Genomic DNA, 232,976 nt, shown 5'->3' on the forward strand with positions numbered 1-232,976 from the left:
AACAAAGAAAAGCCAAAAACATAAAAAGTCTCTAGCTGGTATCCAACGCGTTTCGTCTTCTATACTTCAGGGATATGCTATAACGTTCACATAGTCCTTTCTTTATATAGGGCTCCAAGATTTTGCCGCGAAAGAGAAATCATACTTCCGGGTTTCGTCTTTGCCGGTTGTTGATTGGCCGGACATGATGACGTGTTCCGGCCGTCTGTGTAAAGGAGGGCTATTTCCGCGTTCCACTGTGAAACGCATGCCGTCCTAGCACCTGAAACTAAAAACGCTTCCGCGTTCCACCGTGGAACGCACGGCAATCTCGGCAACCAGAAGGTTGCAGAGAAAAAAACGAGCGCCCAGGGCGGAACAATGGGAGACTAATTGAACATATAAGGAGTGCATGGGCATCAGCCCAAAAAACAAAAATGAAATGAAATCAAATCAAATGATAATAATAAAATTTAAAAAATTAAATAAAAATAAATAAAGATAAAAATAAGAACAAGAAAAAACAATAATCGGTAAACAATACATAATAAATGGACACACAAATGTGTAAGTGCCACAAATACACCAAAAAAACCTACATAGTTCTAAAATACAGAATAATACATAATAAATAGTAATAATACTAATAGTTATGAATAAAAACAATATAACCTAAAAAGCTAAAAATGTCACAAAAGAATCACTTGGGTTATAAGCAGGGAAGATAAATTCTGACTACAGAAGCCCTCCTAAATCAATATCCTGATTGAGGCCCATATTTAAAGTTTTTAATGTGTAGATCCAAAAAGCTTCTTTTTTAGCTAGATCATTAATTTTGCTTCCTCCTCTCCAATTTGTTGTGACCTGATCTATTCCAATGGCGAGAAACGTCGACCATTGAAACATACTACAAGAGTTGCAATGATTGGGGACACTATGTTCCACCTTATGTGTCCTAATGTTGTTAAAGTGTTCTCGAAGGCGAGTATGCAGAGTTCTGGTGGTCCGTGCCACATACTGGGCACCACATCCACATTGTAAGAGATAAATTACATATGTGGATGTGCAGTGTACAAATTTCTTTATATTGTATGTTTGGTTAGTCTGATGTCTGATGTCTGATAAGATCCTGTAAAAGATATAGTCCTTCTTTTTTGGTGGGTGCATGTGGAACACTGCACTCATACACACACTGCATTCACACACACACACACTGCACTCATACACACACACTGCACTCATACACACACACTGCACTCATACACACACACTGCACTCATACACACGCACTCACACGCACACACTGCACTCACACGCACACACTGCACTCACACGCACACACTGCACTCACACGCACACACTGCACACAATGCACACTGCACTCACGCATGCACACTGCACTCACGCATGCACACTGCACTCAGGCAGGCACGCACACTGCACTCAGGCAGGCACGCACACTGCACTCAGGCAGGCACGCACACTGCACTCAGGCAGGCACGCACACTGCACTCAGGCAGGCACGCACACTGCACTCAGGCAGGCACGCACACTGCACTCAGGCAGGCACGCACACTGCACTCAGGCAGGCACGCACACTGCACTCATGCAGGCACGCACACTGCACTGCATTCATTATATACACACTGCATTCATACACACTGCACTGCATTCATCATACACACACTGCATTCATACACACACTGTATATAAATTTTCAGTTAATATAATTTTTTTAGGATCTAATTTTATTTAGAAATTTACCAGTAGCTGCTGCATTTCCCACCCTAGTCTTATACTCGAGTCAATACGTTTTCCCATTTTTTGGGGGGTAAAATTAGGGGCCTCGGCTTGTATTCGGGTCGGCTTATACTCGAGTATATACGGTATCTCAAAAGGAGAGACACAGCTCACAGTGAAATGTTACCTACACTGGTATTTCATAAGGAACCTATAAAGATCATTCCAAAAAACGATTATACATGAGAAAGATGTGATTGGACTATTTCAAATCCTAATAATGGACTCAACGATGATGGCAAAGCATGCTGAAAACAGAAAAAGACGAGACAGATGCTTGTGAAAGACTTTGGATACACCTATGAAGGTGATGTAAGAAAACGTTGCCATATAGTTTATCATTGAATGACTACTGCAAACAGCCTTCTTATGCTGAAAAGAAGTGCTATGCTAATTCTGGACATTGCTATTATGTTTCCAGACAGAAGATAACCGGAAAAAGAAATAAAGGCTGATAACTGTCAACATCCAGCTGTTTCTCAAGATGGAACATGGTACTGGGAATACACAGGCTGCATTATCTGAAATTCCCAGTAGATGGCACATGGCCCCAGTATGTTGTTAATAAAACATTGAGCATTGATCACATGACTTGCTGAAATCAGTGGGAGGAGTGTGTCATCATCAGTTCCTGTGAGGATTTCCTGCACAGCTCTAGGGAAGGAGGGCCTAAAAGGATTCTAGAAGGATGACATGCTGAGCTGAAATGGAGGACATGTGAGAGAATGTAAAAAGAGATGGAACCTGGCGGAGAGAACTTGTTTCACCCAAGATCACACCAGATGAGAGAGGGACCTACTGGCAAAGACAAGCATTGAGCCCAGACGTTTGGTGAATCCAGTGAGAGGAGACTGCTACTGACTATCTGGTTAATTGTGTTGTTAGGGTAAGCTAAACCTCTCCCTGTATCACCACAGGGCACCTGTCTTCTCACTCACAGTAAAGACTTTGAGGTCCCGTACAGACATTACACATCTGAGGCTGTGTCAGTGACTCTGTGGAGCAGGACTTATTAGGGCCCCAACTCTCCTATGTGCACCAACGGCCGCTAGGGCGAAGATAAGGGGGTGGGACGCAGGTGTGCTGGTGGGTGAGTGGGGAAAATCCACATTTGCATTGTTATCTGTTACGCCATTGTATTTTCCTATGTGTGTCGGTTCAATTGCTATTTACCATATAAAGTTAGTTCCAGTTAGGCTGTGTCAGTCTTATTGCACCAAGTATGTTCCCAGTGGGACCCCACATCCCTACCCCGGATGCTCCACTGGGTGGAGGCGCTGCCGCAGACATGTACCCCAGATAGCGGAGGCTCAGGATCCGCCTGTCAGGCATAGTGAATTAACTAGGTTTAAGGACCCCAAAGACACTAGGGGGCATCCCCAAAACCCCGTTACATATGGAGGCGCTGCTGAGATGAATTGTGGTACAACCAGTGAGAATAGGCTAAGTCCTCAGGCCACTCCCTCCTTTGCAAAAGAGTGGGCCCAGAAAAGAAATGTACCATTACAGCAAGCTGTGATGTTATGCAAAGTCCCATCCTGCTGTGAGATGAATCACGTCATCTTGTGTATAGAAATTCGACTGGGAATAGAAATGGCGACCGTCAGGGATATCCTGCAGGATTCTGAAGGCCAAACTTAAATGTTAATATATTGTCATACGGACTTGGGAGACTACGAGATGCCTACCAACATTCATTTATATGGAGCCCCGGATGAAGGATGCTCCTTAGTTTACGCTCTCCTTGATAATAAAGAAAGGGCCTCACTGCAACAACCCTTTAAATTAGAACGGAAAGATTGTCACAGAAAATTATTCTAAGTTCCTGACCCCCATCTCCGGAAAGGCCGGAGCCATTCCTAAACAAGCTGCCCATTCTTCTAGAGGGCAGGGGATGATTACTCCTAAAGTAGAATCTCATCCATCTACAGCATTACTGAAACCAGACAACCCTGAAGTACACACCCTGCCTACAGGAGGTAGTGATGTATCGGACATACTACAGAAACTCTCAGAAGCCATAGTGACGGCAAACCCCACCCATAGTTACCGCAAACTAAAGGTGTTTTCTGGGAATCAGCCTGTTCCATAATGCTATGCAGTTGTTGGAGGAATGGTCTTGTACGGATACCATAAAGAAACAGCGGTTGGTGGAGAGTCTTCGTTTTCCCGCTACAGACATGATAAGACTGTACAAGGGAGTAAATGGGCAAGCTACTGGGCACGACTATCTACAAGTTTTACAGGATGCTTATGGGAAATCAGAAGATTTGGATGATCTGTTGGTTAAGTTCCTAGCCAATAAGCAGAAGGAGCATGAAAAAGCCACTGACTATATCAACCGGTTACAACTATCGCTTGGAAAGTTATTCCATAAAGGAGCAGTCACGGCCCCTGAGTTGGATGCTCGGCTATCTAAGCAAATTCAGAGAGGTGGTTTGACCAACAATCCAGTTATGATTCTGCTGAGAGCCAAATTGGATGATAAAGTTCTGCCTTATTCCACATTAATAAATACAGCTAGGAGAATGGAAGACCAGGCGTGTCCACCCCTACAGAAGGAGAAAGAGGATACAGAACTGTCAGCTCTTAGGAAGAAGGTGGCTGAATTGGAGCTCTTATGCAAATCACCACCAGAGAGAGCAGCTTTTCCCCCTGGAAGTGGGGGGCAACACAGGAAGACTCAGAAAAAGCTGTTTCCTGAGGATTCACCCCGCCGAGGGGACTGCTTTAAATGTGGAAAATCAGGGCATTTTCAGCGGGAGTGCCCTGCGAATTCCATGGAGGTGGATGTGGAGGTGCTGGCAACCGAGCTCGAGGAGACTCAAATGACCAGGTCTTACAAGCGAAGGAAGACCCGGCCTACATATAGTCTATCTGTAGGGGCCAAGATTGGGCCAAAATCTTTAAAACACGTACAAGTGGAAGGAATTCATGCTTCAGCATTGCTAGATACGGGTTCTCAAGTCACCATTATCTACAGAGACTTCTATGAACGTCATTTGAAACACATTCCTATGGAACCTGCAGGAGAGTTTCAGCTATGGGGCGTTGGGTCACAAGCTCAACCTGTGGAGGGATGCATAAAAGTGACCATAACTATTCCCCAGTTAAATACCGGGATGATATGTCCTATGGAGCTGGAAGCGTTGATATGCCCTGCAGCCAAGAAAGTGTGTGCCCCAATAATATTGGGTACTAATGCAAAGATGGTACAGGATGTATTCAGGGCCTATCTGACAGAAGTGGGAGATGTCTCCTTAGATCGACTGATGGAGGTCAGCCCTGTCCTAGGAAAAGAGTGTCGACGACTAGCCCTTGAAACAAAACCAGGGTTGTGCCACTATTCAGGAACAGAACCTGCATTTGTGAAGCCTGGTGAGACTAAAACCTTACGAGCCATAGCCTCAATGCACCATGAAATGTTGGGGGGAACTGGACAATACCTTATTGAGTCTCTGCCTGAAGAGGATCAGAAGAAGGGGTGGACTCTCATACCTGAGATAAAAGATTGGCGAAAAAGGTGGTGTCGGAGCTTTCCTGTGATGGTACAGAATTTAACCCCCACGGAAATCCGGATTGATCGTCATCAAACGATTGGTGTAATACACCTTTTAGATCAAGTTTCGTCCACCATGTCTGTGAGTGCAGAACAGAAGGATTATGTGAAAGCACCTTTAGATTTTGATCTAGAAGATTCTCCCCTACCACAGCAGTGGAAAGACAGCCTTCGTTCAAAACTGGCCACCCGAGAGGACGTGGGGTGTTCTAAGAGTGCCACCCATGCTATAAGACTTGCTGATCCTACTCCCTTCAGAGAAAGGTCAAGAAGAATACCCCCTTGAGATGTGGAAGATGTCTGGGACATACTCCAGCAGATGGAAGGAGCAGGCATCATCACAGAGTCCCGGAGCCCCTATGCCTCACCTATTGTGGTAGTGAGAAAAAAGAATGGTTCAGTTCAGCTATGTGTGGACTACCGTACTCTGAACAAGAGGACTGTGCCAGATCAGTACACTTTGCCCCGGATAGAGGATCTTCTGAACACCCTATCTGGCAGTCAGTGGTTCAGTGTGCTTGACTTGAGGTCTGGATATTATCAGGTACCCATGAAGAAGGAGGATCAGGAAAAGACAGCTTTCATCTGCCCTTTGGGGTTCTTCCAGTTTACCAGAATGCCACAGGAGCTCCTGCTACTTTTCAGAGGCTGATGGAGAAAACTGTAAGGGATATGAATCCCAAAGAGTGTCAAGTGTATCTAGATGACCTAATTGTTTTCGGGAAGACACCAGGGGAGCATGAACAAAGATTGCTAAAGGTGTTGGATCGACTGCAAGCTGAAGGCCTGAAGCTATCAGTGGACAAATGCCGATTTGCCCAGAACTCTGTCACTTATGTGGGGCACATAGTCTCCGCTGAAGGAGTAGCCACAGATCCTGCTAAAATTGAAGCAGTGTTGAATTGGCCAAGACCAAATAACATCAGTGAGTTGCGGTCCTTTCTCGGATTCTGTGGTTACTACCGAAGGTTCGTGAAAGACTACTCAAAGATTGCTCGAGAGTTACATGACCTGCTGAAGATTACCTCTGATGTAAAGGGTGTTAAGGCACCATATCCTAAAGACCTCTTTGGAGAGAAATGGACTTCAGGATGTGAAGATGCCTTTCTGACACTGAAGAAGAGACTTACAGAAGCTCCTGTCTTAGCCTATGCAGACCCTGAGAAACCATATATCCTCCATGTGGATACCAGCATGGAAGGTCTAGGGGGTGTACTGCACCAAAGTTATCCAGAAGGATTGAGGCCGGTGGCTTACATAAGTAGAAGTCTTACAGGTGCAGAGAAGAACTATCCAGTCCATAAATTGGAATTTCTGGCACTCAAGTGGGCCATCGTGGATAAGCTGCATGACTATTTGTATGGAGCAACATTCGAAGTAAGGACTGACAACAATCCACTAACCTACATCCAGACTACAGCTAAGCTGGATGCCACAGGACATAGGTGGTTGGCTGCCTTGTCAAGCTACAGTTTCAGCCTGAAGTACAAGCCTGGGCCCAAGAATGTCAGCGCAGATGCCCTGTCCCGCAGACCTAGACTCCCTCCTCACCAAGAAGAAGAGGAGTGGGAAGAGATCCCTGGGCTGGGGGTAGGAGCCTTTTGTCAGATGTATGTGGTGGCCGAGAGTCAAGACGAATTTGTCGAGCTAAGAGGGATAGACTCCATTAGCCACTCTCCAGAAGCTGCGCCTGAGGTGTTCCATGCTCCAGTCATGCTTCAACAGTGGTCCAGTATAACCACAGAAGACAAGAGGAAGGCCCAAGCGCAGGACTGGTATATTGGGATAGTTATCAGAGCAATAAAGACTGAGAATCCTAAATTGCTGACTTCTCTACCTGTGAGTCAAAGAGAATTATACCGAAAAGAATGGAGCCGACTACATCTCGAAGATGGAGTACTCTATAGGGTCGTGAAGTATCATGATCACCCTGATAGAAAACAATTGGTACTACCGCACAGATACCGTGGCATGGTCCTGAGAGCTCTCCACGATCAACATGGGCATCTCGGGGTGGACAAGACCTATGGCCTAGTACAAGATCGGTTCTATTGGGGAACATGTCGAGCAACATGTAAAGACATGCAGGAGGTGTATCCAGAGGAAGACCCTGCCTGTGAGAGCTGCCCCTATGGGTCATCTGAAAAGTGCGGGACCCATGGATCTTGTGTGCATGGACTATCTCTGCATTGAGAACGATACAGCGGGAATTGGAAATGTGCTGGTGGTAACGGACCATTTCACCAGATATGCTCAAGCCTTCCCCACTAAAGATCAAAAGGCTGTGACTGTAGCCAAAGTCCTTTGGCAGAAGTATTTTATTCACTATGGATTACCCAATCGGATACACTCTGACCAAGGTAGAGACTTTGAGAGTAAGTTGATCAAGGAGCTGTTGGGCATGTTGCAGGTGCAGAAGTCCAGAACCACACCTTATCATCCGGAGGGTGATGCACAGCCAGAACGGTTCAATAGGACCCTCCTAGATATGCTAGGGACTCTCAAGCAAGTCGAGAAGCGGTCTTGGAGTAAACATGTGGAAGCCATGGTCCACGCATACAACTGTACAAGGCATGAATCTACAGGGTTCTCACCCTATTTCCTAATGTTCGGAAGAGAAGCTCGATTGCCGATAGATGTCCGTTTGGGAGTGTCTCCTGACGGAACAGATTCAACTTCACACTTTCAATATGTGAGGAACCTCAAACAAAACCTTCATCGGGCCTATGAGTTGGCCACCCAAGCTGCAGCAAAAATGGAAGAACGGAACAAAAGAAGATATGATGCTAAGGTGAGATATCGGGAGGTTCAAGCAGGGGATAAAGTTCTTCTCTGGAATCTAGGTGTGCCTGGAAAACACAAACTGGCTGACAGATGGAAAGATACCCTGTTTGAGGTTGTGTCCAAACTGGAAGGACTACCAGTGTACAACATTAGGGGCCCGGAGGGCTGAATAAAGGCTTGGCATAGAAACCATCTGCTTCCAGTTGTGTATGCGGATGAAGAGGAAGGAGAGTAGTGAAGAACTGGAGGAAAACCCAACAGAGAGTCCTAGAAATGGGGCAGAGGAGACCCCGGGAACTCCCAGTGCAGAGGATCAGTGGTGGTCATCACCCGCTGAAGAAACACAGCAATTGCCTCCTTTAACTCCTGTGGTTTCTTTTTTTTTTTTTAATTCTTTATTTTAGTAGTGCATAACAAGGTAACATACTTGCGCGAGGTACCCCGACGGCAATCCTCTTGCATTGTCAAAGAATACATAACAGTGGGGTTATCAATAATACATGCACAATTTTTATATTTATAAATGAACAACTGCTCCGTAGGAACCTTCAGTTAAATTGCATTGAGTATGCTTGGCATGGTTAGGTCATCAGGCATGGAAAACATTTTTAAGAGGGACAATAGTGAGATTGGGGTAGGCCTGCTAGGCTGCATACAAGTACAATTAACTATGATAGCAAGGTCGTTTAGTCGTTGCAGGAAGGATTTCTTTAAGTTAGGTCAGTGCCCTATGGCCCTGAGTTAAACTCCCCTTTCCCTGTATTACCTGTTGCTTCAAGTAGATTTATGGGTCTATGCCCCCATTGATTTGCAGTGTGCCGCTGATAGCAGGAACTGGCTCAGTTGCATTTAAAGATAACTCCTGTGGTTTCACAAAGTCCCGGAACCTCTCCTGGGTCACAAAGTTCTCCAAGGTTGAATCCAGAAAGTCCATGTTTTGTGCCTGGAACTTCCCTTAGAGACTCTACTTCGAGGGCAGGAGTCGAAGTTCCACAGTTGATGTCCCAAGATCCTCTCCCCCAGCGAGAGCTGAGACACAGCACCAGAGTGCGGCAACCCCCTAGGGCCCTAGTTTATGATAATATAGGAGAGCCCAGTTATGCCCCGCTGACACAAGCCGCATCTAAAATGGCCATTTTCCTACATGCACTAGCTGAAGTGGTAAATGTTAGTGACTCTTTACCCTAAATAACTAGCTAGCTAGGATGTTACTGTACTAACTGTACTGTAGGTATGCTAAACTTTTCTCTGTTGACTTTTTGTTAAGCTCCCTGGCTAGGACTTGCCAGTGGAAGGCAAGTATTTTCAAGGGGGAGCATGTAACCCTGTGAAGTTACACAGGCTGCATTATCTGAAATGCCCAGTAGATGGCACATGGCCCCAGTATGTTGTTAATAAAACATTGAGCATTGATCACATGACTTGCTGAAATCAGTGGAAGGAGTGTGTCATCATCAGTTCCTGTGAGGATTTCCTGCACAGCTCTGGGGAAGGAGGGCCTAAAAGGATTCTAGAAGGATGACATGCTGAGCTGAAATGGAGGACATGTGAGAGAATGTAAAAAGAGATGGAACCTGGCGGAGAGAACTTGTTTCACCCAAGATCACACCAGATGAGAGAGGGACCTACTGGCAAAGACGAGCATTGAGCCCAGACGTTTGGTGAATCCAGTGAGAGGAGACTGCTACTGACTATCTGGTTAATTGTGTTGTGAGGGTAAGCTAAACCTCTCCCTGTATCACCACAGGGCACCTGTCTTCTCACTCACAGTAAAGACTCTGAGGTCCCGTACAGACATTACACATCTGAGGCTGTGTCAGTGACTCTGAGGAGCAGGACTTATTAGGGCCCCAACTCTCCTATGTGCACCAACGGCCGCTAGGGCGAAGATAAGGGGGTGGGACGCAGGTGTGCTGGTGGGTGAGTGGGGAAAATCCACATTTGCATTGTTATCTGTTACGCCATTGTATTTTCCTATGTGTGTCGGTTCAATTGCTATTTACCATATAAAGTTAGTTCCAGTTAGGCTGTGTCAGTCTTATTGCACCAAGTATGTTCCCAGTGGGACCCCACATCCCTACCCCAGATGCTCCACTGGGTGGAGGCGCTGCCGCAGACATGTACCCCAGCTCCCAGATAGCGGAGGCTCAGGATCCGCCTGTCAGGCATAGTGAATTAACTAGGTTTAAGGACCCCAAAGACACTAGGGGCATCCCCAAAACCCTGTTACACCTGATTGACTATCAAAGCACCTCACAGTACAAGACACAGATTGTTGCCTACAACTCAGAAAAAGTGATTAATAGGAAGGAGCAGAAGAAGAGTAATATAGACTGTGACAGACCCCTTTTGGGAGTGACAGATACCATCTCGGAGGATTGTCGTTGTATTTGGATTATTGGGGATTTCGGGTACTTGTGGATCCGTACGATACACGCCGCCACGTGGAAAGAACAATGGGTCGCGGCCATTTTGACCGCATGGACTAATGACCGAACAATCACGAACTTTCCACACGATGAATTCCAACCTTACCGGTAACGTACGCCCATACTGGTCGACAGATCCACAGTACCGAAATAGAGACACCGGATCCAAGAGAGAGTTTTCGTTTATGTTATATGGTTCCTGAGTAAATGGTGCGAACGTGTATCTAGCGAACGGCCCAACCGATCTAGGGGATTTTCACGTATATTGTTCCCCTAGATCTCCGTTCCCTAATACACGTAGCACATTGTATTTTCGTTATATATTATGTGTATTATTAAACCTGTAAGTTTTTGTATAATATTCTGCTCGGTACAGTGGGAGTGACTCCCACTGTAAATGTATTATCTCCTCCGGATACGGGGAGGAGTTGTTGTACGGCATAAAAGCCCGAGTTGCAGAATAAACATGATTCCTACTTTGACCCTCAACACAGAGTCTCGTCTCGTGCTTGGAGGGGATGACTATTACTTGGATGTCGTAATTATGGGGAACCTGTTATGCTTTAGCTAACTTCGTGCTTGGGGGAAAGGACACCTTCTCAGCGGCGTAAACCCCTACTACACCGGGGTGCCGCTACAATTGGTGGCAGCGGCGGCGCGCGGCTCGTCCGACTGTTCAGACAGGAAGGCGGGCAGTGACCGCGAGAAGCGGTCACGTGTCCCGCCTGCAGCTAAGAGCGCGCCGCGAATCTCGGGCGCGCTCTTAAAGAGACAGTGGGAGCCTAAATTGCAAAAAGGCTCCCATTGGCTCCTGTCATGCCAATCACCCCATACACTTACCTGTTGGGGGAGTGGAAGTGACAGGAGCCAATCACATTAGTTTGAAGGCTACTTATACTTACCCTTTTCCCTTAGTTCCTTGCCCTATCGTGGTTTCTGCTACAGTTCCCTTTAGTGCTTGTTGTGTTCAGTTGTGTTTCTCCGTATTTGATCTTGGCTTTGTATTCTGACTTCGTTTTCGCTTTATCCTATTCTGTACTGTTTGCCGGCTTGCTGATTCCTGTGTACCAGTCCCCGGCTAGTTTTCGTTTACGCTGTCTCTTTGTGCCCTTGACCTCGGATCGTTCCTGACTCTGTCTTATCCTATTACGTCGAGTCCGGCCACTCTAAGGTCCGGTAGACGTATCTCTCCTCTGTACTGTCTTCTGTTAGGCTGGATCCTGCGTGTAGGGGTATATACTCGTTACATTACGATAGGGCCATGGACCCCGCAGATTTAGCTCAACAGATGGCGACCCATGAGGCTAGATTTGTAGAGCAGGATCACCGTATGGATCAAATAGCTCAGGCTCTCCAGACGCTCTTAGCTAGAACCATTCCAGCAACCGCACCTAACCCTCCTGCACCCCTGCTTCCTGAAGTATCGACTATGCCTAACGCTACAGCACATTTAACGCCTCCTCCTAGGTATGGAGGGGATTCTAAGACATGCAGAGGGTTCATTAACCAAATAGAGTTTCATTTTGAAATGTATCCACGTTCATTTCCCACAGAGAGGTCTAAAGTTGGGTTCTTTATGCACCAACTTACCGACAAAGCACTTGAATGGGCAAACCCTATTTGGGAGGCTAATGGACCTATGGTGCATAACTTTCACAGTTTCCTAACAGCTTTTCGCAGAACTTTTGATACTATGAAAAGGTCTAAGAATGCCGCTAGAGCATTAATGAGGGTTAAACAGGGTTCTAGGTCTGTGGCTGATTACGCTATACAGTTTCGTACCCTTGCCTCACAGGTCGATTGGACCAATAATGGGTTAACTACGGCCTTCATGGAAGGTTTATCAGACTCTATATTGGATGAGGTAGCGGCTAAGGAGCTTCCTATTGCCTTAGAGGACCTTATTGACTACCTCATCGATATAGATAATAGGATTCGTGACAGGCTCTATACTAAGAACAGGAATAGACGTTTTGTTACACCTATTCAACCCAGAGTTAATATACCGGAGAGTGTTAAAGTATCTGAAGAGGAACCTATGCAATTAGGGGTTGCCAAACTCTCAGATACTGAGAAATTACATAGGAGAAGGGAGGGACTCTGCCTATATTGTGGTAAGAGAGACCATATGGTAAAGGAGTGTCCTCTGCTCCCGGAAAACTCTCGCACCTAAGACCTTATAGGGGACTGGCCTTGGGTGTGATTTCTAAGTCTCCTACATTGCCTCCTAACCGACTGCTTCTCCCTGTTTCTTTACATATGGGAGAGAGTTGTATAGTTGAAAACATAGATGCCCTGGTTGATTCTGGGGCAGCCGAGAACTTTATAGACTCTGGTTTTGTAAAGAGAAACAATATTCCCATCAGAGAGAAGGAGATACCCTTGGCCGTTGAGGCCATAGATGGTAGACCATTGATATCTCCTGTTGTTACTCACGAGACTGCACCGCTACACATGTACACAGGGGTTCTACACTATGAAACCATTCGGTTCCAGGTCATCACCTCTCCCTCTTCACAGTTGGTGTTAGGGTATCCATGGTTACGTGCCCACAATCCCATTTTTGACTGGGAGACAGGGCAGATAAAATCATGGAGTGAAGCCTGCCATGAGTCATGTACTATTAAAGTCACGCCTGTGAATTCTATTAACGTTCCTACTGTTCCTCCGTTATCTACGACTATACCCTCTCAGTATTTAACTTTAAAGACTGTCTTTGATAAAAGAGAGGCTGACAAATTACCGCCTCACAGACCCTACGATTGTGCTATTGATTTGTTGCCTGGTACTATACCTCCTAAGGGCAGGGTGTACCCCCTATCGGTTCAAGAAAACCGTGTCATGGAGGAGTACATTAAAGAGTCATTAGACAAGGGATTTATTAGAAGATCCTCTTCTCCGGCTGGAGCGGGGTTCTTCTTTGTATCAAAGAAAGAAGGTGATTTAAGACCTTGCATTGATTATAGAGGTCTTAACAAGATCACCATCAAAAATGCTTACCCTATACCTCTAATAACAGAATTGTTTGACAGGCTCAAACATGCTACGGTATTCACCAAATTAGATCTTAGAGGAGCATACAATTTGATACGTATTAAAAAGGACCACGAATGGAAGACAGCCTTTAACACTCGGTCAGGTCATTATGAGTATACCGTCATGCCATTTGGGCTTTGCAATGCCCCAGCAGTGTTCCAAGAATTTATTAATGATGTCTTAAGGGACTTTATTCACTCATTTGTTATTGTGTACTCGGATGACATTTTAATATATTCTACAGACATTCACGCTCATCACAGACATGTTACAACAGTTCTGAAGACCCTTCTTGCTAATGGTCTTTATTGCAAATTAGAAAAATGTCTATTCGACCAGTCCGAGGTCCAGTTTTTAGGGTATTTGATTTCCGCCGAGGGTTTTCGGATGGATCCCCAGAAGCTCGCTGCAGTCATAGAATGGCTTCTGCCGCAAGGTCTGAAAGCCATCCAGCGTTTTCTGGGTTTCTCTAATTATTATAGACGTTTTATCAAAGGTTTTTCGTCTATAGTAGCGCCTATTACTCGTATGACTAAAAAGGATGGCAATACACGTGTCTGGTCTACTGAGGCACTTCAGGCTTTTGACTTTCTTAAAACTACGTTCGCCTCTGCCCCTATTTTACAGCATCCTGTCCCCTCATTGCCATATATACTTGAGGTTGATGCTTCCGATATAGGGGTAGGTGCTGTCTTATCCCAAAGAGAGTCTCCTGACAAGCCATTGCATCCTTGTGGCTTCTTTTCTAAACAAATGTCCAAGGCAGAGAGGAATTATGATGTGGGTAATCGCGAACTCCTTGCTATCATTTTAGCACTCAAAGAATGGAGACATTTGCTAGAAGGAACTAAGGATCCTATTCTCATATTTACAGATCATAAGAACCTATCCTACCTTAGCGAAGCTAAAAGATTGTCTTCAAGGCAGGCTAGGTGGTCACTGTTCTTGTCTCATTTTAATTATATAATCACCTATAGGCCAGGTGACCGGAACACTAAAGCGGACGCTCTGTCCAGACAATTCGAGACTATTGACAAACAGGAGATTGATGTCACTCCTGTCATTCCCCCAGACAGGATAATAGCAACTACTATATTGTCTATTTCCTCGTCCCTCTTGCAGGCCATACAAGCGAAACAAGGCATGGCACCCAGCGAGAGGCCTAATGATAAATTGTTCGTTGACATTCCCGAGAGACGGGATATTCTATCACTTTATCACGATACTAAGACTGCTGGACATCCTGGTATTTCCAAAACAGTGTCAGCCGTTTCTCGGTATTTCTGGTGGGATACCTTACGTAAGGATGTTACTGACTATATAAGTGCTTGTACTACTTGTGCATGTATGAAAACCTCTCGTAGAGTTCCTTGTGGGCTGTTGCATCCGTTGCCCGTTCCCGAGAGACCTTGGTCTAATCTATCAATGGATTTTATTGTTGAATTACCCCCTTCGAATGGTAACACAGTCATCCTAATGATAGTAGATCGGTTTTCCAAAATGGCTCACTTTGTGTCTCTTCGCAAGTTGCCCACTTCCAAGGAATTGGCTCTTATCTTCGCTAGAGAGGTGTTTCGGTTACATGGTATTCCCTTATCTATTGTATCCGATAGGGGTAGCCAATTTATTTCCAGGTTCTGGAAACCTTTTGTTCGGAGATGGGTATTTCCCTCTCATTTTCTTCCGCTTACCATCCCCAGTCTAATGGAGCTGCTGAACGTGCCAACCAGTCTCTAGAGCAGTACCTCCGTTGTTTTGTGTCTCACCATCAGGACAATTGGTCTGACCTGCTTCCTTGGGCTGAATTTGCTCGGAATAATGCCACTCATGATTCTTCCGGCAAAAGCCCTTTTTACGTTGTCTATGGCCAGCATCCCGTTGTTCTTCCGGCTGCATTCTCCTCTCAGGGCATGCCAGTTCTGGATGAGCATTTGGCTGGTTTGCGTAATACTTGGGAGCAGGTTCAGCGTTCTTTGGTGGACTCTGCTGCCCGCCAGAAGGCTCAGGCTGACAAGCATCGCAGAGCGGCTCCTTCCTATGTTGTGGGGGACAGGGTTTTGCTTTCCACACGGAATATTCGCCTCCGGGTGCCTTCTATGAAATTGGCTCCCCGCTTCATTGGTCCTTATCGCATTATACATAAGGTTAATCCCGTTTCTTATGCCTTGGGTCTGCCTAAGAATCTGCGTATACCCAATGTATTTCACACCTCTTTGTTGAAGCCTTACGTACGCAACCGCTATACCCGGCATACTCCCCCTCCCCCTCCTGTCTCTGTGGAGGGTCATGAGGAGTTTGAAGTATCTGCTGTTATTGACTCTCGTTTTCTTAGGGGTCGGCTTCAGTACTTGGTACATTGGAAGGGTTATGGGCCTGAGGAGCGCAGTTGGATTTCTGCGGATGCTGTTCATGCTCCCCGCCTTGTACGTTCTTTCCATTCGCGTTTTCCTGCCAGGCCTGGTCCTGCCCGCCCGGAGGGCGTGTCCTCAGGGGGGGTACTGTAGCGGTACTTGCCTTATCCGGGGGCCGGACGCGGTCCTCTCTTCAAGCCGCGCGCGGTCCTGCGGCTGCACGAGCCGCGCGCGGCTCGTCCGACTGTTCAGACAGGAAGGCGGGCAGTGACCGCGAGAAGCGGTCACGTGTCCCGCCTGCAGCTAAGAGCGCGCCGCGAATCTCGGGCGCGCTCTTAAAGAGACAGTGGGAGCCTAAATTGCAAAAAGGCTCCCATTGGCTCCTGTCATGCCAATCACCCCATACACTTACCTGTTGGGGGAGTGGAAGTGACAGGAGCCAATCACATTAGTTTGAAGGCTACTTATACTTACCCTTTTCCCTTAGTTCCTTGCCCTATCGTGGTTTCTGCTACAGTTCCCTTTAGTGCTTGTTGTGTTCAGTTGTGTTTCTCCGTATTTGATCTTGGCTTTGTATTCTGACTTCGTTTTCGCTTTATCCTATTCTGTACTGTTTGCCGGCTTGCTGATTCCTGTGTACCAGTCCCCGGCTAGTTTTCGTTTACGCTGTCTCTTTGTGCCCTTGACCTCGGATTGTTCCTGACTCTGTCTTATCCTATTACGTCGAGTCCGGCCACTCTAAGGTCCGGTAGACGTATCTCTCCTCTGTACTGTCTTCTGTTAGGCTGGATCCTGCGTGTAGGGGTATATACTCGTTACAGGCGGGATCGTTCTTTCACCCCAGAAGGACAGCTACCGAGAGCAATCAGGATGGAGGCCTACTACGGAAGGTTGAAACGATCTACCCTAAAAGACTTGTTGGAGAGCCGTGGTCGTTCGGCTAGCAACAAAAAGAAAAGAGACATTTTGGCAGAATTGGTCGCATTGGACTTAGCTGAACAGAATGGCGGACTGGATGTCGAACCAAACCCAGAACCGGAGATCGCCTTGGTCCGAACCCCGGAAGATGAACGATTCGACCACGAGGTGAGGGTAAGGTTGGCTCACTACGGACCAAACCCCTCACCTAGGATCGTGACCCAAGTAATCGCGGCGGTCGATGCCAACCGGCGCCAGACTTCAACCAGCGCCAGTCCAACTGCTGGGACTTTTCAAACTCCCGAGGAAAAGAGGAAAGTCCACTTTGCCGCTTTTAAAAATTTCGTAGAAACAGAGGGGGAGATTGACCAATACCTGGCGGATTTTGAGCGTCAATGTGCCCTACATAAAGTACCCTCCGAGGAGTGGGTTAAAATTTTGTCTGGCAAATTATCCGGACGAGCCAGTGATGCTTTCCGGGCAATCCCGGACCATGAGGTGGGAAATTACCGATTGGTCAAGGAAGCTCTACTGTCCCGATATGCAGTAACACCCGAAGCATATCGGAGACGCTTCCGGGAATCCCGAAAGCAAACCGGTGACTCCTACACCGAATGGGCCTGCCGACTGCAACGCACGGCTGGCCACTGGATGGATGGGTGCCAAGCTACCACCGCGGAGGAGGTATTACAATTGTTTTTGTTGGAGCATTTTTTTGAAAAGGTGGACAAGGAGCTCAGGGAGTGGATTCGGGATAGGCGACCACTTACCCTACCCGAAGCCGCCCGGCTGGCTGACGAGTATGCGGACGCCCGCAAACCCGACCCCTCGGTCCAAAAGGCAGCTCCCCGAGTCGAAAGCCGCCCCGTCGGCCCTACTCCAACCACCTCCGCTAATCAACCTAGCTACACCACCCCCTCCCGCTTCGCCCAGTCCAGTGCCCCGGACCGCCGACGGTGCCATAGGTGCCAACAGGTGGGCCACCTGAGAGACAAATGCCCACTAGATCCAGCTCGACAAGCTTCTTGGAGGAAGCCCGCTGAAGGGAACACCCGGCCCTTTTCCTCAGGGGCCCATTGCATTGAAGCCCAACCCCTGGGGGAAGAGCAATGGGAGATTTTGCACGAGGCCAATCCCCTATATGCGGCTGCCGTAGACAACCGGCAGCATCACCGACAAACCGTCCGAGTAAATGGACAAGTTGTCAGTGGATTGCGAGACACTGGGGCCACCCTAACTTTGATCCAACACGACCTGGTCCCCGAAAAGGAACATACTGGACAAACGGTGGCCGTTAGAGTGGCCGGGGGTGCGGTGCATTGCCTCCCCACGGCCCGAGTGCATTTGGATTGGGGGGTGGGAGCTGGCCAAGTGAATGTGGGCCTGATGAAAGGGCTACCTGCGGAAGTACTCTTGGGAAATGACTTAGCCCCGCTGTTGTCCGCTTTTGCTCCTCAAGGCCCTGCTGGAGCCTGCCCTGTCACCACCCGGGCTCAGGCTCGTGCTATTGGAATCAGCCCGCCAGTCGCGGAGACCCAGGTAAGATCTGACCCTCCGACTGTGACCTTAGGACAGACCCCCTTAGACTGGGATACCCCTGAGACTTTTGGGAGGGAGACGCGGGAAGACGTCACTCTACGGAAGTATAGGGATAAGGCCGATAAAGGGGAACCGGGGACAGATGGGGAAAGCTACGAGTGGGTGGGGGATAGACTGTATAGGATCCCCCAGGAGCCCGCAGCAGGTAAAAACCCCGTCCCGCAGAAGCAACTAGTGCTACCGAAAAAATACAGGCAAGAGATCATGAGGATCGCTCACGATATACCCTTAGCTGGCCATTTAGGAGTACGTCGCACGGGCCATAGGATTACCCAGAATTTCTTCTGGCCAGAGTTTAACCGGGACGTGCGACAATATTGCAGAACCTGTGACACTTGCCAACGGGTGGGTAAGAGGGGAGATCGCCCGAAGGCTAAATTAATGTCGATGCCGATCATTGGGGAACCTTTCTATAGGGTCGCCGTCGACATTGTAGGCCCCCTAGCGCGACATAGCCCATCCGGTAAGAAGTACATTCTTACCGTGGTGGACTATGGGACCCGGTACCCCGAGATATTCACTCGGGTGGGGTTCCCTAAAGAAATCCTATCCGACCAAGGAACCCAGTTCACTGCCGTACTCACACAACAGTTATGGAAAGTGTGCCACATTAAACCCCTGCTCAGTTCCCCGTACCATCCCCAAACTAACGGTCTCTGTGAGCGCTTTAATGGGACTCTCAAACAAATGTTGAGGACCTTTACGGACGGTTGCAGAGACTGGGAGAGATTCTTACCCCACCTGTTATTTGCGTATAGGGAGGTCCCCCAAGAATCTACGGGTTTTTCTCCCTTTGAGTTATTGTATGGGAGGAGGGTGCGAGGACCCCTCGATCTCATTCGGGACCACTGGGAAGGGGAAACCGAACAGGCAGGGACACCTATTGTGCCATATGTCCTGGAACTCCGGGACCGCATGGAGCAACTCTCCCTATTGGTAAGGGAGAATCTCCAGGCGGCCCAGGGGCGACAGAAACGATGGTACGATAGGGGTGCCCGGCAACGACTATTCCACATAGGGCAGAAGGTATTGGTGCTAAAACCGGTGAAGGACAACAAACTGCAAGCTGCGTGGCAGGGTCCTTACAAGGTTTTAGCCCAACTCTGTGATACCACCTACCTTATTGCCAGCTGTGCAGATGAAAGGATCCAACGATCCTTTCATGTGAAAATGTTGAAGGAATACCAAGAGCGACAGGAAGATGTTAACGCTGTTTGTGCCCCAGCTACTGATGACCCCGAAAATTTACCCCTACCTGACCTGCTAGAAAGGGAGACTCACCCCGACCCAGTTAGCCTAGTGAAGCTGGGAGAACGACTGAACCCTACGGAGCTAGAGCAAGCTAGACAGCTCCTATGGGAGAAACAGAGTACCTTCTCCCAGGAGCCAGGATACACCACCCTGGCCATACACAAGGTAGAAACCCCAGGGCAGGCCCCCCTCCGACAACCCCCTTACCGTATTCCGGAAGCCGTCCGGGACGGGATGCTAAAGGAAATACGGGAAATGACCCAGCTGGGGGTCATTGAGCCATCAGACAGTCCCTTGGCCTCTCCCGTAGTCCTAGTCCCCAAGAAAGATGGAACCACTCGGTTCTGCGTCGACTATAGGCGACTAAATGAAAAGACTACCACTGACGCTTACCCCATGCCCCGGGTAGACGAATTATTAGATCGCATAGCCAGGGGTAACTATCTCTCTACCATAGACCTCTGCAAGGGTTATTGGCAGATTCCCCTGGCCGAGGATGCCGTCCCCAAGTCGGCCTTTGTCACCCCGTTTGGCTTATACCAATTTAAGGTCATGCCATTCGGGATGAAAAATGCCCCGGCTACGTTCCAGCGAATGGTGGATCGGCTCCTCGATGGCTTCCAGGAGTTTGTGTGTGCATACCTGGATGACATTGCGATCTACAGTGAGTCTTGGGAAGAACATTTAGTCCACGTAGGGGTAGTCCTAGATAAGATTCGGGCCGCGGGCCTGACACTAAAACCCAAGAAATGCCATTTAGGAATGGCCGAGGTCCAATACCTGGGACACCGGGTAGGGTGTGGAAACCAGAGACCGGAGCCTGCCAAGGTTGAAGCAGTAGCGAACTGGCCCACACCAAATACCAAGACCCAGGTATTGGCCTTCTTAGGGACCGCCGGGTATTATAGGCGCTTTGTCCCTGATTATAGTACAGTAGCCAAACCCTTGACTGACTTGACCAAAAAGAATTTACCCAGACAGGTCCTGTGGTCTCCCGCTTGCGAAGCCGCATTCCAATCCCTCAAACATGCTCTTGTTAATGCTCCTGTCTTGGCTGCCCCAGTACCTAACAAACGTTTCCTTGTACATACAGACGCTTCCATGTATGGACTGGGGGCTGTGCTGAGCCAGATCGGGGAAGATGGAAAGGAGCATCCGGTCGCATACCTCAGCCGAAAGTTGTTACCGAGGGAAGTGAGTTATGCGGCCGTAGAGAAAGAGTGCCTGGCCCTGGTATGGGCATTGAAAAAACTAACTCCCTATCTGTATGGACAAGAATTTTCCTTGGTAACCGATCACAACCCATTGGTATGGCTTAACCGGGTCGCAGGAGACAATGGCCGATTGTTAAGATGGAGCTTGGCCCTGCAAACGTACAATTTCACCATCAGCTATCGACCCGGTAAGCTAAATGGCAACGCCGATGGGCTGTCTCGACAACTTGACAATTCTCCGGACAAGTAAATTCCGGTCATCCCTAAGTTCATCCGAAAGGATCAAGCCAGGTCTGCCGGAGTGTACCACTAGGAGGGAGCCGTGTGACAGACCCCTTTTGGGAGTGACAGATACCATCTCGGAGGATTGTCGTTGTATTTGGATTATTGGGGATTTCGGGTACTTGTGGATCCGTACGATACACGCCGCCACGTGGAAAGAACAATGGGTCGCGGCCATTTTGACCGCATGGACTAATGACCGAACAATCACGAACTTTCCACACGATGAATTCCAACCTTACCGGTAACGTACGCCCATACTGGTCGACAGATCCACAGTACCGAAATAGAGACACCGGATCCAAGAGAGAGTTTTCGTTTATGTTATATGGTTCCTGAGTAAATGGTGCGAACGTGTATCTAGCGAACGGCCCAACCGATCTAGGGGATTTTCACGTATATTGTTCCCCTAGATCTCCGTTCCCTAATACACGTAGCACATTGTATTTTCGTTATATATTATGTGTATTATTAAACCTGTAAGTTTTTGTATAATATTCTGCTCGGTACAGTGGGAGTGACTCCCACAGTAAATGTATTATCTCCTCCGGATACGGGGAGGAGTTGTTGTACGGCATAAAAGCCCGAGTTGCAGAATAAACATGATTCCTACTTTGACCCTCAACACAGAGTCTCGTCTCGTGCTTGGAGGGGATGACTATTACTTGGATGTCGTAATTATGGGGAACCTGTTATGCTTTAGCTAACTTCGTGCTTGGGGGAAAGGACACCTTCTCAGCGGCGTAAACCCCTACTACACCGGGGTGCCGCTACATAGACTTCCTACTGGAGTGAAAAAACATCCTGGAACAATATTCTGTAACGATGAACTTTACAATGACATTTGGTGGCATATGAATTTGAATTCGTCAGAAACACATCAATTAACAAAAGAAATCTCGATGCAATTAATAAATAATAAGACCGGCCTACTAAGAGCAGATGCCCTGCCAGTAGAATGGAATGTAAAAGGCCAGCCAAATCTTTCAGAAACCTGACATCATGGGACACTTGTACTAAAGCAGGATTTGCAGCTTTTCTTAAACTCTACATATTATGTACATACCTGCAAAGTAAGGAACTCCTGTAAACATAAACACAGAGAAACATTGATACAACAAGGAATCTGTAATGGTTCAGTTGCAGATGTGATCTACCGATGTACTCCTTGCTCTTTTGGTATAACTATACCAATCAAAACGTTAAATGGCTCCATAGAATCAAACGTCAAAGGATTTTTGCTATATTCTGGACTTCCAGGAATGTGGTGCATGGACAGAAAAATTATAATTACTAAAGAAAATCATGCTATTTTTTTCCCTGTATCAGAAATGTGTCAGTGACAATGTGTAATATAATACAGATACTATAATTAATGGTATAAAATAAACACATAATGTGTTAATTACAAAGGTGGATAGACTTTGTGAATATCTGAAACATAATTGAAAACGATTGCTAAAATGCCATATGCAGCTGAAGTGTGGCCTACAAACAAATATATTAGACAAAGTACAAGAGCATAACAGCTAATTACCCAGATGAATAATTGAATCATGATAGTTTAAGATCATATGATTGCAATAACAACTGCAATAATGAATGTTTTAACCGTAAAAGAAAATGTTAACTGTTTTTATTAAATCAGAAACTACTCGATATTCATTTAAGTTTGTAGAGTGGTATAACTAATATTATCTAATTAATATAAGTGAAGTACTTCAACAGTTAAAATTTAACTGAAAGACAGGCATAAACTTTACTTCACTTATCACAAACCTATATATACAATGATAAACATATTCAGTCTGCCAGAGCTAAGGCCAGTCAATGGAAATCAAAGAGTATTATGGATTAACCCTTCCAGGTGAGATACATGATGATTTTGGAAATTGATCATTTAGGTCACCTATTGCAAACTGGTGAAAAGATGTCAAAAATATAAATTCAACATCCATACCACTCTATGTATATATATATATATATATTAAAATACACGTAATCAAATATTTTAACGGTTTTTCAAATACCAAGAAAATGTTATTTGGTTGTGATGGTTAAAGGTACATATTCCTGGTGACAATGATCCTACCACATCTATTGATTGTTAATCAATACATCATGCTGATTATTAATTCATATTCTGATTGTAGCATACCCCCACTTCCAGTTATAGTTACAACAGATTCTGATATATATTGTTATGGAAGTGTTAAAACCACTTATACAAAGGTAGAGCTAAAATATAAATACCTTCAATATTGTATCTGAGTGCTTTCTTAACTCACTTTAGAAATAATAAAAAATCCAAATCATCTTAAGCTACACCCAACAGCTGCTGGTAAATATATTTAACCCCTTAAGGACCAAACTTCTGGAATAAAAGGGAATCATGACATGTCACACACGTCATGTGTCCTTAAGGGGTTAAACAATTAAGATTCACATTGTTAAGCATCCAATCTCACAAATGTAACTTTCCACAATGGCTGTCAGATCTTGGTAAAAAAAATGTTTTTAAGACAATTTTTGGGTGTATATAAAATGTAAGATTTTGATAAAATCAAAATAAAACATATAAAGTAAGAGACTTTTATAAGTACCCCTTTTGTTTTTCCCTTTTATATTATTTGGAATCAACGCTACTGCACCATATATACTTTTACCTACTTTAGAAATCAAGAAAGAGAAAGAATACTCACCAAAGAAGGGATAGGGTTGCCTCTACGGATCCTACAAGCCATTTTATTGAGCTATATTATTTTAGCTCTGAAAAGTGTGAGTGGGAAATTTATTTCACTCTATCTATATAATTAGCGCAAGTACTACCGTCCTGTGTTACAGTATCCAATCTATGCACATCATAAACGGTGTAAAAATGTTTCAAGGAAAAAACAAAATAAAAAAAATAAAAAGCAAAGACAAAGGCAAATACCAAAATGTACCTCTGCCACCGCGTCCCCCTCCCCAACTATAAAAGGGTTAATTAACCCTTCACTTACCTGATTCCAGCACTGAGTCGTGCTCTGCCTCCTCTCACGCGTGCGCGTATTAGGCCTTTCCCAAAGGAAAGCATGGATGCATTGGATTTTTTCTTGATGCTGGATGTCCTCATGCAGAGGGTGAGGACGTACAGCATAATTTAGCGGAGTTGAACTCCAATAACTATACAGAACGCCTCTAGTGGCTGTCTGGCAGAACTAAAAGGGACAGGGACACAGCACCCAGACCACTTCAATAAGATTAAGTAGCCTGGGTGCCTATAGTGTCTTTACAAATTTCTCAAGGGTCTTAAAAAAAAAAAAAAAAATTAAATGGACTTTTGATTTTTCCTTGCTTTTACGTTTTATTTATTTTTACTTGTTTTCCAACAGTTTGCCTTGTCCTTGTATGAGTCCTGGATTCTCTACATCATCACTTGGCCAAACGCCCAGAAAGATCCCATGTTATGTAATTATGATAATGTTTGAAGCGGCACTGTCATGGCCGAATCCCGTTTTTTGTTAACCCCCCTCCCGCCTCCACTACATCTAACTGACCCCCTAGTCGCCCCCCATATTACCTATTTTTTTTTATCTTTATTTTCTGCCCCGATCTATATTCAGGGCGCCGCCATCTTTGTGTGGGTAGATGAAGTCCCTTTGGGATACGTCATCTGCCCACACTAGACAGACTGTGAGATTCCTGCACATGCCCAGTTAAACACTTGGACCTACGAACGGAAATTTCATCTATTCATTCATTTGTCAGAAAGCCGAATGAATGAATAGAAAAATCAGACGAACAAACACCGAATATCAGTGTCAGTTTGTTCGTTCAGTTTATTACAAGGAGGGAGCTACCGGCGTGCAGCTCCCTCCTTGTAATTTGTAAAGATAGAAGCGGCAGGGAGCAGTGCACTTCCTAAGCCCCCCAGGACCCCCCTCACTCTATGGGGGTCAATATGACCCCCATAATAGCATAAGGGAGATTAAAATCTCCACAATGCCCCCACTCGCTACACCGCGAGTAGGGGCATGTCCACTAAACAGTGAGCAGCCAGGGGCTGCTAACTGTTAAAAAAAAATAACAAACAAAAAAAAGACTACTATCCGACCCCCACCCCTGTGCGGTGGGTGGGGGCCATAAAGATAATGAGGACCTACAAAGGTGGGGGCCGGGGGGGAGAGCAGTAGGTTCCTCCCCCCTCATTATCTTTATGGCCCCCACCCACTGCTCAAGGGTGGGAGCTGGGGGGGACATTAGGTTCCTCCCCCCCTCATTATCTTTATGGCTCCCACCCACCGTGCAGGGGTGGGGGCCGGGAGGGGAGGACAGTAGGTCCTCCCCCCTCATTATCTTTATGGCCCCCACCCACCGCGCAGGGGTGGGGGCCCGGGGGAGGACAGTAGGTCCCCCCCATTGTCCATTATAGGTTATTTTTTTTTATTTTTTTTTTACAGTGAGCAGCCACTGCTTACTAGACATGCCCCTACTCGCAGGGGCAGATCATTTACTAACACTAAGTAATCTTTACTTAGTATTAGTAAATGTGGCTGAAAGACCAATTTAGGTCTTTCAGCCTTTTAGTAGATAGCTCCCTGATACCGTGGGAATTAGGGAGTTATCTACTAAGCGGCTGCAAGATGCAGCCGCGGCAATGAATAGGATCGGAGTTTCATTCATTCGAATGAAGTTCCTATTCGAACAAAATGCCGAATTGCATTCTAAAACAAACGAACATACTGTTCTCATTCAGTTAGAATGCAATTCGGCAGTTTCGTCTAAAATGACAGGAGGCATCACGAGATCACAGACTTAAGGTAAGAATTATGGGAAAATTGCTCTGACCAGCGGAAATGAAGCACACTTTGCTCCTCCGCTGGTCAAAGCTGGTCAAGCGGAGAAAACCTCCATAAGGCAAAGAGTCCCTACTTTGTCTTATGATTTTAAAGAAGACAGGAAGAAAAGAAGAACAGATCCTGAGAGAGGGAGAGAAGCGGAAGAGATTGAGGAAAGGTAAGTTTGGCATGACAGTGCCGCTTTAATCAATGACTGTTTAATGTTAGTAAAGGTTGTTAGCTTTAATATTCATAACTTTTGTAACCAGTATATATATATACAGCATATTTACTCAAATCTAATGTGGGGGGCGGGGCCTGGATGCCGAGCTCACTGGTCGCACTGAACCAGAGCTCCGTGTAAAGGCCTGCAAATAGGTGAGCTAACTCGACAATTTACACCGAAATCACACCGAGCTCACTAACCTGGCAAAGCAGAGCAGCGGCAGTACCCCGGGACATGTCTAACCAGACCTCCGAGAGGCATTTTAAAGCAAACGCGGAGTTGCGGCCTACCAACGGGCGCAGACGTGTGAGTGGCGGCCGACCTCCACGCCGGCAACCTGCGGAAAACGCTGCGGCATTGAGACCCTGATCACCCCCCCCTCCTGCCGGTGTGGGATATCCCGGCACACTTAAGCGAGAAACGAGCTAGCAGATTCCTGGTTTGGAAAGACTAAACTCCACGTGAAACCTACGGGGCCCAAACAAAATGGCGGCACAGCCCAAACGCACACTCACAAAGCCACCCAAGTATGCACAAGAGTTCATGAACAGACTAAACACTTACTTGTGGGCGAAGCTCCAAGCCCAGAAACAGTTGTACAACCGGGCAATGAGAGAGGCGGTGGCTTGGATCCGCCCGGCCACCCGGCGTAAACTACAGAGGTACCCCCCTCGCAACTTCAGAGCGACCCCCAGACTGGAACGGAGCCGAACCTCAAAAAAGCAGGCAGGGGCGCCGGGCCCCTCAAATAACGACATACCCGAGACAAAGACACGGCACAGGATCCGACCTGCCTACCACTCAGCGGTCCCGACAAACACCGACCGGCACCCAGAGACTGATCGTCCATACACCTCCCCAGAAAGCAGACACGCCGAACAACTGCAAGCCAGCGATACGGCCTGGGGCCGGAGGGAGAAATATCACCGCTTTGGGACAAACGCTGCCTTCCTGAACCCCTATTCCCAGGGCTTCGGTTTCCCAGACGTGGGAATTGGCTGACTGTGCTCAGGTCTCTGACTGGTAAAGCTCCTACTAACTTGGAGTTTCAACTAAGCAAGCTTATACTGCCTAATTTTTTATTTTTTTTAATTTTTTCTTCTTTTTTTTTTTTTTTTGATACCGCTGTTATCTAGTGTTTAATGCAAGCGGACGTTTTCTTGTTTTATCTAACACTATCTATTGCATACACATGGTATTTAACATAACTATGTACTAGCGTTAGGGCACCCAAACTCATTATGCTTAGGATACAAGGCACGAAATAAGAAGTTATTTAATATCGCTGACTAGCCTGCCATCACTCTCTCACCGCCCATTTTAGTTTTAGTTTCTATGTTTATGCCAGCCTCACGGTCACCTGCGAGCTGGATCACTTATTCAACCACCATAGTCAGTCACTTACATCCCTGAAGCAAATCACCTGAGACTTTACTGTACTGAATAACCTACAGCTATGTCTGAACCATAACGTTAATAATCTGATACTATGACACCCCTTCCACTCTGTGTCTCTCTCTTTCCTGCCAGGCTCCTCTGGATCCTTAACTAAAGCGAGCACTCAAGCAGTTGTAAATAAGGCATAAGTATACCTGTTTGACCCCCTCAGGAACGCAAACTTGTCTAGCTTAGCATGTCTAAACCAACTCATCGATGTTATAAAGTTAGTTACTCTCATGTTTTCCTAAAAGTAAAATGTGCTGTTTAATCTGCCACACTTTCGAATATTACAATGTTATGAAAAAGCCTGTAGCAGCTGTTGTGGCTCTACAAGCCTGTTGTTACCTCATGCACAATAAAAATAAAGAATTTAAAAAAAAAAATCTTATGTGGACCTTTATTTGCAAATAAAGTTTCCAAAATTCGGGTCAACATTTGAAATTTGCCAGCAAATTTCATTTTGGTAAAATCACACAGGCTCATTCACAGAGACAAATTTCATTCCAGCGAATTCACAGAGGCAAATTTTGTTACAGAAACAGGACTTAAGAAAAACATTTCTTAACATGTAACACTAAAATTTAAATACCATCAATGTTACTATGGTATGTGGCAATAAACATTTGCATTGTTGTATAGTAGTATCTACTTGTATAAATGTGCATTACATTCACCAGCAAAAACATTTTTCAACTTCCAGGTTTCAAAAATTGAGGTGTGCATTAGATTTGAGTAAATATGGTAAATTTCATGTGGGCATCCTGCATGTTAATTCTCCCTGCTGATCACGGCATACCTCTCAATAAACAAACTCTGTAAGGTGGTGTGGTCTTTTCATCCAGCCCAATTATCACTAACCGAACAAAACAGGGGCATACAGGATTCATGAACGAAATATTGTACCATCATTTTCAACAATAAATCCTACTTATCTGCACCCTACTTTGTGATGCCTGTGGCTTCCTACATGGTATAATGAGAAAAATGACTGGGGCATAGCAATACCAGGGTACTCTTATATATAAAAAGACAGGGAAGGCAAGGCCCTGTATGTGAAGGATAGCATAAAATGTAGCCTAATAAAAGTTAGTGATGCAAACATAGAGTCCGTTTGTGTTTCGTTAGAATTTGGTAATCAGCGTATTGTTCTCAACCATATTTGCGGACATTAAAAAGTAATTGACTAAGGTCGGGGCGTGGCCGACAGGGAATCAAAGCGGACGTCCTTTCACGGAGCTCCGCTCTGCACGACAGTTAAACCGGAAAATCCACAAAACCGTGGAATTCTGACCCAAGAGACAGACACCCCCCAAAAGCAGAAACAATGGGGAAAAAAAATAAGAGGCATCAAGGTCCGACCAAGCCCCAACAGCCGGACATCAGACTAGCTTTCGAGCGGCCGGCGAACACACAGAGATCCAAGATGGCGCCTGAGGCCTGCTGCACGCCCGAGGCATCTGAAGCCTCCATGGACGAAGAAGACTCACTGCCTTCGCCTAGATCCTCTGCCACAGAATCAGAGGAAGATGAGGCACCTGCCACAAAAGGTGATATAAAACGGCTCCTGCTGGAGATGAGACAGATATGGAGGAGCGACCTCCAGAAAATGCAGACAGAAGTGGAGGGGGTAAGACAGAAAGTCACCTCCCTGGAAACAAGAGAAACCGCCAGAGATGAAAAAATAAGTACTGCAAGCCGAGACATTCAAGAACTCACCTCACAAGTAAGACAAATGAAACGCACACTCACCACAATGGAGGTCAGGCATAGGCGGAAAAATCTGTGCCTTAGAGGCATTCCCGAAAGAGTCGACAGCACACAGCTCTTGCCGTACTCCCACAACCTCCTGACAGCCATGGGCATTGACGTCAGCCCTGACCTACCACAGATCACCTCGGCGTTCAGAGTGCGAAAGTCCGCGGCAGCACCAGTATCAGCACCTAGAGATGTAATCGTGCTGACCCGAGACATCTCCGTGAGGTCAGCCATACTCGCAAAATCCAGAGAGTTGGGGACTGTATCAGTGGACGGCCACAATATAGCTATCTACCCAGACACTCCATTTTCCATCCTCGCGGAAAAGAGACAGCTGGCACCAATAGCCAGGAAGCTAAGAGCCGCCAATGTTAGGTACCGCTGGGGCATGGAAGGGTCCATCCTCACAGAGATTAAAGGAGAAAGTTGCACACTCACCTCGGGGGACGACCTGGAGTTATTTCTACAAAGGGCAGGCCTGACAACCACCCTACAGCAGAACACCCCTCATCCTACCAAAAACCCGAGAGACTCAGAGAGTGCTGGCAAACAACGAAACAGTGCTCCACACAACCTCACACTTAAGAAACTGAAGCCACTACTTAAAGCTGTGAAACCCAGACCCGATGAATAACGGAACAACACAGAGGAACCATGATACAATGGTCCGCAGGACTCTGTCATTGGACGCTGATCCTTAAGATCATCTAATGAATACAGTAATAGCTTGAATTGCAGAGAATACTCGACACTGTATTATTGTTCGCTACTGTTTAACACTGATATACCTTTTATTCTATCCCCTAGATGTTGCCAGTATGATTACTTATTATGCTAAACTTGAATACATTGGAAAAAACAATTATATATGTTGTTCTAAATTGAATAAAAAATATAAATTGAAAAAAAAAAAAAAAAAAAGTAATTGACTAAAAGTAATTTTGCAAGGCAAATGAAGTGTTTAAACAAGTTTTATAATGAAGGGAATTAAAGCACACTATATATATATATATATATATATATATATATATATATATATAAATGGGGATCTAGGGGGCGGAGCCTAGCTGCAGAGCTGTACAGACGTGTGCTGCTTGATCTACTGCGGCTGGCACACTACACTCGACAAATATGCCAAGCCAAATACCTACTGGGCTGCAAAATCATACCAAGCTTGTTCCTGACACGCTGGTGGTTCCGGGGATGTCTCTCACAGGACTCTCCTCCACGGGCAAATACGACTTGAGGCTTTGCGGCCTACCAGTGATCAGACCGAGGAGAGACGGCCGCTCTCCCACGGCTTTAACTGGAGGTACAAATCGACTGATGTTGTCCCCTCCCCCCCTCATGGACCGGCAGGGGTTATCCCGGTCCTGCATGGCATGCTCGACACAATCTGGCGGCAAACACCAACCGCACGGAGCAAACGGCTGTGGCATCCCACAAGCAGTCACGATCCCCATGGGCGCCCAAGATGGCGAACGCACGCGGTCCACACACTACAATGCTCCCCATAGAGTGGTCACTCCAACGACTGGACGAGCTGTTTGCCCATTTCTGGGCCAAGCTAGAAAAGCGGGTGACAAACAAGCAGAGACCAACGCACGAAGTCACCCGGAGGGGCGCAAGTCCGAGAAAGAAGGGCCTACAAAGGGGCGCAGAACGTACCCGACACGCTACCAAATCCAAGCGCAACCCGCATGGACCAGGGGACTTGAGGGTACTCACCCCGCAGCTATCCTCACGCAGACGGAGAATCATCCGCCACAGAAGGCGATCAAGCACCAGGACCCTCCGCCGCCCACGTGGCGAGAGAGACTTTGACTCACCGAGCCCCCAGACCCATGGCTCAAAGACACCGGCCCTTAACCCCTTAAGGACCAAACTTCTGGAATAAATGGGAATCATGACATGTCACACATGTCATGTGTCCTTAAGGGGTTAAACTGGCCCAAGACCAAAAGGGCGAAGTATGTTGCCCCCTTCAAACAGAAACCCTGGAGAAGCCATCAGCCCTCAGCAAGCACTTACCTACCATGGGAGTCGGCTGACACCGGACTGACTAATTGCAGCGAGCGGCCGCTGGCGGCAACAACCGCCGAGAGCCGTGCAATATATACAGGACTGAGAGTTATTTCCCTTGAGTGACTCTACTGTTTTATGCAACACTAGCAACCTTTATTGTTGTTTTTTATATGCCTCACACGCTTAGCCAGCCACTATGTCACACTAGGCTTTCCCTCTTGAGCCTGCACTCTTTTAGACCTCCCGCCTAGACCCACAGCTCATCCTGTTTTAATGTGCCAGTACAAAGAGCACTTTCCTAACACACCTCTGACAGACAAGACAATATACAAGGAAAGTGCTGGGGATTAAGGGACCTCACAGTAAGGCTGACAAACCTAATAAGCCATTCAACAAACTACCACCATCACACACACAACTCACTCGACCAGCCAGATGTACGGCTCACCTACTTGTTAGTCTGCCTCTCACGTACACCATGCATCATATTCACCCAGTAAATACGCATATATAGTCATCCAGTATAGCTTGTTCCCGCATCACATGTTTTGTTGTCACACCACTGACTATTGTTCGTTTTTTTCTTGACTATCTTAAAAAAAAATTAGCAACTCTATCCTGTGCCACAACTGTTAAATCTTGTTTTAGTTTGGTACATGCTACTGCTGTTGTGGCAAAGCATGAAAGCTTGTAATATTAACTCTTGCACGAAAACATAAAGAATTAAAAAAAAAAAAAAAAATGGGGATCTACTACAGTTTCTAACGCACAACCTTCTAGTATAAGTGGTAGAAGCTTGGAGTGATATAAAAATAGTACATACTTGGCACAACCTTCCAGTGGCAGAGGTAGTGGGGTAACAGTGTGCTGCATGTGTTTAGAATATATGAGATTAGAATGTATGTAATATACACAATATGTGTAATTTGTTCCTTTAGCATAAATGCAGATACGTGAGGCTTTATGGACTAAATCTCATTTTGCAAAGCAAATTAAAGAAAAAAGGAGTATACACAATTTTGCTAGTGAATGGGTTAATGCACACAAAATACTTGATTTCTTCGTAATCACTGACACCTGATGGCCATATCTCTTAAATATGATGCAAATATTGTCTGTTTTTCTAAGTATAGCAATTTCCTTTAACTCCCAGTATATTTCTTTCAGGTGTATTTGTCAAGAGAGGTGACAAGAACAGAAATACATGAAGCAAGGCTATGAAGAAATATATTAATAACAGAACCAAGTCTAATTTTGAGAAATCAAGTATTTTGTCAGATTCCTGTATGTTCTCAAAGGAGATGGTAAACATAAACCCCAAACCTTTCTCGTCTTCTGAATGTGAGAAATCTTTTGTCACAAATGCAGAGCTCGTCTGTCATCAGAGCACTCACACAGGAGAGAAACCGTTCACATGTTCTGAATGTGGGAAATGTTTTGTTATCAAAGCGCAGCTTGTTCATCATCAGAGTACTCACACAGGAGAGAAACCGTTCTCATGTTCTGAATGTGGAAAATGTTTTCGACAACGTTCAAATCTTGTCAGTCATCAGAGAACTCACACAGGAGAGAAACCGTTCACATGTTCTGAATGTGGAAAATGTTTTGTCACAAAAGCAGAGCTCATCTGTCATCAGAGAACTCACACAGGAGAGAAACCGTTCTCATGTTCTGAATGTGGAAAATGTTTTAGGCGACAATCACAACTTGTCATTCATCAGAGAACACACACAGGAGAGAAACCGTTCTCATGTTCTGAATGTGGAAAATGTTTTCGACAACGTTCAAATCTTGTCAGTCATCAGAGAACTCACACAGGAGAGAAACCGTTCACATGTTCTGAATGTGGAAAATGTTTTGTCACAAAAGCAGAGCTCATCTGTCATCAGAGAACTCACACAGGAGAGAAACCGTTCTCATGTTCTGAATGTGGAAAATGTTTTGGGCGACAATCACAACTTGTCATTCATCAGAGAACACACACAGGAGAGAAACCGTTCACATGTTCTGAATGTGGAAAATGTTTTGTCATCAAAGCGCAGCTTGTTCATCATCGGAGAACTCACACAGGAGAGAAACCATTCTCGTGTTCTGAATGTGGAAAATTTTTTGCCAGTAAAGCAGGGTTTGTCTGTCATCAGAGAACTCACACAGGAGAGAAACCATTCTTGTGTTCTGAATGTGGAAAATGTTTTGGGCAACATTCACATCTTGTCAGTCATCAGAGAACACACACAGGAGAGAAACCGTTCTCATGTTCTGAATGTGGAAAATGTTTTCGGCACCATTCACATCTTGTCCGTCATCAGAGAACACACACAGGAGAGAAACCGTTCACATGTTCTGAATGTAGAAAATGCTTTGTCACAAATGCAGAGCTTGTCTGTCATCAGAGAACTCACCCAGGAGAGAAATCGTTCTCATGTTCTGAATGTGGAAAATGTTTTGGGCGACAATCACAACTTGTCATTCATCAGAGAACACACACAGGAGAGAAACTGTTCTCATGTACTGAATGTGGGAAATGTTTTGCCAGTAAAGCAGGGTCTGTCTGTCATCAAAGAACTCACACAGGAGAGAAACCGTTCTCATGTACTGAATGTGGAAAATGTTTTGGGCGACAATCACAACTTGTCATTCATCAGAGAACACACACAGGAGAGAAACCGTTCTCATGTTCTGAATGTGGAAAATGTTTTGGGCGACAATCACAACTTGTCATTCATCAGAGAACACACACAGGAGAGAAACCGTTCTCATGTTCTGAATGTGGAAATAGTTTTAGGCAACACTCAAATCTTGTCCGTCATCAGAGAACTCACACAGGAGAGAAACCGTTTTCATGTTCTGAATGTAAAAAATGTTTTGTCATCAATTCAAAGCTTGTTCAGCATCAGAGAACTCACACAGGAGAGAAACCGTTCTCATGTTCTGAATGTGGAAATAGTTTTGGGCAACATTCAAATCTTGTCCGTCATCAGAGAACTCACACAGGAGAGAAACCGTTCTCATGTTCTGAATGTGGAAATAGTTTTGGGCAACATTCAAATCTTGTCCGTCATCAGAGAACTCACACAGGAGAGAATCCTTTCTTATGTAGTAAATGTGGGAAATGTTTTGCCAGTAAATCAGAGCTTGTCTGTCATCAAAGAACTCACACAGGTGAGGTGATTTTATAATGCATCTATAGATTAACATAAGAATAAAATATCTTGCATTGTGATTTTTTTTTTATTATGCTCATACGATTTTTTTTATCATGCTCATAGTAACTTTGGTAGTAGCAGTCAATCTACATATAATGCATTGGTATTGTGGCACCCCCATGCTATCGTCGGTATGTTCCTAACCTGCATTGCTAACTTTGCTTCACTTGGTTGCACACTCACCGGCAACCCCGTATACAACCCAGAATACATTGTGGTTGTATGTTCTGGCTGTTACAGGGTATATTAAATAGCATGTTCCACTGGTAATACACTTCAATGAATAAGGTTGTTTCGCCTGACCTAAATTTGCATGATTCCAACCAAGACCTCAGCAAACAGACAAGACACATGATTCTTGATGGCAACTTGTAGGATCACTATTTCTGAGCTCCAGCTTTTATTAAAAAACTACAGCACACACAGGCAGTCACATTCTATGTTTCTATAAATAATATCAGGAAGTATTACTTTACTGAGAGGGTAGTGGATGCATGGAATAGCCTTCCAGCTGAAGTGGTAGAGGTTAACACAGTAAAGGAGTTTAAGCATGCGTGGGATAGGCATAAGGCTATCCTAACTATAAGATAAGGCCAGGGACTAATGAAAGTATTTAGAAAACTGGGCAGACTAGATGGGCCGAATGGTTCTTATCTGCCGTCACGTTCTATGTTTCTATGAAATGTATTTACAAATTATTCATACCAATAAAAATATGAACTGGGACAGGAGGCCAGAGATCTTTTGTTCACATAGATTGATGAAGGCCCGCTGTTATTATAACCTTTGACCCAGCCAGACTCCCATGTGTATTAAGAAGGGCCTCTTTCTGAATGTATTAATATTAACGTATATATGTGTAAATTATATGTGTAATTTATATTTTACCCCCAAGTATAACCATTTTTTTACAAATAAGTCCTGCGCTCAAACTCCCATTACTCCCAGGTGGCAGCAAAGACCATAGTACACATCAGCCCTACTACATACAGTAAAAAACAAAGATAACAAGTTAACCATTTTTATAATGTATGGCTTTAATCATAGATTGGATAGAATGGTTATTAAGCTACAACCCTTTTTACACATTTTTGAAAGAATAACATTATCCTTATGTGTACACCTCCTAATTAAGTGATTTCTTAGACATATAAAATAGTTTTGCAGATAGATATTCACCACCAATACGTAACATCAAAAATTAATATGAACTTGAAGTGCATACATATTGCCTGTGTTGGTACAGATATGTGCAAAGACTTTGTTTTTTTCGGATGTCGTGTACGTTTGAATAAATATAAATCTTAAGGCTGCAAGGCAAACAGATTCAATTATTGGAACTCTGATGTGACAAACAAACATCTCAGGATTAGCTAATGTCCTACATTTAATGGTGGAGAAAGCATATGCAATATTTAAGTCTAAATTATTACTGGCTGAATATCTAAAAAGATGTTGCTGCTTGATTACAAGAAGATAAATGTAGAAAAAGTCAAACTGTTCCCTGCAACGTTAACAGAAACAGAAAAAAACCTCTTTCCAGAGATAATGAGTGATACTCTATAGTGCCTAAACGAGAAGTAGCTCAACACATAAGGTACTTGGCAGCTGCTTCTAAGTGCTGCTACAAAGTGTATTTGGAGATATTCTGGAGAGTTTTACAGAAGCTTTAACTGTCTAAGATTTTGCTAAGAGTTTTCTTTTTTACTGTTACAGGTACGATTCATCTGTAGGAAAAGGTTACGATTTGATTAGTTAAATACTTGCTATTGATTGCTAATTAATTAGCTATTGTTTGCAAATAAGCACAGGCCTACCCAGGTGTTAACCATTCCTAGTGGATGGTACCTTTAGGAGTGTATATAAGTGCTGTAGATATTAGCTTGGCTAATAGAGCTTGGCAGCTGTTTCAAAGTGTATTTGGAGATATTCAGTGTAATAGTTGTTGTGCATTTGTTTATTGTTCCACTTTTTGGAGGTTTGGTTGTTGTCTAATCTGTAGACAGTTCTCTATATTGCAGCAGGAGATTGCATTTTTTTAATTCTTTATTTTTCTTGTGCATAGATTGACATTAAGCGTGAAGAGTCACAAGAGCATCAGCAAGCTTGAACATAACATTACAGATCGTGACAGATTAGTTGGCACATTTGTAATTTTTTTACATGAAAATATCAAACGAGTAGGCATCAATTAAGCGCATATTTTTTTAGGAGTAATAAACAAGCAGTCACGTTATGTCAGCTAGTGGGATGACAGTTAACACATTTTAGATATATTGAGTAGGCTGACCATAACGCTGTCAAGGAATAAGTCTCGTAACATGCTAAACTATAAGTATTAATTTTGTAGCTCAGTGACCGCTGGGTGTCATTTGTGAGGTTACGGCAGATATTACATTGGTGGTATATTAATGTGACCCTCTTAAGCTAGAAATTAAACAATTAAACAACTTCCATATTTGGGTCATCCTGGCTTGTTAACTAAGAGGCAAAACAAAACAGTCTAACAATGGGACATACGGTTCATTATTGTATACCGGCAGGGGCACCAGCTGGCTTGCTGGAACAACTGGACTGGCATATAAACATTCAGGCTGCTGTAAAAGCATAACAAGTGTTCTTTAGGTACCAGTATGGGAGGATTGAAAAGGCATGGTACCGGAGACAAAGTCCTGGACCACACTCTTCCTTAGCCGATTCCCTGTGTGGGTTGAGTAAAGTCCCTGTGCTGTAACTTCTGTGGCAGGCTTGTTGGGACTCCCGCGTGGATACGTCTGATCGCAAAGCGGTGGTTGCCGAAACCTGGTGTGCAGACTTTGCGATGGCTGGAAACCTGTGTAGGTTGCTATTACTGGAAAACCGGATTCCTTCTTTCAGTGTATGGGGTCGCCCCCAGCCACCAGTGCCTGCTTGTACCTGCTTGTCCCTGCCTCCCGCCAGCGGACAGGTAGTGAAGTTCCCCATTCTGGTCCGGGCCTCTGGTCTTTCGTCGTGCTTGTGTTCGTTGTTGCCTGGAGCGCACCAACCGAGAGAGCAGCTTGTGGGCGATGATTCGCCTTCCTCCGTGGAGTCTCCCGGGGAGGCGGGAATGAGTTGGCTTGGCGGAGGTTGTGTGGTCTAGCTGCTGCAGCACGCTTTGGTGAGTGGAGATGGGGCCTATGGCGGGGTGGGCATGCCGCCATGTTGAGTTGCGACCCGGCGTTGGATCGATGGGCTGGCACCTTGCTCTTAGCCTCGGGTGCAGCAGGTGAGTTACGAAGGGTGGCTCTGTGTTCCAGGCGCTGCCAGAACTCCCGGCATACACGGTCAAACCACAACTCGAAGCAGGCTTTCCATGTCTGAGGCTCCGATTCCCCCTGAGACTGTGGATGTTGTGGCTTGGCGGCCATCTTGTGTTCGGCCTGCCTGTTTTGTTCTGGTAGGACACCCTCATAGGAGGTATGCAAGCTTCCCCAGCAGGGACAGGGATAACCCCCACCGGTCCAGGGGGGGGGGATGCGGGGTGCCAGCAGGGTCGTTGCTCTTAGAGGTCCCCAGGTCGGAAGATCGTCCATCTCTCCCAGCTCTTAGGCCTCCGTCTGCTCTAGGCCGCATGTATACGATGTGGGATAACTTGATATAAAATCACAAAGTGGGGTTTCATGAGTTCCCACTCGATTCAGCGACGGACCACAGTTGTGTAGAGCCCCCAAATTTCACGTTTTTTGTCGGTTATGGCTGATTTTAAGCTGTTTTGTGCCAGAGCTCTCTGTAGACACGTCTGCTCGGTTCAGCAGCCAGGCCCCCAGGAGATTGCATTTTTGAAGTCGGAGATTTGTAAATTATCTGGTAAACAATCTCACGCTGGAACTGCTGCAAAGCCACTGCTGCAGAGAAGTCCTAGGAATGGCAGATGGATTACTGTAGGATCTGGTAGACTTAGAGATGTGGACAAAAGGCATACTGCACAGTCTATTTCTTTACATAAGACAGGTTTCTGAGGTAAAGCAAGGGTTTTGTGTTCTTGTCAATGATATATGGCAGGTTGCTTCCATACTGCCATTCTCTGAAGTTCTAGAATTGTTGAACATCTAAAATCACATGGATTTCAAGATCAGAGACAACATGGGTTTACTTCAGGGAGATCTTGCCAAACTAATCTTATTGATTTTTTTGATTGGGTAACTAAAATAATAGATCAGGGTGGTGCAGTAGAAATTGCTTACCTAGATTTCAGTAAGGCTTTTGACACTGTTGCACATAGAAGGCTCATCAATAAACTACAATCTTTAAGTTTGGGATCCAATATTGTTGAATGGGTTAGGCAGTGGCTAACTGACAGGCAACAGAGGGTTGTAGTGAACGGAGTATATTCGAAGCAAGGTTTAGTTACCATTGGGGTACCTCAGGGACCTGTACTTGGACCCATTCTTTTGAATATTTTTATTAGTGATATTGCAGAAGGTCTTTATGGTAAGGTATGTCTTTTTGCTGACGATACTAAAATTTGCAACAGGGTTGATGTTCCAGGAGGGATATGGCAAATGATAAAAACCAAAAGGCAGAGTATAGGATATTTGATACCCTACTCACCTCAACATCTGAGGAAAGGGTTTTAGGAGTAATTATTTCAGATGACTTAAAGGTAGGAAGACAATGTAACAGAGCAGCTGGAAATGCTAGCAGAATGCTTGGTTATATAGGGAGAGGTATTAGCAGTTGAAAGAGGGAAGTGCTCATGCCATTGTACAGAACACTGGTGAAACCTCACTTGGAGTATTGTACGCAGTACTGGAGACCATATCTCCAGAAGGATATTGATACTTTAGAGAGAGTTCAGAGAAGGGCTACTAAACTGGTTCATGGATTGCAGGATAAAACTTACCAGGAAAGGTTAAAGGAACTTAACATGTATAGCTTGGAGGAAAGAAGATACAGGGGAGATATGATAGAAACATTTAAATACATAAAGGGAATCAGCAGAGTAAAAGAGGAGACTATATTTAAAAGAAGAACTATCACAACAAGAGGACATAGTCTTTCATTAGAGGTGCAAAGGTTTAAAAATAATTTCAGGAAGTATTACTTTACTGAGAGGGTAGTGGATGCTTTGAATAGGCTTCCAGCTGAAGTGGTAGAGGTTAACACAGTGAGGGAGTTTAAGCATGCGTGGGATAGGCATAAGGCTATCCTAGATTAAGATAAGGCCAGAGACTAAAAAAAAGTATTTAGACTAGATGGGCCAAATGGTTCTCATCTGCCGTCACATTCTATGTTTCTAATACCCTTATTTCCACAATCAATTTACAATACTAAAAGATATGGTATAAAATATACACCAACTAGTGGAGCGCTATATAAATATAAAGTGATAGAGGGGTCTACTTACCCCATCAATTTAGTGTGATACCACACTTGGGAATAAACACTTGAAAACACATATAAAAGGAAGAAAAAACAAGGAAATATATGGTGTAGATGGACTTTAGCAGTAATCGGTAATAAAAGTAAATAACTAGACCCACTCACATGGTCTGGAGCCTTTATTGTATTGGCTCCGTAAAGTAAACCTTTTTGCTCTTTTGGCAGCAACATACCACTTCCTCAATGATGTTCCTCCAAAAGTCACAAAAAAGAGGAGAAATGGACTAGATGGGTAGTACTGTGCAAAATTACAGTATATATATACAGGGAGTGCAGAATTATTAGGCAAGTTGTATTTTTGAGGATTAATTTTATTATTGAACAAGAACCATGTTCTCAATGAACCCAAAAAACTCATTAATATCAAAGCTGAATATTTTTGGAAGTAGTTTTTACTTTGTTTTTAGTTATAGCTATTTTAGGGGGATATCTGTGTGTGCAGGTGACTATTACTGTGCATAATTATTAGGCAACTTAACAAAAAAAAATATATACCCATTTCAATTATTTATTTTTACCAGTGAAACCAATATAACATCTCAACATTCACAAATATACATTTCTGACATTCAAAAACATAACAAAAACAAATCAGTGACCAATATAGCCACCTTTCTTTGCAAAGACACTCAAAAGCCTGCCATCCATGGATTCTGTCAGTGTTTTGATCTGTTCACCATCAACATTGCGTGCAGCAGCAACCACAGCCTCCCAGACACTGTTCAGAGAGGTGTACTGTTTTCCCTCCTTGTAAATCTCACATTTGATGATGGACAACAGGTTCTCAATGGGGTTCAGATCAGGTGAACAAGGAGGCCATGTCATTAGATTTTCTTCTTTTATACCCTTTCTTGCCAGCCACGCTGTGGAGTACTTGGACGCGTGTGATGGAGCATTGTCCTGCATGAAAATCATGTTTTTCTTGAAGGATGCAGACTTCTTCCTGTACCACTGCTTGAAGAAGGTGTCTTCCAGAAACTGGGAGTTGAGCTTGACTCCATCCTCAACCCGAAAAGGCCCCACAAGCTCATCTTTGATGATACCACCCCAAACCAGTACTCCACCTCCACCTTGCTGGCGTCTGAGTCGGACTGGAGCTCTCTGCCCTTTACCAATCCATCCATCTGGCCCATCAAGACTCACTCTCATTTCATCAGTCCATAAAACCTTAGAAAAATCAGTCTTGAGATATTTCTTGGCCCAGTCTTGACGTTTCAGCTTGTGTGTCTTGTTCAGTGGTGGTCGTCTTTCAGCCTTTCTTACCTTGGCCATGTCTCTGAGTATTGCACACCTTGTGCTTTCGGGCACTCCAGTGATGTTGCAGCTCTGAAATATGGCCAAACTGGTGGCAAGTGGCATCTTGGCAGCTGCACGCTTGACTTTTCTCAGTTTATGGGCAGTTATTTTGCGCCTTGGTTTCTCCACACGCTTCTTGCGACCCTGTTGACTATTTTGAATGAAACGCTTGATTGTTTGATGATCACGCTTCAGAAGCTTTGCAATTTTAAGAGTGCTGCATCCCTCTGCAAGATATCTCACTATTTTTGCCTTTTCTGAGCCTGTCAAGTCTTTCTTTTGACCCATTTTGCCAAAGGAAAGGAAGTTGCCTAATAATTATGCACACCTGATATAGGGTGTTGATGTCATTAGACCACACCCCTTCTCATTACAGAGATGCACATCACCTAATATGCTTAATTGGTAGTAGGCTTTCAAACCTATACAGCTTGGAGCAAGACAGCATGCATAAAGAGGATGATGTGGTCAAAATACTCATTTGCCTAATAATTCTGCACACAGTGTATATATATATATATATATACCTATAGTAAGTATTGTGCTCACCTTATTGAGAGCCTTAAGTTCCTGACTCTGAGAATGTTCAGCAGTGTGCCAATTTCTTGGGATGTCACTCCCCCCAAAAATTCCTGGAGGCTCCAAGGACTTGAATGAAATAAAAAATAAATGTATTTGTTCCAAATTAAAAGTCCAAATCAGCCAAAACGAGTTTCACTTGTTTGTGAGCTTCTTCAGTCAGCTGTAATGTAGCCTCAGGAATCTTTTGCTTTTTAAATGTTTAACCGATTTCTTGGGTCCTCCTCTTTAAAGTCACATGGTGTGTAATTAACCAATCAGAAGTACAGGTTTGCTGAAATTATTTGTATGACCTAGAAGCACCCGGGGTTGGGGAAGCCCCTGTTGGATAATTGGGTTCACCACTCCTACTTGTTTAATTTATAATCAATCGGTGGTTCAGAGGTATTAAGATCCGGTTCATGGTTGGCGGAAATTACATCACAGATAGCACCGTTCATCAAATCCGCCCTCCGACACCATAAAGGATTGTTCCGTACAGAAAAACCTTTCAATAAGTATCATTGGTGGTCAGGTGTGTCAATCATACACCCTCCATTTCCCCTCGTATGACTGGCAGAAGTGATGTGGCATTCTAAACTGCACGTCACCCATGCCAGTACTCCGTGGTGTAACCTCCTCTTCGTGCTTAGGGGGAGGTCCTGGTGCTGGTCGGTGGGTGGCCGTAATGACATAACAAAATGATGTGCGTCAGCCTAAACCTTTCCGGCGGCAACCTGACCTAAAAACCCCATTTTGGAAGTGGGCAGTAGGGAGGTAAAAGTTATATCTCAAGGTGTTATTTGAATGACACCCCACATGGGGCCATACAGCTCCAGATAGAGTAATGAACACAAAACCCATGGGAGAGAGGGGGGGGAAAGGAAGAGAAACAGACATGGGACGCAAAAACTTAAAGAGTAAAATTAAGATATGCATGAATTGTAATCCCATGGTAAAACATTTTAAAATACAATAGAAAATACATTGAAAACTCTGGTAATATATCCTTATGATGGGGATACAAAGGGAATAGAACACAGAAAAATAAAATGAAAAATCAAAACCATACTAAAAGTACCCTGTATGTAGTATGATGTTAAAAACTGATATAGGCAATATAATTGTAAGAGCATAAAGAAGTGAAATTTAAAATTGGATTGTGGTGATGGTTAATAAATTAAAATAAATCTAGATAAAAATGCACAAAAGATGGGGATTAAATAGCACTAAAGAAAGTGGCATAATTTGAAATCGAAATTCAAACCATAGGGTTGTAACCAAGGTTGAAAATCCACCTCATTTCATTTTGTCCTAAAATTTTATTAAAGTCCCCTCCACTCCAATTTCCCAATACTTTTTGAATGCTTATGAAGTGGAGTCCTTTGGTATTACTATTATGTGTGATTTTAAAATGGTGTGACACACTATGCTCCTCATATCCTTTTTTAATGTTCATTACATGTTCCTCCACCCTCGTATATAAGTTTTGTTTTGTGCAGCCTACAGTATTTTAGGCCACATGGGCATTCCAATAAATAAATTACATTAATTGAATGACAGGTGTTGAGGCTTTTTATGGTGAATTCTTCACTATTTTGTGTGTTGCTGAATTTCCCTACATGTCTTTTTTGTTGTTGTTAGTGTTTCTGCATGCTAAACACATGCCACATCCAAAGAAACAATTTCTAGTATCAATGGGTTTTAAATTGCTCTCTTTTTTAATGTGATTTTTTTTTTTTTACAAATAATCTTTTCATATTCGGTGCCCCCTAAAAATCACTTTTCGTTTCTCCGGCAGGATACTAGACAGGATTAGGTCTTTCCTTAAAATAGGCCAATGTTTATTAATAATTTTCCTGAATTGTTGATTACCCTGGCTATAATCACAAATAATCGATATGGCATTGTTCAACCCTGGTTTGATTTTGTTGATTTCTATGTTTTATAATAAAGTCTCCCTTTTTATTCTTAGGACTTGATTCAAGTAATCGGTTAGGTCTTTGTTACAGAGACCCCCTCTGTCGGATACATACCGTTTATTTTCTTTCCACTTTGATACTGCTTTGATACTTTGTTTCATACGAACGCATTATACCAGTCATTCGTATATACGAATGACCGACCACCCGGCCCTTGGCGTGTGCCGCCAGTTAACCCCGTTGACCTCGAAACCACCGAACTGACGAACAACAAACCACCCTACCCCAGGCATGTGCTGACAATTAACCACCCGAGAGCTGCGGTTTGTGGTTAACCACAGCCCAATTGCCTGTCATCAGGATGGCCCCCATTTGTATGGAATTAGCCAAACGGAATACCGAACCAGCACACGGAAAACTGTTGAACGACGACCACCAAGATACTGGTGTGTCCCCCCAATTAAGCTGTGGTTGATGCGGTTAACCGCATCATAAGTACTTGCCCCAGGGTGGTCGCCGTTCGTATGCCGAACACGAGGCGGCGGCCATCTTTGTGTCGTCAAAGGCTCAGTGGGACTTAAGAACACAAACCCTGGAACTAGAGGCGGCTACAGGATTACACGAATCCCGCTGGGGTACCGGTTGTCCCACCCGTTTGCACACTTACCATACGAACAGACTATAATACCATGACTTTTACATAGCATTCATGTGATCTGAGCGCCGTTCATGTATTTTGTGCGCTTGAATCTGAGCTATCCGGAGAAAGGTCGAAGGCTATATTTTACTGTTACAATATAAGAGTTATGTATTTTAATGCTATTTTTAAGTAAGGAATAAAACATGGTATTTTCATGTCCCTGGAGATAATTAGGTTAATGTAACTGTTGAAACCAATTATCTCCAGGGTAGGGGGGAGTGTTTTCAAAAGATGCACTTTTCTCTCATTGGTTGGGACATTGCACTGTCCAGTGTACCATCGGTCCAGAGGGGTTGTCCTCTGACCTGATCACTTGCATAAATTGTTGTGTATGAGTGCTATTAACCCCTTAAGGACCAAACTTCTGGAATAAAAGGTAATCATGACATGTCACACATGTCATGTGTCCTTAAGGGGTTAAAGCCAGTTCGTTTTACCCTCAACTCACAGCCTTGACTCGTGTTGTAGGGAAAGGTGTATCCTAGCTTTACTATAGCTGGTGGGATGTTCTACATTTACAGGAATCTTGGTGTATGCTGATCGGAGCGGCGCTCTTACTCTCCAAGCTCGGGAACCAGGATATCCAAGTGGTCCAACTTCCAGCTAGCCTGGAGGCAACCGTAACAGTCTTATCTCCCTATTCTAATAATTTGTCTTTTAATTTATGAGCTTGTTCGATAAATTTGATCTCCTCTGTGCAATTCCTTTTTTTTTTTTTTTTAAATTCTTTATTTTTGTAGTGCAGGTGGTTACAGTATAAAAACTTACGCCACAACAGCGTTTGTCAATACAAGAATGGAAATAAATATTAAGCAGTGGCCTTGAGTAGACATGCACTTTTTTAAAGAATCAGTATTTTTCACTTTTAAACATCAAATCATATGAACAGTTGTACAGAAGTGAGAGATACGTGGTTAGTTATGATAAAAACAGGGGTAACAATGGTAAGGTACGACATCGTGTTGTCTTCGGGTAATTCTGACATTTCAGTTTTGTTATTATGTGCTATACCATCAATTGTGGGCCGGGATTTTTGTTCGGGGTCGTGAGTCCAACCTCTTTGTTCAGGTTGATTGTCTACGCATCCCAATGGGGGGTCTCGGTAGGGGCGTATGGTCCCCGGCTGGGTAGCGGGCTATACAGTCGGCCTTTCTACTGTTGCGAGTTGTGGTAGAGCTTATGCGTCAGAGATGTCAGGGGTTCTGGTGGTGGTCGTTTATAGGGGGATTCGCTGGTGTAGGGGTTGCCTTCGTAGTAATATTTGATGAGTGCGGCTGCGTCGGCAGAGCCAGGCAGTTGGGTATGGTGCAGTGGTCGAGGGGTAGTTGGGTAGGTGGGCAGTGGGAGGGTTGTCTGACGGATGAGGGGAGTGGTGCTGCCTCCTTGGTTCCCGACCAAGACCCCAAGTAGGGTAGGAGGGGTGGGGGGTCTAGTTGGTAGTTGTTGCATCAGAGGTGGTGGCATAGCTGTATGAGATCGTGGTATGTTACTATGGAAGAGAGCTGTGTCATTCTAGCCATGGGTCCCAGACTTTGTGAAATGATTTTGGGGTGTCATGTATTTGTGCTGTGAGCCTATCCATGTCAATGCTGTCAGTTATTTTAGTGTGTATTTGGGGATGGGTGGGTATTTGTTGTGTGGACCAGACTTCAGCGATTGCTCTCCGAGTGGCTAGGGCCACTCTTGCGATGAGTTTGTTCTCGTTACAGGTGAAGGTGTCCAAGGGTTTAAAGAGTAGTAGGGCCCATGGGTCCAGGGGTACAGGTTTGGTGAGTATTCTGGATAGAAGCGCTGTGATTGTTTTCCAGAGGGGGGAGAGTTTGGGGCATGTCCACCAGCAGTGGAGGAAGGTGCCGGTGTCGCCACACAGTTTCCAGCAGAGGTTAGTGGGGATTTGTTTCATTGCTTTTAAGCGGCAAGGGGTGAGGTACCATCTGAAGAGCATCTTATAGGCTTGCTCTTTGTGAGTGACGCAGGTGGAGATGGATTTAATGGATGACCAGACGTCCGTCCAGTCAGTTGAGTCTGCTGGGGGTCCTAAGTCGGACTCCCATGCTGTGATGTATGGGAAGGCTACTTGGGTGTGATGTGTGGTTAGTGTCGTGTATAGGGCTGATATTTGGCTTTTCCTAGTTGGTGAGGGGAGGGTGTCTCTTTCGAACCCAGTCAGGGTCGAGGTGGCTGCGATTCGGACTGTGTCTGTTGTGGCGAAGCTTCGAAGTTGGAGGTATCTAAAATAATCGAATGTGGTTAAGGTTTCTGGGTCGGGGATGTCTGCGTATTGCAGGAGTTTGCCATTGGGGTAAAGGTGGCCTAGTCTGACAATGTCCCTGTCTTCGAAATGGGTGTAGTGTTGTGGTGTGAGACCGGGCGGGAACATTTTGTTGCGGAGTATTGGAGTGAGGGGGGATATGCCTGTGGATAAATAGAATTTGTCGCTGAGGTGGTCCCAGAGGTCCAGGGAGTAGGTGATCGTTGGGGATGTGGGGGGTGGTAATGGTCTATGCTGTTTCGGGAGCCACATGTATTGGGAGGGGTGGTCTTTGCCAAAAATGGAGTGTTCTAGGTCCACCCACCGTTTGTGTCCAGGGGGAAGATGCCAATGTTGGATTTGCGTCAGGTGGGCCGCATTTAGATAGTGTGTGAGGTTGGGAAGGCCCAGTCCTCCATATGGTGTAGGTACATATAAGGTGGCTCTGCGGACTCGGGGTTTCTTCCCGTTTGTAGGAGTTTAAGGTCGTTTCTTTTACAAGGGATGGGTAATGCCTGGAATGCGTAAAGGAACTTAGGTAGGAGATTCATTTTAATCGAAGCTATTCTCCCGAGCCAGGAGATAGCCATCGGTTTCCAGCGTTCGAGATCTGAGAATGCTTTCTGGAATAGGGGGGGTAATTGGCTGAGTAGAGGACGGTGGTGTCACTGGTAATTTGGACGCCTAGGTATGTGATTTTTGTTGGGCGGATGCGGAAAGGGAATTTTTGTTTCAGGGTGTGGATGGTGGAGTCAGTGAGGTGGAGTGGCATGAGGTCTGATTTTGTGGCATTTAATTGATATCCTGAGATTGCTGAGTAGTCTTGGAGGGTGGATAGGAGGGCAGTCAGGGTTGGGATGGGGTTGGTTAGGGTGAGGAGGATGTCGTCAGCGTATGCGGCAACGGTGAATGTTTCGTCTCTGATGTGGAGTCCCGTGATGTGTGGGTTGGTTCGTATAGTCTCTAGGAGGGGTTCAAGGGATAGGGCGAATAAGAGGGGGGAGAGGGGGCAGCCCTGATGGGTGCCGTTCAAAATAGGAAAGGAGGGAGGGGTAATGTTGGGGATCAGGAGTTGTGCGGCCGGTGTGTGATACATTGCTTGTAGGAAGTGTGTGAGTTCTTGTGGGAATCCAAACTTGTGAAGCACTGCAAAGAGGTAAGGCCAGAGAAGGCGGTCGAATGCCTTCTCGGCATCTAGGGAGAGTATTGTTGTCGGGAGGTGTTTGTAGTTAGCGTACCAGATTAGGTCTATTGTTCTTCTCGTGTTGTCTTGTGCTTGTCTTTGTGGGATAAAGCCTACCTGGTCCGGTTTAATGAGTTTTGGTAAAAGGGGGTTAAGTCTCATCGTCATAACTTTGGTCAGGAGTTTTAAGTCGATGTTTAGGAGTGAGATGGGGCGGTAATGGCCTGGTTCGTCATGGGCTTTACCGGGCTTGGGCAGGAGGGTGATGTTGGCTCGAGTCATGTCAGGGGGTAGTGGGTCGCCTTTGAGCATTGCGTTAAAGACTTTGCAGAGTCGTGGGATGAGGATGTCGCTAAATGATTTGTAGTAAACGGCCGTTAGACCGTCGGGACCGGGGCTTTTATTGGGCTTTAAGGTTTTGATTGCTGTCAATAGTTCTTCTGGGGAGATGTCTGCTGAGATTAGTGATCTGGCTGTGTCCGTGAGGGAGGGGAGGGAAAGCTTCCCGAGGAAGGCGTCAGTTAGGGTTCGGGTTAGGTCAGTACCTGGGTCAGGGGTATGGTTGTAGAGGGTTGTGAAGTATTGTTGGAAGATTTTCCCTATCGTGTGTGGGTCGTTGCTCATTGTGCCGTCCGTGGTGCGAATGTGGGAGATTCGTTTCATTTCGGTTAGGTTTTTGAGGCGTTTTGCTAGCATTGCATCCGCTTTGTTACCCTTCTCGTAATATTTCTGCTTGGTCCATGTGAGTGCTTTTGTCGTGGCTGAGAGTGATAAGCGTTTGAGTAGGGCCCTAGCTGTTGTGAGCTGTTCGAGGAGAGAGGGGGTTGAGTTTAGTTTATGTAGGGTTTCTAGGCGGCCTATTTCGGCAATGGTTTCTAGCAGCTGTTTGTTGTGTTGTTTTTTGCGGGCAGTTGCTATAGCTATTAGTCTACCTTGTATTACCGGTTTGTGTGCGGCCCAGACAGTGATTGGGGAGGATACGGATGGGTCGTTGAGGGTGAAGTATTCTTTGATGTCCTTAGCGAGGGACATGGTCGTTTGTTTGTCGTGTAGGAGTTGTGAGTTGAGTTTCCATGTCCATGGGCGTGTCATATTAGGGATTGAGAGGGTTAGGGATATGTCGGCATGGTCTGACCAAGTTATGTGACCGATGGAAGAGTGTGTGATTCTTGTCGTGATGTTTGGGGAAATGAGGAAGTAGTCGATGCGGGAGTATGTGTTGTGAGGGTGGGAATAGAATGTGTAGTCAAGGGTTGAGGGGTGTTGGGCTCTCCAAATATCCAGGAGATTCTGAGTGCTTAAGAATTGGGAGAAAAGGGCGTCATTTTGTGACGGTCTTGAGTCCTCCTGAGATTTGGTGGTACGGTCCAGGACTGGGTGGTGAGTGGCATTGCAGTCGCCGCCTAAAATGGTGAATGTTGTGTTAAGTGCTGATAGGTGGGCCGAGAATGTTTGCCAAAATAGTGAGTCCGGGGTAGTGGGGGCGTATAATGATGTGATGGAGTAGGTGGTAGGGCCTATTTTGCGTGAGTGTTAGAAATCTCCCTTGTTTGTCTGGGAAGGCTTGGATATCCGTCAGTGGGCAGGATGATTTGAGTATGATGGCCACCCCTTTGGATTTGGCATCCGGCGAGTTGGCGAGGAAGCTGCGGTTGTAGTGTTTGTTCTTGAGTGGGAAGTGTTTGTGGTGGGTAAAGTGGGTTTCTTGAATCATAAGGATGTCTGCTTTTAGGCTGTGGGCCCATCGTAGTAGGGAGTGTCGTTTTTTGGGGTTGTTAAGCGAGGGTAGCGAGGGTAGACTGAGTTGCCGGGGGTCTCTCTGGCCTGTGTGGTCGGAGACCGTCGGCACTTTTCAAGTCGCATGTGGGGGGGAAGTGGTCGTCTCTCTGGGAGCGGGCGGCAAACATTGTGCAATTTCTTGCGGGCAGTTTCAATTTAACATAGAACCTGAGTAAGTATAACTTGGGAGGTAACTGTTGTAAGTCAGGGCGTCTCTAGTCTGGTGTCCTTTCCGTGGTACTTGGGGTCCTGAAAGAGGACGTGGGTGTATGTGCTGCCGAAAGGAAAAGGCCAAACCTGTAGGTCGTCCTGAAACTATATACATGGGTGTGTGTGTGTTGTGCCGCACCCCGGCACGGTGGTTGGTCTGTCGGAGTGGTTCGCTATTGGGCCTAACGGCTCGGGAGTCTTAGGCTGGCCCGGAGATCGGGTCCCCTTAAGTCTAGTCTTGTGGCGGGGAGTTGTCGTGAGTGCTAATAGTGGTATAGGAGTAACACATTTATCTGAGTGCGCTAGTTGTACTGGTGTTGAGACCATCGCGGCCAACCGCCCCCCCGTCCCCGGTGCAATTCCTTTTAATACGGATAAATTGTGATTTTGGAATTGCATTGAGCCAAGGTGCAAAATAACAGCTAGTAGTGTGTAGAAAACTATTAACAGCGACACTTTTAAAATGTGTGCTTGTTTTGATTCTATTGTCTTCAATAAAAAAATATCTAGATCTTAAAAATGAACCTCAGATTTGCTAAAAGTTGTGGTTAAAATCATTATCGTTTAATTTGCTGATAGAATCTTGCAAGGATTGTTCTCTACCCTCCCAAATAAAAAATTGGTCATCTATGTAACGGCGATAGGTAACGAGGCCCCACACCCAGCCAACACCATGATGTATAAACTGGAGCTCCCAATGGTCCAGGAATAAATTGGCATACCTTGTTCCCATCACCGTTCCACAGACCTACAAATAGTAGGTCCCTATCATACCAGAAGTAATTACTGGTTAAAATTAGGTGAATTCTTCCATGATATCAATGTGTTCTGGTAAAAATGTATGTGATTGTTCTAAAAGGTGTCTGGTGGCAGTGCAGCCCCTTTCATGTGTGATGATAGTATAGAGGGAACTCACGTCTGCCGTTACTAGAAAATAGTTATCCTTCCAAATCAGTTAATCGATATGCCTAAGTATACTTCCCGTGTCTTTCAAATAGCTTGGTATTTTTTGAACTATTAGTTGCAGGCATCGGTCTATGTATTTGGATAGTCTGCATGATATTGACCCGATACCTGAAACTATAGGCCTCGCTGGGGTTTGGGTGGGGTATTTGTGTACTTTTGGGAGGTGGTATAGTAGAGGGATTTTGGGAAAGTCATATTTAGATAATTAAATGATTTTTGGTCTAGAATTTATTTTTCTAGCCCCTTCCTTAAATAACTATGGCATTTCTCTTTTAGGTTATTTGTAGGGTCTATTGTTAATCTCTTGTATGTGTTATCCTTCAGTAGTCTTTGAGATTCTTTATTGTAACCCTCTATTGTCATGAGAACCACTCCACCTCCCTTATCCGCTGGTTTTATTATTACAGAATTATCTTTCTAAAAAAAAATTTACATCATGTATTCCTTTTTGGTGAGATTTTGTTGGCATTTGCTTTTTTTTGTTTTTTTTTATCTTATTTATGTCCATTATGTTGTTCATTACCATTTTTTTTAAAGTTATCATCTCATCTTTGGAATTAGTTATAATGGGGTTCTTTTAGAAGTATTTCTTTAAGCATAATGTTCTTTTGACTCTATTAAGATCTACGTATGTTTCAAATTTCTTTAAACTTTTTGTTGGTGCAAATTTTAAACCTTTTTGCAGTAGTTTTATTTGGGGGGTATTTAGGACATGCGGCGTTAAACTGAAAATTCCTACTTATTTCTCTCTCTCTTTCTTGTTTATTGGTTTCTAAATGAGAAGCAGCTCAACACATAAAGTGGAATACCCTTATTTCCACAATCAATTTACAATGCTAAAAGAGATGGTATAAAATATACACCAACTAGTGGAGCACTATATACATATAAAGTGATAGAGGGGTCCACTTACCCCATCAATTTAGTGTGATACCACACGTGGGAATATACACTTGAAAACACATAAAAACAACAACAAAAAAAGAAATATATGGTGTAGATGGTCTTTAGCAGTAATGGGTGATAAAAGTAAATAACTAGACCCACTCACATGGTCTGGAGCCTATATGGTATTGGCTCCATAAAGTACATATTTTTGCTCTTTGGGCAGCAACACACCACTTCCTCAATGATGTTCCTCCAAAAGACACAAGAAAGAGGAAAAATAGACCAGATGAGTAGTACTGTGCAAAATTGCAGTATATGTACTTATGGTAAGTATGTTGCTCACCTTATTGAGAGCCTTAAGTTCCTGGCTCTGAGGATGTTCAGCAGTGTACCAATTTCTTGGGATGGCACTCCCCCAAAAATTCCTGGAGGCTCCAAGGACTTGAATGGAATAAAAAAAAAAGGCTATTTCATGCATCCACTACCCTCTCAGTAATAATATTTTTAAACCTTTGCCCTTCTAATGTAAGACTATGTCCTCATGTTGTGGTAGTTTTTCTTCTTTTAAATATAGTCTCCTCCTTTACTGTGTTGATTCCCTTTATTTATTTAAATGTTTCTATCGTATCCCCCCGTCTCGTCTTTCTTCCAAGTTCCTTTAACCTTTCCTTTTAAGTTTTATCCTGCAATTCATGAACCAGTTTAGTAGCCCTTCTCTGAACTCTCTCTAAAGTATCTATATCCTTCTGGAGATATGGTCTCCAGTACTGTGTACAATACAACAAGTGTGGTCTCACCAGTGTTCTGTACAATGGCATGAGCACTTCCCTCTCTACTGCTAATACCTCTCCCAATACAACCAAGCATTCTGCTAGCATTTCCTGCTGCTCTATTACATTGTCTGCCTACCTTTAAGTAATCAGAAATAATCACCCCTAAATCCCTTTCCTCAGAAGTTGAGGTTAGGACTCAATCAAATATTCTGTACTCTTCCCTTGGTTTTTTACGCCTAAGATGCATTATCTTGCATTTATCCACATTAAATGTCAGTTCCCACAACTCTGACCATTTTTCTAGTTTACCTAAATCATTAGCCATTTGGCTTATCCCTCCTGGAACATCAACCATGTTACATATCTTAGTATCATCAGCAAAAACACATACCTTACCATCAAGACCTTCAGCATTATCAAATATCAATAAGATTAGTTTGGCATGATCTCCCTGAAGTAAACCCATGTTGTCTCTGATCTTGAAATCCATGTGATTTTAGCTGTTCAACAATCCTATCCTTTAACATGGTTTCCATTACTTTCCCCACTACTGAAGTAAGGCTTACTGGCCTATAGTTGCCCGAGTTCTCTCTACTACCTTTCTTGTGAATGGGCACAACATTCGCTTCCAATTTTCTGGGACTACTCCTGTTATCAATGATTTGTTAAATATATCTGTTAAAGGTTTGCTAGTACACCACTAAGCTATTTAATAGCTTTGGGTGTATTCCATCAGGTCCCATTGACTTATTTGTCTTTACTTTTGACAGTTGAAATAGAACCTCTTCCTCTGTAAACTCACATGTACCAAATTACTCATTTGTCCTTTTTCCTAACTGAGGACCCTTCCCTTTATTTTCATCTGTAAATACCGAACAAAAATATTCATTGAGGCAGTCAACTAGACCTTTATCCTCATCTACATACCTTCCTTCTTTTGTTTTTAATCTAACTAATCCTTGTTTTACTTTCCTTTTCTCATTTATTTATCAAAAAAATGTTTTGTCCCTGTTTTTTATTGGCTGTACTATTTTCTCTTCTGTATGTGATTTGGAAGCTCTTATAACTTGCTTAGCCTCTTTCTGCCTAATCTTATAGATCATTCCATCTTCCTCACTCAGGTTTTGTTTTTTTTTAATAATTACTAAATGCTAACTTTTAGTTTTTTACTATTTTGGCCAGATCTGCTGAGTACCACAGTGGTTTCTTGAATGTTTTGCTTTTACTGACAAGCCTAATGCAATTTTCTGTTGCCTTCAGCAGTGCAACTTTTAAATAATCCCATTTCTCTTGCACTCTATTTAAATTGCTACAGTCTGATAATGACTCCTTTACAGATATTCTAATTTTAGAAAAGTCTGTTTTTTTTAGTCTAAAACTTTAAGTTTCACTCGTTTGTGAGCTTCTTCAGTCAGCTGTAATGTAGCCTCAGGAATATTTTGCTTTTTAAATGTTTAATCAATTTCTTGGGTCCTCCTCTTTAAAGGCAGATGGTGTGTGATTAACCAATCATAATTACAGATTTGCTGAAATTACTTGAATGACCTAGAAGCACCTGGGGTTGGGAGCCCCTGTTGGATAATTGGGTTCACCACTCCTACTTGTTTAATTAATAATCAATCAATCGGTGGTTCAGAGGTATTAAGACCCGGTTTGTGGTTGGCGGAAATTACGTCACTGATAGCATGGTGGTATATTGTAAGGCTCCTGATGATTATTGTAGATGCATTAAAGGAGCACTATAGGGTCAGAAACACAAACATATATGTCTGACCCTATAGTGTTAAAACCACCCTCTAGTCCCCCTTGCCCCCTCTTGCCTCCCTAAATATAGTAAAATCGTACTTATATTCAAGCCTGAAGCTGCTGGTTTTGTCCCTGTTTCCCTTAGAACAGCAAACTGCCTGCTGACATCATCAGAAGTGTTGTCCTGAGCCAATCGCAATGCTTCCCCATAGGATTGGCTGAGCCTGTGAAGGAGGCATATCGGGGCAGAGCCAGCAGAATTCAAACACAGCCCTGGCCAATCAGCATCTTCTCATAGCGATTAATTGAATCTCAGTGTCTTTCTCAGGAAAGTTCAGTGTCTACATGCAGAGGGAGGAGATACTGAATGTTGTGAGATATATATATATATATATATATATATATATATATATATCATCCATTAATATTACTAAAGATTTTATATATAAACACGTGATCACATAAAAGTACTAACCAAAGGATTAACATTTGTACCCACGGGGGCATGGTTTAGGCGCTGACCAGGATGGCCGCGTGAGAGGAGAGCTCCGCTCCACCAACCCTCTTGCCTAAGCCAAATGGGTCGCACAAAACGCCCAGAGCATCCCGCACCAGAGACCCCTAGACGGCTACCTGCAACCGCACCTCAGTACGAGCGGGGAACAGGGTAGCCCCAAAATGGCGCCGACGTCCCCGGCGGGCTCGGACAATTCGTCCTTTGAAAGGATAGAGGATGAGCTGTGGAATCTGGCTACTTCTGTAGTCACCAAAGCCGACCTACAGACCCTCACGACCACCATCCAGGACACGCTAAAGGCGGAGTTAGCGGGAATACGCGTGGAGGTTGCCACGCAAGCAGGCCGCATTACTGCTATGGAGGAGTCGAATGCGGCCTTCACAGCACGACTTACATCCGCGGATACTACCGTGGCACGCCAAGGTGGGCTCACATTGTCCACGAGGAGGCACCTCGAGGACAATATCCGCGTCGTACCGGAGGCGGAGAATGCAGAGAACGTGGAAGAGGTACTGACGGAGCTCTTTCACTCCATACTCCAATCACCGACCCCACGACTTATTGAATATGAGAGGGCCCACAGGACACTGTGACCCCGGACCTTGGAAGACGGACCAAGGGATATCATCTGCTGCCTGCATTCTGTTGCGGTCACCGGCCCGCCGAGCCTCACGGCCGTGCCCGACCGGCACGGCCACGCCGACAACACAAGCTTACCTTCTCATCGGCGAGCCGGGAACCGCTCCTTCCGTTCTTCCGGGCATCACGCCCGAATCAAACATGGCGCCGACCACGTGGTCGCGCCTAAGAGTAGCTCCGCCCCCGAAAATTATACCAACGTGTGCGTGACGTCACGACGTCAACGCAAACGCACGTTTTGGGGTCAGAGGTCGCCCTCTGACCAATCATAGCCTAGAGAGGGGTATTTAAACCCCTAGCTTTTCCCATTACTTTGCCATGTCGTGGTTTCAGTTTCCTGATTTCCTGAGAGTGCTATTTCCGTGATTCTGATTTCCTGGTATCCTGATCCTTGGCGTTTCCCTGGTTATTCTGATCTCTGGTTTCCCTGACTTGGCTTGTTTTATCGGTATTGAGTATTTTCTGGCTTCCTTGACCTCGGCTTTCCCTTTGACCATTCTCTGTCTCTAGCGTATTAGTCCGGCCATTCTAAGGTCCGGTTTACGCTCTATCCTGTTATTTTCCTTTTCTTTCCTATGTATATGTTTACATAGTTTCTGCGTGCTGGACCACATTACTAGTCGTGACACATTCCTTCCCGGTGAAGGATGCTATAATGAAAAAAGCACGAGACCGACCGACATGGCACTACAGGGGAGCTCAGGTATCCCTATACAATGACTTATCCCCGATAACACTAGAGGCACGCCGAGCACTTCGCCCAGTAACTACTGCTCTGAGAGACCACAATATCACATATAAATGGGGATTCCCCTTTGCCCTCACGGCGAGACATAATAATAGCTGGATATCCCTTAGCTGGATAGCCAGAGGAAATGCCAGGCTTCCTGGAAGAACTAGGCCTCCCACCACTGTCTGTGCCAAACTGGATATTGGGCCCACCAAGCCTGCCTCCGAGACCGCAGAGAGGAACCAGATGCAGGGAAGCAAGATCCCCACCGGCCCAACCTGCCAGGCGACGCAGGAACCCGACCTCTCCAGAAGAGTAGACACCCAAACATGCCCTCGATGATGACTACCGACAACGAAGACCCGAGAGCTCTAAACCACCTTTGACGTTCAACCGACCCGTCTGATCCACCTAGCCCCACTGGAAACTACCACCCTGCTGTACATATGCTAGACATCACATCCCCTCTGTCCGGTGATGTGGACGGGGAGAATGCACTGAACGCCTCCAGGTACACTGGGTATTCCCGATGGGGGTTTTGGGTGGGGGACTCACGGGACTATGGGCCGCCCATAGCAGAGTACCTTGCGTCTGATCGCTCCCCCTCCCCCCGTTGCACTCCTAACCTCATCCCGAACGGGGCCTTGGGGACACATCAGGTGGGGGGCACTTGGGTGAGGAGATAAGGTGATGGGACCCTGCGACCCTGCTAACGACTCCAACATACCCTCAGGACCCAGATCAGAATACCACACGGCGGAACACGTGAATATACATCCGAACTGTTGATTGTTTAATTATTGTTTAATACTTGTGATACATGTGAATCCCAACACGGGGTATGGTTCTGTGGGCTGTGGTAAGGGGCTACAGGGCACCACTTGAAGAGTGCAGCGCTTGATACATTTTGCACCAGGAATCAGCTGGGGGAAATGTGAGATCAGATGACGTAGAGCAGGACCTGTGTCCTCCAAGCCACTCCAGATCTCCCCACGCTAGCTACTACCACTAAGTCGTTGGGGGGGGGTATATAACATATTCACCTAGTCTTCTCAAAGGAATAACGCACTAAGGGGCTTACTAAGCACTGTTGTCACATATCCCAGCGAAACTGCCAACATAACTCTGGACGAATTGCGCACATCAAAGGGCTTGAGGAGGTATACAACCCCCTTGACTTGTATAGTAACTCTCACCCCCAGGATAGACAAGGGACTGAGGCTACATATAGCTCAATCCACGCACCAGAAAGTTCTAGCCTCGTAGTGATGCTCGGCTCAATCATATAGAACACTACTCTATCCGAACACAAACCTAGGGGGATGTATAGAGGGAGACGTGGGCTCACATACAGGGAAAGCCAACCTACAAGGCACCAATCAATTGACGGGTGTGACATGGATCAGACGGGAGGTACGACACGACACATGACATAAGTGGGCGACAAATAGTTGATCGGGAACTAGACGGGGGCAAAGGGACATTATCAAACATAGAAAATTGTAATAATTGCAAAAGCATTAATATTGGAAGTTTATACCGCTGTCGATATTATCTGTAACTATGTGATACATGTGACCATTTACACACAAAGCTACTGCAAGCTTAGTAACCGCACTGGAAGAGGGGGAAGGGACGGACACCCTCAAACTTTTCACACTTGGGGTTTATCTTTTTTCCCTCTCTTTTGTTATCACTCTTGGGGCAGAGCCTGAACCACGTTACCCACACTTTATACTCGTGCTCAAGTTGCACAGCCAGGCTGTGGGTGCCATCGATCTCTGGGCAGGTCCTAGGACGAGTGCCTACCGGCGCTGGTTGCAGCACGTGTCCCCCCCCCCTCTCCCCGAAAGGGGGGGTTTAGATTAGATTCGGGATATACCCGACTATCTACGAAGACCGCCACCTCTAGGTGGTGCTCCTTATCTCACTCATCACACTAACTGGCCGACTCTCTCTACCGAAGCCTCGGGCCCTTGGGAACACGCCCCTGGTACTCCATAAGCCTTCCTTTCCTTTTACCTCCCCTCCCTTACCCTACCATTCACCGTGTTGATCTGTGCCGAGGGCCAGAAACCTGACCGACACCGAAGGCTCTCAGCCCACACTGATGTGATGGCGTATCGCAACACACCTCTGAGAGTCCTCACACAAAACTGCAGAGGCTTCAATACCCCTGAACGCAGGACACACCTGCTAAGGGAACTAAAGAAAAAACATCTCAGTAGCCATGCTCCAGGAAACCCACTTCAAGGAGGGTTCAGCACCCAGACTGCAACATAGACACTATCCAGATACCTACTTCTGCAACCACCCATCGGCCCACAAATCTGGGGTAGCCATTGTCTTGGCGACCGAGCTGTCATTCCGGGAATTAGAACGCGAACAGGATTCGCAAGGGTGGTACCTCTTCTTAAAAGGCATTATGGCGGACAAAATATACACGATAGCAACAATTTATGTCCCTAACAAGAAACAGGCCTCCTTCTTACGAAACGCACTGCACAAATTTGACAAATTTACGGAAGGGATATTGCTGGTAGGAGGTGACTTTAACGCCCCACTGGACCCAACGTTGGACTCATCCTCGGGACATAGTTGCTTGTCACAACGCAGCATTAGAAGTATCAAACTGACACTGGAATCTCTGAGGTTGGTTGACTGCTGGAGGACACTAAATCCCTCAACTAAGGACTACACATACTACTCGGCCTTGCATGGCCGCTACTCCCGTATTGATTACCTCTTTATCACGCAAGAGGGACTATCTCGACTACACAAGGCAGACATTGAACCAGCCTCGTGGTCTGACCATGGCTCGGTGAAGATAGAATTAGCATCCCCTCTGTTCCGACCCTCCACGTGGACCTGGCGACTCAACAAAACTCTCTTGACGGATCCAGGAACTAACACACAAATAACCCAGGAGTTAGAACAGTACTTCAGAGAAAATGACGCACCAGAGACATCCCCAATATCTATATGGGAAGCTCACAAAAGTGTCATTCGCGGTGTACTCATACGCACCGCCACGCAAAAGAGAAAAGAAGCAATACAGGAAATGACCGAACTCTATCATTCCATAGCGCTACTAGAATGCCAACACAAGAGAGCCCAACTCAACGCAGTCTATGGCGAATTAATGGAACACTACAGCGCTCGAAAGGCTTCTATTACGCTCATGCGAATAAAGGGGGTAAGAACCTGGCAAGACTCCTCAAAGGTCCCACGCCCCATAGACAGATACACAAAATACGCCTCGCATCCGGAGAAGTGACGCCCCTGCCACAGAAAATCACCGAAGAATTCAGATCCTATTACCAAACCTTATACAACTTACTCCCCCCCAGAGGATGGAGAACATACCGCACGCTAGTGCGCGCAGATTCAAGGATACCTAAACGACACAATCACAAACACGATCACTCAATCTTGGACTCCCCAATTAACGTAGAAGAACTAGCAGCAGCTCTCAAATCATCCAAAACAGGCAAAGCTCCAGGCCCGGATGGCTTTTCGGTCGGGTACTACAAAAAATTCTCGGGAACACTGCTGCCATGGCTGACCAAAGCGACTAATGCAGTGGGCGAAGGGTGAAATTTCGGAACAGAATCACTGGCAGCTACCATAACCGTACTACTGAAACCGGGGAAAGATCCACTATCATGCGGTAGCTACCGCCCGATTTCGTTGCTGAACGAGACACTAAATTGTTTACCAAAGTTTTGGCGACCAGACTAAAACAACTCCTCCCGGACTTGATACACGCAGACCAAACGTGATTCATCCCAGGCAGAGAAGCCAGAGATAGCACTCTCCGATTCTTCTCAATTCAACACCACGCAAGGCGGACAAAAACCCGCCTGATGCTGCCATCAACAGACGCAGAAAAAGCGTTTGACCGCGTCAACTGGACCTATATGCTTGCAACGTTGCGGCAGATGGGATGTGGACAGAGGCTCCTCACGTGGATATCCGCACTATACAGCACACCTCGCGCTACAATTAGAGTCAACAGGGCCACAACTACCGACTTCGCAATCAATAACGGCACCCGACAGGGATGCCCGCTCTCGTCCCTGCTATACGCAATGTCACTAGAACCACTACTGCAAGCGATCCGAATGAATCCGGATATCCAAGGATACGAGTGGAAGGAGACGAGCCATAAAGTAGCCGCATACGCAGATGATTTACTTTTCTTCATACGCAACCCTAGAACTACTCTACCATGTGTCCTCTCCGAAATCGAAAAATACGGGAAGGTGTCTGGATTCAAGCTTAACATTTTCGAAATGCGAAGCCCTGAACATCACACTACCCACCACGGAATACAACTCTCTGGAACCACACTTCACATTTCACTGGTGTCACGACAAGATGAAGTACCTTGGCATCTGGGTGTCTACGGAACCGGCGGACGTATACCGATACAACTTCCAACCCCTGTTACAGAAAATACTGGCTGCCCTCACTAAATGGTCATACCCGCATATCACATGGCATGGTAGAATAGCGGTGCTAAAAATGAATATACTCCCGAGAATTCTATACCTCATGCAAACCATACCCATCACCCTACCGACGACCTTTTTCTCGCCCCTGAAATCGGCGGTCATCAAATACGTATGGCGGGGCGAACGATCTAGGCTACGATATGACATTCTTAGTCGGCCCAGACAACATGGGCCGACTAAGGATTTTAAGAAGTATTACCAAGCCGCGGTACTACAACGTATTTTGGATTGGCACACGGAACCGACGCGGAAACAATGGGCTGAACTGGACAGAGGCCTTATCGGCTCTACGTTGGAGGCGAAGATCTGGGGGGGAGACGGGAGTAGTGTATCACAACAATGAGGGGAGGGGACGGTCTTACAGACGATACAAAGTTGGAGGGCACTGAGGGACCAGAATCATATTTCACCCACACCAAGCCTAATGATCCCTCTTACTCATGACAAAGCCATAGGAGGAGGATTACCCCCCAGCGCATGGCCTATTGCTAGCACTGGAACGTTCATCCCTATACACAAAGCCCTGGGAGATGGAAGACTGCGTACACTGGACTCGTTACTAGAGGGTGAGCCCAGGACTCCCCTCGCCGTCATGAGATACATACAGCTGAAACACTACTATGATGCAACGCCTCACAAGGAACGTCTACACAGAGAACTCTCCTGGTTTGAAAGCCTCTGTGAAAGGGGCGACCCCTTAGACCACGCGATCTCGGCACTCTACCAACACCTAATAACAGCTGGCACAACTAATGCCAACACATTCCAGTGACAATGGGAAGAACTGGGGACGACCTTCACAACCCCTCAATGGGATAAAGAACTCATATGGCAGCAGGAGAGCTCTATGAGCTCATATTATCAAGAGGTGAATTACAAGTTAATCTCTTCTTGGTACAGAACACCGACGCTGCTACACCGGATCTTCCCATCAACCCCCCCACTTGCTGGCGATGCCAAGCAGACAGGGGCACCTTGACACACATCTGGTGGACATGCAGAGACATAGCCATCTACTGGGAAATGATCAAGGACGCGGTGACATCTATCCAAAGCATCCATACCGGTACACTGGAAAACGGCGACAGTGCCCACTAAGAGGGAATGGATACAAAGGGTTGAGGACATCCAGGCGGCGGAAGCGACACACGCCTCTCTGACGGACCGTGGAACCAAACACGCAGAGATGTGGCTACCATGGTTCCAATACATATCCCAATACCGGCTGTGGCGAAACCAACTTCGCCACTGTGAACTGGAGAAGCCTGGTTGCCCGCCTGCTGCCTTTGGACTATGGACCAGACTTCATGGGAATGTGATACCCCAGATAGCTATACCATGGAGCCTATTCATATAATGAAAGACTATGGGAAAGACTTTAGCTACATGGCAATTGTACTGTGTGAATAGGATCTGCGCGCTATTCGGTAGTTTTGTGCGCTCAGATCCCAGCTATCTGGGGATATGTGAAATGTCTGTGTGTTATGGATAAAAAGTTACTTTCTGTATTTTAAAGTGTTTTATGTCTTTCTGTAACCATGTGGTTAATGGAGTCTGTCTCTGTGCTGGAGATAATTAGATTACTTCTCCAGCACAGAGAAGGCTCTGTAAAAAACAGTCTGAGTTGGGAAGCTAGGGGTTTTAAAAGATACTTTACTAACTTTTGAACCCCTGGTCTGATCCATGCCATTTTTTTATATGTTGTTCCCCTGAATGGATTGATTGTGGATATGTATTTTTATGTGAATGTGATGTATGGTTTTAGAGTTAGGAAAGTTGTGTAAAAGTATATTTTAAACTGTATGCATAATGGGATTATGTGTCACACTAAGGGGAGGGGATGTGTGGGAGGTAACATCTATGTCATTGGTTCTTTTATGCCTCCCCCTGGGTGTGGCCTGTATGTGTGAGTTGGAAATAAAAGCCAGGCTGGATGAGCCAGTCCTCAGTTCCTGCTTAACCCTCAAAGCGATGTGTCATCTCGTTCTTTGGGGGAATTGGATTGTATGCTGACTGCCAGGAGTGTAAGCGGATGGTATGCTTTTCCTGTTCAGCTGATTCCAGAGTTCGTGTGGTTCCAGTCGGGAGAGTGGTGTTTGCAGTAGCTGCCTGTGCATCTGGAAAGGGGGATATCGCCTAAACTGGGTTTTTATCCTCTTGTAAGTGAAACGGTCCGTTACAATTGGTGGCAAGCGGCGGGATCATTCCTGCAACCAGAGGGACAGCTACAGACAACACCATTCCTGGATTACAAATTGAGGGCAACGCTAGTACCCGTACAGCGACCCTATCTACAAAAGAATCAACTTCGGCAGAGCAAGCATGGCATATGACTACACTCAGGAGGAGTTTGACAGAGAGGTTAATGAGGTGCTGTCTGGCTATGGACCCAACCCCCCGGAAAGAGCCGTGCAGCTCGCCAGGAAACTAGTAGGAGAGTACCTGCAATCCCTAGTAGATTTGGCCAAAAAGGAATCCCAGAGAGCTGAAGGTGTCGTCCTTCCTCCCCAGCGGCAGAGTAAGTCCCAGGGAGCTGAAGGTGCAGCCCTTCCTCCCCAGCGGCAGTGTGTACCCCAGGGAGCAGAAGGTGTAGTCCTTCCTCCCCAGCGGCAGTGTGTACCCCAGGGAGCTGATGGTGTCGTCCGTCCTCCCCAGCGGCAGTGTGTGTCCCAGGGAGCAGAAGGTGCAGTCCTTCCTCCCCAACGGCAGTGTGTACCCCAGGGAGCTGATGGTGTCGTCCATCCTCCCCAGCGGCAGGCTGAGTTACAGGGGGCAGAAGTAGTTGTTCCTGCCCCCCAGCAGCAAAGTGATATGCCAAGAAGGCAGTGTGAACTGAAGGGAGCGGAGAGCAGCGTCCTCCCTCCCCAGCGGCAGTGTGTGTCCCAGGGAGCATAAGGTATCGTCCTTCCTCCCCAGCGGCAGTGTGTACCCCAGGGAGCTGGTGGTGTCGTCCGTCCTCCCCAGCGGCAGTGTGTCCTGCAGGGAGCAGAGACAGTCAGTCTCGCACCCCAGCAGCAGGACAAGAGAATGAAAGGGGAGACAGCTGGTCTCCCTTTCCACCAGCAGAGAGAGTGGCAGGGAGAGGAGCCTGCTAACCCCTCTCCCCAGCGGCAGTTTACCGTCCAGAGAGAGGAGCTTGTTACACCCTCTCTCCAGCGGCAGCCTAACCCACCAAGGGGAGATGTTAAGCCCCACATCTGTGCAGATGGGACCGTAGTCTCTGCACTTACAGCACCAGGGGTAGGGACGGTCGGTCCTGTCCCCCAGCCACAGAGCGATATATCCAAAGGGGAGACAGTCGGTCTCCAGCAACCAGGCTCCAACCAGACTACTCCCGTGGTAGTGCTGGCAACAGGACAGAGTACCGCTGGTCTCTGCCCCCTCAGCAACCCACCAAGGCAGCCTACCAGTCCCCCACACAGCCGTGGTGAGGCACCTGAACCTGGACAAAATTCTCCCTCACCCAGGTGTAGTAACTGTTTATTGTGGGTGGGCTGCTCTGCTGTTTCTGTTTTGTGGGTGGGTTATAGAGACACCAGATATGAGTGGCAACTGTCAAAGTACACGGGCAGGGGTCAGCAGAGCACACGCTCAAGGCCTGACACACCCGCTTTAAGGACACTGACTGCTATTAGCTTACACTGAAAAACTTTTTTTCTTTGTAAAAGCACACTATAGAGACACCAGATATGAGTGGCAAAGTACACGGGCAGAGGTCTGCAGAGCACACGTTGAAGGAGGCCTGACACCCGCTTTAAGGACACTGACTGCTATTAGCTTACACTGAAAAACATTTTTTCTTTGTAAAAGCACGCTATAGAGACACCAGATATGAGTGGCAACTGTCAAAGTACACGGGCAGGGGTCTGCAGAGCACACGTTGAAGTCCTGACACACCCGTTTAAGGACACTGACTGCTATTAGCTTACACTGAAAACCTTTTTTTCTTTGTAAAAGCACGCTATAGAGACACCAGATATGAGTGGCAACTGTCAAAGTACACAGGCAGGGGTCTGCAGAGCACACGCTGAAGGCCTGACACACCCGCTTTAAGGACACTGACTGCTATTGGCTTACACTGAAAAACTTTTTTTCTTGTAAAAGCACGCTATAGAGACACCAGATATGAGTGGTAACTGGCAAAGTACACGGGCAGGGGTCTGCAGCGCACACGCTGAAGGCCTGACACAACTGCTTTAAGGACACTGACTGCTATTAGCTTACACTGAAAAACTTTTTTTCTTTGTAAAAGCACACTATAGAGACACCAGATATGAGTGGCAAAGTACACGGGCAGAGGTCTGCAGAGCACACGTTGAAGGAGGACTGACACCCGCTTTAAGGACACTGACTGCTATTAGCTTACACTGAAAAACTGTTTTTCTTTGTAAAAGCACACTTTAGAGACACCAGATATGAGTGGCAACTGGCAAAGTACACTGGCAGAGGTCTGCAGAGCACACGCTGAAGGAGGCCTGACACCCAGACGCTTGCAGACAACTAACTGCTATTCAATCTATTACAGTGAAAAAAAATATTTTTAAATGTCAAACTTAAGCTATTGTGACACCAGATATGAGTGGTGGCACTGGGCAAATGGGCACAGTATCCACTGAGCCTGACACAGAAGCTAGCAGACAACTAACTGCTTTTCAATCTATTACAGTGAAAACATTTTTTTTTAAATGTAAAGCTTAAGCTATTGTGACACCAGATATGAGTGATGTCACTGGACAAATGGGCACAGTATCCACTGAGCCTGACACAGAAGCTGGCAGACAACTAACTGCTTTTCAATCTATTAGTGATTTTTTTTTTTTTAAATGTAAAGCTTAAGCTATTGTGACACCAGATATGAGTGGTGGCACTGGGCAAATGGTCACAGTATCCACTGAGCCTGACACAGAAGCTGGCAAACAACTAACTGCTCTTCAATCTATTACAGTGAAATTTTTTTATTTATTTTTTAAATGTAAAGCTTAAGCTATTGTGACACCAGATATCAGTGGTGGCACTGACTGGGCAAAAGGGCACAGCATCCACTGTGAGCCTGACACAGAAGCTGGCAGGCAGGCAACTGCAATTACATTACACAGAAAAAAAAAAAGCAGACTGATGTTCTAGCCCTAAAAAGGGCTTTTTGGGGTGCTGCCCTTACAGCAGAGATCAGATGAGTCCTTCAGGACTGTAGTGGACACTGAATACCCTAGCCTAGCTATCATTTTCCCTATCTAATCAGCAGCAGCTACACTTTCCCTCCACTCACTAAGCATGCAGCTTCAGAATGAATCTAAAATGGATGCTGGGAGGGAGGTGGGAGGGTCTGCTAGGGAGGGTGTGCCGCTGATTCGCTGGAATGTGTCTGCTTACCGTGAGGCACAGGATCAAAGTTTGCTCAATGATGACGAATAGGGGGCGGATCGAACCGCCCATGTGTTCGCCCGCGGCGGCGAACGCGAACACGCTATGTTCGCTGGGAACTATTCGCCACCGAACAGTTCGGTACATCACTAGTGGTGAATGTACTATAGCACTACACAGGGAACTGGCAGACTTTAATGTTTGGCCAAAGACAGAAATCCAAACTGCAGGCACCTCAGAGCAGTACAGGGTGTACTGCCTAAAGCCTATTCTCCAGCCCAGCAAAAAAAATATATATATATATATATATAATTATATAAATGTGGCGTCATCTTGGGTTATAGATTAATTCTGAATAGGGTGGAGGGGCCCTCATCTGATATAAAAAAAACTCCGTCCGTGATTGGAATCCGCCCTTGATTGACAGAGGGGAGGAAAGCCCATCAAACAGACCTCCAACCAGTTAGGAACAGACGGGGAGGGGCCGCGAGTGGTCGCACCCTCCCCCGCCTTCTCGGACACATGCGGTCCACGGGCGGAGGCGGCCGCAGCGAAGCGGCCACAGGCATAAGGACAAAGATGGAACAAAAAATATAACAATGGGCATACAAAAAGTTGGGAGACGGACAGGGGGGACAAGGCCAAGGGGATAGAGGAGACAGGAGGACCCCAAAGACCCCCCAGAAATCCAAACTAAATAGGTATATAACAGTGATTGTGACGAGAGCAATCTCGCCACATTGCATTGGAGAAGCCTGGCTGCCCGCCTGCTGCCTTTGGACTATGGCCCTGGGAGATTGGGCCCTTTAAAAACAGTATTCAGCCATACCAGAGTGTATGTCACTCATTCTGGCCCTTTAAATACAGTGGGGTCATTTGGTACTTGCCCTGTGTGAGCTGTGGTAACCCAGATAGCTATGCCATGGAGCCTATTCGTGTGATTAAAGACTTTGGCTCAATGGCGATTAAACTGTATTCGGTTGGTCTGAGTGCCATTCACCTAATAATGTGCACTCAGACCTGAGCTATCTGGGGATATGTGAAATGTCTGTGTGTTATGTGTAAAATGTGACTTCATGTATTTTAAAGTGTTTTATGTCGTTTTGCAACCATGTGGTTAATGGAGTCTGCCTCTAGTCCTGGATAATTGGATTACTTCTCCAATTATCTCCAGGGCAGAAGGGAGGAAACCGGGATGCATTGTGGGGATGTTTTTCTGCCAGCCAGGGGGAACAAAAGATACTTTTACTAACTTTTGAACCCCTGGTCTGATTCATGCCATTTTTTAATATGTTGTTCCCCTGAATGGATTGATTGAGGATATGTATTTTTATGTGAATGTGATGTATGGTTTTAAAGTTACGAAAGTTGTGTAAAAGTATATTTTGAACTGTATGCATAATGGGATTATGTGTCACACTAAGGGGAGGGGATGTGTGGGATGTAACATCTATGTCATTGGTTATTTTATGCCTCCCCCTGGGTGTGGCCTGTATGTGTACTCGTGTAATAAAAACCAGGCTGGGTGCCCCAGCACCTCAGACCACTGCTTGACCTTCAACACGGAGCCTTGTCTCGTTCTTGGGGGGATTCACTGTATGCTGTTGGAGATTAACTGCTAGGAGTGTAAGCTGATGTCTGCTTTTCCTATTCATCTGCTAGCAGCTATTCGTGAGGTTCCAGCTTGGAGTGCTATCTTATTCCCTGGTATGCAGTTCGGGAGTTTGATGCATTCACCTATATCCAATTCGTGAATTTTTGATGTTCTGCAGTAGCTGTGCCTTTCTGAGAAAAGGGGATTATCGCCTAAACGGATTTTATTCCCTTTTATGCTGAAACGGTCCATTACAGTGATAGCCTGAAGATACAAGTAAAAATTAAGTCCCACAGGGGTTTTAACAAAACTTCATGTGTAAGGAAAATTTACACAAAGACCAAGGCAATACTGCATATAAAATGAATCCCACAAAGGCAAAATAAAATATTCTGAAAAGATATGCAATATATAAGCATAAAAATCCCACAAGGGAAAATAAAGTACTGAATATGGAAGAAAAAAAAATCCCACAAGGAACATAACAATATTGTATTATAAAAATAAAATCCTACAAGGATTATAACAAAACTGCATTATAAGAAGAAAATCCCACAAGGATTATAACAATACTGCATTATAAAGATAAAATCCCACATGGATTATAACAATACTGCATTATAAAAATAAAATCCCACATGGATATAACAATACTGCATTATAAAGATACAATCCCACATGGATATAACAATACTGCATTATAAAGATAAAATCCCACATGGATATAACAATACTGCATTACAAAGATAAAATCCCACATGGATTATAACAATACTGCATTATAAAGATAAAATCCCACATGAATTATAACAATACTGCATTATAAAAATAAAATCCCACAAGGATTATAACAATACAGCATTATAAAGATAAAATCCCACAAGGATTATAACATACTGAATTATAAAAATAAAATCCCACATGGATTATAACAATACTGCATTATAAAAATAAAATCCCACATGGATTATAACAATACTGCATTATAAAAATAAAATCCCACATGGATTATAACAATACAGCATACAGGAATAAAATCCCACAAGGATTATAACAATACTGCATTATAAAAATAAAATCCCATATGGATTATAACAATACTGCATTATAAAGATAAAATCCCACATGGATTATAACAATACTGCATTATAAAGATAAAATCCCACATGGATTATAACAAGGCTGCATATAAAAATAAAATCCCACATGGATATAACAATACTGCATTATAAAGATAAAATCCCACATGGATATAACAATACTGCATTATAAAGATAAAACCCCACATGAATATAACAATACTGCATTATAAAAATAAAATCCCACATGGATTATAACAATGCTGCATATAAAAATAAAATCCCACATGGATTATAACAATACTGCATTATAAAGATAAAATCCCACATGGATTATAACAATACTGCATTATAAAGATAAAATCCCACATGGATTATAACAATACTGCATTATAAAGATAAAATCCCACATGGATTATAACAATACTGCATTATAAAAATAAAATCCCACATGGATTATAACAATACTGCATTATAAAGATAAAATCCCACATGGATATAACAATACTGCATTATAAAAATAAAATCCCACATGGATTATAACAATGCTGCATTATAAAGATAAAATCCCACATGGATTATAACAATACTGCATTATAAAGATAAAATCCCACATGGATTATAACAATACTGCATTATAAAGATAAAATCCCACATGGATTATAACAATACTGCATTATAAAAATAAAATCCCACATGGATATAACAATACTGCATTATAAAGATAAAATCCCACATGGATATAACAATACTGCATTATAAAGATAAAATCCCACATGGATTATAACAATACAGCATTATAAAGATAAAATCCCACATGGATTATAACAATACTGCATTATAAAAATAAAATCCCACATGGATTATAACAATACTGCATTATAAAGATAAAATCCCACATGGATTATAACAATACTGAGTTATAAAGATAAAATCCCACATGGATTATAACAATACTGCATTATAAAAATAAAATCCCACATGGATTATAACAATACTGCATTATAAAAATAAAATCCCACATGGATATAACAATACTGCATTATAAAGATAAAATCCCACATGGATTATAACAATACTGCATTATAAAAATAAAATCCCACATGAATATAACAATACTGCATTATAAAAATAAAATCCCACATGGATATAACAATACTGCATTATAAAGATAAAATCCCACATGGATATAACAATACTGCATTATAAAGATAAAATCCCACATGGATATAACAATACTGCATTATAAAGATAAAATCCCACATGGATTATAACAATACTGCATATAAAAATAAAATCCCACATGGATATAACAATACTGCATATAAAAATAAAATCCCACATGGATTATAACAATACTGCATTATAAAAGTAAAATCCCACATGGATTATAACAATACTGCATTATAAAGATAAAATCCCACATGGATTATAACAATACTGCATTATAAAAATAAAATCCCACATGGATATAACAATACTGCATTATAAAGATAAAATCCCACATGGATTATAACAATACTGCATTATAAAGATAAAATCCCACATGGATTATAACAATACTGCATTATAAAAATAAAATCCCACATGGATTATAACAATACTGCATTATAAAGATAAAATCCCACATGGATTATAACAATACTGCGTTATAAAGATAAAATCCCACATGGATTATAACAATACTGCATTATAAAAATAAAATCCCACATGGATTATAACAATACTGCATTATAAAAATAAAATCCCACATGGATTATAACAATACTGCATTATAAAAATAAAATCCCACATGGATTATAACAATACAGCATACAGGAATAAAATCCCACAAGGATTATAACAATACTGCATTATAAAAATAAAATCCCATATGGATTATAACAATACTGCATTATAAAGATAAAATCCCACATGGATTATAACAATACTGCATTATAAAGATAAAATCCCACATGGATTATAACAATACTGCATTATAAAGATAAAATCCCACATGGATTATAACAATGCTGCATATAAAAATAAAATCCCACATGGATATAACAATACTGCATTATAAAGATAAAATCCCACATGGATATAACAATACTGCATTATAAAGATAAAATCCCACATGGATTATAACAATACTGCAATATAAAGATAAAATCCCACATGGATTATAACAATGCTGCATATAAAAATAAAATCCCACATGGATATAACAATACTGCATTATAAAGATAAAATCCCACATGGATTATAACAATACTGCATTATAAAAATAAAATCCCACATGGATTATAACAATACTGCATTATAAAAATAAAATCCCACATGGATTATAACAATACTGCATTATAAAGATAAAATCCCACATGGATTATAACAATACTGCATTATAAAAATAAAATCCCACATGGATTATAACAATACTGCATTATAAAAATAAAATCCCACAAGGATTATAACAATACTGCATTATAAAGATAAAATCCCACATGGATTATAACAATACTGCATTATAAAAATAAAATCCCACAAGGATTATAACAATACTGCATTATAAAGATAAAATCCCACATGGATTATAACAATACTGCATTATAAAAATAAAATCCCACATGGATTAAAACAATACTGCATTATAAAGATAAAATTCCACATGGATTATAACAATACTGCATTATAAAGATAAAATCCCACATGGATTATAACAATACTGCATTATAAAAATAAAATCCCACATGAATATAACAATACTGCATATAAAAATAAAATCCCACATGGATATAACAATACTGCATATAAAAATAAAATCCCACATGGATTATAACAATACTGCATTATAAAAGTAAAATCCCACATGGATTATAACAATACTGAGTTATAAAGATAAAATCCCACATGGATTATAACAATACTGCATATAAAAATAAAATCCCACATGGATTATAACAATACTGCATTATAAAAGTAAAATCCCACATGGATTATAACAATACTGAGTTATAGAGATAAAATCCCACATGGATTATAACAATACTGCATATAAAAATAAAATCCCACATGGATTATAACAATACTGCATTATAAAAGTAAAATCCCACATGGATTATAACAATACTGCATAATAAAGATAAAATCCCACATGGATTATAACAATACTGCATTATAAAGATAAAATCCCACATGGATTATAACAATACTGCATTATAAAGATAAAATCCCACATGGATTATAACAATACTGCATTATAAAGATAAAATCCCACATGGATTATAACAATACTGCATTATAAAAATAAAATCCCACATGGATTATAACAATACTGCATTATAAAAATAAAATCCCACATGGATTATAACAATACTGCATTATAAAAATAAAATCCCACAAGGATTATAACAATACTGCATTATAAAAATAAAATCCCACATGGATTATAACAATACTGCATTATAAAAATAAAATCCCACATGGATTATAACAATACTGCATTATAAAGATAAAATCCCACATGGATTATAACAATACTGCATTATAAAAATAAAATCCCACATGGATTATAACAATACTGCATTATAAAAATAAAATCCCACATGAATATAACAATACTGCATATAAAAATAAAATCCCACATGGATATAACAATACTGCATATAAAAATAAAATCCCACATGGATTATAACAATACTGCATTATAAAAGTAAAATCCCACATGGATTATAACAATACTGCATTATAAAGATAAAATCCCACATGGATTATAACAATACTGCATTATAAAGATAAAATCCCACATGGATTATAACAATACTGCATATAAAAATAAAATCCCACATGGATTATAACAATACTGCATAATAAAGATAAAATCCCACATGGATTATAACAAGGCTGCATTATAAAAGTAAAATCCCACATGGATTATAACAAGGCTGCATTATAAAAGTAAAATCCCACATGGATTATAACAATATTGCATAATAAAGAAAATCCCACATGGATTATAACAAGGCTGCATTATAAAAGTAAAATCCCACATGGATTATAACAATACTGCATTATAAAGATAAAATCCCACATGGATTATAACAATACTGCATTATAAAGATAAAATCCCACATGGATATAACAATACTGCATTATAAAGATAAAATCCCACATGGATTATAACAATACTGCATTATAAAGATAAAATCCCACATGGATTATAACAATACTGCATTATAAAGATAAAATCCCACATGGATTATAACAATACTGCATTATAAAAATAAAATCCCACATGGATTATAACAATACAGCATACAGGAATAAAATCCCACAAGGATTATAACAATACTGCATTATAAAAATAAAATCCCACATGAATATAACAATACTGCATATAAAAATAAAATCCCACATGGATATAACAATACTGCATATAAAAATAAAATCCCACATGGATTATAACAATACTGCATTATAAAAGTAAAATCCCACATGGATTATAACAATACTGCATTATAAAGATAAAATCCCACATGGATTATAACAATACTGCATTATAAAGATAAAATCCCACATGGATTATAACAATACTGCATTATAAAGATAAAATCCCACATGGATTATAACAATACTGCGTTATAAAGATAAAATCCCACATGGATTATAACAATACTGCATTATAAAAATAAAATCCCACATGGATTATAACAATACTGCATTATAAAAATAAAATCCCACATGGATTATAACAATACAGCATACAGGAATAAAATCCCACAAGGATTATAACAATACTGCATTATAAAAATAAAATCCCATATGGATTATAACAATACTGCATTATAAAGATAAAATCCCACATGGATTATAACAATACTGCATATAAAAATAAAATCCCACATGAATATAACAATACTGCATATAAAAATAAAATCCCACATGGATATAACAATACTGCATATAAAAATAAAATCCCACATGGATTATAACAATACTGCATTATAAAAGTAAAATCCCACATGGATTATAACAATACTGCATTATAAAGATAAAATCCCACATGGATTATAACAATACTGCATTATAAAGATAAAATCCCACATGGATTATAACAATACTGCATTATAAAGATAAAATCCCACATGGATTATAACAATACTGCGTTATAAAGATAAAATCCCACATGGATTATAACAATACTGCATTATAAAAATAAAATCCCACATGGATTATAACAATACTGCATTATAAAAATAAAATCCCACATGGATTATAACAATACAGCATACAGGAATAAAATCCCACAAGGATTATAACAATACTGCATTATAAAAATAAAATCCCATATGGATTATAACAATACTGCATTATAAAGATAAAATCCCACATGGATTATAACAATACTGCATTATAAAGATAAAATCCCACATGGATTATAACAATACTGCATTATAAAGATAAAATCTCACATGGATTATAACAATACTGCATTATAAAGATAAAATCCCACATGGATTATAACAATACTGCATATAAAGATAAAATCCCACATGGATTATAACAATACTGCATATAAAAATAAAATCCCACATGAATATAACAATACTGCATATAAAAATAAAATCCCACATGGATATAACAATACTGCATATAAAAATAAAATCCCACATGGATTATAACAATACTGCATTATAAAAGTAAAATCCCACATGGATTATAACAATACTGCATTATAAAGATAAAATCCCACATGGATTATAACAATACTGCATTATAAAGATAAAATCCCACATGGATTATAACAATACTGCATTATAAAGATAAAATCCCACATGGATTATAACAATACTGCATTATAAAGATAAAATCCCACATGGATTATAACAATACAGCATTATAAAGATAAAATCCCACATGGATTATAACAATACTGCATTATAAAAATAAAATCCCACATGGATTATAACAATACTGCATTATAAAGATAAAATCCCACATGGATTATAACAATACTGCATTATAAAGATAAAATCCCACATGGATTATAACAATACTGCATTATAAAGATAAAATCTCACATGGATTATAACAATACTGCATTATAAAGATAAAATCCCACATGGATTATAACAATACTGCATTATAAAGATAAAATCCCACATGGATTATAACAATACTGCATTATAAAAATAAAATCCCACATGGATTATAACAATACTGCATATAAAAATAAAATCCCACATGGATTATAACAATACTGCATTATAAAAATAAAATCCCACATGAATATAACAATACTGCATATAAAAATAAAATCCCACATGGATATAACAATACTGCATATAAAAATAAAATCCCACATGGATTATAACAATACTGCATTATAAAAGTAAAATCCCACATGGATTATAACAATACTGCATTATAAAGATAAAATCCCACATGGATTATAACAATACTGCATTATAAAGATAAAATCCCACATGGATTATAACAATACTGCATTATAAAGATAAAATCCCACATGGATTATAACAATACTGCATATAAAAATAAAATCCCACATGGATTATAACAATACTGCATAATAAAGATAAAATCCCACATGGATTATAACAAGGCTGCATTATAAAAGTAAAATCCCACATGGATTATAACAAGGCTGCATTATAAAAGTAAAATCCCACATGGATTATAACAATATTGCATAATAAAGAAAATCCCACATGGATTATAACAATACTGCATTATAAAGATAAAATCCCACATGGATATAACAATACTGCATTATAAAGATAAAATCCCACATGGATTATAACAATACTGCATATAAAGATAAAATCCCACATGGATTATAACAATACTGCATATAAAAATAAAATCCCACATGAATATAACAATACTGCATATAAAAATAAAATCCCACATGGATATAACAATACTGCATATAAAAATAAAATCCCACATGGATTATAACAATACTGCATTATAAAAGTAAAATCCCACATGGATTATAACAATACTGCATTATAAAGATAAAATCCCACATGGATTATAACAATACTGCATTATAAAAATAAAATCCCACATGGATTATAACAATACTGCATTATAAAGATAAAATCCCACATGGATTATAACAGTACTGCTTTATAAAGATAAAATCCCACATGGATTATAACAATACTGCATTATAAAAATAAAATCCCACATGGATTATAACAATACTGCATTATAAAAATAAAATCCCACATGGATTATAACAATACTGCATTATAAAAATAAAATCCCACATGGATTATAACAATACAGCATACAGGAATAAAATCCCACAAGGATTATAACAATACTGCATTATAAAAATAAAATCCCATATGGATTATAACAATACTGCATTATAAAGATAAAATCCCACATGGATTATAACAATACTGCATTATAAAGATAAAATCCCACATGGATTATAACAATACTGCATTATAAAGATAAAATCCCACATGGATTATAACAATGCTGCATATAAAAATAAAATCCCACATGGATATAACAATACTGCATTATAAAGATAAAATCCCACATGGATATAACAATACTGCATTATAAAGATAAAATCCCACATGGATTATAACAATACTGCAATATAAAGATAAAATCCCACATGGATTATAACAATGCTGCATATAAAAATAAAATCCCACATGGATATAACAATACTGCATTATAAAGATAAAATCCCACATGGATTATAACAATACTGCATTATAAAAATAAAATCCCACATGGATTATAACAATACTGCATTATAAAAATAAAATCCCACATGGATTATAACAATACTGCATTATAAAGATAAAATCCCACATGGATTATAACAATACTGCATTATAAAAATAAAATCCCACATGGATTATAACAATACTGCATTATAAAAATAAAATCCCACAAGGATTATAACAATACTGCATTATAAAGATAAAATCCCACATGGATTATAACAATACTGCATTATAAAAATAAAATCCCACAAGGATTATAACAATACTGCATTATAAAGATAAAATCCCACATGGATTATAACAATACTGCATTATAAAAATAAAATCCCACATGGATTAAAACAATACTGCATTATAAAGATAAAATTCCACATGGATTATAACAATACTGCATTATAAAGATAAAATCCCACATGGATTATAACAATACTGCATTATAAAAATAAAATCCCACATGAATATAACAATACTGCATATAAAAATAAAATCCCACATGGATATAACAATACTGCATATAAAAATAAAATCCCACATGGATTATAACAATACTGCATTATAAAAGTAAAATCCCACATGGATTATAACAATACTGAGTTATAAAGATAAAATCCCACATGGATTATAACAATACTGCATATAAAAATAAAATCCCACATGGATTATAACAATACTGCATTATAAAAGTAAAATCCCACATGGATTATAACAATACTGAGTTATAGAGATAAAATCCCACATGGATTATAACAATACTGCATATAAAAATAAAATCCCACATGGATTATAACAATACTGCATTATAAAAGTAAAATCCCACATGGATTATAACAATACTGCATAATAAAGATAAAATCCCACATGGATTATAACAATACTGCATTATAAAGATAAAATCCCACATGGATTATAACAATACTGCATTATAAAGATAAAATCCCACATGGATTATAACAATACTGCATTATAAAGATAAAATCCCACATGGATTATAACAATACTGCATTATAAAAATAAAATCCCACATGGATTATAACAATACTGCATTATAAAAATAAAATCCCACATGGATTATAACAATACTGCATATAAAAATAAAATCCCACATGAATATAACAATACTGCATATAAAAATAAAATCCCACATGGATATAACAATACTGCATATAAAAATAAAATCCCACATGGATTATAACAATACTGCATTATAAAAGTAAAATCCCACATGGATTATAACAATACTGCATTATAAAGATAAAATCCCACATGGATTATAACAATACTGCATTATAAAGATAAAATCCCACATGGATTATAACAATACTGCATTATAAAGATAAAATCCCACATGGATTATAACAATACTGCATTATAAAGATAAAATCCCACATGGATTATAACAATACAGCATTATAAAGATAAAATCCCACATGGATTATAACAATACTGCATTATAAAAATAAAATCCCACATGGATTATAACAATACTGCATTATAAAGATAAAATCCCACATGGATTATAACAATACTGCATTATAAAGATAAAATCCCACATGGATTATAACAATACTGCATTATAAAGATAAAATCTCACATGGATTATAACAATACTGCATTATAAAGATAAAATCCCACATGGATTATAACAATACTGCATTATAAAGATAAAATCCCACATGGATTATAACAATACTGCATTATAAAAATAAAATCCCACATGGATTATAACAATACTGCATATAAAAATAAAATCCCACATGGATTATAACAATACTGCATTATAAAAATAAAATCCCACATGAATATAACAATACTGCATATAAAAATAAAATCCCACATGGATATAACAATACTGCATATAAAAATAAAATCCCACATGGATTATAACAATACTGCATTATAAAAGTAAAATCCCACATGGATTATAACAATACTGCATTATAAAGATAAAATCCCACATGGATTATAACAATACTGCATTATAAAGATAAAATCCCACATGGATTATAACAATACTGCATTATAAAGATAAAATCCCACATGGATTATAACAATACTGCATATAAAAATAAAATCCCACATGGATTATAACAATACTGCATAATAAAGATAAAATCCCACATGGATTATAACAAGGCTGCATTATAAAAGTAAAATCCCACATGGATTATAACAAGGCTGCATTATAAAAGTAAAATCCCACATGGATTATAACAATATTGCATAATAAAGAAAATCCCACATGGATTATAACAAGGCTGCATTATAAAAGTAAAATCCCACATGGATTATAACAATACTGCATTATAAAGATAAAATCCCACATGGATTATAACAATACTGCATTATAAAGATAAAATCCCACATGGATATAACAATACTGCATTATAAAGATAAAATCCCACATGGATTATAACAATACTGCATATAAAGATAAAATCCCACATGGATTATAACAATACTGCATATAAAAATAAAATCCCACATGAATATAACAATACTGCATATAAAAATAAAATCCCACATGGATATAACAATACTGCATATAAAAATAAAATCCCACATGGATTATAACAATACTGCATTATAAAAGTAAAATCCCACATGGATTATAACAATACTGCATTATAAAGATAAAATCCCACATGGATTATAACAATACTGCATTATAAAAATAAAATCCCACATGGATTATAACAATACTGCATTATAAAGATAAAATCCCACATGGATTATAACAGTACTGCTTTATAAAGATAAAATCCCACATGGATTATAACAATACTGCATTATAAAAATAAAATCCCACATGGATTATAACAATACTGCATTATAAAAATAAAATCCCACATGGATTATAACAATACTGCATTATAAAAATAAAATCCCACATGGATTATAACAATACAGCATACAGGAATAAAATCCCACAAGGATTATAACAATACTGCATTATAAAAATAAAATCCCATATGGATTATAACAATACTGCATTATAAAGATAAAATCCCACATGGATTATAACAATACTGCATTATAAAGATAAAATCCCACATGGATTATAACAATACTGCATTATAAAGATAAAATCCCACATGGATTATAACAATGCTGCATATAAAAATAAAATCCCACATGGATATAACAATACTGCATTATAAAGATAAAATCCCACATGGATATAACAATACTGCATTATAAAGATAAAATCCCACATGGATTATAACAATACTGCAATATAAAGATAAAATCCCACATGGATTATAACAATGCTGCATATAAAAATAAAATCCCACATGGATATAACAATACTGCATTATAAAGATAAAATCCCACATGGATTATAACAATACTGCATTATAAAAATAAAATCCCACATGGATTATAACAATACTGCATTATAAAAATAAAATCCCACATGGATTATAACAATACTGCATTATAAAGATAAAATCCCACATGGATTATAACAATACTGCATTATAAAAATAAAATCCCACATGGATTATAACAATACTGCATTATAAAAATAAAATCCCACAAGGATTATAACAATACTGCATTATAAAGATAAAATCCCACATGGATTATAACAATACTGCATTATAAAAATAAAATCCCACAAGGATTATAACAATACTGCATTATAAAGATAAAATCCCACATGGATTATAACAATACTGCATTATAAAAATAAAATCCCACATGGATTAAAACAATACTGCATTATAAAGATAAAATTCCACATGGATTATAACAATACTGCATTATAAAGATAAAATCCCACATGGATTATAACAATACTGCATTATAAAAATAAAATCCCACATGAATATAACAATACTGCATATAAAAATAAAATCCCACATGGATATAACAATACTGCATATAAAAATAAAATCCCACATGGATTATAACAATACTGCATTATAAAAGTAAAATCCCACATGGATTATAACAATACTGAGTTATAAAGATAAAATCCCACATGGATTATAACAATACTGCATATAAAAATAAAATCCCACATGGATTATAACAATACTGCATTATAAAAGTAAAATCCCACATGGATTATAACAATACTGAGTTATAGAGATAAAATCCCACATGGATTATAACAATACTGCATATAAAAATAAAATCCCACATGGATTATAACAATACTGCATTATAAAAGTAAAATCCCACATGGATTATAACAATACTGCATAATAAAGATAAAATCCCACATGGATTATAACAATACTGCATTATAAAGATAAAATCCCACATGGATTATAACAATACTGCATTATAAAGATAAAATCCCACATGGATTATAACAATACTGCATTATAAAGATAAAATCCCACATGGATTATAACAATACTGCATTATAAAAATAAAATCCCACATGGATTATAACAATACTGCATTATAAAAATAAAATCCCACATGGATTATAACAATACTGCATTATAAAAATAAAATCCCACAAGGATTATAACAATACTGCATTATAAAAATAAAATCCCACATGGATTATAACAATACTGCATTATAAAAATAAAATCCCACATGGATTATAACAATACTGCATTATAAAGATAAAATCCCACATGGATTATAACAATACTGCATTATAAAAATAAAATCCCACATGGATTATAACAATACTGCATTATAAAAATAAAATCCCACATGAATATAACAATACTGCATATAAAAATAAAATCCCACATGGATATAACAATACTGCATATAAAAATAAAATCCCACATGGATTATAACAATACTGCATTATAAAAGTAAAATCCCACATGGATTATAACAATACTGCATTATAAAGATAAAATCCCACATGGATTATAACAATACTGCATTATAAAGATAAAATCCCACATGGATTATAACAATACTGCATTATAAAGATAAAATCCCACATGGATTATAACAATACTGCATATAAAAATAAAATCCCACATGGATTATAACAATACTGCATAATAAAGATAAAATCCCACATGGATTATAACAAGGCTGCATTATAAAAGTAAAATCCCACATGGATTATAACAAGGCTGCATTATAAAAGTAAAATCCCACATGGATTATAACAATATTGCATAATAAAGAAAATCCCACATGGATTATAACAAGGCTGCATTATAAAAGTAAAATCCCACATGGATTATAACAATACTGCATTATAAAGATAAAATCCCACATGGATTATAACAATACTGCATTATAAAGATAAAATCCCACATGGATATAACAATACTGCATTATAAAGATAAAATCCCACATGGATTATAACAATACTGCATATAAAGATAAAATCCCACATGGATTATAACAATACTGCATATAAAAATAAAATCCCACATGAATATAACAATACTGCATATAAAAATAAAATCCCACATGGATATAACAATACTGCATATAAAAATAAAATCCCACATGGATTATAACAATACTGCATTATAAAAGTAAAATCCCACATGGATTATAACAATACTGCATTATAAAGATAAAATCCCACATGGATTATAACAATACTGCATTATAAAAATAAAATCCCACATGGATTATAACAATACTGCATTATAAAGATAAAATCCCACATGGATTATAACAGTACTGCTTTATAAAGATAAAATCCCACATGGATTATAACAATACTGCATTATAAAAATAAAATCCCACATGGATTATAACAATACTGCATTATAAAAATAAAATCCCACATGGATTATAACAATACTGCATTATAAAAATAAAATCCCACATGGATTATAACAATACAGCATACAGGAATAAAATCCCACAAGGATTATAACAATACTGCATTATAAAAATAAAATCCCATATGGATTATAACAATACTGCATTATAAAGATAAAATCCCACATGGATTATAACAATACTGCATTATAAAGATAAAATCCCACATGGATTATAACAATACTGCATTATAAAGATAAAATCCCACATGGATTATAACAATGCTGCATATAAAAATAAAATCCCACATGGATATAACAATACTGCATTATAAAGATAAAATCCCACATGGATATAACAATACTGCATTATAAAGATAAAATCCCACATGGATTATAACAATACTGCAATATAAAGATAAAATCCCACATGGATTATAACAATGCTGCATATAAAAATAAAATCCCACATGGATATAACAATACTGCATTATAAAGATAAAATCCCACATGGATTATAACAATACTGCATTATAAAAATAAAATCCCACATGGATTATAACAATACTGCATTATAAAAATAAAATCCCACATGGATTATAACAATACTGCATTATAAAGATAAAATCCCACATGGATTATAACAATACTGCATTATAAAAATAAAATCCCACATGGATTATAACAATACTGCATTATAAAAATAAAATCCCACAAGGATTATAACAATACTGCATTATAAAGATAAAATCCCACATGGATTATAACAATACTGCATTATAAAAATAAAATCCCACAAGGATTATAACAATACTGCATTATAAAGATAAAATCCCACATGGATTATAACAATACTGCATTATAAAAATAAAATCCCACATGGATTAAAACAATACTGCATTATAAAGATAAAATTCCACATGGATTATAACAATACTGCATTATAAAGATAAAATCCCACATGGATTATAACAATACTGCATTATAAAAATAAAATCCCACATGAATATAACAATACTGCATATAAAAATAAAATCCCACATGGATATAACAATACTGCATATAAAAATAAAATCCCACATGGATTATAACAATACTGCATTATAAAAGTAAAATCCCACATGGATTATAACAATACTGAGTTATAAAGATAAAATCCCACATGGATTATAACAATACTGCATATAAAAATAAAATCCCACATGGATTATAACAATACTGCATTATAAAAGTAAAATCCCACATGGATTATAACAATACTGAGTTATAGAGATAAAATCCCACATGGATTATAACAATACTGCATATAAAAATAAAATCCCACATGGATTATAACAATACTGCATTATAAAAGTAAAATCCCACATGGATTATAACAATACTGCATAATAAAGATAAAATCCCACATGGATTATAACAATACTGCATTATAAAGATAAAATCCCACATGGATTATAACAATACTGCATTATAAAGATAAAATCCCACATGGATTATAACAATACTGCATTATAAAGATAAAATCCCACATGGATTATAACAATACTGCATTATAAAAATAAAATCCCACATGGATTATAACAATACTGCATTATAAAAATAAAATCCCACATGGATTATAACAATACTGCATTATAAAAATAAAATCCCACAAGGATTATAACAATACTGCATTATAAAAATAAAATCCCACATGGATTATAACAATACTGCATTATAAAAATAAAATCCCACATGGATTATAACAATACTGCATTATAAAGATAAAATCCCACATGGATTATAACAATACTGCATTATAAAAATAAAATCCCACATGGATTATAACAATACTGCATTATAAAAATAAAATCCCACATGAATATAACAATACTGCATATAAAAATAAAATCCCACATGGATATAACAATACTGCATATAAAAATAAAATCCCACATGGATTATAACAATACTGCATTATAAAAGTAAAATCCCACATGGATTATAACAATACTGCATTATAAAGATAAAATCCCACATGGATTATAACAATACTGCATTATAAAGATAAAATCCCACATGGATTATAACAATACTGCATTATAAAGATAAAATCCCACATGGATTATAACAATACTGCATATAAAAATAAAATCCCACATGGATTATAACAATACTGCATAATAAAGATAAAATCCCACATGGATTATAACAAGGCTGCATTATAAAAGTAAAATCCCACATGGATTATAACAAGGCTGCATTATAAAAGTAAAATCCCACATGGATTATAACAATATTGCATAATAAAGAAAATCCCACATGGATTATAACAAGGCTGCATTATAAAAGTAAAATCCCACATGGATTATAACAATACTGCATTATAAAGATAAAATCCCACATGGATTATAACAATACTGCATTATAAAGATAAAATCCCACATGGATATAACAATACTGCATTATAAAGATAAAATCCCACATGGATTATAACAATACTGCATATAAAAATAAAATCCCACATGGATTATAACAATACTGCATTATAAAAGTAAAATCCCACATGGATTATAACAATACTGCATTATAAAGATAAAATCCCACATGGATTATAACAATACTGCATTATAAAAATAAAATCCCACATGGATTATAACAATACTGCATATACAAATAAAATCCCACATGGATATAACAATACTGCATATAAAAATAAAATCCCACATGGATTATAACAATACTGCATTATAAAGATAAAATCCCACATGGATTATAACAATACTGCATTATAAAGATAAAATCCCACATGGATTATAACAATACTGCATATAAAAATAAAATCCCACATGGATTATAACAATACTGCATTATAAAAGTAAAATCCCACATGGATTATAACAATACTGCATAATAAAGATAAAATCCCACATGGATTATAACAAGGCTGCATTATAAAGATAAAATCCCACATGGATTATAACAATACTGCATTATAAAGATAAAATCTCACATGGATTATAACAATACTGCATTATAAAGATAAAATCCCACATGGATTATAACAATACTGCATATAAAGATAAAATCCCACATGGATTATAACAATACTGCATATAAAAATAAAATCCCACATGAATATAACAATACTGCATATAAAAATAAAATCCCACATGGATATAACAATACTGCATATAAAAATAAAATCCCACATGGATTATAACAATACTGCATTATAAAAGTAAAATCCCACATGGATTATAACAATACTGCATTATAAAGATAAAATCCCACATGGATTATAACAATACTGCATTATAAAGATAAAATCCCACATGGATTATAACAATACTGCATTATAAAGATAAAATCCCACATGGATTATAACAATACTGCATTATAAAGATAAAATCCCACATGGATTATAACAATACTGCATTATAAAGATAAAATCCCACATGGATTATAACAATACTGCATTATAAAGATAAAATCCCACATGGATTATAACAATACTGCATATAAAAATAAAATCCCACATGGATTATAACAATACTGCATAATAAAGATAAAATCCCACATGGATTATAACAATACTGCATTATAAAAGTAAAATCCCACATGGATTATAACAATACTGCATAATAAAGATAAAATCCCACATGGATTATAACAAGGCTGCAAATAAAAATAAAATCCCACATGGATATAACAATACTGCATTATAAAAATAAAATCCCACAAGGATTATAACAATAATGCATTTATAAGGCTAAAATACTGAATATAAGCAATTAAATCCCAAAGCCACCCACTATAAGCAGGAGGCAGTGGTACTCTGACCTGTACTGACTGCAGAGCAGCAAAGAAAGAGGAAATGATGCATTGGATGATTGGTTGTTTTTCTGTGCTGCTGTGGAGTTCTAGTAAAGAGAGACTTAAGCAAATACGAAGCCTCCTGTCATGTTATAAAATTCTTACCCATACCAAAAATAGTTATTCTCTAGAATTAATTTAATCCCTTCCAGAATGTACTCTGTTTATCCATAATGTCGGAGAAGTTTCTTAAAAATAGTCAACTGCTCTGTACCCATATGTATGTGGTATACTACTATATAGAGCGGTGACATCACATGTCACTAACAGGAAGCCTTCTTCCCACACGCATTGTTTTAATAGGTTCAAAACTGCTATTGTATCTTTTATATAGGATCTTGTGTTTTGGACTATGGGTTGTAATTGTAGATCGATATAATGAGACAGTCTGCTTGAGATTTTTTAAGAAACTTCTCCGACATTATGTATAAACAGAGTACATTCTGGAAGGGATTAAATTCATTCTAGAGAATAACTATTTTTGGTATGGGGAAGAATTATTTTGACAGGTGAATGGGACGGCCAGCTATGCTAATTTATTTATGTCATATTGGGAACTCTTTTTTGTATATGACGGACATGGCTGGGGGGAGAACTTGGTCACCTATGGTCGCTACATAGACAATATTTTCTTTATCTGGAAGGGAGGAGTCCAACCCCTGGAAGAATTTTTAAAGTTTTTGAGGCAAAACTAGCCACTTAAAAATGTACTTTTATGTATGGGATATGTAGCCGAATGTATTAAGCCTGTCCTGTAATATTCATATGAGACTGCATTCGTTTATTTTATTCGTGTATCTATGTATAATTTCGTATGTGGGTTCGGTAGTTTCAGGGGAATGAAACTACCGAACCATCAGACCACCCCAGTGAGAAGTGTGCGCCTCGTTAGGCGTTCACACTTCTCCCAAACCGCAGCTTAAATGTATAATTGTTAATGCCTAGGTGGCCGCTGTTTGGTATACGAACCACGCGCGGCGGCCATCTTACGCACAAAAATCTCAGCGGTGTTTGGTCGTCGAGTGTCTGGAACTCAAATCGGACACTCAAACAACCGAACACCGCTGAGACCTCCAGAGCTCCGTAACTACCGAACGGAGGGACCAAACGAACTCCCATTCGGTAGAAACAAAGTACCGAACCAGGGAACTCTAATGCAGGTTAAGCTTTGATGGCAAGGATTACTATGTATTTTTACTGCCGAACGGAGACCGACCGCAGGGCCCAAACACATGGAACCCTTTTCGGATACTACCTCGTGTGCGGTCGGTCAAACTTCACCCTCCATCTAACTCCCGAACACCTGGTCCGATCTGGGTGAATTTTGGATATATTCTTCACCCAGATCAGGGCTACCTGGCGGTACCCTAAGATTTATGCTATGTACTGGTTTAGGGGTACATCCAGGTTTGGGGTAAATGCACAGTACAGTTAAGGGGATTATGAGTCACTCTGAGGGGAGGAGATGTGTGGGAGGTAACTGTTACTGTATTGGTTAATGTTTTAATGATTGCAAATCCCTCCCTTGCATGGGAGAAACTCTTAAAAGGAAGCTGTGGGAATAAACGTCAGTTCTGCTCCTGATGCTGTGTGTCGTCCAGTTATTGGGAGTGCTGTTGGGATATTGTTGGATTATTTTGCCTGCTGGAATCTCTACTCTATGGATCTATAATACTTGTTCCTGAGCCTTACTGGGATCTTAAGTGGAGAATAGCTGTGGAATATCAGCTCTCCGCTACAGGATACTATCCCTTTAACCCCTTAAGGACACATGACATGTGTGACATGTCATGATTCCCTTTTATTTCAGAAGTTTGTTCCTTAAGGGGTTAAAGACTGTTAGAACCAAGTTAATAACTATATATGTATATTGTGCGAACGAGAGCATTCGTATACTGGCTGCAAGAAAGCCACCAGCATTCATACAGTAGTTTCACGAACAGTGAATTTCAACACTGTTCGTGAAACAAACTAACTACCGAATGGGAGACCACACACAGGAGGTCGTGTGGCTCCCATTAAATATTGCAACAATGTTTCCTTCGGTCATTATTCGGTCATTATTCAGGGTGGCTCCCGTTCGGCTACCGACCACGCGGCGGTCGGCCATCTTTGTTAGCCCAGCGGTATTTGGTCGTCGAGCGCCTGGAACTCAAATCGGCTACTCGACGGCACGAATACCGCTGGACTTCCAGGCCGTTCGGGAGCACCGGTCCTTCGGTAGTTTGTTCCCCTATTGACAGTCGGTACTTTGAATGTAAATGTAAAATAATATGTGTTTCGTGCGGCGTTTGGTTAGTTATGCTGGGATCTGAGCAGTACCTTCACGAAATGTGTGCTCAGACCCCAGCTATCTACCGAACGTTGATTCGTTAATATGGGATGAATAATGTCAACGTTACATATTTTTATGTGAAATGTCAGTTCTGCTGTACGGAGGGATAATCCACTTAACTGGATATTCTAGTGGGAGTATCCCTCTCGTACAGCAGTGCATGATGGGATAAATGTCCAGGTTGTTAAGTTCCCCATGTAGTCCCCTACTGTACAACCCCTGTAATGTCAGCAGGGAAACCCCTTGCATGGGGAATCGCATAAATACTGTGACCTGTGATTAAAAGCTCAGTTGACTCCCAGCCTATGTGTCGTCTAGTTCTTGGGAAGGAAGGATTTATACAACGCTACCGGGATTACTGTATGCTGTATTTATTTTGCCTGGATTATTTTATGCTGTTCCTGTTACCCAGCGGAGATACCGTGCATTATACTACCTCTCCGCTACAGTTTTTAAATTCTAATATATGGGGTATTAATTTAACAAGCACATGGAGCGACCAAGAAGTGTCATTTTTGGATCTAATGATTTTTATAGAAAATGGGGAAATTAAAACAAAACATTTTTTTCAAGCAGTGGATGTTAAAAGTTTTATCGGCAGGGAAAGTTGCCATTTTACTCCCTGGCTGGAGAACGCACCGAGAGGCCAGTTTTTACGTATTAGGCGCAATTGTACAGAAATACAAAATTATGAGCTTATTCTTCATCAAGATCCAACTTTGGAAACCATTTTACCGGCAAAACCTTTCTTCATACATAGAGGAGTTAGCAACTTACGCAGCACTTTAACTTCTAGTTTATTAAGGATCAGAAAAAGAAAGACACTATTTTTAATAAAGAGAAAGGTTTCTTCGGATGTGGACACTGTCTGGCATGTAAGAGAACAGGAAACAAAAAAAGAAGAATAATGCACTTTAAAAGTAAGAGAGAATACGCAATTAGAGAAATGATAACCTGCCATACAAATAACGTTATCTACGTGCTCCAGTGTCCTTGTGGGCTGAACTATGTAGGGAAAATCACACGAGCCCTACATATTCGGATCGAAGAACACAGTAGAAACATTTTGATCAATCACAGTGTACCATCTCACTATAATCTATTCCACAATCAATCTCCCATGGGCACCATATTTTTGGGATTAAAAAGAGTCGAGAAAGATTGGAGAGGGGGAGACTTCAATCAGAAACTAAGTAAAGAGGAGATGAAATGGATTTTCGAACTTAATACTCTCATCCCTCATGGTCTTAACTCAGATTTTGAGATGTGTCATTTTTTAGGATAATATAGACTCCCCATACATGTATTTTATCACGATCAAATTCTTTTATTTCTTTTTAGAATATATCGTTTTTTTCCCCCATTTTAAGTACTCTTATCCTATACATTCCCCCCCCTTTTTTTTTTTTTAGCAATTTTCACAACAACATCTATTTATATTTATATATTCCTCATACATTTATATATATTGACTACTGTACATAGTCTCTCTACTGCTATTATATTTGTGGAATCCACTTCTATTTCATTCAGCCCTCTTTACAGTTGGTAAATTTATACTTAATTTTTACATATATATCATAGCCCCCTTTAAGATTAACACTTTATTTAGAATAAACTGTTTCTAAATAATTAATTATAATGAATAGCACTTTATTTAAGTATCAGCACTTTATCCATATTATAAAAATTAGCACTTTATATTATAAGCCCTTTATACAAGATTATATAGTTTTACACTATAGCCCTATATAGGAATAACACTATACTATTTATGTTATAACCTTAAACAGCGAGTTGATTCCCACTACAGAATATTATAATAGCACGTTTATAAGCTCAATTTTTCTATATTTTTCCTCTATACGTCCTAGACAAGTTAAGGATTCTATTTTTATATATATCAATACATTTATTAATTAGGACCCTTAATAAAAAAATTTAACCTCTTTATAAATTATTATTTTATACAATCAATCTTTTAAGGATTCCTTCTATTTAAAATCATTCCCACACACACACGAATAAGAATAAAGGCTAGATTTAAGCATTGTGTACCGAATGACACAGTTATATGAAGCCACTGGAATAGAAGTTGTAAGGTATGAATTGTTATGCTACTTTTACAGCCATACGATCTAACTACAATCCAATTTAATATAATATGGAATTTGTGAATCATTGTAACTTTTTAATTTTTTTATTTAATTTGCATTCTTCTATCCACATTCATGCATTTACATTGTATTTACTTGGAAGAAAATGTTTACTTTGTACTGCATTATTGCATTTTCATCAACTTGATTCATTATGTTTATGCTCTCTTCCTACCCTTATCCTTTATCTCGTTTTCAATATACATGAAAATATAACCACCAAATACGAATGATTATATCCCCGTGGACTAACATTGAACATGTGACCAACACATATGACGTCACACACGGAAGTAATCCACAACGAAAAAGAGGCTTGGAACACAATGGGGCGCGAAAAACAATCAACCACACAGCACATGGACTAGGTATAAAAGCAGGACTCCAGGAACTTTTACCCAGCTGAGGAAGCCGATTGGATTACGGCGAAACACGTCCTAGAAACTCTTCACAATCACCTTCATGCCCCTATTTGATTTATTGAATTTATTCGATTTCATTTTTTAAACCCTTTTAGGGATATTGTCCTTTTTTGATTTTATTTATTTTCTAATTGTCCATTAGAATTTTAAATTAAGATCTACAATAAAAGCTTTTTTACTTTACTCATTTGGGCTGTTGGTTCCTGCATATAGGAGTGTAGTCCTCAACTACACAACATGTTGTGACAGAGCCGATTTAGAGTCACTGGTTACAAGATATACTGCACCATATATTCGTTTCTGTTTGAGTCCTAGAACACACAATGTATAAACCACATGCCCAGGGCAGGATGGGTCTGTCCGAGGTGCTGGTATACTACCGAGCAGCTCACATGTAGCAACATCACATCGTGAAGACCCCATGGCGTGGGGTGAACTGGAGAAGCACCACGCATGGGGACTCCCCCTTCCCACTCTGGTATGGCTGCGGAAAACTCACAGGCCAAAGACATCTGAATTACTGCCAACTACTGCGCTAACCCTTTCCATATGGGACAGCTAGCGAAAAAAAGGGGAGCAACAGCACTGATCTCCCCAGCACTCCCACTGGAGGCACTCCCAACAGTTCATACCAGACTTCAACCATAAACTCTGGCAGAGGCATGGGGTAACCACCATGTCACAAATAATGTAGGGCAACTGCCTCAAGCACCTCCCAGACCTTCACACAGAATTTACACTACCAAACATGGTGATCTTCTCATACATGCAACTGCAATCCTGGATAAATCCCCAAACGACACAGCAAACAGCAATGGCACCCGACCCACATTGGCTTAAAATAATAAAAATATGTATAGGGGCCAAACCAGCAACGAAACTTATGTCAATAATCTATGCCTCTGAACATACGGAGTCTCAAACAAGCCCACCTTCCTTCAAATCGGCATGGGAACAAGATATTGGACACACACTCACAGGTGACCAATGGCAAGACATATCAAGCTCATAAAAAACTAACCCTCTGTACAACTTATCTAGAACTCGCACGCAAGTTACTCTACTGATGGTATCTGGTCCCCACAAGACTCAAACATAGCTACCCCAATACATCTGAGGTATGTTGGAGATGCCAAGTGAATCGAGGAACCCTAATACACATATGGTGGCAGTGCCCACTACTTAAACAATACTGGTCACAAGTCTCAACTCTAGTGACACGCTGCACTGGAGTGCACCTACTTCCCTTGCCAGAAACATTCCTGTTACTCCTGCTCCCGCACGAGCCACACACACATACACCTCAGGTATCTACTATACTACATTCTCATTGCGGCTCTCACCGTTATTAGCAGGAGGTGGAAACAGACAACAACTCCAATGACCAACCAGTGTATCGAGGCGATTGAGACCACCAAAGCTTATGAAACTATGGCACGAAACGTACGGCAGAAAAAACCCTACTGGATTGAAGCGTGGGAACTGTGTGACAAACCAAACCTGATACATAAGCATACTCCTCAGGCTGGAATGAGAACCTCCCCGACTGGAGGCAGAACACACCCACATACACACGGAACAATATAAACACTACACTCGACCACTATAAGACCCACCTGGCACTCAACCCCCTCCCCTCCAGAACCCTCTTCACCCCCCCTATATACGGCAACACTACTAGCACAAGCAGTAAAAAGACCCCCGGGCCAAGCCCGGCTATGCTCGACCCACACTACCCGAGACCATGATCAACCGCCAAACAACTAGGTGGTGAAACACCGCTCACAAGCCAAGATCTAAGGTTAATGATTAAACTGTGAACAAATGTGGGAAATGTAAATTTGTATACCTTAAAAAAGTTATTGTATCTGTACTGCATTGACTCTTACTATGCCATCCTTCCCCATTTGCCTTCTGTACCCCCATTTACTTGAAAAATAAAAATTGTCAAATTCAAAAAAAAAAGATGGGATTTACTAGTGAAGGATCACACACTTGGTTCTCATTTTCTTCAAACTCCACACATAGCTTTTCGCAGGAACAAAAAGTTCAGAGATATATTGGTTAAAAATGACATTCCCAGCCAATATACAAAGAATAAAGCAAGTATCAAAAAGGGAAGCTTTCGCTGTCCAGATTGCATCACCTTCAGTCATATGATCACAGGTTCTACTTTCGCACATCCCCATTCAGGAAAACGATTTCAGATTAGACATCATATCTCATGTCTTACAGACCATGTAATTTACCTCAAATCATGCCCTTGTGGTTTATACTACGTGGGCAAGATGGATTTGATCTTGAGAGACAGAATCCGAGGCCATAGATCGGGGATTATGACAGCTTACAGAGAAACCGGTAGCCAAGCACTATCTGGAGGCACGTCATCCATTACAAACTTTAAAATTCACAGCTATAGATCATATCCCTCCCCTACCTAAAGGAGGTGACAGATCAAGACGTCTGTTACAAAGAGAGACATTATGGATCCAAACTTTGGACACTGTCCACCCTAGGATACTGAATGAGATCATCTCGTTCAGTTCATTCCTGGACACTCGCTAACCTTTTTTCACATCTTTTAAATTTTTAATATTCTGTATATTTTTTTCCTATATTTATTTTTTCATTCTTCATCTTTTTTTTCATCCTTTATTTTTTTCTTTTGATATTTCTTTTTTACTTATTTTTTTATTTTCTTATTTATTTTTTAAATTTTGAATTATCATTTTTTTTGTTTTTTTTTTTTTAATAGCATTTTTAAGAGATTAAAAGTAAAGAAAATATATAAAGGTCCAACTTACCCGGTTTAAAAGATTTTGTTTTAAACTTTGCACTGGAAACCAAAGCTCACACAGAAAATAATCTTTTGGTTTTGGTTTTATCTTTTCATGCTGTGCCCATGAAAAAAAAAATATTAGAACCTAAGGAATTCAGATAATCATTAGTATGGGGAAACATATATATATATATATATATAGGAAACATGGGGGGATGGTTGCACTCACCTAAACATGCTTAAATGGGGTGCTGCTGGGGGCCATATTGTGTATTTATTGTATATATATATATATATATATATATATATGTAGCGGAGCTGCAATGTTAAATCCCAATATCTCCGCTGGTACAAAAAGTAATCCAAGTAAAGCGCTGGAAATGAAGGCAATATCCCAAATCCCCCAGTAACCGGACGAAACACAGTTCTGGGAGTCAACTGGCGATTTTATTCACAAGCTCCAGTATTTATGTGGTTCCCCATGCAAGGGGTTTCCTTAGTCACTTTACAGGGGTTATACAGTAGAGGACTACATGGGGAACTGATAAAATCTGTCAACATTGAAGTTGCTGTTTAGTAGATAGGAGAGTGCGCTGGATCTTGTGTATTTATTGTATAATATGGCCCCCAGCAGCACCCCATTTAAGCATGTTTAGGTGAGTGCAACCATCCCCCCCATGTTTCCTATATATATTTGGGAGTCTAGCCAACTCCTTGGTTCTGCACCCCTCCCTGTTACAGGTGCCTCATCTCAGGTCCCTATTTAGCCTTGTACTGCAGAGAGCCTCAGATGGATTTTTTTCCCAAGTAAGTGGTTAATCTCATAAGAGCAGACATTAGACTGGGAGAGTAGGACCTGCCAAAGATGGGGTACATTGACGTTGTGGCAGGCTTATGCAATGTATGATCATATAATGTAACTAAATCCCCATTTTTTTTGCCTAGATTAGGTATTTAAAAAAAAAAAACTTTTACAAACTAATAAAATCTGTCAACATTGAAGTTGCTGTTTAGTAGATAGGAGAGTGCGCTGGATCTTGTGTATTTATTGTATAATATGGCCCCCAGCAGCACCCCATTTAAGCATGTTTAGGTGAGTGCAACCATCCCCCCCATGTTTCCTAACTTTAATATTATTCGTGAGATTGTAATGAATGCCCATTCGGTAGAAAGCTGGGGTCTGAGCGCACACTTTGTGAAAGTACTGCTCAGATCCCAGCATAAATAACCGAACGCCGCACGAAACACACATTATATTACATTCACCTTAAAGTACCGAATACATATTGGGGAATAGAATACTGAAGTACCGCTGCTCCCAAACGGCCTGGAAGTCCAGTGGTGTTCACGCCGTTGAGTAGCCGATTTTAGTTCCAGGCGCTCGACGACCAAACACCGCTGGGCTAACAAAGAATCCAAGATGGCTGACCGCCGCGTGGTCGGTAGCCGAACTACCGCCACGCAGGAAAGCAATTAACCGCCGATTGCTACAATGTTGCAATCGGTTAATGGGAGCCACACAACCCTCTGTGTGTGGGCTCCCATTCGGTGCTTTATTCGTTTCACGAACAGTGTGTAAAGTCACTGTTCGTGAAACTACCATATGAATGCTAGCGGCTTTCAGCCGTTAGCATACAAATGCTCTCTATTACAGAGATACACGAATACATACATAAACAGAATTAAAGCAGCTTTTTACAGACAACCTTCAGAGGTTAAACAGTATGACCTAAAGTGGCTATGTTTGCCACAATACAGGGAGTGCAGAATTATTAGGCAAGTTGTATTTTTGAGGATTAATTTTATTATTGAACAACAACCATGTTCTCAATGAACCCAAAAAATTAATATCAAAGCTGAATTTTTTTGGAAGTAGTTTTTAGTTTGTTTTTAGTTTTAGCTATTTTAGGGGGATATCTGTGTGTGCAGGTGACTATTACTGTGCATAATTATTAGGCAACTTAACAAAAAACAAATATATACCCATTTCAATTATTTATTTTTACCAGTGAAACCAATATAACATCTCAACATTCACAAATATACATTTCTGACATTCAAAAACAAAACAAAAACAAATCAGTGACCAATATAGCCACCTTTCTTTGCAAGGACACTCAAAAGCCTGCCATCCATGGATTCTGTCAGTGTTTTGATCTGTTCACCATCAACATTGCGTGCAGCAGCAACCACAGCTTCCCAGACACTGTTCAGAGAGGTGTACTGTTTTCCCTCCTTGTAAATCTCACATTTGATGATGGACCACAGGTTCTCAATGGGGTTCAGATCAGGTGAACAAGGAGGCCATGTCATTAGATTTTCTTCTTTTATACCCTTTCTTGCCAGCCACGCTGTGGAGTACTTGGACGCGTGTGATGGAGCATTGTCCTGCATGAAAATCATGTTTTTCTTGAAGGATGCAGACTTCTTCCTGTACCACTGCTTGAAGAAGGTGTCTTCCAGAAACTGGCAGTAGGACTGGGAGTTGAGCTTGACTCCATCCTCAACCCAAAAAGGCCCCACAAGCTCATCTTTGATGATACCAGCCCAAACCAGTACTCCACCTCCACCTTGCTGGCGTCTGAGTCGGACTGGAGCTCTCTGCCCTTTACCAATCCAGCCACGGGCCCATCCATCTGGCCCATCAAGACTCACTCTCATTTCATCAGTCCATAAAACCTTAGAAAAATCAGTCTTGAGATATTTCTTGGCCCAGTCTTGACGTTTCAGCTTGTGTGTCTTGTTCAGTGGTGGTAGTCTTTCAGCCTTTCTTACCTTGGCCATGTCTCTGAGTATTGCACACCTTGTGCTTTTGGGCACTCCAGTGATGTTGCAGCTCTGAAATATGGCCAAACTGGTGGCAAGTGGCATCTTGGCAGCTGCACGCTTGACTTTTCTCAGTTCATTGGCAGTTATTTTGCGCCTTGGTTTTTCCACACGCTTCTTGGGCCCTGTTGACTATTTTGAATGAAACGCTTGATTGTTCGATGATCACGCTTCAGAAGCTTTGCAATTTTAAGAGTGCTGCATCCCTCTGCAAGATATCTCACTATTTTTGACTTTTCTGAGCCTGTCAAGTCCTTCTTTTGACCCATTTTGCCAAAGGAAAGGAAGTTGCCTAATAATTATGCACACCTGATATAGGGTGTTGATGTCATTAGACCACACCCCTTCTCATTACAGAGATGCACATTACCTAATATGCTTAATTGGTAGTAGGCTTTCGAGCCTATACAGCTTGGAGTAAGACAACATGCATAAAGAGGATGATGTGGTCAAAATACTCATTTGCCTAATAATTCTGCACTCCCTGTATATTTTTTCATTTTTTAACAATGTTGGTTTATCAATACTTACAAAAAATTATATTATTATTAATAACAAAATACTACCAGTGGGCTCAAGTTTTCAAGCTGTGGCTTTTGTGCTGTGATTTAAAGTTGTAACTTTTTGGAGTTTCACTCTTTTCATGTTTGCGAGAATGTTGTGCGCAGAAATCGAAAGACGCCTAGACGCCTAAAATAGCTCTTCATGTTTGTGGAAAAATAAACTTCCCAATATGGGAGGCGATGTGCTTGATGGTTACATGTTCAATCGTCTGTGTTCGTCTGCATGTCGTTCTATGTGTCCCACGGCATCCTGTCTGGAGCTCCTTCGAGCTGTGAAAAAAGCATCACAGTTTTTCCATCTGCATTTCAGTGTCGGGAAATTTGGATTGGTGTGATCAGTGAGTAGATGTTGCTTGAGGTGCTCGGAAACACCCAAAATAAGTGTGCATCCATGCCACCAGCAGTGGTAATTCTGCATTAAGTTCAGACGCAGCTTGAACAGTGCCATCGTAATAGCCAGTATAAATCATGCTTTTGTAAATTGCCATACACATAATCATATCTGAGTGTCCACCATATACTTGCAAACGATCGTGAGACTGCAGTTCATAAACACGAACAAATTTATCCAAACAGGCTGTCACCATGACTTTCCCCAAGATATTAACCACTGTAACTGCATGGTTGTGACCTTTATAAATTCTTATTAATTCTCCAGTATGGATATTGTGAGCATGGACTGACTGATCACTGGATCTACTGAACACGAGATCATTGACAACCTTCATACAGAGAACAGTTTTAGTATGTCCTTCCAGCGTACGAAGCAGAAGACCATTCCAAGCATCCCGGACACTGATGGTACAATCATAGGATCCTACAAGAAGCAGTCTACGACTGCCCTCTTGTGCTGTTGCCAAACTGCTAACTGCCCGAGGACCATGACACTCGAACACGTCAAGCTGTTCTTAAGGGAAAACGTGACCACGTGATCCCGTTGGCAAGCCCTGCGTAGAGGATTTTCCAGCATGCATGTAGACACAGGACTTTTTCACCAAGATTCAGCTACTCAACAAACTCCTGGGTCTTGACAATAACATCGTACGGTGTGTTCACTAGATTCAGTAAAAAGCATTGAAGACTTCCCATGCGTATGAGTAACAAGGAGACAATTCACGTTTGATGTGTGCCCTTCAAAGACGCCCACGCATTGCCGGGTCACAATATTGTAGGCATGGACAGTTTTGTCTGCAGAACAGGTGTATAGCAAGTCAGAAAATATCTGAATGGCATTGATAGAAGTGCTGTGCCCTTCAAAACGTCCCTTTGTGGGTTCCTCATCATCTCCAGGATCAGAGGATACTTCTGAGGAATTATTTGACTGCAGTGATGCTCCCTGGTTATTAACAATGTCTTGTATACTTTCGTCAATGTAGCCTGTGCCAAGTTCACTGGTGGATGTTACTTCATCATAAACCTCTTAGTGGTGTGATATAATTTATCTTGATTCCAAGGCTAAACCTTATAGGTGTCATATAATGATATCCTATATTAAAATTGGCTAACTTGAAATCAGGAAATGCTTGATGCTTGAACAACACTTAAGACCATATATGTCTAAGTTCCGGGAGCAGAGAGCCCCCACCTAAGATGTCTCTACTCTAATCTTGTTCTCTCTTACCTTGAAACTTATTTGTTATGTGTACATGACGCTCATCCCTATGTCTTATCTGTACTCCCTTACTATTACTGTTCTAAGAGTATTTGCACGTAAGCATTTACTTTTTAATGTATAAAACCCAGCTGATGAATAAAACGTCAGAGGCTTATTTTGAACACCAACACGTGTCTGGTGTCTAATTCTCGCTTCTCCAAGTATACTTGCAACAACAATTTGTGCTTTCTCTGAATATAACAAAGATCATTATTTGGATCCACAACAATTTGGTGCTGTGACCCCGTGATCTGACGGTTGAGAGACTCGGACACTAGCGTACAGGTGGACGTCCCTCTGACAGTGAAATCAACTGTACAGGAAGGTAAGAAAAACTTTTTTCTACCTTTATCAATTTCGCTCTCAGATCCACGTCCTACTAGTCTGTCTGGGTAAAGAACGACTTAAAAACGTCTGATCTAAAGAACTTGTTTTCTGTGGTATTATGGTTATATTCAGGTGGAAGTTGTGTTATATGGGTAACTAAAATTATAGATCAGGGTGGTGCAGTAGACATCGCTTACCTCGATTTCAGTAAGGCTTTTGACACTGTTGCACATAGAAGGCTTATCAACAAACTACAATCTTTGAGTTTGGATTCCAATATTGTTGAATGGGTAAGGCAGTGGCTGAGTGACAGGCAACAGAGGGTTGTAGTCAATGGAGTATATTCGAAGCTTGGGCTTGTCACCAGTGGGGTACCTCAGGGATCTGTACTTGGACCCATTCTCTTTAATATTTTTATTAGTGATATTGCAGAAGGTCAATATTTGCAGATGATACTAAGATATGTAACAGGGTTGATGTTCCAGGAGGCATAAGCCAAATGGAAAATGATTTAGGTAAACTAGAAAAATGGTCAGAGTTGTGGCAACTGACATTTAATGTGGATAAGTGCAAGATAATGCATCTTGGACGTAAAAACCCAAGGGCAGAGTACAGAATATTTGATAGAGTCCTAACCTCAACATCTGAGGAAAGGGATTTAGGAGTAATTATTTCTGATGACTTAAAGGTAGGCAGACAATGTAATAGAGCAGCAGGAAATGCTAGCAGAATGCTTGGTTGTATAGGGAGAGGTATTAGCAGTAGAAAGAGGGAAGTGCTCATGCCATTGTACAGAACACTGGTGAGACCTCACTTGGAGTACTGTACACAGTACTGTACACCCTATCTTCAGAAGGATATTGATACCTTAGAGAGAGTTCAAAGAAGGGCTACTAAACTGGTTCATGGATTGCAGGATAAAACTTACCAGGAAAGGTTAAAGGATCTTAACATGTATAGCATGGAGGAAAGACGAGACAGGGGGGATATGATAGAAACATTTAAATACATAAAGGGAATCAACACAGTAAAGGAGGAGACTATATTTAAAAGAAGAAAAACTACCACAACAAGAGGACATAGTCTTAAATTAGAGGGACAAATGTTTAAAAATAACATCAGAAAGTATTACTTTACTGAGAGGGTAGTGGATGCATGGAATAGCCTTCCAGCTGAAGTGGTAGAGGTTAACACAGTAAAGGAGTTTAAGCATGCGTGGAATAGGCATAAGGCTATCCTAACTATAAGATAAGGCCAGGGACTAATGAAAGTATTTAGAAAACTGGGCAGACTAGATGGGCCGAATGGTTCTTATCTGCCGTCACATTCTATGTTTCTATGTTTCTATGTTATGTCTTGTGAAAGGAATCTTGAGATAGTGGAATATAACTGTGGGTTGTAAGTTATGTTTTTATTGTTTGCCTTGTCATTTGTTTTATAACTGAGTTAGAATCCTCCAAGGGCAGATCTCCTGATCTGTGTTTAGAATAACAAAGACAAAACTGTGAAAATTCCACTGCATTGGTCATAAGTGTTTTATACACTGTTATTGTACAGTTTGTCTTGTGTAAGGAAGTAATTAACCCTTACAAGTTTTAAGATGGGTAGCTCTGAAAGTACCCAAGGAGGATTTACGGCTTTGACTATTGTCAAGCATCAAAAAGGACAAGTAGCAATAATTAAGAATGTTAAGAGGTTTCTTAAGAAAGCTGGCATGCCCTCAGAGGGCACTCTAGACCCACATATATGGAGTGAATTTATGGCAAATTACAGAGGTTGGTTAGAAGATAATAGCTTAGTAGAAGTTGCACAAAAATGGCATGATACTGCTGTTGAATTAACTAAATGTGGTTGCAGAGAAACCACCAGGAAAGGTGTACCGTATTATCAATGTTTTGGACCTCTAGGGTCCCAGAGTAGGCAAGATCCTGGGAAAAATCTTGTAACCCCACCCCTTTACCAGGATAATGCAGGGACTCTTTTGGTCCCTAATGGCCAGGCGATTTCCCTTTTACGGAGATCAAAACCTCTCTTTCCAGTAATATTACGCAGTGGGACTTCATATGGTTCCCTAGCAGTCCCAGTAAGACCTATGGGTTCATTAGAGCAGGCAGGTAGTCCAGACTTAAGTGAACCCCTAGTTGCCCCCATAGATACCCCAGTGGGGCCATTAGCTCCACAATGTTTTACTCCCATGATACCCAAAGTTGAAAGCGTATACCATGAGAACAGACAGCTGAGCTCAGGTATCCAATACTGGGAAGAATATAAGCCCTGGACACCCAGTGAACAACTGGCAAAAATACAGCAGCTGGCAGATGTTGAAAAGGCCCCCTTAGCTCTAGTTCAGTCTCTATCCACAATTCAAGCTACTTACCAGTGTACTTGGATGGATTTAAAACAGATTGTGGCACTAAAAGATGGCCCCATTTGGGCTAGAATAATTGCTAAATATACTGATGCCCATGAAGATAACCTCAGAAAAAGCAACATGCAAACAGATGAATGGTTTAGAACCAAGTCTGCATTTGGAGCATGCTATGTCACTGCAATGAGAGAATGGGCTAAAGTAAAGACAGAGGAACTAGCCCATAAATTAGGAGATATATTACAAGGAAAAGATGAACCTGTAGAAACATTCTTCACCAGACTACAGATGGCTTGGGAGGCATTGGGTTACACAGATATTGAAACCACTTCAACCAGACTGCTTATTAACTGCTTCATGGATGGTATCCACATACCCATAAGGACTGGTCTCCAAAATGCTAGACCTGAGTGGAGAACTATGGTGATCTGGTTAAGGTGGCTAGGGGAGTGGAAGCTAATCTAAATACTAGAAAGAGGAGCACACCTCTAATGGCTGTAACTGTCCCTAGAGCTGGTGGAGACAGAAGGCAGGTAGACTGCTGGAAATGTGGCAGGAAAGGACACATTAAACGTAACTGCAAGTGTTCTCCTAAAAATAGAAAACCCCAGGATTCTAATGATAACTCCCAAGACAGCCAACTACCTCCACCACCTCCCCCCCCCCCCCCAATAGGAAATTAGCAAACCAGTGTCCCTACATATTATAAATATCCCTGACTCTGCAGGACCCTCACCCTTATCAATGTTACACTACCCGGGGACCGAATAGTCCCTTTCCTGTTGGACACTGGCGCTGCTAAATCAATGTTACAGGAAAAAATATGTGTTCCGGTATGAGAAATCTAATGATGTATTATCATGTGTAGGGGTGGATGGTATTGAAAATGACATTCCCTTTACCCACAAGCTGAAATTGAAGCTACACGACTCTACTGCCCTTGTAACAAGGCTACTTGTCAGCCCTCATGCCCCTGCTAATCTACTAGGCAGTGATATACTGTCTGCTCTTAGTGCAAATATCCAGTATAGCCCTACTGGAAAAGTAACATTGTCTGTGCCTTTGGAGGACAAACAAATGATATCGCTTTCAAATGTTCTGGCAACTCTCACTATGCCCAGCCAAGTGCCAGAACCTACCATTGACTTGTCCTCAGTCCTTGATTCCTTTTGGGCTACAGGGAAGACGGATACAGGCAGACTCTCTGTGCCCCCAGTCAATGTCCTGCCCGGAGCCAAACCTCCCTATCAAAAACAATACCCCCTAAGCCCAGCACAGGAAGATGCTATTTCGCAATCTGTACATGTATGTACGTAGTGGGGAATTACGATGAAGCATAAACATAATTAAACCCATTCAACCTCCCCCCAATAACGACAGACAACGTGGTATGGATGAACAGGCCACAGCATTTATTATAACATAAATAAATTACTGTATAACACACCCATAACTCCATATATTAAACTCTTCTTTCTGTAACGAAATTGTTAGAACAAATAATCATAAATAACATATATATATATATATATATATATATATATATATATATATATATACAACTCAACATACAGTGCTATACAGAGAACCCCCCGTCCTTGCCAATAAAAACCTGCAGTGGCTCCTAAACACCACTGCCTCTCACCTCCCCCCCCGTCATAAAAACATATTCCAATGCCTGCCATCAGCCGGCCTTATCCACGCTCGATGGGCACGAGACCTCAGGCAACCTAAAGTTAAACCTTTTGAAGCAGGGGAGGCTGAGACCTGTAAACATGAGGAACTTATTCCATCCTTAACATAACCAAACTTAATTGGCAAGGACATACCCCCGCCACCAGACCCGCTGTTTTACCCCTAAATCAGCGGGGAACCCCACCAAAACCACCCATGGCCTGTTCCACCGCCTCCTGCAGGGCGAGATTAAAAAGGTCGAGCCCGACCTCCGTGAGATGTACAACGTCCCTACAAAAAAAAATGAGCCGCCTCCCGTTCAAAAACCCTATGGCGGACCGGGAGTCCCTGAGCCCCCAAAACAAACTGGGAAACCCGCCTGTTCAACTTGCGCCGGCAACGCTCCATGGCACTCTGACTCCTGGCGCCACGCCAATAGTTACGGGCGATAACTTCAGACCAGATTAAGCGCACGCCCGGGAACAAAACCAAGATGTGGGCCAAGTCCCGCTTCACTGCCGAGATTAAATCCCAAATGGGCACCGAACCCAGATCATTCCCCCCCAGGTGGATCACTAGGACACTCGGCGCACCCAGGAGCATAGACAGCCGCACCAACTCGGGGAGGAGCCGTGACCACCTCATACCCTGCGCCCCGAGCCATCGAACTTCCGCTTCGGAAGCTGTGAAACCCAACCTCGAACCTCCAGGCCGAACCGCCGCCCGCTGCCCAGCCCAGTAAACATAAGAGTGTCCGACGATCCAGATCCTGGTGGGAACAGAAACTGTGGAAAGAAATCACGTCAATAAACCGGCCGGACGAACATAGGAAATATAGCGCCCTGAGTCCCACCTACCAATCCTCTGAACCACCTGCGCTGGCATGCCTAGCCGAGAGGCCTTGGTCGCCGCCCCAATACGGAAGGAATGGCCCCCGAACTCCCTGCAATCCAACCCCTTTGCTTCCAGCCCCAAACGAAACACTCTAACAAACTGGAAATGGGAAAGGAAACTCCCATCCCCATGCACCAGGAGAGGCAGCGCAGGAGAAGAGCGCACAGCACAATATTCCCCAAAGGACCACACAGGACAAATGCCGGAACCCGGCACAGCCCCCAAACGGACCCACTTACCCTTCCCCAAGACATCCGTCTTAGAGCGGCGAATCCGGAACGAGATCTGATCAGTGACGCACGAAACGTCACCAAATAGCACCCCCCCTACCTGCTGTCGGCTGGGGCATACTAGCTCCCCAATCCGCATGGCGCCGAAGAATGCCAGGGAAAAGGCAAGGCGAAACAGCCGAACCTCGAAATCCGAATGGCAAACCCCGTGCAACGCCGCACACAAAGCAGTTAGGAGCGTGCCGGAAACAGGACGCCTTGAGTCCGGCACAGACACCCTCCCCCGTCTCAAGCCTTTTAGTGCCTGCCGCACAATGAACGCCTTAGTGGCGTCCTCCCAACCCCGTAACTTAAACAGGAAGCTGAGTCCTGACAAGCGTGCCGAAATGGCCGAGGGAGACAATCCCGCGGTCTCCCAGTCCCCCAAGAGCCGAACCAAACCCTGCAGACGAGAGGATGAGTCCTGGAAGCCCCCGTAGGCCCCCTCCCACCCTTCCCATTCCCTCCAAACCTTATTATAGCGGTCCCAGGTGGCCGCAGTGACCGACCCACGGACCAACTCCATCAGTCTGCCAGACCCAAGGACCACATCTCTGTCGGACACGGGACACCCTCCAGTTCGGCCTGTGGAGCCACGGCCCGAAACACGTCCCACTGTGAACGAGAGAGAGCATCGGCCATCACATTACGCACACCCGGGATGTGCACAGCCCTAAAATACACATTCAGCTCCAGACAGCACAGCACTAGGCGCCGGAGCAAGCGAACCACGGGGGGGAAGATGCAGACAGCTGGTTAATAGCCTGGACTACACCCAAGTTGTCACAATGGAAGACCACCCGCCTATCCACCAGCAGGGAACCCCATACCTCTAATGCAACCAAAATTGGGAAGAGCTCCAGAAACGCCAGCGTGTGTGTATGAGTGCAGCGTGTGTGTATGAGTGCAGCGTGTGTGTATGAGTGCAGCGTGTGTGTATGAGTGCAGCGTGTGTGTATGAGTGCAGCGTGTGTGTATGAGTGCAGCGTGTGTGTATGAGTGCAGCAAGTGTATGAGTGCAGCGAGTGTATGAGTGCAGCGTATGAGTGCAGTGTGTGTGTGTATGAGTGGTGTGTGTGTGTGTGTGTGTGTTGCAGAGCCTTGGTGGGTGTTTTTTTTATTATTTTAATTTTTATTAATTTAATTTTTTTATTATTATTCATTATTATTTTTATTTATTTAATTTAATTATTATTATTGTATTATTTAATTTTTTTTTGTATTATTACTAATTATTTTTTTTTCGTCCCCCCTCCCTGCTTGATACATGGCAGGGAGGGGGGCTCTCCTTCCCTGGTGGTCCAGTGGCATTGGCATTGGCAGTTCAGACTTACACTTTCAGCTCCCAGTGTAAGTTTCGCGAGAGCCGTGGCTCTCGCGAGACTTACAGTGGGAGCTGACCGAGGTGCTGAACGGACGGCGCGGAGGAGGAGAGAGCTGGCAGGAGCTGCAGGACAGGTAAGTTACAGCTCTGCCAGCCCCCCTCTCCCCCTGTCTGTATTATGGCAATGCAAATTGCCATAATACAGACTATTGACTCGAGTATAAGCCGAGTTGGGGTTTTTTAGCACAAAAAATGTGCTAAAAAACTCGGCTTATACTCGAGTATATACGGTATTATACAGAGCCACATGTTTATTATCAGCGTATAAATACTCAGTATTATTATACAGAGCGACATGTTTATTATCAGCGTATAGATACTCAGTATTATCATACAGAGCGACATGCTTATTATCAGCGTATAGATACTCAGTATTATTATACAGAGCGACATGCTTATTATCAGCGTATAGATACTCCGTATCATTATACAGAGCGACATGTTTATTATCAGCGTATAGATACTCAGTATTATACAGAGCGACATGTTTATTATCAGCGTATAGATACTCGGTATTATTATACAGAGCGACATGTTTATTATCAGTGTATAGATACTCAGCATTATTATACAGAGCGACATGTTTATTATCAGCGTATAGATACTCAGTATTATCATACAGAGCGACATGCTTATTATCAGCGTATAGATACTCAGTATTATTATACAGAGCGACATGCTTATTATCAGCGTATAGATACTCCGTATAATTATACAGAGCGACATGTTTATTATCAGCGTATAGATACTCAGTATTATACAGAGCGACATGTTTATTATCAGCGTATAGATACTCGGTATTATTTTATAGAGCGACATGTTTATAATCACCGTACAGATACTCGGTATTATTATACAAAGCAACATGTTTATTATCAGCGTATAGATACTCAGTATTATTATACGGAGCGACATGTTTATTATCAGCGTATAGATACTCAGTATTATTATACAGAGCGACATGTTTATTATCAGCGTATAGATACTTAGCATTATTATACAGAGCGACATGTTTATTATCAGCGTATAGATACTCAGTATTATTATGTGGATACTGTGGTGTATACCAGCAGTCCCCTCTAGGGAAGCTTTGCACAATGCACAGTTTTTTCCCTAACCAGCTCCTGTAGTAAGTGTGCAAGGCATGCTGGGATGGATACACCCCCTAGATTTGCTCTCTCTTCCCAGTGTGTGAATGGAGTTCGGCCATTTTGGGTGTATGTTACAGCAGGAATGTGTATATCAACAAAGGGATCGAACATAATATGTGACTTGTGATCAATAAATCCTGGCTGATTAATAGACGGTATGTTATAGTAAGTCAGCTATCATCAAACATAACAGGTACTCGGTATCATTATACAGAGCGACATGTTTATTATCACTGTATAGATACTCAGGTTTATTATACAGAGCCACATGTTTATTATCAGCATATAGATACTCCGTATTATTATATAGAGCGACATGTTTATTATCAGTGTATAGATACTCAGGTTTATTATACAGAGCCACATGTTTATTATCAGCATATAGATACTCCGTATTATTATATAGAGCGACATGTTTATTATCAGTGTATAGATACTCGGTATTATTATACAGAGCGACATGTTTATTATCAGCGTATAGATACTCAGTATTATTATACAGAGCGACATGTTTATTATAGGTGTATAGATACTCAGGTTTATTATACAGAGCCACATGTTTATTATCAGCATATAGATACTCCGTATTATTATACAGAGCGACATGTTTATTATCAGTGTATAGATACTCGGTATTATTATACAGAGCGACATGTTTATTATCAGCGTATAGATACTCGGTATTATTATACAGAGCGACATGTTTATTATCAGCATATAGATACTCGGTATTATTATACAGAGCGACATGTTTATTATCAGCGTATAGATACTCAGTATTATTATACAGAGCGACATGTTTATTATAGGTGTATAGATACTCAGGTTTATTATACAGAGCCACATGTTTATTATCAGCATATAGATACTCCGTATTATTATACAGAGCGACATGTTTATTATCAGTGTATAGATACTCGGTATTATTATACAGAGCGACATGTTTATTATCAGCGTATAGATACTCCGCATTATTATACAGAGCGACATGTTTATTATCAGCATATAGATACTCGGTATTATTATACAGAGCGACATGTTTATTATCAGCGTATAGATACTCAGTATTATTATACAGAGCGACATGCTTATTATCAGCATATAGATACTCCGTATTATTCTAAAGAGCGACATGTTTATTATCAGTGTATAGATACTCCGTATTATTATACAAAGCGACATGTTTATTATCAGCATATAGATACTCAGTATTATTATACAGCGCGACATGTTTATTATCAGCGTATAGATACTCAGTATTATTATACAGAGCGATGTGTTTATTATCAGCGTATAGATACTCAGTATTATTATACAAAGCGACATGTTTATTATCAGCATATAGATACTCAGTATTATTATACAGCGCGACATGTTTATTATCAGCGTATAGATACTCAGTATTATTATACAGAGCGATGTGTTTATTATCAGCGTATAGATACTCAGTATTATTATACAGAGTGATGTGTTTATTATCAGCGTATAGATACTCAGTATTATTATACAGCGCGACATGTTTATTATCAGCGTATAGATAATCAGTATCATTATACAGAGCGATGTGTTTATTATCAGTGTATAGATACTCAGGAATATTATACAGAGCGACATGTTTATTATCAGTGTATAGATACTCAGTATTAGTATACAGAGCGACATGTATATTATCAGTGTGGCAAACCTAGCCACTTACAGAATGTCCTTGTATAAACCTTGCTATTACTGCATTGCTATTCCTATCTGTGGCCAAACCAGCCACTTAAAGTGTAATCCCCCTGAATGTAATATGATGTAAAGTGTATTCCTGTGTACTGCTTGGTATCTCCTAAGGTGGGAGATGGCTATCTGTAACCCAACACCCTGCTGCCCAGAGACTAAGGGAAGTGTATTGTGTGGAATGCAGGCCCCCCTGCGGAGGTCTGTGCTTAAAGGAAGCTGTAATAATAAAGAGTGTGAGTTAGCCTGGTGAGATGCCAAGGTTTAAACCTCTAAGCTATGTGTCGTCTAGTTCTTTGGAGAAAAGGATTGTAACTACGCTACTACTCCGCTACAGTTGGTGGCAGCGGTGGGATTTAAACTACCCAGCAAAGCAACGTTCAGCAGAAATTCAAACGAACAGAGGAAAAGAAGCAGCAATTTGTGAGTTAGCTCATTCGGATAAAACCGGAACACGTGGAAACCCACGAACGGCCGGTGAATGGGAACGGATTATGCACTTTTAAACCGAAGCACATTGAAAGAACTACTGGAGGCAAGAGGAGCAATAACCAGCAACAAGGCAAAGGCTATATTAATCGCAGAACTGATGGAAGGAGACAGAGCAGCAGCTGCTGCAGCACCTCCAAGGGAGGAGGAGCCAAACAAATTTGAGAAGGAATACCGGAGCAGGGTGGCTCTACTTCCAACCCCACCATTTGAAGAGATGGTCAGCATGATTTTCGCAGATGTGCAGCAATACATCATGCTCCGAAGGGCGCAGATGAACCAGCAAGCAGGAGAAAGAGCCACGACGCCTGTTAACAATTCCAGGGAGAGTTAAAATCCCATATCAAGCTTTTAAGAGCTATTCCGAAGCTGATGGTGGTCTAGATGACTACTTACAGGACTTCGAAAGGTTGTGCCAACTACACAAAATCAGTGAGGCTGATCGGGTACCGCTACTAGCAGGGAGATTATCCGGTCGTGCAGTAGAGGCGTACTGAGCAGTGGCAGATGAGGACAGCACAGACTATGGCAAGGTGAAACAAGCCATTTTAGCTCGGTGTGCGATCACCTCAGAGGCATACCAGCTAACGTTTCGGGACATTAAAAAGCCCACAAAAGACACGCACGTAAAATGGGCCCACCGTCTGCAACGAGCTGCAAAGGGGTGGTTAGCAGCCACCCAAGTTAACACCATGGAGGACCTGTTCCAGTTAATGGTTATGGAACAGTTCTTCGAGGGGATACCTGCCCACCTATAGAATTGGGTCAGAGACCGCAAGCCCCAAACCCTGCAAGGGGAAGCCAAGCTGGCGGACGAGTTCATAGACACCCAGAGAGACCAGCGCACTCAAAATCAAACCGGATATCACCCTAGACCAACAATACCAGCTATGACCTCCACGATCCAGCCACGACCCGGGGTAAGCCAAAACACTTACAACCCCAGATACCTGGCACGTCCCCCAATTCGTTGCCACACCTGCAACCAACAAGGGCATATCCAGCGGGACTGTCCACGCAACCGACCCAGGCCCAGCTGGAATAATGCAGCACCAAGCCACAGAGCAGCCGTACACTGCATACAAGCAGAGCCGTATAAAGCACCCAAAACCGTCCCTCCCAGAGAAGAACCGCTGGGAACACTGCATGAGGTGAACCCCATTGAGGCCGCCTCAGATAACCGGCAAGGTCATCATCAGGAGGTACATATGGAAGGGAAAAGGGTGCAAGGACTTCGTGACTCTGGGGCCGAGTTGCACCCAGCTACATACTACTTAAAGGCACAGAGTGCAGTTCCACACCCTACCATAACTACTTCTGTAGTGTGTGTATGTCAGTGTGTGTGTGTGTGTATGTCTGTCAGTGAGTGTGTCTGTGTGTGTGTAGGTCAGTGTTTTGATGGCCGCGGCTGGACAGTGGAGCACCTGGAGGTGCACGGAGGCACGCCACGTTACATTCTGAGGCCGGACTCCGGAGTTGCATACTGGCAGCGGCAATGTAAGTTGAGTCCGCTTGTTGGCTAGAGGGGGGTGCTGGGATTTAGTAGAGGGGGGGGGGGGGGGGGGGAAGGACTGGATGTTAGTATATGGGGAGGACAGGGATTTAGTATATGGGGGGCTTGGATTTATTAAAGGGGGTGCTGTATAAAAATAAAACTGTTTCTCTGAAAATTTAAGTAGGTTTTTTTTGCGGCCCACATAAACTTAAACTTTGTTTATGTGGCCCATGCTAGACTTTGAGTTTGACATGCTTGGTGTAGATAATCAGTATTATTATACAGAGCGACATGTTTATTATCAGCGTATAGATACTCTGTATTATTATACAGAGAAACAAGTTAATTCTCAGTGTATAGGTACTCAGTATTATTAAACATGTTGCTCTGTATAATAATGCTGAGTATGTATACGCTGATAATAAACACGTCGCTGTATATTATCAGTGTTTAGATACTCAGTATTATTATACAGAGTGACATGTTTATTATCAGTGTATAGATACTCAGCATTATTATACAGAGCGACATGTTTATTATCAGCGTATAGATACTCAGTATTATTATTAAGAGAGCGACATGTTTATTATCAGCGTATAGATACTCCGTATTATTATATAGAGCGACATTTTCATTATCAGCGTGTAAATACTCAGTATTATTATCAGCGTATAGATACTCAGTATTATACAGAGCGACATGTTTATAATTGGTGTATAGATACTCAGTATTATTAAGCATGTCAATCTGTGTAATAATCGTAAGTATCTATACGCTGATAATAAACACGTCGCTGTATAATATCAGTGTATAGATACTCAGTATTATTATACAGAGCAACATGTTTATTATCAGTGCATAGATAATCAGTATTATTAAGCATGTCAATCTGTGTAATAATCGTGAGTATCTATACGCTGATAATAAACACGTCGCTGTATAATATCAGTGTATAGATACTCAGTATTATTATACAGAGCAACATATTTATTATTAGTGTATAGATACTCAGTATTATTATACAGAGCAACATTTTTATTATCAGCTGTAACGGCACACCCAAGCATAAAAGGGTTAAACCGCCGTTTAGTAGATCTTCCCCTTCCAGAGATACAGGCACAGCTATTGCAGAACACCAAACTCCCAAACTGAATACCAAGTGAAGGCTCCAAACTCCCGAACTGCATACAAAATAGCAATCCAAACTCCCGAACCGGAACCTAACGAATAGCTGCAGGCAGACGAACAGGAAAAGCACCCAAGCGGCTTACACTCCTGGCAATCAGTCTCTAGCAGCATACAGTAAATCCCCCCCAAGAATGAGACAAGGCTCTGTGTTGAGGGTCAAGCAGTGGTCTGGTTTATTCAGGGCTACCCACCCAGTATTTATGCAGATCATCCACCTGGTGGACACTCCCCTAGGGGACCAGATGGGTGACTGTGACAAGAGACAGACATGTATCACATTCAGACACACAGAAGCAAAACATCCCCACAATGCATCCTGATCTCCTCCCTCTATCCGGGAGATAATTGAGAAGTAATCCAATTATGTCCCAGGACAGAGGCAAGACTCCATTATACACGTGGGGACACAAAGACAGCAAAATACTTTAAAATACACAAAGTCACATTTTATACATGAAACAGACATTTCACATATCTCCATATAGCTGGGATCTGAGCGCACAAAACTACCGAATAGCGCTCAGATCCTATACACACAGTTCAATTGCCATGGAGCCAAAGTCTTTAATTACACGAATAGGCATAGCTATCTGGGTTAATACATTCACATAAATAAAATACCGAATGGACATGTATTCGTTAAATCTGTACGAATTAGAACTAGGCGGCGGGCGGCTCAGCGGTGTTCTTGCAAATAAGTGTCCGTTTTTAGTTATAGTTTAAGCACTGAACACCGCTGGACGTATGGGACTTTTAGAATGGCCGCCGCCGCCACGTGTTTGGCAAACGAACAAAGACCACCCTGCAGTAGTCATTTAAGCTGCTGTTAACCGCAGCTTCAGGGAGGTAAATTGGCGGCACACTCCAGCTCCCAGGTGGTCGCGCCTTCGGTAGTTTGTTCGGTAGATAAAATCTACCAAATGCCCTGGCAGAAAGGCACGAATAAGCCATTCTGCAGGGAAAAATAAAGTCTTTTACAGTCTGGTCCATAGTCCAAAGGCAGCAGGCGGGCATCCAGGCTTCTCCAATGCAATGTGACGAGATTGCTCTCGTCACATCAGCATATAGATAATCAGTATTATACAGAGCAACATGTTTATTATCAGTGTATAGATACTCCGTATTATTATACAGAACAACATGTTTATTATCAGTGTATAGATACTCAGTGTTATTATACAGAGCGACATGTTTATTATCAATATATAGATACTGAGTATTATTATACAGAACGATATGTTTATTTTCAGCGTGTAGATTCTCAGTGTTATTATAGAGAGTGACATGTTTATTATCAGCGTATAGATACTCAGTATTATTATACAGCAACATGTTTATTATCAGTTTATAGATACTCAGTATTATGAATACCAGCAGTCCCCTCTAGGGAGCTTTGCATAATGCATAGTTTGTCCCTAACCAGCTCCTGTAGTAAGTGTGCAAGGCATGCTGGGATTGGCACACCCCCTAGATTTGCTCTCTCTTCCCAGTGTGTGTATGGATTTCGGCCATGTTGGGTGTATGTTACAGCAGGAATGTGTATATCAACAAAGGGATCGAACATAATATGTGACTTGTGATCAATAATGTAACGGATCAACTGGCACCCCGACTGGGTACCTCCGTTGAAAGATGCTCCTAGCGCTTCCAGAGGACTCCAAGCACTCCACCAGACACCATAAGCACCGCAGGCTGCAGCTATCTCCCTTCAGAACAAAGCAGGAACAAGCCCTTACAAGAGCTCAGTGATTATAGCAAGGGAATATGCCTAGCATAGCAATCCCTTGTAGCAGATTCCTCAATAAGAGACAGGACTCAAGTTGAGGGTAAAAATAGAACTCTCTGGCTGCTAGCTTGCAGCCCTTTATATTAGGTGCTCCCATGAAGGGGAGGGACACACACAGTAACGTACATTAACCAATCACACAATAGTTACATCCCACACATAGCCCTCCCCTCTACCTGTAAACTAATTATCTGTACACACAGGAAAATACAATTATCATAGGTAGGGAAAATACAGTTTTTACACAACATTCATAACTCCCAAAATATACATCACATTCGCATAAAAATACATATACATATACACAATCAATCCATTCGGGGGAACAACATACTCAAAAATCATACGAATTGGACCAGGGGTTCAAAAGTTAGTACAAATGTGCATTTGCCCTTCTGGAAGCATGGCTTTTCCAGCTCAAACTAGTTCCACAGAATCCTCTATCCTGGAGACAATGGAGAAGCTGATTTAATTTTATCCAGGGACAAACACAGCCTCCATTAAGCACATGTTACCAGAACCACCAAAAGACATAAAAATACATAACTCCTGTTATACTAAACAGAACCCCCACATTCAACCCATCCCCAGATGGCTTGGATCTGAGCGCTCAACATATCCAAACAGCGCTCAGATGCCACAAACACAGTTCAAACGCCATGGGGTTTAAGTTTCGTATGGGCTGATGAGAGGGCCCATAATCCTGGGGCAGCCCAATAACACACAGTATGCCCAAATACCGTGCATAAAGGGCCAAATCGCTGTGCAGGCCGCTGTGCAGGCTTGGGTGCAGGCTTGGGTGCAGGCCGCTGTGCAGGCTTGGGTGCAGGCCGCTGTGCAGGCTTGGGTGCAGGCTTGGGTGCAGGCCGCTGTGCAGGCCGCTTTGCAGGCTGCTGTCCAGGTTTGGGTGCAGGCTCCTGTCCAGGTTTGGGTGCAGGTTTGGGTGCAGGCTGCTGTGCAGGTTTGGGTGCAGGTTTGGGTGCAGGCTGCTGTGCAGGTTTGGGTGCAGGCTGCTGTGCAGGTTTGGGTGCAGGCTGCTGGGCAGGTTTGGGTGCAAGCTGCTGGGCAGGTTTGGGTGCAAGCTGCTGGGCAGGTTTGGGTGCAAGCTGCTGGGCAGGTTTGGGTGCAAGCTGCTGGGCAGGTTTGGGTGCAAGCTGCTGGGCAGGTTTGGGTGCAAGCTGCTGCGCAGGTTTGGGTGCAAGCTGCTGCGCAGGTTTGGGTGAAAGCTGCTGCGCAGGTTTGGGTGCAAGCTGCTGCGCAGGTTTGGGTGCAAGCTGCTGCGCAGGTTTGGGTGCAAGCTGCTGTGTAGGTTTGGGTGCCGGCTGCTGCACAGGCCTCTGTGTGTATCGTCTTGCAGGCTCTGGAGTAGATCTCTGTGTGGGTTGTAGAGCCGGCCTGTGGCTCTGTGCAGGTGTTGCTGTGGTCTGCCGTGATGCCTCTTTCCCTGTACGTTTCTGCGTCCGTGCTGCAAGCTTGGCCCAGAACTGTGCCCAGAAGCGCTCAAAGGCTCTTGCAGTTTGGTCCTCGTGGGGGGCCATTACCGCGTGTGTTATCGTGGCCGCCATCTTAGCCGTTGAGATTGTCAGCTCGGTGCCGCCTATCTCCTTGCCCCAGTCTGACTGGGGGCTGATAGCAGGAGGGGACCGGGATAACCCCCTCCGGTCCCACGGGGGGGGGAACGGGGGTTCGGTGGCAGATTTCCCGCCGCTTTCGGCGGCAGGAGAGTGTCACTCTCTCCTGCGCCCGCCATGCTGGGAGGCCGCGCCAGGGTGTCGGTCGTACACCTGGGCGGTAGTCGCTTGGAGGGTATCGTGGAGATAGTCCCGGTGTCCTCCTTCGCCTGGTGGCCTTTATCTGCCATTCGATTGCCGTTTTTGTCGCTTTTCATCGTTTTTTCTGTGGGTCCTGACCGGAGCTGTTGAGAGTTGCGTCCTCTCGGCTCCACGGTCAGGCCCCGCCCCCCACATACACCATCTTATATACCAGCATATTATTATTATTGCCCTTTATATAGCGCCAACAGATTCCGTAGCGCATATATATTGGTCTGCCGGGGGCCCAGGTCCTAATTTTGCCCGGGGGCCCAGGCCACTGTCAGTCCGTCCCTGGACATGTAAACATTCCAAGGAATTGAGAACTCGTTGTTTTATATTCCAAATTATGAACAACATTATTACATACAGCCATAAAGAGAAAGACATGGCTTTTAAATACATTCAGTGCAGTACAAAACAGCATATATTTTATATAACATATGCTAACTAGCTCATATTTTTTCCTAAACAGAGTTGAAATTATACTACCCTCCTAGAAAAAAGGGCAACAGGTGGTTATACACCCTTTGCTTCTCTAAATGCTCTGCAAAAATAAATATTTATAAAATAATTAAAAATAATATATATGTAAGATAAATCAGGGCTAAATAAAATTGTAACTATACAGGATCTCTGATAACTTTTAAACTGAAATTATTAAAGGCTTATTTAAATAAAATGTTAAATACATTTACAGCTTTAAATGTGACCAAACGATACTAAATGATGTGTTAAGCAGCCAGTCCAATTCACTAGAATAGCATAAGTATTCTACTATTTAAAGTGCACAATTCCTGCACATGACAGGTGTATAGTCGCCATTTGGGCAGTCGGAATCCAGGACAAACCACCCCCATAACCTAACCCAATAACACACGGACACTAAGTATTATGGGGAAATTTGTCCACAGCTTTATTAACCAATAATTATAATAATAATGATAATAATAATAATAATAATAATAATAATAACAATAATAATAAATTAACATATTAAACATGGGTCATTGCCCCCCATACTCCGCCCCCTCGCATCCTGTTCCTTCGGCTACCATACAAAAGGCAATGACCCCCATATAATAACACCTATACATATTTATAACATATTTATAACATACACCAACATTCCAAAGTGCCAACCAACCATTAACCACGGCAGGGGTATACCCGGATACCCCTGCCCCACCAGGTTCTGAGTCACCTCCAGGACTCGAAACCTCTCAACCACCGATGACCACAATCTGTTATTCCACCTCACATTCATCCAGGGGAGCCTATTTCCTCTCCTTCGGCTCCCCGTCCCGCCACAAGCTCAGACCTTGACCCCTTAAGCTGTCTGAACTCCGCCACCCCGAAGAAACAGAGCCATCTGGATACCATCCTGCCAACCCAAGTTGAGCAGGTCCAAACCCACCTCCGAGAGGTGAACACCATCCGAGCGGTAGTATCCTGGCAACCCTTCCTCCAGCTCAAGGTGCCGTACTACCACACCCCCAACCTTCCGCACAAAGCTTGCCATCAAGCTATTTACCTTCTTCCTGCACCTATCCATAGCTACCGGATCCCGAGCGTGCCGCCACCGGCGCCTCGGGACAATCTCCGACCACACCAACATGACCCCCGGAAGCAGGCCCCTCAACTTATTGATGTCCTGCTTCATCCACTTCACCAGCCGTCGTTGCGGCGTAAGGCCCAGGTCATTACCCCCAATATGCAGGACCAGTAAGTCCGGCGTGTATCCCGCCGCCAGCATCCCAAACAGTTTACCACAAACATCCCCCCAGCAGAAACCCCGATACCCAAACCAGCGAACTGCCAACTGGCCCCTCGGAAAACCCAGCTGCTGGCCTTGCGCTCGAGCTGCGGCCCTCCTCTCGGCCCAGAAGACAAACGAATGGCCCACGATCCATGCCTCACACCCTGGGGGAAAAAAACAAATGATGAGGGAAGTCCGACAGAGACCCCCACCCCAGCCCAAATAACACAGAGAACCGTTACAGTACAGCCAGTTACAAGTCGCTCATCCCCAGCATATATCCAGTTTTTTTTTTTTTGCATAAAACGGTCCCCAAACTCATTATTCCAACAGACCCAATCGGACATAGGAACGGAATCTTACTGATTCCCACCTCCCGATCCGTTTCACCACCTCGTCCCCCAATCCCAACCGAGCCGCCTCCGTGGCAGCCCCAATACGGAACGAGTGTGTTCCAAATCGTTCAGCATGAAGCCCTAACTTGCCCAAGCCCAACCGAAAAACTTTCGTGAACTGAAACCGAGAGAGGGAGGATCCGTCGGCATGCACCAACAAGGAACCCCCCATCACTGGCCTCCGTGCCAGGTACTCTGCCGTAGCAGCCAACGGGCACAAAGCCGAGCCCGGCAAGGCCCCCAGTGCCACGTCCCGACCCACGCCGCGGACATCCGTTTTGGAGCTGCCAAGGTGCACCACCACCTTCCCATCCAAGACACGAACCCCCGAAAATTGCAAGCCCCCTTGCACCATCTTATTAGCGCTCACCAATTCCCCAATTCGGAATGCCCCAAAAAACGCCAAAATAAACGCCACCTTGAACAGAGAAGCCTCGAACCCATCGAAACAGATTTCAGGCAACAAACCCACCAAATCCCCCAGTAGTTGAACCGACACCGGGCGCCTGGTATCCGGCGACCTGCGTCCCTTGCGATAGCCCTTCAGGGCCTGCCTGATAATGAAGGTCTTAGTAAAGTCCTCCTTCCCATGCCATCTGAACCAAAACGCCATCGCCGCCATGGACCTGTCCACCATGGCAGGCGACGCCCTTTTTGCCAGCAACTGACAAGTGTACCACAGGAAAGCATCCCGCAGGGCCTCCCCGCTGTCCATGGCCAGCCCGTCCAGCGACCGCTCCCACAGGCCCCAAACCTTACTGTACGAGGCCCAAGTGGCCGGTGCCAGAGAAGCCTTCACAAGTCCTCCAAGCAGGATGTTCCCAGCTGCCAAATCTCGTCCGGGCAAGCCTGCCCGTCCTTCGAAGCCCCCGGCGCCACCAGCCAGAATCGGGACCACTGAAAACGAGACAGAGCATCAGCCACCTCATTCAAATAACCGGGAACATGCCGCGCGCGAAAAACAACGTTCCGAGACATACACAGCAATACCAATCGTCTAAGCAGCCTAACCACCGGCCTTGAGGCCGCAGACTGACGATTCACCGCGTGAACCACCGCCATGTTATCCGAGAAAAAGACCACTTTCCGATTACGCAGCCTGTCGCCCCATAGTGCCATCGCAACCACTAACGGGAATAACTCAAGGAAAGCCAAGTTGCGCATAAGAGGGCTCGAACCCCAAGAGTCCGGCCACCTCTCCGCACACCAACAGCCACCAAAGTAGGCCCCAAAACCCACACTGCCCGAAGCATCCGTGAAAAGCTCAAGCTCGGCCGATGACTGGCCCTCCTGCCTGAACAACACTGTCCCATTAAAATCCCGCAAGAAGGCATCCCAAATGCCCAAGTCCTCCTTCATGGCCGCCGACACCCGGATGAAATGGTGCGGAGACCGAACCCCCGCAGTAGCAGCCGACAGGCTGCGACTGAAAACCCTTCCCATCGGGATTACCCGACACGCAAAATTGAGCAACCCAATCAAAGACTGGAGCTGCCGCAGAGTAACCTTGCGCGCCCCCGGCACAGCGGCCACCGCCCCTCGAAGCCTGTCCAGCTTATCCCGAGGCAGCCTGCATTCACCCAACCCAGAGTCAATCTCCAGACCCAGGAAACTCAGACACGTGGTCGGGCCTTCAGTTTTGTCCGCCGCCAGCGGAACCCCGAAGTGGCCCGCCACCCACTCAACCGTCCGCAGCAGGCGCAGGCATTCCAAGGAATCAGCCGGCCCCACGCACAGAAAATCATCTAAATAATGTACAATAAAACGATTCCCTGCTTCCACCCGTACCACCCATTCGAGAAAAGTGCTAAATTTCTCAAAATAGGAGCACGAGATGGAACAACCCATGGGCAGGCACAAGTCCACGAAGTAGTCCCCTTCGAAGAAACACCCCAGCAGGTGATGACAGTCCCGGTGGACCGGCAGCAGCCGAAACGCGGCCTCAATATCCACCTTCGCCATCAGAGCCCCACGCCCGGCCCGCCGGACCAAATCGACCGCCCGGTCGAAAGACGCATAAGACACCGAGCACAAGTCCTTATGAATACCGTCATTCACCGACTCTCCCTTATGGTACGAGAGATGATGAATGAGCCTAAATTTACCCGGCTCCTTTTTGGGAACCACCCCGAGTGGGGAAATCCGCAGGCCGTCCAGCGGAGGCACTGTGAATGGGCCCGCCATGCGGCCTAGCCCGACTTCCTTGCCCAGCTTCTCCCTAACCACGTCCGGGAAGTCAGCCACAGACTTCAGGTTGCGCAGCCTTCCCGATCCCCCCTCCCGCTCCTGAAACGGAATGAAAAACCCCTTCTCAAAACCCGCCCGGAGCACAGCGGCATCCGCCCTGTTATCGTAGCGGCTTAGCCATGGCTCCATCGCGCTTAGCCTCACTGGGGTTAAGCCCAGGGGAAGCGGATGCTCCACCGGCCGCGGCCGCAGCACCGGCGCCACCGGACTTCCCTTTCTTGAAGCAGCGGTTGAGCCCATGAGCGCCTCCGCAGCCGGAGCACTCGTGCTTGAAGCGACAGGTGGTCCCCCATTTGCATTGGCCCTCATTATAGAGCCAACATAAGCCCTTTGGTAAGGCGGCCGACGAGGCGGACTGCCCCCTAGCGCCGGCCGAGTTCTGAAAGGGCTGCGCCTTTTGCGCCATCATTAACTTCATCCAGAGCGGCAGGTCCATTTGGTCCCACCGCATACCCGGGTTAGCCGCCAGCCGCTGCCTAAACTGCTCATCGTACCGCCACCACGCCAACCCTCCGTAAGTCCGATACGCTTCCCAAATGCCATCCAAATAACAAAACAGCGAGGAGCATAACCCCGGCGATTTCTCGCCGAGCACGCTAGCCAGCACGCAAAAGGCCCTCAGCCAATTCCCGAAGGATTTCGGAATCTTGCGATACCGCTTCCTCTTCTCCTCCTCCTCCTTCTTCTCGTCCTTCTTATCCTCCTCCTTGAGGTCTATAAAGTCCTCCAAGGGGAGGAGGGAGAAGATCTCACAAAACTCCCCCTTCCATATCTTATCCTTCACTTCCTGCTTCAAATGGACCCCAAACGGGCCCGCAAACGACACATACGCGTGCTGTCTAGCCGCGTCGGGAATGCCCCCTGTCAACTCAGCCCTCTCGCCCCCAATCTCCCCTACGTCCTGCGGCAACACCATATCCCTGCCCGAACTAGGCCCTGTGGAGTTCCCAACCCGAGAGCCCGTAGCCCCAACGCCCGGAGCCCACACCTGACCAATGCCGCTAGTGTCACCCCCCGCCCCCAATGAGTGGAGTAGTGCCTGGAGTGTAGTAATTAATGCGTTAGAGTGTAGTGACCCACTGGACTCACCGGCCAAGCCCCCCGAAACCGGGACGGTGGGGGCTGCAGTGCGGATCGCCCGACATCCAGGAAGAGGAACTTCCGCTGCTGACTCGCCGACCGGGGAGCCCACCCGGTGACCAGCCTGCGAGGAGGCGGAACGGCTCCGAGACCTAGGACAAGGAGAAGAAGTCCTGGGTAGGGTGTAACGGACATCAATACCCCTCCCGTCACGACCCCGGGAGCGCCTGCTCTGTACCGAAGCCTCCCGCTGACCTCTACCACCACGTGGCACCCTGGAACCCCTGGGGCTACGACTCCTCCCGTCTCTACTAGTGGGCCGCCCCTGCCGACCATACCTAGGGGCCGCCGCACATTCCCCTGCCGAGCTGTCCGAGGGGGAGCAGTGCCGACCCGACCTCCCCCGCGCCTCCCGGGACCCCTGCGACCTAACGGGTGATGGACTATCGCTACCACTCTCAGAATCCGGGCCCCCCCGCCGCCCGACCACTACCGAGGATCCCGGTCCCCGACCTCCTGCATTCTTCCGACTGACCGCTTCCGTAACCCCTTTTCCTGCGCCTATCCCCACCGCCCCTTTACCCTTACCCCCCTTCTGACTAGACCCCGACAGCCCGGACCTACCCACCACCCTTACGGGGGACCCGCTTTCCGACCTGGCCACCTCACGAGACCCCCGCCCCTGGAACTCACCCCTTTCGATCTACGTTTACGCTTAGGGGCCCCGGGACCCTCCCCCCTTAGGACTAAGGCCTGGGCACCCCCCACTGGCCTACTCCCGCCTCTCTCCGTGGCAGAGCTCCCCTTAACAACCTTCCCGCCAAGAGGGCCCCGGCCGGAGCCCCCTGCACTTGCCTGCTGCCTCCCAGGCCGGCCATGCGGTCTCCCGGATCCGGCCTCGTCATCCTCGGTACTCTCCGATGGGGGGGAAGCCCGCCCAGACCTCCCCTCCGTGGGTCTTGCAACGCCAGGGGGCCGCCCGGCCACTCCCGACCCGACAGCAGCAGCGCCCCCGTCCACGACATCCTTCTGCCTCCGAGTGCTCGTCCGAGGCTCCGTCCGCACGCGGGGAGGCAAGGCCTCGACCACGCGGCTCCCGGGCCTGCTGCCGGTCGCAACCGGAACCCCACTGCTTCCGGGGACAACTTCACCGGGCCCCGTGCCCGGGCTCAGCCTCCTCGGGGGCCTCCGGGCCCTGACCGGTCTCCCGCCATCGCCGTCCCGATCCGCCGCCTCCGCCAGGGCAGGGCCGAGCTGTGCCCGTAGCCAGTCCACACCCTGATGCCGTGCTGCCGACCTGATCCCCTCCAGCAATCGCTCCACGTCGTCCATTGGTCCTGCAGAGGAGACAAAGAAAATCCAACCGAGCAAAGTCCGCGCACACCGAGGTGAACACAAACTCAACCGGGTAGAAAGTTAGAATGACTCACCTAAAATGGCTGCTCATTTAAATAGCCAATCCTACTTACCCATAATCCAACCCTTGCTTACTTCCTCCTAAGCCCGCCTCCTAACCCCTGTCAAGGCCTTTTTCCGCTTAGCTGCGCTCTAGCTACATGGGGCTACATAATGACTTTGCTTACTCAGGTACAGTCTTTAGTCTATTGCAATGGCAGGATTAAAATCCACCAAGTGCTAGCAGTAAGGAAATTAGAACAATGATATTGTACTACTGACTGTAATCAGATCAGACACATGTAATCTCAGTGAATTTCATAAACTAGGTTTTCATAAAATAAGATTAAATATCAAAGTTGTTTATATAGAAATATATCAATGTTGTTTATACATAAATGTATATAGACCAGGCAATAAGAGCATTTCCATGCATTCAGCAGCCTTCTCTCTCAGAGCCAGAAATGGATTTATAAAACAATAAAAATAAAAAGTAGGTTTTAAAAAGTCCACAGTCAACCACACATGATGGGTGAAATAATTGCTTCTTTCAAAGCTATATGCTGCCGCAATTATGTATATAAATACAGATTAGGGCACAGAGTAGAAATAAAAATACTTTCAAATCTCATATCGGGATTCAGTTCCACCACATATTCTACAAGTCTGAAAGAGGCAAATTTTAATAATATATTGTAAGAGCATGGTATATAATAATGCAAAATTAATTTGATATTGCAAAGCCTGCAATATTCTAAACAGACATTAAAATGTAAGAATAAAAGAAAAATAATAATGCATAAAAAAATGCAGTGTCAAAGTGATAATGCTCTGATATATTAAATCCCATTGCATATCACATATCTGCTATATGAAAAGTATAATTAAAGTGACATTACTGTCCAAAGCCCCCTCACATCTATTTTATGGAATCTATACTTTTCTGTGGTCACCTCCAAAGAAGCCTCTGAAACTGGGGGGCTGAGAGGGGTGATCATCCCAAAAGGAATCAGATTTCAAACTTAAAAAATAAATAATAATAATAATGAAAAATATATATATATTTTTTTACCACAGTATAAACCGCTTTGTTAAACAGATTTAAGTACAAGTACTTATGACAAGAAATATACACAATCCGTTTACAACAGGCAGGTTTAGCATAAATCCAAAGTTGTTGTTTTTTGGGATTTATTATTGCCCAAGAAATCTCTGAACATATTCAGAATTGTTGAGAGCAGCAAGTAAGACAGCAGATTGCAATGGACACCATTACATTATTGCTTTGCCGATTGAGGTCAGAGCTTTAAAGAATAAATAAATAAATGTTCTATAGCTCGCTAGACCACTGGCTTTTATTGAACAGTTGGCACAACACTAATGAATAGTTTGTAATACTGCACATTATAGCTGTGACAACATAATATACAGGGTAACAATGCTATCTCACTGTTTAATAGACTTACCCAGTATTTGAGGACGACCTGTTTCTTGCAAAGTCATCGAGACTTTGAGGGAGATTCTAACTACCGTATATACTCGAGTATAAGCAGAGTTTTTCAGCACATTTTTTGTGCTGAAAAACTCCAACTCGGCTTATACTCGAGTCAGTCTGTATTATGGCAATTTGCATTGCCATAATACATACTGGGGGGAGAGGGGGCTGGCAGAGCTGTAACTTACCTCTCCTGCAGCTCCTGTCAGCTCTCTCCTCCTCCACGCTGTTCATTCAGCACCTTGGTCAGCTTCCAGTGTAAGTGACTTACAGTGTAAGCTGACAGAGCTGAACGGACGGCGCGGAGGAGAAGAGAGCTGACAGGAGCTGCAGGACAGGTAAGTTACAGCTCTGCTAGCCCCCCTCTCCCCCCAACTGAACTGCCAATGCCACTGGACCACCAAGGAAGGAGAGCACCCCTCCCTGGCCAGCTAGCAAGCAGGGAGGGGGGACGAAAAAAATATATAATAAATTAAAAATAATAATTAAATTAAATAAAAAAGAAGAAGACATAATTAAAAAAAATAAATAAAATAATTAAAAAAACAAAACAAAAAAAAATTGCCCACCCCCCACCAAGGCTCTGCAACGCACACATACACACACACTGCACACATACACACGCACTGCACACATACACATGCACTGCACACATACACATGCACTGCACTCATACACGCACTGCACTCATACACGCACTGCACTCATACACGCACTGCACATACACACACGCTGCACTGCACATACACACACGCTGCACTGCACATACACACACGCTGCACTCATACACACACGCGCGCTGCACTCATACACACACGCGCGCTGCACTCATACACACGCGCGCTGCACTCATACACACACGCGCGCTGCACTCATACACACACGCGCGCTGCACTCATACACACACGCGCGCTGCACTCATACACACACGCGCGCTGCACTCATACGCGCGCGCTGCACTCATACACACACGCGCGCGCTGCACTCATACACACACACACGCGCGCGCTGCACTCATACACACACGCGCGCGCTGCACTCATACACACACGCGCGCGCTGCACTCATACACACACGCGCGCGCTGCACTCATACACACACGCGCGCGCTGCACTCATACACACACGCGCGCGCTGCACTCATACACACACACGCGCGCTGCACTCATACACACACACGCGCGCTGCACTCATACACACACGCGCGCTGCACTCATACACACACACGCGCGCTGCACTCATACACACACACACGCGCGCTGCACTCATACACACACACACGCGCGCTGCACTCATACACACACACGCGCGCTGCACTCATACACACACATGCGCGCTGCACTCATACACACACACACGCGCGCTGCACTCATACACACACACACGCGCGCTGCACTCATACACACACACACGCGCGCTGCACTCATACACACACACACGCGCGCTGCACTCATACACACACACACGCGCGCTGCACTCATACACACACACACGCGCGCTGCACTCATACACACACACACGCGCGCTGCACTCATACACACACACGCGCGCTGCACTCATACACACACACGCGCGCTGCACTCATACACACACACGCGCGCTGCACTCATACACACACACGCGCGCTGCACTCACACACACACACGCGCGCTGCACTCACACACACACACGCGCGCTGCACTCATACACACACACGCGCGCTGCACTCATACACACACGCGCGCTGCACTCATACACACACACGCGCGCTGCACTCATACACACACACGCGCGCTGCACTCATACACACACACGCGCGCTGCACTCATACACACACGCGCGCTGCACTCATACACACACACGCGCGCTGCACTCATACACACACACACGCGCGCTGCACTCATACACACACACGCGCGCTGCACTCATACACACACACACGCGCGCTGCACTCATACACACACACGCGCGCTGCACTCATACACACACACGCGCGCTGCACTCATACACACACACACGCGCGCTGCACTCATACACACACACGCGCGCTGCACTCATACACACACACGCGCGCTGCACTCATACACACACACGCGCGCTGCACTCATACACACACACGCGCGCTGCACTCATACACACACTGTAAATAAATATTCAATTAATATATTTTTTTTAGGATCTAATTTTATTTAGAAATTTACCAGTAGCTGCTGCATTTCCCACCCTAGTCTTATACTCGAGTCAATACGTTTTCCCAGTTTTTTGTGGTAAAATTAGGGGCCTCGGCTTATATTCGGGTCGGCTTATACTCGAGTATATACGGTATCTCAAAAGGAGAGACACAGCTCACAGTGGAATGTTACCTACACTGGTATTTCATAAGGAACCTATAGAGATCATTCCAAAAAATGATTATACATGAGAAAGATGTGATTGGACTATTTCAAATCCTAATAATGGACTCAACGATGATGGCAAAGCATGCTGAAAACAGAAAAAGACGAGACAGGTGCTTGTGAAAGACTTTGGATGCACCTATGAAGGTGATGTAAGAAAAGACTTTGCCATATAGTTTATCATTGAATGACTACCGCAAACAGCCTTCTTATGCTGAAAAGAAGTGCTATGCTAATTCTGGACATTGCTATTATGTTTCCAGACAGAAGATGAACGGAAAAAGAAATAAAGGCTGATAATTGTCAACACCCAGCTGTTTCTCAAGATGGAACATGGTACTGAGAAAACCTGATTGACTATCAAAGCACCTCACAGTACAAGACACAGATTGTTACCTACAACTCAGAAAAAGTGGTTAATAGGAAGGAGCAGAAGAAGAGGAATATAGACTTCCTACTGGAGTGAAAAAACATCCTGAAACAATATTCTGTAACAATGAACTTTACAATGACATTTGGTGGCATATGAATTTGAATTCGTCAGAAACACATCAATTAACGAAAGAAACCTTGATGCAATTAATAAATAATAACAACACAGGCCTACTAAGAGCAGATGCCCTGCCAAGAGAATGGAATATAAAAGGCCAGCAAAATCTTTCAGAAACCTTACATCATGGGACACTTGTACTAAAGCACGATTTGCAGCTTTTCTTAAACTCTACATATTATGTACATACCTGCAAAGTAAGGAACTCCTGTAAACATAAACACAGAGACATTGATACAACAAGGAATCTGTAATGGTTCTGTTGCAGATGTGATCTACCGATGTACTCCTTGCTCTTTTGGTATAACTATACCTATCAAAACGTTAAATGGCTCCATAGAATCAAACGTCAAAGGATTCTTGCTATATTCTGGACTTCCAGGAATGTGGTGCATGGACAGAAAAATTATAACAATTATAATTACTAAAGCAATCATGCTATTTTTTTCCCTGTATCAGAAATGTGTCAGTGACAATATCTGAAACATAATTGAAAACGATTGCTAAAATGCCATATGCAGCTGCAGTGTGGCCTACAAACAAATATATTAGATAAAGTATAAGAGCATAACAACTGATTACCCAGATGAATAATTGAATCATGATAGTTTAAGATCATATGATTGCAATAACAACTGCAATAATGAATGTTTTAACCGTAAAAGAAAATGTTAACTGTTTTTATTAAATCAGAAACTACTCGATATTCATTTAAGTTTGTAGAGTGGTATAACTAATACTAGAAAAGGTACAATTTCTGGGGAAATTGTGTGAAGTGTTCTTGCCTCCACCAGTAGTCTACAACTGGAGTGGGCGGAGTAACTGTTATTTTTTATTTATATAGCCCATTTAATTGCAACGTTGTTGCCCAAAGTGCTTCACAGTTACATTAAAACATACAGTTATACAAACCATTAGCAGGTGCAAAAGGCCCTGTCTATGACATCACTTGCTGCTGCAGCCTTGCACAGGTCAGAGTATTTTGACGGTTGCCATCTTCAAACGTTCGTATTTTAAAAACTATAAATCCTACAGTGAAGAGCTTTATATTGTGAGAATCACAAGACCCAGACCTACATTTTGATGCATAGTATGTCTCTGAGATATTAACAATGAAGGCACAGTCGCAGTTTAGAAATTGCCCTTCAAATGTGAGCTTTGCAGTGTGGAGTTTCAATGAATGTCAATGGATGGCGTGAGTTGCAAACAAATGGTCATATTGTGAAAACTATCAGGACTATGGCTTAGCTGTCGGCATTTTTAGTGGCAGCAGGGATAGCTGAACGTTTTGATATAGGATTTGTGTAGGTGGGCCTGAAAATGAGGGAGTGGTGGCAGTTTAGAAATCATGTCCTGATTTTTCAGCTTTTGCCAGCTCCCACTCTAGCTTTGCCATACATTCCTATGGGACAAATTTCGCCACAAGAACGACGATATTCCGAGAACCATTCGCCAAAACGTTCCACAAAGTAATAGCAATCCGATCGGGAACAATCTGCACGTTTTGGTATATTTTTGTCTATGTAGTGTAAAAACTGTGGGAGGAGTTAGGGTGGCAAATTTGGCTATAATAATAATAATAATAATATATATGTGAGATAACAGTAAGTGGTCTTGCTATGCAAGAACACTTAATAATAATAATAATATATATGTGAGATAACATTAAGTGGTCTTGCTATGCAAGAACACTTAATAATAACTAGAAAAGCTACAATTTCTGGGGAAATTGTGTGAAGTGTTCTTGCCTCCACCAGTAGTAGTGATGTACCGAACTGTCCGCCGGCGAACAGTTCCCGGCGAACTTAGCGTGTTCGCGTTTGCCGCGGCGGGCGGACACATGCGCAGTTCGATCCGCCCCCTATTCGTCATCATTGGGCAAACTTTGACCCTGTGCCTCTCGGTCAGCAGACACATTCCAGCCAATCAGCAGCACTCCCTCCCTTCCACACCCTCCAACCTCCCTCCCTGCATCCATTTTCGATTCATTCTGAAGCTGCATGCTTAGTGAGAGGAGGGAAAGTTTAGCTGCTGCTGATTAGATAGGGAAATTGATAGCTAGGCTAGGGTATTCAGTGTCCACTACAATCCTGAAGGACTCATCTGATCTCTGCTGTAAGGACAGCACCCCAAAAAGCCCTTTTTAGGGCTAGAACATCAGGCTGCTTTTTTTTTTTTTTCCTGTGTAATGTAATTGCAGGTGCCTGCCTGCCAGCTTCTGTGTGAGGTTCACATTGGATACTGTGCCTTCTTGCCCAGTGCCACCACTCATATCTGTTTTAACAATAGGTTAAGCTTTACATTTAAAATAGATATTTTTTTTTCCACTGTAATAGAAGAGCAGTTGCCTGCCTGCCAGCTTCTGTGTCAGGTTGGATGCCTTGCCCATTTGCACAGTCAGTGCCACCACTCATATCTGTTTTAACAATAGGTTAAGCTTTACATTTAAAAGAAATATTTTTTTTCACTGTAATAGAAGAGCAGTTGCCTGCCTGCCAGCTTCTGTGTCAGGTTGGATGCCTTGCCCATTTGCACAGTCAGTGCCACCACTCATATCTGTTTTAACAATAGGTTAAGCTTTAGATTTAAAAGAAATCATTTTTTTCACTGTAATAGCGTCTGGGTGTCAGGCCTACTTCAGCGTGTGCTCTGCAGACCTGTGCCAGCGTGCTTTGACAGTTGCCAATCATATCTGGTGTCTCTTTAGCGTGCTTTTACAAAGAAAAAAAGGTTTCTAGTGTAAGCTAATAGCAGCCAGTCAGTGTCCTTCAAGCGGCTCTGTCAGTCCTTCCTTCAGCGTGTGCTCTGCAGAACTGTTCCAGTGCACATTGCCAATCATATCTGGTGTCTCTATAGCGTGCTTTTAAAACCAAAATTTATTTTTCACTGTTATAGATTGAATAGCAGTTACTTGTCTTCAAGCGGGTGTGTCAGGCCTACAGTGTGTGCTCTGCAGAACTGTTCAAGTGCACATTGCCAATCATATCTGGTGTCTCTATAGCGTGCTTTTACAAAGAAAATTTGTTTTTCACTGTTATAGATTGAATAGCAGTTACTTGTCTTCAAGCGGGTGTGTCAGGCCTACAGTGTGTGCTCTGCAGAACTGTTACAGTTCACATTGCCAATCATATCTGGTCTCACAGTAGCTTGCACGTATAGTACCACTAATCCCCAAAAAAATGACAGGCAGAGGCAGGCCACCCCGCAGGGGCCGTCGTGGTCGTGGTGCTGTGATTCCCTTTTGCCCTAGAATAATGCCCAGTTTTCAGAAGCCACGTACCCTGAACTTGAAAAGTTCTGAGGATATAGTTGACTGGCTAACACAGGACACCCAATCTTGTACAGCCTCCGCTCGGAACCTTGATGCACCATCCTCCTCCAGCTTAGCTTCAGGCACCTCTCAAGATACCACTCACCCGCCTGCCGCCACCACCAAAACTAGCACCACAGCCGCTTTACTTGGTATGTCAGAGGAGTTATTTACACACCCGTTTGAAGAAATGAGTGATGCGCAACCATTATTGCTAGAGGATGTAGATAACAGGGATATGTCTCAGGCAGGCAGCATTAAACACATGGAGGTACGGTGTGATGATGATGATGTTGTACCCGCTGCTGCTTCCTTTTCTGAGTTGTCAGATACAAGCGAAGCGGTTGATGATGACGATGCGTCCATGGATGTCACGTGGGTGCCGGCTCGGCAAGAAGAAGAACAGGGCGAAAGTTCAGATGGGGAGACAGAGAGGAGGAGGAGACGAGTTGGAAGCAGGGGGGGGTCGTCGCAAGGAGCTAGTGGCACAGTCAGACAGCATGCATTGGCACCCGGGGTCAGCCCGACAGCACGCCAATCAACGCATGCTGTGTCCACCACCAGAATGCCGTCATTGCAGAGCTCAGCAGTGTGGCATTTTTTTTGTGTGTCTGCCTCGGACAACAGCGATGCCATTTGCAACCTGTGCCAAAGGAAACTGAGTCGTGGGAGGTCCAACACCCACCTAGGTACAACTGCTTTGCGTAGGCACATGATCTCACATCACAAACGCCTATGGGATCAACACATGAGTACAAGCAGCACGCCTACTCTAAGCCGCCATCCTCCTCCTGGTCTAGCATCTTCAGCCACGTCAACCACTGCTGTCCTTCTTGCCCCCTCTCAACCATCCGCCACTCCGTCTCCTGCCTTGAGCAGTTCCCGCTCATCTGCCCACAGTCATGTGTCTGTCAAGGACATGTTTGAGCGTAAGAAGCCAATGTCACCAAGTCACCCCCTTGCCCAGCGTCTGACAGCTGGCTTGTCCGAACTATTAGCCCGCCAGCTTTTACCATACAATCTGGTTGAGTCTGAGGCGTTCAAAATTTTTTTAGCTATTGGGACACCGCAGTGGAAGGTACCCGGCCGGGATTTCTTTTCACAAAAGGCAATCCCCAACTTGTACTCGATTGTGCAAAAGGAAGTCATGGCATGTCTGGCACACAGTGTTGGGGCAAGGGTCCATCTGACCACTGATACCTGGTCTGCAAAGCATGGTCAGGGCAGGTATATCCCCTACACTGCGCATTGGGTAAACCTGCTGACGGCTGACAAGCAAGGAATGCGTGGCATTGCAGAGGAGTTGGTGACACCGCCACGAATTGCAGGCAGTCCTGCTGCCACCTCCTCTATTCCTCCTACTCCATCCTCTTCCATAACCACCTCGGCTGAGTCCTCTTGTGCTGCTGCGTCTTGCTCCACATCAACGGCACCCCCCCAGCTCCCCAGGTACTATTCCACATCCCGGATACGGCAGTGTCACGCCGTCTTGGGTTTGACTTGCTTGAAAGCAGAGAGTCACACCGGACAAGCACTCCTGTCCGCCCTGAACGCACAGGTGGAAAAGTGGCTGACTCCGCAGCAACTGGATATCGGCAAAGTGGTGTGTGACAACGGAAAAAATTTGATAGCGGCATTGAAGTTGGGCAAGTTGACACATGTGCCGTGCATGGCACATGTGTGTAATCTGATCGTACAACGCTTTGTGCATAAGTACACAGGCTTACAGGACGTCCTGAAGCAGGCCAGGAAGGTGTGTGGCCATTTCAGGCGTTCCACACGGCCATGGCTCACTTTGCCGATATCCAGCGGCGAAACAACATGCCAGTGAGGCGCTTGATTTGCGACAGCCCTACACGTTGGAATTCAACACTCCTAATGTTCGACCGCCTGCTCCAACAAGAAAAAGCTGTTAATGAATATTTGTATGACCGGGGTGCTAGGACAGCCTCTGGGGAGCTGGGAATTTTTTTGCCACGTTACTGGACGCTCATGCGCAATGCCTGTAGGCTCATGCGTCCTTTTGAGGAGGTGACAAACCTAGTCAGTCGCAACGAAGGCACCATCAGCAACATCATACCATTTGTTTTCTTCCTGGAGCGTGCCCTGCGAAGAGTGCTGGATCAGGCTGTAGATGAGCGTGAAGAGGAAGAGTTGTGGTCACCATCACCACCAGAAACAGCCTTATCAGCATCGCTTGCTGGACCTGCGGCAACGCTGGAAGAGGATTGTGAGGAAGAGGAGTCAGAGGAGGATTGTAGCTTTGAGGAGGAGGAGGAGGAGCAAGACCAAACACAACAGGCATCCCAGGGTTCGTTGTCACCTATCTGGTACCCGTGGTGTTGTACGTGGCTGGGGGGAAGAACATACCTTCAATGACATCAGTGAGGAGGAGGAACGGGAAATGAGTAGCTCGGCATCCAACCTTGTGCAAATGGGGTCTTTCATGCTGTCCTGCCTGTTGAGGGACCCTCGTATAAAAAGGCTGAAGGAGAACGACCTGTACTGGGTGTCCACGCTACTAGACCCCCGGTATAAGCAGAAAGTGGCGGAAATGTTACAGAATTACAACAAGTCGGAAAGGATGCAGCATTTGCAAAATAAATTAAAAAGTATGCTTTACACAGCGTATAAGGGTGATGTCACAGCACAACGGGAATCTAACAGGGGGAGAGGTGGAAGTCATCCTCCTCCTCCCACGACCACGCCGGCAAGGACAGGACGCTTTAAAGACGTGTTGTTGATGGAGGACATGCGGACCTTTTTAAGTCCTATGCATCGCCACAGCCCTTCGGGATCCACCCTCAGAGAGTGACTCGACCGACAGGTAGCAGACTACCTCGCCTTAACTGCAGATATCGACACTCTGAGGAGCGATGAACCCCTTGACTACTGGGTGTGCAGGCTTGACCTGTGGCCTGAGCTATCCCAATTTGCGATAGAACTTCTGGCCTGCCCCGCTTCAAGTGTCCTGTCAGAAAGGACCTTCAGTGCAGCAGGAGGTATTGTCACTGAGAAGAGAAGTCGCCTAGGTCAAAAAAGTCTAGATTACCTCACCTTTATTAAGATGAATGAGGGATGGATCCCGAAGGGACTGACCCTGGGCGATACATTCGATTAAAAAAGGCCTGATGAGATGAGCTGCCTTGGGCTAAAAATGGTCCACACGCTGATGTATTTTAGCTCTGAATGACGTTTGACTTGCGTGACTTATCCGCCACCAACTAGGGTTCAAGTCGCCATGTTTTAGGGCACTTTCTGCCTGTGAAACAAACATCAATTTTTCTGGCCTCTGCTACAGCAGCGGCTGCAACAATACCAAATTTTTCAGGCATGTGTACATGCCTAATTTTTAGGCCCACTGGTGCAGCACTGTGGCTTCAAAAACCAAACCAAAAAAAATCCTCCAAGATGGCACAAATATACCAGTGGTCTAAGCATCCTCCCACCTTGGCCTAAAAAGGGGAGGTGATTTAACAATTAAAAATCTCTGCCATTTACACGTCCACTGATAGGAGACGCGGAAGGTATTAAACTGATATGAACAATACTAAACTCACCACTCCTATCTGGTGGCACATTAGCTTGCCCGCGCAGTGCCCCAAATTTCAAGTAAGAGGACCGACCAAGCATCTTCTTCCATCTCCCTGTTACATAAATCAATGCCATATCCATAGAAATTGTTGAGAATATCCAGGATAGTTTTACAGGGCCAAATCATGTCGCCTGTTTAAAGAGGTGGCCTTGCTCGGGTCCGAGGTGTGCGGTTCCTAAAATGGCTGCCATATACACGTCCACTGATAGGAGACGCGGAAGGTATTAAACTGATATGAACATTTACTAAACTCACCACTCCGAGTGCTGTTATTTATTTAATTTTTTTGTGGTGAGGCTTTACAGGACAGAGTGCTTCTCCACGGGACATGTTAACTCACGGGCAGCTGGCTCATCAAGGAACCAGAGCAGCTTGAACGAGGTGACCTTGCTCGGGTCCCAGGTGTGCGGTTCCTAAAAGGGCTGCCATATACACGTCCACTGATAGGAGACGCGGAAGGTATTAAACTGATATGAACAATACCCCACTCCTATCAGTAGGTCCGTCCCATTGTGATTTATGCCCCCCACCCACCACGCAGGGGTGGGGGCCTAGGGGGGAGGAAAGTAGGTCCCCCCATTGTGATTTATGGCCCCCACCCACCGCGCAGGGGTTGGGGAGGACAGTAGCTCCCCCCAGTGTGTATCATGGGCTTTGAGGACAGGTGTCAATCCATACCTGCCAAGTGACCCTATGTAGGGGTAACAGTCCCTATTCTGCTCTGTGTCAGTGTGTATCATGGTCTCTGTGGATGAGGAACAGTCTCTATTCTGCTCTGTGTCAGTGTGTATCATTGTCTCTGTGGACGGGGAACAGTCTCTATTCTGCTCTGTGTCAGTGTGTATCATGGACTCTGTGGACGGGGAACAGTCTCTATTCTGCTCTGTGTCAGTGTGTATCATGGACTCTGTGGACGGGGAACAGTCTCTATTCTGCTCTGTGTCAGTTTGTATCATGGACTCTGTGGACGGGGAACAGTCTCTATTCTGCTCTGTGTCAGTGTGTATCATGGTCTCTGTGGACGGGGAACAGTCTCTATTCTGCTCTGTGTCAGTGTGTATCATGGTCTCTGTGGACGGGGAACAGTCTCTATTCTGCTCTGTGTCAGTGTGTATCATGGTCTCTGTGGACGGTGAACAGTCTCTATTCTGCTCTGTGTCAGTGTGTATCATGGTCTCTGTGGACAGGGAACAGTCTCTATTCTGCTCTGTGTCAGTGTGTAGCAGGGGTTTTGAGGACAGGTGTCAATCCATATCTGCCAAGTGACCCTATGTAGGGGGAACAGTCCCTATTCTGCTCTGTGTCAGTGTGTATCAGGGGTTTTGAGGACAGGTGTCAATCCATATCTGCCAAGTGACCCTATGTAGGGGGAACAGTCCCTATTCTGCTCTGTGTCAGTGTGTATCAGGGGTTTTGAGGACAGGTGTCAATCCATATCTGCCAAGTGACCCTATGTAGGAGGAACAGTCCCTATTCTGCTCTGTGTCAGTGTGTATCAGGGGTTTTGAGGACAGGTGTCAATCCATATCTGCCAAGTGACCCTATGTAGGGGGAACAGTCTCTATTCTGCTCTGTCAGTGTGTATCAGGGATCATTAGGATAGGTGTCAATCCATATCTGCCAAGTGACCCTATGTAGGGGGAACAGTCCCTATTCTGCTCTGTGTCAGTGTGTATCAGGGATTTGACTATCTTTATTCAGATTGAAAAATTACAATTCCAGGAAAAATTTAACAAACATTTACAAGAACATGTTATGCACATCATAGAAACAACGTAAACCTCTTTAAAGCCACAAACTTAAGACAAAAAATACGTACACACAATGTGTAAGGGTTTGAAAGAATATTCTGAATCCTTACACGTTTACTTTATCGTTTGTTTGATTTTTGTGAACCATATATAAACTACAAGCAGCGTTAAAACTATAAAAACTCAAGTGGCCATGCTGATCAAATTAAATAGTATGCTTTACACAGCGTATAAGGGTGATGTCACAGCACAACGGGAATGTAACAGGGGAAGAGGTGAAAGTCATCCACCCCCTCCCACGACCCCGCCATATCTGCCAAGTGACCCTATGTAGGGGTAACAGTCTCTATTCTGCTCTGTGTCAGTGTGTATCATGGTCTCTGTGGACGGGGAACAGTCTCTATTCTGCTCTGTGTCAGTGTGTATCAGGGCAGGGCTTTGAGGACAGGTGTCAATGTTAGGTGATTTCTGCCCTTTATGGATTAAAAGCAGACTCTGCATCAACTGTGTAATTTTCCATGGGAGTCTTGCCATGGATCCCCCTCCGGCATGCCACAGTCCAGGTGTTAGTCCCCTTGAAACAACTTTTCCATCACTTTTGTGGCCAGAAAGAGTCCCTGCTGGTTTTAAAATTCGCCTGCCCATTGAAGTCAATGGCGGTTCGCGAGGTTCGCCGGTTCGCGAACATTTGCGGAAGTTCGCGTTCGCCGTTCGCGAACCGAAAATTTCGGGTTCGTGACAACACTAACCAGTAGTCTACAACTGAAGTGGGCGGGGTAACTGTTATCATTTATATAGCACATTTAATTGCAATGTTGTTGCCCAGTTACATTAAACCATACATTTATAAAAACATTAGCAGGTGTAGAAAAGGCTTTGTCTATGACATCACTTGCTGCTGCATCCTGGCACAGGTCAGAGTATTTTGGCGGTTGCCATCTTCAAACGGTCGTATTTTAAAAACTATAAATCCTACAACGAAGAGCTTTACATTGTGAGAATCACAAGACCCAGACCTACATTTTGCTGTATAGTATGTCTCTGAAGTATTAAAAATGAAGGCACAGTCGCAGTTTAGAAATTGCCCTTCAAATGTGAGCTTTGCAGTGTGGAGTTTCAATGAATGTCAATGGATGGCGTGAGTTGCAAACAAATGGTCATATTGTGAAAACTATCAGGACTATGGCTTAGCTGTCGGCATTTTTAGTGGCAGCAGGGATAGCTGAACGTTTTGATATAGGATTTGTGTAGGTGGGCCTGAAAATGAGGGAGTGGTGGCAGTTTAGAAATCATGTCCTGATTTTTCAGCTTTTGCCAGCTCCCACTCTAGCTTTGCCATTCATTCCTATGGGACAAATTTCGCCACAAGAACGACGATATTCCGAGAACCATTCGGCGAAATGTTCCACAAAGTAATAGCAATCCAATCGGGAACAATCTGCACGATTTGGTATATTTTTGTCTATGTAGTGTAAAAACTGTGGGAGGAGTTAGGGTGGCAAATTTGGCTATAATAATAATAATAATAATAATAATATATATGTGAGATAACAGTAAGTGGTCTTGCTTTGCAAGAACACTTAGTAATAATATATATGTGAGATAAAATTAAGTGGTCTTGCTATGCAAGAACACTTAATAATAATAATAATAATAATATATATGTGAGATAACATTAAGTGGTCTTGCTATGCAAGAACACTTAATAACTAGAAAAGCTACAATTTCTGGGGAAATTGTGTGTGAAGTGTTCTTGCCTCCACCAGTAGTCTACAACTGGAGTGGGCGGAGTAACTGTTATTATTTATTTATATAGCACATTTCATTGCAACGTTGTTGCCCAAAGTGCTTCACAGTTACATTAAAACATACAGTTATAAAAACATTAGCAGGTGCAAACGGCCCTGTCTATGACATCACTTGCTGCTGCAGCCTGACACAGGTCAGAGTATTTTTGCGGTTACCATCTTCAAATGGTCGTATTTTAAAAACTATAAATCCTACAGTGAAGAGCTTTGTATTGTGAGAATCACAAGACCCAGACCTACATTTTGATTTATAGTATGTCTCTGAGATATTAACAATGAAGGCATAGTCGCAGTTTAGAAATTGCCCTTCAAATGTGAGCTTTGCAGAGTGGAGTTTCAATGAATGTCAATGGATTGCGTGAGCTGCAAACAAATGGTCATATTGTGAAAACAATCAGGACTATGGCTTAGCTGTGGACATTTTTAGTGGCAGCAGGGATAGCTGAACGTTTTGATATAAGATTTGTGTAGGTGGGCCTGAAAATGAGGGAGTGGTGGCAGTTTAGAAATCAGGTCCTGATTTTTCAGCTTTTGCCAGCTCCCACTCTAGCTTTGCCATTCATTCCTATGGGACAAATTTTGCCACAAGAACGACGATATTCCGAGAACCATTCGGCGAAATGTTCGACAAAGTAATAGCAATCCGATTGGGAACAATCTGCACGTTTTGGTATATTTTTGTCTATGTAGTGTAAAAACTGTGGGAGGAGTTAGGGTGGTAAATTTGGCTATAATAAGAATAATATATATGTGAGATAACATTAAGTGGTCTTGCTATGCAAGAACACTTAATAATAATATATATGTGAGATAACATTAAGTGGTCTTGCTATGCAAGAACACAACTAGAAAAGCTACAATTCCTGGGGAAATTGTGTTAAGTGTTCTTGCCTCCACCAGTAGTCTAGAACTGGAAAGGGCGGAGTAACTGTTATCATTTATATAGCACATTTAATTGCAACTTTGTTGCACAGTTACATTAAACCATACATTTATAAAAACTCTAGCAGGTGTACAAAAGGCTTTGTCTATGACATCACTTGCTGCTGCAGCCTGGCACTGGTCAGAGTATTTTGGCGGTTGCCATCTTAAAACGGTCGTATTTTAAAAACTACAAATCCTACAGTGAAGAGGTTTATATTGTGAGAATCACAAGACCCAGACCTACATTTTGATGTATAGCATGTCTCTGAGATATTAACAATGAAGGCACAGTCGCAGTTTAGATATTGCCCTTTAAATGTGAGCTTTGCAGAGTGGAGTTTCAATGAATGTCAATGGACTGCGTGAGTTGCAAACAAATGGTCATATTGTGAAAACTATAAGGACTATGGCTTAGCTGTGGACATTTTTAGTGGCAGCAGGGATAGCTGAACGTTTTGATATAAGATTTGTGTAGGTGGGCCTGAAAATGAGGGAGTGGTGGCAGTTTAGAAATCAGGTCCTGATTTTTCAGCTTTTGCCAGCTCCCACTCTAGCTTTGCCATACATTCCTATGGGTCAAATTTCGCCACAAGAACGACGATATTCCGTGAACCATTCGGCGAAAAGTTCCACAAAGTAATAGCAATCCGATCGGGAACAATCTGCACGTTTTGGTAAATTTTTATCTATGTAGTGTAAAAACTGTGGGAGGAGTTAGGGTGGCAAATTTGGCTATAATAATAATAATAATATATATGTGAGATAACAGTAAGTGGTCTTGCTATGCAAGAACACTTAATAATATATATGTGAGATAACATTAAGTGGTCTTGCTATGCAAGAACACTTAACTAGAAAAGCTACAATTTCTGGGGAAATTGTGTGTGAAGTGTTCTTGCCTCCACCAGTAGTCTACAACTGGAGTGGGCAGAGTAACTGTTATTATTTATTTATATAGCACATTTAATTGCAACGTTGTTGCCCAAAGTGCTTCACAGTTACATTAAAACATACAGTTATAAAAACATTAGCAGGTGCAAAAGGCCGTGTCTATGACATCACTTGCTGCTGCAGCCTTGCACAGGTCAGAGTATTTCTGCAGTTGCCATCTTCAAACGGTCGTATTTTAAAAACTATAAATCCTACAGTGAAGAGCTTTATATTGTGAGAATCACAAGACCCAGACCTACATTTTGACATATAGTATGTCTCTGAGATATTAACAATGAAGGCACAGCCGCAGTTTAGAAATTGCCCTTCAAATGTGAGCTTTGCAGAGTGGAGTTTCAATGAATGTCAATGGACGGCGTGAGTTGCAAAAAAATGGTCATATTGTGAAAACTATCAGGACTATGGCTTAGCTGTGGACATTTTTAGTGGCAGCAGGGATAGCTGAACGTTTTGATATAAGATTTGTGTAGGTGGGCCTGAAAATGAGTGAGTGGTGGCAGTTTAGAAATCATGTCCTGATTTTTCAGCTTTTGCCAGCTCCCACTCTAGCTTTGCCATTAATTCCTATGGGACAAATTTCTCCACAAGAACGATGATATTCCGAGAACCATTCGGCGAAACGTTCCACAAAGTAATAGCAACGCGATCGGGAACAATCTGCACGTTTTGGTAAATTTTGGTCTATGTAGTGTAAAAACTGTATATATACACACAGCATATTTACTCCAATCTAATGTGGACCTTTATTTGCAAATAAAGTTTCCAAAATTCGGGTCAAAATTTGAAATTTTCCAGCAAATTTCATTTCGGTAAAATCACACAGGCGAATTCACAGAGACAAATTTCATTCCAGCGAATTCACAGAGGCAAATTTTGTTACAGAAACAGGACTTAAGAAAAAAATGTCATAACATATAACACTAAAACTTAAATAACATCAATGTTACTATGGTATGTGGCAATAAACATTTTGTTGTATAGTAGTATCTTCTTGTATAAATGTGCATTACATTCACCAGCAAAAACATTTTTCAGCTTTCAAAAATTGAGGTGTGCATTAGATTTGAGTAAATATGGTAAATTTCATGTGGGCATCCTGCATGTTAATTCTCCCTGCTGATCACGGCATACCTCTCAATAAACAAACTCTGTAAGGTGGTGTGGTCTTTTCATCCAGCCCAGTCACTAACAGAACAAAACAGGGGCATACAGGATTCATGACCGAAATATTGTACCATCATTTTGTTCTTTCAACAATAAATCCTACTTATCTGCACCCTACTTTGTGATGCCTGTGGCTTCCTACATGGTATAATGAGAAAAATGACTGGGGCATAGCAATACCAGGGTACTCTTATATATAAAAAGACAGGGAAGGCAAGGCCCTGTATGTGAAGGATAGCATAACATGTAGCCTAATAAAAGTTAGTGATGCAAACATAGAGTCCGTTGTGTTTCGTTAGAATTTGGTAATCAGCGTATTGTTCAACCATATTTGCTGACATTAAAAAGTAATTGACTAAAAGTAATTTTGCAAGGCAAATGAAGTGTTTAAACAAGTTTTATAATGAAGGGAATTAAAGCACTATATATATATATATATATATGGGGATCTACTACAGTTTCTAAAGCACAACCTTATAGTATAAGTGGTAGAGGCTTGGAGTGATATAAAAATAGTACATACTTGGCACAACCTTCCAGTGGCAGAGGTAGGGGGGGTAACAGTGTGCTGCATGTGTTTAGAATATATGTGATTAGAATGTATGTGATATACACAGTATCTGTAATTTGTTCCTCTAGCATAAATGCAGATACGTGTGGCTTTATGGACTAAATCTCATTTTGCAAAGCAAATTAAAGAAAAAAGGAGTATACACAATTTTGCTAGTGAATGGGTTAATGCACACAAAATACTTGATTTCTTCGCAATCACTGACACCTGATGGTCATATTTCTTAAATATTATGCAAATATTGTCTGTTTTGCTAAGTATAGCAATTTCCTTTAACTCCCAGTATATTTCTTTCAGGTGTATTTGTCAAGAGAGGTTACAAGAACAGAAATACATGAAGCAAGGCTATGAAGGAATCTATTAATGACATAACCAAGTCTAACTCTAAAAAAATAAAGTATTTTGTCAGATTCCTGTATGTTCTCAAAGGAGATGGTAAACCTAAACCCCAAACCTTTATCGTCTTCTGAATGTGAGAAATCTTTTGTCACAAATGCAGAGCTTGTCTGTCATCAGAGCACGCACACAGGAGAGAAACTGTTCTCATGTTCTGAATGTGGAAAAGGTTTTGGGCAACATTCAAATCTTCTTGGACATCAGAGAACTCACACAGGAGAGAAACCGTTCTCATGTTCTGAATGTGGAAAATGTTTTGGGCAACATTCAAATCTTGTCCGTCATCAGAGAACTCACACAGGAGAGAAACCGTTCTCATGTTCTGAATGTAAAAAATGTTTTAATACAAATGCAGAGCTCGTCTGTCATCAGAGAACTCACACAGGAGAGAAACCGTTCTCATGTTCTGAATGTGGAAAATGTTTTGGGCGACAATCACATCTTGTCCGTCATCAGAGAACTCACACAGGAGAGAAACCGTTCTCATGTTCTGAATGTGGAAAATGTTTTCGGCAACATTCAACTCTTGTCAGTCATCAGAGAACTCACACAGGCGAGAAACCGTTCTCATGTTCTGAATGTGGAAATTGTTTTGGGCAACATTCACATCTTGTCAGGCATCAGAGAACTCACCCAGGAGAGAAATCGTTCACATGTTCTGAATGTGGAAAATGTTTTGTCATCAAAGCGCAGCTTGTTCATCATCAGCGAACTCACACAGGAGAGAAACTGTTCACATGTTCTGAATGTGGAAAATGTTTTGTCCATAAAGCAGATCTTGTCCGTCATCAGAGAACTCACACAGGAGAGAAACCGTTCTCATGTTCTGAATGTGGAAAATGTTTTGGGCGACAATCACATCTTGTCAGTCATCAGAGAACACACACAGGAGAGAAACCGTTCTCATGTTCTGAATGTGGAAAATGTTTTGTCTATAAAGCAGTTCTTGTCATTCATCAGAGAACACACACAGGAGAGAAACCGTTCTCATGTTCTGAATGTGGAAATAGTTTTGGGCAACATTCAAATCTTGTCCGTCATCAGAGAACTCACACAGGAGAGAAACCGTTCTCATGTTCTGAATGTGGAAATAGTTTTAGGCAACATTCAAGTCTTGTCAGTCATCAGAGAATTCACACAGGAGAGAAGCCGTTCTCATGTTCTGAATGTACATTTTTTTTCCGCACAAATGCAAAGCTCGTCAGTCATCAGAGAACTCACACAGGAGAGAAGCCTTTCTTATGTAGTAAATGTGGGAAATGTTTTGCCAGTAAATCAAAGCTTGTCAGTCATCAAAACTCACACAGGTGAGGTGATTTTATAATGCATCTATGGATTAACATAAGAATAAAATATCTTGCATTGTGATTTTATTTTTTATCATGCTCATACAATAAATAGTAACTTTGATAGTAACAGTCAATCTTCATATAATGCATTGGTATTGTGGCACCACCATGCTATCGTCGGTATGTGCCTAACCTGCATTGCTAACTCTGCTTCACTTGGTTGCACACTCACCGGCAACCCAGTATACAACTCAGAATACATTGTGGTTGAATGTTCTGGCTGTTACAGGGTATATTAAATAGCATGTTCCACTGGTAATACACTTCAATGAATAAGGTTGTTTCGCCTGACCTAAATTTGCATGATTCCAACCAAGACCTCAGCAAACAGACAAGACACATGATTCTTGATGGCAACTTGTAGGATCACTATTTCTGAGCTCCAGCTTTTATTAAAAAACTACAGCACACACATGAAATGTATTTACAAATTATTCATACCAATAAAAATATGAACTGGGATAGGAGGCCAGAGATCTTTTGTTCACATAGATTGATAAAGGCCCGCTGTTATTATAACCTTTGACCCGGCCAGACTCCCATGTGTATTAAGAAGGGCCTCTTTCTGAATGTATTCATTTTAACATATATATGTGTAAATAATATGTGTAATTTATATTTTACCCCCAAGTATAACCATTTCTTACAAATACACAAGTCCTGCGCTTAAACTCCCATTACTCCCAGGTGGCAGCAACGACCATAGTACACATCAGCCCTAATACATACAGTAAAAAACAAAGAAAACAAGTTAACCATTTTTATAATGTATGGCTTTAATCATAGATTGGATAGAATGGTTATTAAGCTACAACCCTTTTTACACATTTTTGAAAGAATAAATAACATGATCCTTATGTGTACACCTCCTAATTAACTGTTTTCTTAGACATATAAAATATTTTTGCAGATATATATTCACCACCAATATGTAACATCAAAAATGAATATTAACTTGAAGTGCATACATATTGCCTGTGTTGGTACAGATATGTGCAAAAACTGTTTTTTTCGGACGTCGTGTACGTTTGAATAAATATAAATCTTAAGGCTGCAAGACAAACGGATTCAATTATTGGAACTCTGATGTGACAAACAAACATCTCAGGATTAGCTAATGTCCTACATTTAATGGTGGAGAAAGCCTATGCAATATTTAAGTCTAAATTATTACTGGCTGAATATCTAAAAAGATGTTGCTGCTTGATTACAAGAAGATAAATGTAGAAAAAGTCAAACTGTTCCCTGCAACGTTAACAAAAACAGAAAAAAACCTCTTTCCAGAGATAATGAGTGATACTCTATAGTGCCTAAACGAGAAGTAGCTCAACACATAAGGTGGAATACTTGGCAGCTGCTTCTAAGTGCTGCTACAAAGTGTATTTGGAGATATTCTGGAGAGTTTTACAGAAGCTTTAACTGTCTAAGATTTTGCTAAGAGTTTTCTTTTTTACTGTTACAGGTAAGATTCATCTGTAGGAAAAGGTTACGATTTGATTAGTTAAATACTTGCTATTGATTGCTAATTAATTAGCTATTGTTTGCACATTAGCATAGGCCTACCCAGGTGTTAAACATTCCTAGTGGGTGGTACCTTTAGGAGTGTATATAAGTGCTGTAGATATTAGCTTGGCTAATAGAGCTTGGCAGCTGTTTCAAAGTGTATTTGGAGATATTCTGGAGATAAATTGGAGGTAGTCTGAGGTACACAGAAGTTTAAAGAAAAAAGGTAAGAAGGTAAGAAATGGCAGACAGTTCAGTGTAATAGTTGTTGTGCATTTGTTTATCGTTCCACTTTTTGGAGGTTTGGTTGTTGTCTAATCTGTAGACAGTTCTCTATATTGCAGCAGGAGATTGCATTTTTTTTTTAATTCTTTATTTTTCTTGTGCATAGATTGACATTAAGCGTGAAGAGTCACAAGAGCATCAGCAAGCTTGAACATAACATTACAGATCGTGACAGATTAGCTGGCACATTTGTATTTATTTTACATGAAAATATCAAACGAGTAGGCATCAATTAAGCGCATATTTTTTTTAGGAGTAATAAACAAGCAGTCACGTTATGTCAGCTAGTGGGATGACAGTTAACACATTTTAGATATATTGAGTAAGCTGACCATAACGCTGTCAAGGAATAAGTCTCGTAACATGCTAAACTATAAGTATTAATTTTGTAGCTCAGTGACCGCTGGGTGTCATTTGTGAGGTTACGGCAGATATTACATTGGTGGTATATTAATGTGACCCTCTTAAGCTAGAAATTAAACAATTAAACAACTTCCATATTTGGGTCATCCTGGCTTGTTAACTAAGAGGCAAAACAAAACAGTCTAACAATGGGACATACGGTTCATTATTGTATACCGGCAGGGGCACCAGCTGGCATGCTGGAACAACTGGACTGGCATATAAACATTCAGGCTGCTGTAAAAGCATAACAAGTGTTCTTTAGGTACCAGTATGGGAGGATTGAAAAGGCATGGTACCGGAGACAAAGTCCTGGACCACACTCTTCCTTAGCCGATTCCCTGTGTGGGTTGAGTAAAGTCCCTGTGCTGTAACTTCTGTGGCAGGCTTGTTGGGACTCCCGCGTGGATACGTCTGATCGCAAAGTGGTGGTTGCCGAAACCTGGTGTGCAGACTTTGCGATGGCTGGACCTGTGTAGGTTGCTATTACTGGAAAACCGGATTCCTTCTTTCAGTGTATGGGGTCGCCCCCAGCCACCAGTGCCTGCTTGTACCTGCCTCCAGCCAGCGGACAGGTAGTGAAGTTCCCCATTCTGGTCCGGGCCTCTGGTCTTTCGTCGTGCTTGTGTTCGTTGTTGCCTGGAGCGCACCAACCGAGAGAGCAGCTTGTGGGCGATGATTCGCCTTCCTCCGTGGAGTCTCCCGGGGAGGCGGGAATGAGTTGGCTTGGTCGGAGGTTATGTGTGGTCAAGCTGCTGCAGCACGCTTTGGTGAGTGGAGATGGGGCCTATGGCGGGGTGGGCATGCCGCCATGTTGAGTTGCGACCCGGCGTTGGATCGATGGGCTGGCACCTTGCTCTTAACCTCGGGTGCAGCAGGTGAGTTACGAAGGGTGGCTCTGTGTTCCAGGCGCTGCCAGAACTCCCGGCATACACGGTCAAACCACAACTCGAAGCAGGCTTTCCATGTCTAAAGGCTCCGATTCCCCCTGAGACTGTGGATGTTGTGGCTTGGCGGCCATCTTGTGTTCGGCCTGCCTGTTTTGTTCCGGTAGGACACCCTCATAGGAGGTATGCAAGCTTCCCTAGCAGGGACAGGGATAACCCCCACCGGTCATGGGGGGGGGGATGCGGGGTGCCAGCAGGGTCGTTGCTCTTAGAGGTCCCCAGGTCGGAAGATCGTCCATCTCTCCCGGCTCTTAGGCCTCAGTCTGCTCTAGGCCGCATGTATACGATGTGGGATAACTTGATATAAAATCACAAAGTGGGGTTTCATGAGTTCCCACTCGATTCAGCGACAGACCACAGTTGTGTAGAGCCCCAAATTTCACGTGTTTTGTTGGTTATGGCTGATTTTAAGCTGTTTTGTGCCAGAGCTCTCTGTAGACACGTCTGCTCAGTTCAGCAGTCAGGCCCCCAGGAGATTGCATTTTTGAAGTCGGAGATTTGTAAATTATCTGGTAAACAATCTCACGCTGGAATTGCTGCAAAGCCACTGCTGCAGAGAAGTCCTAGGAATGGCAGATGGATTACTGTAGGATCTGGTAGACTTAGAGATGTGGACAAAAGGCATACTGCACAGTCTGTGTCTTTACATAAGACAGGTTTCTGAGGTAAAGGAAGGGTTTTGTGTTCTTGTCAATGATATACGGCAGGTTGCTTCCATACTGTCATTCTCTGAAGTTCTGCCTGTATATAACACTCAGAACGACAGGTTTAACTTGTGGCTTGGTGAATGGTGAAGAGAGCAAGGATTTGGCTTTGTTTCTCATGGTAGCACTATTTGGAATAGAAATGAACTGTACAAAAAAGATGGTTTGCATCTTTCTCAAAAGGGAACAAATGTTCTCAGCGAGCAGTTCAGAGGTTTTGCTAAGAAGTATTTAAACTAGTAGGGGGGGACAAAAGGGTGATAAAACATCAATCCAATTGCCCCCCAAAAACAGAAAGTAACTGTAAAAAGTGTGTTAAAAAATGATACGCTTAGAGTCATGTCTACAAATGCTCGCAGTTTAGGGAATAAGATCCATGAACGTGTGGCAATAATGGCAACTGAGAATGTAGATTTAGTCACTGTTACTGAGACATGGTATAATGAGAAAAATGACTGGGACATAGCAATACCAGGGTACTCTTACTGGGATTGTCTCTGAAACAACTTGTTGAGGAACCAACCCGTAAGGAGGCCATACTAGATTTAGTGTTTTACAAATGGAGATTTGGTATCAGATATTACTGTAGGTGAAAGTTTAGGATCCAGCGATCACCAGTCAGTGTGGTTTAATATAAGAACAGTGACTGAGTCACACCATACAAAAACAAAAGTTAGACTTTAGAAAAACAGACTTTTCTAAAATTAGAATATGCGTAAAGGAGTCCTTGTTAGACTGGAGCAGTTTAAATGGAGTCCAGGAGAAATGGGATTATTTAGAAGTTGCACTGCTGAAAAAAAAAAAGGTTAGCATTTAGTAATTATAAAAAAACCAGAATGAGGAAGACAGATCTTTAAGATTAGACAGAAAGAGGCTAAGCAAGTCATAAGAGCCTCCAAAGCACACACAGAAGAGAAAATAGCACAGTCAGTAAAAAAGGGCGATAAAACATGTTTTAGATACATAAATGAGAAAAGGAAAGTAAAACAAGCATTAGTTAGATTAAAAACTAAATAAGGAATGTATGTAGAAGAGGATAAAGGTCTCGCTGATTGCCTCAATGAATATTTTTGTTCAGTATTTATAGATGAAAATGAAGGAAAGGGGCCTCAGTTAGGAAAAAGGACAAATGAGTCATTTATTACATGTGAGTTTACAGAGGAAGAGGTTCTATTTCAACTGTCAAAAGTAAAGACAAATAAGTCGATGGGGCCTGATGCGATACACCCAAAGTTATTAAAAGAACTTAGTGGTGTACTAGCAAAACCAGATTTATTTAACCAATCATTGTTAACATGAGTAGTCCCAGAAGATTGGAAGTTAGCGAATCACAAGAAAGATAGTAGGGAGGAGTCGGGCAACTATAGGCCAATAAGCCTTACTTCAGTAGTGGGGAAAGTAATGGAAACCATGTTAAAGGATAGGATTGTTGAACATCTAAAACCACATGGATTTCAAGATCAGAGACAACATGGGTTTACTTCAGGGTCTAAGAAATTATGACCCTCTTACAAGGATATTCTTTTAGGGAATGTGTGACAAATAAGACATAAACACAAGTGTATAATAAAATGTATTGTATATTTTAATTTAAGGATACTGTTAGATTTTAAAAGGATATACACAATATACATTATACAATATATCCAGTGCATAATCAAAAGATGCACAATAAAAGGGCAATACTTGAGGTCTTCCCCTTGCGCCTTCATCTTGGATAATCTGGGACAGACTATCAGTTCACCATGGCCCTGCTTGCTGTGCTGTCCTCTCCAAAGAGACAAAGAGAGAGAGCCTTCCTTGGATGTTGTCCTTTTAAAGACTGATTCTTGGAGTAATAAACTACAAGTCCCAGAATCCCTTTTCCCTCCCAAAAGTGGTTTATCCCGCCCTCTTTCTCCAGAGAGTTCTGTCTTTACACAAGTAAACACTTTTTTACACTTTGATCTCTTCCCTCCAGCTATACTGTAACGTTCTGAAAGAAGTGACCAGTTAGGGTTGGTTTCTGGGTAGTTTAGACAGCTAGGGAAAACACACAATTCCATGGCTACACCTAGATGTTAATTACTTTGGTCTTCTGATAACATACATGGAATACTGGAAGGATGTAAGCTTTTGTTTTAGCTGGTGGTGTAAAATGCAACTGAAAGCTTTGATCCTTATCACACTGTTATCAAGGAAATTACCCCAACTTGTGAAACCAGTCACATACACAGAAAGTTAGATACAATATTGCAGTTTGGCATATCAATTTCTTACAAGGGAGATCTTGCCAAACTAATCTTATTGATTTTTTTGATTGGGTAACTAAAATTTTAGATCAGGGTGGTGCAGTAGAAATTGCTTACCTAGATTTCAGTAAGGCTTTTGACACAGTTGCACATAGAAGGTGTGGAGTGTTGATCATTATTTAATGTGCAGTTTGCAATATATATGTGTATATATATATACTTATGGAGTGGCGCATACATATATATATATATATATATATATATATATATTTTTTTTTTTGTCAATCTTTCTTTTTTTGAGGCAGAAGTTAAATGGGGTACAGAATAAAGAAGAGGGGATGCACAGTATTTGTACAAAGTGGGATCGCTTTAACACAGCAGTACATCTCCTATAAAGGACAGCCTCATTTTATATTTTATATTAAGCAAGCTTTTCAGTAGATCAATAGCACGCATAAAATAACAGTTATAAAAGTAGTTTACACTAAGCGATTGAATCATCAGGAGTTAAATGAATTAAAATATGCTATAATACGAAGTAAGTGAGCCAAGCAATCTTGGTAGGTATAAGTGTGTAGCGAACACCCTAACATGCTAGACTAGTCATGTATACAATAATGGTTAGTGCCCTTAAGCGTTTATGATTATGCTAAACATAGTAATAACAACCTGGCTAGTCATGCTCATCTAAAGAGAAGTCATAGGAGTTAAACATGAATGCAGGCATAGAACGGTTAACAGTATACTGCAAAGGCCTTGCTTAGCAGTCGTTATCCCTGAAACAAGATTAAAAGGCCAGATTAAGTTTAGTGAGGCTTATACATTGCATATGCACTTTGGTGAACTTAACGCAATAGTAGAATGAGTAACTGCCTGGCTAAAGTTACTATCAGTGTGGTAACATAAGTGTACACTTTGCTAGGCCTTTGGGTTTGGTTATAGTTAACAGGCGAGAGACAATGCACTAAAGAAGAAATAACAAGTGGTATGCTGTGGGATACGTTACAGCAGCCAGTAGGTCAATTATGAACGTTCAAGTCCTTATGTGGCATATTGGAGCCGCGTAGGTAGTCCAGGTTAACCTGATTAGCCTATGCCCATTCATGAGGCCGGTTTCAGACGTTCGGTCAGTGGTGGTGAGGGTTCCTCCTGCACAGCGTCTCGGTTTGCAGCTTGAACCCTGAGATGTAGGTTTGTGCCGCGCTGGTCTATGGGTCTTGGGTCCTTGTTAGGGAGGGTGGTGCCGTCTGCTTGGATGGTCCTGCTGGGAGTTGCAGTGGTGGTCATCCGTGATTTTTGAGGCATGGGGAAGGGTTGTGTGTGGCGAGGGTTTTTTCCCCCGGCTCCAGGCGTTATTGAGGGTCGACACCACGTGGCCACAGACTCGGGGACTTCTTGAGGCCGGGTCTTTCCCTTTATGGGCGCTGAGGAAGGCCCAGGTGGTCATCCGCCGCCGGCGGCGGGTGGCTTTCCTGCGGTGTGGTCGGTGTCCCGGAGGTAGTCTCCTGGTGACCCTCGGCCCAAATGGGCATGCCGCCCTTAGCGTTAGGCCGGCCTTGCCTGGGATCTGCCCTCTCCGCCCTCCTGATTTGTCCAGCAGCACCAACCTGCGAGGAGTGGGGGTGAGTTGGGCCTCCCTGCTCTCCAATTTCTCCCAGAATCTCCTGAACAGTGCATCTAGGCGCTCGTGCAGGGGTTGTAAGGGTGCAAGCCATTTTGCCGCCATTTTGCCAGTGTCGGTTTGCCTGCCAGGCCCACGTTCTGAGTAGTTGCTAGCGTGTGCAAGCCAAGCCACACATATTGCTACCTAATTTGTTGTCTATGACAATTCCCAAATTGTTCTCATGTGTGGTGTGGCAAACCTAGCCACTTGTAGGATGCTTGACTATATGTATCAAAAGGTTGTCTGTACTAACCGCTGTAAAATATGTGTAACCTGGATCTATACTGGCTTTTTGCATAGAATTCGTATGCTTGCAGCCGAAAGCCGCTAACATTCATGTCTTTCGTTTCACGAACAGCGACTTTACGGGCTGTTCGTGAACCGAATGAGCTACCCCCTAATAGCCCACACATAGAGGGACTTGTGGTGTGGCAAACCTAGCCACTTGTAGGATGCTTGACTATATGTATCAAAAGGTTGTCTGTACTAACCGCTGTAAAATATGTGTAACCTGGATCTATACTGGCTTTTTGCATAGAATTCGTATGCTTGCAGCCGAAAGCCGCTAACATTCATGTCTTTCGTTTCACGAACAGCGACTTTACGGGCTGTTCGTGAACCGAATGAGCTACCCCCTAATAGCCCACACATAGAGGGACTTGTGGTACCCATTAACCGATTGCAACAATGTTAATTAAAGACTTTCCTAGGTGGCCGTCGTTCGGCTACCGACCACACGGCGGTCGGCCATCTTGGATCCTTTGTCTCACCAGCGGTGTTTGGTCGTCGAGCGCGTGGAGCCGAAATCGGCTACTCGATGGCACGAACACTGCTGGACTTCCAGGCCCTTGGCGAGCTCCGGTCTTTCACTATTGCGGTTCCCCATCGGTGTTCGGTATTTTTAGGCGAACTCAATGGCAAAGTGTATTTCGTGCGGCGTTCGGTTGTTTTAGCTGGGATCTGAGTTGTATTCTCACAAAATGTGCGCTCAGACCCCAACTATCTACCGAACATCCATTTGTTTAAATAACTTGAATATTATGAAAGTTATGGATTTAAATGTAAAATGCCGTTCCTGCTGCACGGAGGGATAATCCACTTAACGGTATATTCCAGTGGGAGTATCCCTCTCGTCCAGCAGTGCCTGATGGGAGAAATGCTCAGAATGTTAAGTCCCCCATGTAGTTCCCTGTTGTATTACCCCTGCTATGTCAGTAGGGAAACCCCTTGCATGGGAACTTGCATAAATACTGGAGCTGTGAATAAAAACCTCAGTTGACTCCCAGAACTGTGTTTCGTCTGGTTACTGGGGGAATTTGGGATATTTCCTCACTTTTCGGCGCTTGACTGTGGATTACCTTCTATACCAGCGGAGATCGTGGAATTTAATATTGCCGCTCCGCTACATGTGGTTATCCCTAATTCACTACCATTTAGTGTATAAGTTGCTTGTGCATTCTCGACCCCGAAGTGCATAATTTGCATTTCTCTACATTAAATTCCCCCAATCTATCTAAATCCCTCTGCAGCAAAGCTCACATTTTATTACTGTACAAAGTTTTGTGTCATCTGCGAACACTGAACATGGCTTGCAATGCCTATTGCAAGATCATTTATAAATATGTTAAAAATAAGCGGTCCCAAAAAAGAACCCTGAGGGGACACCACTTACCACTTTTGTCCAGCCTGAAAATTTACCATTAACGACAACTCGTCGTACTCTATCCTTAAACCAATGTTCTACCCAAGAACAAGAATATTCATCTAGACCAAGCATGTCAAACTCAGTCTGGATCGGGCCACATAAACAAGGTTTAAGTTAATGTGGGCTGCAAAAAAAAACCCAAAACGTACATTTTCATTAAACGTATTTTTATTTTAAAAAAGTACAGTATAACCCCCCAGCATGCCCCTCTACTAAACCACAGCACCCCCCTTTACAAAATCCCAGCCCCTCCTCCAATAAACCACAGCACCCTCCTTTACCACCCTGTGCCAAATCTGATCCTCCCGCTGACACACACACATATTCACAGACACACACATACAGACACACTGACACACACATACTCACAGACACACTGACAGACACACACACACTCACTGATAGACACACACACATACTCACTGTAACGGCAACCCCAGGCATAAAAGGGGTTAACAGCCGTTTAGGAGATATTCCCTTCCAGATATACAGGCAGCTACTGTTGACACCAATCCACCGAACCAGAGAAGCATACGGTTGCTCTCAAACATACGAATGCTGTAAACAGCTGAATAGGAAAAACCATATGAAAGGTTTACACTCCTAGCAGTCGAACTGGAACAGCATACAATAAATCCCCCCCTCCCCCCCAAGAACGAGACAAGGCTCTCTCCAAGGACAGAGGCAAAACTCCATTAAGCACATGGCAGTAAAAAAGACAGTAAAATACACAAGGTTACACTTATTACATAAAATATAGACATGCAACATCTCTCAAGATAGCTTAGGTCTGAGTGCACATTATTACTGAGTGGCGCTCAGACCACACACATACAGTTCAATTGTCATGGAGCCAAAGTCTTTTATTACACGAATAGGCTCCATGGCATAGCTATCTGGGTTAAATGAGTTAATTCAGTAAATCCGTGAATTAACTGGCAGCGTGTGAACTGCAGACTGCTGCCATCCAGTGTTCAGTATGCGTAGCCGCGGCCACCCAGTATAGTCAATTAAGCTGTGGTTTACCGCAGCTACTGGGTGGTCAGTTGATGGCACACGCTTGTTAAGCCGCGGCTTCTGGGCAGTCAATTGGCGGCGCTCGCCAGCTTCTGTGCGGCCAATTAACGGCGCCTGCCAGCTAACCGCGGCTCCAGGGAGGCCACTAGATGGCTGTTTGTTCGGTAGTTAGAATCTACCGAACACCCGGCAGAAATACACAAATAGACCTTTCTGCATAGGAAAATAAAGTATTTAAATGCCGGTCCATTATCAAAAGGCAGCAGGTAGGCAACCAGGCTCCTTCAATGCACAGTGACGGGATTGATCTCGTCACACTCACTGAAAGACACACACACACAGAGACACACATTCACTGACAGACACACACACATTCTTTTCTTTATTGTTCCTTACCTTATGGAGCCGATGTGGAGCATCCTGCACCTCACTGCTCCCTCGCGCAGTTGTGTAATGCCGGGTGCCGAAATATGACGTCCTATTCCGGCGCCCGGCTTCACTTCAGACAGCGTGCGCAAGGGAGCAGGAACACTGAGCTACTTTGCTGGCCCTCCGTCCCAGCTTGGTACGTTTTAGCAGAGTAGGCAACTGCAATATGGGGAAAGCAGGTGCCTACTCTGCTCTAACACCAGCCTACACTCGCGGCTCGCTGGGCTGCAAAGATGGTCCTTGTGCTTGATTTAGACCAATTTCTTTTAGTTTGAAGACTAACCTATTGTGAGGAACCGTATCAAATGCCTTGGCAAAATCCAAGTAGATCACATGCACTGCAACACCCTGATCTATACTTCTACTTATTTCTTTGTAGAATGCAATTAGGTTAGTTTGACATAACCTATGTTTCATAAAACCATGCTGATTATTGGTAATTACGAAGTTCTTCCCAATTAATTCCTGAATATTATCCCTTAATAGCCCTTCAAATAATTTCCCAGTCACTGAAGTTAAGCGCACAGGTCTATGATTTCCAGGCAAGGACTTTGAACCCTTTTTAAATATAGGAACAACATGTGCCTTCCTCCAATCCTCCGGTACAACACCAGAAACAAAAGAATCTTGAATGGTTAAATACAAAGGTTCACATATTTCACCACTTAGCTCCTTAAGAATACTGTCCGGCCAGGAGCTTTATTTACATTAATTTTCTTTAACTGCTGTAGCAACTTGTCTCGAGTTATCCAATCATAAGTTATCTGCAAGTTTTTTTCCAGAAATAATTTGCATATATCTTTACATTTACATATTAATATATACTGACGAAAAATAGTTACCGTATATACTCGAGTATAAGCCGAGTTTTTCAGCACATTTTTTGTGCTGAAAAACCCCAACTCGGCTTATACTCGAGTCAATAGTCTGTATTATGGCAATTTACATTGCCATAATACAGACAGGGGCTGTGGGGGCTGTGAGAGAGCGTTACTTACCTTTCCTGCAGCTCCTGTCAGCTCTCTCCTCCTCCGCGCCGTCCGTTCAGCACCTCGGTCAGCTCCCAGTGTAAATCTCGCGAGAGCCGCGGCTCTCGCGAGACTTACACTGTGAGCTGACAGAAGAGCTGAACGGACCGGCGGAGGAGGAGGGAGCTGACAGGAGCTGCAGGAAAGATAAGTAACACTCTCTCACAGCCCCCACAGCCCCCTCCTACACAGTGCCCATCCACTGGACCACCAGGGAAGGAGCCCCCCTCCCTGGCCAGCTATCAAGCAGGGAGGGGGGACGAAACAAAAATAAATTAATAATAAAATACTAATTAAAACAAAAAATAATATTACAAATAATAAATAATAATAATAAAATATGAAAATAATTAAAAAAAATAATAAGTAAATAAAAAAAAATAATGAAAAAAAATATTAAAGTAATGTAAAAAAAATAATAAAATCCCCCCCCCAAGGCTCTGCAACACACACACACACACACACACTGCACTCATACACACACACACACACACTGCATTCATTCACACACTGCACTCATACACACACTGCACTCATACACACACTGCACTCATACACACACTGCACTCATACACACACACTGCATTCATACACACACTGCATTCATACACACACTGCATTCATACACACACTGCATTCATACACACTGCATTCATACACACTGCATTCATACACACATACACACACACTGCATTCATACACACAGCATTCATACACACACTGCACTCATACACACTGCATTCATACACACTGCATTTATACACACTGCATTCATACACACTGCACTCATACACACACACACACACTGCATTCATACACACACTGCATTCATACACACACTGCATTCATACACACACTGCATTCATACACACACACTGCATTCATACACACACTGCATTCATACACACTGCACTCATACACACACGCTGCACTCATATACACACACACTGCACTCATATACACACACACTGCACTCATACACACACTGCATTCATACACACACACTGCATTCATACACACACACACACTGCACTCATACACACACACTGCATTCATACACACACTGCATTCATACACACGCTGCACTCATACACACACGCTGCACTCATACACACAGTGCATTCATACACACACACTGCATGCATTATATACACACACTGGAAATAAATATTCAATTAATATAATTTTTTTAGGATCTAATTTTATTTAGAAATTTACCAGTAGCTGCTGCATTTCCCACCCTAGTCTTATACTCGAGTCAATAAGTTTTCCCAGTTTTTTGGGGTAAAATTAGGGGCCTCGGCTTATATTCGGGTCGGCTTATACTCGAGTATATACGGTATTTAAAATTTCAGCCTTTTCCATAGAAACATAGAATGTGACGGCAGATAAGAACCATTCGGCCCATCTAGTGTGTCCAATATTTCAAAATACTTTTAATTAGTCCCTGGCCTTATCTTAAGTCTAGAAGAGTCTTATGCGTATCCCGTGCATGCTTAAAGGACCACTATAGTCACCCAGACCACTTCAGCTTAACCCCTTAAGGACCAAACTTCTGGAATAAAAGGGAATCATGACATGTCACACATGTCATGTGTCCTTAAGGGGTTAATGAAGTGGTCTGGGTGCCAGGTCCAGCTAGGGTTGACCCTTTTTTTTTTTTATAAACATAGCCGTTTCAGAGAAACTGCTATGTTTATAAATGTGTTAATCCAGCCTCCAGTGGCTGTCTCTTTACAGCCGCTAGAGGCGCTTGCGTGCTTCTCACAGTGAAAATCATTGTGAATGCTTTCCTATGGACTGGCTGAATGCGCGTGCGGCTCCTGCCGCGCATGCACATTCAGCCGAAGAGGAGGAGAGCTCCCTGCCCGGCGCTGGAGAAAGAGGCAAGTTTACCCCTTCCCTTCCCCAGAGCCCGGAGGGAGAGGGTCCGTGAGGGTGGGGGCACCCTCAGGGCACTATAGTGCCAGGAAAACTAGTATGTTTTCCTGGCACTATAGTGGTCCTTTAAACTCCCTCACTGTGTTAACCTCTACCACTTCAGCTGGAAGACTATTCCATGCATCCACTACCCTCTCAGTAAAGTAATGCTTCCTGAAATTATTTTTAAACCTTTGCTCCTCTAATTTAAGACTGTCTGCTTGTTGTGGCAGTTCTTCTTCTTTTAAATATAGTCTCCTCCTTTACTGTGTTGATTCCCTTTATTTATTTAAACGTTTCTATCATATCCCCCGTCTCATCTTTCCTCCAAGCTATACATGTTTGTAACAGATCACCTGGCACCCTGACTGGGTACCTCCGTTGAAGGATGCTCTTTGTAACAGATCACCTGGCACCCTGACTGTGTACCTCCGTTGAAGGATGCTCCTAGTGCTGCTCGAGGGCTCCAAGCACTCCACTTGACACTGTAAGTACTACAGACCCCATGAACCGCCGTAGCTTGGTTGGGGTCTCGCCGTCTCCTATTCACCCTGGACCCACGACAAGGCTCCAGGTTCCAGTGGGTTAACCTTTCTTTCCCCAGAGAGTGAAGGAACAAGCTCCTACACAAGTTGCGTGATTATGCAAGGGAATATGCAGAGCATAGCAATCCCTTGTAGCAGATTCCCCCATTAATAGACAGGACTCTAAATTGATGGTGAAGTAGAACTGAGGTTTAATGACACATACTCTGCTTTTATGCAATTCTCCCATGCAAGGGAGACACCCACAGACAATTAGGAATTATCCAATCACCAACTGGTTACAACCCACACATCCTCTCCCCTTAGCCTGAGAGATAACATAATTAGCCGTACAGATTAAACACACATTTTTACCCAATTTCTCTAACTTTAAAACTATACATCACATTTGCATACAACCTACATTTTCTGAATCAGCATTCATAGGGAACAAACAACCAAAAATCATTGAAATCCCTTCAGCAATTTGGGAGTTAGCTGGAAGTCATATTTTGACCAACCGCACGCACATTTTTCATGCCCAAAACCGTTCCATAGATTTGGACTGTGCAGCCGGTCTATTCATCCCAATGCAAATGTGATTTGAATGCATGAACAGGTGCCATTCGTGCAAATACCAGTGTTAATGCGGCGTTAGAATTGTCGAACGCTGTTTGACTCCATTCGAATGGGAAAGTTCCAAAGAAGGTAAATCGTCAGCGGTGTTCGTGCCGTCGAGTATCCGATTTTAGTTCTATGAACTCGACGGCAAAACACAGCTGACCGCATGTGGCTGGATTAAAATGGCCGCTGCCACGTTTTCGTTTGTCGAATGGCGTCCACTTAGACTACTTCAGCACTTCGGCTGCATCCGAAGTGCCAGCTTAAAAGTATAGATCCTTTCTAAATGCTAAACTTGGCAAATTATTCCACCTTCATGTATGGGATGTGGAACTGTATATTTCCTCAGCTAAATATGATTTCAAAGGTTTGAAATCCGATCAGCATTATCCAGGTGTATTTCTTCTTTTATAAAAATGTATTAATGTAAATTATATTAAATTAAACCAGCATGTTTATCACCTCTCGGTAGAAATTCTTTAGGCTTGGAGCTATAATCCGTGAATGGTGAATGCAAGAGTGTGTTTAAATGGAGATTGAGTATTTGAAAAAAAATCTGATTAGGGGGGTTTCATTTTGGACCTGACTGGCATGGTGGATGTTCGCACTCTGCAGGAGCTCCCTACTAACTTACTCTCTCAAGTGACTCACTGGGACTCCTGCCACACACAAACTGACCCAACTATGGGCTTACCGACCTTAGATGACGGCTGGAGTGTTCCGACATGGACCAGCGGAAGGCCGACCGTCAAAGACGGGGTGCGGCCTAGCGGAGGCCTCGGGCGGAGGAGGCGGCCGACCTTCCGTCCCTTGTCTCCCCTGCTGACAGGACCACTCGGGGCCCCGCAACCCCCCCCCCACCGGACCGGGGGGGATATCCCGGTCCATCACACACAACATGAGGCTGGTCACGATCCACACACAGGCGATTACCAGAACCGAGTGACTAAGGGGGCAGTGCAAGCCACGTGGACACTCGGCGAAACAGCGGCTGAACTGGGATACGAGGCCAGGCTGGAGAGACTCTTTCACGAACTATGGCGCAAACTGGAGGTACTGATGAACCGTCCGGCCCAAACCCACGTAAAAGCCAGCCTCCCACATGAGTGCCTGCCCGACTCACGACGAAGAAACAAGTGACCTATGACAAAACGAGTCCCAGCATATCAGAGGGGTAAAACAAGCCTGAATAAGGCGGCACCCCAACCTTGCACTCTTGAGGATTAACCAAGACGACGGTGACATCTATTCCATCCTACTGGACCGCGCTATGGCCCTACCTAGCAGCGGCATAGGCGGCATAGGCTAAACCAGCCTCTTGGACTGGCAGCCCGATTTGTAACACTCACTACCAAGGACTTGGGGGGACCTGGCCCAATTGGCTTGCATGAACTCCCCTCATTGGACTTCCACCCACGGGGACACTTACCACATGGCAATATGGTATCATCTAGTGGTTGCATTTAGCTAATATGTATGACATACTTATGTATAACGCCTTGCATTTAACTGCTACCCTTACAGCAGCCTACGTTGAAAATTCGTTGTATTTTGCGTTGCACATGTGGTGTTTCTAGGGCTCGCAGTGTTTGGCAGGAATGTGGTGGCCACATACATATTGGCTAACACATGATATGTTTAGGCAGTCAACTGTTATGACTCTCGATTGACTAATAGGTCACATGTGTAAAGCACTAGGTTATTCTTATACTTCTCACTCACATAGTCAGCCAGCACAACCTATGTTTTACCAATTACAGTGCTACCGTTTCACTGACTACTACCTTGTTCAAGCCTGATGTCTCTAATGTAAAAATGTGCTGCTTGTTTACTTTTTTCTTGTTTTAAATGCACATACATTTAAACAGCTAGCCTGCTTTACACCCTAGGCGCAATTTGCAATGCTCTATGTGTGTCTGGCTTCACAAAAATTGAAGCTAGACAAATATACATATATTTTAAGCACCCTGTCAACTTAATCCGAATGGGCCTATTACCTCAGCAAGTTCCGGGCGTATGTCCTAGCATACCATCTTAGGAATCAGCTAGCCACTAGTGACCCTGAACCTTATGCCTGCTCTGTGTTAAGCCTAACCTGCCTAGGCCGCATGTTTCTAATGTTAGATAGGACTGCCCAGTATGTTTATTTACAGTTATCTCATTTTTTGTGTTCCAAACATGTGCCTTACTGACCCCCTTCCTGCTCAGATAACAGACGTAAACATCAGCACCATATGTAGTTGGGACATGCAGGCTGAGATATATAATTGCTCTGTTCATATATGTTATTACGCTACTTTAAACAAAAAATAACAGTGCAGTATGCTTTGAATTTTTATACTAACTAACATTGTCTTATCAGATTGGTCTGGTATGCCTAGTGCAACACGCAGGGATGAGGGAGTCTGACTTGAAGTGAAGAGCTCAAAACTGGATATAGGCAGAAATTTCACCAAAAAACTGTCTAAAATGTGAAGTATTGTGATTAACACTGTAAGTCCCGTGTAATGGATCCAGGAGCTGGTCTTATGTCTATTACCGATGTACCTATGCTTATCCATACCATTGTCAAAGGATGTATTCACTACTACACTGTCAAAAATAAAAACATTAACAAAAAAAAATCTGATTAGTAAAGAATTTTAACAAAGTCCTCGATTAAGATAGAAAAGATAGAATGTTAGGTTTTTAAAGTCCCAGAAATTCATTTGGAAAAGACAGAGTGTTAGATGTGTCCAGAGTTTGCCTTTAGCTGGGTCTTCCTCCTTTGCTTTTTGCTTATTGTTCCGCCCCCCCCCCCCACTCTTCTTAATTTAAAGAAAGCCTTATCTTAAGTTTCTTTACATCACTAATTTAAAGTGACCACTGGGATTAGATGGGTGTACCTTCTTCTACTGATTGTCTTATAGACTTTGATCAATAGATGGCATTGTAGCATCACAAAAATGTATCCTTACAAATTCCCACTATCACTTTGTATAATGGGTTAATTTAATTTCATGATGCATTTAACGTCACAGTTGTCTTATCGCTATGACACATCAATCAAACTAACTACCAACTTCACAGGGATGTTGGTTTTAGCAGACTGAATGTCTCCTTTTTGCGCCATAAAGTATGATTTTAATGCATCTGGACTTTGGTTACATTTTATCTTACAATGGTTCCTTCTTGTAGGTGTACATTAAATTTAAAAAGTAAAATTAATTTCTTAAGTATATATATATAAAATGTGTATGTCTGGGCTGTTTCTACCCCCTTGATGTGTTTCATTTGGTGTCTGGCTGTTGCTAGATGTGTAGTGTTAGTGGCAGTTAGTGCACCTAGGGAGATATTAAAATCCCCACTTATGAGTAACGTACCCACTGTATTATTTTGTACTAAGGACATTATGTGAAATGTTTCATATTGGTTTCTGTTTGGGATGTAAAGTGGGACAAATGTTATCGGGAAAGAACCTATAAGACCCAGTAGTATAATGTACCGGCCTCGAATCGTGTGTAAGATGCTCCGTGTAGGTGAAGGGTATGTGAGACCATATTAGGATAGCTACTCCCTGTGATTTACTTCTGGAAAAGTTGTTGTTGTAAATATGAGCTATTTTTTACGTCTGAGAGCTGTTGCGTCTTTTTCCCCTCAGGCGTGTTTCTTGGACAAAGACCACGTCAGCCTTTAGCCGTGTGAACACCCCGGCGTACCATATTTCTTTTTTCCAGTGAATTAACGCCTCTGACATTGTATGACATGATGTTAAGGGAACCTGTCTTGTAGACCAATTGGGCAACCACCCCCAACGAGACTATGACACACATTGAACTATATAATTTAATAACTTAAAGTAAAATAAAATAGGTTAAGACACAATAAACTGTGATTCACTGGACTGAAAGAAAAGAAAATAGAACAAAATAAATAAGGCTCTGGCAAAATAAATAAAGGCTCATGTACTGATTTTGTGAAACCACCATCCTCTATGCCTAAGATGAGCAAGAGTGCACCCCAGGACAAAAAAGGACAAGGTGAGGCTTAATAGAAAGCAGTTGTTGTTTGGGTATTCTATCTTAAGAGGTGTAGAGTTGAACAATAGTGGCTTTGTGAGATGTCTTCTTGGAGCTACTGCTCACAGAGACAGGAGACATATTTGTAATATTGTTAAGCAAGCAAAGTAAGAAGGTGAATTAGATGTACTTATGCATCTTGAGAGAAATGATTTGGCTTGTAATGAGGCTTCTGAGGTAAAGGAAGGGTTTTGTGTTCTTGCCAATGATATACGGCAGGTTGCTTCCACACTGTCATTCTCTGAAGTTCTGCCTGTGCATAACACTCAGAATGACAGGTGGATGCGTATTAGGGACTTTAACTTGTGGCTTGGTGAATGGTGTCGGGAGCAAGGATTTGACTTTATTTCTCATGGTAGCTCTGTTTGGAAAGGAAATATACTGTACAAAAAAGATGGTTTGCATCTTTCTCAAAAGGGAATAAAGGATTCTCAGCGAGCAGTTCAGAGGTTTTGCTAGGAAGTATTTAAACTGGGGGGGGGGGGGCAAAAGGGTGACAACACATCAATCCAATTGCCCCCCCAAAAAAAACAGAAAGTAACTGTAACGAGTGTGTTAAAAAATGATATGCTTAGAGTCATGTCTACAAATGCTCGCAGTTTAGAGAATAAGATCCATGAACTTATATTGGCAATTGATAATGTAGATTTAGTGGCTGGTATGAGGAAAAATGACTGGGATATAGCAATACCAGGGTACTCTTTATATAGAAAAGACAGAGAGGGCAGTAAAGGGGGAGGGGTGGTCCTGTATGTTTAGGATAGCATAAAACGTAGCCTAATAAAAGTTAGTGAGGCGAACATAGTCTGTTTGGGTTGCATTTGAATTTGGTAATCACACAGTAAGCTGTCAGAGCGAGCACATGTGCTGCAGGGACTTACCATCCACCTCCCTGCACTTCCAGGTTCTGTGTGAAGTGCAAGGAGACGGATCAGTGATGATCTGCTCCCTGTAAAAAAAATAAAGTTTAGTTAAACTCCCACCCCCCTTTATACATTTTAAATAAAAATTAACCCCTTCACTGTAGTCAGTGATCAATTGGCAGGGATTACATTTTACTGACATCTGATTTTTTATTTTAACCCCTGAGGTTTATTTTGTATTTTTTTTCTAACCCTCAGGGGTTAAATTTATTTGATTAATTTAAATATTTTAAAATTTATATATTTAGCTAGCTGGGGTGGGTGGAAGTTAGTGGGGAATTGGGGGATTTTGGTATTAGGCCAACTAGGGGTTAATGTTAAAACTAAGTTTTAAAATAAGCTTTAAAAAGTTAAAAAAATTCACAAATGTTTTAAGAACGTTTAAGTAAAAAACCAAACAAAAAACACACACTTTTATCCAGTCCAAATAAAAATAAACCCCTTCCCTGCCAGTCGATCAGTGATCAAAATACAGATCACAGCTAATTTAACAGACGAAAACGGGAGCACACGGGCAGTTACCTTCCCTGCAGCTGGTCACAAAAATATGGGCCAGAAAACAAACAAAGGGGGATCCGGCACCCCATTAAACCAAATTCCTGCTTGGCCCTCAATACAGAGCCTCGTCTCGTACTCGTGGGGGGGGGGGGTTTTATTCATATGGCTTTACCTGTTCGGCTGTGTGGAGTGGGTATTATTATTATTATTATTATTATTATTATTATTATTATTATTGCCATTTATATAGTGCCAACAGATTCCGTAGTGCTTTACAATATTTTGAAAGGGGGGATGTAACAATAAATAGGACAATTACAAGAAAACTTACAGGAACAATAGGTTGAAGAAGACCCTGCTCAAACGAGCTTACAGTCTATAGGAGGTGGGACATTAGAAACATTAGGACAGGAAATATCAAGTAGGAGTGAAGCAGAGCTGGAGGAGAGAGCAAAGCACTGTCCCATAGGAGAGAGCAGGAGACAGGTATGTAAGGTAGAGATTACTCTGGGAGGCCATAAGCTTTCCTGAAGAGATGGGTTTTAAGGGTATGATTCGTATACTTCCTGTTCGGCTGATTGGAGTGTTCGTAGCTGCCTTTATATTCGGGCAGGGAGCATCTTTGGCAGCTTTAACCCCTTCTATTAACCCAAACTGAACCGGTTTTAAAAAGTGTAACACTTATGATAATAGACATCTTAGAAATCAGCAGCAATCACCAAATATGTGTAAAACAATCCAATATCCAGAAAAATATGTTTTGCTTTAGAGTATTACTATGTGTATATAGTAAGCCTATATCTCACCAGTAAACCTTCATAAAAATCATCTGAAAAGATACATTTGTGTACGGGATTATGGAAGGGGCGCACATTAAACTGTGTGTAATTTTAATATATGAGAGTCGGTTGAGGTGTGCCGAAACCGACGTGAGGTTAGGCCTGCAAAAGAGGGCCCACCCAGGTATAATGATATATGAAGAGGGTGTGGTGGGAGGGAATTTCCGAAATCGTCGCAGACAGGTGAGTAAGGGGATTAGCTGGGTTTAAATAGTCACAAAATCCCTCCCACAACTTCAGGCATACGCCTTCTATTTGTGTACGGGATTATGGAAGGGGCGCACATTAAACTGTGTGTAATTTTAATATATGAGAGTCGGTTGAGGTGTGCCGAAACCGACGTGAGGTTAGGCCTGCAAAAGAGGGCCAAAAAGAGTGTGACATTTATTAAACATAACAAATCATTTAGACATATTATAGAAAGCGAGCCTGATTTCTTTCTGGATTTGGAATGTACCGGTTGTATGTCGAGGACTTCCAGCGACCCATCTTCTCTACAAGACGAGTTGGAACTGGACGACTTGAGGCTGCTGTGGCGGCCCTAACACGGAATTAATGTCCCGAGAAGGAATTCGGATTGAGGCCAAGACTAACAAGCAAGGAGCGAAAGTATAGCATGAACTGTTTGAGAGATGTGGCTAAAATTGTACGAGCAACCGTTATAATCGGAACGCATATGGTATCTTGAACCACCTACAATACTTACACATATCATAGGCCGAGGAGTACGTTTGCTTAGAATTAGTAGGCAAATCTTACCTGCGTAGACACTAATTTCAGGCGTGATCGATACCTTTTTTGACCTGCAGAGGAAATCTGGACTGCGTGTTATTTTATCTCAACCGTTATGTTTAAGCAAGGTCCTACTTCTGGACTTCGGAAGTGGCTAAAGCGGAGGATACTGCAGGGGACTGGAGCTAGTTCTTGTAGCATGCTGTGAGGAGGAAGGGAATGAAATAAGTTTAAATTATGCAAAATTCAGAAGCCCATTGAGCTTCCTCGTGAAGTAGAGCTGCTAGCTAATGGGTACCAGTAGGTGAAGATAAGGACTATCCCGTAAGAGTTGAGGCCGTGCTAGTAGCCCTGTGTTTGAGAGAAGCCCTACCTACGACTTGGGTCATGTGGACATGGATCATCTATGCGCGGCAGGGTATTAACTTCTTGTGGAGGAGCGTTAACCTGACCGCACACGTGCGATTACCTGCATTAAACCATAGCGAAAAAGGACTGAAACAGGCGCCTGATGAAACTGCCGTGATGTGAATCGAAGAACAGAATGCGAGGCCGTGACCCACCGTAGGGAAATGTTTGCACGAGAGAGGAACCTGAAAAGAAGCTTTGACTAAATTCGAAGACGATATGTGCTCGTATAGCAAGTACCCTATAGCAGTTACTTGGTGGGCATGAGATCGTAAAAGATTGTACTCCAGGATGCATGAGGTGTTACACCTTAGATCAAAACATCCAGCATAACCGAAAGTAACTCCCGATGGACTACTTAAGCATACATAAAGAGAAGCGTTAACGACGACCAATGCGTGACTAATGAATTGACTGCGCATGGAGGACCCTGTGGATGTCAGGCATGCAGACAAGTCCCTAATTAGTAGATTAAGGATTCGAATTGTATTTGTTTGGCCAAAAAGGAGGCGGAGTGATGCCTCGATGTACGATATGAAACAAGCGGGAATTCCGTTCACCTGGACCGATCAGATTGCTAAAGCTTATCCTGCATTGCTTGTATAAGCGACGCCGACGTGAAAATTGAGTGATAGTGTGAGTCGATAAACGGTAATTTAGAACTCAATGTACCAAAAGTGCCCCCAAACGTTGCGAAGGAATAAACGGTATATCCGTGATACATGAGTCCGGAAGCAGTCGCTGAACGTCACGTCAGCGCCTGGAGGACCCTACGATTGTCCAATACGAGGCCAAATCCGTACAACGTGCAATGTGGAGGGCAACGTGAGGCCCAACATACCAATCCGACTGAATATAAGTAAGAAATGCCTGAAACAAGTTGATGGAGGAACCGCTGGTCTTGGAGTCTACTAGCTTGGTCTGGGCACGTAGTGTACGTGGTACCTAAGGATCGCCAGTGAGCGACAGGTTGGGGTAACATATAAATGTATATATCTATGTATAGGTATCCCCGAACTGCTAGCACTAAGCATCTAGCAGACCCATTGCCTGTAAGAGATAACGCATTGAAAGCACCGGAGTAGCCGAGTATGATAGTTCTGAAATACTGATTTGCATCAATGTAGGAGTATGTAACGCACGAACGAAACCAAGGCGGGAAATAAAGCGCAAGGATGCCTGAAGCGGGTATGGGATCTAAAACATAGCGACTATGCCTGACGGGTCTGGGGTGTGCTGCCCCCCCCAGCTTACTAGGAGCGCGAGCGTGAGTGTGTGTGCTGGCCGACTAGCTAGTGCCGCCAAGCGGCGAAACGATTACACTAGGTTGGTGACAGGTGAGGCCCTGCTAGTTGCCAAGCGGCTTGAGAGGCTCTATCTATGCGTTGGGGCGAGGGGGTAGCGTGGCCACTGAATGAGGTGGCGGGGTGTCGGCCTCTCGGTGACAGTTAAACATAAGATAGAATGGGAGTGACGGATGAGGCCCTCTCTATGCCACAATGCGAGGCGACTAGCTATGATTTGGCCCGAGGGGAGTAGTACCTCCGAGTATGAGGATGGGAGTTGGCCTCGCGGGACCACTAACCTATGGCGAAGAAGCCGGGGAGAATAACAACTAGTGGACACCTAGGAACCTAACAGCCAGCAGTTGCTAACTAAGATGGAAGGGTAGTTAGTGAGAGAGGACGTACAACAGAACGAAACGTGGGTAGCAAAGAGTTAGGATCGTATGGTGTGACCGAAACTGGAGTGCCCAGTGAGCGTGTGGGGTCCGGATGGTCGGGACGTATGAACTAGAATGCGTGTATGATCGTATGTATGGCCCTCGGGGCTCGTGGTGCCAGACCGTGGCCTTGAGTCGAAATGCAATACGAATAAACGTGTATATCAGTTGTCGTAATACATATATATGCAGATCCTGTTCGTAGTATTGTTAAATGCGTACTTGCCTTAGCCGAGGCTCGCTCCCCAGAACTGCAATATGAAAGTAGACGCGTTTGTCCAATAACGTAAGTGCTTGTCTGCGTAGGAGTACGCCGGGTTATACGCGTAACGCAAATAGCCGCGCTGACTGAGGATGAATTAGGGCTGGAACAGACAATGCTTTGTTTGCTGTGTACATACGTCGCTTCAAAAGACCCTCACGACGATGAGCAGGTTAAAGAAAGTCAGAATAGCCAATTATCCAAAAATTCAGCCATAACCAAGCGAGCTGGCAAATTACTGTAACCGTCAATGCGCGTCACTGTATATCAGTACATCAGTATTTATATCTGCGTATGCGTGCGTACGTGAACGTAGGGATAAAATATTAATATAATTACATAAATATTAAATTAGCAAAAAAAAAAAAATTTTTAGTTTTTTATTATTTTATTGCTATTCGCCGCGAGACCTATTGTACGTAAACGAATGTATATATCTATATATGTATATATATAAATATATATATATTTGTGCGGCGTTCTCTCGTATCTACATGGAGGGATATTAGGATAGAAAAGAGGGACTTGGCCCAAAATAGGGACTGTCCCTCCTAAATAGGGAGACTTGGGATGTATGATAATGTAATAGGGGCCAGAGGCTGTAAAGGTTAACTTTAGTAACTGCAATAAGAAAAAAAATCAAAGATTGAAGAAACGTGTAGTGCTGTCTTTTTGACTAACAAGCAGTATGTATGCCTGTCAATGGACGACTCCCGAGTTATTATCATAATGCGCACGGGAGAAAACAAACACGATGTCAGTGATTTAAACATTTACCGTGGATCAGATCTGTAAATGTCGGCCGTCATTTTAAGTTGAGCAGCATAGAGAGCCTTTAAATATGCAGTTTGTGTAATGCAGCCCTGAATAGTGGGAAATAAAATTAAAACTACGGATGAAATGGTGAACTTGGGCAGAGGCAGAAGTGAGCTGTCGTGTAATGTTAATGGCTTTAGCGTCCACCTGGAATCATATCAGTAAAGCGATTAATGACATTTAAGTAGAGAGCCCATTAGTGGATTCTCTACAGCACTATAGCAGCACACTCTACAAAATAGAAATGGAAATAGAAATGGAAAATAAATAGATATTTGCGTGTAGCATCACTAAAAATTAGGCAGGAAGGGGTGACGAATGACCCAGCCATGTGCCGCTTGTTAAAACAATCCACATACTGAAAATTGCCTTCCCCTGGGATGAGGCAGAAAGGTAATTTGAATACATACCCCCAGCAAGCCTACCTCTCCTCAATTAACTCCGAAATGACCAAATGTTGGATCGAAACCCAATGTCTGGGGTTGCCGAGGCCGGCAGCACATGGTTGAGGGGCGAGACATTGTACTCTTAAAAAGCCTTTCCTATCCACGTACAGGCATGGCCAGGTACAGGAAGGACCCCCCGCTGGCGAGACGGCCATCGGTGAGACGCGACAAACAGCTGTGGCTGCGAGAAACGAGGAGTCACCCCTGTAGAGATGAGATGGTGCACTACCATACGTGCTCATATCAATAATGCCATTGAGAGCAGAAAAATGCCACAAAAAGAGATAGAGAGAGAGGAAGAGGAGAAAACTAGTGACATAGACGGAGTTCATCTAGGGGTAAGGAGCGGTTTTGTTCCAGCTCAGTCTCGGAGAACCCGGGCAGCCGACGGGGTGAATCTGGCAGGAAATACCATGGGTCAGCGGAGCTGGTAAGTTAAACCATATACTCCCTTACAAAGCCCTGCCCGAGGACAGTACGGATAGCGGTTGTAACAGCTAGCTAGAGAAACGTGAGCGGGAAGCTATACAGAGCGTTTCGTGTTGTATGAATGATAATGCGAACGGAACGTATGCGTAAAAGGAAGATTATTCGAATAGACTTACGGTTTGAACGAGACCGACGAATGGCTTCCGCGCGTGTGAAGAATAACTCACGAAAAACCGGCGGGCCGTGTACGAGCGTCGCGGCAGATGACGTCAGAGGTCTGTGAAAACGGAAATGAAAGCGAATTTCCGAAATCGTCGCAGACAGGTGAGTAAGGGGATTAGCTGGGTTTAAATAGTCACAAAATCCCTCCCACAACTTCAGGCATACGCCTTCTATATATAGACAATATAGTGCAGACCATCTGATATTAAAATATTCTTGCAGTGCACACTTAAATAGAAAATTGGCAGTTCACACTTACATTTTCCAGAGCCTAATGAACCCTGGCTCTGGGTGGGATAAGCTTCGATGGAGAAGGAAATATTCCCACAATCTGGTTCCTTGGAGACACCAAACTTTCTTCTGCAGCACCGTATGGGAAACCGAACCAGCAGCACACCAATGGCACAGTATAAAAATATATATTTATTGTGAAACAATTAAAACCGCTTACTCAGCAAGATGTGGGCTTGTGACAAACAAGTTCCCACTAAAAGTGCTGGTTTAAAAGTCAATTGCTCCTGCCACTTCCTTGTTCCTGATCCTGGCTCTGCCCCCTTATGGCATAACACGTTTCACCAATGTGACCTGGGCTTCCTCAGACTCCTGATTGTGGATTCACACAGCTTGGAAGTCGCTCATCTCTTGCTCACATTTGTTCATCCTAATGTAGCTCTTATGATTCTAACCAGTTACAGCTCACCATATATACATCTCATCCATTAACATAATAAGTATACACATGGAAATAAAGAAAAACATCATTATTCTTTAGATAAGTACATTGTTCTCTACCGTATATTGCAGTCACCAATCTTATATTAACATTTGTCTTTTCTTCCTATATTCCTATTGACTTTAGGGTATTGTAGATGGGCATATTGTATTTTTTTTTTTTTATGTAAGCATCTGAGATCAATTAATATATATATTTATATATATATATTTTTTTACATTTGTATTTTATTGGTTTTCCAGCAAGTGAACAGTAACCATACACAGTTGCGTATTGCTAAGACATTGGAGGTAAAAGAAGTGCAAGTCGCAGCTGGCTTCCAGATAATATATTCGCTTGTTTACAAGGCCTAACACAAACATCAGGATGTGGTGTGAGTACCACGCAGAGTAGTGTATTCCATATAACCGCAAGTTTCACATAATATTAATGAGTGAAAACGGAAACTAAATGTAATATTGTTGTATTTTATCTTTCAATTGTGTCATAGATGGGCATATTGTATTTTTCCAATTTGTCGCTATGAGATTTCTGGCTGCCAGGGAGATTAATGCTATAATTTGTTGGTGGATTGGTTGGACCTTAGCATCTGGTAGCATTAATATGCAGTTGGAGATGGATGGCGAGAAGGCTGGGAGCCCCAACTGCCTCAAAATTGTTTGGACATCCTCCCACAGGGGTGTAATGCCCGTACAAGACCACCAAATGTGTATCATCGTACCCTCCTCCGTCCCACATCTCCAGCACAAGGATACACCGTTGGATATATTTTGTGGAGCTTGGTTGGGGTAAGGTACCAGCGGTGAAGGCATCCCACATCATTATAGTCAACCTGGTGGTTGGGAGGAGTGTTTTGTGTGCGTATCGAAGGTGTTTTGGGGTCCATAGGTAGTCTGTTAGGGAGTTGTTTTGAAATTGGACCCTCTCGATGTCCACCCATTTTGTGTGGCCTAGGGGTGAGTGTGCCGCTATACTTGTTGCCAGGGCAGCAGCTTTGAAGTATAGGTGTATGTTGAGAAGGCCCAGCCCTCCCTTAGCAGGTGTGTTTTGTAGTAGCGTAAGGGGAGGTCTTTTTTCCCCCCCAAATGAATGAGTTACAGGAGGATTGTAATTCCTTAAAAAGTGCGAAACACATAAAGGAGTTTTGGGAGGGTCATCATTTTGAACGTGTTAATCTTACCTAGCCACGTTAGGTGGGCCGCCTTCCATCCTACTAGTTATTTTGTGCACATCTGTAATAGTGGTGTATAGTTCTGTTTTATGATGCCTGCTATTGTAGGTGTTATTTTTAACCCCTAAGTATGTTAAAGTGTGATCTCTCCAATCGAATTGGTAAGAGGCTTTCAGGTTGTCTATTATGTTTTTAGGTATTCCAATAGGTAGCGCCTGTGTTTTATCCTGATTTAGTTTGTAATCTGATAGGTCCCCAAATTTTTTCAGTAGAGCAAGAATATGGGGTAACGTTTGTCTTGGATCTGATAGGGATATTATGATATTGTCTGCAAAAAGGGCAAGTCGGTATTCTTTTCCCTTTATGTTGATACCCTGTATGTGTTCGTGGTCTCTAATTTTTTGAGCTAGGGGTTCTAGGGAGAGTCCCGTTGGTGATGGGAAACTTCGATGATAGGAAGCCGCCACAGGACACCTTGGCAGGTGGAGTTGTGTAGAGTGCCATGATTTTGTTTATAATGAGTTGCGGAAAGCAAAATTTGTATAGTACTTTTTGCATATATACCCAGTTGAGCCTGTCAAAGGCCTTTTCTGCGTCAAGCGCCAAGAAAAGGCCCTGACCCTTATTTTTCTCCAGCTCGGCTATGAGATTCAACACTTTCCTGGAGTTGTCTGACCCTTGTCTGCCTTTGATAAAGCCAGTTTGGTCATTGTTTATTAGTCTGGGCAGGAATTGGGCCAGTCTATTGCTGAGAAGTTTAGCATATATTTTTGCGTCGCAGTTGAGTAGGTAAATGGGCCTGAAATGTTTACACTCCGTGGGTGACTTCCCTGGCTTAGGCAGCATTGAGATGTGGGCCAGCAGCAGTTCATCTGGTAGTGTCACTTTCTGTGTTATGGTTGAAAAGGTTTAGTAAATGGGGGGCTAGAGTTGTTTGGTATGTGCGGTAATAGGAATTAGGTAGACCATCCGGGCCATGCGCTTTATTTGCCGGGGGAGAGTCGATTATGGAGGAAATTTCCTCAAGGCTAAAAGGGGTGAGGAGAGATTCTGCTGCTTCTTCTGCTTCTTCTTCGCTCATAGAGGGGAGTTTGAGGTTAGATAGGAACCCATCTATTTCAGTAGCGGAAGAAGTTGGTACATGTGGGTCTTTATTGAGATTATAGGAGGTTACTATAATAATTGGCGAACGTGTTCGCTATGTGTTACATAGTTACATAGCTGAAAAGAGACTTGCGTCCATCAAGTTCAGCCTACCTCACATTTGTTTTTTTGCTGTTGATCCAAAATAAGGCAAAAAAAAACCAGTTTGAAGCACATTTTTGCAACAAGCTAGGAAAAAAAATCCCTTCTTGACCCCAGAATGGCAGTCAGATTTATCCTTGGATCACGCAGTTATTACCCTACATTGAAAGATTATATCCTTGAATATTCTGTTCTTGCAAGTATGCATCTAGTAGCCGTTTGAACATCTGTATGGACTCTGATAAAACCACTTCTTCAGGCAGAGAATTCCACATCCTGATTGTTCTTACAGTAAAAAAACCTTTCCTTTGCCTTAGACGAAATCTTCTTTCTTCTAGTCTAAACGCATGGCCTCGTGTCCTATGTAAAGTCCAGTTTGTGAATAGATTTCCACACAATGGTTTGTATTGGCCCGAATATATTTGTATAATGTTATCATATCCCCTCTCAGGCGACGTTTTTCTAAACTAAATAGGTTTAAATTTGTTAACCTTTCTTCATAGCCGATATGTTCCATTCCTTTTATTAATTTTGTAGCCCGCCTCTGCACTTTTTCGAGTGCCATAATATCCTTCTTTAGAACAGGTGCCCAAAATTGCACAGCATATTCAATATGGGGTCTTACCAGTGATTTATAAAGAGGCAAAATGATATTCTTGTCCCGAGAATGAATGCCCTTTTTCATGCATGACAATACATTACTGGCCTTGGCCACTGCTGATTGACATTGCACATTGTTGCATAGTTTTTTGTCTATAACAATTCCCAAGTCCTTTTCATGTGTTGTTATCCCTAATTCGCTTCCATTAAGGGTATACGTTGCTTGTGTATTCTTTACGCCGAAGTGCATAACTTTGCATTTTTCAACATTAACCCCTTAAGGACACATGACATGTGTGACATGTCATGATTCCCTTTTATTCCAGAAGTTTGGTCCCTAAGGGGTTAAATTTCATCTGCCATTTGAGTGCCCAGTCCCCCAGTCTATCTAAATCCCTCTGCAGCAAAGTAATATCTTGCTCACATTGTATTGTTTTACAAAGTTTGGTGTCATCTGCAAACACTGAAACATGACTTTCAATGCGGTCTTAAAGATCATTTATAAACATGTTAAATAGAAGGGGTCTAGTATTTTTTCCCATTTGGCATTCATGAGGTGCGATATTTTTGCGGCTCTGGAACATTCCTTGAGCTGGGAGGCTAATTTGGCTCCTGCCTTATTGCCTGAGGCAAAGAAGCCATGTTTCATTCTTCTCAGCATTAGCGTTGACTTGGCTAATTCAAGGTTGCGTAGTTGACCCTGTAGTCGCAGGATAGTGGCATGGTGGGAGGGTGTTGGAGTTAATGTGTTCGAGTGCATGGCGTCCGTGAGTTCCCTGAGTAAGTTAGTGTAATTTTCAAGGCGTTTCTTTTTGGCCTAGCTAGCATGTTTAGTGAAGCAACCCCTGATTACTGCCTTGTGTGCTAACCAAATTTGGTCTGGGGTGGAACTATGGTAATGCTGTAGGTCTTCCACTACACTTGGGTCATTTAATAGCCAGTCGTTCAATATCCAGCTGCCTCAGCCTTTAGTTGGGAATTGCTCTATCAAGGACATAGTAACGGGGGCATGGTCTGACCAATTGATAAGCCCTATGTGGGTTTTCTCTATTTTGGGGAGCAGCGCCAATGAAACCAAAAACCTGTCAATTCTGGAATAACAATTGTGTGCTGCAGAGTGGCACGGAAAATCTCTTTCGCTGGGGTGTTGTATCTGCCATGGATCTACATAGTTATGTACCATGAGAATGTGCCTAATGTGAGCAATTAGTTTCCCATTAGCTTTGATGGTCTTTGTAAGGATTTATGGTGTGAGGAATCTAAATCATTATCTAGTAAAAACAATTGGTATCTCCGCCTACTATTACCTCTCCAACTGCACGTTTCAAACACAACATTATAAGCAATTCCAAAAAGTCAGTTTGTCGATCATTAGGGTTATATACATTAATAAACATATATGGGTGGTTATTGATGTAACATTGTAGCACTACATATCTACCTTTCTTGTCCCCAATCTTGCAGACTAATGAGAAAGACACGTCTTTGCTTATTAAAATGGACACTCCTCTCTCTTTTTTTTTCATAGCAAGCATGAAAATCTATTGGGTATGCTATTGAATTAAATTGTGGGCGATGGCCCCATTTAAAGTGCGTTTCTTGGAAAAGTGCCACATGAGCATCTAGGGATTTGACCTCTTTTAACTCCGGGCGCCTCTTGTGTGGAGAGTTAAGCCCCTTGGTATTTAAAGAACAAATATTAAGCACCATGGTTTATGGTTATTGATCTCGTATCACAGGAGGTAGGGATAAGGTCGGTAAGCCATCCACCCTTGTGTCCCTGGGTCACCCCATAGTCCGTGAGTACCTTAAGAGAGCCCAAGGGCCAACAGCAGTGTTTTAGTATCCGACCTAGGTCTTGAACTGCAAATCTGTCTAACACCCAGGGTATATTGATTAACTGAGTGGGGAGGTGACCCATGTGTCTCTGAAATTGCTAGCATAAGCCTTATGGACATCATATAGGCGTAGCTGTCAAAAACAAAAATAAAGGAGAAAAGATAAGCATAAGAAAAAACATGCAAACTATGTACATAAAACCATTGGCCGAACGAATTCGACCGAAATTTGAAAAACGGTTACATTTGTGGCTCATACTTAAGCCAACTAGGGGGGTGGGAGACCAGTGTTAGATTCTCTAGGTCTATGTACAGTGATAGGTCCGTATTGGATTAGGTGTCCACACGGTGTTACATCTGCTATTATCTAAGTAAGGCGTTAAAGATTGATAATCTTCTTTCTAACATGGAACAAATTAGCTTGTAGAACACATATTAAACATTGCACATTTGTATACTTATTACCCCTCCGCAGAGTTCAAGGAGATTTGTGTGAGCGGACATGCATCACTTTAGACTAGTGTCCATTTAGTTTCACTGGCGATGCTTTAGAGTGTGGTATGGATGTTGTCTTTTTAGTGAAAGGAATGTCCCAGTCTTGTAACATCTTCTTTCCGTCTTCTGGAGACAAGATGCTGGAGTCTGCCCCATTCTGCTTGACTAAAAGTCTGCTTGGGAAGCCCCCTTATACGGGACATTCGCTTCTCGTAGTGCTGCCGTGATGGGGAAAAAGGCTTTCCTCTTCATCATAGTTGATGCAGATAGATCTATGAATAGCTTTATTTGTTTAAAGCGCCCAGGTGGGGGAGAATTCCTTCGTGCCGCTTGCATGACTCTGTCTTTAGTCATGAAATAGTGTAGCTTGGTGATGACATCCCTGGGAGTTAGTTGGCCCAGATGTTTTGGCTTGGGCAATCTGTGGGTCCGATCAAGTTCTGCCAACTCTGGTACATATGCCTTGAATATTTCCTGTACATAGGATTGCAGTTCTTGAGATGTGACAGATTCCTGTATCCCCCTTAGCCTGATATTATTGTGCCTTTCCCTATCTTCTTGGTCGGCCATTTTGTCTTCCAACCTCTTAAGCTTGTTTTCTAGCTCTGTATAGGCTTCTGCCAGAGTATTGTGGGCATCTGTTATTTTGTCTGCCCTTTTTTCTAGTTTGGCGGTTCTGTCACCCACATGTTGAATACCTGACCTTATATCTGAAACCACTTGCAACAGATCTGTATGGACGGTGGATTTCAGGTCCGCAAGTAGTGATTTGAGAGTGGCTGTTGTGACTGGGGTAGTTAAGTCATTTATGCTGTGAGCAGTGCCACTTACTTCTGAGACAGAGGCTGGTGAGCTCGGGCCACCGTGCCATCTTGTCCTGTCAACTCCTGCGTGTTGGTCGAAGTAAGGTGCATTTGAAGCGTTTTTTGCTTAATATTATTGCAGGTTTTTGCAGTTATTTGTTTCCGTGGGGCAATACAAATATACCCTGCAGTTTCTGGGCCGTTTGTGGGTAGATGCTGTAACTTTGCTGAGAACACAGTGTACTGGAGGAGCTCTGCACTCACACGTCCGTTCTTGTCCGCCTCTAGGACACGCCCCTTAATATTTACTAGCATTATTTTTATACAGGCTTAACCACAGTCTCTCCTGACAAGGATAGTTTGAGACTGTAGATACTTGTTGCAATTATGTCTGACAGACTTAAAGGACCACTCTAGGCACCCAGACCACTTCAGCTTAATGAAGTGGTCTGGGTGCCAGGTACCTCTAGGATTAACCCTTTTTTTTTATAAACATAGCAGTTTCAGAGAAACTGCTATGTTTATAATGAGGGTTAATCCAGCCTCCAAATCCTCTAGTGGCTGTCTCACTGACAGCCGCTAGAGGCGCTTGCGTGCTTCTCACTGTGAAAATCACAGTGAGAGCACGCAAGCGTCCATAGGAATGCATTGTAAATGCTTTCCTATGCGACCGGCTGAATGCGCGCGCGGCTCCTGCCGCGCATGCGCATTCAGCCGATGACGTCGCGAGCAAGGAGGAGAGGAGGAGTAAAGCTCCCCGCCCGGCGCTGGAGAAAGAGGTAAGTTTAACCCCTTCCGCTCACCAGAGCCCGGCGGGAGGGGGTCCCTGAGGGTAGGGGCACCCTCAGGGCACTATAGTGCCAGGAAAACGAGTATGTTTTCCTGGCACTATAGTGGTCCTTTAATAACAGTATCCAGATACATTTTTCACTGTGTGGTCTTTCAATAGCAAGTACCCACACAATGATCTTTTTCTCCTCTTGTAAACAGAGCAATTGGAGGATTAGCCATTGGGCTTTAGTTACGTTTTTTGCTTTTGACCACCAATTTTTTATCTAAAAAAATCTATGATTCAACAGACCAGACAACCTTCTTCCATGTCCCCATGGTCCAGTTCTTGACCTGGTCCCCATTGAAGGTGATCTCAGATTTGGGCACTTAGCATGCACAGTGCATCGCATTTACATCTACAATGCTGAGAGGCAAATGAAAGAAACATCTGTTTCTCCACTCCTTCCCTGACTCTAGGAATAGTCAGATCTCTGACCTTTTGTTTGCTGTTTGTGTATGTGTCTCTGTGTGGGAGATGAGCGTATTGTTCTCAACCATATTTGCTGACATTAAAAAGTCATTGACGAAAAGTAATTTTGCAAGGCAAATGAAGTGTTTAAACAATTTTTATAATTAAGGGAATTAAAGCACACAATATAATTATATATATATATATATATATATATATATATATATATATATATTGTGACAGAGTCTATGGGAGGGTAATAGAAGGAAGGTATTTAGGACCCATACTCCTCCATAGCCTGTACTCATTCACCCAATTAGCAACTGCTGAGGCTTTAATTAGCAGGTCTCAGAGCAGAAAGGGGGAGATACAAGCTGACCTGCAGAGAGAGCAGGTCTGTGCTGAGCAGCACCAAACAAAGTGCTAAAGGTTGGTGAAACCAATGTTTATTTTGTTGAATTGTGTAGTTTATTACCCTGGTTTAGAAAGGGACATTACTTTATGTTTAGTTAGTGCTCGAATTTGAGCTAGGATTTTGTTTGTAGACTTTCCTTTCTGTTTTTCTGAAGTTTTGACCAAATGGATTGCTGCATGGATTTTTGTGCACAATGTAAATAAACCACACCATTTTTGCATAAGAGACTGTTGTTCTGTACCTGTTACCCTAGAGGACTGTGTTGCTTTGCCCTTAAAGGTCACAATATATATATATATTTCAATGGATAGCTTGGCACTCTCCTTATTGGTATTAAAAATATACCTGCCCAGGTGAAATCCACAGTGCGTCCAATATATAAACAAAAAGATATCCAGGATGCACTCTCAGGACTTGAGCAAAAAAAATGTGATTTATTAAATCATGTGCAAGACAAAGACAACCGACGTTTCGACCCCTGCGGGTCTTTTTCAAGGTTACTGTAACATCTCAATCATTAAATATATATATATATATATATATATATATATATATATACATAAAATGTAAGTGCACCAATCAATTTCGTTGTGAACCCTTTCACCGGTACCCGGAAGTGAGTTAGGACCGCCTACTCAACGTCATCACGCGTGGACGTCCGGCAGAGTGACAGCGTGATCACCATAGAAACCTACCAAGCTACTGGGTAGGATCGTAATTCTAAGATAGAAAGTGAACCGGAGGTTGGGGTAAAAACAGGACAGGTCTGCCTACCTTTAAGTCATCCGAAATAATCACCCCTAAATCCCTTTCCTCAAATGTTGACGTTAGAACTCTATCAAATATTCTGTACTCTGCCCTTGGGTTTTTACGTCCAAGATGCATTATCTTGCACTTATCCACATTAAATGTCAGTTGCCACAATTCTGACCATTTTTCTAGTTTACCTAAATCATTTGCCATTTGGCTTATCCCTCCTGGAACATCAATCCTGTTACATATCTTAGCATCATCAGCAAAAAGACACACCTTACCATCAAGACCTTCTGCAATATCACTAATAAAAATATTAAAGAGAATGGGTCCAAGTACAGATCCCTGAGGTACCCCACTGGTGACAAGTCCAAGCTTCGAATATATTCCATTAACTACAACCCTCTGTTGTCTGTCACTCAGCCACTGCCTCACCCATTCAACAATATTGGAATCCAGACTTAAAGATTGCAGTTTATTGATAAGCCTTCTATGTGCAACAGTGTCAAAAGCCTTACTGAAATCTAGGTAAGCAATGTCTACTGCACCACCCTGATCTATAATTTTAGTTACCCAATCAAAAAATTCAATAAGATTAGTTTGGCATGATCTCCCTGAAGTAAACCCATGTTGTCTCTGATCTTGAAATCCATGTGTTTTTAGATGTTCAACAATCCTATCCTTTAACATGGTTTCCATCACTTTCCCCACTACTGAAGTAAGGCTTACTGGCCTATAGTTGCCCGACTCCTTCCTATTACCTTTCTTGTAAATGGGCACAACATTCGCTAACTTCCAATCCTGTCACGAAGTGTTAGATCTGTTTTGCCCACGTATGATAAACCACATGGGCATGTGATCATGTAAATAACATGATCTGTAGTACAGGTGATATAATGCTTAATAAAGATACGCTTGCCTGTTTGTGGATGGGCAAAGGATGTATTAGATAACATATGGCTACATGTTACACATCCTGTGCATTTGTAGCAACCTTTTTTCTTTATCAGCTTAGTTTTTTGGTAACAATGTACAGGATCATTACGAACTAGCATATCCCTCAGACTTCTATTACGTTTGTAACTAATAATTGCATGATTCTGAACAATTGGTGACAAATGTTTGTCTGCTTTTAATATGTCCCAATGTTTATATATTTTATCCTTGATTAATGATGTGTTTGTGTGAAAAGTGAGTGGGAGAAACAAATGATCTTCATACGTAGAATCCGTTCCTCTGACTTAAGTTCAGCTAAAGTTAGTGTTTGAGGTGAGTACCCTCTATCTTAAAATCTTTGGCGCATCTGTTGTAACTGTATGTCCATTTTGGTGGGATCACTATTGTACCGTAGTACTCGGATAAACTGAGAGATGGGAAGCGATTCTATCAAGTGTTTTGGATGAAAACTCATGGCTAGGAGTAATGTATTGCGGTCCGTCTCCTTACGGTAGAGAGTATAACCAGTGCCCTCCTCAGTTCTAAATAATGATCCATACAGATATTGTATGGTGGTAGTATCAAATGTAAGAGTGAGTTTTATACGTGTCTGTAAATTATTAATATCAGTTACCATGTCACAGAGCTCTTCTTTAGTACCTTTCCAAATTAACAGGATATCGTCCACAAATCTGAAATATATCAGAATATTTGTGCCATATATTGGCATATGAAAGTGCCATAGTCGCTCCCATCGCCGTCCCAAAGGTTTGTACATAAAAGGTATCTTCAAGATTTCATTCGAACCAAGCCATGAATATATTGGCATATGCTTAAGTTCATTGCTATTGATGTTATACCCACCCCAATAAGAGGGTGGGTATAACATTACTCCAGAGGGAAACTTTTTGGATTAAACAATTGAATACGTTACAACCCAAGGGATTGAATGAATGTCTTATTTAATTCATTTTGGGAGAGACGTTAGTCTTTTTTTCAGTTTAGGTTTTTTGATTCCTTTTTCCCAGGTGTTGCGGCCTTATAATATTTGGTTTATGTATCTTATTTTATTCATTGGAATTTTTTGTTTTTTATTTTATGATTTCAGTGCTCTGATATACCTGGGTTCTGCCCACCCTCTACATGAGATGTATTTAGATATATGTTGGATATGTATATATTATTAACTTGGTTGCACAGTATATCCTCTCTCTAGTCCATCAGCTCTATTGTCATATTTTGGATTTCAATTTGGATTTATTATTGGACCAAGTTCTAATAATACATGTATATTATATGGCCAGATTTTACTCTTTGGGTTATACTTGGGATGCTTTGGTGTTCTATATCTTACTCTATCGTCTCTTTCACACTTTATTTGTTGTGCACATTTTTATATTTTTTTATTATTGTATTCACATACACTGTTATATTTATTTACACTTTCTTCTTCTCACATTATATTTCTGCCTATATTCATATAGGCTCTTAACCTCTTTTACTTTTACACCTTTTTCACGCCAGCACCTAGTTGATTAGTATTTTTACAGTATTTGGGCTCTTGGTTACTGACATCTCCAATGATGTGGTCCGGTCTTTAGTTGCTTGGTCCTCCGTTTGTTTTGTTTTTATGTCAGCTGGGGTTTCCATGGATACGTTCCGCATCTATGGGGTCACGTGATTACGTCATTACGCACGCACACATACACGTCATGACGCACGGATACAGTGACGTCACTACGCATGCGCACTACTGAGCAGCACTTGGTGAGCGCGGGGATCACTTCACAGGTGGGGTAAGTTAGATCTACTTTTATTTCTGTATATATTTGCACTATTTGGAGGTTGTTACTATCTTGATAAAGACCCTATTGGGTCGAAACGTTGATGCTGTGATTTATTAACACCGGATTAAAAACACTATTTTGAAAATACAATGGAGTGCTCCTGATTGATCTGATATATTGACTGGCTTGGAAGCACTCGGGTAATTTCATTATTTTTGATTATTTGATTTAAAGGAAGAATGCCAGAGTTTGTCCTTTTTCCTTTTTTTAATAAAATATATATGTAAACCGTGTAACAAAAACACCCCAGTTAACGAGTATAATGGCTGCTTATATATATATATATATATATATATATATATATATGTGAACTCAGACTGTTGTTTTGCCTCCAGTAATCGTTTATTTGGGCTCATGGACTTGTAAAAGACAGTTTCTGGCCCTTTAACTACCTTGGGAAAAGACCTGCAGTTTCGAATTGCACTTCGAATGCAGCTGAAGTAGTCGAAGTGGCCGCCATTCGAAAATCGAACACGTGGCGGCAGACATATTGATTCATTTAAACGCAGTCAGCGGTGTGTGCCTGCAAATCTATGGAACTATTTTTGGCTACCCAATTGCGCAAACACCGCTGACCTGTACCTTCTACTCCCCTACGACACTGCAGCTGGAGACGAACTCCCATTTTTTTCAGAGTAAATTTGACCGACCGCACAGCCCAAATTTATTGGTCCGAAGGGACTTTTTACTATCTTTGGAACCCCTGAACGGATATTCACAAATTTTGGATATGTTTGTCCCCAGGTTATACTGGTTATAAAAATATACATGTTGTATGCATGTACAATATAAAATCAAGAAGTTATGAAAATATATAAAAATTTCACTTTTCAGCTTGGACATAATTGAGTAGATACATTTAATTAACTCAATTATTTCCTAAGCAGAGGGAATGAATTTACTGTAACTGCTGGGTGTGCTCTATTGTCATCTTGTGTATGATTGGTTGCTGTAACTGTATTGTCGGTGCCCCACAAGGTCCAGTGGGTGGTGTCTAACCTGTAAAATCCTGCATAATAGCAGCAATAAACACTCAGTGGAGTCATTTCTTCTTCACCCTTCAAAACGTAGCTGTGTCTCGTTATTGAAAGGGAATTTGCAGCTTAATCACTAGCCCTTTTCAGAGCTCTGCCTCGCTACTGCTCCAGGGATCCAGCGAATGGGACTTCACCTCTCCCCTACAGCCCAGCATCTTACCCGGAGGAAGGACGTTGCCAACGGCAGATACCCCTCACTACCCTGGGTAGCTGTTAAAATATATATATTTTTTATTTTTTATTTTTTTTAAAGGTCTGGCGCAATCAACATGATATTTCATAGTCATATTTCTTGTCTTTCATAAAAATATTGTCAGTTTTTCTAAGACAGATAATTAATAGACACATTTCCTTTAACTCACACTACATTTCCACCGACTGGTCATACCAGGTATCTACTACAGTTTCAATAGCACAACCTTCTAGTATAAGTGGTAGAGGCTTGGAGTGATATAAAAATAGTAGTACATACTTGGCACAACTTTCCAGTGGCAGAGGTAGGGGGATAACAGTGAAATTATGTGCTGCATGTGTTTAGAATATGTGATTAGAATGTATGTGATATACACAGTATCTATAATTTGTTTCTCTGGCATAAATGCAGATACGTGAGGCTTTATGGGCTAAATCTAATTTTGCAAAGCAAATTAAAGTTAAAAAAAAGAGTATACACAATTTTGCTACTAAAGGGGTTAATGCACACAAATACTTGATTTCTTCACAATCACCATGACACATGATGGTTGTATATCTTATATATTATGCAAATATTGTCTGTTTTTTTAAGTATAGCAAACAATAATTTATTGTGATCAATTTCCTTTAACACCAAGTATCTTTCCTTCAGGTGTATTTGGCTGGAGAGGTGACAAGAACATAAATACATGAAGCAAAGCTCTGAAGAAATATTTTAATAACAGAACCAAGGAGTCTAACTCTGAAAAATCAAGCATTTCTCAGATTCCTATATGTTCTCAAAGGAGATCGTAAACATAAATCCCAAACCTTTCCCGTGTTCTGAATGTGAAAAATATTTTGTCACCAAAGCGAATCTGGTTCGTCATCAGAGAACCCACACAGAAGAGAAACCGTTCTCATGTTCTGAATGTGGAAAATGTTTTGTCGCCAAAGCGAATCTTGTTCATCATCAGAGAACCCACACAGGAGAGAAACCGTTCTCATGTTCTGAATGTGGAAAATGTTTTGTCACCAAAACGCATCTTGTTCGTCATCAGAGAACTCACACAGGAAAGAAACCATTCTCATGTTCTGAATGTGGGAAATGTTTTGGGGAACATTCAACTCTTGTCATTCATCAGAATACACACACAGGAGAGAAACCGTTCTCATGTTCTGAATGTGGAAAATGTTTTGTCGCCAAAGCGAATCTTGTTCATCATCAGAGAACCCACACAGGAGAGAAACCATTCTCGTGTTCTGAATGTGGAAAATATTTGAACACTAAGGCAGAGCTTGTTCGTCATCAGAGAACTCACACAGGAGAGAAACCGTTCTCATGTTCTGAATGTGAAAAATGTTTTATCACTAATGCAGAGCTTGTTCGTCATCAGAGAACTCACACAGGAGAGAAACCGTTCTCATGTTCTGAATGTGAAAAATGTTTTGTTACTAATACAGATCTTGTCAGTCATCAGAGAACTCACACAGGAGAGAAACCGTTCGCATGTTCTGAATGTGGAAAATGTTTTCGGCAATATTCAACTCTTGTCGGTCATCAGAAAACTCACACAGGAGAGAAACCGTTCTCGTGTTCGTCAGCTTATTCGTTGTCAGAGAACTCACACAGGAATATAGTATATGTGGGAAATATTTTGCTAGTAAATCAGAGCTTATCAGTCATCAAATATCTCACACAGGTGAGGTGATTTTGTAATGCATCTATGGATTAACATTGGAATAAAATATCTTGTATTGTGATGTTTTATCATGCTCAAACAATAAATAGTAACTTTGATAGTAACAGTCAATGTACATATGATGCATTGGTATTGTGGCATCCCCATGCCATTGTCGGTATGTGCCTAACCTGCATTGCCAACTCTGCTTCACTTGGTTGCAAACTCACCAGCAACCCAGGATACATTGTGGTTGTATGTCCTGGCTGTTACAGAGAATACTAAATAGCCTGTTCCACTGGTAATACATTTCAATGAAAATTGGTTGTTTAGCATGATTTCAATGTGTATGATTCCAACCAGGACCTCAGCAAACAGACAAGACACATGCTTCTTGATGGCAACTTGTAGGATCACTATTTCTGAGCTCCAGCTTTTATTAAAAAACTACAGCACACATATGAAATGTATTTACAACCACGATGACATGGCGAAGATCCATGAGACCACTTACCACAGTGTTGATACACCATAAACGACCCTACAGATGGGGAGCACCACGAAGCCTTATGATACCTCACGAGACTGGGACTCTTAGAATTGCTGATATATCCGAAATGGGCTCCTCTCTACAACAACTGGGTCTCCCCCCTGCGGAGACGGGGACGCATCCACCAAATTTTTTAATAGACAAGATCCTACTATACCAGAATCAGTGGTTAATTCAGCTCCAGTAAGTGGAAATTTGGGAATTATCCACACTGATTTAAAGAAAAAGTCAGATTTTTTTCCCACCTTTCTTATAACGGACAATATTAAGGCTTTTGAAAACTCTTTGTAATTAACACTGTAAGTTCCGTGTGATGGATCCAGGAGCTGGTTCACTTAAAAAAGGCTTTGTTAAAATTCAGGATGAAAACATGGAATTTGTATATATGGTGTGTATACCTTTAAATCTGTCTCAAACGAGATAAAATTAGGTGCACGCCAAATACTATACTTTTAGTAAACAGGAAATTAAAATCACCTTCCAGTATAGGAAACTGTTTCCTGTGATGTAATAAATCAGTGTAACACTGATACGTAATGACACAATAATATATGGTGTGTGTGTCTTTAAATTTATGATCTTTAAGTGGACAGAGTATATACCAAGTGGTGTATTTAGAAGTACGGAGATATATTATTTATAAGGTGGAAATATAATGAAAATGACTGTATTTCATAGAAATGGTTAAAAATCAATAAAATCCAATGAATTCCAAATGAAGTTTAAAAATGATTCAAAATTTATTTAGAAAAAAGGCGCCTATATCAGGGCTTTCAAAGTGGTAGAATATAAAAATATAAAACTGCATAAAAATGAATAAATATAAGTCAGGGACGTTATGCAAGATTGTTACCAGCACATCTGTGTAGGTTGTTCCGTTTTTGTAGTGAGGACCGGTTAGGATGGATGTGGATAGTTTGTTGCTCTTTCTGCCGGCTGTTTGTGAGGTTGGCGTGCGTCCCAGACCTCACTCTGGATGATGCACGCTGTTAGCCGGCGGGTCCCCAGATCTCGGAACACTCTACGTTTGATGGAAAAATACTGCAGCTGGATCCTTGGTCTGCGTCCGTACCCTGCTTACTTCTTTGTGGAAGTAAGCAGGGTACGGACGCAGACCAAGGATCCAGCTGCAGTATTTTTCCATCAAACGTAGAGTGTTCCGAGATCTGGGGACCCGCCGGCTAACAGCGTGCATCATCCAGAGTGAGGTCTGGGACGCACGCCAACCTCACAAACAGCCGGCAGAAAGAGCAACAAACTATCCACATCCATCCTAACCGGTCCTCACTACAAAAACGGAACAACCTACACAGATGTGCTGGTAACAATCTTGCATAACGTCCCTGACTTATATTTATTCATTTTTATGCAGTTTTATATTTTTATATTCTACCACTTTGAAAGCCCTGATATAGGCGCCTTTTTTCTAAATAAATTTTGAATCATTTTTAAACTTCATTTGGAATTCATTGGATTTTATTGATTTTTAACCATTTCTATGAAATACAGTCATTTTCATTATATTTCCACCTTATAAATAATATATCTCCGTACTTCTAAATACACCACTTGGTATATACTCTGTCCACTTAAAGATCATAAATTTAAAGACACACACACCATATATTATTGTGTCATTACGTATCAGTGTTACACTGATTTATTACATCACAGGAAACAGTTTCCTATACTGGAAGGTGATTTTAATTTCCTGTTTACTAAAAGTATAGTATTTGGCGTGCACCTAATTTTATCTCGTTTGAGACAGATTTAAAGGTATACACACCATATATACAAATTCCATGTTTTCATCCTGAATTTTAACAAAGCCTTTTTTAAGTGAACCAGCTCCTGGATCCATCACACGGAACTTACAGTGTTAATTACAATACTTCGCATTTCAGACAGTTTTAGGTGAAATTTCTGTCTATATCCAGTTTTTGAGCCCTTCACTTCAAGTCAGACTCCCTCATCCCTGTGTGTTGCATTAGGCATACCAGACCCATTTGACTTTTGAAAACTCTTGTTTGGCAGACATACACAATATAAAGCCCCTTACTAAGTTTGAACAGAACATCTCTTTTCAAGAGAGAAAAGCTATAGATTCAATTAAAAAGGATATATCTATAGTTGTCAAACCAGCAGATAAGGGGGGAGGAGTAGTCGTCCTTGACAAAAGTTGGTATATACGGGAAATATATAGACAATTAAATGATAGTACCACATATGTAAAACTTAAGAAAGATCCTTTAGAAGGAATTAGAAATAATCTAAAAATATTCTTGGAGAAAGGTTTGGAAGAAAATATTTTAGATAAGAAAGAATTTTCCTTCCTACTCCCTGAATATCCGAGAGTTCCTGTTATATATATATTGCCCAAAATTCACAAGGACGTAACCAACCCCCCAGGGCGCCCCATTGTCTCTGGAATAGACTCAGTTTTATCTGCATTATCCCAATATATTGATTATCACCTACAACCTCTGGTTAAAAAGACTCCAGCATTTTTACAAGACTCTATGAGTCTACTGAATATCTTAAAAGATTTTAGTTGGCAGGATGATTATTTACTTGCAACGTGCGATGTATCTAGCCTCTATACAATCATCCAACACGATGTAGGATGTAAAGCCGTCGAATTTTATCTTGAGGCTACTGAGGCATATGGAGACCCCCAAAAGTTGTTTATTCTAGAGGGAATACGCATGATTTTGCAGAACAACTATTTTTGGTTTGAGGAGGAGTTTTTTATGCAAATTAAAGGTACAGCAATGGGGACCAAGTTTGCGCCAAGTTACGCGAATTTATTCATGTCCTTTTGGGAACGTACTTTCGTCTTTGGGGGACATAACTTTGGCGCAAACTTGGTCCTCTATAAGAGATATATTGACGATATTTTTATCATTTGGAAGGGGCCGGAAAAGACCCTTTTAGAGTTTTTCACTTACCTTAATGATAACGAGTGGGGAATCTCTCTCACACAGAATGTGAGTAATAATAGTATCGACTTTTTGGATCTGAATGTTTTTATTCAGGACCAAGTTTTAATGACTAAAACTTTTTTTAAAAAGGTAGACGTTAATAGTTTTATCGAATTGGATAGTTGCCACCATCGTCCTTGGCTGAACAACATACCTAAAGGACAGTTCCTTCGGATACGAAGGAACTGTACCAAAAAAGAGGACTACACTAGTCAGGCTATGTCCCTCAAAAATCAACTAATACAAAAAGGGTATGAAAGTGAAGACTTACAAGAAAAAATAGATCAAGTCGGGGATATGGACAGGTCTCCCCTGTTACAATATAAAAGAAAAAATGATTTAGGTGAACAAAAACAGATCCCCTTTATTTTTAACTTTTCTAGCAATATAGGTGCCATTAAGAAAATTATCAATAAAAACTGGCACATTTTACAACATGAGGAGGATATTAAACAATATGTAGGCAATAAGCCTAAATTTATATTTAGGGGTGCAAGAAACCTTAAACAAATGGTAACTTCCAGTTTTATTAAAACTGAAGTACCGAGAAACTTTTTGAGTGACTGGACACAAGAACAAAAAGGTTTTTTCTACTGTGGGTCGTGCAGAGCCTGCTGCAACACCCTAAGATTGAATAACAAGAAAGTAGAAAAATTCCACTCTGCAGTGACTCAAAAAGAATATCATATCAAAACTTTAATTACTTGTCATTCTACCTACGTAATCTATCTCTTACAATGCAGCTGTGGATATCAATATGTGGGGAAAACGTCCCGCCAACTTAAAATAAGGCTTAGTGAACATCTGAGAAATATCCAAAAAGGGTTTCCGAACCATAGTGTATCGAGACACTTTTTACAACATCATGGCTCGGATCCCAAGTTTCTCAGCTTTTTTGCTATTGAAAAAGTAATAGGGCACTGGAGAGGTGGGGACATGTCTAAAGCCCTTAGTTTAAAAGAATCCAAGTGGATTTTTGAATTACGCTCCTTGGCCCCAAAAGGTCTCAATATTGATTTTGAGATCAATAAGCTGCTATAATTAATGTTACCGGAGATAGTCTATTCGTGAGAATATTATTATTACAATATATATTTTTTCTATCTTTATACATATTTATTTAATGGTCCTTTTTAGTATTTTTTATCGATTTTATCTATTTTTGATAATTTTATTATTAATATATATTTTATTCTATATTTTTTCTGGTCTTGTCGGTTGGGATCAAGTTATTACAGGACAGCTGTGTTGTTGTTGGTTTTTTTTCATATTTTAGTCATCCTTGCATAGGAATTTTATTTTGGGTCTATTTAACATTTTGAGATCTATGCACTCTAAAATAATGCAGTTTATTTATTATCTGTATTAATGAGCCATATAATGAGTTGCATTTATATTTATATTTTTATATTGGATGAAGTAATTAATACATATATATTCTTTCATTTTTGTGTTTTCTTTTATTTGTATGCAATATGTGCCCTGCGAGTGAATTTATTCAAAAGAGGACTGTTTTGCCCACTCTTAAGATGGCCACCTTGCCCTCAAATCGAAAATGAATATCCCTATACACCTAGGAGAGTGAAGAGAACGCTTTCTGCCTCCTTATCATGAAACCGGAAGTTTCGGCATTTAGATGCGCCACCGGAAGTGACGCGACGGACGGACTCCATTTTCGGATACGTCACCGGAAGTGACGAAACGGAACACCGAGTGGATTTTGGATACACCTTTTTTCGTAGTCACACATGATTTTACCATATCATGGAAGCTGACTATGATGGGGGGAGGATATATTAATTGTTTATTTTGTGTTTTTGCTGATGTATATTAAGTATTGGATTCACTAATGTGCCCTTCCGAACCGGATCTGGAGCCATATTGGAGGTGGCAGACCACATCCGGTCCGGACCATATAAGGGTAATTATGTATACAAGTGTTGTTAATTCAATAATCAAGTATGTAATGCTTCCCCCTATATAAACTGTGGTATATCCATTGTAATTTAGAAGAGCACCTGAGGAAGACCACAAACAGTTGGTTGAAACGCGTTGTGTGTGCAACATTGCTTTTTATTACTTATCTTTTAACTATTTGTTAAAATAAACTACTTATCCTGATACTCCTGGCTCTTGGCTCCTGGCTCCTGACTCCTGACTCCAAACTTGATGATCATTGAGACCTAAGGGGAACCGGCCTGAGGATTCAAGGAAATGTGCATGTCCCACTTAAGTGACATGAAAGCTGTATAAGTCCTGAGCCTACTTCTAAACGGCTCAAAAAAGTGTGAGTGATTCCATCTCAAAATTTCCCTTTACAATATATATATTATACAGGTTGCGCTATGTCCTTCTTTGTATTTATATTTTTTGTATAGGGATTTTCCATTTGTCAAATCTAATCAGTGTGTACTAAGGAGGAGATACCTATTTGCTATACTTCAGGTAATCACTCCTGTTTGGTGTGTGTGTGCGCTTTAACTTTTTTTGGTTGTACACGCATCCACCAGCACCTAAGCCAAAGCCACCAACATGGGACTTGACCACTATCCGCCCTTTTGTACCGGCTACCCAACGGAACAACGCAGCCGCCATCGAGACGACTTGACTGTCCTACACAGCCACGCACTGCATGCAGCACTGTTTTTTACACAAGTTAATGTTTTATATATGGCACTGTTGCATTGTACTGCATTGTTTATCTGTTGATTTAGTAGTTAAGCATGCACAAAGCGTAGGCAGATAGCCATCCCTGGAGACACGTCTCACCAAACCCCCACCCGCTGGCTCAGGGGTATACGTACCCCTTTCTGTCTACCTCCCCACCCCTAACTTTGATCCCAGCATTTAGTAATAAGTTAAAAGGGGTGTTCCGCCTCTTATGCTTTAACCGCGCACGCTGATGTCCCGTACTAGATGATCACAAGAGGCTCATAGCGTTCACTGCCCCGATATAACATAAGACCCCACCGATAATCCTCCGGGACGGGCAGTCGTTATAGTTTAGCTAAGTTGAATGGTTACTGTTTCATATAGCGTTTACGGAGAAACCCTACAGACCTACCGTGTCCAACGCGATTACTTATGGGATAATAGGCAGGTTGGCTATACACTGCTACTATGCAGGCCCCTGAAAACGCTCCGCATTTTATCCCAAGGACACACAACCTTCGGTACACACAAACTGGTCCGTGAACCATTCTTAGCCTTGTTTGAGCTAACCTGTTTTATTGTACTGCTAACTAATTTACAACTTTTCTAAAATTTACTAACAATAATACCAAAATGTGCATGTAACGTATTTGCCATGTCATATTATGTATGATGGAATGCTTGCATCCGCTGTCGTGCACAACAAGCACAACAAAAATAAAGAATTAAAAAAATAAATAATTATTTACAAATTATTTATACCAATAAAAATATGAACTGGGATAGGAGACCAGAGCTCTGACTGAGGAATATAAATTAGGCTAAGCTAATTATCCCCTGGGGTCCTTTATTCTTATCCCAGGACACAATAACCTTGGACATTCTAAGAGGCTAGTTTCCCCAATACCCATGTTAATACAGACTTCAAGCAACAGTTATGTTTATTTCTAATTTTCTAGTTTTTTTTTTTCCCTTAGGGCATACAATGCAGCTGAGAGTATAACCAATAAATATACCAATTTTGGCAAATACACCAATCAGACATTCAAAATTTGGAGTCAAATTTCAGCCTTCTGAAAAACATTTAATGAGCTTTAAAATATCTGATGTGTCGTAGGATTTTTATCTTTGTAATATGATTTATTATTCTTGTATTGGATGCAAATAATATCATTTCAGACTTCTTTCATACACAGGATCTGGTAGGCCCTACTTAGACCTAGACATCTAATATTAATTATCGGACATATGTCCATTGTATATCAATGGTCAACACATATGGTTTTTGTTCACATAGATTGATGAAGGCCCGCTGTTGTTACAACCTTTGACCCAGCCAGACTCCCATGTGTATTAAGAAGGGCCTCTTTCTGAATGTATTAATTTAAACATATATATATATATATATATATATATATGTGTGTAAATGATATGTGTAACTTATATTTTACCCCCAAGTATAACCATTTTTTACAAATACACAAGTCCTGCGCTCAAACTCCCATTACTCCTGGGTAGCCATAGTACACATCAGCCCTAATACATACAGTAAAAAACAAAGAAAACAAGTTAACCACTTTTATAATGTATGGCTTTAATCATAGATTGGATAGAATGGTTATTAAGCTTCAAACCTTTTTACACATTTTTTTGAAAGAATTACATAACCGTATACTTATGTGTACACCTGCTAATGAACTGATTTCTTAGACTTAGAACAAATTTTTCAGATAGATATACACCAGCAATACGTAACATCAAAAATGGATATTAACTTGAAGTGCATACATATTGCCTGTGTTGGTACAGATATGTGCAAAGACTTATTTTCGGATGTCGTGTACGTTTGAATAAAAATAAATTTTAAGACTGCAAGGCAATCGGATTCAGTTATTGGAACTCTGATGTGACAAACACACATCTCAGGATTAGCTAATTTCCTACATTTAATGGTGGAGAAAGCATGGGCAAGATTTAAGTCTGAATTATTACTGGCTGAATATCTAAAAAGGTTTTGCTGCTAGAAGATTGCAAGAAGATAAATGTAGAAAAAGTCAAACTGTTCCCTGCAACGTTAACAAAAACAGTAAAAACCTCTTTCCAGAGATAGTGAATGATACTCTATAGTGCCTAAACGAGAAGCAGCTCAACACATAAAGTGGAATACCGGTATTTCCACAATCAATTTACAATACCGAATGTAACCCCCATATGGAACATATCCCCAGATAGCTTAGATCTGAGTGAATATTATTACCGAATAGCACTCAGATCACATACATACAGTTCAATCGCCATGGAGATATGGTATAAAATATACACCAACTAGTGGAGCGCTATATAAATATAAAGTGACAGAGGTGTCCACTTACCCCATCAATTTAGTGTGATACCACACTTTGGAATATACACTTGAAAACACATATAAAAGGAAAAATAAAACAAAAAAATATATGGTGTAGATGGCCTTTAGCGGTAATGGATGATAAAAGTAAATAACTAGACCCACTCACATGATCTGGTGCCTATATGGTATTGGCTCTAAAAACTAAACATTTTTGCTCTTTGGGCAGCAACACACCACTTCCTCAATGATGTTCCTCCAGAAGACACAAAAAGAAGAGAAATAGACTAGATGGGTAGTACTGTGCAAAATTACAGTATATATACTTATGATAAGTATTGTGCTCACCATATTGAGAGCCATCAGTTCCTTGCTCTGAGAATGTTCAGCAGTGTGCCAATTCCTTGGGATGTCCCGCCCCCCCAAAATTCCTGGAGGCTCCAAGGACTTGAATGAAATAAAAAATAAATGTATTGGTTCCTGTAACGGCACACAGAGTATAGAAGGGGTTTATGCCATTTAGGGTATTCCCTTCCTGAACACAAAGGCATCTACCGAACCTCCAATCAGCCTAACAAGCAATCATACAAACAGGAAAAGTATACGAATAATCCCCCTCAAGTACGAGACGAGGCTCTGTATTGAGGGTCAAGCAAAAATCTAGTTGAATGTGGGCTACCCACCCGGTATTTATGCAGGTCTCCCACCAAGTGGACACCCCCCAAGGGGACATGGTGGAAAACTGTGACAAGAGTAGTACAGAAGCCAATCACAGGGTTATAGACAGAAACACTCCCCTTTAACTGTATAAGACCCGCCACTCTATCGTGGAGATAATTGGGAAGTAACTCAATTATCTCAGAGAATAGAGGAAAACTAAATTTTATTAACATGGACAAAAATACATAAGAAATCTATGTTACAATTTACCGAATGTAACCCCCATATGGAACATATCCCCAGATAGCTTGTTCAATCGCCATGGAGCCAAAGTATTTCACATAGTTTTTCGTTGTACGAATGGGCTCAATGGGACAGCTATCTGGGGTGACTCCATTCGTGAGGAAAAGTACCGAACGGCACAGCGTTCGTGTGATGAAGGAACAGAGGAAGGAAGGTCAGTGGCTTCAGCGGTGTTCATGAGGAATAGTATCCGTTTTCAGTTCCATTAAATAGTCGACGAACACCACTGGGAATTCGTGTGTCCAAGATGGCCACCGCCACATGTTCGTTTATACGAACGATGACCACCGAGCCGACCTTCGACAATTGGGAAGTGTCTGCGGTTAATCACAACATTCTAATGGGTCCAAGAGGTTAACAAGCAGCGCACTTCCATGCTGGGTGGCCAGCCATTCGGCAGTTCCTTCGGTAAAACAGGAGAATAATGTAGGGACTGTACGGACAGGGAAATAGCCGAACAAACAGACGAATGAAGGGTTAAATAAAAGCAATTTACAAACAGATGGGTCTGTCAAGGTTCCAAAGTAAAACACAATATTCAAGGTTTTAAGCTATAAAATAAAATCTGAAATGTAGTATAAAAAGTCCAAATCGGCCAAAACGCGTTTCATAGAAACATAGAATGTGACGGCAGATGAGAACGATTTGACCCATCTAGTCTGCCCACTTTTCTAAATACTTTCATTAGTCCCTGGCCATATCTTATAGTTAGCATAACATGTTAGCATTGCCTTATGCATATCCCATGGATGCTTAAACTCCTTTACTGTGTTAACCTCTACCACTTCAGCTGGAAGGCAATTCCATGCATCCACTACCCTCCTAGTAAAGTAATACTTCCTGATATTATTTTTAAACCTTTGTCCCTCTAATGTAAGACTATGTCCTCTTGTTGTGGTAGTTTTTCTTCTTTTAAATATAGTCTCCTCCTTTACTGTGTTGATTCCCTTTATGTATTTAAATGTTTCCATCATAACCCCCCTGTCTTGTCTTTCCTCTAAGCTCTGCATGTTAAGTGCCTTTAACCTTGAACCACAACTCTGACCATTTTTCTAGTTTACCTAAATCATTTGTAATTTGGCTTATCCCTCCTGGAACATCAACCCTGTTACATATCTTAGTATCATCAGCGAAAAGACATGCCTTACCATCGAGACCTTCTGCAATATCACTAATAAAAAATTTAAAGAGAATGGGTCCAAGTACAGATCCCTGAGGTACCCCACCGGTGACAAGCCCATGCTTCGAATATACTCCATTGACTACAACCCTCTGTTGCCTGTCACTCAGCCACTGCCTTACCCATTCAACAATATTGGAATCCAAATGTAAAGATTGCAGTTATTGATAAGCCTTCTATGTGCAACAGTGTCAAAAGCCTTACTTAAATCTAGGTAAGAAATGTCTACTGCACCACCCTGATCTATAATTTTAGTTACTGTGAAGAATCCCCCTCCATTCATTCGATACTTTCCCTCCCTGCTACTTTATTCATGGATTTATTACTGTGACGAAGTGCCCTTCGCCACTTGTGCCTGGAGAGGACTGCTTGCCCGCCTCTTGCCCTGTGACTATGGACCCTGGGAGATTTGGCCCGTTCAATTCAGTATGATAGGAGTTATGTATTTTTGTATCCTTTTGTGTTTTACTGGGAACATGTGCTCAATGGAGTCTGCCTCTATCCCTGGATAATTTGATTATTTTCCCCATTGTCTCCAGGATAGAGGGCTCTGTAAAACCAGTTTGGGCCAGATAGCCATGCTGCCAGCCAGGCCCCAAAAGATACTTTACTAACTTCTGAACCCCTGGTCTGATTCATGCCATTTTTTATATGTTGTTTCCCTGAATGGATTGATTGTGAATATATAATGTGAATTTATTTATGTGAATGTGATGTATATTTTAGAAGTTATGAATATGCTGTAAAAACTGTATTTTTCCTACCTGTGATAATTGAATCTTCTATTGTATAAGATAATTGAATCACAGGCAGAGGGGAGGATTTTGTGTGGGCTGTTGTTGTTACTTCCAGTAAAGTCTTGTTCCAGCATTAAGCCTTGGCTCATGTTTGGGGGTATTAGAAAACTACACTCTGGGGATTGCTATATTCACTATACTCCCCAGGGTATATTCACTAAGCTCTGCTAAGAGCTTGTTCCTGCTCTCTGGGGAAAGAGAGGTTAACCCACTGGAAGCTGGATCCTGGCCTTGGGTCCAGGGTGGGTGGAGACAGTGAGACCCCGGCGCAGCTGCATCACTGGAAGTGGGGTCTGCAGTACTGATGGTGTCAGTTGGAGTGCTTGGAGTCCTCAGCGAGCACTAGGAGCATCGATTTGGCGGAGGTACTCAGTCGGAGTGCTAGCGGTCCGTCACAACTGGTGGCAAGCGGTGGGATGGCGTCCTAGTGCGAGGAGAAGCAGCGCAGAGGCACCGGTAACATTTGGAATTACAATTTGAGGGCAACGCTAGTATTCGCACAGCGCCCCTGTTCACAGCAAACATGACCTATCGCTTTGAGGGCGACGCTTCTAGAGGAGATGAAGAGGCAGTTATCCAGATATGGCCCGAATCCTTCGCCAGAGACGATTCTGGCAACTATGCTCGAATTGGCTGTGGAGAATCGAGCGGCATGGGAATGAGAGTGCCGATTGTGGAGATTGGGGCTGTTGCCAATTGGTCTTTCTTCCTAGCGGCAGACAGCATCCCAGGTAGAGGAGATTGTCTGTTACTCGTCCCTGCAGCAACCATCATCACTGGGAGTTGAGACAGCGGCGACCTGAGTTCCAGGAGGAGATGATGGTAGATCCCTCCCCCCTGTACAGCAACCAGCATCCTGGGGAGGGGAGGCAACTGGGCTCTCTCTCCAACAGCAGCCGGAGGTGGGTGACCTCATAGACTTGTCCTGGGGACACACACAGATGGCAGGTGGAGATGGGACCGAGGTCTCTCCACCGGCCCTACAGGGATGCTGGGTACCCGGCCCAGATCCCCAGCGGCAGTGCATCTCACAGGGAGAGGAGACAACCGGTATCTCTTCCCAGCGGCAGTCTGAGTTCCAAGAGGAGGGGATGGCAGATCCCTCCACCATACAGCAACCAGCATCCTGGGGAGGGGAGGCAACCGGCCTCACTCTCCTCCACCAACCAGAGGTACCAGAGGTAGTGGACCTCATAGACGTGTCCTCGGGATGCACACAGATGGCAGGTGGAGATGGGACCGTGGTCTCTCCACCGGCCCTACAGGGATGCTGGGTACCCGGCCCAGATCCCCAGCGGCAGTGCATCTCACAGGGAGAGGAGACAACCGTTCTCTCTTCCCAGCGGCGGCCTGAGTTCCAGCAGGAGGGGATGGCAGATCCCTCCACCTTACAGCAACCAACATCCTGGGGAGTGGGGGAGTGGGGGCAGCTGGTCCCCCTCTCCCACCGCAGCAGGAGATACCGGGTGAGGGGGAAAACAACCCTAACTACACTGGTGCAGATGGGACTGCGGTCTCTGTGCCTGTACTACGCGATGCAGGACGGGCGGTCCAAATCCCCAACCAACCCCGCAGGGATGTCATGAGGAGGAGGTAAGCAAAACTTCCCCTCCCCAGCTACATCCCAACTGGATCCTGAGGGCAGTGGATGAGCCTACGATACCCACTGACCCCCTCCCAGCAGCAGAGCTGGCACCTGGACAGAGCGCTGTTAGCCTCTGCCCCCCTTTTAAACCACACCCACTGCGCTCATGTAGTAGATGTGGGGAAGAAACTAATGGATTTCTGCAGCTCTCCCCGGAAAGCACACAAAAAAGCAGACAGAGAACACTCCCAGGATGGATGTGCTGTATCAACATCCATCATCTCTTTCATTTTTGGGTCTGTCTGCTGGGCTTGTTGCACTATCAGACTCTGAACCTTTGGTTCACAATCAGAAAGTTGCTTAGGTGTATGCGTGAGTTGTGATAAACTGACAAGGTTCCTGGTTCCTCCAACAGTATGTTTCCCTGCAGCCATCCTTCCTGGACCCACAGGCTGAGTCTGTCCATGCCCCTCACTTTCACTCCAGGTCACCACACATACCGAACTTTGGTAACTGGCTAAGTCTGGTGCAGAGTAAAGCTCACACACCCTCTACCCTCCCTCATAGCCTTGCTGTCCCTTCACATTTTCACCCAGTGCATCACATACATCTTCAGCTTCAGGCACATATTGGCACACATATTCATTCAGCCCCCTCTCGCTGGAAGGCTTTTCCCATACATTTTCACAGGACACATTTGACCCCCTTGATCAGATACAGAATTTTGCACACACTCACATAATTTCTTCTCCAAGGCAGGTCATCCTCTCACAATCTCACATATCCCCTCAGACTCTCCTGCTGCAGCCCTGGCCCACTGTTGACTTGTTACCACTGCGATAATTGTACACATCCCTGGCTCTCACCTTCCTCCTCCCCCTTACTCTCTGACATCCCAGTCTCACAGTATTTTGATACAGGCACCTCACTACTCACCCCATCTCACATTTGGTAGACATCACTGGTTCAGTTACAGGTAGATATCTATCCACACCCTGCTCTCCCTCCCAGCAATCACAGTTCACAATGTCTCCCAAAGTTTCACACAATACCTTAGTTGGAGCGGTCAGCCCCTCTGGCTCACAAACAGTGTCCTCTGGAGCATAGTGACAGAACATCCTGCCCAAATCATTCCCCAACAGAACATTAACAGGGATATCCTCCGAAATCCCCACTTCCCGCAAACCTTTGCCCGCGCCCCAATCAAGGTACACACATGCCAGGGGCACAGCGGGGTGAACACCCCCAATTCCTTTGATGGACATGGTTCTTCCAGGGATTATGTCCTCCGTATTCACCACTTCAGGGCGCACCAGGGTGAATGAAGCTCCAGAATCTCTCAGTCCCATGGTCACTCGGTCACCCACAATTACACTCTCCAGGTTATCCTCGTGTTTCCCCACGGACCCCCCCACAAGCAATACTGATGGTCCCCCTCCACAGGCTGGTGAGGGTATATTCCTAGTGGGGCAAGTCCTGCTCAGATGACCAATCTGGTTGCATCAAAAACAACGGCAGGCATCTGACTCACTTGACATAGCTCCAGCTACGCTGGCAGTCAGCGGTGAAGTTCTCACTGCAGATCTTACAGGTAGCTTCTCTCCAGGTCGAAGTAGCCGCTGACACAAGTCCACGTCTGGATGTGGGTGCATGGATGTCGGCATAGTCATCTGCCAGTTCTGACCAGCCCTAGCATTTTTTGTCTTTCTTTCCAAAATCCACTTTCGTACATTAGGGCTCCGGGCCTGCAAGAACTGCTCCAGGACCATTAAGTCATTAAAGGCTTCATAGGTACTAGCTTGTACTCCTGTTACCCATTGCCGGAACGTGATTTCTAATTGTGCAACATATAGAATGCAGCTGGATGATGGGCATTGCTGCATACTCCTAAACTTTTTCCTGTAAGACTCAGGAGTAAGGTTAAAAGTTTTTTGCAGTGCAGATTTGATTGTCTCTGGGGGAAGGGACACAAACACATCCAAGGCTTTCCCTTTCAACTGTGGAGTTAAATATCTGCCCCACTAGTCTGAGGGTAGTTGATGCTGCCTGCATACTTTCTCAAAACCTTTTAAAAATACATCCAAATCCGTCCCTTCTTCGAGGGAAGGAAAATCATCATTACGGAGCCTACGTGTGCTGGACTCTGATGCATTGCTGTTCAGTGAGGACTGAAGGGTAAATTGCAGTTTAGCAAGTTCTAGCTCATGTCTCCTTTGCACCTCCCTTTCGGCCAACCTCTCTGCAGATTCCCTTTCTGCAGCCTGCTGTTGGATCATCACGTGCATGGTCTCCTGAGGATTTGCAGCCATCAGTTGCCAAAATAAATCAGTTGAGCAAATGTCCTTAATGTTTTGAGGGGTACAACCACCAGGCATTCCAGTGAGCAACACTCCTGCAGTAGTAGGGAGCTCAGTAACTCTTTCAGTGTCCGTCTGTGGCTGGAAAACATGGCTGTCAGCCTCCACAAGGTCAGCCATAAGTTGTGCTTTATTTTAGCCAAGAGTTGGTAAATCCTTTTCTTGGCATAACAATTCCAAGGCCTCTTTCGATTGTTTGCGATAGGCCTCCATATTCACAATAGGATAAAGAAAGAAAAACAAAAGTTTGGAAGTGAATAACTGTTTTGCACTTTGTATGTATTTTAAATCAGCACTGAGCTTGGTCTTTGGAAATTACACAAAAACAAGTATGCAATTTCTTTTAGTGCTTTACAGGTAAAATCTAGCAAGCACTAAAAATCTCTAAACATATCCCACCAGCTGCCACCAGTTTGTCACAAGCGTGGGCTATAGGCCCAGCCGAGACAGTGGGGAGAGTGTGGAAGTGACAGGATTAATGACACCAGACCCCTGGTTACCTGTTGCTAGTCCCAGCAACCACTCAATTAACCCCTGTAATCCCTTCTACACTAACCCCCTCAGTACACACTTTACTGCCACCACCAAGACTTTAAACCCGGGCATCTTAGGTTGCCCCACACACAGGAGAATTATAGTATCATAGTTCTACTTTTACTGATAAAACATATATAGTTAACCCTTTTTGGTAACATGTTTACCTGAGCTTTTCTCTGGAGAGTGAAGCTCATAGAGAACAGAGACACAAACTGATTAAGTAAACATTTAATATGACAAAAAGGATTCACAGTGCTGAGTACAAAATACAGAAATAAATGACATACAGATAACAAATTGCAAAACAGTACATAAAATAAAATAGGAGAAAACACAATAAATTCCTTACATGTAGTTAACCCATATAGAATTCTTGTGGGAGTCTCAGATGGTATAGGTCTCCTAGAAGTTGCTGACAAAAGAAAAATGAATAACTGACTGGATAGTCCAACACCCTCATTAATATATCTAAACTAGTTGTTTCTCAGTGGGCAGACCCCTGGGGGTGGGGGGAATCAGAGGGGGTTGGTCTGGCAGTTTATTGCCCACTCTATGCAATTCCTTGTGTCCAGATCTGGTGATGGCTATCTAGATGTTTTATGGTCTAGGCCTGGTGCCAGATCAAAGACCACAATAACAACTCTTAACATATCAATACATCAAACAGCAACTCATGCTTTTGGTATGACAAAAAACACATATTTTCATTTTATTTCCCATTTTTCTGTATTTGTTTATAGTAAATAAGTATATATATATATATATATATATATATATATATATATATATATATATATATATATATTACATCAAATTAAAGCCCTTTCTGTCCTTTAAAAAAACAGTACATAATTAGTGATGCACCGAACGGTTCGCTGGCGAATAGTTCCCGGCGAACATAGCATGTTCGCGTTCGCCACGGCGGGCGAACCTATGCGTGGTTCGATCTGCCCCCTATTCGTCATCATTGAGTAAACTTTGACCCTGTACCTCACAGTCAGCAGACACATTCCAGCCAATTAGCAGCACACTCTCCCTAGCAGACCCTCCCATCTACTGGAAGGCATCCATTTTACATTCATTCTCAAGCTGCATGCTTAGTGAGAGGAGGGAAAGTGTAGCTGCTGTTGATTAGATAGGGAAATGCATAGCTAGGTTAAGCTATACAGTGTCCACTACAGTCCTGAAGGACTCATCTGATCTCTGCTGTAAGGACAGCACCCCAAAAAGCCCTATTTAGGGCTAGAACATCACTCTGCTTTTCTTTTTTTTTTTAATGTAATTGCAGTTGCCTGCCTGCCAGCTTCTGTGTCAGACTCACAGTGGATACTGTGCCCAGTGCCACCACTCACTCACTGGTGTCACAATAGCTTGCATTTAAAAACAAAAAACTTTTTTCACTGTTATAGATTGCATAGCAGTTAGTTGTCTCAAAGCGGGTGTGTCAGCCCTACAGCGTGTACTCTGCCAGTTCACAGTGCCACTCTTATCTGATGTCACGATAGCGTGCATTTAAAAACCAAAAAACTTTTTTCACTGTTATAGATTGAATAGCAGTTAGTTGTCTGCAAGCGTCTGTGTGTCAGGCTCACAGTGGATACTGTGCCCAGTGCCACCACTCACTCACTGGTGTCACAATAGCTTGCATTTAAAACCAAAAAACTTTTTTCACTGTTATAGCTTGAATAGCAGTTAGTTGTCTCAAAGCGGGTGTGTCAGGCTCACAGTGGATACTGTGCCCAGTGCCACCACTCACTCACTGGTGTCACAATAGCTTGCATTTAAAAACAAAAAAAATGTTTCACTGTTATAGATTGAATAGCAGTTAGTTGTCTCAAAGCGGGTGTGTCAGGCTCACAGTGGATACTGTGCCCAGTGCCACCACTCACTCACTGGTGTCACAATAGCTTGCATTTAAAACCAAAAAACCTTTTTCACTATTATAGATTGAATAGCAGTTAGTTGCCTGCCAGCGTCTGTGTCAGGCTCACAGTGGATACTGTGCCCAGTGCCACCACTCACTCACTGGTGTCACAATAGCATGCATTTAAAAACCAAAAAAACTTTTTTCACTGTTATAGATTGAATAGCAGTTAGTTGTCTCAAAGCGGGTGTGTCAGCCCTACAGCGTGTACTCTGCCAGTTCACAGTGCCACTCTTATCTGGTGTCACAATAGCGTGCATTTAAAAACCAAAAAACTTTTTTCACTGTTATAGATTGAATAGCAGTTAGTTGTCTCAAAGCGGGTGTGTCAGGCTCACAGTGTATACTGTGCCCAGTGCCACCACTCACTCACTGGTGTCACAATAGCTTGCATTTAAAAACAAAAAAACTTTTTTCACTGTTATAGATTGAATAGCAGTTAGTTGTCTGCAAGCGTCTGTGTGTCAGGCTCACAGTGGATACTGTGCCCAGTGCCACCACTCACTCACTGGTGTCACAATAGCTTGCATTTAAAACCAAAAAACTTTTTTCACTGTTATAGCTTGAATAGCAGTTAGTTGTCTCAAAGCGGGTGTGTCAGGCTCACAGTGGATACTGTGCCCAGTGCCACCACTCACTCACTGGTGTCACAATAGCTTGCATTTAAAAACAAAAAAAATGTTTCACTGTTATAGATTGAATAGCAGTTAGTTGTCTCAAAGCGGGTGTGTCAGGCTCACAGTGGATACTGTGCCCAGTGCCACCACTCACTCACTGGTGTCACAATAGCTTGCATTTAAAACCAAAAAACCTTTTTCACTATTATAGATTGAATAGCAGTTAGTTGCCTGCCAGCGTCTGTGTCAGGCTCACAGTGGATACTGTGCCCAGTGCCACCACTCACTCACTGGTGTCACAATAGCATGCATTTAAAAACCAAAAAAACTTTTTTCACTGTTATAGATTGAATAGCAGTTAGTTGTCTCAAAGCGGGTGTGTCAGCCCTACAGCGTGTACTCTGCCAGTTCACAGTGCCACTCTTATCTGGTGTCACAATAGCGTGCATTTAAAAACCAAAAAACTTTTTTCACTGTTATAGATTGAATAGCAGTTAGTTGTCTCAAAGCGGGTGTGTCAGGCTCACAGTGTATACTGTGCCCAGTGCCACCACTCACTCACTGGTGTCACAATAGCTTGCATTTAAAACCCAAAAACTTTTTTCACTATTATAGATTAAATAGCAGTTAGTTGTCTGCCAGCGTCTGTGTCAGGCTCACAGTGGATACTGTGCCCAGTGCCACCACTCACTCACTGGTGTCACAATAGCGTGCATTTAAAAACCCAAAAAACTTTTTTCACTGTTATAGATTGAATAGCAGTTAGTTGTCTCAAAGCGGGTGTGTCAGGCTCACAGTGGATACTGTGCCCAGTGCCACCACTCACTCACTGGTGTCACAATATTTTGCATTTAAAAACAAAAAAACTTTGTTCACTGTTATAGATTGAATAGCAGTTAGTTGTCTCAAAGCGGGTGTGTCAGCCCTACAGCGTGTACTCTGCCAGTTCACAGTGCCACTCTTATCTGATGTCACGATAGCGTGCATTTAAAAACCAAAAAACTTTTTTCACTGTTATAGATTGAATAGCAGTTAGTTGTCTGCAAGCGTCTGTGTGTCAGGCTCACAGTGGATACTGTGCCCAGTGCCACCACTCACTCACTGGTGTCACAATAGCTTGCATTTAAAACCAAAAAACTTTTTTCACTGTTATAGCTTGAATAGCAGTTAGTTGTCTCAAAGCGGGTGTGTCAGGCTCACAGTGGATACTGTGCCCAGTGCCACCACTCACTCACTGGTGTCACAATAGCTTGCATTTAAAAACAAAAAAAATGTTTCACTGTTATAGATTGAATAGCAGTTAGTTGTCTCAAAGCGGGTGTGTCAGGCTCACAGTGGATACTGTGCCCAGTGCCACCACTCACTCACTGGTGTCACAATAGCTTGCATTTAAAACCAAAAAACCTTTTTCACTATTATAGATTGAATAGCAGTTAGTTGCCTGCCAGCGTCTGTGTCAGGCTCACAGTGGATACTGTGCCCAGTGCCACCACTCACTCACTGGTGTCACAATAGCATGCATTTAAAAACCAAAAAAACTTTTTTCACTGTTATAGATTGAATAGCAGTTAGTTGTCTCAAAGCGGGTGTGTCAGCCCTACAGCGTGTACTCTGCCAGTTCACAGTGCCACTCTTATCTGGTGTCACAATAGCGTGCATTTAAAAACCAAAAAAAATTTTTTCACTGTTATAGATTGAATAGCAGTTAGTTGTCTCAAAGCGGGTGTGTCAGGCTCACAGTGTATACTGTGCCCAGTGCCACCACTCACTCACTGGTGTCACAATAGCTTGCATTTAAAACCCAAAAACTTTTTTCACTATTATAGATTAAATAGCAGTTAGTTGTCTGCCAGCGTCTGTGTCAGGCTCACAGTGGATACTGTGCCCAGTGCCACCACTCACTCACTGGTGTCACAATAGCGTGCATTTAAAAACCCAAAAAACTTTTTTCACTGTTATAGATTGAATAGCAGTTAGTTGTCTCAAAGCGGGTGTGTCAGGCTCACAGTGGATACTGTGCCCAGTGCCACCACTCACTCACTGGTGTCACAATATTTTGCATTTAAAAACAAAAAAACTTTGTTCACTGTTATAGATTGAATAGCAGTTAGTTGTCTCAAAGCGTGTGTCTCGCTCACAGTGGATACTGTGCCCAGTGCCACCACTCACTCACTGGTGTCACAATAGCTTGCATTTAAAAACAAAAAAACTGTTTTCACTGTTATAGATTGAATAGCAGTTAGTTGTCTCAAAGCGGGTGTGTCAGGCTCACAGTGGATACTGTGCCCAGTGCCACCACTCACTCACTGGTGTCACAATATTTTGCATTTAAAAACAAAAAAACTTTGTTCACTGTTATAGATTGAATAGCAGTTAGTTGTCTCAAAGCGGGTGTGTCAGCCCTACAGCGTGTACTCTGCCAGTTCACAGTGCCACTCTTATCTGATGTCACGATAGCGTGCATTTAAAAACCAAAAAACTTTTTTCACTGTTATAGATTGAATAGCAGTTAGTTGTCTGCAAGCGTCTGTGTGTCAGGCTCACAGTGGATACTGTGCCCAGTGCCACCACTCACTCACTGGTGTCACAATAGCTTGCATTTAAAACCAAAAAACTTTTTTCACTGTTATAGCTTGAATAGCAGTTAGTTGTCTCAAAGCGGGTGTGTCAGGCTCACAGTGGATACTGTGCCCAGTGCCACCACTCACTCACTGGTGTCACAATAGCTTGCATTTAAAAACAAAAAAAAATGTTTCACTGTTATAGATTGAATAGCAGTTAGTTGTCTCAAAGCGGGTGTGTCAGGCTCACAGTGGATACTGTGCCCAGTGCCACCACTCACTCACTGGTGTCACAATAGCTTGCATTTAAAACCAAAAAACCTTTTTCACTATTATAGATTGAATAGCAGTTAGTTGCCTGCCAGCGTCTGTGTCAGGCTCACAGTGGATACTGTGCCCAGTGCCACCACTCACTCACTGGTGTCACAATAGCATGCATTTAAAAACCAAAAAAACTTTTTTCACTGTTATAGATTGAATAGCAGTTAGTTGTCTCAAAGCGGGTGTGTCAGCCCTACAGCGTGTACTCTGCCAGTTCACAGTGCCACTCTTATCTGGTGTCACAATAGCGTGCATTTAAAAACCAAAAAACTTTTTTCACTGTTATAGATTGAATAGCAGTTAGTTGTCTCAAAGCGGGTGTGTCAGGCTCACAGTGTATACTGTGCCCAGTGCCACCACTCACTCACTGGTGTCACAATAGCTTGCATTTAAAACCCAAAAACTTTTTTCACTATTATAGATTAAATAGCAGTTAGTTGTCTGCCAGCGTCTGTGTCAGGCTCACAGTGGATACTGTGCCCAGTGCCACCACTCACTCACTGGTGTCACAATAGCGTGCATTTAAAAACCCAAAAAACTTTTTTCACTGTTATAGATTGAATAGCAGTTAGTTGTCTCAAAGCGGGTGTGTCAGGCTCACAGTGGATACTGTGCCCAGTGCCACCACTCACTCACTGGTGTCACAATATTTTGCATTTAAAAACAAAAAAACTTTGTTCACTGTTATAGATTGAATAGCAGTTAGTTGTCTCAAAGCGTGTGTCTCGCTCACAGTGGATACTGTGCCCAGTGCCACCACTCACTCACTGGTGTCACAATAGCTTGCATTTAAAAACAAAAAAACTGTTTTCACTGTTATAGATTGAATAGCAGTTAGTTGTCTCAAAGCGGGTGTGTCAGGCTCACAGTGGATACTGTGCCCAGTGCCACCACTCACTCACTGGTGTCACAATAGCTTGCATTTAAAACCAAAATACCTTTTTCACTATTATAGATTGAATAGCAGTTAGTTGTCTTCCAGCGTCTGTGTCAGGCTTACAGTGGATACTGTGCCCAGTGCCACCACTCACTCACTGGTGTCACAATAGCGTGCATTTAAAAAACAAAAACACTTTTTTCACTGTTATAGATTGAATAGCAGTTAGTTTTCTCAAAGCGGGTGTGTCAGCCCTACAGTGTGTACTCTGCCAGTTCACAGTGCCACTCTTATCTGGTGTCACAATAGCGTACATTTAAAAACACAAAAACTTTTTTCACTGTTATAGATTGAATAGCAGTTAGTTGTCTCAAAGCGGGTGTGTCAGCCCTACAGCGTGTACTCTGCCAGTTCACAGTGCCACTCTTATCTGATGTCACGATAGCGTGCATTTAAAAACCAAAAAACTTTTTTCACTGTTATAGATTGAATAGCAGTTAGTTGTCTGCAAGCGTCTGTGTGTCAGGCTCACAGTGGATACTGTGCCCAGTGCCACCACTCACTCACTGGTGTCACAATAGCTTGCATTTAAAACCCAAAAACGTTTTTCACTGTTATAGATTGAATAGCAGTTAGTTGTCTCAAAGCGGGTGTGTCAGGCTCACAGTGGATACTGTGCCCAGTGCCACCACTCACTCACTGGTGTCACAATAGCTTGCATTTAAAACCAAAAAACCTTTTTCACTATTATAGATTGAATAGCAGTTAGTTGCCTGCCAGCGTCTGTGTCAGGCTCACAGTGGATACTGTGCCCAGTGCCACCACTCACTCACTGGTGTCACAATAGCATGCATTTAAAAACCAAAAAAACTTTTTTCACTGTTATAGATTGAATAGCAGTTAGTTGTCTCAAAGCGGGTGTGTCAGCCCTACAGCGTGTACTCTGCCAGTTCACAGTGCCACTCTTATCTGGTGTCACAATAGCGTGCATTTAAAAACCAAAAAACTTTTTTCACTGTTATAGATTGAATAGCAGTTAGTTGTCTCAAAGCGGGTGTGTCAGGCTCACAGTGTATACTGTGCCCAGTGCCACCACTCACTCACTGGTGTCACAATAGCTTGCATTTAAAACCCAAAAACTTTTTTCACTATTATAGATTAAATAGCAGTTAGTTGTCTGCCAGCGTCTGTGTCAGGCTCACAGTGGATACTGTGCCCAGTGCCACCACTCACTCACTGGTGTCACAATAGCGTGCATTTAAAAACCCAAAAAACTTTTTTCACTGTTATAGATTGAATAGCAGTTAGTTGTCTCAAAGCGGGTGTGTCAGGCTCACAGTGGATACTGTGCCCAGTGCCACCACTCACTCACTGGTGTCACAATATTTTGCATTTAAAAACAAAAAAACTTTGTTCACTGTTATAGATTGAATAGCAGTTAGTTGTCTCAAAGCGTGTGTCTCGCTCACAGTGGATACTGTGCCCAGTGCCACCACTCACTCACTGGTGTCACAATAGCTTGCATTTAAAAACAAAAAAACTGTTTTCACTGTTATAGATTGAATAGCAGTTAGTTGTCTCAAAGCGGGTGTGTCAGGCTCACAGTGGATACTGTGCCCAGTGCCACCACTCACTCACTGGTGTCACAATAGCTTGCATTTAAAACCAAAATACCTTTTTCACTATTATAGATTGAATAGCAGTTAGTTGTCTTCCAGCGTCTGTGTCAGGCTCACAGTGGATACTGTGCCCAGTGCCACCACTCACTCACTGGTGTCACAATAGCGTGCATTTAAAAACCCAAAAAACTTTTTTCACTGTTATAGATTGAATAGCAGTTAGTTGTCTCAAAGCGGGTGTGTCAGGCTCACAGTGGATACTGTGCCCAGTGCCACCACTCACTCACTGGTGTCACAATATTTTGCATTTAAAAACAAAAAAACTTTGTTCACTGTTATAGATTGAATAGCAGTTAGTTGTCTCAAAGCGGGTGTGTCAGCCCTACAGCGTGTACTCTGCCAGTTCACAGTGCCACTCTTATCTGATGTCACGATAGCGTGCATTTAAAAACCAAAAAACTTTTTTCACTGTTATAGATTGAATAGCAGTTAGTTGTCTGCAAGCGTCTGTGTGTCAGGCTCACAGTGGATACTGTGCCCAGTGCCACCACTCACTCACTGGTGTCACAATAGCTTGCATTTAAAACCAAAAAACTTTTTTCACTGTTATAGCTTGAATAGCAGTTAGTTGTCTCAAAGCGGGTGTGTCAGGCTCACAGTGGATACTGTGCCCAGTGCCACCACTCACTCACTGGTGTCACAATAGCTTGCATTTAAAAACAAAAAAAATGTTTCACTGTTATAGATTGAATAGCAGTTAGTTGTCTCAAAGCGGGTGTGTCAGGCTCACAGTGGATACTGTGCCCAGTGCCACCACTCACTCACTGGTGTCACAATAGCTTGCATTTAAAACCAAAAAACCTTTTTCACTATTATAGATTGAATAGCAGTTAGTTGCCTGCCAGCGTCTGTGTCAGGCTCACAGTGGATACTGTGCCCAGTGCCACCACTCACTCACTGGTGTCACAATAGCATGCATTTAAAAACCAAAAAAACTTTTTTCACTGTTATAGATTGAATAGCAGTTAGTTGTCTCAAAGCGGGTGTGTCAGCCCTACAGCGTGTACTCTGCCAGTTCACAGTGCCACTCTTATCTGGTGTCACAATAGCGTGCATTTAAAAACCAAAAAACTTTTTTCACTGTTATAGATTGAATAGCAGTTAGTTGTCTCAAAGCGGGTGTGTCAGGCTCACAGTGTATACTGTGCCCAGTGCCACCACTCACTCACTGGTGTCACAATAGCTTGCATTTAAAACCCAAAAACTTTTTTCACTATTATAGATTAAATAGCAGTTAGTTGTCTGCCAGCGTCTGTGTCAGGCTCACAGTGGATACTGTGCCCAGTGCCACCACTCACTCACTGGTGTCACAATAGCGTGCATTTAAAAACCCAAAAAACTTTTTTCACTGTTATAGATTGAATAGCAGTTAGTTGTCTCAAAGCGGGTGTGTCAGGCTCACAGTGGATACTGTGCCCAGTGCCACCACTCACTCACTGGTGTCACAATATTTTGCATTTAAAAACAAAAAAACTTTGTTCACTGTTATAGATTGAATAGCAGTTAGTTGTCTCAAAGCGTGTGTCTCGCTCACAGTGGATACTGTGCCCAGTGCCACCACTCACTCACTGGTGTCACAATAGCTTGCATTTAAAAACAAAAAAACTGTTTTCACTGTTATAGATTGAATAGCAGTTAGTTGTCTCAAAGCGGGTGTGTCAGGCTCACAGTGGATACTGTGCCCAGTGCCACCACTCACTCACTGGTGTCACAATAGCTTGCATTTAAAACCAAAATACCTTTTTCACTATTATAGATTGAATAGCAGTTAGTTGTCTTCCAGCGTCTGTGTCAGGCTCACAGTGGATACTGTGCCCAGTGCCACCACTCACTCACTGGTGTCACAATAGCGTGCATTTAAAAACCCAAAAAACTTTTTTCACTGTTATAGATTGAATAGCAGTTAGTTGTCTCAAAGCGGGTGTGTCAGGCTCACAGTGGATACTGTGCCCAGTGCCACCACTCACTCACTGGTGTCACAATATTTTGCATTTAAAAACAAAAAAACTTTGTTCACTGTTATAGATTGAATAGCAGTTAGTTGTCTCAAAGCGGGTGTGTCAGCCCTACAGCGTGTACTCTGCCAGTTCACAGTGCCACTCTTATCTGATGTCACGATAGCGTGCATTTAAAAACCAAAAAACTTTTTTCACTGTTATAGATTGAATAGCAGTTAGTTGTCTGCAAGCGTCTGTGTGTCAGGCTCACAGTGGATACTGTGCCCAGTGCCACCACTCACTCACTGGTGTCACAATAGCTTGCATTTAAAACCAAAAAACTTTTTTCACTGTTATAGCTTGAATAGCAGTTAGTTGTCTCAAAGCGGGTGTGTCAGGCTCACAGTGGATACTGTGCCCAGTGCCACCACTCACTCACTGGTGTCACAATAGCTTGCATTTAAAAACAAAAAAAATGTTTCACTGTTATAGATTGAATAGCAGTTAGTTGTCTCAAAGCGGGTGTGTCAGGCTCACAGTGGATACTGTGCCCAGTGCCACCACTCACTCACTGGTGTCACAATAGCTTGCATTTAAAACCAAAAAACCTTTTTCACTATTATAGATTGAATAGCAGTTAGTTGCCTGCCAGCGTCTGTGTCAGGCTCACAGTGGATACTGTGCCCAGTGCCACCACTCACTCACTGGTGTCACAATAGCATGCATTTAAAAACCAAAAAAACTTTTTTCACTGTTATAGATTGAATAGCAGTTAGTTGTCTCAAAGCGGGTGTGTCAGCCCTACAGCGTGTACTCTGCCAGTTCACAGTGCCACTCTTATCTGGTGTCACAATAGCGTGCATTTAAAAACCAAAAAACTTTTTTCACTGTTATAGATTGAATAGCAGTTAGTTGTCTCAAAGCGGGTGTGTCAGGCTCACAGTGTATACTGTGCCCAGTGCCACCACTCACTCACTGGTGTCACAATAGCTTGCATTTAAAACCCAAAAACTTTTTTCACTATTATAGATTAAATAGCAGTTAGTTGTCTGCCAGCGTCTGTGTCAGGCTCACAGTGGATACTGTGCCCAGTGCCACCACTCACTCACTGGTGTCACAATAGCGTGCATTTAAAAACCCAAAAAACTTTTTTCACTGTTATAGATTGAATAGCAGTTAGTTGTCTCAAAGCGGGTGTGTCAGGCTCACAGTGGATACTGTGCCCAGTGCCACCACTCACTCACTGGTGTCACAATATTTTGCATTTAAAAACAAAAAAACTTTGTTCACTGTTATAGATTGAATAGCAGTTAGTTGTCTCAAAGCGTGTGTCTCGCTCACAGTGGATACTGTGCCCAGTGCCACCACTCACTCACTGGTGTCACAATAGCTTGCATTTAAAAACAAAAAAACTGTTTTCACTGTTATAGATTGAATAGCAGTTAGTTGTCTCAAAGCGGGTGTGTCAGGCTCACAGTGGATACTGTGCCCAGTGCCACCACTCACTCACTGGTGTCACAATAGCTTGCATTTAAAACCAAAATACCTTTTTCACTATTATAGATTGAATAGCAGTTAGTTGTCTTCCAGCGTCTGTGTCAGGCTCACAGTGGATACTGTGCCCAGTGCCACCACTCACTCACTGGTGTCACAATAGCGTGCATTTAAAAACCCAAAAAACTTTTTTCACTGTTATAGATTGAATAGCAGTTAGTTGTCTCAAAGCGGGTGTGTCAGGCTCACAGTGGATACTGTGCCCAGTGCCACCACTCACTCACTGGTGTCACAATATTTTGCATTTAAAAACAAAAAAACTTTGTTCACTGTTATAGATTGAATAGCAGTTAGTTGTCTCAAAGCGGGTGTGTCAGCCCTACAGCGTGTACTCTGCCAGTTCACAGTGCCACTCTTATCTGATGTCACGATAGCGTGCATTTAAAAACCAAAAAACTTTTTTCACTGTTATAGATTGAATAGCTGTTAGTTGTCTGCAAGCGTCTGTGTGTCAGGCTCACAGTGGATACTGTGCCCAGTGCCACCACTCACTCACTGGTGTCACAATAGCTTGCATTTAAAACCAAAAAACTTTTTTCACTGTTATAGCTTGAATAGCAGTTAGTTGTCTCAAAGCGGGTGTGTCAGGCTCACAGTGGATACTGTGCCCAGTGCCACCACTCACTCACTGGTGTCACAATAGCTTGCATTTAAAAACAAAAAAAATGTTTCACTGTTATAGATTGAATAGCAGTTAGTTGTCTCAAAGCGGGTGTGTCAGGCTCACAGTGGATACTGTGCCCAGTGCCACCACTCACTCACTGGTGTCACAATAGCTTGCATTTAAAACAAAAAAACCTTTTTCACTATTATAGATTGAATAGCAGTTAGTTGCCTGCCAGCGTCTGTGTCAGGCTCACAGTGGATACTGTGCCCAGTGCCACCACTCACTCACTGGTGTCACAATAGCATGCATTTAAAAACAAAAAAACTTTGTTCACTGTTATAGATTGAATAGCAGTTAGTTGTCTCAAAGCGGGTGTGTCAGCCCTACAGCGTGTACTCTGCCAGTTCACAGTGCCACTCTTATCTGGTGTCACAATAGCGTGCATTTAAAAACCAAAAAACTTTTTTCACTGTTATAGATTGAATAGCAGTTAGTTGTCTCAAAGCGGGTGTGTCAGGCTCACAGTGTATACTGTGCCCAGTGCCACCACTCACTCACTGGTGTCACAATAGCTTGCATTTAAAACCCAAAAACTTTTTTCACTATTATAGATTAAATAGCAGTTAGTTGTCTGCCAGCGTCTGTGTCAGGCTCACAGTGGATACTGTGCCCAGTGCCACCACTCACTCACTGGTGTCACAATAGCGTGCATTTAAAAACCCAAAAAACTTTTTTCACTGTTATAGATTGAATAGCAGTTAGTTGTCTCAAAGCGGGTGTGTCAGGCTCACAGTGGATACTGTGCCCAGTGCCACCACTCACTCACTGGTGTCACAATATTTTGCATTTAAAAACAAAATAACTTTGTTCACTGTTATAGATTGAATAGCAGTTAGTTGTCTCAAAGCGTGTGTCTCGCTCACAGTGGATACTGTGCCCAGTGCCACCACTCACTCACTGGTGTCACAATAGCTTGCATTTAAAAACAAAAAAACTGTTTTCACTGTTATAGATTGAATAGCAGTTAGTTGTCTCAAAGCGGGTGTGTCAGGCTCACAGTGGATACTGTGCCCAGTGCCACCACTCACTCACTGGTGTCACAATAGCTTGCATTTAAAACCAAAATACCTTTTTCACTATTATAGATTGAATAGCAGTTAGTTGTCTTCCAGCGTCTGTGTCAGGCTTACAGTGGATACTGTGCCCAGTGCCACCACTCACTCACTGGTGTCACAATAGCGTGCATTTAAAAAACAAAAACACTTTTTTCACTGTTATAGATTGAATAGCAGTTAGTTTTCTCAAAGCGGGTGTGTCAGCCCTACAGTGTGTACTCTGCCAGTTCACAGTGCCACTCTTATCTGGTGTCACAATAGCGTACATTTAAAAACACAAAAACTTTTTTCACTGTTATAGATTGAATAGCAGTTAGTTGTCTCAAAGCGGGTGTGTCAGCCCTACAGCGTGTACTCTGCCAGTTCACAGTGCCACTCTTATCTGATGTCACGATAGCGTGCATTTAAAAACCAAAAAACTTTTTTCACTGTTATAGATTGAATAGCAGTTAGTTGTCTGCAAGCGTCTGTGTGTCAGGCTCACAGTGGATACTGTGCCCAGTGCCACCACTCACTCACTGGTGTCACAATAGCTTGCATTTAAAACCCAAAAACGTTTTTCACTGTTATAGATTGAATAGCAGTTAGTTGTCTCAAAGCGGGTGTGTCAGGCTCACAGTGGATACTGTGCCCAGTGCCACCACTCACTCACTGGTGTCACAATAGCTTGCATTTAAAACCAAAAAACCTTTTTCACTATTATAGATTGAATAGCAGTTAGTTGTCTGCCAACGTCTGTGTCAGGCTCACAGTGGATATTGTGCCCAGTGCCACCACTCACTCACTGGTGTCACAATAGCTTGCATTTAAAACCAAAAAACTTTGTTCACTGTTATAGATTGAATAGCAGTTAGTTGGCTCAAAGCGGGTGTGTCAGGCTCACAGTGGATACTGTGCCCAGTGCCACCACTCACTCACTGGTGTCACAATATCTTGCATTTAAAACCAAAAAACTTTGTTCACTGTTATATATTGAATAGCAGTTAGTTGTCTGCCAGCGTCTGTGTCAGCCCAACAGCGTGTACTCTGCCAGTTAACAGTGCCACCCTTATCTGGTGCCACAATAGCGTGCATTTAAAAAACAAAAAACTTTTTTGACTGTTATATATTGAATAGCAGTTAGTTGTCTCAAAGCGGGTGTGTCAGGCTCACAGTGGATAGTGTGCCCAGTGCCACCACTCACTCACTGGTGTCACAATAGCGTGCATTTAAAAACCAAAAAAACTTTTTTCACTGTTATAGATTGAATAGCAGTTAGTTGTCTCAAAGCGGGTGTGTCAGGCTCACAGTGGATACTGTGCCCAGTGCCACCACTCACTCACTGGTGTCACAATAGCTTGCATTTAAAACCAAAAAAACTTTTTTCACTGTTATAGATTGAATAGCAGTTAGTTGTCTCAAAGCGGGTGTGTCAGGCTCACAGTGGATACTGTGCCCAGTGCCACCACTCACTCACTGGTGTCACAATAGTTTGCATTTAAAACCCAAAAACTTTTTTTCACTGTTATAGATTGAATAGCAGTTAGTTGTCTCAAAGCGGGAGTGTCAGGCTCACAGTGGATACTGTGCCCAATGCCACCACTCACTCACTGGTGTCACAATAGCGTGCATTTAAAAACCCAAAAAACGTTTTTCACTGTTATAGATTGAATAGCAGTTAGTTGTCTCAAAGCGGGAGTGTCAGGCTCACAGTGGATACTGTGCCCAATGCCACCACTCACTCACTGGTGTCACAATAGCGTGCATTTAAAAACCCAAAAAACTTTTTTCACTGTTATAGATTGAATAGCAGTTAGTTGTCTCAAAGCGGGAGTGTCAGGCTCACAGTGGATACTGTGCCAGTTCACAGGGCCACTGATATCTGGTGTCATAATAGCTTGCATTTAAAAACCAAAAAACTTTTTTCACTGTTATAGATTGAATAGCAGTTAGTTGTCACAAAGCGGGTGTGTCAGGCTCACAGTGGATACTGTGCCCAGTGCCACCACTCACTCACTGGTGTCTCAATAGCTTGCATTTAAAACCAAAAAACTTTTTTCACTGTTATAGATTGAATAGCAGTTAGTTGTCTGCCAGCGTCAGTGTCAGGCTCACAGTGGATACTGTGCCCAGTGCCACCACTCACTCACTGGTGTCACAATAGCGTGCATTTAAAAACCAAAAAAACTTTTTTCACTGTTATAGATTGAATAGCAGTTAGTTGGCTCAAAGCGGGTGTGTCAGGCTCACAGTGGATACTGTGCCCAGTGCCACCACTCACTCACTGGTGTCACAATAGCTTGCATTTAAAACCAAAAAACTTTGTTCACTGTTATAGATTGAATAGCAGTTAGTTGGCTCAAAGCGGGTGTGTCAGGCTCACAGTGGATACTGTGCCCAGTGCCACCACTCACTCACTGGTGTCACAATATCTTGCATTTAAAACCAAAAAACTTTGTTCACTGTTATAGATTGAATAGCAGTTAATTGTCTGCCAGTGTCTGTGTCAGGCTCACAGTGGATACGGTGTCCAGTGCCACCACTCACTCACTGGTGTCACAATAGCTTGCATTTAAAAACAAAAAACTTTTTTCACTGTTATAGTTTGAATAGCAGTTAGTTGTCTCAAAGCGGGTGTGTCAGGCTCACAGTGGATACTGTGCCAGTTCACAGTGCCACTCATATCTGGTGTCCTAAAAGTTTGCATTTAAAAACAAACAACTTTTTTTACTGTTATAGATTAAATAGCATTTAGTTGTCTGCAAGCGTCTGTGTGTCAGGCTCGCAACGTATACTGTGCCCACTTGCCCAGTGCCACCACTCACTCACTGGTGTCACATTAGCTTGCATTTAAAAACAAAAAACTTTTTTCACTGTTATAGATTGAATAGCAGTTAGTTGTCTCAAAGCGGGTGTGGCAGCCCTACAGCGTGTACTCTGCCAGTTCACAGTGCCACTCTTATCTGGTGTCACAATAGCGTGCATTTAAAAACCAAAAAACATTTTTCACTGTTATAGATTGAATAGTAGTTAGTTGTCTAAAGCGGGTGTGTCAGGCTCACAGTGGATACTGTGCCAGTTCACAGGGCCACTGATTTCTGGTGTCATAATAGCTTGCATTTAAAAACAAAACACTTTTCTCACTGTTATAGATTGAATAGCAGTTAGTTGTCTCAAAGCGGGTGTGTCAGCCCTGCAGCGTGTACTCTGCCAGTTCACAGTGCCACCCTTATCTGGTGCCACAATAGCGTGCATTTAAAAACCAAAAAACGTTTTTCACTGTTATAGATTGAATAGCAGTTAGTTGTCTGCAAGCCTCTGTGTGTCAGGCTCACAGTGGATACTGTGCCCAGTGCCACCACTCACTCACTGGTGTCACAATAGCTTGCATTTATAACCAAAAAACCTTTTTCATTGTTATAGATTGAATAGCAGTTAGTTGTCTCAAAGCGGGTGTGTCAGGTTCACAGTGGATACTGTGCCCAGTGCCACCACTCACTCACTGGTGTCACAATAGTTTGCATTTAAAACCAAAAAACTTTTTTCACTGTTATAGATTGAATAGCAGTTAGTTGTCTGCCAGCGTCTGTGTCAGGCTCACAGTGGATAATGTGCCCAGTGCCACCACTCACTCACTGGTGTCACAATAGCGTGCATTTAAAAACCAAAAAACTTTTTTCACTGTTATAGATTGAATAGCAGTTAGTTCTCTCAAAGCGGGTGTGTCAGGCTCACAGTGGATATTGTGCCAGTTCACAGGGCCACTGATATCTGGTGTCATAATAGCTTGCATTTAAAAACAAAAAACTTTTTTCACTGTTATAGATTGAATAGCAGTTAGTTGTCTCAAAGCGGGTGTGTCAGCCCTACAGCGTGTACTCTGCCAGTTCACAATGCCACCCTTATTTGGTGCCACAATAGCGTGCATTTTAAAAAAAAACTTTTTTCACTGTTATAGATTGAATAGCAGTTAGTTGTCTGCAAGCGTCTGTGTGTCAGGCTCACAGTGGATACTGTGCCCAGTGCCACTACTCACTCACTGGTGTCACAATAGTTTGCATTTAAAACCAAAAAACTTTTTTCACTGTTATAGATTGAATAGCAGTTAGTTGTCTCAAAGCGGGTGTGTCAGGCTCACAGTGGATACTGTGCCCAATGCCAAACTCACTCACTGGTGTCACAATAGCTTGCATTTAAAAACAAAAAACTTTTTTCACTGTTATAGATTGAATAGCAGTTAGTTGGCTCAAAGCGGGTGTGTCAGGCTCACAGTGGATATTGTGCCCAGTGCCACCACTCACTCACTGGTGTCACAATAGCTTGCATTTAAAACCCAAAAACTGTTTTCACTGTTATAGATTGAATAGCAGTTAATTGTCTGCCAGTGTCTGTGTCAGGCTCACAGTGGATACGGTGTCCAGTGCCACCACTCACTCACTGCATTACAGTGCACGTTGCCAATCATATCTGGTATCTCTATAGCGTGCTTTTACAAAGAAAAAAGGTTTCCAGTGTAAGCTAATAGCAGACAGTCAGTGTCCTTCAAGCGGCTCTGTCAGGCCTACAGTGTGTGCTCTCCAGAACTGTTCCAGTGCACATTGCCAATCATATCTGGTGTTTCTATAGTGTGCTTTTACAAAGAAAAAAGGTTTCCAGTGTAAGCTAATTACAGCCAGTCAGTGTCCTTCAAGCGGCTCTGTCAGGCCTACAGTGTGTGCTCTCCAGAACTGTTACAGTGCACATTGCCACTCATATCTGGTATCTCTATAGCGTGCTTTTAAAAAGAAAAAAGGTTTCCAGTTTAAGCTAATAGCAGCCAGTCAGTGTCCGTCAAGCGGCTCTGTCAGGCCTACAGTGTGTGCTCTCCAGAACTGTTACAGTGCACATTGCCAATCATATCTGGTATCTCTATAGCGTGCTTTTAAAAAGAAAAAAGGTTTCCAGTGTAAGCTAATAGCAGCCAGTCAGTGTCCTTCAAGCGGCTCTGTCAGGCCTACAGTGTGTGCTCTGCAGAACTGTTCCAGTGCACATTGCCACTCATATCTGGTGTCTCTATAGCGTGCTTTTACAAAGAAAAAAGGTTTCCAGTTTAAGCTAATAGCAGCCAGTCAGTGTCCTTCAAGCGGCTCTGTCAGGCCTACAGTGTGTGCTCTCCAGAACTGTTACAGTGCACATTGCCAATCATATCTGGTATCTCTATAGCGTGCTTTTACAAAGAAAAAAGGTTTCCAGTGCAAGCTAATAGCAGCCAGTCAGTGTCCTTTAAGCGGCTCTGTCAGGCCTACAGTGTGTGCTCTCCAGAACTGTTACAGTGCACATTGCCAATCATATCTGGTATCTCTATAGCGTGCTTTTACAAACAAAAAAGGTTTCCAGTGTAAGCTAATAGCAGCCAGTCATTGTCCTTCAAGCGGCTCTGTCAGGCCTACAGTGTGTGCTCTCCAGAACTGTTCCAGTGCACATTGCCAATCATATCTGGTGTCTCTATAGCGTGCTTTTACAAAGAAAAAAGGTTTCCAGTGTAAGCTAATAGCAGCCAGTCAGTGTCCTTCAAGCGGCTCTGTCAGGCCTACAGTGTGTGCTCTCCAGAACTGTTACAGTGCACATTGCCAATCATATCTGGTATCTCTATAGCGTGCTTTTACAAAGAAAAAAGGTTTCCAGTTTAAGCTAATAGCAGCCAGTCAGTGTCCTTCAAGCGGCTCTGTCAGGCCTACAGTGTGTGCTCTCCAGAACTGTTACAGTGCACATTGCCAATCATATCTGGTATCTCTATAGCGTGCTTTTACAAAGAAAAAAGGTTTCCAGTGTAAGCTAATAGCAGCCAGTCAGTGTCCTTCAAGCGGCTCTGTCAGGCCTACAGTGTGTGCTCTCCAGAACTGTTACAGTGCACGTTGCCACTCATATCTGGTGTCTATATAGCGTGCTTTTACAAAGAAAAAAGGTTTCCAGTTTAAGCTAATAGCAGCCAGTCAGTGTCCTTCAAGCGGCTCTGTCAGGCCTACAGTGTGTGCTCTGCAGAACTGTTCCAGTGCACATTGCCACTCATATCTGGTGTCTCTATAGCGTGCTTTTACAAAGAAAAAAGGTTTCCAGTTTAAGCTAATAGCAGCCAGTCAGTGTCCTTCAAGCGGCTCTGTCAGGCCTACAGTGTGTGCTCTCCAGAACTGTTACAGTGCACATTGCCAATCATATCTGGTATCTCTATAGCGTGCTTTTACAAAGAAAAAAAGTTTCCAGTTTAAGCTAATAGCAGCCAGTCAGTGTCCTTCAAGCGGCTCTGTCAGGCCTACAGTGTGTGCTCTGCAGAACTGTTCCAGTGCACATTGCCACTCATATCTGGTGTCTCTATAGCGTGCTTTTACAAAGAAAAAAGGTTTCCAGTTTAAGCTAATAGCAGCCAGTCAGTGTCCTTCAAGCGGCTCTGTCAGGCCTACAGTGTGTGCTCTCCAGAACTGTTACAGTGCACATTGCCAATCATATCTGGTATCTCTATAGCGTGCTTTTACAAAGAAAAAAAGTTTCCAGTTTAAGCTAATAGCAGCCAGTCAGTGTCCTTCAAGCGGCTCTGTCAGGCCTACAGTGTGTGCTCTGCAGAACTGTTCCAGTGCACATTGCCACTCATATCTGGTGTCTCTATAGCGTGCTTTTACAAAGAAAAAAGGTTTCCAGTTTAAGCTAATAGCAGCCAGTCAGTGTCCTTCAAGCGGCTCTGTCAGGCCTACAGTGTGTGCTCTCCAGAACTGTTACAGTGCACATTGCCAATCATATCTGGTATCTCTATAGCGTGCTTTTACAAAGAAAAAAAGTTTCCAGTTTAAGCTAATAGCAGCCAGTCAGTGTCCTTCAAGCGGCTCTGTCAGGCCTACAGTGTGTGCTCTCCAGAACTGTTACAGTGCACATTGCCAATCATATCTGGTATCTCTATAGCGTGCTTTTACAAAGAAAAAAGGTTTACAGTGTAAGCTAATAGCAGCCAGTCAGTGTCCTTCAAGCGGCTCTGTCAGGCCTACAGTGTGTGCTCTCCAGAACTGTTACAGTGCACATTGCCAATCATATCTAGTATCTCTATAGCGTGCTTTTACAAAGAAAAAAGGTTTCCAGTGTAAGCTAATAGTAGCCAGTCAGTGTCCTTCAAGCGGCTCTGTCAGGCCTACAGTGTGTGCTCTCCAGAACTGTTACAGTGCACATTGCCACTCATATCTGGTGTCTCTATAGCGTGCTTTTACAAAGAAAAAAGGTTTCCAGTTTAAGCTAATAGCAGCCAGTCAGTGTCCTTCAAGCTGCTCTGTCAGGCCTACAGTGTGTGCTCTCCAGAACTGTTACAGTGCACATTGCCAATCATATCTGGTATCTCTATAGCGTGATTTTACAAAGAAAAAAGGTTTCCAGTGTAAGCTAATAGCAGCCAGTCAGTGTCCTTCAAGCGGCTCTGTCAGGCCTACAGTGTGTGCTCTGCAGAACTGTTCCAGTGCACATTGCCACTCATATCTGGTGTCTCTATAGCGTGCTTTTACAAAGAAAAAAGGTTTCCAGTTTAAGCTAATAGCAGCCAGTCATTGTCCTTCAAGCGGCTCTGTCAGGCCTACAGTGTCTGCTCTCCAGAACTGTTCCAGTGCACATTGCCAATCATATCTGGTGTCTCTCTAGCGTGCTTTTACAAAGAAAAAAGGTTTCCAGTGTAAGCTAATAGCAGCCAGTCAGTGTCCTTCAAGCGGCTCTGTCAGGCCTACAGTGTGTGCTCTCCAGAACTGTTACAGTGCACATTGCCAATCATATCTGGTATCTCTATAGCGTGCTTTTACAAAGAAAAAAGGTTTCCAGTGTAAGCTAATAGCAGCCAGTCAGTGTCCTTCAAGCGGCTCTGTCAGGCCTACAGTGTGTGCTCTCCAGAACTGTTACAGTGCACATTGCCACTCATATCTGGTGTCTCTATAGCGTGCTTTTACAAAGAAAAAAGGTTTCCAGTTTAAGCTAATAGCAGCCAGTCAGTGTCCTTCAAGCGGCTCTGTCAGGCCTACAGTGTGTGCTCTCCAGAACTGTTACAGTGCACATTGCCAATCATATCTGGTATCTCTATAGCGTGCTTTTACAAAGAAAAAAGGTTTCCAGTGCAAGCTAATAGCAGCCAGTCAGTGTCCTTTAAGCGGCTCTGTCAGGCCTACAGTGTGTGCTCTCCAGAACTGTTACAGTGCACATTGCCAATCATATCTGGTATCTCTATAGCGTGCTTTTACAAAGAAAAAAGGTTTCCAGTGTAAGCTAATAGCAGCCAGTCATTGTCCTTCAAGCGGCTCTGTCAGGCCTACAGTGTGTGCTCTCCAGAACTGTTCCAGTGCACATTGCCAATCATATCTGGTATCTCTATAGCGTGCTTTTACAAAGAAAAAAGGTTTCCAGTGTAAGCTAATAGCAGCCAGTCATTGTCCTTCAAGCGGCTCTGTCAGGCCTACAGTGTGTGCTCTCCAGAACTGTTCCAGTGCACATTGCCAATCATATCTGGTGTCTCTCTAGCGTGCTTTTACAAAGAAAAAAGGTTTCCAGTGTAAGCTAATAGCAGCCAGTCAGTGTCCTTCAAGCGGCTCTGTCAGGCCTACAGTGTGTGCTCTCCAGAACTGTTACAGTGCACATTGCCAATCATATCTGGTATCTCTATAGCGTGCTTTTACAAAGAAAAAAGGTTTCCAGTGTAAGCTAATAGCAGCCAGTCAGTGTCCTTCAAGCGGCTCTGTCAGGCCTACAGTGTGTGCTCTCCAGAACTGTTACAGTGCACATTGCCACTCATATCTGGTGTCTCTATAGCGTGCTTTTACAAAGAAAAAAGGTTTCCAGTTTAAGCTAATAGCAGCCAGTCAGTGTCCTTCAAGCGGCTCTGTCAGGCCTACAGTGTGTGCTCTCCAGAACTGTTACAGTGCACATTGCCAATCATATCTGGTATCTCTATAGCGTGCTTTTACAAAGAAAAAAGGTTTCCAGTGCAAGCTAATAGCAGCCAGTCAGTGTCCTTTAAGCGGCTCTGTCAGGCCTACAGTGTGTGCTCTCCAGAACTGTTACAGTGCACATTGCCAATCATATCTGGTATCTCTATAGCGTGCTTTTACAAAGAAAAAAGGTTTCCAGTGTAAGCTAATAGCAGCCAGTCATTGTCCTTCAAGCGGCTCTGTCAGGCCTACAGTGTGTGCTCTGCAGACCGGTGCCAGTGCACATTGCCACTCATATCTGGTCTCACAGTAGCTTGCACGCATAGTACCACTAATCCCCCAAAAAATGACAGGCAGAGGCAGGCCACCCCGCAGGGGCCGTCGTGGTAGTGGTGCTGTGATTCCCTTTTGCCCTAGAATAATGCCCAGTTTTCAGAAGCCACGTATCCTGAACTTGAAAAGTTCTGAGGACATAGGTGACTGGCTAACACAGGACACCCAATCTTCTACAGCCTCTGCTCGGAACCTTGACGCACCATCCTCCTCCAGCTTAGCTTCAGGCACCTCTCAAGATACCACTCACCCGCCTGCCGCCACCACCAAAACTAGCACCACAGCCGCTTTACTTGGTATGTCAGAGGAGTTATTCACACACCCGCTTGAAGAAATGAGTGATGCGCAACCATTATTGCTAGAGGATGTAGATAACAGGGATATGTCTCAGGCAGGCAGCATTAAACACATGGAGGTACGGTGTGATGATGATGATGTTGTACCCGCTGCTGCTTCCTTTTCTGAGTTGTCAGATACAAGCGAAGCGGTTGATGATGACGATGCGTCCATGGATGTCACGTGGGTGCCTGCTCGGCAAGAAGAAGAACAGGGCGAAAGTTCAGATGGGGAGACAGAGAGGAGGAGGAGGAGACGAGTTGGAAGCAGGGGGGGGGTCGTCGCAAGGAGCTAGTGGCACAGTCAGACAGCATGCATCGGCACCCGGGGTCAGCCCGACAGCACGCCAATCAACGCATGCTGTGTCCACCACCAGAATGCCGTCATTGCAGAGCTCAGCAGTGTGGAATTTTTTTTGTGTGTCTGCCTCTGACAACAGCGATGCTATTTGCAACCTGTGCCAAAGGAAACTGAGTCGTGGGAGGTCCAACACCCACCTAGGTACAACTGCTTTGCGTAGGCACATGATCTCACATCACAAACGCCTATGGGATCAATACATGAGTACAAGCAGCACGCCTACTCTAAGCCGCCATCCTCCTCCTGGTCCAGCATCTTCAGCCACGTCAACCACTGCTGTCCTCCTTGCCCCCTCTCAACCATCCGCCACTCCGTCTCCCGCCTTGAGCAGTTCCCGCTCATCTGCCCACAGTCATGTGTCTGTCAAGGACATGTTTGAGCGTAAGAAGCCAATGTCACCAAGTCACCCCCTTGCCCAGCATCTGACAACTGGCTTGTCCTAACTATTAGCCCGCCAGCTTTTACCATACAATCTGGTTGAGTCTGAGGCGTTCAAAAAATTTGTAGCTATTGGGACACCGCAGTGGAAGGTACCCGGCCGGAATTTCTTTTCACAAAAGGCAATCCCCAACCTGTACTCGATTGTGCAAAAGGAAGTCATGGCATGTCTGGCACACAGTGTTGGGGCAAGGGTCCATCTGACCACTGATACCTGGTCTGCAAAGCATGGTCAGGGCAGGTATATCACCTACATTGCGCATTGGGTAAACCTGCTGACGGCTGACAAGCATGGAATGCGTGGCATTGCAGAGGAGTTGGTGACACCGCCACGACTTGCAGGCAGTCCTGCTGCCACCTCCTCTACTCCTCCTACTCCATCCTCTTCCATAACCTCCTCGGCTGAGTCCTCTTGTGCTGCTGCGTCTTGCTCCACATCAACGGCACCCCCCCAGCTCCCCAGGTACTATTCCACATCCAGGATACGGCAGTGTCACGCCGTCTTGGGTTTGACTTGCTTGAAAGCAGAGAGTCACACCGGACAAGCACTCCTGTCCGCCCTGAATGCACAGGTGGAAAAGTGGCTGACTCCGCAGCAACTGGATATCGGCAAAGTGGTGTGTGACAACGGAAAAAATTTGATAGCGGCATTGAAGTTGGGCAAGTTGACACATGTGCCGTGCATGGCACATGTGTGTAATCTGATCGTACAACGCTTTGTGCATAAGTAAACAGGTTTACAGGACGTCCTGAAGCAGGCCAGGAAGGTGTGTGGCCATTTCAGGCGCTCCTACACGGCCATGGCTCACTTTGCCGATATCCATTGGCGAAACAACATGCCAGTGAGGCGCTTGATTTGCGACAGCCCTACACGTTGGAATTCAACACTCCTAATGTTCGACCGCCTGCTCCAACAAGAAAAAGCTGTTAATGAATATTTGTATGACCGGGGTGCTAGGACAGCCTCTGGGGAGCTGGGAATTTTTTTGCCACGTTACTGGACGCTCATGCGCAATGCCTGTAGGCTCATGCGTCCTTTTGAGGAGGTGACAAACCTAGTCAGTCGCACCGAAGGCACCATCAGCGACATCATACCATTTGTTTTCTTCCTGGAGCGTGCCCTGCGAAGAGTGCTGGATCAGGCCGTAGATGAGCGTGAAGAGGAAGAGGAAGAGGAAGAGTTGTGGTCACCATCACCACCAGAAACAGCCTTATCAGCATCGCTTGCTGGACCTGCGGCAACGCTGGAAGAGGATTGTGAGGAAGAGGAGTCAGAGGAGGAATGTGGCTTTGAGGAGGAGGAGGAGCAAGACCAAACACAACAGGCATCCCATGGTGCTCATTGTCACCTATCTGGTACCCGTGGTTTGTACGTGGCTGAGGGGAAGAACATACCTTCAATGACATCAGTGAGGAGGAGGAACGGGAAATGATTAGCTCGGCATCCAACCTTGTGCAAATGGGGTCTTTCATGCTGTCCTGCCTGTTGAGGGACCCTCGTATAAAAAGGCTGAAGGAGAACGACCTGTACTGGGTGTCCACGCTACTAGACCCCCGGTATAAGCAGAAAGTGGCGGAAATGTTACCAAATTACAACAAGTCGGAAAGGATGCAGCATTTGCAAAATAAATTAAAAAGTATGCTTTACACAGCGTATAAGGGTGATGTCACAGCACAACGGGAATCTAACAGGGGGAGAGGTGGAAGTCATCCTCCTCCTCCTCCTCCCACGACCACGCCGGCAAGGACAGGACGCTTTAAAGACGTGTTGTTGATGGAGGACATGCAGACCTTTTTAAGTCCTATGCATTGCCACAGCCCTTCGGGATCCACCCTCAGAGAGCGACTCGACCGACAGGTAGCAGACTACCTTGCCTTAACTGCAGATATCGACACTCTGAGGAGCGATGAACCCCTTGACTACTGGGTGTGCAGGCTTTTTCTCCCTATTTAAAAGGACAATCTTGTTTAGTAAGATGTATCAATGGTGATACAATAGTTGAAAAATTCTTAATGAACCTTCTATAGAAATTTGAAAAAACAATTGTAACGGACCGTTTTGCACACCAGGGGTTAAAACCGTTGTTTAGTAGATCTTCCCTTCCCTTCCAGAGACACAGGCACAGCTACTGCAGAACACCAATCCACCGAACAGGAAACCATATGAATGCCGTAAACAGCCGAATAGGAAAAACCATACGATTAGGTTTACACTCCTAGCAGTCGAACTGGAACAGCATACAATAAATCCCCCCAAGAACGAGACAAAGCTCCGTGTTGAGGGTCAAGCAGTGAACAGACAGATATGTTAAATTACAATTAAACTGAACAGATATGTTAAATTACATTCGTTTGTTTGGAAGTTATGTATTTTTATTGCCATGTGTAAAATGGAGTTTGGTCTCTATCCTCGGAGATAATTCAGTTACTTCCCTCTTATCTCCAGGATAGAGAGGAGAGATTACAATGTACCTGCGGGAGGGGTTATACCTGTACGCTTATGATTGGCTATTGTATATTTTGGTCACAGTTTTCCACCAGGTCCCTTAGGGGATAGTCCACCTGGTGGAAGACCCGCATAAATACCGGGCAGGTAGCCCACATTAAACTAGATTCCTGCTGACCTTCAATACGAAGCCTTGTCTCGTACTTGGGGGGATTATTTGTATGGTTATTTTTGTTCGGCTGTTGGAGTGTGGATAATTGGTATGATTCCTGTTCGGCTGTTTGGAGTGATCGGTAGTTGCGTTCATATTCGGGAAAGGAGCATCTTAAACGGTTTTAACCGGAACAGGAAACCATACGAATGCTGTAAACAGCTGAATAGGAAAAACCATACGAATAGCAGTCAAACTGGAACAGCATACAGTAAATCCCCCCAAGAACGAGACAAAGCTCCGTGTTGAGGGTCAAGCAGTAAACAGACAGGGTTTATTGTGCTTATGTACACATTCTTACACATTAGTACCACCCACAGGGTTTTGGAACACAACCAATAAACACATGCAATACACTCAGACACTCCCACACAAATTCCTCCCCTCTGCATGTGATTCAATTACCTTACACAATGGGTAATGTAATTTAGCACAAGCAAAGAAATACCATTTTTTCACATTATTCATAACTTGAAAAGTATTCATCACATTCACATAAAACTTAATCAGCATACTCCAAATACAAACATACGTCAAAATCATACAAATTGGTCCAGTGGTTCAAAAGATAGATCGTAGTCCTTTGTGACCAAAGGAAGCATGGCTTTTCTGCCCAAAACCAGTTCCCCAGAGTCTTCTATCCTGGAGATAATTGGGAAGTAATCCAATTATCGCCAAGGACAGAGGTAAAACTCCATTGAACACATGGCAGCAAAAGACAATAAAACACATAAAAACGTATAACTGTGCAGCAGTTGCACAAAACAGGTACATTCAACATATCCCCAGATAGCTCAGATCTGAGCGCACATTATTGCTGAATGGTGCTCAGAGCACACACATACAGTTCAATTGCCATGGAGCCAAAGTCTTTCCCATAGTCTTTCATTATACAAATAGGCTCCATGGCATAGCTATCTGGGGTATCACCACTCAAACAGGGCAAGCACCAAATGACCCGGCTTTCATGTCTTTGCAGGGGAAAATCAAGCCTTTTAACATGGGGCCATAATCCAAAGGCAACAGGCGAGCAACCAGGCTTCTCCAATGCAATGTGGCAAGATTGGTCTCGTCACAACAATAAATCCTTGAACTTCTTTTTTGGATTTAGGAATAGGCCGATTTTTTATTACTACTATTTTGTGGGCATCCATGTTTATAGAAGAAAATGTTACTTGCGCTTTCTCCTTAATCCCTATGTATATTTAGACAAATGGAGGTCATTTAGTTGCTCCAATGGCCATTGGAGGGATGCCCGCCTGCCAACGTCAAGGCAGACCCCCCTAAGCGGGTCCTAACACTGACCCTTCAGCCTGCTTCCTTGAGCTTCTGGCAAAGATATCTCTAATGAGACAGAAAGGGGTATTTTTTATATACACCCCTTTACTTATTAACCCTTAATAGGGAACACATGGGATGGGTAGCAGCATTGTAACCAGGCTGTGTGATACAAAGTAAATACAAATACAAAAAGAGAAGTCCTGCGCTTAAGCAGCAAGGACTACAACACACATCAGCCCCAATATATAGTAAAAACCAAAGAAAAGAAAATGTTACTTGCGCTTTCTCCTTAATCCCTATGTATATTTAGACAAATGGAGGTCATTTAGTTGCTCCAATGGCCATTGGAGGGATGCCCGCCTGCCAACGTCAAGGCAGACCCCCCTAAGCGGGTCCTAACACTGACCCTTCAGCCTGCTTCCTTGAGCTTCTGGCAAAGATATCTCTAATGAGATATTTTTGTATTTGTATTTACTTTGTATCACACAGCCTGGTTACAATGCTGCTACCCATCCCATGTGTTCCCTATTAAGGGTTAATAAGTAAAGGGGTGTATATAAAAAATACCCATTTCTGTCTCATTAGAGATATCTTTGCCAGAAGCTCAAGGAAGCAGGCTGAAGGGTCAGTGTTAGGACCCGCTTAGGGGGGTCTGCCTTGACGTTGGCAGGCGGGCATCCCTCCAATGGCCATTGGAGCAACTAAATGACCTCCATTTGTCTAAATATACATAGGGATTAAGGAGAAAGCGCAAGTAACATTTTCTTTTCTTTGGTTTTTACTATATATTGGGGCTGATGTGTGTTGTAGTCCTTGCTGCTTAAGCGCAGGACTTCTCTTTTTGTATTTGTATTTACTTTGTATCACACAGCCTGGTTACAATGCTGCTACCCATCCCATGTGTTCCCTATTAAGGGTTAATAAGTAAAGGGGTGTATATAAAAAATACCCCTTTCTGTCTCATTAGAGATATCTTTGCCAGAAGCTCAAGGAAGCAGGCTGAAGGGTCAGTGTTAGGACCCGCTTAGGGGGGTCTGCCTTGACGTTGGCAGGCGGGCATCCCTCCAATGGCCATTGGAGCAACTAAATGACCTCCATTTGTCTAAATATACATAGGGATTAAGGAGAAAGCGCAAGTAACATTTTCTTTTCTTTGGTTTTTACTATATATTGGGGCTGATGTGTGTTGTAGTCCTTGCTGCTTAAGCGCAGGACTTCTCTTTTTGTATTTGTATTTACTTTGTATCACACAGCCTGGTTACAATGCTGCTACCCATCCCATGTGTTCCCTATTAAGGGTTAATAAGTAAAGGGGTGTATATAAAAAATACCCCTTTCTGTCTCATTAGAGATATCTTTGCCAGAAGCTCAAGGAAGCAGGCTGAAGGGTCAGTGTTAGGACCCGCTTAGGGGGGTCTGCCTTGACGTTGGCAGGCGGGCATCCCTCCAATGGCCATTGGAGCAACTAAATGACCTCCATTTGTCTAAATATACATAGGGATTAAGGAGAAAGCGCAAGTAACATTTTCTTTTCTTTGGTTTTTACTATATATTGGGGCTGATGTGTGTTGTAGTCCTTGCTGCTTAAGCGCAGGACTTCTCTTTTTGTATTTATGTTTATAGAAGAATCTGAGATGATGTATCCCAAAAAGGGGATGGTATTCTTATCAAAAACACATTTCTCAGGTTTTGCAAATAATTTATGTGTCCTAAGTCTATTGAGGACCTTTTTGACATTAGAATATCATCCAAAATAAATTACGATGAATTGATCGAGAAAATCTTTAAAGATGTCATGTATGAAATTCTGGAAAGAGGCAGGGGCGTTACAGAGCCCAAATGACATGACCAAATATTCAACGTGTCCATATCTTGTACGGAAAGCAGTCTTCCATTCATCCCATGTTCGAATTCGAAGAAGATTATAAGCTCCTCTAAGATCTAATTTGGTAAACCATTTGGCATATTTTGTCTTTTCTAGAATCTCAGGTATTAGAGGGATAGGATACCGATTCTTAATAGTTATCTTGTTCAATTTACGGTAATCAATAATAGGACGGATTGTTCCATCTTTATTAGTCACAAAAAATATTCCAGCTCCAGCGAGAGAGGTAGAATGCCTGATGAACCCTTTTTTTGAGATTATTATCCAAGTACTCTTTTAACACTTTAAGTTCAGGTTCGGATAAGGGATAAATATGACTGTAAGGAATAGTAGAACCCTCTATGAGGTCAATAGGGCAGTCCTAGAGTCTTGAAGGAGGGAGTTTAGAAGCTTCTGTTCCACTAAAGACATCACTGAATTCCATGTAATGATTAGGTATTATAGAGGACATAGAACCAATTTGAGAGTATTTCATACTGAATTAAAGATAAAGGTATTTAAGGACCAATTGATTGATGGATTGTGTTTTTTCAGCCAAGGGAGGCCCAATACAGTATCAAATATAGAAGTATTAACAATTTTCCAGGGGGATATATAGGAGGTTCAGGTAGATGGGAAAGGGTGCGCTGGTTTAAATTTTCAACTTGAGTTTGAATATAATTTAGTTTAAGGTGGAACTCCTGAATTGATTGAGCAAGGTTTTTGACTGTGATTAAAGTGACTGAAACCCCTGGGCTAGGTTTGTGGTTTCCATTTTTTTAAATAGATTTGACAATTGTATGGCACAAGCAATCTGTCATGTTTTCTTATTAACAAAGGCCAAACAAAAAAATTACTACTCACTTTTTTAATTTTGGGGTAGTTTCAGCACGGCAAACCACTATTACAGCCAAACAGCGAGGTTAAATGAGAATCCTTGATCGGTTTATACAAGGTATAAGGGGTTCATCCAAAAGCAGTGTCTTTTATCCAATCCGGGTCTGATAACAGACGAAAAAGAGAAGGGAGTAATCCAAAAGTAGAGTTAAAGGCCAGTCCGAATATGTTCAACAGGAAATCACTATAGCGGGGAATGAAGAGGAGATTCAGGTGGGTTCCGGTGACGGGACAGACGGTCTCTCAGAGAAGGATCCTATGATTAGGAAGAAAGGAGTAGTTGCTCACTAATCCACCCAGATCAAGTGGGGTTCATCCCCCACAGACAGGCCGCAGATAACACCTGAAGGGCCATAGACTTCATATGGATAGCTAACAACAGACGTATCCCAACAGCTGTCATCTCACTGGACCGCCTGCTCTGGTCATTCTTACACCGAACCTTAACACACATAGGACAACCAACCGAATTTACTTCATTCTGCACGCAGTTTACCACGCCCCTCAGGGAGCACTCCTGTTGCCCAACATACCCCCGCCGCAGTTCCCTATCACGAGTAGTACGTGGCAGGGATGCCCCTTATCACCCCTACTATTTGCCCTCTCCCTAGAACCCCTTCTTCAAGCGGTGCGTTCCAGCCGCGGGGTAGAGGGGATCACAGTGTGGGGGGAGACATTCAAAATGTCAGCGTACGCTGACGACATTCTACTCACATTAACCAACCCAGAACAATCGCTCGTCCCCCTCCTCACCATCATCCACGAGTACTCTGAACTCTCAGAATACAAGATCAACCTAGCAAAATACGAGCTGCTCCCAATACAAATAGACCCCCCTAGCCAGACTAAGACAAGCGTTCCCACTGAGGATTTGCCACACAGCAATACCCTATCTTCGGATCCACTTCACACCACAACGCCTCGCCAATATGCACCACAAACCATGCAACACCTGCTGGAAACAATGCGGGGAGACGAGGACCTTCCTCCACTGCTGGTGGACGTGACCGAAACTCTGACCACTCTGGCAGAACATCACACAATTGATCACCAAACTACTGAACAAACCCTGCCCCACAGACCCCGGACCCTATTGCTCTCCAAACCAATAGAACCATTCACTAGAGTGGAAAACAAATTGATAGCCTCAATCTCTCTAGCAACACGCAGAGCCATAGCAGAGCTCTGGTCCACGACTTGCATCCCAACACAAGAAATGATCACTAGAAAAATAGAAAGCTCACATATGGATAAACTTACAGCACAAATACGCGACACCCCCAAACAGTACCAGAAAATATGGAACCCACAGCTGGAGGGAGACACAACCATTCCACGGTAACAAACTCAAGAAGAAGCTACATGACCCCAGGACGAACAATCAGGCCATCAACACACACATCCTCAAACAAACACCCACACATCACAACCATTCCCACATCGCCCAAGCCCCCTTCCCAACCTAAACAAAAGGTCACCGCGTCCAGGGCAGTGTGCAGACTAGAACCCCTACCCCCTCACCCATACCCCACACCCAATCCCATCCCCTCTCTAGGCCAACCACAGAGCAGGACACAAACCGCAATCCAGAACTGGGAAGACACACAGAGGAACACAGAGCCCCAACCCTGAGAGGGAGGACAGGTACTAAGGGACAGACAACTGGGACCACTAGAGAAATCATATGGGGCATCACCTCAGAAATCCCCCACTATCCAGGACCCAAATAGGACAACCAGGGACACTGGCCCAGCCACCCCCAAGCTTCACTCATGAAGCCAAAGAGGCAAACAAATAGGTCCTCTAACACGATAGCCATACCTAGACGACATACCCATGAACTGGACACATAATCCAGAACACGGCACTCGACAGGGGATCACCAACCACCTCGCACAAATACGCTAAACACCCCCCCCGGGCACCAATTTCAAACTGATCTCGCCTCCCCCCCACCTCTGTGAGCCCCAGAAAGGATGAAACACAGACGTACGCAGACACAGAAAGCAGAGTTATAATGAACAAACAAGCTGAGAACAACTCACAAAAATGTCACCCACTATCATATTACTTATTTGTACAATTATTACAATATGTCAAAGAGTACCCTGCGATGGTACACATATTGATGGACTGCTTTAAACCAACCCACCCCCACCCTCCCTTTTTTCTTCTGTACCCCTTTCCCCAAATACTCATATTCATGCAAAACATACAAATAAAGATTTTTTTTTTTTTTAAAGGGGCACTATAGTCACCAGAACAACTACAGCTTATTGCATTTGTTATGGTGAGTAGAATCATTCACTTCAGGCTTTTTGCTGTAAACACTGTTGTTTCATAGAAAATTAAGTGTTTACATTACAGCCTAGTGATAACTTTACTGGCCACTCCTGAGATGGCTGCTAGAGCTGCTTCCTATCTCAGTGTTGCCTATTTCAAATCAACACATTTAGTATCTCCTCCCTCTGTTCAATTCAATTCATCTCTATGAGAAAATGCTGATTGGCCAGGGCTGTGTTTGACGTCTGCTGGCTCTGCCCCAATATGTTTCCTTCACAGTCTCAGCCACTCCTATGGGGAAGCATTGTGATTGGCTCACAACAACACTTCTGATGATATCAGCAGGCAGCTTGCTGTTCTGAGGGAAACAGGGACAAAACCAGTAGCTTCAGGCTTGAATCCAAGTATGATTCTACTATATTTAGGGAGGCAAGAGGGGTCCAGGGGTACTAGATGGTGGTTTTCACACTATAGGGTCAGACATATATGTTTGTGTTCCTGACCCTATAGAGCTCCTTTAATGCATCTACAATAATCATCAGGAGCCTTACAATATATCACTGTTATGTCCGCCAACCACAAACTGGGTCTTAATACCTCTGAACCACCAATGATTGATTATTAATTAAACAAGTAGGGGTGGTGAACCCAATTATCCAACAGGGGCTCCTGACC

At 42.7% G+C, this 232,976-nt stretch overlaps 2 protein-coding genes across 2 annotated transcripts; both read left to right on the forward strand.

Annotated features, from left to right (window-relative positions):
• Positions 1–32,685: 32,685 nt before the first annotated feature.
• Positions 32,686–143,407, forward strand: LOC134569286 (zinc finger protein 850-like). The gene is made up of 3 exons (XM_063428203.1): positions 32,686–34,630; positions 141,463–141,773; positions 141,855–143,407. The coding sequence occupies exons 1-3, from the start codon at positions 32,686–32,688 to the stop codon at positions 142,470–142,472; spliced, it is 2,874 nt and encodes a 957-aa protein (XP_063284273.1). The 3' UTR covers positions 142,473–143,407.
• LOC134569287 (gastrula zinc finger protein XlCGF17.1-like) lies at positions 106,971–183,844 on the forward strand. The gene is made up of 2 exons (XM_063428205.1): positions 106,971–107,063; positions 182,806–183,844. Exon 2 carries the CDS (start codon positions 182,927–182,929, stop codon positions 183,842–183,844), a length of 918 nt encoding a protein of 305 aa, XP_063284275.1. The 5' UTR covers positions 106,971–107,063; positions 182,806–182,926.
• The last annotated feature ends 49,132 nt before the right edge of the window (positions 183,845–232,976 follow it).

Source organism: Pelobates fuscus, chromosome 7 (assembly GCF_036172605.1).
Source record: "Pelobates fuscus isolate aPelFus1 chromosome 7, aPelFus1.pri, whole genome shotgun sequence".
NCBI classification, from domain to species: domain Eukaryota; kingdom Metazoa; phylum Chordata; class Amphibia; order Anura; family Pelobatidae; genus Pelobates; species Pelobates fuscus.

Bases quoted from the DNA above. Each gene is read 5' to 3' on its own strand.
- LOC134569287 (XM_063428205.1), top strand. From the start codon at position 182,927: ATGTTCTCAAAGGAGATCGTAAACATAAATCCCAAACCTTTCCCGTGT.
- LOC134569286 (XM_063428203.1), top strand. From the start codon at position 32,686: ATGAAGAAATATATTAATAACAGAACCAAGTCTAATTTTGAGAAATCA. The intron at 34,631-141,462 runs GTGAGGTGATTT...GAACTCACACAG, and splicing joins TCATCAAAGAACTCACACAG to GAGAGAAACCGTTCTCATGT. The intron at 141,774-141,854 runs GTCAGGCATCAG...ATCAAAGCGCAG, and splicing joins TTGGGCAACATTCACATCTT to CTTGTTCATCATCAGCGAAC.